Genomic DNA, 288,358 nt, shown 5'->3' on the forward strand with positions numbered 1-288,358 from the left:
TGGATTGGCATTAGCAAAAGTTGATGTGGTAATAGAATCTCTTAATTAACTAATGGTATATTAAATGGACTATTATTGGCATCCCAATTTTTTACTTTTTACACTCCAATTTCTTAAATTATTTGTTACACCTCAATTAAAAATTAAATCACACTCTTCAAACATTAGGCACATATAAAATCTAAAACTCAAAAAATAGAAATCTACAAAAAGAAAAAAAAATAGAGTTTTTGTTGACACCCCAAATTTTACTTCTTCTGAATCATTCACTTATTTTTTAATTTTTTAATTAGGATGTAATAAATAAAAGTTGGAGTGCAAATAGCAACTCTAATTGTTTTTGGAGGATACAGCTCTCTAAATTAACTTGAGCACTTTGGGACGGTTGTGACTCGGTGGAGTTGGATCGGATCAATTAAGTAAAATCAAACTCCATAAATATATATCCAACCCAAACACCTTTTGAATCAAAATCCCTCCAAAATCTAGTAAGATCATTGGTGTATTTAGTACGTAAAATGGCTAGATTCATTCTTACGTATGATTATATCGTACACTGCGTTACACCAAATAATAAACTCGCATAATCAGTTATTATTATTTTAATTAATTAATGGATGACAATCGGTTCTGCGTAAGTCCAGATCCAGTTATTTCTGGTAAATTTCGAAGGACTTTTTCGTCATTTTACCTTTTCCTTTGTCTGGCCGGGTAAGCAAGAGAGAGAGAGAGAGAGAGAGCAATCAAAGCTTTTTTCTTCTTTGTTTCGGAGGTCCAACGTCTTCTCATCAAAGCGTCTTTGACTCTCTCTCTCTCACAAATCGCTTTCTCAGAAAAATTAGGGTTTCGTTTTGAATCTCTATAAGTCTGTAAATATCGTTCCTAGATTACCATACGTTATACGTCTCTCCCAAATTTGGTTGATTTGGACATATTTATGTGTTCAAATCCTGTACAGATTCATTTCTAGGGTTTGATTCGTTTAAATTTTGTGGGGTTTCTGAACTTGTGGTCTGTAATTCAAAGAACAAAAAGGGCCTAATTTGAGATCTTGCTGTGTCATCCATGGCTGTTCCTTCGATCGCTCTCTACGTGAGTCCATCAAGTAGTATCTTATCGACACCTCATCCATGCCAGATCAACTCTTCTTCTGATTTCGATTTGAACCCTCGGACTCCATCTTCTTCGCCTCAAAGACCGATGATGGGGGGACTTACTTGTTTGTTTTCTTCATCATCATCGTTGAGACACGCTTCGTCTTCGAGCTTCAGCGGTGGAGGAGACGATTTGGGTTCGATCTGGCACGAAAGAGGAGAAGAATTGAGTGGTTCGTTCTCTTACTCGTCTTATAAATGTAGAGATCAGAGCCCTATATCAGTGTTCCAAGGCCCTGCTTCTTGCAATAGTGTTGGTGTTGGTTCTTCGAGAAGCCCTTCATGTTCTTTTAGAGCTAACAATCATAGAATGTTTAATGGGTTTGTTCGAAATGCTTTGGGTTCATCTCTTGATTACGATTCAGCGACGTCAAGGGTTGGGGTTGATCTAGATATAGATTCATCTTCAGTTCCTGTCGATGAACAAGAACTTACCTTTAACATGGAAGATAATTTCATTGAAACTAGTAGCGATCTATATGCAAAAGAGTTACTTTTAGATGCCCAATTGAACCATAAGATCTTCTACGATGAGGTCGTCATAAAGGCATTTTATGAAGCTGAGAAAGCGCATAGAGGACAGGTAATTTTAATTTGAAAAATTCAGAATTATTTTTCTTATGGGTTTGTTCTGTTTTTTGGATTTATAAGTTTTGGTTTCTGTTGTTGTAGATGAGGGTGAGTGGGGATCCTTATTTGCAGCATTGCGTTCATACGGGGATCTTACTTGCAACGATTGGAGCTAATTCTACTGTGGTCGCAGCAGGACTTCTGCACGACACACTTGACGATTCTTTTATGAGTTACGATTATATTCGGAGGACAATCGGAGCTGGAGTTGCTGATTTGGTTGAAGGGGTATGTAGATTTCTAGTTGTTACTATAAGCTTCCATTGAAATAATTGTCTTTCTTAGTGTTGCATATCATCAAATTCAATTCTATTAGAAAGCTTTTCATGTTTAACTTGTTTTCTTTGTAATTTCTATTTGGATGAATTCTATTAAGACATAACTAATATACCCCAACTTGGAGATTTCCAGTTCAAGTTCTTACCTTACCTTCTGAAAAAAAGAAATAGGAAAAAAAGAAAGTTGTGGGTAAAAACCTATGTTACCTGGTTCGTAGGTTCACTTGGTTTGAATTCTGGTTCGTGGTTCGCCACTCTAGAATGCACCCGGTTTGTAGGGGTAGGTAGAGATAATTCGTTTCTTGGTTTAGATTGGTTTGCTAGCTCGGTTCACTTGTGCATGTATATAATTCAAGTATAAAAGTTATAAGTACAAATATAATGTTAAAAAATTCTAAGTTGAATGGAAAAAAATTAACATAATAATCCAAATTCTAAATATAAGCAATGCAAAAAATATAATAAATTGGTTTGGTTCATTAAACAATTAAAAAATTGTTTGGTTCGCCGAAGCCAATCAAAATTCAGTGGGTTCGTGGTTTGCTTGATTTTATGAACCCAATACGAACCGTACTGCGAACTGGTTCGGTTCTTACCGGTTCGTGTTTCGGACTAGTACCGACCAATTTGGTAACATATGTATAAACAATTAGCCCCGGGTCTCCTATTAATTTTTCCTCTCTATTTTAATGTGTAATCTAGGTGTTCCATGGTGCCCCTTTTTTGTTAAATGTAGCATTTGGTGTTGCTTCATGATAAGAGATTTATTACAGATGCTTTATATCTTCCTTGACTCGGCTAAGAATTTGCCGTGCCAGCTGGGAAAGTGCTTACAGTATTGTATCTTTGACGCACTTACAGTGTTCTGGTTTTCCTATAATGCAGGGCATGTTGAACTTTTTTCACCTTTTAAAACGGTGTCAATTTGGGCATGATTGTCTTGCAGTGTTTAAAAAGGCATTTGAGGCCTTAGACGTCGTGGGGCAGGGTATACTTCCCTGGGCTTTCAAAAAAGTCCCAGATTTCATGATTCTATGGAGAAAGTTCAATTTTTTTTGTCTATTTCTTTTAATTAATTTGAAGTAAGGTTTGTTTGGGATCGTGCTTTGTTATGGGTGTACGTAGATAACTTTTTTTTTCAGATTTTCCTTAGCAAGTCTTCGTAATAATGAACAAATAATCTTATGGTTGTGGTGCCTCTTATTTCTTTTTTTCTTTTTTTTTTAAATGCTTCCCTTTTTTTTTTATATCAATTTTTCTTCTTTCTTACGTTTCTATTATTTTCTTATAATTTCATTCCTTTTCTTGAAATTCTTTCTGTCGTTAAGCTTATACCAATGGTAGGGAATTTTAAACTTGATTTTGCTGCTCAGATTCATTTCCATATGATTGATTTCGTTTGTAGTGTTTCGTACATATACAAAGAAAAGAAAACCCTGTGCCCATTACATCTGACTGTGTTGTTTTGAGTTTTGACATAGATTTGAAGGATCTAAGCATCCATATTGTTTGGTATACATGTGGGAATGGATCTAGGAGTCATTAATGTTTGTTATATATATGTAGGTATCTAAGCTCAGCCAGTTGAGCAAGCTTGCCAGAGAGAACAACACTGCAAGCAAAACTGTTGAGGCAGATCGGTTGCACACTATGTTCCTTGCAATGGCAGATGCGAGAGCGGTTCTCATAAAACTTGCAGACCGATTGCATAATATGATGACACTTGGAGCTTTGCCATTGGCCAAGCAACAGAGGTTTGCAAAGGAAACTTTGGAGATATTCGCTCCTTTGGCCAACCGTCTTGGGATCTCGAGTTGGAAGGAACAGCTGGAGAACCTGTGTTTCAAGCATCTCAACCCAGATCAGCATGAAGAACTCTCCTCCAAACTTGTGAAGTCATTTGACGAGGAAATGATTACTTTGACTATAGAGAAATTGGAGCAAGCTCTCAAGGACAGAGCTGTTTCTTATCATGTTCTATCTGGGCGGCACAAGAGCTTATACAGCATTTACTGTAAGATGCTAAAGTATGCTCTCTCTCTCTCTCTCTCTCTCTATATATATATATATATATATATATATATGGGAAATGTTCAACACCCTACACTTTACCCTACGCTTTACCAAATGTGATTTGTCCTACATGGGTTAGAAGTTTTGGAATGGGCTGATTTTTGGTGAGGATGATCTCTACAGTTAGAAGATCCTCCTCGCTAAAAATCAGCTCATTCCGAAACTTCTAACCCCATGTTTACAAGTTGAAAAATCGTGGACCGTCCATTTTTTGTTATGGGTTAGAAGTTTCGGAATTAGCTGATTTTTGGCGAGGAGGATCTCCTCATCATAGAGATCATCCTCACCAAAAATCAGCCTATTCCAAAACTTCTAAACCCATGTAGGACAAAACACGTTTGGTAAAGCGTAGGGTGGTGAACGGGACCCTATATATATATATATATATATATATATATTTCTAAAGTAAGAGAACTGCTATTGGCACCCCTACTTTTACTTATCACACCCAATTAAAAGTAAGAAAATAAGTGAATGGTTGAGAATAAGTAAAATTTGGGGTGCCCTCATCTTTTTCTTGCTAGATTTCTGTTTTTGGGGTTTAGGATTTTATATGAGCCTAATCATAATTGTAAACAACTACTGAAATTGTTTGAACGAGTGTTAATGTTGAGATTATAAGTTACCTTTGTAATGTTTGAAAAGTGTGTTTTAATATTTAATTGGGGTGTGATAAATAATTGAAGAAATTGGGGTGTAATAAGTAAAAGTTGGGGTGCAAATAGGATCTCTCTAAAGTAATTCCCTCCTTAATTTTGGTATTTACCGTTGTCTATAGTAGCAAACTCATCATAATTGATCTGTTGAAGTAAAGGGATGTGTACTTTTATGATGAAAGAAGGATGACTTCTCTAATATTAACGTGTGCCACACTTTGCAGAAAGAAGCTAACGATGGATCAAATCCATGACATACATGGGCTACGGTTGATTGTGGAGAACAAGGAAGATTGTTACATGGCTCTTAGAATTGTTCATCAGCTATGGCCCCAAGTACCTGGAAAGTTCAAGGACTACATAACTCATCCCAAATTCAACGGGTATGCATGTAGAATCAGCAAGATTCATTATGGCACTCACCATTCCCTCTCCTTCAATCTAATTGTTGATTTGCGTCTACAGTTATCAATCTCTTCACACAGTTGTAATGGGTGAAGACATGGCCCCATTGGAAGTTCAAATCCGAACAAAGGAGATGCATTTACAGGCCGAGTTTGGATTTGCTGCTCATTGGAGATACAAAGAAGGCGACTCTAAGTACTCCTCGTATGTGCTTCAGATGGTAGAATGGGCTAGGTGGGTAGTCACCTGGCAGTGTGAGACTATGGGCAAAGATTCTACTTCTTCCTTCGGCAGTACTGATCCAATCAAGCCACCTTGCCCATTCCCTAGGCATTCTGATGATTGTCCTTATTCATACACACCACACTGTGACCAAGATGGGCCTGTTTTTGTCATCATGATAGAGAATGAGAAAGTGAGTGCTTTCTTTATTTTCTATTTTATTTTCATTTTTCAATGTTCTTTCTTCTTTTTTTGCTATCCGGTAAATAAGGCTTAAAATGGGTCAGATTCAGACCAGATCTTATTATATCCATATTCAAATCTGATTTTTATATCCTGATCCATATCCAACTCATATACTATTAGTTAAAACCATATTCGAATAACTTTACTTTCGCTAAATCCGGATCCGACCTGATTAAATTACTTGATTCAGGTCAGTTAGGTCAGATAATTCCTGAGCTTTCAACAATTTTTTGCTATATTTATTTTCTAATTATTATACTATTTTATTTTACCATTATAGTTCTTTTATTTTATAAGAATTCATGCTATATTAAAGGAATAGAAAAACATATTTTGAAAAACATAATTTTCAAAGAAATATATTATTTGGATCTAGGTGATACAGTGATGGATCTGTATCAGACTCGGAGCAAGGGATATCAACCCATTTTTTATTCGGATCTACTCCAATGGTCCAAACCGCTAAATTTGGATTTGGATCACTCAGATTTCGGATAAAATCCTACTCATTTTATTCCCCTACTGGTATAGAATCTGTTTACAGCCCAGTGGCACTGCACCACCTCTCGCGCTTGACGGAATATGATCTAGTGGAGGTGGTCCAGTATTACTGAGAGCTTCTGAAACCATTTGTCTAATAAATCTAAATGACTGGTCTATGGTGGTTACAGATGTCTGTGCAAGAGTTTCCTCCAAACTCGACAGTGATGGATCTGTTGGAAAGAGTTGGGCGTGGAAGTTCGAGATGGTCTCCGTATAAGTTCCCCGTGAAAGAAGATTTAAGGCCGAGACTGAACCATGAACCTGTGAACGACCCAACCCGTAAGTTGAAAATGGGGGATGTGGTGCATCTGACTCCTGCAATATCTGATAAATCTTTGATAGAGTACAGGGAAGAGATTCAGCGAATGTATGATCTTGGTCTGAAGACTTCAAGCAGTGGGACTACCAGTAGATCTGGTTGGGGAAGATGACCCTTATCCATAGTCCATACCAATCCATTGGTGTTATATGTAATCCTGGGTAGTGTTAGTTGTTTGGTACACAATTCTTCTTGTATACATGAACAAAAAATTTGTACAGAACAAAACATTCTGGATGAAGAAATAGCAACCAAATGGATTCAAAATTCTCTCCCCCAATTTACATTGTGTGGTTTGTTTGATCCCATTATATCCCCAAATTGATTTAGATGATTTGTGGAAAACCCAGGCACGATTCTGGGTTTATTTCAAATAGAATGATTTGCAAACTTGATCGTGAACGGGAATGCTTAGGTGCATGTTTTCATTGTTGGGCAGCCTTCAAAGCTCAGGATACTTGATGAATAATGGATAAAATGTTTCTTGTACGTTTTCAGCAATTCTATCTTGCATTGATTCCCACTCTTGCTTTGAGGGTTGGCTATCATGTTTTCTTTATCGAACTGCTGCCCTCAGCCATTGAGGCTTTGAGGGATCAAAAAATGTTTCTTATACGTTAACAGCTCTTCTACTTTTACCTATCTGGAGATAGCTATCATATGAAGGGACAAATAGGTTGTCTGATGGAGCACTTCATTGATCAACTCTGTATTCCAGCCTGTTTTGTCTTTATATTCTTAGTTAGGGTCTCTATGATTGTCGAAAAATGGTTTTCTTGGCGAAATGTGATTTCAAGGTCTATGATTGCTATTCTCATTAGAAAATCAAACCTCTCTAAAAGACAGTTTTCATGTCTAAGTGGAAATATACCATCCAATCTGATCATCCAAGAAAATAATTTTCTTCTCAGTATCCAAAAGTTCTAATGTAATCACGATTACCCTCGAGCCAAAACAACAAAAAAAATTTCTTTCTTTTTGTCGTTTTTTCTATGTGCACTCAAATAGCGACAAGTTCTCTATGGAAATCCATTTTCTTAATGACCATTTCTTGCAAATTTGATTTCCTTCAAAAACATTATTTTCTCTTCAGTCATACACGAAAACAACCTTGGTGACCATTTACTAAATAACAAAGGAGAATTCGGCGATAGAGTCCATGTACATGGATGTACTGAGGGTCAAAGGTTGCTTGCAACCAAGTATTGATTATAAAAGTCAGAATTGGTAGATTGAAGTCTTTTGGTATTTGTAGGCCTAAGAATCTGTGGCTCCCAAGACTCAAATGGTGCAGCAGCTTGGACCACTGAAATTATGCATAAGCAGTATCATTCAGACAGTCACTCTCATGTAACCTTTTTACTCATAGGTTGCAAACATCAATTTGTCAAAAATCTATTATCAATGGCTAAAGTACCCATGTTTGAAACATGTTGGATTGCAACACAATACAAACTCGAGTGTGAAGTTTCTGATATTTTCCTTCATTAGTGGAAGATATTGCACAACATTTATCATAAATTATGAGTTATATATTTTTTCACTTAATTTTTTTTTTTTCTTTTTGATGTGAAATGTACCATCAAAATATTTTTATTCTAGTTTAAAGTCCTAAAAGAATGAGAGGAAAAATCGGAAAAAAAAACATGGATATAGATGGTGAAAGTAGAACTCATTTTTATTTAATAATAAAAGACTTGGCTATATACAAAGTGGAATGGAGAGAGAAGATTCACTTGGTCAACCTAAAACTTTGTTGTTGTTTTTCCTTGGTCTGGATTAAGATCATCTTGAGCAGGCCATAAATTAGCATTTTTCACATTTTTCCGAAATATCGTAAGCACTTGCTTCCCTATCTCATTCATCAATCCTTTTTTTTTTTAGGCTTACCAAACCAAATAATCTGTCCTTGTGAGTGGTCTGATATGCCCCAACAGTTCAAAATGTCCAATTGAACCGAATCATAAGGAAAATGCGCAGGTAGCCTAGCTGGTAAACATCAACACTATCGAGAAGAAAATCAATGGTGAAAAAGAGTTAAAGATAAAAAAATTACAATCCCATGGAAACTTCACCTTAATTACATATAGCCAATTAGCTTATAGAGAGGGACAACAGTAATGCTATTTTTGATATGAAATACAGCAAACACAATCATCACAACCTGAAAGTCCATGGGTCAAATAGTTTTCTTTCCCCGTTTCCCCTTACACTGGCTTCCAGATGCAATTTAGATATTAGGGTTTTATAAAAAGATCCCAAATGTTAAGTAATGGAAAGCGATCACCTTGGACGTTTTGCTGCAAGGGGAAAGGATACCCTTTGGGGAGTATTTTGCTGCTGATCTGTCTTCTGCTCTTGAGGAGGGTTTGGATTAGCTCCCTCTTCGTCTTCCTCTGTTTCTTCAATTGCTTGGGGCGGTGGCTTCTTTGGGATTGCAAGTTGGTAGTTTGGGCTGATCAATGTGTCCTCTTCAGGGGGGAGCGGGATTCCTGGTCCTGCAATTGACTTTGGTAGCGGGATTTTGTTCCGATTCCTAGCCAGCTCAAGTAGAACCTGATAAGCCATAAGCATGTTAGTACTCAATATAGTTGTGCATTCTTTAGATAAAAGAGCTCTAAAACTTTGTGCTTAGAGCAGCAACCGGGTTTCAAATCTCTCTATATTTAGAAATAGAGTCCTCCAAAACCAAACTCCAACTGGGCTTCAAAATGAAGATTTTGTCTTTATATCACTGTTCACGTCTTCAAATATAGAGCCCAGAGAGAATTGTGAAGCCCACTATCATTACTTTAAATACATATTATATCTCTTTCTTTTTTTTCATAAATGCCAGTTTTGACCTTTTTTTTCTTGGAACATGTTTTAAATGCCATTTTCCCCCCAACCTATTATATTATCCTTTTATTTTTGTGACTGAGTGAATAATGCTTTAGAGAATGAATAGTGATTTGAAGATGGGGCTGGTTGGAGCTCAAAAGTTGTTCGGAGTCTTCAAAATGAAGAAGATGCCAATTTGAAGACAAAATTTGACGCCTTGGGTTGGAATTGCTGTTAGACCCATAGCTCAGTTGGTTTGATACATCGCAAAGCAACTTTGAGGTCATGGGTTCAAGTCCAGCTTACCCATCCAAAAAAAAAAGAGCCAAGCAATTGCAATAATTGGGTTCATTGATTTTATTTGCTTCCGAAGTTTCAGTTTGTTCAAGTATTTGTCGCTGGAATCAAGGTAAGACTTGACCTTTGATCAGAATTCTTTTAGGTTCTGCGCAGTTTATGCCAGAATTTGTTGGTTGTTGTGCTAATCCATCTCTCATACCTGAAGCGTATGCTTCCTAATTGCATGACTCCTACATATGTTCGAATTAGGCCCCATATATGGGGAGAAGGGCTGTGATAGAAACTGTCGTTCAACCTGAAGTAACCCCATATCCATTCTGAGGGGAAGCTAAGAGTTTCACAGAGATTCATGTTTTAAATAGAGATGTGAGTGGGTCTCTCCTTTCAGCTTAGGCCTTTTTTACATTAAAAAAGACAACTTGTTGATCTCCAATCCAAGTGCATCTTTTTCAACACAATTTCCATGGCTATAGTTATTCACACTATGGTCAAGTAGTGTACTTCAGCAAGTTAATTATGAGGAATAATCATGCTTAAGAGAAGACTAGATGACATACAGCTTAATAGAAGAAATAATTGAATGGCGAAACATGAGTTATGTCCCCAGGCACAAATTGTTGGATAAAGCACTGCTGCAGATGATGATAGACTTCAAATGGTTGGTTAAGTGCAAGACTTTCTTAGGCAAAACTTTTAATTAATGTGAGATAAGATAAATCAAAGGTAACTGTTGTGTAGAGGTGAAGATGGATCTGACCTGTAATGGTTATGAAATCTGCTAATTATATTTATATGTAATATGAATATGATTATACATTAACTATGTTCTGTAAGTATCCAATAAATTTCCTAACGTGTATTGGTTCTGCATATTAGATAGTTTAGTTTAGTTAAACATGCAGGTTATTGCAAATTATACCTCATATGATCTAATGCCTAGCCTTGGAATGTTGGTTTAGATTTCCCCTATTCGATCTTGCAGGAAACCCATACCTCTTATCTCACATGTTGATGCTTAGAGTTTCAAGATTCCTTTAAGAAGAAAATCTATGTAATTTTCATCCAATCCAGAAGCTAAAAAACGAAAAACGAAAACAGAAACCGAGTTTCAAGGGAATTCATGGATACATGAAATGAGTGTGCACATTGTGTGTGTCTGTGATTAGGAAAAAACAACGATTTCGCTACCATTAGAAGCATTAACATATATTCTTGCAAAATATATGTGATTCATCACACTTCTATAGTACTTGTATTTCAAATTTATTTTTATAAGAAATCATATAAAATTGCATAAATTTTTTGAAGCCAGTTGAAACAGTTAAGAAGGAATAAATAAGTCAACAAATGATAACCAAGGAGTTAAGAATAAATTCTGAACGGATTACCTCTCGCGGAGGGGGCTGTGAGAAGCTGAAGTTGACTTTAGTTTGAATGGCAAGCTTGACATCATCACAGTCAATTGCAGGCTTGCTAGCATGCTCCGAGTACAGCTGGGCATCCGTCAAAACATCAACAACATATCGGTACCACAGTTCCAAGAACTGATGGACGACACGGGGTTCATATTCCACAACACCCATCGATTTCAGTAATGACTTCACAATCTTTGCATCCCTCGGCAATTCCTCATCCATCTCATCCTTATCCACCATTTTCCTTTATTGGCTATTTCACCTGTATCAAAAAGGCAATTCTTAGTAGCCACTCTTACGTCTTGACTGAACATTTTTAACCTCTAAAACATGAAAGGAAACCACTTAAGCAAAGAAGTAGCAATTTTTTTTCAGAAAGGTATTCAAACGTAATGTCTTCAAAAGAAACCCAAATTCCAAAATAAGCATTTTTATAAACAGCTGACATTAATGGCCTGTCATGGGGTTCTACTGACTAGAGTAGGGGGGAAATTAAACTTTCGTGGTTCCTTCATGGATGAATGGAAAAAAAAAACGATAATAAGAGAGATTTTTTGTGGCATTCAAGAGGCAACTTCTCACAAAATAGACAGACGTAACATATTGAAGAAACCCAACCCAACCCAACTTCCATTCGAGCATTTATAAACAGCTGTCATTAATGGGTTTGCAAGTGGGTCTAACTTGGGTGAAGTGGGAAAACTTAATTTTGCTTTGTTCCTTCACTAGCAGAAAGTGATTTGAACACTTGTACAATTCGGGTATCTAAGACCAATGATTGTATTTAAGGCTCTGGAGGGGAGTCCCAGCTTAGATTTTTTTTTTGATAAGCAAACTTTATTTAAAAGGAGGAAAAGATGTCCTCAAATATACAACAAGCAAACTGCTTAGCACTTTCTCTACAGACTAAATCCCATCTTCACATTAAGTCCTCAAAAAAAGAAACCTCTAAACTCTTCGAATTGCTTACACCAATAAGAAACCAAGCTTAAAATGCTACATATGACCTCCCAGATAGAGTGCTTCTTTCCTTCAAAGAGGTGTCCATTCCTTTCTTTCCACAAGTCCCAACATACGGCAAACAGAACCAAACTCCAAAGAGTCCTCTCTCTCTCCATAATATTCTTTTGGGTATTGTAGACACCCCAAATTGCGCAAGCCCACTCACAAAAAAGTTTCAAAAAGCCTGGGACAAAGCCCAAAAAGTCCGAATAATTCAAAATCCTAATTTTTTTTTTCAAAAAACCCATGACTCCAAACTTCCGTAGTGACAAGGTTTTCCATAGTCGAAAATCACGTCCCTACAGGTATCTTAACTCGATGGTGCTAAACCCAGAACCAGATTATGTTTCATGATGTTTGTCAGACATTGATCCCACTGTGTTTAGCCTTATATAATTATTTTTTTTCTAACATTGCATCCGATCATGGCTTTAATATGTATGTTGCCAGTTACACACTGGTGTAATTCCATTTTCTTGTAATAAAATAACGAATCCAAAACTCATACAATATGTCAATCCCAAAATAATAAGTAAAAAATCATAAAATACAATCTTAACCCAAATCCCTACAACTTTGAATTATCATGATTGTAGTTCGCATAAAATTCAGATTGAGTACTCATATTCTTGGTTTATAAACAATCATGCTGGTATGAAAAAACAGATTTTTTAAATACGAGCCAAACGAAACCCAGTACCGAATTGCCAAATACATAGTTATCCCCAAAAAATAAAAAAGGAAAAAAAATGGTTCCTTTCTTGATCCAACTAAGTAAGATTATTTTCAACTAAAACAATAAAAAATGCCATTTTTATACTTAAATTTAAGACTAAAACAGTGAAACAAATTTATCTATTATGCAACTATGGAAAGAGAATAATGTCATGAAATCAACTACAATAACAGTTTTAATAAATTTTGAACAAAAATTCTAGGGCTTGGACATGATAATTTCTGCTGTTATAATTTAATTTCTTTTTTGGTCTTTTGTTTTTTTAGGATTGAAGAAACAAAGATTAGTAATTTTAATTTTATATGAAACACAAAACCAAGAAAACATTAGCGAGAGAGAGAGAGAGAGATTACGAGAGTTTTCGAGGGAGAAGATGGTGGTTGCTCGCAAGCCCTAAAACGAGATGCTTCGGTTCAGAGTAGAGAGGAGAAAACTAATGAGAAAAAACACACGCACAAAAAAAAACAAGTTTTAAAAGAAAAATATAGGGTGATTTAGACATGTCCCCCTAGATTTTTCTGGATATTACAAATTCCCCCTATGTTTTGAAATTAATGACATGCATCCCTTGATCTCAGTCTTCTACGTAGACTAAGGGGAAATACTCAAATGCCCTCATCTTTAACCTATAGTCAAAAACCCAGATTTTTCTTCTCAAACCAATCATATTCAACTTTTTTGTATAAAAATTTTGACCCCTCACCATCTATCTTAATATTTTATTTACTTCAAGTTTTCAACCTTTAAATCTCAAGGCAAGATACAATTTTTGAGGAACTATAAAATGATGAAATTTTAGATAAAAAAGTTAGGATTTTCTACAAACAAGGTAAGGTAGAAAATGATGGATGAAGATAAGGTTGACTAGATTAAAATTATCCTAAAGGTTAAAGAGCTTGAAGATGATTGGTTTTGAGGAGAAAATGAAGTAAGATTTTTGGGAAAATTGAAAATGGTAGAATTTTTTTGATAGAAAAATCTAGGGTTTTATGTAAAAAATTAGTTTTACGTTGAAAATGATAAATTAAAGATAAAGTAGAGCAAATACCGTCAAGATTGGAGAGCCCGGAGAAGACTGATTTTGAGAAGAAAAATGTAGATTTTTGGCTAGAGGTTGAAGATGAGGGCATTTGAGTCTTTTCCTTATAGTCTATTTAGAAGACTGAGGTCAAGGGATGCATGTGATCAGTCTCAAAACATAAGAGGTATCTCTAATATTCAGCAAAACATAGGGGACATGTCTAAATCACCCAAAAATATATTAATATAAGAGAGGTACAATTGTCACACCAACTTTTACTAACACCACCCGAAAGTGTTAATTCAATGGTGATTTATATATCAGAAAAAGTTGGTGTGGTGATAGAATATTTCTAAATATAATTATAATATTTATATTATAAATCGGATTAGATATTATCCAATCGAATCTAGTATCATCCAAATCTGTATCTGAAATATATTCGAATCTTAAAAAAGATCCAAATTTGAATTTTTGACCATCCATGGATAGGTGAAGCCAAGACCCCATCTTAGGGAATCTAGATTGATTCAGTCTATCCAATCTGACTCGGGCTAGTCAATACGACTTCTATCGATTCACTCTAGCTTGATAATAATAATTGAAAACTATAAAAATAAATTTTTTTCATAAATATACGTTGTAATCGCGTAATATCATTTCTATTAATAATAAATGTTTAAAAAAAAATTATGTATATGGGATTGTTAACACCCAATGTTTCATTGGGATGTTAACATTCTCCACAACCTTCAATTTTTTAAATTATCTTTAATTATTTTATATTTTAATGAAAAGTATAGGTTATTTTGATATTTACTATTTTTATAAATGTCAAAAATTCAATTGTATTTTTTAAAAGTACTTATAGCACAAATATTTTATAAAATATTTAATTAATAATAAAAGATGCCTTAATTTTTTCCGAACGATTTGAAACTAACAATCATCTCGCCTCCAGAATAGACAAATAAAATGAATCGAATACTCTGATCTTCAAAATCAGTCATGTTGATGATCTTCAACCTCCATGATATATTAATTTTAATTTATTCAACTTTGTCTTCAATTCGTCACTTTCAACCCAACGCTGACCCTTTGTAGAAAATCTTAGATTTTTCTATACAAAATTTCATCGTTCCTCCTCTTCCAAAAATTCTATATGATTTTTCTTCCCAACTTTAGTTATTTTCAAACTCTAACTTCTATGGAAAACTACTTTCTATCTATTCAACTTTATCTTCATTCCATCATTTTCAATCTAACTTTAGCATTTTTACCTTTGTGAAACAAATCCTAGATTTTTTTTTTTACTAGAAATTATTCATTTTTGACTTCTCCAAAATCCTATCTTGCATGGAGATTTGAACGATGAAGTGGATAGAACCTAAAGGTTGAAATTGAAGGTAAAACAATTTTACCCAAGAGGTTAAAATGATTGGGAGTGGGAAGAAAACTGAAGGGCTTTGGGCACATGTGGAAGATAAAGGCATTTCAATCATTTTAATTAGTCTATTAGGATAGACTGAGGTCAAGGGTACATGCCAACGATATTGAAAACGTACGCGATACCTTAAACATATGTGATATAGGCATTTCAGTCATTTTACAAAAATAATCATAAGATGTACAAAAATAAAATTACATTTTTACCATTTTCTAAAATTCTCAATGCACACATCCTAACATACTGAATACCAATCTCTCTCTCTCTCTCTCTCTTCATATTCATCTCCTTTTGAGTTTTGTGAGAGGTTAAATCAATGGAGATTAGGTTTTAGGATTTCTTTTTCAAATTATTTAATTTTTTTGATTTTTTTTTCATTTATTTAATCTCGAAGGAAGGTGGAAAAATCACTAGTAAAATCTTTGAAACGATGATTTTTTATCAACGAACTCCGAGATTTTTGATAGATTTGTTCGATAGATACCTTATCAAATATTACCAAACAGATTTCATAGGTACCTACCGAACTAAATTTTCTATTAAACATTACAAAATTGATTTGATAGGTAACTATCAAATAGAATTTTTTCACGTGAATGACTTTGACTTGATTGGATGTCTTAAGGGTACAAAAAATAAGTAAGATCAAAGCTTAAAACCCTCTTTGATATTTTTTTAGATGAAAAGATGAAGAAGAAGAAATGAGAGAGAGAAAGAGAAAGAAAAAGATGAAGAAGAAAAAGATTGATTCGGTGGGTGGGCTCATAGAGAATAAAAATCTATTTCATTTGGTAGCCTGATTTTTAAACTCGTCCGAGATCGAGACGTATCGCCCGAGTTAAATCAGTATCAGAGCTGAACGAGACGAACTCACAAAGTCATTTTTTGACCGAGTTTTATGTCTCACGTTCAAGTTTTTGAGTTATCTCATGAGACATCTCAAACGTATCGAAAAACTCATCCGAGACGACTCGATATCGGAGTTGAACAAGACGAGATGCGATATCGAATTTAAAAACCATGTTTGGTAGTTCAGGGCGTTGATCATTTTTACTTTTTAAGTGTGTACGAGTAAGTGGGTACATAGAGTATTTTTTATGTGTGCAAATAGATGCTCCCTTTTACATATTTCAAGATGACATAATATTTGTAAGCGTATTATTTATAAATTGTTAAAAAAAAAAAATCATTTTTTAATACAATAACTACAAGATCATTAAGACTTTGTACATGATTATACAATTTTTAAATCTCATTTTCCCACCCAAACCTATTTTCCACTATTCGTGGGAAAAATATTATTCCACCCCCCTCTCCTTAGGAAAAATATTGTCTCACCTGTTTCTTTAGGTGTATAATGGTCAGATTTAATCCGAATAAATGATTGAAAATTAAATTTTTATGTTTTTTCAAAATATCTTTCTTCTACTACTTTTATAAGATGTATTCTTATAAAATAAAAGAATTATAATGGTAAAATAAAATAGTATAAGTACAGCAATTATAAAAGAAATATAACAACGATCCAAACACCATCTAACCGAATCAAGTAATTCGGGTTGGATTTAGATTTAATGAAAGCAAAATGATTCGGATATAGTACTAGTTAATAGGATCTGAGTTGGATTTGGAATCGAATAAAAAAATTGACTCTGGATATAGATATACTCAAATCTGGTCCAAATCCAACCCATTTTAAACCCTTCAATTTCCCCATCCCCTAAACTAAAAACCCTCTTTTCAACATGTGGTATCCAACGGTGGAATTCAATTTCCAACGATTATTTCCTTGAAAATGAATTCACATCAATCAACAAAAAACCCCCTTAAGTGAATTTTGCTTTTGTTCTTAAGACTTTCAACAATTTCTTGAATAAATTTTCAAATGGCAAAGATAAATTATATACAAACTTCTCTTATACCCTATTTTTTGCCAATACAATACAAAAATTGCAATCATATGACGACAAAGCTTTTCATCCTAAGATTCAGCGTTTGCTAATTTAATTGAAATCAAATATATTGCAAAAATTGCCTATCAATGAAATATCTCCCTAATCATTTGATCGATAGCATACATGTCGATGAGTTGGAATTCGATGACAGGTATAAAATAAGTGTACACCAATCTTGTTGGGTCAATTTTCTTTGCACACCCATTGAGCAATAGTGTCATACAACCTGCCTGTAGGTGGCATCATACATAGCTATAGGAATTTCAGATTGTTAATATCAACGAATAAGAATTAGCCGCATTTGATGTGTTAGGGTGTCGGGTGCCCCTAACCGAATCATAATTTTCCTTGCCTCAACAATAAAATTGAACCCTCCAAATAACAAAAAATTGAATTTTCTCCATGCTTAAAATTACACACTTGACATCATCATCACTCTATGGAAAGCAAGTATCCTCGTGTGGAGCATTTGAGGCACCTTTGAAACTGGGGGAGCTGGATATAATCTACAAGATTAGCTGCAATGCCAATTTTAATTTGATCTTTCATTATGTGGAGGAAAACTCTTGAGATGATTACAGATCAAAAGAAGTTTTAAAACTCACTCAAATCTGTTTTTGGATCAATTCCATCTGTCACCAAATTTTATGTGTTCCCTTGCATCATTCTGCACAATAAAAAAAACTATAATAAGGCTAAAGGAAATTTCTTCTAAGAAGGAGAAAATGCCGTAAAAGATAAACAAAAATTCATCCACAAAATTTATGTTTCCCTTGTCATCGTATATATTCATAAGAAGCAAAGATCCTAATGGATCTAAGAATGAGGTAGATTCAGAATTTTAACTTTTGAGATACAGATCACACAATCAAAACAAATTTATAAAATAAGGCAAGGTCAAAATGCGAAAAATATTTATTAGAGGAAACGTTCAAAACAACCCCCACCATCGTCTTTCTATGAATACCACCCATCAAACAAGTCCAATCAAACCAATCACCAATGATATATAATGTCTGATTTCTTCATCAAAGCTCAATGGGAACCTCCCAAGTCGCAACCCTTTGTAGTTGATTTCTAACTTACCAAATAATGTGACCTGATATTCGAAATAGTTTCTCACACGAAAGAAGAAAATGTTTGTCAATAACAAAAATATCCTTGTGAAAAAATGGGTACATATGTGAGGGTGTGAGAATGACCAGATGCGGGTATTTTTATTTTTTTATTTTTTTTGTCCAATATAAGAAAGATAAAAATAAGAGGGCATTTGAACATCAACAACATTTGTCATATAAGAGGTAAGTGCAATCGTCAAAACGTTAGGGGTTCAACATAGAACCAAGCCAAATCATAGGGGTCAAAGTGTGATTTACCCATAACTAAATGAAGAATAGCACTGCACTAATTCTGTTTCTTAGTGGTTTTTCATTTTATTCCACCGGTTGGCTGTCGGGATCAGCTTAAATCATTTTCTATTGGAGTTAGTTCGATCATTCCACAACTGTTGGAAAGGTATAGATAATAATAATAAAGGAATACTGAGCAACAGTGCAACAGTGCAACAGTGATTTGGGTTTCTACATATATGTTTCTGTTTTTAAATGCCGTTCATCTTTTACTACAAATATACTTCACTTCACACAAAAGAACGACGATAATTAATCCACAAACAAGAACTACACGAGAAAGAGCATTAAAAAACCAGTGCCGATATGGCTTAGCTCTATCTACATTCCAAAAAATGTGCCTGCATGCTGATTACCAAGTATCTAGCCATTAATCATGTTTCAACTACTACCGTAAATAACAAAAATGCATCATTATCCATTTTTCTTGGGTTTTTACCAAAAATGACCCTGATTATATTAAATCATTATATAAAAGTTGGGGCATTTGTGACCACTCAAATTTTGGTGTCGAAACACTTCAACTCCGCCTTCTCTCATTACAATAGTAAGGATATTACTAATTATATCACAAAAATTCTGCCATATCAGACAGATTCTTTGAAGTTTAAAACATAAATAACAAGAAGTCCAGGAAAGATTGTTACTGCAAACAAGTTTTAGAAGTAAAGAAAAAAGAATACAACTTCTACAACACAAGCAATAAGAATTGGAAGGGTTATAAAAAATAAACAATAAGAATTGGAAGCCCCCGGAAACAAAAAGTTGGCAGAACTTATAGCAATAAATATATCAAGATAAGTATTTACAAAAAGGTACTTACTTTGCTTTGATTCACTTGTGTAGATTGCTAGCTGTGAGCAGATGTTCTCCTATTTGCATCTTGAGGCATTGATACGTCACAGGGCCAACAAATCCAATTAGACTTCTGAAGATACATGGGCAATAATTCTTCACTTATGCAGCTACAGGGATACCCATATTTTTCCTCAACGAATTATTCCTCGAAGATGATAAACCCAAGTCCAAGTCTTCCTTAGACACAGTAAATGCAATTTGATTGGCTTCATTAGGCATGCCAGCCTTCAAAAGGCAAGATATCAAAGAACTAACAGTAATGGTATCTGGGGCACAACCGATAGTTAGCATCTTATGGAAAATTCCAATAGCTTCCAACATTCTCCCCTTCATACAATGCCCAATAATTAAAATCGTAAATGTTAATTTATCAGGGTTGCATCTCTTCTCCTCCATTTCCTTCACAATAACATTAGCCTCGTCTACATTACCCGACTTGCAAAATGCATCAACCACGGGATTGTACATGAAGGGCTGGGGAACAACATCCCTCCACTTCAATTGTTTCAAAAACTCACGAGCCTCATTTAATCTATTTTCCTTGCACAATGCATTGATGAGAATAGCAAAAGTGTACTCATTTGGAGACAAATTTCTTTTTCCCATTTCTTGCCATAAGTGGATAGCCTCATCAACTTTGCCACTTCGGCAGAAACCATCAATCAAGGAAGTTAAGGTAACCACATCGGGAACACATCCATGAGAAGGCATCTTCTCATATGTGGCCATTGCGGAACCCATCTCACCAGACTTACCAAAACCGTCTATAAGAACATTATAAGTAATCAAATTTGGTCTAATTCCACAACCAACCATCTCATCAAAGAGAACCGAAGCCTCTTCTATCTTACCCAATTTGCAATAACCTGATATAATCGATGTGTAAGTAACAACATCCGAAAAAAGATCATTTTTTGACTTAATTTCTTTCAACAATTCATGCCCCTTGCCTACCTCATTAACCCTACACAATCCACCGATAAGAGTATTATAGGTAACAATATCCGGAGAACAACCAAATCTTCCCATATCATTAAGAAAATCAAAAGCCCTATCTAAATCACGTAATCTGCATAAACCTCTGATAACGATATTAAACGAGAAAGTATCCGGACAAAAATCTGAGTTCAATTGTTCTCTAAAAAAGCAAACAGCCTCATCTACCCGATTATTTCTAACCAGGAGATTTAACAGGTTATTAAAAACGAACGAATTCACTTCGATTCCATTACTTTGAGCTTCAACAATCAATCTCTTGGCCATATCAAACTTACTAGCTTGTGCAAATGAAGATATCAAAAACCCTAAAATCGAACTATCGGGAAAATGCCCATCACTTCTCATGAAATCAAGAACCAATGTTGCTGCAGCATGGAGACCCATTTGACATAAAGATTTAACCAGAAAATTATAAGTGCCGATTGAATGATTGAGCTCACAGTTTACTCGACTAAATTCAAAGAATTTCAAACCCAATTTCGGATTTTTCAAGCGTTTAATGACCTCAAAAGCAATCGAAGGATCCAAATTCTTACTTAAATAATCAGAACAAGTAGTGAGAGACTGTGAACGAACACAGAGAGTACAAATAACCTTAACAATCCAATCGTTAGGGCTTCGAATTACCTCTCTATCAGAAAGGTGATTAGGTTGAGAACCTCTGAATGCGAGATCATGTAAGCGAGAAATGGAAGTTTTGGAGGAGTCTCGAGCCCTAGAACGAAAGATGGAGAAGAAAAAGCGGAATCTCATCTGGAAAGAGACACCATTACTGGAATCAATTAAGCTTAAATCTCTGGACTCATTTCTGTGAAAAATCTCTCTACTTTGATGCCCTAATTTATTGTTCGATTTGCGATTTCGATCTCTGCTCCTCATGGCAATGATGAGAGCTCTGTATAAAGCGGCATAGCAAACCCCAGATAAACCCTATCAGAACAAACCCTAATAAATGAAGCTCCTAATAAGTTCAAAAGAAGTGTTTCTGCGTGACAACGAGAGAGAGACCAATGCTCTACAGTTCTGCGTTTTCATGAACAAGAAGCCATGGTTACTAGTTAGACCTTTAGGGTTTTAAAAAAATGCTAAAATACGCCGTTGGACAGAACTTATGGATCGAGGGTTTCATCAAGGGAAAGAATAGTTGCACCCACTTTTGAGGTGTCTACACCCACATAATGGTTGCACCGGATTTTAAAACATGTTGGTCAATATACTCACATAGTAGGTACACCAATCAAATACATTTTGTTATCATCCACGATTAAATTTCATATTTCATCGTCGCGATTGTCCCGACTTCATAACAAATCATTTTTACTTCGCCAAGAATTTCTCTAAACATTGCAAGACATCGAACTTAAGTTATTTTTTATTTATTTGTCATCTTTATTTTGTAATGTGTTTGTAATGGGAGAAAAACAATAGAAAAATTAAGATAGATGGTAAGTATATATTGATTTATATTAGGCTTAAAACTATAATGTATAATATTTAAATGCTTAAAAACGTTGACAAATAATTTTAGAGGCATTGATGATAAGAGTTCATTCGATAATGCCTTAAATCTATATCAAAAGAAAAAAAATCATTTTTGTTTGCTTATATTGACTCTAAAAGATTGACACATGTTAAGTCATGTTGACAAAACATATCTGATATGAATTAAGACATGTCAGATGTATCATGTTGACCATGTCTTGTCAACACATAATTTTTGTGTACAATTAAACACATGAAAATGAAAATGAAAATTGATAAATGCATGGAAAGATATAAGTTTTATTTACAACTTTTGAACTAAAACTTGTGGACATTTGATTAAGTTAATTCCTTTTTTAGATTGAGTTTTTGAGAATCATTCATTTGAATTCAAACAAGTGAAACAAATCGTTGAAAAAACATAAAAATAGAATGAGATATCAATAATAACTAACTTCCATGTCGTAATTTGTCGAAATAATGATTTTTAAAACATTTAGAACTCTATAACGAACAAAAAGTAGAAGAATTGAGAGAAGTTTTCTTCATCTTACCAAATGACACGAAGGGATGTTATGGGTTTTATATTTCAAATGGTTAGTTATAACGATGGGTCTAACTCTACCATTGATGGGATCCCTTCATCATTTTCTTTTTAAATGGGTATAGATGCCTCTAAAAGTGAGTGCAATTAGGTTTATCCTTTGAGTCATCCAAACCCGAGGCTATATATTAATATATAAATATTTTATATTTTAAAAATATTTTTTAAGTATTTCTTGCTTAAGATATAAAATTTCATTGTTAGTCATAACAAAATTAGGCTTATCCAACTAGCCTAATCTATCAAAAACTGTTTAACTCGGACTAACCAGAGTTTAAAAGCATAAACTCTAGTTGAACTGGGGTCAATGAGCTCAAACTCAATGCTCAAATCATGTTGAGTTTGAGTCGAAGCCTCAACCACTTAAGTTGATCTTGAATCTACCCTTCAACTTGCCCAACCTGCCCAGGTTGCAACCCTATTGTTGGTCGGTTAGTCAATGAACCAGCTCTAGCACTCACTAACCTTACCCATCATGGATCAAGTTTGGGTAGTCTTACTAGACCCGTTTAGTTATGTCAAATTAAGTCCAATTTATGTTTAGGACAAAGGCCAGGCTTGTGGGTAAGTCTTATCACATCTTGACCTAGATAATAATTTCTCCGAATCTTGAAATTCTATTTTAAATGTAAAATACAATTTGACCCAACCCAACGAATTTGGATGGGGCCTTAGTTAGTACGGCCCGAGTCAAATCTAAGATCATTTTTAAAATCTAGATATGAATATGGATTTCCTTAGATTCGACCCATTTTATGTCGTGGTTAGCTTGTCCTCCACTTGCTTCAACTAATTTATAATTCCCTTCTCTCATTGCTTTTATCAAAATGTTGGCTTAACAATTCCACAGTCTTAAAAAGAATGAAATAAAAATGCTTTGTTTGTAGGTTCACTATCATTGCACCCAGCTCGTAAATACTTGTGGACAAACGTGATTTCTATTTAACCTGGTTCGATCTTACTATTAAACAGGTTGGGTTTGGATTAGGATTTTGGATCTCAATTAACATTGGGATGTTGACCCGACTCGACTGGACTTGGACATGATTGATTTCTTGTCGTTGATTAGAGAAACTCCTACAAACTCAAGCTCTACACCTCTCCCAACTGCCACTTTGGAGAGCTAGAGGCCTCTGAAGCCACTCTAATACACTATGCATCAGGCTCTTTACTTCGAATTTTTTTTTTCGGAGATAAAGAGGTAAAATAATAGAGTGAGATTCTCTATTTATACATATTGGCAATAATACGATGACAGTTGAGAGACATTTTACCATAGCTGAATTTTGTGTAGAATTGAAAAAAATTAAAATATTTATGGAGAACCATTTTGATTAAGTAAAGTTGGAGTGCAAACCTCTTGAATAAGCAAAATGATTTTTCATAATAAAATGCCTACCAATTATGCTTAGTCAATATGACTATTTGCATTGGAGTTTCTCTTAGAAATCGTATTATCTTGGGCTAATCTCATGGGTATAATAATTGGTTATGAGTTTTGAGCCCAAGATGAAAAATATTTAAATCTAACGTCTATGACATACAATCAACAGGTAAGTGGACCCAAAGATGAGATGGCATATTTCGAAATGATGATGATGTGTGACATCCGCCGGTCTTCAACGGTGGGTCTCCAATACACCATGCATGCCACGTGTCCATATACTTCTTTAATAGACAATTATTCCCGTCTGCAACTTCTCACTCTCAGCGAAAGAAAAGGAGGAATAAAACCGTTCGCCTCGTCTCCACCTCTGCAACACAGCGAACTTAAAGAAAAAATAAAAATTCTCAGTTCTTTAGTTTTCCTGTAAAATCGAAACTTAAAAAAGAACCCTAGAAGAGATGTCTTACGAAAGACATTCTTCTTCTTCCCCCATATCTCCCGAAGAAAACAATATGTAAGTTTATCTTCTTCTTTGTTCTTTTAAATAATTTTGCTAGAGTTCTGGATCTGAATTATATGATAAAAATGTTATATATCTTTTGATATATGTTTGTTTTATTGGATTCGGTTTGCGTTGAATTTTGAAGTTCGATTTGTGGTGATTTCTACCAGATTTGTTTCTAGACTTCCATTAATTAACTATTAGGTCTCAAAATATGGTTGATTTATTTGGCAATACTGTAATTTCAAGGAAGATCTTAGAATCGGCTCTTAGTATCTGTTTTTGATAACTTACACTTGAAATCAAGTAGATTTGTTGTTCAATTAGTTATTAGATGACATTTTTTTTTTTTAAATAATAATTTTTGGTACTAGTTTTTTGCTTGAACTTGCATTTTGAAGATGCAACACTAGTTAACTTTGCAACTTAATCCGCAAAAAAATTGCGGTTTGCGGTACCAACCACGGTCCTTCATTCAATTCTTTCTAAAGCCACTCATCCTGTTAATTCAAACGTGTTCATATCTGTTCTCACAATCTCAATCCTTTTTAGTCTTCCTCTTGATCTGTTTGAACCTTCGACTTGCACTTGAGTTAACTTGCAATACTTAATGAAATTAACCGAAAAATATATTGGTTGGATCAGAAGAGGTCTTGAAGTTAGAACTTAACTTGTTTCATTGATTGGTTATCATCTTTGCTACGACAGGTTTGTCGATATACTGCATGAAGCTCCTCTATATGGTCATCGGAAACGTACGAGCATTCTTGGGAGTATTTTATACTGTTTTCTATTGGCAAGTATAAGTTTACTTTATGAAACTTTGATGTTGATGCAGAAAAAAAAAATAAAGAAATAAAGTTCTGATAGTTTTTCAATTTCTAGGCAGGTTATGCTGTCGTGGCTGCGGCAGCTCCATGGATATTTCTTCCTATAAGGAAATTGGTTCCATCATTGCTTTGCAGTTGCAATGTCACTCTTTTGATAATTACAGGTCTTCTTCTGGAGCTTCATCCATTTGAACATGCTTCTTGTTCCTGTATGAGTTATTATTGTGAATAAATTATTCGAAAAGATTACCAACTTATCTGCTTGCATTAGAATCCAGGCATGTTTGAACTTGTGTGTGTAATGCCATAGAACGTGGCATGTGCAAATGCACATGTATCAAAAGGGCTTAGTTGAAATATAAGATATTGATTGAAGAGTTTTTGTAGATTAGATAGTAAAAAAAGGATATTTATAATTTTTGAAAACTAAGCAACATGATTCTAGGGTCATGGGTTGCAATTTTCTGGGTTTTTGACTAATTTTACACTGATTATATTAAATTTAAATATAAAAGTGGGAGTATTTACTACTTCTACTCCGCTTTCTCTTACTATAATAGTAAAGATGTTATGTTAAGATGAAAATACATAGCAATGAGAGAAAGGGGATTGTGTATGTGCATGTTTGTACCTCACTTAATGTTGCTTTAAGTTAGTGTCATTATTAGCTACTCTAAAAAGAGGTCTTTACAAAGTATTGCTGTGAAACTCTGCCATCATATATGGCATCCCAACTGGTAAAAACCGGAAAAAATAAAAAAAGTGTACTGACCCTATTTGTATGATTCTTCAAGAATGTATACATACAATGGAGTAATGAATTTGACAATAAACCACATCTGCCTACCTGTATCTATTCTTTAAATATGGTTCCTTTCCTTTCAAGTAGACCAACATAGGGAAATTTAAGTATTTTTCAGATGATTTGAACCTTATCTAGGTCCAGTTAAAAGCTCAATGATTTTTGGGTGATGCTTGCAAAGACAATATAAATTTTAAAACCCATTATATTCTTATACATTTTCCTATCTGTCTCCATTTTCTACATTTATTTAGCTGCACGCATGCTTTGGACGTTGACTGTTGTCTTTTATTGCAACCTTGTTAAATTTCTCATTTCATTTTCCAAAGGCAGAGGAGAGTATGTTTTCTCATTTTTCACGAATTTATCTTCTCTTAGGGAACTGGGAATTTTTTTTTTGTAGGCAGTGGTCGTTACAACTCCTAAGGGATTCTAGACTGTAATCTATACCAACTATTGTTTATCATATTAACAGGACAACATGTGCCATATTCCAATTATCATTCAACATGTTGGTTTTTTTATTTATTAAAATGAACTTATAATTCCTAGACACTGTTATGTTAAAGTCGCTTTGGGAGTGACAAATTGGATTTTAGTGTTTTTATTTCTGTCTTATTCCAAATCTTTGGGACAAGGCTTTGTTGATGATAGTCCCGTGTTTCTTCATCTTATGATATAAAGCCTTGTTAACATCTTTGGAGTTTTGACTAACCATACTTTAGGAAAGCAATATCTCATGATTTGATTTGATTTTTGTTCTTTTTAAAACCTTTCTATTTCCTTTTATCCTCCACTGATTTGCCTTCATAGGCTACATCCTTTTTTATTATTAGTAAGAAGGCATTGTATGCATGGGAAAACCGAGGAGACAAGTACATTTTTGAGAACAGAAGTAAGAAAGATCCTCACTCCATTCGACCATACAAAAACTGCAACAAAATGCTACATTGTTGCAGAGACAAGCTCCCCCCAGCTCCAGTTAGCTTCTCTAGCATTATTATTTATCTTCACCTAACCCCCACTAATTTAACATATATCCATCTCTTCTAAAATATGACAATCAATGCCCAAAAGATCAGAACAAGTCAAGACTTAGCCTGCCTTCTTAACTTTGTGGGATAAGCTAATCAATTGAACGGCTCGAATAGTTTCTCAAAATGGTTGCAATTTTTTTGTTTTTGTTTTTGTTTTTGATGGATCTGCAAGTATGTCATAAACTATGAAAAAATAAAGATTTATTCTAATTTGGGACTTTGTGTTTGACACAAATCCAGAATCATGAACCAAAACACAGTGCCATACATTGGGATTAATTCTTTGACTTAATGTCAAGGTAGCATAATCAATCATCCAAATTTTACACAGAAAATAAAATATATACAGAAAAATGTTGAAATAAAACAATTGCAAAGACCTCCAAAAATGTGGGATTTCATTTAGTGAGAAAAATCTGAGATTAATTTTAGGGAAAATTACTTAAAGGATCCTCATGGAAGGGTTTCTTTCTAAACAGTCCCTAAGTTTTGCGCGGTTGCTTAACAGGACATTTAGTAAACTTTTTCTTTCTAAAGGGTCCCTCATACTGTCGAGTTCAAAAATTTTACTATCAAAATCGACGCTTTTTTATTTAGTGTTGAGTTAAAAAATTTCACCACTTTTTATTTACTGTTGAACTCGACACTTTTTAATTACTGTCGAGTTCATCACTTTTTACTTTCGAGTTCACCACTTATTAAATAAAAAGTGGTGAACTCGACACTGGTAAAACCCACCTATTTTCAATTTTTGAGTTTTTCCAACTAAAATACATGGAAAGAACGACTAAAAACTTGAGACAACAACTTGTTTAGATGATTTCAACCCAAAAGAACTGTTCTTGATTGATTTTCATCAAAAAACTATGAAAAAAAAGTGAAAAAACCTTACTTTTTTTTTTACATACATTTTCAAAATGTTTGAAAAAACCCTTGAAATGGCTTCTTTTTCCTTCTTAAATCCTTTCCAACTGAATGAAATCTCCGAAACTCAATTGAGATGCGAAAAATCCAATTTTTTTGGATGAAAACAATGAATTCAAACGGTTAGGACATTCAATCGTGAGAAATGTGGGAGATGAAGTCCAGTGACTATTAAGACAAGAAAAGTTTAGTAAATGGACTGGTAAGAGACCGCTCAAAACTTAGGGACTATTTAGAAAGAAGTCCCTCGGAGAGGGTCCTTTAAGTAATTTTTCCTTAATTTTATTCTACGGGCTTTACCGTTTTCTTAGCAAAAATATTATACACGCTTTATAATTTTCTTAGCAAAAATATTATAGAAGCATATATTTTATGGTTATGTGATGCAATTTTTTCTGATTGTGAGAGATGGAAATATGTGATAAGCTTTATAGAAATTTGATTATTGGAGTATACTTTGTTTCTCCCTTCCTAGATGGATTCTTCAACTCTTCATATTTGCATTGCGGGAGAACTTCATTATTGGTTCCAATGCCCTGTCTTAAATTATCTTTCATGCTAAAGCCGTTATCATATTTGAATATGGTTTCAGGCATCTTTCAACAATATCTGGTCTACGAAGTTCAGAAAGTACGCTTGCAGGTAATGATTATTTATTTACTTAATTTGTGTATCAGCTTGCCCTAGTTCTCCAAAAGAATGTGATCAAAACTCTGCATTGCATTCAACAGATGTAAATGGCTACCAGATATAGTGTATCAACCACAGTCATGTATATGAAAGTTACACATTTTTTTTTCGTAATGTTTGGAATTATTTTTAAACACATTGTGAAATTCATCTGATGGAATGTTTGACTTTTTAGGTTTATTTTTTGACACGTTGACAAATAAAAGAGGGAATCTTTTACGGAACTAAAAGAGCAAGTAACTATTTAGAATTTTAGATATAACATTCTTTGAAGATGTAGAGAATGTATGTAAACTTCTTTAGGACATTTGTTGGCATTTCAATCCATGGTAATGCACTGCATACCAACATAGCATAAATCAAGCAAGCCTTATATTGATATACTGCAAACGATGTGAAGAGTTTTATTTTAGTTTTATGGTAGATGAGGATCTTTTGAGCTACTCTTTGAGAACGTTAGAGAGAGACAATATTAAGTGTCTGTTGTACAGAAATTAATATGCATCTTGGACCCAGGAATAATTGTGCATAATACACATTAGATAAGATTTATCTTTGTATGCACTCCTGTATGGGTTGATATCTTGTCTTTATGATTATCATGTAAGAAGAAACCTGGATTAGTTCGTGTGACTACTGTAATTTTCTGCACTTTATGTCACTTCATCGTTTTCTGACTTTTCATTCCTTTTTTGTTTTGCAATGTCATGTGTTCCCCATGTTGCTATTCTTGTTTATTGTTATCTAAATGATCGAAGGTTCAGAGTTTACTATTTTATTAACTGATATTTGGCTGTGTTCAGTTCAGAAAGAATGATATGTACATATTTGGTTTTTGTAGGGTTACTATGTTTTCAGTCAGAAGTTGAAGCACATTATTCGCCTTCCTTTTGCCACCATTGCATATGGTGTGTATGATGTACTTCCCAAGTCATTCACATTACTCCATTTCTCTCATTATATTTGGTTCTGAATATGTAATCATTGTCTCATGTCTTTGCAAGTTTAAGTTGCAAAATTTAACTGAAAGGTAAATCAAAGACACATTTGTTTCTGTATTGGTTGAAGTGAACCTTTTATTCTTCTGTTGGGCCATTGATGTAGATCATTATACTTGATTGTGGCTATTTTTTTGCTATTTAGGTCACTCTCCCTCCACAGTTTTATTGGTAAGTTAAAGGTTTAATAATAAAAACGGGGACGAGAATGCCCTGGAAAGTACAACTTATCAAAATAAGTTTGAGTTTGAATTGACTTCAACGGAAGGAATGCATCGTGAGAAGCTTGTTTCCTTCCAAACAATACTCACTACTGAAAGGCTTTTAAAAATAAGTTCCATAAGATACATAATGCGTTCCCTACACAACATTGCCATAGGTTATATTGTTAGGAACGTTTAGATAGTTCATGCACTTCAGATCATCAGGGGCTGCCACTTGATCCTAAGACCCTCAAGACTTCAACTGGAAACTACATCTTATTCTTTGGTTCAAACATAGAAGGATGTACTTGTATGAGCCAATATGCATTAAATAACATTATAATAAATAATATGGGGATTAGGGGTTGAAGGTTAACGAATAGAATTCTGTTGAGTAAATGGTTATGGAGGTTTGGTGAAGAGAGAGACAATTTATGGAGGAAAGTAGTCCGTGCGAAATATGGGGAAAAGAGATTTGGTTGGTCTAGTGGAGAGACAAGAGGTACTTATGGTTGTAGCATATGGAAAGGGATCCTTAAGGTTGCCGAGCAATTCGAGAGTGGTATAAGCTTTAGAGTGGGTTTAGGCGATAAGGTGAGTTTTTGGGAGGATAAGTGATGTGGGGTTTCGGCTTTGTCTACTTAATTCCCATCCTAGTACGCTTGTTCTATGAAAAGAAATGCCTCAATTCAGCATTGTTTGATTTGTAACGGGTCCACCAATTCTTGGGATTTGGGTTTCAGGAGGAATTTTAATGATTGAGAGTTAACCAAGGTAGCATCTCTTCTCAACCTCTCGGATGTCGTTATCCATCTCAGGGAGAACGATCAGGATTAGAAGGAATAGGTCATGGCCAAGGATAAGAGATTCATTGTTCAGTCCGTCTATAAATCCCTTCTTCTTAGGTCAGTATTTTCTTACTCATTGTCTCTCATTTGGTCTACTATGATTCCTTCCAAGTTATTATTTTTTGTTTGGCTCACCTCCTTAGGGAGTATTCTCACATTGGATAATCTTATTACCCGTGGGTGGATAACACTGAACTTTTGCCCTCTTTGTATGAGAGATGGGGAATCTGTTGATCATACTTTACTCCACTGCTCTTTCGCCCGTGGTATTTGGGCTTTATTTCTTTCCTTGTTTAAGATGAATTGGGTTCTTTCTAAATCCTTCTTGTTGATGTTAAAAGGGTGGTCCTACAATATCTTCTCTCATAGAAAGAGGCATTTATGGACTATTCTTTCTCTAGCCATTGCTTGGGGTTTTTGGAAAAAGAGAAACAATGGGGTACTCCATGGCAAGGAAAGTAATGAGCACACGGTGTTCATAGAAATCTAAGGACTATTATTTCTATGGGCAAAGCTTAACAAGGAGTTCTTCAGGGTTTTTTTTGAGGACTTTGTGTTTAGATGGGATCGTATTTGTAACTTGTAGTTTTTTTGGATGTTATTGTGTTTTTCTTCTTTTTGCTTTTTCTTGCTTGGGAGCTATCTCAGCCTCCTTCGTTCTCTCCTTTTGATATCTATAAAAAATTTATACTTATCAAAAAATAAAAATAAATAAATAATAGCTGAAAATAAGACATTTGAACAAATTAAGGTTTGTTTCAAGAAGTTTATTGCCATGTGTTTGACGGGCTACCACGATAAAGTCTTTAACACGTAAAATTCTTAAAAAATAGATTGTCCTTGCTACATTGGTTGGAGGTGATGTTCTTACACTGGCAAGCAAAACAAAGGACCAGTTTGGGTATACTAAACTTGAGTCAATTTATGTCCTTTCTCTTGGACGATTATATTCCACAATGACGACAGTTTGATCTATAACTTCAGTTTGCCAATGTGGCTTAGGTACTGCTCTAATGCTTCTTGTCATGGTTTGGCAACCTCACTTCAGTATTCTTTCTCTCTCTGCCCTACTGAGGTATGTTTACTTCTTGATGACTTTATTTATGAGGACCCAACTACTATCCTGATTGTGTCATGTGAACTCCCTTTTGTCACAAGTTATATTACCATGTTCTGTACGTGTGGATATCTAGTTGTCAAGCTTTTCTTATAGCCTCTTACCCAAAAGAAGCAGCAGCATTTTTATAGCCTCTTTTACCATGTCCATGCTGCTCAATTGATTATACTTCAACATTAAGACTTTGTCAATGGTTTTTGTTCAATCACTGCTTGGTATTGAAAGAAATTGGAATGCATATGCACTTGCGCAATTGGCCACCAAAACATTCTTGTGAGCATGTGGACGTGATCAATTCCAGGCAGTTATATGGTGCCACTATCAATAGTCTCATGCATTTCCATTACAATACATGTAACACAACCACCCCAGCCAATTTTTGAACAAAAGATACCACTATGTTCTGGCGTGTTCATTCACCCAGACAAAATGCAATAATTATGCAAGGGTCTGTTGATTAGAAATATAATTATGCATGTTCGTTCATGCACTTAGTGTCCATACTTCAGACCTTAACTGAGGACTTTGTAAGTGGTGCGGCTTGCATTAACATTGGGTTCTTATTGGTGAATATTTTCCCTTGTGAATAAATATTTTGATCAATAATAAATGCTAAAGAAAAGAATAACAGTTTCATAATAAAAGTTCATAACCATAATGTGTGCGCGTATGGGAATGAGAGTCACTGCTATGTGATTTCTACTTTCATTAGGTCCTTGGCATATTGATTATTATTGCTGGAGTACTGTTGCAAAATATATTGAGCATTATATCATCACTAACACTTTCCAAAATCTCCTTTTGCCAATGAAATGTGCAGGATAATTATGGTGGTTGAAGTATTATGCGCTGGATCTTTTATGAGTCTCTATATTGGTGAGTGGAATATCTAGGTGATCTTAAGGTGTTGAAGTTATATAATCTGGATCGCCTTTTAGGATATTCTTAGGTAAATTCAATGAGTTTTTTTATTTCTACATGCGTTTTTTTTTTTTTTTTTTTTTTTTAAATCTTCTGAATGGAAAGGAGCAGATAAGATGTTGTTAACTTCTTGTTATGTTTCTCTAGCTGTAAGTGAGATTAGTTTCCAGAGGTGGTCTTCAATAATTGCTTGAGAATATACCTTAGTTGTATTGGCAAGTTGTTATATTTTCACTTGTGATAGTTAATCTTTTTTTTTTTCCTTTTGTTAATGGGTATTCTGAGCCAATTACCATTAGAGAAAGGGGTATGCCTATCAGTGATAGCTCTATTATAGCTCTACTGTTTTTTCCACCCTTTGATTAGCAATTCTCCCATGGAAAATTGAGATTAGTTTTCGGGAAAGTTCCTGCTGTATTAAGTCTTTGTATTTAATATGTTCACGGAGATGTGATCTGGCAAGACAACATCTGTCTTAGCCCATTATTATCATCTATGCTTTATATGAAATATTGGGGTTGGAAACAAGAATCTTGTTTCTGCATTCAACTTTCTCTTAATCCATATCGTCAGTTAAGGTGCCTGCATGGATTCTATTACTACTTCCATCATTGTCATTTCATCCTTCCTCTCACTTTTTTTAGATTCGTTGACTTGCAGCAAGGCACTCCTCATTGGTGCGGTCTCTGGTCTTCACTGTACATGCCTATACCATCTCAATTACCTTCTAAAATACAATAGTTCTTGAAATAAAAATTAATGCGGCTACTAGAATGTGGATATTTTGTTTTTGTGACTCTGTCTTTAGCTTGGAACTTGATTTTGATCTAGATGTCAATACAATTTTGTAAGTTCTACGAGGAAAGTTTAATTGTCTAGACTGCATCTTGGTCTTGAAAGGAAATAATGAGGAACTGGGAAAAGTAGGATGGGGACTTAGCTTAAAAAGACTACAGCTTGGTATAGTATCCGGTACAGGTCTGTGTCCAAATTAATAAAATTCGGAAACAGTATATGTAAATTTGATGGTTGTTAAAAAAAGATCATAAGATGAGGTTATATTGGGCATGTTATTCTATGTTGCATAGGTGCAGATCCATTTTTCACATGTTTAGACTGAAGAGTATTTTTTTGGATGTTAGGATATTTTATTCCTCAAATATTTAGAGGAAACCAGTTTCTGTCCAAGCTAGCAATTTGTTTTTCTTGATATGTGACTTCCATGTCAATGCACAGATATAAGAAGTTCGAGATTTGAGACTCCAATAATTTTTTGGACGTTTACTTTTTTCTATTTACAATTTTCCTCCACAGATATATGATTAATAGTTCTTCCTTTTCATATCGTGGGGATGGCAGGGTGTGTCCATCAGTACAATTCATTGAATTCTCAGCCTGATGTTTTGAAATCCTTATACTCTGCACTTCAACCATCAAGCTCCCTGGAAGACTTGAGGTAGGTAATAAATTTGTATCATATCTTTATTGTTAGGTTTAGGTACCAGTTTCTGGTTTCCATCTCGTCAATGATAACTAGCTTAGCTACTAAATATGTAGAAGCATCTTTCATTATAGTTCTTTGCTGTTTCTATTCTTCTAAGCCTTGTAGGGCATTGTTTAATGAGTAAATAACTTGGAAGACTTCTTTTTTTGCCTAAATTTTAGTATGAAGGAGGAGGGGTTTTGATCCCTGACATGTGGCATTACCAATGTACATCTTCTTTTTTTTTTTTTGATAGGTCCTACACACATTCACCCTGGTACTATCGACTTATGATAATACTGTCATTTAGGGCAGCTTTGTAATTTTATGCAGATTCGTGATAATGAAGCTTTTTCACTTTATTCCGAAAACCCCTGGTGCTATCAACATATGATAATGTTATTTAAGGCAGCTTTGTAATTTTATGGAGGCCATCTATGTATATCTTTTGGACTTGTTGAGTTTGAGGCACCATCCAGACATAAATTTCATTATTGTACAAAACTGCAAAGCTACTTAATTGCAACCAGCCAAGCTACCCGTGGGGTACTCTCTTAAAAATAATTTTTTTTTTTTAAATTTTATTTTGTAAAATTTCATGACGTCCAATCTCTAATTTTAGTTTGCAATAAAGATGGTACGTTCTGTAGGCTCCTAGTGAAACTTTTACAATGATATCAATTATTAAATATATTTTTTTAAACATAAGATTGTTATTACATTATTTTTTTCCTATAATGCTCTTAGAACCTTGTTTTTTATACAAAAGTAATATATTTATTTCACCTACCCATTTAGCTTTTAATAATTTTTTATTTTTATTTTTATAAAGAAACACTTGTTATTTAGAAAATTTTATATTAGTCTAAAAAACAGGAGGAGAAAGCAATGTCATTGCTTGAGTAACACATGCATTGCATGCATTACCCCTAGTGGGTGTTAAACTAGAGAGCCGATGACAAGCTTAAAGTCCACTTATTATCTCCAAAATCTTTTAAACAAGATCTAATTTATAATTGATTGGTCTAAAAGTTTATTTTCAGTAAGCAAGCATACATCATCTTGATGGTTCTTTGAAGGTTTCTTGTGTTTTACATGTCTTCCTAGTGTATTTGTTCACAGAAAACTAATCCTCTATTTTTATTTTTATTTTGTAGTTCAAAACTTTTTTTGTCACTTTTGAGACGATCTCTGAGAGTTGAGAATTGAACTGTATGGTCCCTGAGAGAGGAGCTGGAAGCTCCCCTCCTTGTAAGGTTCCAGTCTAATCGTATTGTCCGTTGGGGGATTTGGCATGATCACCATGCTGTGCTGAATTCAGTCCTGCATTAGCTATCCGCTACTAAGGAGTGTCTCATTTATACTTGTAAAAAAAGTGTCACATTTATATTCGTCAGAAAAAAAAGGTTTCACATTTATCCCCTCATCACTACTACCATGCCTCCTGTTGGTAGTGCCCACCACTATAATTGTTTGATCGATATTATTGCCAATAACGTTCTCATCTTCCTCTCTATTTTCTTTCTCTTCATTCTGAACTACAATTGATGCCCATTGTGATAATTCTCATTATGTTTACACAGCTCTGTTAGTTTCATTGATGTCACTGTTGATTCAACTGCCTCCAGGCAGTTGAAATATTTGATAATAATCATGTCAATTGTGTCTAATACTCATCACAGTTTGAAGTACTTCAATACTTGGTGATATAATGTGGAGTTTTTGGTTCAACAGATATCACGATGGTGGTCGTCTATCTGATCAGCAAATGGCTTTGTTGCAATATCAACGGGAAAACATTCATTATTTGAGTGAGGAGGTAATGCTGACTCAAACCTAGTGTGTTGATATTTGATCATATGATACTATTTTTATTGGATTGGCTACATAAAAGTGGTAATTTGAATGGTCTATCAGAAGCACTTGGGGTAGAATTGGACATCGTGGTAAAAATTAATGTGACAGCTGATACTGCTCGTATATTAATGGAAACCATTTCTTGACTGCAGATTCTTCGCTTACAAGAATGTTTGAGCAAATATGAACGGTCTGATGATGGTAGCACACCACAGGTAATCATCATGATGACGAAGTAAAATACTCTTCTTTGTATATCAGGATGTTTGATTGTGCAATTAAGCCACACATTTTATCATTTATGTTAAATTAACATCTAGTCAGCCGGCTCAGGAAGTGATCAAATTACACTCCTTGGAGGTGATTTGTCTTACTCAAATTGTAATCTAAATCTTAGCTGTATTCTATGAACCTGAGAAATGCTATGCTTTTCGTTTTCACAAAATTTGATGGGCTATAATGATTTGGAAAAATAACTTCTTGACTCTTCATACAGGTTGATCTCGCCCATCTGTTAGCAGCTCGTGACCAAGAACTGCGAGCATTATCTGCTGAGGTAGTATTTATCAACATCTCTTTTAGTGTGTCCAACACTTTGAGAAAACAACATATTTACGCTTGTCTTATTGTTTTAATCACTTGTGTTGCTTTGTTTTTGGGCTTTGTGATTGCCTATTTCCCTTCAATTAATATAATCCTATTCTGGATATTTTGATGGGCTGTTGGGGCCTTCGGACCCACACCTGTTTCCTTAAAATGACAGTAGTAGTTAAAAAAATGGTTTCTATAGAAAGCTAGGTATGAATGGGTATGCAATTATCGACTACCCGATCCATCGCCCTCGCTAGTTGATTTTCATCCATTCTTTTAGACCCAATTAATATACCCGTTATTCCAATTCTTTCTTTTTCTATTGATTCTTTTCCGAGCAAGATGTATGGATCCATGGATAGTACCATTTAGTACTCGCACCTGATACTAACTGATAGACCCATTATTTGGTCTGTTCTGATCCATCCTGAGAATTAATTAATATTGGTTCCATCATGTAGGGCAGCATAGAAGGAAATAAATCCAACCTGAATCCCACTGTGACATCAATATGAAATAACCAGACATAAGTTTATCCTCCCCAAATTAGGAAAAATGCATTATGTATAGGATAATGCTGAAGTAACAATCAAATGTACATCGTGGGGGACATTTCTGACGTGGATGTGTGTCAGAACCATAGATACTTTGATCGAGATCTCACTCGTATCTCGATGAAAAGCATCTATGGTTCTGACACACATCCACATCAGAAATGTCCCCCATGATGTACATTTCAATGTTACTCCAGCACGACTCTTATGTATAACATCTTAGATTAGTGAAATAAACTACTAGTTTACCACATGAGTCTAAGCTTCAGGCCATTTTTTGTCTTTGTTTTATTTTCATCCTCATACTCAAAGCTTAGAGAGGAAATCTCAACGGTTGGTTTTTTTTTCAATCGATAAAAGTGGAAATATTAAAGGTGCATGGAAATTTCAAAAAGAAAACAACAAAGAGAGATGCAAGGACTGAGACTTCAAAGCCTGGGTTCATACAGCACACAATTATTAGGAAAATCTACTTATTAAGTCCACTATTTTTTAACACAAAATCATTAAAATCAGCCCCCCAATACGGCAATCCGTGTATACACACAAAGGAATCGATTCCCTTTACTATATGCAATGATGATATAATTAGTATAACTAAAACAAAGGAATCTTTGACATTGCAGATGAATCAAGTGCAGTCAGAGCTACGGCTTGCTCGTAATTTGATTGCCGAGCGAGACTCTGAGGTCCAGCGCATTCGCACAACCAATAATCAGGTTTTTCTTTTTCTTTTTTTGCTTTTTTATTATTTTTGTACTCGTGGGTTTCTTCTTTTTCATTTACCATGTCAAATCATCTAGCTTTCCCATCTGGTTATTTTTAAAATTTTAAGTTGCCTGTTTTTTGTTTAAAAAAAATAATGGACAGTATGTTGAAGAGAATGAAAGATTGAGAGCTATGTTAGGGGAATGGAGCACCCGAGCAGCGAAGGTACTAATCCATTTGATTAAACTTGTTCATTGTTCTGTATTAAACTTTGAAAATATTTAAATTGATGATGCTTCTTATAAAATGGTGATGCTAATACAACTTTGTTCACAAATTCTTAAAAAGCTTGAACGAGCATTGGAGGCCGAGCGGATGCCGAACTTGGGATTGCAAAAGAAGATACCAAATATGAGAAATGAACCCAACTGAACAACAAGAAGGAGCTTAAGCACACTCTGGTTTGGACCAAATGTACCATTGTTTATTTGTATAATTCTCATCTGTTCTATTGTTTATATTTTCTCGAGTTTGTAAGATGTGGAAACCAGAATATCACAAGATCAACTACTCAATGGTAGAGGATTGATTATATAATTTTTTTTTTTTTTTTTTTTTTTTGGTGGGTGGGGGGGGGTGGGGTTCTGCAGATCTCTTCATTTTTCTTGGATGGGCATTTAGTTCTCTCCCATTTTTCTTCTTTTTGGCCATCCTATAAACCCCGAATGTTAGCGATGCTCAGATGTAGGCTGTGAATGGATCGGGTCCGGATTGAATTTTTATCGGAACTCAATATTAAGTTCCAAACCCAATCCATTAACAATCGAGTCTGGTCCAGATCGGGCCAAATCCAATTTTATATGCAAAATTTAAATAAACTTCATACATCTCAATAAATATACAATATAATTTATATACTTTCTGACATATTATCGGATCGGGTCCTTTTTGGGATATGGTTGATCCAGATCTGATCCTTATAGGAATCCAAAAAATTGACCAGACCCAAAATTATCAGGATGAATCGGGTTTCGGGTCTGATCCCATCCATTGACAGCCCTACTCAGATGAGCCCCAAATACACTAATACTGCATTCGAAAAATCCGTGTGAAGGCTAAAATCATCTGAACACGCTCGGTTTTTTGAAACTTCAGTGTTTGGGATGGATTGGAACTCTTTTTAATTGCCGATTCCTTCGTCAAAATCAACCGACTCTCTCAATTACCAACTTTTCAACGAGCCTCCGCAACTCCGCAACATGTTCCGCAAAAACAGTGTAAGAGGACCACTAACTAAAGGTAACGGTTGTGAAAAGCACTCTTCGAGATAGCTTTGCCTTGGTGCGTGGAAGCAACACCAATATAACGAAATCCTTAGGTAATTTTATTAATATGATGGCAAGGCAACACAGTATATGCTCTCTGACGTACTCGGTGAAGGATGGACTTGGACAGTGAATCACAATCCCTCCTCATCATTAGAAGGAAACATCAATTCTTTAGGCCAATCATATTGGGCTTTATGAAGGCCTGTTATCTGTCTAAAGCCCAACAATGTGGCCCATTTATAAAAGGACCTTGAAACATTTATTTACATTGGCACGTGGCCTTAATACATTGGACTTGGAGACGTTATGTAATGGACGTCCTCGTTTCAGATACATGAACTTATTGCCAAAGTTGAATCCCAAAGATTTAATTAACTCATACCCCTCCTCCACTTCCCCGTGTTTTGGTGAATATTTATAATAGCCAGGGTAGGGTGTTCAAACTGATGATATCTTTTTGAGCTTACTCTCCTCTTGTAGGCGGCCAACTAAAAAACCCTTCATTTTAATTTCCAAAATCTTGTCATCTCCAAGCTCTTTTTTGACCTCTTGTTATTGGGGTTTTAAGGGTTTGGTAGATATAATAATCTTAAGATTGCATTCGACATTTATATATATGTATAGTTCATGGGCCATATGTAGAAACATGTAAAAACACTGTGATGAGAAGATCATCCTCACAAAAAATCAGCTCAATCTAAAACTTCTAAATCATTAAAAGTGATTTACAAATTATTGGTAAAAAATCGACAGTCCACATTCTAAATCACTTTTAATGGGGTTAGAAGTTTTAGATTGGACTGAATTTTTTTTTTTTTCCGGATGATCTTCCCATCATAGAGATCAGTTCAATCCGAAACTTCTAAACCATATTTTGAAAATTTATTTATGTTACATTGTTTTTACATATGTTTTCTCATATGTCCCTTCATCCGTTCCCATATATATATATATATATATATATATAGGGTCCCGTTCGGCACCCTAAGTTTTACCACACACTTTAACAAACGCGTTTTGTCCTACATGGGTTAGAAGTTTCGGAATGGGCTGATTTTTGGTGAGGAAGATCTCTTTGGTGAGGAGATCATCCTCACCAAAAATCAGCTCATTCCAAAATTTCTAACCCCATCAAAAATGATTTACAAAAAATGGACGATCCACGATTTTTCAACTTGTAAACATGGGGCTAAACATTTCGGAATGGGCTGATTTTCGGGGAGGATGATCTTCTAATCATAGAGATCATCCTCACCAAAAATCAGCCCATTCCAAAACTTCTAACCCATGTAGGATAAAAAACGTTTGTTAAAGTGTGTGGTAAAACTTAGAGTGCTGAACATTTCCCTATATGGGTCCCGTTCAGCACCCTAAGCTTTACCACACACTTTAACAAACGTGTTTTGTCTTACATGGGTTAGAAGTTTTGGAATGGGCTGATTTTTGGTGAGGATGATCTCTATGATGAGGAGATCATCATCACCAACAATCAGCTCATTCCAAAACTTCTAACCCCATCAAAAATGGTTTACAAAAAATGGACGGTCCATGATTTTTCAACGTGTAAACATGGGGCTAAACATTTCGGAATGGGCTGATTTTTGGGGAGGATGATCTTCTAATCATAGAGATCATCCTCACCAAAAATCAGCCCATTCCAAAACTTCTAACCCATGTAGGACAAAAAACGTTTGTTAAAGTGTGTGGTAAAACTTAGGGTGCTGAATATATATATATATATATGGGTCCCGTTCAGCAACAAACATTTTGACAAACATTTTGGCAAAACATTTTTCAAAACATGGGTTAGAGATCTTGGAATGAGCTGATTTTTGGTGAGGATGATCTCTACGGTGAGGAGATCATCCTCACCAAAAATCAGCCAATTCCAAAACTTCTAGCCCCAGTTTACAAGTTGAAAAATCGTGGACCGTCCATTTCTTGTAAACCATTTTTGATGGGGTTAGAAGTTTTGGAATGGGCTGATTTTTGGTGATGATGATCTCCTCACAGTAGAGATCATCCTCACAAAAATCAGCCCATTCCAAAACCTCTAACCCATGTTTTGAAAAATGTTTTGCCAAAATGTTTGTCAAAATGTTTGTTGCTGAACATTTCCCTATATATATATATGTAAAAACAATGTAACATTAATAAATTTTCAAAATATGAATTAGAAGTTTCTGATTGAGTTGATTTTTTGTGAGGATGATCTCTATGATGGGAAGATCATCTGGTAAAAAAATCAGTCCAATCTGAAACTTTTACCCCCATTAAAAGTGATTTAGAATGTGGATCGTCGATTTTTTACCAATTTTTGCCAATAATTTGTAAATCACTTTTGATGGATTTAGAAATTTCAGATTGAGCTGATTTTTTGTGAGGATGATCTTCTCATCATAGTGACCATCCTCGCAAAAAATCAGCTCAATCCAAAACCTCTAACCCATACTTTGAAAAACCATTATTTTTACATATGTCCCTTGAACCGCCCCCATATATATATATATATATATGTGTGTGTGTGTGTGTATATTTTCCGGCTGACAAATAAGAAAAGAAAAACTTCTACCAACGAGTTTGAGAAGACTACTACTGATTTTGAGGTAAAAGGTCAAAGGTTTTTTGGTTATGTGTTGAAGAAGAGCATTAGGTCCTTTTGCTTTAGTATATTAGAGAAGACCAGGTCAAGCAGTCAAGCATCTGCTTGAAATCACAAGGCTTTAAATATGCACCGGAGGATCATGTCTCAGTCACCCTAACCACACGACCACACACACGAAAAAACAAAACAAATAAAAAAGAGCCAAAATTGCCCCTAATCAATGGATCAGGTCTGGATGGGGAACTTCATAATATGTCAACAATATGTTTAATTTGCACACTTTCTCACATTTTATCGGATCTGGACATATGATTTAATCCAAAACCAATCTAGTGGGTTATCAAATCAGATCCAAATTATAGGAACATATCAGATTTCAAGAGTCTGATTTGATCCAATCCATTGACAGCACTACCCCCATAATTTTGAATTCAAATCTTTATCTAGGTTAATGCTCAAAAAATATTATCCATAAAATGCTGAAAACATATGCAATCAATCTGATCTTTCTAGCAACCAGAAGACGATGATGATCAGGACCTTGCAATGTCTTGTGGAATTCAATTCAGAAGCAAATTCGATGGGCAAGTGTTATAACGTTTTTCTAATAGAGCATGGCAACAATAGTGTTACAATATGATTAAATACACCAAAACTGTGGATTACAAGAATCCTAGATTTTATATTTCTTTATCCAGTCTGAATTACAGAGGGTTTACATGCTTGGTTTCATTTAGAAAGAGACAGCCGAATACAAAATTGAAAAAATCCTGACCTTTGATGGTTTCACCACTCCCAAATATCGCTTTTGTATCATAGTTGCAAGCTCTCGTGCAGTCGGGACAGTAGGTAACCTGCATTTGGTGTTGAGATTAGAATCTAAGAATACATATAGAAAGCACATCAAATGACAACTTAATTATAATAATTTCCAAATGAAAGCCTCCTTAAATTAACGTTACAACTTAAGGAGACATTATATGTGTATTCCAGGAAAACTGGCCATTTGATTATTTATGGTGAAACCGTGCCATTTAATATTTAATGGTTACATATTTTGCTTGTATGGTATGCTTTCTAGTAGGTTTAACCATAATCACCAAGTCAGGATTCAGGATTAGGTTGGCAATGAGAGAAAATTTCAAAAAGTATGGGAAGAAAGTTGAACTAGGGTTAGGGCTGTGTAAGTACTTGCTCTTATTAAATGGTGTTCTCATATTATATCATCAAACCCAATATTAAACTAGAATAATAAATCAAATCATCAAATCCAACATTGATATCATTCATTTATCCACAAAAAGCAACCATAGGGCCACTACATACTCAACGTTTATATCGTTCAAAATAAAAAATATAATCATGAAACTAATTTTCGAAAAATAAAATTAAAAGTATATGTGATGATTTTCTTCTTCCAATTGTTGCTTTAAAAACAAAATAAAAAAGTTAAAAGAGGCACTTTTTCATTTTAGTTACTAAAACTCACGATTAAATCAATGAAGGAAAAAAGACATGATTAAATTGTATAATTTTGTGACTATGGATTTAACAACATAACGGATTCCAGTTATTTGACTGAAAATGAGTAGTCTATTTTAAGAACACACCTCCAATAACTTTGGTTGGAAAGAGCAATCAAGCATTACATCCACACCATACATGGCCCTGGATGTTGAACTATGCATTTCCGGGTGCACTGTTGCAGCTGATTCAAACACGGTTCGAATCATTTTTCGAACTCTCTGATGGATATCCAACCACTTAACTGAAATGCACATACCATTAGATATCAAAAGCTAAAACAAGTGGTTTATTGGAGATGAGAATAATGGAAAGTCAGGTATTATATTATAAAATATAAATACGTGGATCAGGATACCTTGATGTTCCTTTTCAAACTCCATTACAAATTCTGGTGTATACATGTGTTTCAATTTCCCAATATAATTCTGAAATCCATAAGATTGACTACAGGATTAGTAATATTGGACACATGTAAGGGAATTTCTATGAATATAATGAAGAGAAGCAGCAAAAGATTATATAGTTAGTGATCTATTTGGGTTTTTGGTTATAATCCTCCTCCCCCATTGTTCTACAAAGTAATAATGCTTGAAACTTACCATAACTGTGAAATGAGTTTCATACTCAAATAATGTGCTCTTGTCCAAAGAATATGGGTTATTTGCCAGCCTAACCTGCAAAAACATCAAGTACATAATTTGCAAAGCAATGTCAATGTTCTTATCTATTAAACAATTATATCAAAAACATTTTCTTCCGTGAAAAATTTACAGATTTTTTCAAGAAATTGCATACTCAAAAGATTATGCACGTACCCAGAAAACATCGGAAAGGAATATTTCTAGAGGATTCACACTTCGAACCAAGACTACATATCGGAGATCAAACTTCTTTCCTTTGAATAAAGCAGGATGCTCAATATATTTCTGGCATATTTTCGGACCTGTCTCCATAAGACGGATGATAGCAGATAAATCACCAGTAACAGTTGTATCGATTGTCCGTGCCATGTTCCATGGTTTTAAAATCCATAAATTGTCAAGCCCATCTCTTTTTCGTGCATAATAGTCACCAATGAGTTGAGAGAGATTTGTTTCTAGATTATAAGTAGGTTGAAACCAATCAGGAGATCCCTGTGCCTGTTTGAAAAAGGGAAAAAAATTCATATTATTTATGATAGCTGCTATTGGCATTTGGCACCCTAACGTTTACTTATTACACCCCAATTTCTTAAATTATTTATCAAACCTAATTAAAGATTAAAACACATTTCAAACATTACAAAGCTTTAAATAATAATTAAAAAAAAAAGGCAAGAGAGAGTGTTTCAATTGGCACCCCCACTTCTACTTATTCTCAGTCATTGACTCTCTTTTTTTAATTTTAATTGAGATGTAATAAGTAAAAGTTGGTGTGCCAATAGCAGATCTCTTATTTGTATCCTGCCTACATCATAAATCATGGGTATTGCAATAGTAGACATGCCACACCAAACTAAGGCAAGAACATGGTTATGATGGACAATGTATTGGAAAGTCTTAGGTTCATTTTAGAGAAGTGGCCCACACAGCATCTCCAATTCTCCGTGAAAGCATAAGCCCATAATTCTAAGGGAACATTGTGAAAGCATAACCTTGTGAATGGTCTCTGCCAAATGGTGCTTCATGACGAGACAGGCTTCAAAGGGAAATTGATTTATGTACTGATGGTCGGTTAATCCAGTAGCTTTTTTCACTTCCTCATCCACTTGGGCACATGTCCAAATAATATCTGCATTTTTTGGGTCAGTTGCTGCAAGGAAAACAAATCATGGCATTAGTTTTTACAATAGAAATTATTGAAAACTACCAGACAAACAATATTAAGTAGACCAGCCAACCATGAAGAGACTCGCAATTTTGATATAAGAATTAAGAGATCAAATGTGGAAGAAAAGGGTAAAATGAGAAATCCAATGCCCGCCCCCACCAACTCCCTCCTCCCAAACCTTGAAAAGTTGTAGTGCTACCAGAAATCCAAATAATGAACACCATGAAATTGGCCATATCTTGTTGATCTATAAATGCTCTTCATGTCCATAAGACTCAGTTGGCATCGACCCAACTTCTAACTGTGTTCAAGTCGCATGTGATACAACTCTAGAGAAAGTCAAGTTGAACAATCTGGATTTTAGTTTACTACCAAGAAATAGGATAAAACAGTAGATGGGCATGCTTTAGTTTACAACAGGTCCAAGATAAGATATAGAATATGGGACCAAACCAGAGTTTTTTGGTCGAGCGACAACACAAACTTCTAGTGTTAGATAACTAGTACAACAATCTTCCCCATATAACAATCTTTATCAACCATGGTTTTGGGTTCAACACTGCTTGAGTATTTTTTTTTTTTTTAATCGTTAAAGATGATTTTATTGAGAAGAAAACAAGGGGGTCGAGAAGACCCTCCCGATACAAAGAAAAGAAAAGAAACGAAGAAAGCAAGGCAAAAAAAACAACAACAACGAAGCACACACGACCAACAGTTACACACACGATAAGGCGTACACCCTGTCCCATCTTGCCACAAAGTCTTCAAAGAAGATTCTCTTGAATTCCTTATAAAGTTTGCTCACCAAGAGAATAAGAATTCCAAGATAGATAGAACTAGTCCTTCCAAAGTGGAAACTTTCCGTTCAAAAATGCGTCTGTTCCGTTCTTTCCAAATGCTCCAACAAATTGCAAAAAGAGTCAAAGATTAAAGAATCCGCTTCGATAACAAAAAAGAACCTCCCCACGACAACCAAACTTCTAAAGTTGACTTGACGGAGAGGGGAAAACAACCCACAATACCGAATAAAGACATGAAATGCGACCAAGCAAGATGAACTACCCAGCAATGAATGAAAAGATGATCCACTGATTCCCCTTGAGAACCACACATACAACATTGATTTGGAGAAATAAAGCCTCTTTTGATTAACTGATTCAACGTTGCGAGTCTCCCTAATGTTGCCAACCAAATAAAACAAGATATCTTAAGGGATATCATACCACCCCAGACAACTAGATGACGGAAGGATGATGTGCTCTTTTGGCGAATACCATTGTACAAAGATTTAACCGTGAACCTTCTATCCCTAGTACCTTCCCACAGTCTCTTGTCGTCCAATGAGTTATGCCTATAATTATTCTCCACCATAACAATTAGCCTCCCTAGCATATCTACCTCCTAGTCATTGAAGGTTCTTCTATACCCAAAATCCCAGTTTGTCAAATCATTAACAAAAGTCTTGTAAACCGCGATAACTTGATTCTTTTTTGAAGGCAAGTCAAAGAGATCCAGAAACAAGTCCTTAAGGGGACCATTTCCACACCACCAATCCTCCCAGAATCTCACCTTAGCCATTTCCCAACCTTATATTTCACTCTTCTCTTGAAAAGTGTAAGTCTTTTTAGGATACCTTCCACACCCCACACCCCACACCCCATTGCGCCTCTCGCCGGGCCACTCTCCCAACCATTCTCCTTCTCCCCATATTTATCGATAATTACTCTCCTCCAAAGACTCTCCCCTTCCTCCCCAAACCTCCAAAGTCATTTCCCCAACAAAGCCGAATTCATAGATCCAAACTTCCGAAAACCTAAACCCCCATTTTTCTTAGGTATTGTAAGAACATTTTAAATTGTTTATAAAGATTATGTCAACTGAAATATTAGAACAAAACAGACCACACAAAACTGAGATTAGAGACCAAAACTGCATCAGAAATGAACTGTAAAAGCACATACTGAGTACAAATTCAGGGCGTTTCAAAAACTCTTCTACTTGAGGTATATCTGTATATACACGTAGAGCAAATCCATCATTTCGACAAAGCTTTTCAGTCTTAGAGGCCTCTTTGCAAGGAGATGCAGAGGAGGCAGAACAATTGGAACCAAGTTGCTGACGATATTTTTCGTACTCCTGAATGAGAATTGCAGATGAACCGTTAAAAAAGTAAAGAATGCCAGTTTTGTTTAGAAATATATTAGCACACAATTACCTGGATAAAATAATTCTGTGGAGTATGGAACCAAGCTGTAAGCCTGGCAGACCGTTGCTTATCCTCTCCAATACCAAATAGGAAGTCACGAGTACATTCATCACCTTTACGAACATTCTGGGTCGGCCATAAAACAGAAAAGCTGAAAACATTTTGTTCAAGTTAAATAAAATTGTAGTAGGTTTTTTGGCTTAAGTTACTCAGAAGAAACAAAAATTGCATCAGTAAATATAATTAGCTCTTGTAAACCCATAAAATCTTAAAATCAGGGACCCCGGCCAAGAAATTTAAGTCCTAAATGTACAAGGCATGACCTTATGTGTTTGAGCTAAAGCTTTAAGAATATGTAAGTACTCAACTGATGTGTATAAACCAGTAGAAATCTAGAAGCAAGCACCTTCAAATTCAATGCATTAAAAACTGTAGCAATTAAAGAGAACACAAAAACGATAAAAACTGAAGAACAGTAAAAGAGCACCTTATGGCTGATGCTAACTTCCCCTCTGGCATGTAGAGAAATGGAGACACCCTGAAGTTTGGCTCATCACTATGCCGCAAAGCTGAACCTAGTTCATCCATCACATACCTACAGGGCACTCCCAAACATGTCTGTCATTTGGAGGTAATAAGCAATAGAATCAATTTGGCCTTTTATTGATGCATTTTGAAAATGAAAAAAAAAAGATCTGATTAATAATAGGATTGCTCAGTACGAATTTACAATGGAAAAACTTTTGTTCATTGCATAATCACTGAAGGAAGGTTAGTCATACATTTGGAGAATTTGCTTCTACACAGAAACGAAGACCTTCGAGAACTAATATTGGACTGGGAAAGAAAAGGAGAAAAGGTAAAGTCTAAGCGCATATGGCATGAAAGGTAATCATAACCGAAATCAGTGTTGCTTGGAGATGTAGAACGCGCATATGGCATGAAAGGAAATCATAACAGAAATCAGTGTTGCTTGGAGATGTTGAGTCTAAGCGCTAAGATATTTAGATTATTTTTTTGCTCCTTTTTTACATGACATTTACTGCATATTAAAAGTTGAAACATAATTTTTTTGTTGTTGTTTAAGCCCCACCTAGACCCTAAGCGAGGTCCACTACCTAGGCCCCGCCTAGCACTTTTAACAACCTTGATCCACACTTTTCTCGATGCACCTCTTTGCAATGAATATTTCATAGCCAACATGGCCATCATCCCATAATTTCCATTTTTCGGTTTTCCCTTCCAGTTACATGCTAGGCACAGCACAATGCCACACTATTACAAAGGGAAAAAGGCATAAATAATCAATGATAATGCAAAAAATATCAATAAAGAGTTTAAGAAGTATTAAGCGTAAAAACTACAATCAAATGTCACAAAGAAAATGATGAAGACATGTACCACACGGAGGTTTCATCAATCTTTTCCTCATCTGCAAGTCTGTAAGTCATCAAGTACAACCACATTGCACTAATAACACGATCAACAAGAGGTTCATCAGGGGTCCATTCGGGAAGACGCGGTTGAAGAATTGAATCGATCACACTCTTTCCAGTTTCCAAAATTCGTGATACATTGACACCATTCAATAGAGAAATTCCAGGAAGAGATTCAAGAATTTCTAGTGCACTACTTCCAAGAGGACCAGGAATATCCACCTGCATAGAATATATAAATATGAATGTGAAGTCGCTCCCATAATTCTATTTAGAAAAAATGTGTATGCCTAGAATGAGAAAACTAGCATCAAGATATATAATACCTCCAAAGCTCTCAAACAACTAAATCCATTTAGAAATTTCAACAAGTTGTCAGCAGAGTTCTCATCCAATGGATTTCCCCGAAGATTCAAATAGGAAAGAGATGGCATTTCCACAGGAGAAAATGTCTGGTGAAAAAGAAAAAACAATTCAGCACTTATCTGGCAACAAGAGTTGTACCTGTTAATGAAAAACCAGCACAAATCTTAAAAAAGAAAATAAAAAATAGAACATGAAAGATGCGGTAGAAGGCACACAGCATCGGTGAACAATAAGAAACTGGATGCATATCCATACACCAGATTTCTTGGTTCTACTATTTTATAATAAGCCAAGTGCTCATACAAAACATTGTAAGTGCCAGTTAACAACAACAGGGAATAATATAGACAATGAGGAACATAGAAAATGCTCAAAGAAGGAAGCCCTTTCACCTTATGCAATAGATTGTGAATACATCGATTCGACAGGTTAAGAGAGGTTATGCTCTCCAACGGATGAACAGTTTCATTGAAACAGTCTGGATTATCTTTCGAATATATTCCTCCACAAAAACCCAACGCCCAGTGACCAAAATTGTTGGTGAAACATGAATTATATATTTCCAATGTTTGAACTTCTTGGAGAATCCTATCTGCCATTTGATCATCACTTAAGACAAAATAAATAATTCAGTTACTTTCTTAAGGAAAAAAGTAATAACAACTAGCACAATAAGCAGACAGAAACATAGTTACACTACAAAGGCAAATAATCACAGCCGCTACAAAGCAAGAACGAGTATTGTCTTTCTGGTAGCAGCATATCCCTTGACCAAAAAAACTTAATGTTGATATATAATTTCTCCACAAACAACTTTTTAACCCTGTAAATACTATTGTGTAGAGTTATTGACAGTCCTTATTACTTCTATCTTGCATTTCTCCCAAAAGAAATTTATTCTCAAATAAGATTATTAAAATAATGAAGCACAAAGAACCCAAACGCATATAATAGGTTGTTATTTTTATTGGACTTTACCCTTCCACTTGAGAAAGATCGTGGAAACGGTAATTGATATACAGCAGCCAAATATCTACTTGAACTTCAGTGGTTAAAGAATCCAAGAATTACCATACAAACCCTTTGGGCTAAGAAGTGCGGCAGGTAAAATCAAGACAGAACCACCATTTAGAAAGTTGCTGGTCATATGCGGTTAAGCAAAAAAATTCACAAGGAAACGTACCAGTTTTGGAGAACCAGGTTCTCATTCAACCAGAGAGCTCTTAGATTTTTAAATTTGGTGACTTCCTGCACGACTGTTTCTGCATTCTGGAGCTTGTTACCATACAGACTAAGTGCAACCAGATTCTGATGCAAAAAAAGAAAAAGCTAGAAGTAATTACCGCTTTATAATACAATGGGCCATGATATTTCCATGGATTTGTTATATTGTCAAGAACATTAAATACATTATAGGGTCATTCAAACATTTCAGCTAATCAAACCACTGTGTTTACCTACAATGCATGTAATGTACTTGGCCACATCTAGTAAGATAACTATTCAATTATAATAAAAAAATACCTTAGAACATAAAGGTAATCAACGTCTAATGAGAATGCATCTTGAGAGTTAACAGATTCTTCAACTTCTAGCCCAAAAAACCCGTGAATTACCATATTAATTATATTACATGAACTTAAACAGCCTGAGAATTCACTTATCAAAAATAAAATTAAAAAACTAAAAATAATGTAATTGCCTAATGCTGTGCTCAACATCTTCTAGTTTGTTTCTCTTCTTTTGGTGGGTAAGCTGATTTGGCTGGGGCCCTACCATAAAGCAATTAAAAAACAATTCTAAATGGAACATTTTTTATTATAAGGAGAAAAACTGTTTGCATCCAATGCGCATTCAATAAGTATTCGAATATTGTCCACACCAAATTTTGAATTTGCCACTGCACATATCTTCATTCGGTCAGGCCTTTCAGAAAACAAAAATCTCATAAATCTATCTCTCAATCAAACACCTACCAACAGGACTAAAACCATCTTTCTTTGATATTGATTACCAACTCAATTCTCTTAGCAGATATTCGTGATTTAATACGATTAATTGGAAAGATAAATTCTTGAAGTCGTCATCATCATCAAAGCCTTATTCCAACAATGTGGGTCAGCTGAACTAATCTTCTTCCTCCATTCAGTTATGTCTAAAGCCACTTCTTCTGTTAATTCGAGTCTGTTCATATCTCAAATGCTTATGCTCGTAGTGAGTGAACAGAATACCACATTTGTTCAAATGTCTGTGCTCATCAGATCATTCAAGCGAGTGAAAATGGATTCAGGACTTGTAAACAACAAAAGGTGTACAAAGTATATATTGAGTAAGAGTGACCAACCGGAAATTTACTGGATAAATCCAGAGAGCACAGCAGAGTATCATCTATGTCAAGCTCATCAAACTCTAACCACGTTACAGCCTCGGAACCTTTCTCTTGGGCTTTATAAATCTCACTTTCTAATATTTCCGTAACATTTCCTTTGATATTGTTCTCATGCAGGTCCCCAGGCTCAAGGTTGGCCTCTTCAGAATCCAAAGCCAAATCAAGATCTACACACATCAATGAGGCCATCCTTTGAACTAACCCTGGAATTTCCTGAAGCTGCATGCACTCAAATTTGAAGAAGCTTCAGCTATAATAGAAAAAAAGAATATAAAAAATGTTCAGATTCACATTCAAAAAAATAAAGTTTTCACGTTAGACAATCCCAAATCCAATTCTTCAGCTTAATTCCAAGACTAGTTCAAGTTAAACCTGTGAACAACTGTGTCAGTCAATGACAGAAAGACATCAGTGGACCTTCAATTGCATCTATATAGAAAGAAAGTAGGAGAAAAGCCCAAAGAAAATTGAAACATAATCATCAACAGAGTAAAACAAGAGTAAAATAACAATTGATCAAGATTTTTTAGGTTTGGTTAATTTTAACAATTAATTTACCCAAAGAAACAAAATCTAGGAATTACAACTAACACTATGCCAACAAGATGTCGAAAAGCCAATCCAACAGAAATACGAGGATCAATCACTCCTACTCATAAGTCACAAAATTCTCCAAATTTTTACAAAAATCCTTAAAATTCTCTGAATAAAGGACTAGCCGATTAACTAAGCGAATTGACAAATTAATCGATGACTTATTGATTGATTGCAAAATATGCTAAATTTTTTACCCTTCGACCTCAAAATTTTATTTTCTTCAACGTTCAAATCTCAAGAACAAGATAGGGTATTTTAGGGATTTGAAGAATATGGATTTTGGGAAGAAATCCAAAAACATAGTTTCATATTTTCCGAAATTTTACCCATTTTTTACTAAACTTGTACGAAATTATCCGAATTGAAGCCCCATTGAATAATTACTGAATCTGAACTTTGTTACTATGCTCCTACTTCTCAAGATTGCAATTTTCAAAGTTTTAGATAATATCTCTAGCATCAACTTTGATCGTATAAGTGTCCATGGGTTAATCTGGTTGAAAATAAAGAATTTAATGATTTGCTCTGACTTTGCCAGCTCTCATGTTCACGAATTTCTGTTGGGAATGCGAATATAATTCAAGCATTGTTAATTTCACATAAAATTCCTACAGTTCAAGTGCCAAAACTAAAGAATCAAGAACCACATCCAAGCTCTAAACTTTATGAACTTAAACCGGAAATCTCTTCAACACGAGATATAGTAAATCAAATTGAATGATACTCCAACAATTCGAGCACCAATTCATTATCAAATTGAACCAGAAATTCAACTAAAGTAAATCAAATTGAACCAGAAATCTCATCATTAACACATAATAAAGTAAATCAAATTGAATGAAACTCCAACAATTTGAGCGCCAATTCATTGATCAAATTGAAACAGAAATCAGACAAAAGTAAATCAAATTGAACCTGAATCTCATCATTAACAAATAATAAAGTAAATAAAATTGAATGAAACTCCAACAATTTGAGTGCCAATTCGTTAATCAAATTGAACCAGAAATCCGACTAAAGTAAATCAAATTGAACCAGAAATCTCATCATTAACACATAATAATATAGATCAAATTTAATGAAACTCCAACAATTTGATCGCCAATTCATTAATCAAATTGAACCAGAAATCCAACTAAAGTAAATCAAATTGAACCAGAAATATCAATATTAACACATAAATAGAGTAAATATCACTATTAACCAGAAATCCAACAATTTGAGTGCCAATTCATTGATCAAATTGAACCAGAAATCCGACTAAAGTTGTTGGAATATGACCTTACAAATTGAACAAATGAAGTTAAAATCTAAAGCTACACGTGTTAAAGTTAGTTATTATACTTAGTCTGTTATGAGTTAGTTAGTCTGTTATTTGAGTTAGTTATTATAATTAGTCTGTTATGAGTTGGTTAGTCTGTTATTTCTCATTTTGCTTTGTATAAATATAGTTCAAGTACTCTGTAATTAACAATCCAATTTCATTTTCATGAAAGCATTTTTCAGTTCATCTCTTCTATTTTCATCTCCGTGATCTTTTCTCACAAACCAAAACCTCAATTCATCTGAAATTTGACATGTTATCAGATTGAAAATCATTTTTTTTTGCTTCCCCTACCTTACAAAGAATTTGCTCTAAAATCTTTGTAATTCTCCTTATACATACTTTCTTGCATTTCTTGGAGAAATTTTTGAAATGACTTCTGATGACGAAAATTCTATCAGTTCTCATACTTCTCATTGCATAATCAATCCTTCGGACAATTCATCAAGTCCATACTACTTGCATCCAAGCGACAATCCTGGTGCATTACTTGTTTCAGAAATCTTTACTAGTGATAACTACATCGCATAGAGTCGATCAATCACCACTGCTCTAACAGTCAAGAACAAAGCAACGTTCATTGATGGTACGATTCTTGCTCCTCCTGTTAATCAGTGTGTTCTTCATACTGCTTAGCTGTATGCCAATAATTTGGTTCTCTCGTGGTTAATGAATTATATTTCTAAGGAAATAAGGAACAGTCTTCTTTATGTTGCATCTGTTGTTGATCTTTGGAAAAAGTTGAAAATAAGATACTTAAGAAGCAATGGTCTGAGAGTTTTTCATCTTGAAAAATCTCTAAGTTCTATTACTCAGGGTTCTTCATCGATCACTGAGTATTTTAGTTATTTCAAAACCTTATGAGATGAGTATGTCAATTACAGACCATTCCCAACTTGTAGCTGTGGAAAGAAGGCAACATGTACCCGCAACCTGTTTGATTTTTTGTTAATTAGACAGCAGCCTGATTATGTGTTAAAATTCTTCGTTGGTTTAACTGACTCCTATGCTTCAATTCAAAGCCAATTGCTTATGGTTTCACCATTGCCAAGTATGGCAAAAGTATTCTCTTTACTACTTCAAGAGGACAGCCAGAGACAACTCAATAATTATGTCAGCAATGAAACTCATGTTTTGCTTGCCAAACAGAATCATCAACCATCTATTCCATCGAAGTTTTCCAAAGACAAACAGAAGAGATCTTCTCTATATTGCACTCATTGTGGATACAATGGACATACAGTAGAGATACCCTCCTGGCATGGCTGGATTGGACCAAAGGGAAAATAGAACCCACCCACTGCTCATGCTGCTATGTCAATCTTTGAGGTCTATATTCAAAACAGTAACGAGAATCAAACGTTTTCTTTAACTTCTGACGAATTCAATAAATTGCTAGCATTTGCAAATTCTAACTCATCTCTAATACCTACCCACACAACTTCATCAGCTGTAAACATTGTTACTTCTCAATTTTCTGGTAAACCTTCAAACCTTTGCTATTCTGTTTCTTCATCTTTACAATATGTATCCTCATGGATTCTGGATACAGGTGCAACAGATCATATGATCTGTTCACCACTATTATATTCATCTACACCTAAATCAATCAATACTTCTATTAATTTGCCAAATGGGAACTCTGTTCCAACTTCACATATTGGCAATATTTGTCTCTCAAACACATTATATTTGCATGTGTTATGTGTTCCCAGTTTTTCATTCAATTTACTATCTGTTTCTAAGTTAACAAAGTAGTCTAATACTAGTGTCTCTTTCTTTGACTCCTACTGCCTTTTACAGGACCATTCAACAAAGAAGATGATTGGGATTGCCTTTGAGAAACATGGACTGTACCACCTATCTCAAGCCACTTCAAAAGCTGCTCCCTGCAATCAAACCAAGTTTAATTCTTCATCTTTTGTCTCAGTTATTACTCAAAATCAATTAGATACTTGGCATTATAAATTAGGCCATGTTTCTAACTCGAGAATGCCTTTTCTTAGACAACTAGAGTCATCTATACCTTTCAATTCTACAAATGTCTATGATGTATGTCATTTAGCAAAGCAAAGAAAGATTTCATTTCTTGTATCTCAAACCAGTTCAAATAAAATGTTTAACTTGATCCATTGTGATATATGGGGTCCCTTCAATGTTGTTTCCTACTCCGGTTTCAAATACTTCCTTACTATAGTTGATGACTATACACGTTGTACTTGGGTATACATGCTCAAGATGAAATCTGAAGTTCCTTCTATAATCAAAAATTTCTGCAAAATGGTAGAAACACAGTTTAGTACTTCTATCAAAATAGTAAGGTCAGACAATGGACCTGAATTCCTTTTGACTCAATTCTATAATGACAATGGCATTATACATCAAAGAAGTTGTGTGAAAACTCCACAACAAAATGGAGTTGTGGAAAGGAAACATCAACATTTATTAAACACTGTCAGGGCTTTAATGTTTCAAGCAAACATGCCTTTAATCTTTTGGAGTGACTGTGTGTTAATTGCAGCACACATTATAAATAGAATTCCTACTCCTCTTCTCAAAAAACAAAACACCATTCGAAATGCTATTTGATAAACCACCTAATCTTTCTCACCTCAGAGTGTTTGGTTGTCTTTGCTTTGCATCAACACTCACAAATCATAGTAATAAATTTGACCCGAGAGCTACAAAATGTATATTCTTAAGTTATCTTTCTGACATAAAAGACTACAAACTAATGGACCTTAACACAAATAAGGTATTCATCTCAAGAAATGTAGTCTTTTCTGAAAATGTCTTTCCTTTCAAGGCTTTTCCATCTATTCCTGAAACACATACCTTCATATTTCCTCCAACAAATTCTGCTTCAGATTTCAACTTTCATTCTTCTGATATTCATTCTTATGATATTCATTCTGATCAAAATCTAACTTCACATTAGAACCTTAATTCAGATCAGAATATTACATCAAATCAACACCTCATCTCATATCAGAATCTTACAAACCATCAACTACCTTTGAACAATGAATTTGTTCCTCCTCTTCGAAAATCTCCAAGAATTAAACAAATGCCAAATTACTTACAGGATTACTATAGTGGTACTGCTTCACAGGTTCAAAATGCAACTCACTCATCTGCTATTGTTGATTGCTCTCCTAACAAGGTATTCTATATCCCATATCTGATTTTCTTTCTGCAAATCGATTGTCCACTTCTCATAAAGTCTTTCTAGTATCCCTTTCAACCTCCCAAGAACCCAAAAATTATAAATTGACTGCTAAAATTCCTGAATGGCAAGCTGCAATGCAAAATGAAATAAATGCCTTAAGAGTTAAATAAAACTTGGGAACTTGTTACTCTTCCTAAAAATAAACAGACCATAGGTTGTAAGTGGGTATTTCGAATCAAGTATAAGGCAGATGGAACTATAGAAAGACACAAAGCTAGATTGGTAGCTAAAGGCTACACTCAACAAGAAGGATTAGACTTCTTTGACACTTTTTCTCCAGTAGCAAAGATTACTTCCATTCGGCTACTGCTTGCTATAGTTGCTATTAAAAATTGGCATATTCACCAATTAGATGTTAAGAATGCATTTTTACATGGTGAATTGCATGAAGAAGTTTATATGGCGCTACCCCCTGGTTTGGTTGTCAAGGGAGAAAATAAAGTTTGTAAACTTTTGAAGAGTCTCTATGGTTTGAAACAAGTATCTAGGCAATGGTTTGCTAAACTGTCCACAGCATTGCTTGATTATGATTTTACTCAAGGTAGCTTAGAGTGTTCTTTGTTTATCAAGAAATCTTAATCATCCTTCATAGCTTTACTAGTTTATGTAGATGATATTCTTTTGGCCTGTGACAACTTGCTTGAAATACAACTGCTCAAAACTTTTCTACATGATAAGTTTACAATTAGAGATTTGGGGGAACTCAAATATTTTCTCGGATTTGAGGTAGCAAGATCTAAAACTGGCATATCAATTTGTCGAAGGAAGTATGTTTTAGACATACTTGACCAAGCTGGAATTCTTGGTGCAAAAACTGCAGCTTTTCCAATGGAATCGAATTTAAAACTCACTGCTTCAGATTCTGATTTGTATGAAGATCCTTCAGCCTATAGAAGATTAGTTGGGAGGTTGTTATACTTAACAGTAACTTGACCTGACCTTGCCTATTCAGTCCAAGTTCTCAATCAATTTTTAGCCAAACCAACTATTAGTCATTACCAAGCAACCATTTGAGTTCTCAGGTATCTGAAGGGGACAAGGATTATTCTTCCCAGCTTCATCAGAATTGCAACTCGAGGCTTTCTCAAACAGTGATTGAGTAGGGGTGTATCGACACTCGAAGGAGTGTAGCTTTGCCATCTTCTTGGGTGATTCATTAATTTCATGGAAGAGTAAAAAGCAAGCTATAATAAGCAAATCTTCTGCAGAAGCAAAATATAGGGCCCTTGCTTCAACAACTTGTGAGATTCAATGGCTCCTTTATGCACTGCAAGACCTAAGTATCAACCACCAGCAGCCAACTTTGGTTTATACAGACAGTAAATCAGTATTTTCTATTGCAACTAATCCAGTCCAACACGAGAGAACAAAGCACATACAGATAGACTGTCATCTTATAAGAGAGAAGCTGCAACAACATATCATCAAGCTCTTCCATGTCCCTTCAAGATTGCAACTAGCGGATATTTTAACAAAGCCTCTAGGCTCTCTTCCATTTCATCATACTCTCCGCTAGATGAACATCCTAAATATACATGTTCATCTTGAGGGGGGGGGGTTTGGAATATAGCCTCACGGATTGAACAAATGGAGTTAAAATCTAAAGCTACACGTGTTAAACTGGACGAGAAGAGGAAGAGTTAGTTATTATAGTTAGTCTGTTATGAGTTAGTTATTATAGTTAGTCTGTTATTTCTCATTTTGCCTTGCATAAATATAGTTCTAGTACTCTGTAATCAACAATCCAATTTCATTTTCATGAAAGTATTTTTCAGTTCATCTCTTCTATTTTCATCTCCATGATCTTTTCTCACAAACCAAAACCTCAATTCACCTGAAATTTGACAAAAGTAAATCAAATTGAACCAGAAATTTCATCATTACCACATAATAAATTAAATCAAATTGAATAAAACTCCAACAATTTGAGCGCCAAATGCCAATTCGTCAATCCGACTAGAACAACAAAACAAAAAACCACAGAAACAAAAGAATCGAGAACCGAATCCAAGCTCTAAATTTTATGAACTTAAACCATATATCCCATCATTAAAATAAAGTAAATTAAATTGACTGAAACTCCAACAATTTGAACACCAGTTCGTTAATCCAACTAAAACCACTGAAATCTCACAAAAACCACATGCGAGACGCAACCATGACACCCTAAAGCTCGAACTCTGAGATTGAAATTACGACCTGTTTTCGAGCATCAGCGAGGCGAAATGTCCAGGCGTGGTCGATGAGAAACACTTGAGACTCCTTCTCCATAGAATCCGAAGTGAGAACGAGTCGTCTCTGCAGATCATTCTCGCAGGGTTCGACTTGAAAGAAGTTTCCACCATCGAAGGTCTCTGTTGAGAGCTTATGAAAGAGCTGGCGGTGAAGAGATGGAGGAACGTTTGAAGCTGCGAGAAGGATACCATGAACTTTAACAAAGTCTTCGAAGGTTTCGATTCTTGAAGAAGCCATCGATAGGATTTCTTTTTTTTTTTTCAAGTTTTTTTTTTTTTTAACAGAAATTCGTTTGTTACAGTGAGAGCTTCACCTTTAGTTCAGTCCAGTGCGAACTGCGAAATGGGAAAGAAGAAAGTGCGACTTCTAGAGTCTTCTTCTATGGGAAACCCAAAGGACCGTCTACCATTAGTGGGCCTAGTCCGATAAAGTAAGGCCCATGATACTTTTAAAACCAGATTAAAACCTTTTATAAATTTATATTTTTATTTAAATAATTATAAATTTATATTTTAATAATTATTATTACTTTCTATATAAATTTATATTTTAATAGAAAATTTTAGATTTTACATATTTATTATCTAAACAAATATGATTTTATGATTAAACTTCTTCTAACCTACCTTATTTTATAAAAACATTCATACTTATTTTCATATAAATAAATAATTGCAAACCAAGTGGAATGATTTATCTCATCAAAGATGAGTTGACTTGTTCGAGACAATTTGATTTTATCTATTAATGAACCAAAGACGTCAATCCGAGATTTGAAGTCATGTAATGAGTACTTTATATCTAAAAACATGTAGCCCAATTGCCACCCCTAGTTATTATAAATTTGAATTAATAATCTAAGATTTTGGTGAACATTTGAACCATGTGTTTCAAAGAGATGACATATAATCTTAAATGAGAGGTATAAAATCATTGGAATACGCCGATCTTTAATAATCTCTTGATAAAATCTTTGATTTACCTTCTCAAAAATCATTTTCTTTGTAAAAAGAATTTTATCATTATTTAGTATTTATTTTAATTTTAAATCATAATAAAAATATATAAATAAGATTGTTTACTCAAGCAAACTGCCAAATAAGATTGTGGAGTAAACCCCATCCCTAGAACATCAGTAAATAATAAATGCATATGTTGGAGTGCTTTGCGTAAAAGTTGGTGTCGCAATAGCATTCCTCTTTATAAATTAAATTAAAGAGCCGTGCTACACCTATTAAAAAACAATGTGACGTGAAATGTCCATATAACCTTAGATTTTTTTTCCTCAAGATACGCAACGAAAAATATATGATTTGTATACATTCCACACTGAGTGATTTTGAGTAGTTTTTTCAAGTCAGCTTAATATTATTTGCTATGCTAACCTGACTAATTTTTTTTTTTTTTTAAGAAGAACTTGGGTGAGATTTTAAGTCTTACTACAGTAGCAATCCAGCACCCACAGCCCTCAAAATAAAATATAAAAAGATTTTTTTGAACTTGATTCAAGGTTTTAAAAATGGGCGATTACGAAACTCCCACCCAACTCCAAAATTTAAATTAAATTCAACGGTGAAAAATAAATTTTTCTTTTCAAAGTTCATATAATTTTGTCCTCACCAACTTGAAGCACTAAATCATGTTTTTTAATGTCATAAGGTGAGCCCAAGGACCTTTAGTAAGGGCGAAATCCTTACTAACTCCTAAAAAACAATCAACTTACTAACATGGAATGTGCATAGGATCATAAATGTTTTTAATCCGACTAACTTTAGTCTGTGTTTGAAAATCGTGAGTTGACATGTGAGAGTCCAACTCATGCAAGTTACCTAATTACGTGTGTCTGAAAGATTCAACTAGTGTGAGTCACCAACTCGGCCAAGTCTCGATCAAGATAAAAGTAAGGGGTTTCAACTTTCATTCTAAAAGGTGAGAGCTGGAAACTCTCATCTCTCTCACCCATATTTTTGAGATTTTTAGTCGAAATCAGGGATTTCTGATTCAAAATCTTACTAAGTTGGTAAGGAAAGTATTTCTCTAGATTTTTTTATTTTGTATCTCAAGGAAAAAAATAAATCTATGGTTCACATTCACTTCAGTTAGTGTATTTGAATGTTTTTTTTAAGTCAGCTTAGTACTATTCTTAAGAAAAAAAAAAGACTTAGAGAGTCAGCAACAACATTATTGAAACAATATTATATTATTCATATAAAAATGAAAAGAAATAACAACAAAATAAAGAAAATAAAATATTTCTCTCTCTCTCTCTATCTCCAAAAAAATTCCTGGACTGAATCCTGCCATGAAAGCACAATCACCAACAATACCAAAATCCCACCAAGTCCCCAAGAAGAACTCCCAATTCTCAGCACGAACGAAGCATCCAGAGACGGAAACATCGGACCATTAACACTTCTTTGCATCGAAGACGAAGAAGAAACAGCTCTAATGGCGACTATAAGACCAGCAAGAACCATAGGTAGAACAAAACCAGAGCTCAAACTCGTATCGTATCGCGTATCGGTCTTTCGGTGCCTCACGTACAGTGGAGAAAGTACTACTGCTGAAGCAAATGCTAGCAACATTGCTACCGATCTGTGAGACGAGTTTCGAACTAAGTACGTTTGAGTCGCCATTAATGCGGAAATTGTGAGAAATGTTGAAGATCTGGTTGTGTTAATTAGCTTGTTGAGGTAAAGAAGAGTGAGAGCGAAGGAGGCAATTTATTGATGGAATATGGCCTAGGGATTCGTGGGGACGTGAAGATGGGCGACAAAAGTGAAAGAAAACCGTCCAAAAAGTGAAAAGGAGTGGGAAAGAAAAGTGGTCTCAATGCTTGTGAAGTAAGGTATCTATTTCTTTCATCATGTGATTCGCTGCTTCGGCGGAGTATTTTGGTTGATAGACCCACGCTTCAAAATGTTGTTTTTATCAGATTAGAATGTATGCGTTACGCAAACCCACATGTATCTGAAGGGTTTATTTATAATTTAAAATACTAAATAAAGTGTGATTTTAAAGATAGTTAAAAATACCGTATAGTGCCCTATTTCTATAAATACAAATGGTGTCTACATGGCACAATTTGATTAGGAAATAAACATACTAGACTGCATGTTTGAAACACCAACTAAAGCGTGCCACCTGAATGTCTCTTCTCACATCAACAACTTCACCATGTTTTTGTAATTTTTGCATGATGGGTGGCACTGATTCGTAACGATAAAAAAAAATTAGTTTATCCAATTTTCAACTTTTGACGTTCAAATTTAGATGTTTTGTAGTCGAATCCGATTTTAAAGATGTATTCATCTTTTATCTCGAAGTGACATGTTTTATATTTTTTAGTATGAATTGTGCTTATTTAAATTTTATGTGTATGCTATTGTTTTGGATTTTTGACCTATGAAGATGCCAGCTTAGCTAAGTTGGTAAGTCGTGTGGAGTATTGATCCTGCGACCCGAGCTCAAAACCTTTTGAGCCCACTTTCACACTTACCACAGAACCCCTTGTTTGTCTAGCAAAATAAAAAACAAAAAACTTTGATGGTCTATCAATTCTGGCTCACACCCAAAATTCAGCCTAATTGGTGATTTATGCATTCTGGACTAGATGATTTTCTTCCATTATGGGCTTACGGGAGTAAGTCACCCATGTATTACAAGCCCATGTTGATGCCTAAATAAAGTTAAAATGAAAATGGATTACATAGAGTCCCACGTGGCATATTAAAGGATCATGGAGTGAATAGCTATTCCACTCCCAGGAGTACAAAATCCATACTCTTCTCCTTTATAGCTTTGTAAGGGTGGTGTGAACACAAAATGCGAAAGGTTGAGAAAATATCCCAGGAATTAAAGTGTTCTGCTGGCGCCAAATCAGATGTCTTTTTTGCGTAATCCGTAATATGGTGTTTAAGTCACGGACAACGCTATGTTTGGATTAAGAGGAACGGGAGAGAAAGGAGGACAAGAGAGAAATATTCTCATTTCGCTTGTTTGGATTGTTTAGTGGGAATAGAAGAGAAAAAAATAAGAGAGAAGAGAGAAAAGAATGAGAATTTTCTTTCTCTTCCAAAGTTGAGAGAGAAATTCTTTTAAAATATTTTATAGAATCGTGATAAACTGACTATCCCATGTGGCAAATTCAATCAATTTCCTGGTGTAGCAAGTTTGAAAATCGTAGATTTGCACTCCTCGAGAAATACGATTCTCTCAAGATACACCTTTTTATGGGGATGTGCAGTTGTGTATCCTGAGAAGCGCAAATCTACAATTCCAAACTTGCCACATTAGGGTAGTCAATTGAGTTTGCCACATGCGATAGTCAGATTATCACAATTCCATTTATAATTCCAACTCTGCCGCTAGATCTCTTTTCAAAGTATTTTAAAATTTTAAAAGTTGTCCCAAATTCTCTTTGGTCAATCCAAACATGGTGGAGAGAAATTGTTTCTCTTCTCTTGTGAGTTTCTCTTCTCTCCACTTTTCTTAATCCAAACATTGCAGGGAGAGAGAAATAGGTGTTATTAGTGCCCCAAATTTTACTTCTATGCCCCAATTTCTTTAATTCTTTAGGGTGAATCTCTATTTCGTTTGCTGAATATGCTGAAATTTCGAATTTGATACACTGGTCATTTGTATTTTCAAAACATGCATTCACCATTTTTATAACCTATGAACTTTGTGAGCAGGGATGGATTTACAATGGGGGCACTTGCCCTCACAAGAACTTTCGAAGTCTTTAGATTAATGAAATAGTGCGACAAATATTAGCGATGGATAAAAAATCTATGACTATTGCCCCTACAAAAAAAATCCCACTTTTAATTGCCCTCACAAAATATTTGTTTCGCTCTAAGTTGACCTCGTAATGTTTTTCTAATCTTAATTGCCCCCATATGGGCAAAATCCTAGGTCCTCCCCTGCTATTGAGTTTATCACTTTTAATATCTATGAGTTTGTAGATGTACTAACGAATTCAATTAATTTATTATAAAAGTGATGGGAATTAAAGTGAGCAATGTACCAAGACCGAATTTTGGACATAAGTTGGGCACATATTGGGAAAAATCCCAATTATCTATCACACCCAGATTAAAAATTAAAACACACTATTCAAACGTTACAAATTAGGTTCAAGTTATTATCTCAAAATTACAAAAACATTATAATATCCATTTAATCAATTTCTGTAGTTTTTTTACAGTTAGGAATAGGCTCATATAAAATCCAAAAAAATAAATTGGAATTTTGGCCCAAAAAAACTTTGAATGACACTCCAACTTTTCCTTATTCTCACTCATTCATTTATTTTTTTAAATTTTAATTGAGGAGTAATAATTAAAGTTGGGGTGCCAATAGAAACTCTCAAAAAATCCAAAAGTTATTTGTTTAATAAGTATGTCTCAATATACTATTAAAAGTAAGTTTAAACTTTAAATCAAATCATTATCAACTTGGAATCCATCTAGACAATTTGACTCAATTGGATTTCAAGGGAGCTTGATCCTCGTCGAGTTGTTAAGATCTTAATTAGAGCCTTCAAATGATTTTATTTTTGCTCAAATTCAACTTACCAATTGAAAGCCATGAAGTCATGAAAAAAGATAAGAAAGGGCCAAAAAACAAAAAAAATACACTACTATGGGATGATAGAATAATGCTGAATGAAGTGACCTAGACTGGAACCTCATATCGCACTTCTAGACGTGAAAATGTATGGAAACTATAGATGCTTTCATAGAGATACGAGTGAAGGGGCATTTATGGTTCATATCCACTTTCACGTCAAGAAGTGCGATATTAGGTTTCAGCTTGAGATCACTCTAGCACGACTCATAATGATGTGCATGTCACGTGCAATGCGCATGTTGCAACTAATAAAGTTTACATTTGAGTGTGGAATGAAAAGTCAAATGGGAGTAATGTGACATCATTGTTAGTTAATGGAAGTAGCAATCATGAGGAATTTTCACGTGTCTTTGAAGGAATTGGTAAGTTGGAGTTGTCACACCACCCTCAATTTTTTTCCAGAGTCGTGATAATCTGATTCCTCGCTCTGACATACTCCCCCATACTCTCCTGACATGGCATGTGCATAGAATCATTGATTTTACTCGGGATGCACAATTGCACATTCCCATAAAATATGTGCAGTTGTGTATCCCAAGGAAATCAATGGTTATATGGCACGCCACATTAGGAGAGTAGAGAAGGGAGTATGTCAAGGGAAGGGGGGGGGGGGGGAACAGAAAATCATTAGTATTTTATTTATTTATTTATTATATATTATTGGGATCGAATTGATTATCTCACACTTCTAAGGTGACATTAACCTTTTACATCGTAAGCTCTTTGTAGGATATCTTTTAGATTTATGCAATAAGTGGTGGAGTCCATGGTTTTAAATTTTGTCTCGTTTTAGTTTGTATCATATGATACATATCGATTTTTCAAACCATTGAGATGAAACGATGTTTGAATCGAAACATTAATTGTTTCAGACTTTAAATTTTGGTTTTGCTTCAAATTACACAGAGGAGAGAGAGATAAATGCGAAATAACTAGATTGCTGCACAAAGTTCACTTTAGAGGACTACGATTTTGTTGCTGTTCTTATTCTTGTTCTTCTCCTCTCCCCTTTATTCTCTTTGGTTTTTTTTCTTTTTATTATTTTCCCAGATAGGTGAGAATAGAGAAGAGGTGAAGGAAACCTATGTTTTCAAATTGATGGATGCCCTTGATCTCAGTCTCCTATCAAATAATCTAAGTTTTAAGAAGCCCCCCCTTATTTCAAAAAATATTTGAGAAAACCATGTAGCCCTTGACTTTGATCTCCTCTAAAAAAAACTATGATTTTCAGAATGTCCCCCCATATTTCAAAAATAGTTGAGAAACCCCTATGGCCCTTGGCCTCAATCTTCTCCCAAACAACGAAGGTTTTCATATGTCCTCCCCTATTTCAAAAAATATTTGAGAAACCTCTTCATTTTCAAACTGATGACATACCCTTGACATGGGTCTTCTCTAAAAGATCAATTTTTAATATCTCTAATGTTTTGAATGTTTCGATGTCGTTTTGATTTTTTATAAAATCAAAACATTAATACGAAACAAGATTTTAAAACCATGGTAGAGTCTGCATGGAGATTTTGGGAACTCCAACAAAATTATGGAAGATTTTTTTATATAAAAGTACAATCGAAAAATTAAGCCATGTTGACATGTAAAATAAGGGCAATGATACTACCACATCATTATATTATAAATAAACATCATAAATGAAGTTATTAGATTTACTTTTGTACAAATATCTTTAGAAAAAAGAAAAAGAGTGATATTGAAAAATTATAAATAATTTATAAGTTATAATCATAAGAATTCAAATTTGATTTATAGAGAAATCACTTTTATACAAACATAAGGAGAGAAGATTGAGTATTCCTTTTACAACTATGCATTAATTAATTGCGAAAATGGTTGAATTCTTTACAAAAGTAACTAAGTTAGCATTATTTTTCTAATAAGCAAATGATCATGTATTCGATTTTATAATTTTTATAACCGAAATGATTACATATTGTACTGCCTTATTTGCTTTATAAAAAAATTATTTACCCTTTCCATGAACCAACATTCAACTAAAGAATATAAAAACATACATTGAACATCAAATAATCATTTTTCATATCTATGTAATAAAACATAACTCTAGGGTCCACTTTCGTTCGAGATGAATCCAATTAGGATAAATACATTTCAACCCTTCAGTCTCAATTTTTTTTAATATTACCCCCAATTGTTTTTTTCTCATTTATTCTTTTTGAACTTTATTATCTTTACACTATTCCTTTCCTTTTAAAGTGTTTGGAGGCTCTAAAGAGAGTTAAACTTTGCGTCAAACATTTTTTTAAAATAAGGATTAGAAGTTTCGCAATGAGCTGATTTTTTGTGAGGACGATCTGTACAGTAAAGAGATCATCATCACCAAAAATCGACTTATTTAGAAATTTTTAACCCTAATTTACAAGTTGAATAGGTATCATCTTCGTAAAAAAACAGTTCATTCAGAAATTAAAAACCCTAATTTATAAGTTGAAAAATCGTGGACCATTCAATTTTTATAAAATACTATTGATAGAAATCCTAATAAAAAATTAGTTATTTCGCAACTTCTAATCCATACATTAAAAAAAAAAAAATTTTGAACCAATGTTTGACTTTGAATAAGACCTTTTTAATTAATTATCTTTCCAATTTTCTTTATCTTTTCTTCTCAATTTTTTTATAAATAATACTCAAAGAGGATGATCGTCATCGTGGCTCGGCGAACTCTAGTTAAAAATACGACTGATGGGGGATTTTGGTTCACAAATGAAATATCTTGAGGTCTTTGTCCTTGAAATTAACTTAGCTGAGATATTAATGCCTTTAGGATTCACATTTCAGGGCAATATAGGGATGACGTTCTCTCGAGGATGACAGCATAATTTTCTACAGACGAGAGGATAGACAAAGACAGACTAAAATTTCCCAACAAGGCTACTTTGAACTTTGACTGACGACTGACGATAAAACGTACAGCTTTCGGCTCCTTCTCTCTCTCCTTCCAGATTTAGCATCTCTCACTCTTATTCTCTCTCCTCTCTCTCTCTATATATCAAGTACAGATATCGCCGCTAATTTAGCGAAAGAACCGCTAAATCCAGCGGCGTTTCTGTCCTCACTCTCTCTCTCTCTCTCTTAACTTTTCTGAAAGATTTTTTATTCGATATTTTATTTGAATCTGAGCTAAGTATGCTAGTCTTGATTCAGATAGCTGAGGTTGCTCTTTTAACAGGTACGATCGTGAAGCTTGGATTTGATGAGCTTTGCATTTGTAGATTTTTCTGATCTGGATTTTATGTTTAAGTTTATATGTGCGAAAGATGAAGAAATCTGTATTTGATCTGTGTGATTTGGTAGATTATTGGTTTGATTTTTGGGGATTTTGGAATTTTTGTAGCTTTCGTGACTCGATTTTTCTTAATCGATGATTTTTCTATGTTAATAGTTTTCTGTGAAACTTGATTTTGAATGTTAAAAGGTACCTAGAAACCGGTGTCTTATAATTGTACTCGAAATGGTTTAGGTTTCAGTTTTAATGGATGATCTATTTTAGATTTGAAGTCTTATTTGATCGGTTGTTCGGATGATCTTTGAATCGAAATGCTGATTTTTTTTAGGATCATGATCTTTGATTTGATGTTTTATTATGATCACTAAGAGAGGAGTTACAAGAATTTACTGTTTGATTAGTTGTTCTGTGGTTAATGAGCTTGCTTCCATGCTTATCTCTTTATGAGAGCTTGAAAAAAAAAATGAGAAATTCAGCAATAGAGTGAGTGGTCACTCAACGAGCTTCACACCAATCTGTACAGTACAAACTGAATTTTTAATCCTACAGCCCTTGTTTAGGATTCTGGCTTTAAACTGTATATCAAAGTTTTTTTGGGGCATAAAAAAAATTTGTCAAAGAAAAATTATTGGACTGTTGGCACTAAAAACACTTATCAGTTAGAGCAACTCCAACTGGTCTCTAAAACTCTAAATTTAGAGATAGAGACGACCGAATCTAACTCCAACCAGTCTCTATTTTAGAGAAATCCCCTCTAAATCTCTGTTCACCTCTCCAAATATAGAGACCTTGAGAAATTTTAAAGGCCATCTCTAAATCATTTTTCATATTTTTTTAATACCCATTTTATCCCTTTTTTTTTTTCTTACAAATATTATTTTTGACCTTCTCTTTTCATGGAACATGTTTTAAATACCATTGTTGACCCTTTCTCTTTTCAACTTTTTCAATTGAATGAATAGTGTTTTAAAGGATGAAATAGTGTTTTGGAGAAGGGGCCGTTCGGAGTTCAAATTGGTTTGGAGGTGAGGATATTCTCTAAATTTAGAAAAGATGCCAATTTGGAGGAAAAATTTAGAAACGTGGGTTGGAGTTGCTTTTATCATTGGGAATTTTTTCTTTCAGTTAACAAACTTTCAAATTGGTTTGGAGGTGAGCATCTTCTTTAAATTTAGAGAGGACGCCGGTTTGGAGGAAAAATTTAGAGACATGGGTTTGGAGTTACTTTTATCTGTGGGAATTTTTTCTTTCAGTTCAACAAACTTTATTTCCTTCTTACACTCGAAAAAAAAAGAAGACAAAAAGGAAAATAAACAAAATCTTGAAAGAGAAAAAAACAGAAATTTCACACGGAAACACAAGCATTTACATGGTTCGGTAGTGCACTTATGTACACGGATCATAACAAGAACAATCACTATTTTCTTTCTTTGGTTTTACAGCTCTAGAGATCTCTATTTTTGAATTACTTTTATCTGTGGGAATTTTTTCTTTCAGTTCAACAAACTTTATTTCCTTACACTCGAAAAAAAAAAAGAAGACAAAAAGTAAAATAAACAAAATCTTGAAAGAGAAAAAAACAGAAATTTCACACGGAAACACAAGCATTTACATGGTTTGGTAGTGCAACTATGTACTCGGATCATAACAAGAACAATCACTATTTTCTTTCTTTGGTTTTACAGCTCTAGAGATCTCTATTTTTGAAACCAATAGTTGCTAAACGCGTCTATCTCCCCCAAAATAGAAAAATCCTTTAAGAAAATATGTCATAATTCTCTTTTTGCTAAATCCTAAAAAATTTGGTTGGAGGGCTCCGCCCTCTAGCCACCCATGGGAAGGTGGCATTCCCCCCTCACCCCTGCAACTCTGTGTACCACCAACAAAATACAAGACATTTACCCAACAAGTGAGGTGGTAAAGTTTTTGTGTGCGTGGTAGTTGTTATGGGCTTGAGATCAAAACCCTGCCTTCGCAATTCGACGTATAAAATATATATATATATATATATAGATATATATCTTAGAGATTTAATTAAACTATTCACCAACTTTTTTTTTTTTTTTTTTTGGATGGGTAAGCTGGACTTGAGCCCACGACCTCTAGTTGTTTTGCAATATGTCAAACCAACTGAGCTGTGGGTCTAAGTCCAACTATTCACCCACTTATTATTATTATTTTTATTTTGTATGAATATTACTGTAACTAGGCTTAGGCTCTCCTCTTTCCTTTGGTTGTAACCCATTTCTGATGTGCTCCAACGTATTTAACAGGCAACACTGGAAGCATTATTTGTCACGCGTTATCAAATTCCGAGATATCCTTTGGACACTTAGTATAATTCTTATGATCTCTATTGTAATACAAAGGATGGGCTCACTCTGCAGCAAACACCGCCATTACAATGAAGCTGACGCTGAAGAAAATGCACAGGTGACAAATTTGTACTGATAATTGAGCTAGCAGTAGAGAGGCCTTTCCTATATCTAAGTGTGATTTTACTGCATTAACTCCTCAGAAACTTCTCTTTTTTCCATTTGATATTTAAACTCTAATCTTCTTGTCATTTTGTGAATTTTCAGGCTGCGGAAATAGAGAGACGGATTGTTCAAGAAACAAAGGCTGAAAATCATATCCAGAAGCTTTTACTACTCGGTACATTAAAATTTAGAAAGCTGCTATTGGCACCTCAACTTCTACTTATTACACACTCCAATTGAAAATGAGGAAAATGTGCGAATGTTGAGAATAAGTAAAAGCTGGGGTGCCAATAGAAGCTCTCTCGTTTTTTGGTGCTAGATTTCCTTTTTTGGATTTAGGATTTTATATTAGCCTAATCATAATTGTAAACAGCTACTGAAATTGTATGAACGAGTGTGTTATAATGTGGAGATTATAACTTCAGCCAAACCTTTGTAATGTTTGAAATGCGTGTTTTAATCTTTAATTGGGGTGTGTTAAATAATTTAAGAAATTGAGGTGCAATAATTAAAAGTTGAGGTGCCAATAGCAGCTTCTAAATTTATTACATGGTTATATTATTTTATATTTTGGGATTGTGACGTTTTTATTTTCTTGTTAGTATGATTTTGTTTTATTATTAACCCTACATTATTTTGGAACTTCAGGAGGTTGCAATAGAATGGTTATATACAATTAAATGCCGAAGACTCTTGATGTATTCCATTATAGAGAGTTCCCTTCAGAAAAGAAGAGAATGGACAATGATCTTTGTAACAATATTGTCCACATATTGAAAAACTTCCAACACTAGCTCTGGTTCAACTCTCCTGGAATGGAAACCAAATCATCTCTCTTGTTTGGTTGGTCAAATACCTTGGATTCTTTTTCTGAACTAATAACCCACGTCCACCTTTTCATCTTAACTGAATATTCTTTTGGAGCATGGCAAGATATTACTATTAACCTCAACCTACTGTGTACTATCTTTAGTTCAATAATTTGTTCCCTTTTGGCATAGCCATGCAAGTATTTCAAACAGAATGCTTTTGAACTAAGCTAGTAGTAAACGTTCCAGTACTCTGGGGTCCACTTCAATCATCATAATTATCTAAAACTTACCCCAACTATCAGGGTAGGCTAAAGTTAACTTGTTCTCCATTTAATCTTAGTAAAAATTCAATTTCACCATACCTACTCATTATCCCAATCCATGTCTCTTTTGATCTTCTTCTGGCTCTTTTTTAGAGCCTTCAACTTGCACTTTCTCATTGCTGCTGTCACCAGTCTTTGTTGCACCATGACCAAACCATCTCAATCAACTTGTCCGTGGTTTATCACCTATTTAGGCTACCCTTACATTTTCATCTGTGCATTAATTTCTTATTTTATCTTTCTGGTCTTTGCTACACATCCTATGAAGGTCTACAAATGTTGAAATTCCGATTCGGTTAAAAATCCACCTTCACCCATTAACAATTAACCACCAACCTACATGCACGCCGAAAAATATTTTTTTTTTTGCCCCTTTAAGCATAGGTGCTTCATGTATTTTGTGTAGATTTCTTATTTATTTATTTTTAAAATTCTTTGATGGTGCTCCTCTGTTTCAAAGTAAATTTTTAAATTTTGTTTAGTGTATCATCAGTCCTTCTATCGTTTCTCTTAAATTTTCATTATCCATATTTTGGTGTGAAGGGGCTGGAGAGTCGGGAAAGTCCACCATTTTTAAGCAGGTCTGTAATTACACTCTTTTTATTCAGAACCTTAAATAGAAAACTATTTTTTTAACCCTTTTTTTTTTTTTTTTCAATTTGTGATGAAATTGTTCTTCCATGCATGGTTAATATGCAGATAAAGCTTTTGTTTCAAACGGGCTTTGATGAGGCAGAACTAAGGAACTATATCTCAGTTATCCATGCCAATGTGTATCAGACAATTAAAGTATGCAATACTAGAAATGGTGTGTTGGTTGTTTCCTGTTTGCATAAAATGAAATGTATTAGTGCGAGATGCTTACTCTAGATCTGTTTTTTTTATATGAGATGAGTTGTAGTCTTTATTCTCAAGGCTAATTATATGTATTCCAACAGATATTACATGATGGATCGAAGGAGTTTGCTCAAAATGAAGTGGATTCTTCAAAGTATGTTCTATCCGCTGAAAATAAGGTTTGGATATACCTTTTCCCTTGAGCTAATTGTAACACCGAGCGTTTAACTTTTTAGAACAATCGCCAATTTGAGACTCTTTTTGGACCGGGGTTACCCATTTGCTACTAAGGTAACGAACTGCGAACTGGTTGGAACCGAACCAGTTTATGGTCTGGTTTGCTCTTGGTTCCTGATATACAGTGAACCAAACGAATTGATTGTTTTATGTTAGAATCATGCTAAACTGACGCAAAAAAAGATACTCAAATCCATTTAAGCACATTCCACATCAGTTGAGTGGATTTGACTTTGAATACCTTTTTCTGAGTCAGTTTAGTATTATTCTTTATGTTATTTTTTTATATTTCCTCCACATATTGATAATATCTGAGCTATCCCCCTAAATTTTAAAATTGATAGCATGCCCCTTTGATCTTTGTCTTTATTGATAGATTAATAGAAAATGACCAAATGCCCTCATCTTCAACTTGTGAATAAAAAATCTGATTTTTCCTTCTCAAAATCTACCATCTTCTCTGTCTACCCCTACGAACCGGGTTCATTCTTGACTAACAAACCGCAAACCCGAATTTGAACTGAGCGAACCCACGAATCAGGTAACATAGTTTTGGACCAGTTTTAGTATCATCTATCGTAGGATCTTGTTTAAAGACCATTTGGTTAGCAAATCCTTTATCTTTGTTTATCCCAAACCATTACTGTTTTATCTGGTGTTGGAGGATTTCAACTCTTTTAAAAATAGTAAATTTATTTTCTTTCGGTAAACAGGATATCGGGGAAAAATTGTCAGAAATTGGAGGCAGATTTGATTATCCATGTCTGACTAAAGACCTTGCGCAGGAGATAGAAACTTTGTGGAAGGATCCTGCAATTCAGGTATCTGGTACTTCATTTAGATTAACTGAGCATTTTACTTAACACAGTGTTGTTTTCATTCGTATATCAATGCTTTATATAGCTTTTCCCACAAAGATGTCAGTTTTTTTCCTTCTATGTTAAGTGCAGCATCCTCGGTCATTAATTTTCCATGTACATGCAGGAAACTTGTTCACGTGGGAATGAACTGCAAGTTCCAGATTGTGCTCACTATTTCATGGAGAATTTGCAAAGATTGTCTGATGTTAATTATATTCCAACAAAGGTCTCATATGCTAAGATTCATATTTTTCTATTACATGATATTTTAAATCAGTTGGATAGTTGACTGTGTACAATAAGAATCACTGATTAGACCCTCCACCTACTAATTATTGACCCCAAATTTTGCTTGCCTAGCAAAAAAGACCCATTTTGTAATTTTCATGGTTTTGATACCAGCCTACCCTCCAAAAAGAAGGTATTCACAAGTTGCTCTCCCGTATAACATAGTCACTTATTGATGCAGGACAGTGGGGGGTGATGAGAAAATATGGGGGTGTTTAGGGAATTTGGTTTAGAATTGGGTAAAGTCTAAAGGTAAAATGAAAACAATGATTGTAGGTATGAGTATGACAACAATCCTAATGAAAATGGTTAAAGGTTAAAGTTTATAGTAGGGTAAGGAAATGATGGGTTTCAAGAATCAAGAATCCAGAATTAAGAAATTAAAAGAAAATCATAAAAAGAAAAATAAACATAAGAAGAAAAAAAAAAAGAGAAGGGATAGAAAGATGGAACCTTGGAATCATATCAAGGGTTTCTTGGAATCACAATAAGAATGGTGGAGAACTCACTTCACTCTATAAAAGAAACTCATTCTTTATTCATCAAAATCTTCGTTGTCATTAATAAAAAAAAAAATTCTAATACAATCTATATAAAGAAAATAAATCAAGAATCCTAATCAAATTAAAATACCAAATAAATAAACCTAATTTTCGTAACTTTTTCTCTCATAATTTTCAAACTCTAATAAATTTAAATAAAAGACTAACTAAAGTTATTAAATTGCCCCTAAATTTTATATTAAGACCATAGGCCAATAAAACATTAAAATAAGTCCAACAAATATAAAATTAAAGTCCTAAAACACAAATCTAAGTAAAAATTAAAATCTACTATTTAAGATTTGATGTCCCCATCAATTCTCCTCAGTTGGGAAGATTTTGCCACTGGCGAAATAAAATTGTAGTAATTATCATCATCAGTTGTGTTTCGCATTACTTATGGTTTTGACTGCTTGAACCCTTCTTGGGATAATGTGGTAATCAAATTGAAGACCGGTTTTGCCTACATAGAGGAGTGTTTGGTGAACAACTATGCTCTTCGAAAATTTGTTGTTGTATGCTAATGATCACGCTACCAGGGCTATTTTACATTAATTTCCTTTAGGAAAAGTTCTGAATTTCTAAATATAACTCTCCTGGGGTATTGCATTGCTTAGTTTCTTTGTATTTTTTTTTTTTTTTGATTGGTAGCTTCTTTGTAGTATTTGTTCACTAAATTATATTATCAAATTTCGTTTTTCAAATCAAAGCTATGCCTCTCTTTCCAATTGCAGGATGATGTTCTTTATGCAAGAGTTCGAACCACTGGTGTCATAGAAATCCAGTTCAGGTGAGTTTCCATCTTAACTATGAAGGGTTTTCCTCCATCGCTGCACTCAGTTGTTTGCTTCTTAATTGCTTAACTGTCACATGTTATGGAATCAGTTGGACTGTTGTTTTGTTTAGTCATTTTCAGATTTAATCTAATCTTAAAGAGAATTTAATTCGAAACTTAAGACCATGCCTACAGAGACTTATGTTGGTTTTGAAATAGGAGAGTTGCAAGGTTCCTGTTTCCATGGAGAGAGAAACAGGAATCTTATGTCCAATTTTTGATTGCTAATGCATTTAGAGATTACTGTTAAAAGAAAGTTTCTTTATTCCAAATGTCAAAAATTTACGATAGCTTGCTGAAAGTAGACATGATCAGTACTCTATCTAGAACCAACTTGTCTCGACTTGGATTCAGCCTTCAGTAAGAATACAAAGACAACTTTTCATGTTTGCAAGGCCACTTGTCTTAAATAGAACGGACAAGTATTATTTAAAGTAATAGTGGTTTTTTTAAACTAAGCTATAAAGATTAATAGTTCTTGGCCTAGTCTCCCATCCAAGCAATCAATGGCACTTTTTTCTTGCTTTGTTGCTAGCTGTACCAATAAAACTTCTTAGGTGTTGTCCTTGTTCCTGCTTCCTCCTATAATCTTGCTTCTGCTCCAACTTTGCTAGAAAATTCGATTAAAATTTGTTTGTAATTGCTACTTCCCTACTTAGAGATAAATGTCTGTACATATGGTAGCAATGTACAGTTTTATATTGCTGTTAGTATTAGTGTTCATCTCTGTCACTAAACATGTCTTATTTACTGAAATTAAAAACATTTCTGCAGCCCTGTTGGAGAAAACAAGAAAAGTGGTGAAGTTTATAGACTTTTTGACGTTGGAGGTCAGAGAAATGAGAGAAGAAAATGGATCCATCTGTTTGAAGGTGTTACAGCTGTGATTTTCTGTGTTGCAATTAGCGAGTAAGCTTTGCCATTCTTTTGATTGAATAAAAATGTTCTATGGATGGATTTGCTTGATGTACTACCTTTATTTAATGTACAATGACCTTAATGTTTAGCTACCCTTTAGTCATCAAAGAATATGAAATGGCCCTGATTTGATATGTGGTGGTCTTCAAACTGCACTGCAATCCCTTCAAGGTTGGTATTAAATGTTGGCATCAGTAAATGGAGTGGTGGACTACTCTTCATGCGACGAGTACTCTAACCAGCATCTCAATCTGAGTTATCCAAGCCCATGATACACAGTGTTGATTGCCCTAAAACCATACCAATAACATAATTTTAATCTTTCTGAGTATTGAATATTCCACTATAATGACTATTCACAGTTGTGGCTAATTAGATGGCTCTGATCATCTGATTGGTGTAATCCTTCGACTATTTTTCCCTGGAGTAGACCCGAATAAAAAAAATGGTCGAATGCGACTTGATGTCCCTTGATCCGAGTTTGGATCAGGGTCGGATACAGATCCATCCTTGTATCCACCTAGATCCGAATGATATATTGCTTTGAAAATTATATTTTTATGTGTTTCAAAATATCTTTTTTGAACTATAATATAGCATGAATTCTTATAAACTAAAAGAATTATTATAGGGAATAGAATAGTATAGCAAGTAGAAAAGAAATGTAGCAAAAAAATGTTGAATGGTCCGAAATGATCTGACCCGACCGAATAGTCAGACCCAATCAAGTAATTCGGTCGGGTCGGATCTGGATTTAGTGAAGACAAAATGGCTTGGATATGGTTTTAGCTAATAGGATCCAAGTCGGATTTGGATCCACATCTGGATAAAATTTGGATCTGGATGGATATACTCCATCCGGCCCGGACCCGACCCATTTTAAGCCCTAATCGTGCGAGTAGGTAGTCTGACAATGATGCAGATTGAAGCAGTAGAAAGATGATATGTAAAACAGACTTCCACGCAGCTCTGTAGGTGTAAATAGTATCTGCATGGCATGTGGAACTGAAGGATGGGTCAGTCCCTTTCCCAGGACAAAATATGTTTGTGAAACCTAACTATCCTTGACCACCAGGTATGATCAGATGCTTTTCGAGGATGAAAACAAGAACCGCATGATGGAGACAAAGGAACTCTTTGATTGGGTCTTAAAGCAACCGTGTTTTGAGGTTTTCTTCTATGAAACTCTCTGCATTGGATCTTCTTTTCTTATATTTCGGGTTTCCCTTCTGATTCTAATCTGTTTCTTTTGTGCAGAAAACATCCTTTATGCTATTCTTAAACAAGTTTGATATATTTGAGAAGAAGGTTCTAAAAGTGAGACATCTTACCTTAAACTGGAGATTCAATCCAAGGGTTGTAATCTATCATCTATGTGGATATTTGATGTCATATATCTTACACAGGTGCCACTAAACGTATGCGAGTGGTTCAAAGATTACCAGCCTATGTCGACAGGAAAACAAGAGATTGAGCATGCATACGAGTAAGTCTTCTTTTATATATATTATATATAGGATAACGTTCGGTTGCCAAAGTCCTAGCCAAAGTGTTTTGTCCAATATGGGCAAAAAGTTTTAGAATGGGCTGATGTTTTTGTGAGGATGATCTCCTCAAGAATCGTGGACTGTCGGTTTTTACCGTTAGTTTATAAACCACTTTTAATGGGGTTAGAAGTTTCGGAATGGGCTGATTTTTTGTGAGGATGATCTCACCGTATGGTGAGTTCTGGCTTTTAGATCTATTCTAGAAGTCGACCAAACTGGGTGATCATTGCTTTAAATCTATATAATAAAACACAACGGTGGATCCCGTTCCTTTTGTCTCAAGATTTATATCTCATAAATAAAGTATCTTGAGGAAAGGTGTTCCCTTTTGTCTTCTTCCTCCCAAAAATACTCCCAACTGTATTCTCTTTAGTCTTACCTTTTTCAATATTACCCCTCCAACATTATTCTCTTCCCTCTTCTCCTCTCTTTCTTAATAATACCACTCCAACTTAATTATTTTTCCTCTTTTACACCTCCAACCTCAAATGTTTTATAATACGCCTCCCAACTTAATTATTTTCCTCTTTTAACCTCTGACCTGAATATAATAGATTGGGTATTTGGGGAAGTCGAAGTTGTAGTGTTCTTTGTTGTCTGCACCACTTTAACTTTCTCAGCAGTAGATCATGGATCATCTTAAAACCTAGCTCTAGTAAGTCTAGATGGAATTGAATCTTGATCCTTTGTTTCATTCAGTTTATGCTAGGGCTGTGCACATTTATTGGTTTTTTGTTTTCTTTGGGTCTCTTACCTTTTTTTATATTTCTCGATCTATTTCTCCCGTATATTTGATGACACTTAACGATCAGGTTTGTGAAGAAGAAATTTGAGGAATTGTACTTCCAGAGTACTGCACCTGATCGTGTGGACCGGGTCTTCAAAATCTACAGGACTACAGCACTTGATCAGAAGCTAGTGAAGAAAACATTCAAACTGGTGGACGAGACACTCAGAAGGAGAAACCTTTTCGAGGCAGGCTTATTGTGATCATATAGCAATTTACAGAGCAAAAAGTCATTTTTCAAGAACTTGATAGTTTAAAGAACATTTCATTGATGGGGCATATGAAGCTCACTGTATTCGTATAGTTTTGCCGATTCTGGTTCACAAGTGTTGCAGTCATTTTGTGTTTCAGCCCCATTTGATCTTTTCCCTTCTTTTGGTTGCATCTTTTGGGCTTCTCACCTTGTCTTGGTCAAAGCCATTTCCAATATTCTCTTCTTGGCTTTATCTGGTTGAATGTAATCAAAGATGATGTATTATTTGATCTGCCACCATTCAAAACATGCCATGTGGAATCTTATTTTTGATGGATCAGAATTAGGATATTTCATTTGTATATCATGTCCTAAATACTTTTGAGGATATTATATGGAAACTCTATTACAAAGTAAATATTGATTTTTATAATTTAATGATTATAGTTAACAAAGTATAGAATTTGATAAATTTGTACCTCACATTATTCCAAGTCAATGGCCTAAGTTGACTGTTGATGGGAGTATCTTTGATATCCTCGTTGAGGTACATGTTGAAATTTTAAGAAACTCTGAACCTGAATGATTGCACATGGAATGCATGCAATCCCACCTAACGTTACTCTCTTATGTTTCCCACCTTAAAAATCTTTTGACATCTTCTAGGTGCAATCAAAAGGCTGAATTCATTTGTATTATTATCATATTTTGAGGAACTCATTTTCCTTTAAAAATAAAAAAATAAAAAAATTTCCCATTGATCATGAACGTAGGAATGTTGTGTCTGAGTTCCAAGCATTATTTGGAGGAAAAAACGTTGAAGTGGGCAGTCCATTTCAAATTTTAGCGAAAATGTAGAGGCGTGAAATAAACTTAAAACACCGCTTTCTCTTGTAATGAGGAGGGTTCTCTCAAATTTTGAAGCGGGCTTCCTGCTTCGAAGTTGACTCTTATTTGGAAGTGTACTAGTACTTTTAAGATTCTTGGGCGAAGATATGTCATGTTACGTTGAGTTGAGGTAAGGTTATTCTTAAAATTTACACAAGTCGTTTAATAATATGTCGAAATCTTAAGGGCTTGTTTGGTCGTATTAAATTACATTTTACGTATCCTGAATTGGATTTTCCCTCATCCTATGACAGAAAGTCTTGGTAAAATTAGCTTCAAAGTTGTTTGTCCAACATTAATCCTGACATGGAATTAGTCTACACGCTGTTTGTCAGATATCAATGAAAATCTATTCTAATGCAATAAATTATTTAAAGATGTATTTTATATAAAATTTGAACTGCAAAGTATATATCTTGAAGTAAAATCTTATCAAATAGTGGATTGTTATTCCTTCCCGATAGGAGTGGTATGCGTTCACTGAGGTTGTAGCTGGTTTGGGTCTGCCTTAACCCAAATAATCTCTCGATAAATAAATATGTGTAACCCATTAAACTAGGTTGGGTAGATCAATTTGACACACATACTATTATAACTTGCTTAAGAGTGTAATTGGTGATTCACCTAATAAAATGGAAAAATCCCTTACGATGGGTAATTTTTTAATAGTCATTTAAATAATTATTGAAATTTGAGATATCATTAATGTTTCATTATTTAAATGGGTTATATATGCGTCAAGTAGTACACATGGTTTTAAAACTTGGTTTCGTATCTCCGATAAGTTTTCCGATACGTTTGAGACGTGTTGTTCAAAATTGAAAAAAATGAAAATGGGGTTTTAAATATCGTCTGAAAAATTGACTTGTTCATCATTCTCGTCCATGCTTGATAGCGAGACAACTGAGGATGATACGTCTTGGTCTTGGAAGAGTTTTGAAACCATGATTGTACATGGGGTCCACGTGACATATTAATAATGAAATGATAACTAAATTGATCAAATCGATTTAATGTCTCTAATCCGACACGACCCCTATAATAATTGGGATAGATACATTGATATGATTACGACCTGTGTTCGGCTCAACCAAAACCAACTAACTTCGTGTTTTTTTCAAGGTGTGTTTATGGGTCTAAGAATCGTCACCCCTAATTGAAATGTCTCAATTGGCAAGTTCGTCCTATATTTCATGAAGGAAATAATATTATAGGCACATTGACATCTGCGGTATTCTTTCTAAATCATATATATAGGGGAAGATTCATTCATTTTATATTGGAGATCTCATGGGTCTTTTGAACTTTTGATTCTCCGAGATGCATCGTAAGGAATATTAATAGGGATGCAACTTGACAGATTGCCCTAAGCTCAACCTAATTGATGGGCAAGCCTAAGTCGAGTTATGTAGAACATGAGTTAAGCTTGGGTTGAATAAATCAAGCTGACCTTCGTTTGCTTTGAACTTGGGTTGAGGGATGGGACAACCCAACTCACCTTGAACCCGAGACTATATAATAATATATAAATATTTTTATATTAATTATATATTTTACTTATTTGAATGTATTTTAATTATTTTTACAACAAATATTCATTCTAAGGAATTTTGTTTTTAACATTATTTTTCTTTCCATTTATTTTATATGACTTTTTCTATGTTGATAAAAAAAAAAGGGATAATAATTGTGAAGTACTCTTCATTGATAATATGTACCGAATAGTCCTCTAGTAAAGAATACAAGCCATATAAGTCCCAATTCGTATGTAAATCACTAAAGAATTGCACACATTTAGTGTGGCGTTAGTAAAAGTTAGTGCGGCAATAGTAACTTTTAAGGATCCTTTGAAGATTTTTTTAAAGAAAATATCTAAAATACCTTTTTAACAACTTTACGAAATGGTTTGATCTAAAAATATCCAGAGTCAAATAAAAAACTAATTTGATCAATTTATTTGATTATTAATATTTTTATGAAAAATAAAAAATAAATATATGTTTTATTTAAAACTATTTATAAATTCAATATAATTTTATTTGACTCATTTGAGTCAACTTGTTAATTTTTTTGTTGAATCAATTCAATGAACATTCAACTTAAGTTTTAAAATTATGTATATATTTCAATAACTTTAATATACATAGATCAAATCAGTTTGATGATGATGATGATGACCATACCTATCTTTTTATTTTTTATAATTGGGTATCTTGTAAACAACGGACCAGGCCCGTATCTGGGCGTAGCCCAATCCATGGACGATCTTGTCCAAGGACTAGTCTCAGGGCACATGCAGTCCACCCATCACATGTGAGTGGCCTTTCAAGAATTAATGCTCATACTGGGTATCAAACTCATGACCTACGGGTATTAACTGCTTATCGGTTCGAAATTACCATTGAGCCAATCCTTCAGGATTCTCATCTTCATCATCATCATCTATGCAAGTTAAAGATTTTTAGTTTTGGAAAGAGAAAATAATGATGTAAATATTTTTTGTCTTTTAAATTATTTTTCATTGATCTATAAGAAATGATCATAGTCAAAGAAAATGCCATTAATTTTAAAACATAGAAATACCTTAAATAAACACGTTTTTTAAATCTTAAAAATTCTTGAAAGGGTAATTACGACATTTACACACCAAAATCCTTTTTGGTCTAATATTTGATAAATTGAGCACTAAAAAGTTCATATTTTTTTAGGATGAATTTTTTGGTAAATATTAAAAAAAAAAAGGTTTTTACGATAATTGTACCAAAAAAAAAAAAAAGAAAAAAAAACTTATTTAATGAGTTCAACCCATCTAAAATTCTCTAATTCTGACTAACCCGATTTTAGAAGCTCAATCTTGGACCGAGCTCTAATTCGATGCTTGGATTAAGTTCGAACTGAGGGCCCTACCATGTTACCAAAGCCTGGGTCCACCCTCCAATCTGTTCAAGTTGCGGCCCATTGTGCTAGTGGGGCTGTATACGCAACTATAAAAATATAGGGCCTGTGTGGATACACCTCTCCGTGCAAGAGCAAAAGCTCAATCACTCCCTGCAAGAGCAAAAAACCTCTCCGCGGAAGAGCAGGTCTTTGAAGCTTCTCCACAAAGAGCAAAAAACCTCTCCCCGCAAGAGCAAAAACCTCTCCACGCCAAAGCAAAAATCTATCCAAACGTTTGCTAGCTCCCCGCAAGAGCAGAAGTCGTCAAGAAGCTCTATCCAAACGCAGTGATATTTTCTTGCTTGCTTACTCAAAGAGTCGTGCTGGAGTAACAATAAAATTGATATCGTTTGGGACATTGGTGTGTACAAAACCATAGATACTTCTCCCTCGTATCTCAATGAAACCATCTATGATCTACAGACACATACACGTCAGCAATGTCTGAAACGATGTCAATTTCAATGTTACGTCAGCATTTTCCTTACTAAAATATTTCTTTTTTATATTTTTATTTATCTTTTAGACGGCAAACTTCTAGTTGTACGTCTCTTAAAACTAATCAGCAATCAGCAATCATTGATCATTTCATACAGATAGTCACATAAGTCCAAGGATGTTGGACCCCACACGTGTACTTTTCTCTTTGGGTGAACGTGTCGATCTTTCTTTTCTATTTCGTCCACTCTCCCTAGACCTGAAGCCGTGTAACATCTCTCCCAAAATAATATATGGATATATTACTCTTTGACCTTATAATTTGGCATAATTCCATTTTGACCCCTAACATTTTGATAATTGCACTTACCTCCTCTTTCACTAACGGTTAAAATTTAGATGTTATTTTATCCCTCTATTTTATGTTATTTTTATTTAAATAAAACAAAATTTAAAATAATAATTAAAATAACCCCACCTATGCATTCATTGAACTCATTTTTTCAGATAATTTTATTTATTAAAAAATAACATTTTAAAAAGGGGTTTTTTTATAAAAGGAATTTAATGGTTAAGTTGATGACAATTTGATGGAAGGGGTAAGTGAGTCTTTAAGATAATTATAAAAGATGTAAGTGTAATTATCAAAACATTAAAGGGTTAAAATGAAATTATAGTAAATTATAGGAGGTCAAAGTGTGATTTACCCAAATAAAAAAAGAAGAAGAAAACTTAGTAAGTGGTCTCTCATCCACCAATTCCTATTATGGTTTTAAAATTTGTCCAAGATCAAGACGTATCGTCTGAGACATCTCGATATCAGGTATGGATGAGTCGTACGGACAAGTCAAATTTTTGGATGAGATGTAAAACCCCGTGTTCATTTTTCATTTTTTTTTTCTAAACATATCGAAAAATTCGTTTGAAACAATTTGATATTTGGCATGGACGAGACGATACGCGAAACCGAGATTTAAAATCATGATTCCTATGCACCCTAATATTAACACTAAACAGTAATCTTGGCCCACTTGTCCTGTATCGGTCAGGATTGATTGGCCGACTGCATAGAGGGGAGGTTGGATGATCACGCCCCATTCTAATGCTATGGGCCCATAATACGTTTAATGTCTACGACCTAACTTTTTGTTGGTCTCATAACACATTTAATGATCTTTAAGAGTATTGTTTTTTAGTAACAATGTCATTTCTTCAACCGTCCACACATAATAATGTAATTTTCTCTATGGTCTCGTATGATCTGATAGGAGTGGTTTTTTACTCACTTCATAAACCATGGTCTTGTCCAAAGACGAGTCCCGGGGCACTTGCAACGCCCACACTCATACTAGGTATCGTGGACATCAAAATTGCCATTGAGCCCCCCCATTGGGTTAATAGGTGTGATTTTTTTATATCTCAAGTAGGACCCACCAAGACAATCACGATGTACTATCCATAAAAAAATAAAAACAATCATGACCCCCGAGTGTGGCTCATATAATTTGTAGTTGATATAATGTTGTCTCAGTGATAAAACTAGCAACATGAGCTTGTTTCGAGTGGTCGTGTGTTCAAAATTGGGTGACCTCTGAATTATTCTATTGCATGTTAGAATTGTCTTCACTGGGGGGAGGCCTAATCCCAAAAAGGATGCGGGGTACCCTATGTTACCAAAGAAAATAATAATAGTATACTATTAGGAGTCAAGTTACTCCTAAAGTACGTGTTCCTCGCATTCTCCACTTGTGATTGAGATCAACATGCTAAGATCAATCCTTGATTAGTTATTTCTAGGTTTAAATTCCTTCTTGATCGAGTAGTCTTTGGTCTTTCTCCATACTTCTTCATTAATCTTTTTCCTTGTAGATCGTGTGATCAAGTCAATGATAATTCTAACAAAGCAATGAATTCTTAATAAAAAAATCGCATATCTTTACCTATAAGACTAATCGAAGATCTCCATGATTAATTCTTTTAGCCGAGTCCTAATAGGATCAACTTTACTCATTGAATATAAATCATTTGATGATGCTCTTACAAGATTTGATCTTATGGAGACAATCATCTTGACACATGTCAAAATTCATACCTTATCACACTTTATGATAATGCATCATCGATTTATATCATTAGACGTAAATTGATTGAGACAAGTTTTACTCTCAATTATGATTTATTTATTTTGATAGGTTTCTCAACAAGATTCCGAGACATTTATCGGACGCTTAGATTGGTTGGGAGCTCCTATTACCTTTATAATCTCTAACCATTGGATAATGAACATTATTAGGACTGCAACTCGGGTGGATTGGGGATCAACTAATGCCCAACCCACACTTGACAAACACCAACCTGTGCATGTGTAAAATGCTCAACTCGAGCCCAACCTAAGTCAGGTTGATTTGGTTGGCTCATTCTTCATTAGTACGACAAATCTACAAGTATTTGTCCTAAAAAAGATAATGACGATTAACTAAAGTATGAAATATGAATTGTGAGTGAAAAAGAAACAAAGATATTTAATAATATTTTTAAGTTATAATCATACTAAGGTGCTGCTTGTTAAACTGAAAAAAATAAGTGCTGAATAGCATTAAGCGCTGAAACTTATAAGCATTGAATTTAAGTGCTGAAAAAGTTGTTTGTTTAGATGTTGAATCATGTTTGTTCCACATTGTTAAAACTGGTAAATTATCTTTGTTACCCTTACAATCATATTATACATTGTTTGCATGTTTCAAATGTTTATTTATTATCAAACACAATAAAATATATTATTTCTTATAAAATTAAAATATAATTTATTTTTAAATAATAAATAATATTCAAATCTTCAATTTATAAATAATAATTTCTATTTATAAAAGCTCATAAATTTCAAATTAAAAATAATAATGTTATTCAAGTCACCAAAATTTGAAATCAACTTTAAAAGAACTTAATTTTGGATGAATAATTTTCAATGGAAATGAAGAATGTGTAATTATAAAAGCACCCTATGCATTAATAAGGGCAACCCACACTATAGCCATTTTTTTGTTTTGTTTTATATGGGTAAAAGTTTTTGGAATGAGCAAATTTTTAGTGAGGATGGTCTATATGATCTAGAGATCATCCTCACCAAAAATCAGTCCATTTTGAAACTTCTAATTCGTCAAAAATAGTTTTTTTAAAAAAATGACGATTTACGGTTTTTAAACTTGTTTTGATAGGATTAGAAGTTTCAAGATGTGCTAATTTTTGGTGAGGATGATCCCCTCATTGCAGAGATCATCCTCACCAAAAATCAAATCTTTCCAAAACTTTTAACCCATATAAGATAAAATAATTTAGCCATGGTGTGGGTTTATTAATTTGTGTGGTGTTTATATACTTATCTATGGGATATAAGAGGTAATATCCTTTTAAGAATAAGGGTATACTTGTCCATGCTCAAAAAAACAAAGGGCATACTTGTCCGTGTTGAAAAAAGCGAAGTACTTACCGCTTCAGCACTTTTTTTCAGCATCAAAATAGTGTTGAATTTTTTTCACTTATTTTCAGCAGTAAACGCTGAAAATATAGAGTAAATAAACGCGTTATTTTGACAAAAGTACTGAATTTAATTTTTTTCAACCATAAGCGTTAAAAAATAACGCAAACAAACACCGCCTAAGTTTGGGTTTCGACAAATCAGGCAAAGTTGGGGTTCGAGAAGTCCAATGTCTAAACCCAAACCCAACCTAATTTCATTCGGTTAAATTTTTTTGTCCAAACCCGAGCCTGGACCCCAACTAAAAATTGTGCCCAACCTGAGCCGGGAATCTTGCATATGTTCCAACTTCCAATAGATTGATCAATCTTAAAGAACTCTTCCATGATGCACTCAAACGAAAGAGGTGGTTGGGTAGTTATCCAACTCCATGAGCACGTAATCCTCATTCAGGAGAATAAGCCGTGTCTCTTAAGTAGAGAATTTAATGGTGGGTCCTACATCATTGGACGGTGCTCCGTGTTTGACCAAAGATTCTCCGAATCTTTAGGACATAACTGTCATTATAAGCGTATTTATAGTCCAAAAAGGGAAAAATAACCTACTTTCCTGGCGACAACAAAAAACCGCAAAAAAAGAGTCCAAGTCAATTAAGAGGTTAAAAAACATGTTTTTTCTCCCGAAAACGTTGAAGGGTTGATCGAACTTCGAATGCGAAAGAAAATTCGTACGCTAAAAACCCTAATTTTATCATCTGATCTCCACGTTTTAAGTCTGTGAGATCATCTTTCAGGTTTGTTTCGATCCTCTTTTTCAAAAAAGTTGAGATCTTTTTGATTGCAAGTATTGTTAGATTTGATTGTTTATATAAAAAGAATAATTTGATTGATAGTTCGATAAATCTGATGTTTGTTAATTTTTTTGGGTTAAATTATCTAGTTCTCTGACTTTTTTCTGTAGAAGTATGAAAATAATGAACTTTTTGTCTTGGCTATTGTTAATTTCTTGAGTAATTGGAATTGTGTTGCACTTCGTGAGATGGTTTTCTTGTTTGTTTAATTATATTATTACTTTGGAGAATTTTTGTGATCTTGGCAAATTTCATGGGATCTGGTTTTGTTCAATGTAGGAGCAATTGGCCCCAATTAATTGATCCTAGAACCCAAATGAGTTAGTTCAATATGGTGATCCTAAGTATCTAATATTTCTAATATTAGGTTATGATGAGTCTAATTGTCGGCTAATTGATCAAGGAGTCTGGATCATTTGTGAGAGAAAGAGAAAGCATGAAGTTTGGTCCCAAAGGTCAATTATTGCTTTTCTAGTTGTTAGGTTTTGATTAGATTCATCACTTAGGGCTGAAGACTTTCTAGGTTCTGTCAAATTTATCTAGTTAACTCTTCATGAACATTTTGTATCCAACCAAATTTATTAATTATTCTTTAGTCTTGGGTAAACACGCGGTAATTATGTTTCTTGTAAGGGTTTATAATAAGTGAGAAAGCATGGAGTTTAGTGATGGACCCAAATGTCAATTATTGCTTCTTCTTGTTAGGTTTTGATTAGATTCATCACTTAGAGTGGGAGAATTTCTAGGTTCCATCGAATATACTGATTCTTCATGTACATTTTTTATACATCCAAGTTTACCAATTATTCTTTAGTTTTGTGTAAATGGGTGGTAATTTATGTTTCTTGTAAGGTTTTATAACGAGTGAAGATGCATAGATTATGTATATACTTGTTCACGTTCTTATGTGATTTAGATTGTGACGAGATGTTTCACTGAAGTTTCTGAATATTTTGCAGATATTCAATTTCTGTTCTTAATTCCTCCGGCTTACGACTTTTCCATTGTACAAGTTTGTGGTTTTGGATTTGTAAGTTAACCAGAACATGAGGAATAGTTGGTTCCTTTTTATGGATCTCGAAGGGGGATCTCCATACATCTTTCCTACAGAGTCTCTCGCACCTTGTAGTTTGGGGGGTCATTTTCTGTCTCAAATTGGTTCATTTGTGGACAATTCTCTCAATCAGTCCAGATACGTGTATGTCCCTGGAAGCTTCGCTCTTCAAGAAGCTTTTAACTGCATTTCTAAGTTTGCTGGAGCTCTTCTATTTTGGTTCGCAAGAGGGTCAAGTTCCAATTCACACCATAAACTATCAGACAATTTACATGGATCAAAATCTAGAAGTTGTCACTCTTGCTCACAAGTCAAGAATATTACTTCTTGTAAAAATAACCTTGCGGGATTGCACTTTGGTTATAGATCAAGAGCACAATCTAGTACCACAGTGCTTTTCAGTAAGATTTTTAGTTCCACAATAAGACACCTAGGGAAGGAAATTGAACAGATTCAATTATTTCCTGTGCTCTCATTAGCCGCTGCTTTGGTAACACCATTTGACAACTTGTAAGTTCCCATTGAACTTTTGACATAATTTCTTAGCATATTTTTCTTTTATTACCCAATGATGGATCCCATTTTAGTATTGTGTGCCTATTTGAATAAATAAAACATATGGACTGATTTGTATGCTGTAAAAGTATAACACATTTGTTTACGTCCTTGATTATGTAACTTCACTCAATCTAGTACAAAACTTGGCAAACGGATTTTGGATGTATGGATATTTGTGGGGTGCCATGAAGTAGGGTGGATATCGAAACACTTGAATTAACTTGATGATGATGACATAAGTTTGCAGCGAGGCTGAGTTTATGTGGGGGAGGTGGGCAAGCATGTGCAGTTTTTTATTTTGCTGCAAACAAATGCATTTGCATTTACGGACCTGCTTGGTACACAATACTATATTACATTTGCAAATAATTTACAGGAATCTCTCATTTAAGGGTGCTTAGTATTGCACCATGAATGGGGATTCTTTCAAATCATCTGCATGGGTCCACACATTTAGACAAAATAATTGCAGTAAAAAAATGAGAGCCGTAAAATATTTGCACATAGATAGGGCTCAAGTCCCTCCTCTCTCTCCTCTCTCTCATCCTACTTTTTTCTGCTGTTGCCATGCTTCATTGTTCATTCAGTGAGCAACATCAATCATCACACCATCTGGAAAGGTCTTGTGTTCTCTTCCTTTTCTTATTCTCTTCCTAGTTTCTCTCTTCGTTTCTAGGCTCTCAAGTAGTTGTGCGCGGGGGGGGCTGGGTTCTATTAGTGACAGAGTACCCAAGAATCTCTCGCTTCAAATCAAATGCAAAACAGCAGTTTGCAATTCTCTATCGTGTACAAAAAAGGACCATGATCTTGCACCTCGATTCAAGCCTTGGTTCCTTCACCTGCAACGTTACACATTCTAAAGCAATAAATAGACTCATGAAATTAGTAGATATTGAAGTGCATGGAAGATTTGATTATTATTTTTTTTTATTTTTATTTTTTAAATTTAATTTTTCTTATAACTTATAAAAAGGTTTAGTTTCCTAGTATTGACTTAGTTTCCTTGTTAATTGGGTGTAAGATCCTCAAATCTACTAGCTGTCCAAGTGGAGAATACTGATGTCCAAATCAATGAACACATGGATCAAGTATCCTGTGTTGATGAGCATCAAGGATGTGCTGATCTTTCTTTTCCACAAATAAGCTGCCCGGAACATACATTTGAGCCAAGGACAGGCATTAAGTTCCCTACAGTTTTAAACAACATTTTAGCTGGAGAAAATAACTTCAATTTGACTTCTGAGGTAAGTGTTCTACATTCCATCACTGGACTTTCTAGATGTGCATCAGCTTTTTATTCTTCCTAGCATAGTACTTATTACCATGCACTTGATTGTTAACAATGTAATGTGGATGTAGTTCTAAGTATGCTATCAGTTTAGGGGCTTAACTAGACATTTATTTTTGAGAAGTTGTTTTCAATAGCTGGATGAGAAATCCATGCTGCTACCTGAATCCTAGCCTTTAAATGAAAACAAATAATAATTGGAACATAAGGTCACCAGAACCAGTACCTTTTTCCATGTTAGTGGTTTGAATCTTGGATTCCTTCCAATCTGGTGAAGGTTCGACTAATTGGTACCTCTTCAAAAACATAAGGGCACCAATTGACCTAATGGAACGCTTCTGCTATGTGTCTTTGTTGCTATTCTTATCTAATTATAATTAGACAATAAACTTGGGATTGATGTATTTAATGGGGCTTTAAATTCAATATTATATTAAAAATATCGTTACTACCCTTCGTCCTTACTTGAATTCTTGAGAGCCTCTCTTGGGTCTCCTCTACAATGGCTTTTGTTCTGTATATTGCAACTGTGATAGTTATTGAATTTTGACGATCTTACTTCACTTATGGTCTAAGATTTTTTAATATTCCCCTTAATTGAAAGGATCTTTAACCATAGTTCACTTAGAGTCCTTTTAAAACCAATCACTTATAGGTTCCAAGAATTCCCCTCTGGTCAAGTTTTTTTCAGCTCATGCAAATATCGGATTGCCAATGATGACAAAGTTGTTACCGTTAATAATCGTTAAAATAGAGACTGATTTGCAAGGTTTTCATTTGATCAATGACTTGACTATAAAACTGTCATAAAAGTCCAAAGAGTTTGTTCATCTCACTTCCTTTTACATTGACAACATCACGTGCATTAATTTCTAGTGTACAAGTTTGGACTAAATTTCGCGCTAAGTATGAGGGAGGCCACTGTTCTAGCTGATAGTTACAGTCAAGGCTCTTCATATAGGGATTTGGGAGCATATTTTTTGCATGAGAAATTTGGGAGCATGTAGCACGTGTAACATACTTACGTTATGGTTTGTGGAGCCTGATGGTACTGGTCATTAAGGAGGTACTGTTCATCAAGCCACTTGCGTTGCCGGTCGAGCTCAATCCTCCCAAGGGTATTTTTGTAATTTCACTAATATTAGGTAAAACCCTAGTTAGATTTTTCTTGGGGGTATAGATTTCTATTTTTAGTGAAAGAGTGTAATCTGTAATTGTGAATTTCTCTTCATAGTGTATTCAGTGTGATCTGTGGATGTACTTCAATCTTGAGAGAATGGCGTAAAAATCTCAGTTTTCTGTGTGTGATTGCATCTTGCTTTATTTTTCTTAGATCGATTTCTGTACAACTTCTGGCCTTAAAATGGATTGTAAAATGATGGAAGAGTTCATAAATCTTTCCCTGTTCTGCAATTGCTGCTTTTGCTACTTCATTGCATTTAAAACTATTATGTGCCTCCTAGCTAGCAGTTTCTGTAGTATATTTGAGTGTTCTTGGTGTTTCCGCTATTTCTTAGTGATTGAAAGAATATAATTTCCATTTGTTTCAGATCCTTGTTGGAACGGGTTCCAGAAGTATGAGAATAATGAGAATTAAATCTCTGAAAGTCTATGCATTTGGTTTATGTGAGTATTTTGACTTCAGATTGATGATTTTAACTTTTTTCTTAAAATTCTGTAGGATCATTGTGTTTAAGTTTTCTAAGAGTTTCTAGCTTCATGTTGAAACTGATTTTTCATCCTTATTGCAAATTGTTATAATGGATCTGCTGACGTGTTCCACTAAACTATTTTTTACTCTTCTTTTCACTTATAGATGTTCAACCTGACTCAGTCTGTGAGAAATTGGGTCCAAAATATGCTTCCATGCCAGCCAGTGAACTAAAAGATCGACCTGAATTTTTTGAGGATCTTCTTAGGTATACCTCATATTAGCTTTCCTAGAAATATTCATCAGCGGAGTTCTTTTTATTAACATTCTGTCGTGTAGCATATGTCTTGTGACCTGATATTTTGCTCAGCAATTCTTTCTTTTTCTTTGTTTTTTGTTTTTTGTTTTTATTTCTTCTTTCTTTGTTCTTTGTTCTTTGTTTATTGTTTATTGTTTTTTTTTTGGAGGGGGGATAAATGTAGAAATTATTTAAATTGAACAATGATTTCAGTGACACTGGAGGCTGACACTTTGAGATACGCCTTAGGGAAGGCTCTAAAATGCCTCAATACTTTAAGAAATGCCTCAATACGAATTTAATAACCTAACCAGTACACCAGAAACACGTGTGCAATAATGGTGTGGTAAGTTAAGCTCTTTTTCTCTTGGGGCTGGGGTCATCACATGACCACGGTCCACACTTGACATCTGTGATGACCCACTTTTTGGTGGCTTTCAGTTTGGAACCTTCTCTTTGGTCCCTCAGGTAGCCCCTTCTTCAGGTTGTCCCTTTTGTGATTCAAATCCGAAATGTGGTACTAGCTCTGAGGCCCCTTGATAAGAACCTAACCAATACACCAAAGCACCTTGGCGATTATGTTGTTGAAAGTTAAGCTTTTATCTTTTGCGTTCGCAAGACCTTATTCACAGAAGAATTTAGAAAAGCTTACGCCTTAGGAAAGGCGAATACTTTTTTCGTGGCTTTTGACTAAGCCATATGCTGGATAGGGATGTGTTGGATTTCTTTTTTCTTTTCCATTTTATAATTTTTCTCTAGTTTTTTTAGTGGCATTAAAAATTGTAAGTTGTCTATTTTTATTATATATAATTTACATAAAGGTCCTTTGATAAAATTACATCTTTTCTTTTGGTCGTATTCTCTGCAAGCCCTTGTTGATTTATTACGTCATCAATCTCTGGTGGTGCTTCTTCTTTCATTTCTCACTATTAATGTTTCTTCCGAGTTTCTATTCCTCTCTTTTTATGCCGAACCTACTCTATTTCTTCTTATTGTCTGGAGTGGTGATGTGCCCTATTTGGAGTGGTTGTTACACGCATAAGTGTTGTTTTTCTAAGGGATCAAAGTTGGAAAGTTTGGACTTGCAAGTATGAAACAATGGATTGATTTACTTGAATTTGATTTTGATGAATTTGGATATAGATATAAAACTTTGGATTGTGAATTATCATGATCTCTTGATTCCAACTTTGGATTTTTTTTCTTGCTATTTAAATAAATAGCAGAAAGGAAGGTTCCTTCCACCAATCCATGTAACCTTGAGTATGTGAAACTGAAAGGTGCTTTCCACCAATTTATTTGCATTTGCTTTATCCACTTGTACTTGTTCTTCATGGTTTTTTTGGTAAGTAAACTAAAATAATGTGATTGAAAGGGATCGAGATGACCACCCAAGACAAACAAACAACTGGCAGACCCTCAACACTAGTCAACTGAATTGTTACAAACAGTTCCATCTACTACACCCTTAAAATCCTTGAAGATTTTACGGAAAAGGCATGATGAACCAGTTCCTTGTGCATGATGGGCAGTGGCATTCTGCAGAAAATATTCATACCATTTTGCTTGTTGTCACCCAATTAGTAATTTTTTTCTTCTATATGCTAATCATATTCGTTAGAGCAACAATAGAAAACTTGAGGTAGCAAAGCATTTATAGAGCGAGACCACAGGACCTTAGTGTTTTATTATGAATTTTGTCTACTAAGATTAACTCTGGTTTTTCCCTTGACATTCTTTCTATGTGAGTGTTGCAGGGAGGATATTCATATGACTGTTAGGCTTGTAGTTAATTGCAATGGGCTGAAAATCAATACAGTGAGGGAGTAAGTTATATTTCTCCTTTCAGACTTCTTTTTTTTTTTCTGAAATATTGGAACTTAAGCATTTTTGTTTAGTATCATTCGGATAGTATTGTGGTTGGTTTCCTGTTCTTGAAGCTTACATGTACAAATAAATGAAGTTGAATCTTGCTTTACCTAATGGCTGATTTAGCCGGCATTGATGATCGATAACTTCCACTAGAAAAGTGAGCAAAACTACCAAAGAGCAATTTTCTGGTTCTCAATCCCTTGATTCGACTCTATGTGGACCAATTTAATCTCCTAAGGTTTGTTCCTCCCCTCCAATTTATAGAGGAAAAACCAAACCCAACTCTCCAAGCCATAATTTAGTTTAATTCAGGATTAAGAAACATTTAATGCAATGTATTATTTGTATTTTTCCCTATGTTCCGTTTCGTCTATGTTCTGTTAGCTTTATTGAGATGTGAACGAAACCAAAATTTTAAACCCTGGTTCTAGATGCTATTTCGTTGCACCACCTCATCTTAATAGTTCTTACTAGTCACTATGATGGAGCTATACATTCTTATTCGACTATGTACGATAGGCTGGTATAATCTTTTAGCATGAGTGGTGAGCCAAAAGAAATCGTTTTATTTTAACGTTCATGGACTTCTCTAGTGTTCTATATCAAAACATGTTTCCACTTCTCTGTGGCACAAATTATGGTCGTGGATGAAGAAAATTATGGAATATTGCTCATTCACATGCTTTAATTCTTTTTTGATGCAGTGTTTTTGAGACATCCCTCCGAACTCGTTTATTGAAGGTAAAGTCTTATGTTAAAAGTTACACAAGTTCTCCATGATTTCTTAAAATAGATCTACACTGACTCTTATGTATTACTTCCTAATTAGATGAACCCCGAAGCTGATTATCATTGCCTCAGAACGTTTGGCTCATATTTTACGCAAGATATCACGTTACCTCTGGTAATCAGCCATTTCCCATGCCTTAATATCCCTAATCTCCATTTAAATGGCATAAAGTTATTTTAACTTCAATATAAAATCTGCAGGGTACAACAATTGATTTCCGACAAACAGCTGACGGGAAACTAATTACAGAAAGTGAGTTATCTCTCGAGGAAGAATCTAGAGTTACAATCTTATGAATTGTATATATGGTTTGATTGGCCCGCCTGGTCGACCTTTCAGAAAAGGTATCTTGGATCCTTACATCCAAGTGGCTCCAAGTATAGGTGTAGATTAGGCGGTTTGACCATCTCCATTACAATTGTATGTTGAGAAAACAAGGGCAATTGAACCAAGAAATGAATTGAGAAAAAAATAAAATAAATAAACAGACGCAAATCTTGGGCTGTCAATGGATCAGATTCGGATTACGGATCAGATCTGATTCGGAACTGATCCAATAAGTAGTGGATTGGGCTCTTAATGGGTGGTTTTTATTGGATATTGGTATTAATATCCAAACCCGATCCAATAACAATCGGATCGCACCAAACCTGATTTGGTATACGCAGTATACATGAACTATATATTTGTAACATTTTATCGGATCGGGACATGGTCAATCCAAATCCTATCCAATAAGATGTCAGATAGAATGCTTATCGGAATCTAAATCATCGATCCAGACCCAGTTATTGGATCAAAATGGATCGGATTTCAGGTTTTATCCAATCCAATGACAGCCCTTCGCAAATCACACAAACACTGGGATTTACATGGTTCCCTCTAGATTGAGGTACGTCCAAGGATGCATACCAATTCCACTACATGAAAGGTGAAATCGTCAAGATACAAGAGTTTTCTCCTCTCTCAGACCCCTCTTCTGTTCTCAAGAGCAGAAATAACGAACATAACATCTAGATTAGGGTTTAAAACCCCTTTTTATAATTGGGGCCAAAAAATTTCGCCTTGGGGCGGTTGCCACTGGACTCCAAAAAAGCCCTTTCACCAGAAAAGCCTAGATCAGACTCCACCTCCAACAATTATAGACCATGTTCTACCTTATCCCTTACTATTTTTTTTGTAAAGCAAATTTTGAATCTTTAAAGCATTCTTTTTCGTTTATGCAGTTGGTGGCAAACAAATTGGAACAGTTCATAGCAAGGATTTATGCAGTAAGTAGCCCCCTTTTTTTTGGTTTAAATAGCTCAGTGTCAGTTTTAGCTTCTTGTCCCTCCCTCCAACCACAGATATAACCCATCTGGATCAGTTTTTAAGTCTTTGGGGACATTTGTTCATCTACAGGGGCTTTCTTGGACATGTATGTCGGGGATGTGTCCGTATCTGAACATGCAAAGGAAGAGATCACTAGAAACGTCGCTAGCATCATAAGGAGGTGCTAAACCTGTTGATATCCCCTCCTTTATATGAACCCATTTTTTAAGGGATTGTTTAGATACCCCCGATGTGATGTGACGAGCTACTGAATTCTATTGTGCTTTGTTGGGTTAGGTAGTCTTTAAGAGGAGTTCCAAGCAAATCAAGGAGATGGGGTTGGAGCAGCTCTGTACGTTTGGAAGCCATTGTAAAGGGCTTTAGCTTAGCTTGGTATGTAACAGTTTAATAGAATATATATACATATTTTTTGTAAACTAAATTTGATTATATTAATATTATTTTGGAAAAAAAAAGGAGGGGGAAATGAAAAAATTGCATTTGATAAAAATGATTTGGGAAAGTATCAAAAGAAATGTGTCCAAATGGCAGTCTTCATGTTCACTAAAATTTGCAAAAATAAGGTGGCAAATCTATAGGAGTGACTTGGGTCTCCAACAGCTTTCGGGGTGGGAATGTGGGATGGGTTTATGTACCGCCTGAGCTAAACATACCAGGATTGGTTCCAACCCACTAGGCCAAAAAAAAGAGAAACACTAGCGTTGGTTTACATGATATATATATTTCATTTATTTGGGATCTAGGCATAATTACCCATTCATTTTGTAATTATTCTCTTTACCTCTGTACTGTCAAAATCAAAATCAAAATAAAATAGAAAATAAATATACAAAATCAACATGGACCCTCCATTCGCTTGGTTTGTTTGCAAACAAATTTGGAGTGCTTACATCATTTTTAAAAAAATGACTGTGGATCCTCGATAGCTCTTTTTCCTGTAGCATTTTTAGATGTTTTCGACAGTACCACGGCAACTACACGCTTAAATTACATGGTTGTAATTGTTTGAATATTAGAGGTTCAGTGACCGTCCATTTCCAAAGTCTTGGATCTTGTAAAAAGAATTTTTTTTTTAATTTTTTTTCAAAATCTGATCTCAGCTATATGAGTGCAAGAGATCAGAATTTTTTTTAAGCATCATGTTTTGGGATGTAGAAGTAGAGCTACAGAGGATCCAACAGTTGAAAGAGCGTCACATCAGCCATATAATTAGATCTCACACTTAAAATATTGAATGTTAAGTAGATTTTCATAGTCAAAGACATGGATCTAGAGGAAAAAATGGTTTTTTGATATATATATATATATATATATTTTAAATTAGATCTAAGTCTGATCACAAGAGGTTGAGATGTTAATTTTTTTTTCTTTCTAGAGAAACCGTATGCTACAAAGGTTCCGCTTCCATCCAATATGGTGTCCTATTCCTACAAAATAAGAACGTACGTTTCAGTTGAACTTTAAAACACCTTGGGCACCCAATCAAGTTGTGCACCGCTCACAGTCCAACAGAAGTATAAGGGTATCTCAAAGTTTTATTGGGACAATAAATATGGAAGTACAGTACCATAGCTCCTATTAACAACTTTCATATGGCTATCTTCTTAAGGTGGAAGGAGGTACTAAAGTCCAACTTTGTACCAGTCTTCCTCCCACCATTCGTTAAAAGAGCCCAATAAATTTAGAATTCCTAATGGAAATAATGGAACGAGGTACACCATGTAGCCAATAAATATCTTTGGATGAGTTACCCATTTTATTATGTATATAATTGAGAGATTTACTGGGTAGGTCTATCTGTTGCAATTTTATTACAAAAACTCCTTTACTTTATCAAATTCGTTACTCAATAAAACTTATTTCATGAATCAGCTAATATGATTAACTTATTAAGATTCTCAATAGGGTCATTGGGCCCACAATAATTATCAAATTGGCAATCCAATATTACAACTTTTTAGGTTTCATGGAAAAATTCATATTCAAAAGAAAAAAAAAGATCGTTTTTGAACTTAATCCAAGTTATCGAAAATGTACAGCTACCGAACCCCAAAATTTAAAACTAAAATTCAACAGTGAAAATTAATCTTTTTTTTTTTTCTTCATTTGTTTTTAAAGTTCTTGGAATTTTTTCCTTTATAATCTTGTGGCATCAGATCATGTTTTGGACGTCATATATCGATGCGGTTAGGATCCACTCCTCCCTAGGTATGTTAAGTAACAAATTAACGGCATACATTTGAATTTTATGAGGTGGATCCCCACTTCAAGGTTTATTAGGTATCAAATTTGATAAAGTAAGGTTCTCTTGGAGTTGTCATAATTACAAAGGAGTTTTTTAAATAAAAATGCAACAGTTATATTTTCCTCAAAAATTAAAAAAAAAAAAAATTGAAATCGGATATATGACCTTTTTTTTGTTAATATTATCAGAAAACAATACTGATTCAAAACTTTTGCAAAATAATGGGCCATTTTAGTAAAACATGTAAGAAAAAAGAAAAATCCAACTGACGTTTCAATAAGAGACCTACTATTGCACGCCAACTTTTACTATTGCCACACCAAATCCTTTATAAATATTCAAAGAATCGCACAAAATTTGTGTGGCGTTAGTAAAAGTTGGTGTGGCAATAGAAACTCTCTTCAATAAGCACCCTAAATATCCAACCCAACGAAGTAACAAATTAAGTAGAAATGTACCCAAATACGTAGTATCTCACATAGTTTATATACGGTTTTAAACCAAGTAAAAAACTCTCTCCTCACCATCCACAGTCCCGCTTTTGTCTACAACCGTCAATAACTAACGTCGTTAACTTCCTAACAGCCAACACCACACCACCTCTCGCTCTTTCCATCATAACAATACCCTTTAAACGGGAAACTTAACGGTTTCTCTCCATTTTAGACACTGAGCTATGAACTCCTCTATCATTGAAGCCTCACCACCACCCCTCTTTCTCTCTCTCTATTGAAATTCTTTTAATTTTCTTAATTTGTAATACTTTTGATTTTGATTTTTTTTGGGGTTGATGGGTTTATGTGTAAAGGCTTTAACAGCCATTGTTGTGTTGTGGTTAGCAGTCTCAGATGGATTGTTTGTGGTGTTGGTTGATGGAACTTTCAATTACAAAGAAGCCTTAACGAAGTCGATTATATTCTTGGAAGCACAGAGGTCTGGAAAGCTTCCTCCAAACAATAGGGTTCCTTGGAGAGGAGACTCTGCTCTTGATGATGGTAAACTTGTCAATGTGGGTCTCTCTCTCTCTCTCTCCAATTTTTCTTTCTTTCTTATAATATTTCTATATGAAATTATATAGAATGATAAAGTATATCTCATGCACCTTAACACAATGCATCTTATTTTCTATCAAAGAGCTTTTATATTTGAGTAGAAATCCAAATCGAATAGCTTCTAGGAAGATGAAGAAAACATCATAATTTATTTCCTTATAGGGCGTGTTATAATCTAAAGTTGGTGTGGCAATATAAGTTTTTATTTATTTTTTATTTTCCTTTGATTGTAGTAACAAATTTAAGATTTAGACTTAGAGATTACTTCCATCATTATATTATAAACTAATGTTCCTTCCCTATATATGATCAGAAGATTATTAGGTTACCTTAAACAATATATTGACAAAATATGAATAGAAATTATCCCTCTATTTTATTTATTTATATTTAAAAAACCCATACTCCAAATTTTAGTTGTCTTGATTTAAAATTCTATGATTTCCTATATATATATAATGAAAGCTATCCAGGCCAGCTTACGTGCACCAGACTAGTCCCTACGCCCCGCACCCAAGCTTTGCCCATCACGTGTTAATCTACACACATGCGAAAATACGTGGCCACCAAGGTTTTTTTATGGGTAGTGGGATTCGAACTTGAGATCAAAGAAGGAGCTGACTCCTTGACTCCAAGTCGATACCAAGGAAGGGAACTCAATTATTTATTTATTTATTTTTACATCTAAGGGGGTATACAAATTATTATACATAAGTGAGGGAGACAAATTAAAAACCCCATAAATATAGTAACCTCATTTAACCATATGATCTAGATCACATCCAATCAAATGGTAAGATAAATTAAGATCAACAATGGTTGGAAACTTATAAATACAGATTTTTAGGGTTTAGTACCCATTGACACCCTTACAAAGAGCCTCCAACATCATTTATGGGTATAATTTTCCAAATAACATGATCAAAGATTATACCTTCTTATGAAGAAATGTGTGGTTTTAAGCTGATAAAATAAATTAAAATTTCATGAATTCGTATTACTGATTCGATGCCCGATTTATGATCAGTCGGATCTCGTTGGAGGTTATTATGATGCTGGAGACAATGTGAAGTATGGGCTCCCCATGGCTTTCACTGTTACCACTCTCTCTTGGGCTGCAATCTTTTACCAGTCAGAGCTACAAACAGCCGGGGAGTTGCAAAATGTTCATGCCGCTATACGATGGGGAACTGATTATTTTCTCAAAGCTAGTTCTAAACGTAATCGTTTATGGGTGCAAGTGAGTTCTCTATTTTTTATCAAAGATTTTTAAAATGATTTTAGCTGATTATTAGTTTAGTTTTCAACATTAGAAAATTAACATTTCTTTTTTAATATTTGTTGGTCTATCATAATCGTTATCAAGGCCTAGTTGACAGTTTCTTTATATTTGTTCTCACCATTTCCATCCACTTTTTTGTCTTTTTCTCATTTTTTTTTAGAACCTTCTACTTCAATGTTTATTTATAAAAAATGGGCTATAACCCTCATCTCTCTACTATGTTGAATTTAAATATTTGTTAAGCTTCATCATAATGAGTGCATATTTAAAAGAGTCGTGATAATTTGATGCTCTTTTTTGTTTTTTTCAAATGCTCCCCTACGCCCGCATCATAGAGCCATAGATCATTTGTCTCGGGATACAAATGAAAAAGATTTATGATTATGTAACTATCAGGTCAAGGAGTGTATGGGGGCGTCGGTCGGAAAAAAGTAATGTCAGATTATGATTAGTCTATTTAAAATGAGTAATAGTTTTTTTTTGACACATGCCCCTGACATGGCATGTGCAAGAGTCATAGATTATTTTCTTCGGATACACAACTACACGTATTTATGGGGATGCACAGTTGTGTATCTCGAGGGAAAAATCTATGGTTCTAACCCATAACACGCCAGGTGGCATGTGTAGAGGGGGTGTCGGAAAATCAAGACCCATTTAAAATTGTAGGAAAATTTTTGAATTTCTTTTATCTCTTGAGATTAGGGCCCTTGATTACCAAATTTTTGCTTATAATACCCCCAAATGGGGTATGAGGTCTAAATATGTTAGTCTTTGGGATGAGTTAAGACATAGTGAAAAAGAGTCGTGATAATCGACTACCCCACGTGGCACACTCAATCGACTCTCTTGACGTGAAAAGTTCATGAACCGTAAATCTGTACGCCTCTGGATACATGGTTCCCTCAGGAAACACATTTTTATGGGGAAGTGCAGTTTTGTATCCCGAGACATACAAATCTATTATAATTCCAGAACTTGTCACGTCAGGAGAATCGATTGAGTGTGCCACGTGTGATAGTCAAATTATCGCAATTCATTGAAAAATTAGAGATATCCGAAACTTCTAAAGAATTCAAAGCGTTCACTTCTATATTGTGAATTTAGAAATCCGTGTCTACGTTGAGCATATTTTTTTTTGTCTATGTTTTGAATGGTTGTGTTATCACGCATTATTGTATTTTAAAATCGAATTTTCAGTAACCCATTGCACAATATGGCAAATATCGACTTAATAAAAGATAAATTTCCCAATCAACATTGTTTCTTGCTTCTAATTTTGTATCTATATGCCTTTTAATTCACATTAAGGTTGGAGATCCAGTTTTAGATCACCAATGTTGGATGCGACCCGAAAACATGGACACACCACGAACCTGTTTTAAAGATTGATGAGAACGAACCCGGAACAGAGATTGCGGCCGAGACCGCTGCTGCAATGGCTGCTTCTTCAATTGTTTTTAGGCGCTTAGATCGTCATTATGCTCGTAGTCTTCTCAACAAAGCCAAACTGGTAAGAGAGCTCCTTACACTATAATTCTAAATAGGATATAATTCTGATTTTCGTCTGATAAATTTAAGTATCTAGCAACCTTAAATTTAGTGGTTAATTAATATGAATTATTTTGATGCAGCTCTTTGAATTTGCCAAATCACATAAAGGAACTTATGATGGAGAATGCCCATTCTACTGCTCTTATTCTGGCTATAATGTAACTCTCTCTCTCTTTCACTATCTCAAGATATTAATTTGACACATAGTTTTAAATCTTGTCCGAGACTGAGACGACTCATCCGATACATCTTGGTATAGTCCACCAACGAGACAGATAGGCAAGTCAAACATATTGGACGAGATTTAAAATCAGCATTCATTTTTCTCATTGTTGAACGAGACGACTTCGAAAAATTCGTCCAAGACGACGACTTGGTCTCATTTATGAATCAAACAAGACATCAAAACGAGTTTTAAAACCATGATTTGATATGAAACATGGCTAGTAACACTTTCTTTACCATACATTCTATAGAGAATTTATGACACATCAAAGTGGTCTTAGAAATTTGGATTAACATGAATTAGATAGAGGTCCTAAATGTTAAGTTCCTCAAAAACATTTGGTTGGGCCCAGGGCGGATTTAAGTGGGGGCAAACTTTTGAGGCAATTGCCCCCACCCCAAACTTTTGGCAGTTGCCCCTATCCCATTCAAGTTTTTGAGTTTCATTGACCCTTCTATTTGGTTAATACTTGATGTTATCTCCACTTACGGCATTGCCCCTTGACTTAGGTCTGTTCTCATAGATTAATAAAAAATGACCTATAAGTTGGATCGACATGAAAATACGGGTCAAATAATGATCAAACGGTCTGTAAGAATTGGTACAGCAAAAGTTGTGGGCAATGAAGACATATAAGTTGGGATAATTAGTGTGATTTTGTTAAATACAGGATGAACTATTATGGGCCGCATCATGGTTATACATTGCCACCAAAAGGCCCATGTACTTAGAGTACATCCAAGAAGAGTCCATCAGTGCAAATGTTGCTGAATTTAGTTGGGATCTAAAATATGCTGGAATCCAAGTACTTCTATCTAAGGTAAGATCACTCTCTCTCTTCTTTCACCAATCAATTACGATCGACGGTGGTTGATTAGCTAGTATCTTTGATCCTTGTAAAAACATATACACTGAATATTTGCTCCTGCAAACATTTGTGGTTAAACTTTCTTTTACAGTTATACTTTGAAGGAGAGACGTCTTTTGAGAGCTTCAAGAAACAAGCTGATAATTTTGTATGCTCAGTACTTCCAAGTAGTCCTTACCACCAAATTTATTTCTCACCAGGTAACATCTTTTTCCCTCTCTTCGAGCCTGTTTAGTAATCGGGTCAGGCTAGGCCCAATATTAAATGTTGGGTTCGGTATTGGGCCTGGTGGGCCGGGGTACTATGGTTATATGTGCATTCATATGTTTGAAATTTGTAACACAGCTGGTAAATAGGTCCAAATACTTGTGGGCTGAACTACGTTTTGACATGGGCATTTTTATTAGGACTGTCTCGATCATTAGATGGTCGAGCCTGGGCTAGAATTTTGAGGCCCAATTAGAATCACATCGTTAGGCCAGGTTTTATTAGGCCAGTCTCGATCACTATATGGGTGAGATGCGAGCTCTAAAATCATTGTTTTTTCTCAAATCCCCTAAAATGTAATCTTAATTATCTCTCAATGGCAAAATATAAGGTTCTAATAGTCATCTTGGAATGATGTTTTTAGAAATATTTTTTGTGAGATTTTGCTATATTTACAAAGACACCATTATAAAGTGACAATAAGACACTTTAATTTGGTCAAAAATAGACAAAACATAATCACTTTTGGAGGTATATTTATGTAAAAGAATATGGTTTTGGAGGTTGCATTGTATGTAAGGCTATCATATTCTGTCTTTTAGGAAAAAAAATGATGATTTAATGTTAATTTTCAAATAATATTTGAATAAAATTACAAATTAAGTCTCAAAACATTATTAAAGAAAATGTCATTTAACAATGACAATGGTACCATTGCCTTTTATTTTTAGAAGACAAAACAAGATAACTCGATGTTTGCATTTGTATATATATACATATATGTATGCTTGTGTTGAGTTTAGTCCCACGGCGGACACAAATTGCCTTGTTTCTCTCCTTATAAGCTCCCAGGCCTTTTCACTCATTGCCAATTGATTTTGAGTCATAGACCCCAAACTTATCATGTTATCAGAGTGTCAAGTTCGTATAGGTCACGGGTTTGAGTCTTCATTAAGGAATTTTCCACTCTTATGGGTAACGGGGAGTGTTAAGTGTTGTCTTATCCGCTTCTACCTAGGTGTCACGTACTCACGTATCATGCCCCTTTTCGACCTGTGACCTCTTATATTCATAATTGTACCTTCCCCATTAGATTGGTCTTTTGGGGTAAATGATTGTCAACCTATACTTAATCATTTTAAGTTCTTACGTTTGTCATTGATGCTCTTTGATTTCAGGAGGGTTGATTCACCTTAGAGATGGAGCAAACACACAATACGTTACGAGCACTGCTTTCTTGTTTAGTGTCTATAGCGATTTGCTCGCCAAACACAACCAAAAGGTCACATGTGGGAATCAACAGTTGACTCGACCCAACTCATGACATTTGCTCAACAACAGGTAGTACTACTCCCCACTAGATCTATAAATGGATCAAAACATGGACAATTTTTTTTTCAAGAGAGATTTAATTAGAAACTAAAAATTTACAATTAATATTGGGGGCATACCCTAAGGCATCTCATTTTATCAAAACCCAGGAAGATCGTCTTCACAGTTCGCATGCGAAGAAATCCCTACTTATAATTTAGGGTCGAGATCATTATTAACCATATCCTGATTTGAAGAACCTAAAATGATAATATATGAGAAACTATATAGGTTATATTATATATATTTTCATATGTATGTTGTATATCTATACTTTATACATATACTTTTGGAGTTATTGTGATAAGTACCTAATATATGGGGATTAGAGCCCGATTTCAAAACTCGTTTTGATGTTTTGTCCGTCTCATCCATGGACGTGACTGAGTTGTCTCGAATGAGACAAATTTGACTTACAATTATTTATTTACTTGTATTTAAATTATAATAATTATAATTTTTTTTAATATAATAACATAGATTATAAGATGTTTAGTCATAAAATCATATTTTATTTATATAATGAATATTTAAATTCTATAAAAAATTAATTATTTTAATCAAAATCTATAAAATCCCAGTTGACTCAATCGAGTTTTACTATCTCGGCCAAGATTTCCAAAATATCGCCATAGTCATCTCGTTTATCTCGTGAGATAGTGTGAAAGCTGAGATACAATGCATATCCGTCCCGTTGCATTGGATGAAAATTGTATGAGAAATTACGAGTCCTTAATTGGATGAAGACATTGACCATTTCCAATTGATTTTGGAGGTCTGATCTAATTCAAGGTAGACCAGAACTCCAAAACTAATTTGAAATCGCCAATCACCAAACATCCAATTAGAGAGTCATAATTTAAATCTCCACGATTGTATGTGATATTATAAGTCCTTAATTGAATGCAAAGATTGACCATCTTGAATTGATTTTCGAGGGCCAATTCCACATTCAATTAGAGACTCTTAATATGTTTTACATAAATACTCACACAATCCTAGATAATTACATACATAGAGTCTCCTCTTAAAAAATAATTGAAAGACTATCACTAACTCTATCTCATTAACCTACCCACTTATGGAACCTTACCACCTCTTAGTCTATCAACATAGAAATAACCCCTTGTCACTTCCCACATAAACTCAACTACTAAATTAATAGTTCCATACATCAAATACAATGCTCCCATCCTCATAAATTTGGTATGAAACACTTTTAAGTGGTGTTAAAAGTGACAGGAAATAGAAAAAAAAAAAAAAGAGTCGTGATTTTCTCACTCCTCCCTCTACTCTCCCGACGTGGTGTGTGAAAAACCATGGATTTTCTTTTCTCGACATATACAATTGTAATCCCATAAATATGTATAATTGTATATCTCGAAGAAGAAAATCTATGATTCTGCCTCACGTCACATCAAAAGAGTATGTCAGAGGGAGGAGTTAGAAAATCATTATTAAAAAAACAAAGGATTAGGATTTGGCATGTTAGGGGATTTGGAAAAGATATAGAATTAGTTTATTTATTATAAGAAAAATTGGTGGAACGATAGAAATTTTCTTTGTTAATGATAGCATGTCACCTTTGGAGATGATTCAATTTCCATCAAAATCTAATCCATTGACAGTTCTAATGCTTGTATGCTCACATAAAGATGTTTGTGCTTATAAAAACAAATTTCGTATTAACATCTAACATTACTTATATTTTTCAATAAAAATTTATCTATTTATTTGAATAATGTAGATGGATTATTTGCTCGGAAAGAATCCTTTGGGAAGGTCTTACATGGTTGGCTTTGGAAACAACCCACCAACACAAGCACACCATAGAGGGGCCTCCGTGCCCAAGATGTCGAGCAACTCATTAGTGAATTGTGCCATGAGCTTCGTCTACTGGTACACCAAGAACACACCGAACCCAAATGAGCTAACAGGTGCTATAGTTGGTGGACCCGATCGATACGATAACTTTGATGATCAACGATGGGATTCCTCCAAGCTCGAACCATGTACATATGTTAACTCCCTTGCTGTTGGGGTCCTTGCCAAGCTTGCCACGCATCATGTCTAAGCCAAAGATTTGAATGATCATGCAAGCATTATTTTTAATGAATTATCCTTATTAACGCATATGTAGACTCTTTCCAAGAGATGAGTTAAGAAGAATTATAATTTATTTAGGATTCAATTGATTTTCACTTACATTATATCTATTTTGATTTGTATAGTTTATCTCGAGTAATCATAATAGAAAGACTCAACAGTCATATATATTCAAATTTTTCATGTAAATAAATTGTACCTTCATATTTCAGTTCACATAAGTTCAACAAATCACATTGATTGAGTTCACATCATTATATTTCACAAACCTAGAAATAATCCTATGATGAATCAATTTGTTTCACATCGATCCGTAATTCAATATATGATGAGTGAATATTTCAACTATGAATAATGGTTTTCTGACTCCCCTTTCTGACATCTTACACCCTCATCACAGAATTATAGATAATTTACCTTAGGATATGTAAAATTATAAATCTTTTTCTTGTGTATATCGAGTCAAATAATCCATAGTTTTGTGATGGGAAAGTAAGTCGGGGCGTCAAATTATCACGACTCTTCGATTATTTGCTTTTTTTTTTCTTCCATTACCATACTATTATTGGTGGTATTTATTTTTTACTCTTAGAAATAATTTGTTATTACAAGGCACTCATCATTATTCAAGCATAATATTTGTTTTAAAATTACTATAGAAGAAGCATTTAAGTGACAAAGATAACTAATTTGTTGAAAAAATATTTTATTCAAACAAAGACAAGAACAAAAAAAAAGGTCAATATTTCCCCCACACACAATCAGCCATCTGTCCCAATCAAAAACCTTTTAACCAAAAAGAGTCAACGTCATCTTATCCTTAGGTCTGAGTGGGACCCATCTATTTTCTTTCTCCCAATTGATGACTAAGAAAGCATCCTATGATCCACTCATGGGACCCACCAAAATCACAAGATCAAACTAATCGGGCTAGTGATCTTAGCTTCCTAAGTTGGATAATTTTTAGTGATTTAAACAAGAAAGGCCACGTGGCAAACCCAAGACCAGATGTGTGGATGATTAAGGCTTGGTGGTTAGAAGATTGACTTGAGGACGTCATAAGTGGGACACGTGTTACGTGATGATCATCAATAAGGCACAAAAAGTATAAGTAGTGGGACCCAATGAAATTTATTTGCGAATCTTCACAGATACGAAGGATCTCATCTTTGGGCCCATTTCTGATCGAGCTGGTGTTAGGCTGTAAGCCGGGAAGATATTTGACATTGCAAGATGAAAACAAACGGAGAAAGCTTTGAAGCAGTCGGCTTGCATACAAAAATTGAAGCAACTGTCTCATTTATATGACACGTGTCCTTATCATTTAAATCCATGATTTAATAACCTCCCCGTTTACCCTTGACCTTGGTCTTCTCATATGGATAAATGAGAAATGATTTGAGTTCCTTTATCTCCAATGTCTAATAAAGAATCATTAATTTTATTTTATTTTACCCAAACCAACCATCTTCAAGCACTTTAACTTCTATGGTAAATCATTTTTATCGATCCTTACCCTTGACTTTAGTCTTCTTAACTAAGAAATGATTTGAGTTCCTTTGTCTTCAATGTCTAATAAAAAACCATTAATTTTATTTTATTTTACCCGAATCAACCATCTTCAAGCCCTTTAACTTCTATAGTAAATCATTTTTATCGAACCTTATCTTCCATTCATCATTTTTAATATCAAAATTCCATCATCATTTGTTTCAAAAATCTTCTTCTGTACTTGAGATTTGAAATCGATATTATTTAAAAGTTGTTCTTTCAGTATAAGATTTTTACAAAATTTAGGGGGGATTTTCTTTAACACTTTTGTTGTCAAGTAGGATTGGGTATGTACGATTGTTGTGTCCACGTGGTCCTTCTTTGTGTCGTTTCCTCTTTCTTAGTTGGTCCTTTCGACAATGATCAATAAAGTTGCTTGCTTATAAAAAAATAAAAATTGGAATGACAGAGTTTTACCTTAGAGATTGAAGATGATTTATTATGTGTGTACACGGATCCATATATATATATATATGGAAATGTTCAACACCCTAAACTTTACCCTACACTTTAACAAACGTTTTTTGTCCCACATGGGTTAGAAATTTTGGAATGGGCTGATTTTTGGTGAGGATGATCTCTATGATTAGAAGATCATCCTCACCAACAATCAGCCTATTCCAAAATATTTAGCCGCATATTTACAAGTTGAAAAATCGTGGACCGTCCATTTTTTGTAAATCATTTTTGATGGGGTTAGAAGTTTTGGAATAGGCTGATTTTTGGTGGACCGTCCATGTAGAACAAAACACGTTTGTTAAAGTGTAGGATAAAGCTTAGGGTGGCGAACGGGACCCATATATATATATATATATATATATATATATATATATATATATATATATAAAGTGCGATTGTATATCCATGAACTTTTAAATATTGAGGGTAACTCGGCTTATAGAGCTCTTGGAAGTACTAATGAGTTTGACACTAAAAGCAATTTGTGTCAAAATTTTGATGAAAAAAGTATTAAAGGAGGACTAAAACTAATAGTGCTATCTCATAAGTCATGCCATTGAATGTCAATTCCAAAGCAAAAAAATATTGACCTTTGGATCAACCAATTTTTAATATCTTGACGCATAGTCTAATTGTGTAGATATTTTGGTATATGTACTATACTCTCCATATTCTTTGGACAAGTCGAAATAGTAGAAATAATGTGTGATAGCATGATTGGACAAAGAAGAGTGATTCAAGAAAGTTCAAAGAAAATTTGTCGAAGGAATCCAAAAAATCTATAAATAAGAAAAATATTGAAGGTAAAGATATGTAATCCTTAAAAATCTTATCATTGAATTATTGAATTAATCACTGACTTGACCATTAAAAAATACACAACAATAGATATCATCAGTAATGAAGGAAAAATTAAAAAAAAAAAAAAAAAAAAAAAAAAAAAAACATTGGAGGATAAAGGGGTTAGGATAGCGTAAGCTAGATATTGCCCAATCCTCGAATTTTTCATAAAATTCTCTAAATTAGGGTTAGTATTAAATCAACGAATCGATGAATTAATTTATGATTCCTCGATAAATCATGGAATATGAAAATATTTTTATCCTCTTCAAAATTTTTTTTTTCAACATTCAAGTATAACGAAGAAGAATAGATCGAAAAAAAAAAAAACATACCGAAAAAGATAAGTTTTTTAGGGAGGTTGAAGATGATGTATTTTGGTAAGTAATCCAAAAACAAATTTTGTATAATCTCTAAAAATTTTCCTATTTTTTACGAAACATTTTCAAATTTATACTAATTAATCAAATTAAACCCCCAATGAATAATAACTTGATCTAAAATTTGTTACTATGGGATCCACTAGTTGACCTATTAATTGAATTGAACCCCCTCGAAGAATATGCTGGCATGATCTGAATTTTGTTACTATGGGATCCTCTATTTGAATTGTTTAAAACATAACTTCTATTGACACACCAACATTTACTAAGAGCATCCCAAAATGTGATTTAATTCTTTAGTGATTAAATCACATCTTGGGGGTGCTTTTAGAAAATTTGACGTGACAATAAAATCTCTCTTTGTAAATTGACTCAAACAATCAAGAATCATTAGTCTTGAAGTGTATTATGTGACATTTTATCCTTAGGGGTCGTTTGTTAAACTAAACAAATAAGTGTTGAAAGTAGGGGCAGAACTAGTAAGGAGTTGGTGGGGGCAATTGCCCTCACAAAACTTTGAGACACCCCATATTTTCAATTAATTACATGCCTCATTTGCCTCCCCCCCCCCCCCCCCTTCCCTTAAATTTTTTGTTGATGACATTGCCCTTTGACTGGTTTTCTCATATACTAATTGGAAATTTCTCCCTAGAATCATTCATCTTCAAGTTCTTTTACTATACTATTAACCATAGTTTGCCCCCACTACAAGAAAATCCTAACTCCTCCCCTGCTTGAAAGATATAATTGCTGAAACTATATAAGTTTTGAATTGAAATGATGATGAAGTTGTTTGCTTACTTGTTTGAATTGTGTTGAACTAATTTAAATTAAACACTATAATTACATAATTGTTACATATTATTGAAAATTAATAAATTGGCTATATTATTTTTTCAATCACAGATAAGATGTTTGACTGTTTCAAATACCTAATTCACATTGCATAATAAAAAAATATAATTCTAAAAGACAATATGAAATTGAAATTCTAATTTATAAATACAATTATTATACCTAAATTTTAAATTCCATAACATTTTACTTATCATTTTTAAAATCTAATTTTTCTCTTAAATTATTACATAAATGTATAATGTTGATCCATATTTTCTTAATTTTTTTAATTTTTAAACTTAATTTTTTCTTTCTCGTTTGTTGATGAATCAACATCTGATTACTTGTACCACATGAATAAGTCACATCTATTCTTCATGACTTGAGATATATATATATATATATATATTAATTGGTCCCATATTTTATTAAGTGGGATTTAAATAGTGGGCATTATTTTCTTAGAGAATCATTTAGTACATATTCTTCAAAAAGGTCTTCATGTACCACTTTTTTTCTTTTGAATAATGCTAAAGTGACTTAGGCTGTAACCTCACATCCCACTTCTTACGTGAAAGTGTGTGAGAACCCTAGATGCTTTTCATCGAGATACGAGTTTTAACTTTAGTTTACTTTTTTATTACAATTCAATTCCCGTAAATACTGGCTAATAAATTTGTCCAAATCGAAATCTCCATGTCGGCTAAATAAGCCGGCTCATCTAGCCGATAAGAAGACAAAGATCTTTTCCTGTGCTCTGACGTGGAGCCCACAGAAAAGCGTCGTACGTTTCGGATAAGTCTCACTTAATGTAGGATGACAACCTCCGACAGCTGCCACGTCATATGGCTGAAGTTGTTCCACGCGTCACATGGAAAATCAATTATCATCTCGAGAAAATTACACGTTACAACATTTCAGACTTCTTAACGTGTTTAACAAGAAACCAAGACCTCCCTCGAGTAATGACCGTTTCGTTCTTTAATTCATGAACATGATACAGTACTCCATGCACTATACTACTTATAATCTTACCCAATCCTTCTTCAAAATCAAACCATCAAATAAAATATTATCTAATTATTTTTTAAAATCCATAAAACTAATACCAATATTTTTTATTTATACAAATTTAAATTATTTGAATAAGGCAACTTTTTTAATTATTCCTCAGAATATCTATTGGCACCCCAACTTCTATTTATTACATTCCACCTAATGGTTGGTGAGATGGTCAAGATCATGCCTGAAGAAATGGACGTATCCATTTTGAATCCCCACTTAAGACCACCTTCATGGATTTATCTCAAAATTATTAAATTTGTATGGGGGAAGAGATTGTAAGTGACTTGATGATTAGTGCGATTCTCTAAGAGGTTTGAAAATTAAATACATCGATCTCAAGAAAAAAAAAATATTAATCTCATATTTAAGAAGAGAAAGTTAAATCTCCATTTATTCACTTTTTTACTTGAGAGAATTTGAAAAACAAAAAAATGAGATGCCAACTAATTTAGTTGGTAAAAGTCGTTAGACGACGATACCCAAAAATCTGGATTTAAGTCCTGCCAACACATAATTATTGAACTCATTAAAAACGAGTTCATCGAAAAAAAAAATCAATGAACACAACATCATCTAACGATCATTGTTAAGGTTGACACCAGGTATCACCACTCACTCAAGTGTAATTCTCATTTTAAAGTTGGGGTTGACTATGGAAGCTCTTTTATTTAACGGTGTAGATTAAACAAGAAGAGTTGAGGTAGTTTACCTATAATGTAGTTGGGAGTATGAAATAGAATTAAGTCAGAAATAATGTTTCGTTCTATTTTTTAACGCTTAGTGGATAAGGCTTCGCCTATTTTTTTCCATTTATATATTTTTTAGTTTAGTTTATAAATCTTTTATTCCTGATTTAATATTTATTTATTCGTCTCCCACTCTTTCATTCGTGTCTGAGAGATAGCCATGGCGGAAAGATCGGATACCGTGTGGTGTTGATCCTCAAACTCTATTCTTCAATCCTCCATTAAAACCCACTTTGCAGTTTCTTCAATTTCTTGCTATTTTCGTGGGTTTTTTAGATTTGTTTTTTTGATGTCGATTGCTTTGGAGAACAATAGAAATCGGATCGACGGGTCTGGATTCATTAATGGTATGTCTTGTATTTCGATCTTTGATTCTTCAGAGACTGAGAGATCGATGGACGGAATATTGACCGGAAGTGTTCAGTTTCTGACGGATAATCTGACAACAGCGGCGACGAAAGTGGGAGAACGAGAGGAGGAGGAGGAGTTGGATACTTGTAGTTCTTCTTCGATTGGAAATAATAGCGATTTATCAGAGATGTCAGATGGTGAGGGTTCTGGAGAGGTTCAGAGCTCGTACAAAGGGCCTTTGGATACGATGGATGCGTTGGAGGAGGTTTTGCCAGTCAGGTCGATTTCTTCATTAATTTTGCAGAGCAAATATTTTTAACTTCTGTATTTTCTTTCCAATTATTTTTCGATTATGAGTGATTTTATGAAGTGGGTTTTAGTTTTCAGTTTGGTTTGATCGAAGTTTTCTCTGAATAGTTTTTTGTTTTTGTTTTGAATTATCAGTAAATTTGACTCTGGGTTTGTTTTTCCTTGTTTTGATACGAGATTGGTTCGAAAGTTGAGATCTTTGCTAACTGGGTTTTGGTTATCTGGTTGGCTTGATCAAAGTTTTGCTCAAAAGATTTTTATTTATTCATTTTTGAATTATCAGTGAATTTGGCTTATGGGTTTTTGTTTCTTCTACTTGTTTGATTTAAGATTGGTTAGAAAGTTGGGATCTCTCTCTCTCTCTCTCGATTTTTGAGAATTATGGATCTAGAGTTATTAATTTCATGTTTAAGTTAAGGAGTCAGTTAGCTTATTTAGGAAAGAGATGTGGGTTTATAAAGGGGAGAGAATTCTAGGATTAGGTGATCATGGTAATTTCATGAACCATGATATATGGATTAATTTCATGTAATTCTTTTCAAGAAGCCCATTAAAATTAGGTTTTTCTCAACAGAGGCTGAAAGACCCAATCTTTCCTACGTCTATGAGAAAATTATTTTCTGAAAATTGAATTGGTAAGTACTCAAATTGGGAATTTTTTTCAACCTATTAATTCTTATATGATAATAAATAAAAAACTACTGCTTGGATCAAAATGGGTTTATTTGTACATTGGATGCCTCTGTAAGTTTGAAACTTTTTCATTGGTAGTTGTTTTTCCTTGATTTCTTCTATAATGGGTTGATATGGATGGTTTCAGGAGAGGCATCTCAAAGTTGGGTTCGGTTCAATACTAAAAATTTGAATTTAAATACCCAAATTGGAATTTTTTCAATCACTCAATTCTTATATAATAAATAAAAAACCCATCTTTCTGATCAAAATGTGCTTACATTTGGTGGGGCTTAAAGATTGAAACTTTTCCATTGTTAGTTGTTGTTCTTGATTGCTTCTATAATGGGCTGATGTGGATGATTGCAGGAGAGGCATCTCAAGGTTCTACCATGGAAAATCAAAATCCTTCACAAGCCTAGCAGATGCTTCTTCTTCCATTAAAGAAATCGCCAAACCAGAGAATTCTTACAGTAAGAAACGAAAGAACTTGCTTGCCTTCAATAATATCTATGAAAAAAACCGAAATTTCCCTCTTAGAAGTAATGGTGGAGGGATATCTAAGAGACCCACCACGAATTTCAATCGAAGTACATTGGCTCTTGCAGTAGCCATGAGTAGGAGCAGTAGTTCTGAAAGCAACAACACAAGTGAGAATTCAAATTCAACATCTCCATCGCCATCGCCAACTCGGCATCTTCTTCCTCCTCTGCATCCACGATCATCGTTGTCTCCTTGGCGATCGTTCTCTCTGACCGATTTACAATGTGTCCCGACCAACTTGTCTAGCAATAACAGAGAGAAGCACAAGAAGCTTCATTAACAATGGAGTCTTGCCCTCTCTCTCTCTCTTTCTCTATTTCAATTTTTGATTCTCATATTTTTGTTTGAACTCTGAACAATGTTGGTGGTGGTCATGGGTTCATTGTAAATGGTTGCCTCTGTTTGATCTTTAGATCTTACTAGTTAGTAGTTACTACCACTTGTTATTGATCTCATTAGCGATGTTTGGAAATTTTGGTATGATAAACTGCATTATCAATGGTGTCTTGTTTGGATTTTTTTTTTTCTTTTTGCTTTGAGATATTATTCGGATTCACTTCTTTGGGAGGAGACCAAGGTCTGTATGAGAAAGCTTTTGAGGGAAAATGGAATCTCTAGAAAAATTTTCATGGACAAAATTAAAATGAATTATGGGGTTTAAATTAATGTTGTAATTGTAATAATATTTTAAAATTTATACAAAAACATAGTTGCCTTCATCTAATTGTTATATTCACTATTTTATAAGAACATTTGGTTTCGAGGACATACATGATTAATATTTTTTTATACAAGAAAAAAAAAATCTTGGTTTCGGTTCTCTTTTTATTAGAATTGATTAGAGTTGGGTACAACATGAAATCGAACCATAGGAATCGGAATCATTAGATTTTATCTGATGGTTGCAATTTATATTTTGTTTATTTTTTACATTATACATGATTTAAGATTTTTTTATTTTATTTTAATTTTTTTTTCAAATAAATTAAATATTGAAGTTTATTATTAGTAAAGAAGAAGAATTTTAATTTTAAAAAAAAATTATTAAATTATATTTTTATTGGAATAAATTATAATTAAGTTGATTCTTTTTATATAATATGTTATTTTAGAAGAAAATTTATTTTGTAGTGATTTTGAAACATTTTTTTCCCATTCGATTCTTGAGAGTATCCGTGATTTATGGTGGTTCTAGTTCCATTTATGTTAGAATTGGAACTGGTAAGAATCATAATAAAAAAAAAATATAGTGGTTATGGTTCTACTTTTAGTAAGAACTGAATCGGAACCAACCCATTCACACCCATAATTTAGAGATGGAAAAAACATGTCTGGAGAAAAAAAATTCTTAAGGCCCTGGGAAAAAACATGTTTGCAGAAAAAAAAATTTCTAAATTTTTTTTTGGAACCTTATGCTTAAAATTTATAGATTTTTTTAGTACATTTCATTTGCAATATACATCATAACCAAAAAAAAAAAAAAAGGAATGGCATGTTCAATCTCTAGTCAAAATTTCTTATTTTTTCTTGAAATATTCATTAGTAAATATGTGTACGTTGGTCTTCAATCTCAAGATTATATCTCCTCTGACCTTTTAAATCTCCAATAAGAAGATTGGATTGATGATGGGGCAAACGTTACAACCTGAAGGACCAGCAGGTAGAAAACAATGAATTTTAGATTAAATAAAAAAAAATTAAGTGCTCAATGAGGGTATTTTAGTAATTTTCTCTAATCTCTCAAGGAAGGTCAGGATGAAAAAATATATTTGATATTTCACATTTTCACCTTAACTTATAGCCCATAAGGATACTCAAAAATTATGTTTATTTGTATTAATATTTGACTTCATCACCCAAAGCAACCTAGTATCAATGTTTAAACAACATCAATTATTTTTTTTGCTATTTTTAATAAGCAATCGAATCTCACAGTTATTAATTAGTAGGTAAAGTTAGGTTTTAAATCAAATCGTCGTTTAAACTATTTATATGTTGTGGTTAAGGCCGATCCAATCATCGCTATCATCTTTATTGGGTTGGGCAACATGAAACTATCTTTCCGATTTACTCTATCTTTATTCCTTTTTGATTTCTTATGGGTATAAAAGCAACGATAATTGCCAACATCTCCTTTTCTTATCTCAATGTAGCTATCTTTCTTCGGACTTGGGGGACAATAATGCAAGTTTAATGTTCATGCATTATCGAATTGTCATTTTTCTAGTGCAAGTTGTTTTCAAATTTTATAAATTTATTTTTTCAAATATTTTTATTTGCTCTCGCTTGTATGCTGTAATTCTTTCTTCTCTTCAATGATTTCGCTTTACCAATAAAAAAAGTTTGATGCTCATAGAAGCAATGTTAGGAAGAAGAATTCAAATCCATCATTTGCACCAAATACATCGTTATCATTATAACTATTAGCTCCCAAAATAGAAACAAGAACAATAAAATCTTTAGGTGATGCTAGCGTCGAGTTACTAAACTCATTAAAAATAGGTTTAAATATATAAAAACATAGGATTAGAGGATGTACTAAAAAGCATCTTGTAGCTAGGATAATTAACATTTATGAAATCGGACGCAATCTTAAATGGCTTTAAGTTGTGATTCGCTCTATTTGTGACAATTAAATTGGTTGAAACATCACTGTCTTAACCTCTTGTTATGCATCATTGACTTATCCCCAAAGTGCATTGTCTTCATCCTTTAAGGGTAAAATGTTTTTTTACCCTAACCTTCAACATGAAGATTCGACTCGCTTTAACCTTCAAACTTTGTGAATAAGATAGATTATTACTATTATTATTATTTTTTTTTGTACGAGCTTTATGGATGAGGATTTTGGATTTTGGGAAGACCAATCAAGGGTTTTCCCAAAGGGAGTGGATCCTCTATAAACTTGATAGTAATAAATTTTGTGATTTATTCTTCGAGATGTACAAAAGAAGATGACAAATGATTTGATTGAATTTTGATGAAAATGATGGTGATACAATTCTCAGTACATTCACTAGATGAAACGATCTCCTTTGATTAATAGTCGAATCTTTGAAGATAATGATGTGTGATTTTCTTCTCTCGAGATGTGTGCTCACTAGATGAAAATGTGATTTTGTCTTTGGAGAAGGACTTCGTGTTTGATCTTCTCTGAATATTGGTGTCCTAATGTTGTAGATTTTTACTATTTTTTTGAAGGAGGGCTTATGAATTTCTTATTTTTTGGAGAGGAAACTTCTCTTTTGAGAGAAAGTGATTTAGACCTCTTCTAAATGCATACACTATAATATTTATAGAATCAAGTAAGGGTGATTTTTTAATTTCACCCCACAACTTAAAAAGTTTAATAAATTGATTTAAATGTCGAAATTGTCTTTTTTCAATTTACATAATTGTAGAGACTTCTCAATGGATTTGACCTATCATTTGGATTAAAAGGTCTAAAATCAAGTTGCTTAGGGGTTGATCAATCCACTTGGTGGATTTTGATGATTTGATTGTGAATTAATCTGATTTATAGGCATGTGAGCCTACGACCATATATCTATTACTTGATCAAGAAAAGACCATTAGATTTTATATGCAAAAATCTAAATCTATGCCATAAAAATGCTATTTTAACAAATGGACCTAATTAGGTATAAGGCCCAATAGTCTTTAGGATTTTTTTTTTGTTACCTCTTATGAAAACAAGGGGTTATTTATAATTTTCAAATAATTTAGAGATAATATAAAATTTTTATTCCTAGAAATCCATTTTTCCTATAGATCTTGTTTTATGATCCAAACAACATCACATTGATTAAAAATAACAACTTAGTCCTCTTTTACTCATGATTTAAATCAGATTTATATAACAGAGACACACACACACACACACACACACACATCTATATATATATATAGGGAAATGTTTAACACCCAACCATTTACCCAACAATTTGCCGAACATGTTTTGTCCTACATGGGTTAAAAGTTTTGGAATGGGCTGATTTTTGGTGAGGATGATCTCTACGGGTAGAAGATCATCCTTACAAAAAATCAGCTCATTTCAGATCATCCTCACCAAAAATCAGTTCATTCCAAAACTTCTAACCCCATGTTTTCAAGTTGAAAAATCATGGACCGTCCATTTTTTGTAAATGGGGTTATATATGTATATATAGGGTGGTTCATGGGACATATGTAAAACCATATGTAAAAACAATGATTTTTCAAAATATGGGTTAGAGGTTTCAGATTGAACTGATTTTTCGCGAGGATGGTCACTATGATGAGAAGATCATCCTCACAAAAAACCAGCTCAATCTGAAACTTCTAAATCCATCAAAAGTGATTTACAAAAATTGACGGTCCACATTCTAAATCACCTTTAATAGGGTTAGAAGTTTCAGATTGGACTGATTGTTTTTTTTTTTTTTTTGGATGATCTTCCCATCATAGAGATCATCTTCACAAAAAATCAGTTTAATTCGAAACTTCTAACCCATATTTTGAAAATTTATCAATGTTACATTGTTTTTACATATGTTTTTTTCATATGTCCCTTGATCCGTTCCTTATATATATATCAATATTTATTTTATAAATAAAATTAGAGAGTTGCCATTGGCACCCCAAGTTTTATTGATTACACCCCAAATAAAAAAAGAGAGAATAATAAGTAAAAGTTGGGGTGCCAAAAAAAACTATCTCATCATTTGATAGATTTGACCTATTTTTTTAGTTTAGAATTTTATATGAGTCTAATTATAATTGTAAACAACTATTAAAATTGTTTGAACTAGTATTATAATGCTGAGATTATAATTTGAGCCTACAAAGTTTGAAGGAAGTGTTTTAATCTTTAATTGGGTTGGAATAATTAAAACGTAAAGTGCCAATAGTAATTCTCTAATACTGTAAGAAATTGGAGTGTAATAATTCAAACCTTTAAAAAAAATTTGATTTTTTTTTTATGCAATTGAAAAAAATAATTCACGGAATTTTCCATATTAAGCCTAACAGTAGAAAATGATCTTCCTAACAAATCATTCGCCTGACAAATGTTTTTTTTTTTTTTTCCAGGTTTTTTCATAGATTTTTAGTGAAAGACTTTCCTTACTAGCATGGTAAGATCTTAAGCCTTAATAAAGGACGTTTTCCTCAAATGGATTACCACATCAGCAATCCAATGCCACAGCCCTCTAAATTTCATCTAAATAACTAGGATTTCACACACACACACACACACACAAAACTTCACATAACAATTTCTTTCGAGATTGATCAAGTTTTTAAAATGGACGGCTACTAAACTTACACCTAACTTTCAAATTTAAAATTAAAATTTAGTGGTGAAAAATATCTTTTTCTGAAAATTTGTTTTTTCCAAGTTCATAGAATTTTATCCTCTACAACCCTAAAGCATCGAATGCTGTTTTTGGATGCCACAAGGTGGTCCCTAGCACCCTTAGTGAGGGTGAAATCCTTCTAACTTTAGTAAGTTTAGTCGGACTCTTTTTCTAACGTCCTCAAATCAGAAATAAGGAATTTAGGCCCCAATTATTTGAAACACAGATTGGGTCGGAGTAACTTACTAAGTTAAGGATTTCAAGGGTCATTGAGCTCACCTTGTGGAATCCAAAAAATCATGATCCTATGCTTTAGGTTGTAGAGGCCAAATTTTACTATTTTAATCTGAGTTTTTCAATGAGACTTGGGAGGCTGTGGTATTGGATTGCTGATGTGGTAAGTCAGATAAGCAAAATGACCATTAGTAAGGCTTAACATCATACTATGCTGATAAGGAAAGTGTTTTGCATAAAGATTTTGAGTCCCCCTTACTAAGTAAGGATTTACTAAGGGTTCTTGGGTTCACCTTTTGGTATCCTAAAACGTGGTTTGATGCTTCAAGGTTGTAGAGGAAGAAATTCTATGAATTTTGAAAGTAAAGTTTTTAAAAATAAGTTATTTTTCACCTTTAAATTTCATTTTTAAGTTTGAAAGTTATGTTGAAGTCCGGTGGTTATCAATTTTCAAAACCTTGGATATAGTTCTAAAAGAATTGTTTTTTGAAATTTTCTTTTATGGATATGAGTTTTTTTTATGAAACTTAGATGGTTGTGGTGTTGGATTTCTGATGATTACCACAAAACAACATAGTAAGTAAGGATCAAAATCTTACTATGTTAGCAAGGAAAGGGTTTTACTAAGATTTTACTTCTTACAAGAAAAAAATATAAATTATGATAAAATCTTCATTTTCAACTGAAAGGATCGGATCCCAAAGTCATTTATGATCTTGAGACGGCAAACTCTAATAAAGTATCTCCTTAGTGCATCCACAATGGATTTGTTAATGGTTCTGTTTGTGTGAGACCCACAAATTTTACTTGTTTTAAGTACTCCAATGAACTAGTTAAACATGACAAAAGTTAATAATCAAGTTAATTGTGACCAACCTTTTAGCCAGCCACATCAGCATGTTAAACCTAATAAATTCTCAACTCAACTGATTTTTATTAAAAAAGAATGTTAAACTTAAAAATTTATCATGTACATTGGAGATGATAACAAGTTTATTTGTTAGCATATGTTAAAAGTGCTTACGTGATAGTTTTAAACATTTTCATTGGAGATGCTCTTAGATTGCTATATATAATAGTAAAAGCTTCACAAAATGATTTGTTTTTTGGAATTTAAGGTGATAGTATTCCCTCTTCAATAAGGCAATAGAATAGTAATAAGAAGATTTTTGGTTGCACCCGTCATCTTTTTTCTACTAAGAAATAAAATTGACTCAGTAATAAAATTAGCAACATGAGTTTGCTCTCTATATTCGAAACTAAGAGGCCTCTTGACTTATTTTGTTACACATTGGAAAACTTCAGTAGGATTGGACCATGACTTCAGGTACTTGTCTCATCCCAAAGGGTGTAGTGATACCTACAAGAATTATTTCATCTATTTTTTTGCTTTTGATTCTAAACTGGCTTTTACTCATTATTAGGAATCCACAGTAACCGAGGTGATAAATTGTTAAATCGGGTGAATGCAAAATGAGAACAAATGGACAAAAAGAAAATGAAATTGAGTAACTTTCATGAATAATGCAAGTTCAATGTTCATGCACTATGACTGTTTCTTTTTCTGTGTAAGTCATTGTTAGATTTTAGAGATTCCTGTAACCATTTACTTAGATAGAATTTTGTTTATAGTGAAAAGGATATTAGGAGTAACGTATAACTCATACTTTTTCTTTTAATATTTGCCCTCGCTTCTATTTTGTTTTCTTTCCTCAGTAATGATTTCCTTTTAATATAAAATAAAATTTAATGTACACAAAGCTAGACTTCTCAAAAAGGTACAAAATAAAGTACATCTTTGCTGGTAGGAGGTCTGCCTAATCCTCGCTTACTCTTTAAAAAAAAAAAAAAAGGCCAAAATTCAAGTAAGTCTCTGTTGCTATGAAAAGAAAAAAGAACGAAAAAGTAGCTATGTTGTTATTTCTCTTATACCCATCATGGATGTACTAATGGGATCGCAACCAAGATAATTAACATATATTAAAAAAGAGTTAAACTTACACTACAAAACCTTAGGTTTTTAGCGACAACGTTTTAGTGGCGGCCAAAATTTCCATCACTATAGAGCTCGAGTTATTAGATACCCAATGATAGTCGCTATCTACCAAATCACTTCTCCGCATAAAAATTCTCAAAATCCTTTGCGCAAAAATTAATAAATTGATTTGGAAACGAATCGTCTCTCTCTCTCTCTGTATCTTCTCCTCTGCTTTCCATGTAGGGTTTTCGGTACTAATGGCGAAAATCTGTTAGAATAGGTATCTTCTCTCTTTTTTATCTCTCATTCGATTTAATCAAATGGTTTGAACTCGATTTAACACTTCATAAACAAATCGTCTCACTTTCTCTACTCTCTCTGTATCTTCTCCTTTCCTCTCTATCTAAGGTTCTAGGGTTTTTGGAATTAATGATGGAAATCTACTATTTTTAATAGGTATCTTCTTCTTCGTCTCACTTTCTCTACTCTCTCTGTATCTTCTCCTTTCCTCTCTATCTAAGGTTCTAGGGTTTTTGGAATTAATGATGGAAATCTACTATTTTTAATAGGTATCTTCTTCTTTGTCTCTCTTTCTTTGTACTTATTGACATTATGGCCAGAAAATATTGTCAATTTGTTAATCTAGTTCTTTTATTCTTCTTTAACAAGTTTTTTAGGGTTTTGTAGCGAATCACTATGAATTTATGTTGAAATTATGTTTTTTCTCCAATGTGACAAGTTTTTAGTAGTAAAAGACTTGAAGTTCGAAAATTAATATTCTCTTTATTCAATTTTTAGAGTTTTTGTTGCATTTTATATATAGATTTGTTTAGTTAGAGGTGCAGTTTTTCATTCTATAGAGAAAACAGATTCTAAAAAATGCATGAAGTTTAGGGTTAATATTCAATTTATTTCTTGAGACCATTGTTTTTTTTTTTTTTTTTAATATCTTAAGATTACTTTCTATGCATGAATTGAGGTTTACATTGTAGTTGAAATCAAATCCATTTATCCTCGAGAGACCTAAAAATTATTTTGTTGTTCTAAATGTGTTTCAATCCATTTTTCAACTTGTAAACATGGGGCTAGAAGTTTTGGAATGGGCTGATTTTTGGTGAGGATGATCTCCTCACTATAGAGATCATCCTCACAAAAAATCAACCAATTACAAAACTTCTAACCCATGTAGGACAAAAATGGTTGGCTAAAATGTTGGCCAAAATGTCTGGTGCTGAATGGGACTTTTTATATATATATATATATATAGGGTCCCGTTCGGCACCCTTAGTTTTACCACACACTTTAACAAACGCGTTTTGTCCTACATGGGTTAGAAGTTTCGGAATGAGCTGATTTTTGGTGAGGATGATCTCTATGGTGAGGAGATCATCCTCACCAAAAATCAGCTCATTCCAAAACTTCTAACCCCATCAAAATTGATTTACAAAAAATGGACGGTCCACGATTTTTCAACGTGTAAACATGGGGCTAAACATTTCGGAATGGGCTGATTTTTGGGGAGGATGATCTTCTAATCATAGAGATCATCCTCACCAAAAATCAGCTCATTCCAAAACTTCTAACCCATGTAGGACAAAAAACGTTTGTTAAAGTGTGTGGTAAAACTTAGGGTGCTGAACATTTCCCATATATATATATATATATATATATATATATATATATATGGGTCCCTATCCGTGGCCAACAGTTTGGCAAACATTTTGGCAAACACTTTTTCAAAACATGGGTTAGAGGTCTTGGAATGGGCTGATTTTTGGTGAGGATGATCTCTACGGTGAGGAGATCATCCTCACCAAAAATCAGCTCATTCCAAAACTTCTAGCCCCATTTTACAAGTTGAAAAATCGTGAACCGTCCATTTTTTGTAAACCATTTTGATGAGGTTAGAAGTTTTGGAATGGGCTGATTTTTGGTGATGATGATCTCCTCACCATAGAGATCATCCTCACCAAAACTCAGCCCATTCCAAGACCTCTAACCCATGTTTTGAAAAATGTGTTTGCCAAAATGTTTGCCAAACTGTTGGCCATTGAACGCTACTCTATATATATATATGGGAAATGTTCAGCAACAAACATTTTGGCAAAACATTTTTCAAAAGATGGGTTAGAGGTTTTGGAATGGGCTGATTTTTGGTGAGGATGATCTCTACAGTGAGGAGATCATCATCACCAAAAATCAGCCCATTCCGAAACTTCTAACCCCATCAAAAATGGTTTACAAAAAATGGACGGTCCACGATTTTTCAACTTGTAAACTGGGGCTAGAAGTTTTGGAATGGGCTGATTTTTGGTGAGGATGACCTCCTCACCGTTGAGATCATCCTCACCAAAAATCAGCCCATTCCAACCTCTAACCCATGTTTTGAAAAATGTTTTGCCAAAATGTTTGTTGTTGAACGGGACCCTATATATATATAAAACTTACATCTTGTTCAACAGAGGTGGACTTATTTTGAATTCTAAATGTATTTGGTCCCTTCTGTGGCTTCTTGTTATCGTTAGTGGGTTGGCCCCCCAAACATAGTGTCGTTGAATCATCAGTTTTGGAGGGTTTGATCATAGCAAGTTCTTGTACTATCGTCACCCTATTAACTGTTCATAGTTGTTGTCCTTATTGTTGGTAAGAACATTTGCATCACCATGAGGTGGTTGTATTTTTAGAACAAAGGATTTATGTTGATCCCTACTAACACTTAAACTTGCCAAATAAAATACTTAACTAATAAAATAAAATAATAAAAAGTAAAGCATTAATTTCCATATGCCAGCTCGACAGTCATACCAGTCACAGTATTCTCTCCTTGCAAGTGACGTCCCTTGATGTACATCAATGAGTGCTGCATTGTGTTCCATCCATATGACATCATTACACTAGACATTAACATTGTTCGTGGGGTGCCTTGACGAGTTTGTTATGAGGGATAAGTTGATCGTAACCCAATGCTAAGTTACTAGTTATTTGTTGAAGACCAAGGGTAATTGGGTTCCCATTTGTTTTAGGGTGATAGTTTCAAGGTATGGGTATCGAGAATCCCTATATACATTCCTAATTTAGCATGCCACTAGTCTCATGCACATCAAAGTATTTTTAACTAGAAGTTGAACATGAGGGCATTGCCACTAGCACTACAAAATCGTAGGTTTTTAGAGACATGTTTTAGTGGTGGCCAAAATTCCCATTACTATAGAGTTTGCGTTATTAGATATCCAACGCTACTCGCAATATACCAAATCACTTCTCCACGCAAAAATTTCGAAAATTATAAGATGATTTGCTTATGTGTGTTATAAGATGATTTGCTTGTTAACTAGAAAGTATACTTTTACATTCTAGTAATTCTAGGGATTCATCGATATTTCTTTGTATGTTTGTTTCAGAATCTCCCTTATTCAAATCCTTCTCCTTTCTATAAAGCTTATAATGAAATTAGTTATCAGGAATATATATGTGGGGTTACATTCGTAGGTTTTGAGGGTGCCATGTGTGTAATAGACTTGTTTTGCTCTTGTTGTACCTGTACAGTGTCATTTGACTTTTTCTTTTGTACAAGTATACATGCATGATGGAGAGGTTGGGTGAGGATGGTGCTAGTGGGTTGTGAAAGTTGGGAGAATAATAAGAGGTGTTGAAAAAGAAAAAAAGAATTTTTTTATTATATAAAATAGATGTTTAGATAAGAGGATTGTTGAATGAGAAGGAAATGAGGAGGATAAGAAAAATACATTGATTGAAGGAATAGAGGGGAAGAATTTAAAGTTTTAACAACCATAACATAAACGACTTTCTTATTTCATTAAAAAAACTCATATTTGATAACATAATCCATATTTATTCTTCTTAGATAAATGCATATTCTTTTTATCTTTTTTTCCTTGTGCTTGCATTTATTTTTTCTGCTTGTTTAGAAATTTGGATTTATAATGATATTATATTTGTAAACCCTTGTAAGTGAAAATATGTTGCATAACTCCACATGGTTTTGAATTTTTTTTTATTATTTATCTTATACAATTTGATCATGTAAATATTATTATTTGTTTGTTATTTATTTTGCTCAATAAGTGTGATACGTATGTTATGATAGGATAAGTCAATTCTCCAATCCCTCAATACATTTCTTGTCATTTTATGTGCATAATAAATTTATACAAATAGTGATTCTTGAACTATTTAGTTTAGATATATAGTTTGAGTCTCTCATGTGTCAATGTATATAGAAGTAATGTACCTTGAACCTCTTTCCATTAGGTATTTGCTCATAGTTACGTCATGGATAGAAGTTAGATCAATAAGTCAAGATTTAGTCAATAATACATTGAATGAGTGAAAGTTTTTATTGAGTTTGTAATTACTTACGGAGTAACTATCAACGGGATGTTGAAATGCCCATGTCTCAACTGCAATAATGTGCTTTATAAGGATTAAGAAATAACATATGATCATATGATATGTGATGATTTTGATAAAAATTATACTAGATGGTGGTTTCATGAAGAAGGCATAACATAATCATCATTCGATGTGCATGTAATGGATATTTGACACAATGTGAGGTGTAAAGAAATGTGACATTTATTACATAATTTGTTTGGTATGCACAATACAACTAATGAGATAAGCGTTTTGACATAAACAACAATGAGTGGTAAGAATGCAGATATCGAAAAATTCTTCAAGCTAGTAAAAGATGTTGAGTAGGAATTGTACCCAAGGTGCAAGAAACATACAAAGTTGTCATTTATCGTGCCATAAAATGCCTTGTTGGATGGAGTAATAAGTCATTTATCATGTTACTTAATTTGTTGAAAGAGGTATTCCCGGAGGATTTTACATTGTAGATAATTTGTAAACTACTTTTGATGGAGTTATAAGTTTTAGATTAAGATGATTTTTGTGGGGATGATCTCCTCACCATAGAGATCATACTCACAAAAAATCAGTCAAATCCAAAACTTTTAAGCAATATAAGACAAATTTTGTCTCCCAACGTTGTCCCCCTAAGATTGTCTATCGAATGCTCCTCTCCCTCTCTCTTTATATATATATATATAGGGTCCCGTTCGCCACCCTTAGTTTTACCACACACTTTAACAAACGCGTTTTGTCTTACATGGGTTAGAAGTTTCGGAATGAGCTGATTTTTGGTGAGGATGATCTCTATGGTGAGGAGATCATCTTCACCAAAAATCAGCTCATTCCAAAACTTCTAACCCCATCAAAATTGATTTACAAAAAATGGACGGTTCACGATTTTCAACGTGTAAACATGGGGCTAAACATTTCGGAATGGGCTGATTTTTGGGGAGGATGATCTTCTAATCATAGAGATCATCCTCACCAAAAATCAACTCATTCCAAAACTTCTAACCCATGTAGGACAAAAAACATTTGTTAAAGTGTGTGGTAAAACTTAGGGTGCTGAACATTTCCCATATATATATATGGGTCCTGTTCGCTGGCTAACGGATTGGCAAACTTTTTTTAACCGTTCGATAAAACGGTATCTGACGGACGAGATCGAGTTTCAAACGAACGTTATAAGATTTACAATTTTACAGCGCCATCCCTCAAAATATGGTTATTTTGTGCTTCCTCCCTCTCTTCTTTAAGCCCCTCACAGAACCTCTCTGTTCTGTTCGAACAAAACTCCAAACCTCCAAACCTCTTCGTCCAAACCTCCAAACCTCTTCGAACTCTCTCTCGCTCTCTCTCTTCTCACTCGCTCTCACTCTCTCTCTCACTCTCGCTCTCTCTCTCACTCACTCATTCTCTCTCGCCCTATTCCTCCAACGGCTCACTCTCTCATTCTCTCTCGCACGAACACGAACACGAACAGGACCTCTCTCTCTCTCACTCTCGCTGCCTCTCTCTCACTCTCTCGCCCTATTCATCGCTGAAACCCTCGCACGAACGGCTTTCGCTCTCATGATTTGCAAAACTGTGCTGGTAAGATATTTGTGAAAGGTGGAGTCTTTTTTTATTTATGTCTCTTATGAAGTATTTTTATTGGTAATCTGAGAAGCTGTTGTTGATGTTTTGGTCTTCTTGTTTTTGGACTTTTTAATGTTCTTGGTTGTTTTATTATGATTATGTGTTTGTATTGGTGATTTAGTTCTTGATTTCAGATGCTTCAGGTTCAAATCAAGGATCTAGATGACTTATTTTCTGGAATATCTTAATGTTTAGTGAACTGGGTTGGTAGTTGTTTGTTCAGCATCTTATTGATTTAAATTTTGAAAATTTTTCTTCTGGAAATGCTCCTTTTCCCTCCTCTTCAAATGATGGTGCTCATTGGGTAATGGGTTCACTTATTCCAGTAGATATTTTGGGCTTAAGGTGGAATTTTTTTAAGAATTTTGATTTCTTATGAACTTGATTACTAAAAGGCATTGTTTGTGGCATCTGGGATAGACTTTTCTTCACCAAACACTTTTATTGTCATTTGTAAGACATGTTGTTTGTGTAACTGTAACCATGTCAGTTTCTCAGTAGCACGTAGATCTATGAAATTAATTCAAGTTTAAATGATATGGGTACTATTTCATATCAGTGGGTTGTTTTATGGAATATGGACACACTGCAAACAGAGAGCACCACAGAGGAACATGGCCTCATAATTACTGATCTTCGTTTTAGATCAAATTCAACTCAACTAGCAACATCTTCATTTGATAGAACCATCCGACTATGGAATGCAGTAGAAGTAATACTTTCTATCTCCATTTCTCTCCTCATATGATGTTTGTCCATGCCTAAGATGTTCATAATTTTGATCCTTTTGTGGGACGTTTATAGTCCACCTGCATCATCTATGGGCAGAAGAAGCAAGGGAGATCAAAGGATTCTAAAAGATTTCAGCACTTTCAGGAGAGTGATTACATGGACCCAAGCAGGGCATTTGTATTGGTGCATTGTTTGATATTGCAGCAACAAATGTAAACAATTAAATTGTCTATTGATCAATGATTATATTTTTAAAAATATACATATATCTTATGTATTGTGAATCAATAATTTTAGGGACTTGATAGGGCAAGACGACTCTGCATATTTGGCTTTTGCCGTTCCATTGAGATGCTCAGTGATGTTGCCGTTCCATCTCAACAACAATATTGATCTCCTCCAAGGTACAATCTCAGTTGGTTATAGACAATCCCATCCATATTATTGATGGAATTGGATAACACCATTTTATATATGTTTATCCAAATCTGATTATTTTTCCATATGTTCGTGTGTTTCATAAACCAGCCGTGAAAAGGAAATATACAGCTTTGATAAATGGAAATATTCGGCTTGATTCTCCATCTCTCTTGCAACTCACAAAATGGAAATATTCAGCCTTTTTATTTTTCTACCTTGCCATTTTAAGTCTTGTGTTCTAACTTGGTGACTATGTTTAGTAATACTTTAGTTTGATAAATTATTTATAGGGGTTTCATCGTTAGAAGAACTCCTAAGCATTGAGCAATGTTTCACGTTACGCAGGTTTTGTCTCTTGTTTATATCATTATGTAATTCTTTTAAACAATTCATGGCCTTTAGAATGAGAAAATTCTAAGAGATGTTTTGTTTTTATGCAACTTTATGCTCTTATTTCAAGTGATACTTTGAAGATTGAAGAGCATGTAATCTATGTTTTTGGTTACGTAATGCCTAAATGTTGGAGTAACCCTCTTAGGTCCTTCTCTTCCGAGTTATAATGTTCTTTTTGTTTATTTTCCTATTAGTGATGATTTCAATGAAGATATGGATGGATATATTCCTTTTTTCCGTTGTAACTATCAAGTTTTGTTGACGTAAACGAGATGGTTTTAATTGTTTGTGTGGTGATATTTTTGTTTTGCAATCATGTCCAACTTCTTGTCTGGGACTGGATAGTAGATATGGATGGATGTATTCTTTTATATTTTGTTGTTGTAGTTTCTGTTTTTCTTATTTATTTACCAATACCTATTAAGTTTTGTTGACATAATGAAAATGGTTTTAATGGGTCATTGGGTAAAGAAGATTCTTTTATCATCTCACAATCCATTTAATTCTTCAACCTCCATTCTTCATCAAACTTTTTCCCATGGCGGTCAAAAGAAATGAAAAGAAAAATAAAAATTAAAGAGACCAATTCTTATTATCATTTTGAGAGATTGTTGCATTGAAAATGAACCTGGAAGAGATCTTGAAAATGTTTTGAAAAACACCCATATTAGGAATGGCAGAATGGCTATTTTGATTGTGAGCATTTTATTTTTAAACAAAATGATGGATTTCTCTGAGAAAGATCTCAATTGAGACTAATGAGGCTAAAATACATGTCACTTCTGCATTTCTTTTTTTTTTTTTAAGTGTCACTTCTGCATTTCTACTCCTAATCAGCTATAATTTTTCCCAACTATACTGTGACTTGCTTGGTCGATTTAGAAAAATTTAAGCCGATGTAAAGGGCTCAGCATTCAAAATGATCATCAACAACTTGAGTCCGATGTGAAGGGCTCAGCGTTCAAAATGGATATCATACCTTATTGTAAATTTTCTTACATGAAAGGATAAAGTTGTGTTCAGATTCGATAGAAAATGTTTCTATATGAAAGTTTCACCAAAATATACTTTTTCATAAGAAGGATGATTTCTAGCCATTTCTTTGCTTATATATTGGTGCATGATTTCTCATGTAGCCAAAACAGGACATCTTTTCTATGAATCTGGATATTTGGTCTGTTTATTAAGGATCCCATTTGATTCATCTGTGCTTTTGGTTTTTATATTTAGATTGCAATGGTATCTTGCTTTTATATTTGTCCATCCTTTCCCACAAAACGTGATTTTCATATACAGGAATAGTGTTCATCATATATTTACATAAGCGAAGTAGACAACATTGAAACTTAATCTCATCACCACACACACACACGGTGTTCCCTGAACCCATACATCTTACAAGATCTAACAAAGGGAAAACAGACCCATATTTGTTCATAACCTCATGCACACTAAAAACGCCCACTGTATCCATTCTATGCATCCATACGGATGATGCACCGAAGGCTATCGCCGTCCAGCATATACTTGAAGATCGTATTGATTTCAGTGAAAGAGACTTCATGTGTGATAAATTTCTCCACTTCAAGCTCCTGTGCATCACCACAGAAAATAAATAAATTGAAGAAAGATACTATAGTTACGCAAACTAAGCGATATATTGGGATAGATATAGTTAAAATGGCTTATGTGAAAATGAGCCCAATAAGAAGAAATATTCAAGTTGAAGGTCCTACATGAACGAGATGACCTCAAAAGAATGGGACATGCACTTGCTTTCTATTCATTATTAGAAGACTTGGGCAAAGTAGAATTCGTGTAAATTTTCCAGGAATTAAATTTACCTTGTTCATGTACTTTTCTACAATGGAGGGAAGATCAGAACGCGGTTTGTAAGAAATCTGCAACAAGTTATTCTGCAATGCATAAATAGCTGCTGGAAGGCCTGATGCAATCAATGAACCAGCCAAAGTCCACTCTCTGCATAATTTCTTCAAACTGCTTTCTTTTGCTAGGAGAAATAGTGCACAGATAACCTATGGAACATAAGTTAGTAAAAAATATGCCTCTTGCCCATTTGAATATAGATTAAGTCATAAATTGAGAATGAAGAATCTATGGTTTATGAATCACCTTTGCTACCTCGCAGGTTAGAACAGATGAGGTCAAAATAACTTCTCGTCTGTGGCAAGAATGAATCAAGACATTGTGTTAATGGGTAACTAGAATGAAACAAACAATGTAAGTTAGGCAGCTTTTTAAATGTAGAGTGGATAAACTCCTGAGAAAGGTCTTGAAGATGGAGAAGATGCTAAAGTGAGATTTGAAAAAATTTAGTATGAAAGGATTTGACATTCCATCGTAAATAAATAAAACAACAGATCGCTATCTATCAATTCTCTACTTCATGACACTTCATAACAAGCAATGAGTTAAACCTGAAATCCCATCACTACAAACAAATATCTAGAAAATAAAAAACACAAACAACAACAACAACAATAATAATAATAACAATATCGGGTCTAGACCCATAGTTTAGTTGGTTGACATATTGCAATGCAAATTTCAGGTTGTGGGCTCCTGTCCAGCTTATCCATTGAAAAAAAAACAATAACAATAATGGTTGATCATTACCATTTTCTTAGATATTTTGATTCTAATTACAATGGGTCAATCATGATCAACATATTCAATTCAAACTCTTTATAAACCCATCTGGAAGTCATTGGAAGCATAGTCACACAATTCTCCAAATCATCACTAATAGGAAAATAAACAAAAAGAACATTATAACTCGGAAGAGAAGGACCTAAGAGGGTTACTCCAACATTTAGGCATTACGTAACCAAAAACATAGATTACATGCTCTTCAATCTTCAAAGTATCACTTGAAATAGGAGCATAAAGCTGCATAAAAACAAAACATCTCTTAGAATTTTCTCATTCTAAAGGCCATGAATTGTTTAAAAGAATTACATAATGATATAAACAAGAGACAAAACCTGCGTAACGTGAAACATTGCTCAATGCTTACGAGTTCTTCTAACGATGAAACCCATATAAATAATTTATCAAACTAAAGTATTACTAAACATAGTCACCAAGTTAGAATACAAGACTTAAAATGGCAAGGTAGAAAAATAAAAAAGCTGAATATTTCCATTTTGTGAGTTGCAAGAGAGATGGAGAATCAAGCCGAATATTTCCATTTATCAAAGCTGTATATTTCTATTTATCAAATAGCTACTAACCTTGACTATATAAAGGACAGAGTTCTGTCCTCTCCTCTTGTACACTTGAGGCAAAATGCTATCTAAGTGAATTTATTTGAACGTGGCGAAAACTTGTACCAATCAGGACCTGCTCATATGTGAGCTTGTTTCTTATCTGGTGGGCCATTATGATTTTAATGATCAAATGTAACTTCTTTCCTATTTCCTATGATTTTAACGATCCACAGCATCCATTAACTCTAAAATTGCCTTCTTTCCTAAAAGGATAGCATTTAGAAAGAAAATCATCAAGTTTTTCAATTAATCATCAACACACGGAGACCATTATTATTTCGAAAGAAAGTCAATGGTTTAAACCCTAAATAATGTTTCCAATGAAAGAATGTTAACTACACTCTCCCTAATAAAAAAACCCTACAAATGAGAAATATATAAACTATCTGTATACATAAAAAAACATAACCTTAAAAATCAGAAACAAAAAAAAAAAAAAAAAATCCCTAATAAAAAATCCAAACCCTAAAGATAAATTTAAACAAATCAGAGATATAAATTCGAAAAAAAAAAAACCCAAACACCCACAAATAATTCTCAAATCGGAATTTTTTTATGTGAAATTACAGATGAAATATTCTTAAATCGGAATTAAAAAAACCCTAAATAATTACGTATTTTTTGTCTTCATCAAATCGGAAATCAAATTAATCCAAAAAAATGATTAGTTTACCTGCCATTGAGCTTTCCTTAGGGTTCACTACTGGAAAATCACGAAGAGAGAAGAAGTTTGCAGTGAAGGCCGTTCGTGCGAGGTAGTTGCAGCGAGGAATAGGGAGAAAGTGCGAGAGAGAATGAGAGACAGAGAGGGTTTCAGCGAGAGAGACGAGAGAGAGAGAGAGAGTTATACTTCCTGTTTCGTTTGGGTTTTAAGAGATCAGCGAGAGATAGGAAGAAAGTGCGAGAGAGAATGAAAGAGAGGGTCGAGAGGGAAGGAGCGTGCAACGAGAGCGAGAGAGAGTGTGAGAGACAGAAGGTTTCAGCGAGAGAGACGAAAGAGAGAGAGAGTTCTAGTCTCTGTTCAGTTTCAGTTTTAAATAGAGATGGGGAGGTAGCACTAATTAGTTGTAAATTGAAGGATGGCGGTGTAATATAAGATTTTCTTTTAACTTAAACGCAGATTTTGCGAGATTCAATCTCGTCCGTTCAATGCCGTTATATCCAACGCTGTAAAAAAGTTTGCCAATCCGTTAGCCAGCGAACGGGACCCTATATATATATATTATATATATATATATATTTATATAGATATAGATGGATCAGGATCCGTGTACACACATATCTACTCATGTATCTACAATGTGTTTTGTCCTATGTGGGTTAAAAGTTTTGGATTGAATTGATTTTTGGTGAGGATGATCTCTATGACAAGGATATCATCTTTGCAAAAAATCAGCTAATTCTAAAACTTCTAACCCCATATTTATGAGTTGAAGAATCGTGGACCGTCCATTTTTTGTAAATTACTTTTGATGTGATTAAATTTTTTGGATTGAGTTGATTTTTTATGAGGATGATGTCCTTATCATAGAGATCATCCTCACAAAAAATCAGTTCAATCCGAAACTTATAGTCATATAGGACAAAACATGTTGTAGATATATGGTAGATATATGTGTACATCGAACTCAACCCTATATATATATAGGGAAGGGATCAACAGACAAAATCTGAGACCAACATCCATACAAATGATCGTGATCGTTGGATGCCCACAGATCCACCGGTGGATCTCGTTTAAAACAGTCACTTAAGTCACTAAGGCTTACAAACTATGTATGGTTATATAGAAGCCATTCTCCCCAATATCCTTTAAAACATGTTTAGAACAAAATGATGAACCCATATGATCACCTGTGCCATTATCCTTTAGACCAAAAAAGTAAAATTTTCAACTTAATCAAACCTGTTATTCAGCAAGATGGTGAAATATTTTGTCTATTTCTTTAAATACACTCAGAATATCGACCAAATCGAGCAGAATCCTCGACTAAGAGAAATCAAAATAGAGGGATTGATGTGGGTTATGCTTAGAGATAGAGAGAGGGGGAGGACAAGCTGGGTTCAAGAAGATGCCTGAGTGAATGGTTTTGAGTCGTTAGGGTTAGGGAAGAGAGTGAGAGTGAATACGAGGTGAAAACTTCGTCATCTTTAATGGTGGATCTCGCTTAGATTAGACTGTTAGGATTGTGCGTAGGAGAGGTGAAGAAGAGAAAGAGAGATTTGTTTTATTTTGACTTTTGAGGATTTGCAAATAAGCGGGGATATAAGTGGGGAGGTAGTTGCAAAGAGAGAAAACTTAAAAGAAACGTGACTTAAGTGGTTGTTTTAAACCAGATCCACCATTGGATCCGTGGGCATCCAACAATCACCATCATTTGTATGGATGTTAGTTTGAAAATTTGTCCACTGATCCCTTCCCATATCTATATATATATATGAAATGTTTAGCACCAAACATTTTGGCAAAACATGGGTTAGAAGTTTTGGAATGGGCTGATTTTTGGTGAGAATGATCTCTACAATGAGGAGATCATCATCACCAAAAATCAGCCAATTCCAAAACTTCTAACCCCATCAAAAATGGTTTAAAAAAAATGGACGGTCCACGATTTTCAACATCCAAACATGGGGCTAGAAGTTTTGGAATGGGCTGATTTTTGGTGAGGATGATCTACTCACCGTAGAGATCATCCTCACTAAAAATCAGCCCATTCCAAAACTTCTAACCCATGTAGGACAAAAAATGGTTGGCTAAAATGTTGGCCAAAATGTTTGGTGCTGAACGGGACCCATATATATATATGGGTCAGGATCAAGGGCCATATGAAAAAACATATGTAAAAACAATGTAACATTAATAAATTTTCAAAATATGGATTAGAAGTTTCAGATTGAGCTGATTTTTTGTGAGGATGATTTTTATGATGGGAAGATCATCCAAAAAAGAAATCAGTCCAATCTGAAACTTCTAACCCCATTAAAAGTGATTTAGAATGTGGACCGTCGATTTTTTGTCAATTTTTATCAGTAATTTGTAAATCACTTTTGATGGATTTAGAAGTTTCTGATTGAGCTGATTTTTTGTGAGGATAATCGTCTCATCATAGTGACCATCATCGCAAAAAATCAGCTCAATCAAAAACCTCTAACCCATATTTTGAAAAACCATTGTTTTTTCATATGTTTTTACATATGCCCTTGAACCGCCCCTATATATATATATATATAGAGAGAGAGAGAGAGAGAGAGAGAGAGAGAGTAGAAGTATTTATTCATTCTTTTACTGTTATCTCATTAATTTTTTTTTCTATTTTAAACTATTGTGAGTGTTGTTGCGAACTTCGTGTGTTGTCCAAGGAATAATCCTTTGAACTTGACAAGATATTTTATTTAATAGAAGAAAATTCCTAACCTTTTAAAATATCATTTTCTCAACCTCATCTCAAAATTTTATAAAAGCCCTCTAACAATAGAACAAAGTGTAAGTGTGTAACCAATAACCTAAAGTAAGAGCATTTGAAGCAAAATAAAATTTCAAATTAGGCTCTTCTTAGGTGCTGTTTGTTAAACTGAAAAAAATAAGTGATGAATAGTATTAAGCGCTGAAACTTAAAAATGCTGAATTTAAGTGCTGAAAAAGTTGTTTGTTTAGATGCTGAATCATATTTGTTATACATTACTGAAGTTGGTAAATTGTCTTTGTTAAACTTACAATTATATTATACATTGTTCGCATATTTCTAATGCTTATTTCTTATCAAACACAATAAAATATATTATTTCTTACAAAATTAAAATATAATTCATTTTTAAATAATAAATAATACTCAAATCTTCAATTTATAAATAATAATTTTTATTTATAAAAGCCCACAAATTTCAAATTAAAAATAATAATGTCATACAAATCACTAAAATTTGAAATTAACATTAAAATAACTTAATTTTGGATGAATAATTTTCGATGGAAATGAAGGATGTGTAATTATAAAAGCACCCTATGAATTAATAAGGGCAACCCACACCATAGCCAATTTTTTTGTTTTATATGGGTTAAAGTTTTTGGAATGAGTAAATTTTTAGTGAGGATTGTCCATATGGTCTAGAGATCATCCTCACCAAATATCAGTCCATTTTGAAACTTCTAACTTATCAAAAATAATTTTTAAAAAAATGATGATTTACGGTTCTTGTTTTGATAGGGTTAGAAGTTTTTTGAATGTGCTGATTTTTAGTGAGGTCTCATTGTAGAGATCATCCTCATCAAAAATCAACTTATTCAAAAACTTTTAACCCATATAAAACAAAATAATTTAGCCATGGTATAGGTTTATTAATTTGTGGGGTGCTTATATACTAATGAGGAGATCATCCTCACCAAAAATCAACTCATTCCAAAATTTTTAACCCGTATAAGACAAAATAATTTAGTCATGGTGTGGGTTTATTAATTTGTGGGGTGCTTGTATACTTATTCATGGGATATAAGAGGTAATATCCTTTTAAGAATAAGGGCATACTTGTCCATGCTCAAAAAAACGAAGGGCATACTTGTCCGTGTCGAAAAAAGCGAAGTGCTTATCGTTTGGACACTTTTTTTCAACATCAAAATAGTACTGAATTTTTTTCACTTATTTTTAGCAATAAGCGCTGAAATATAGAGTAAACAAACGCGCTATTTTAACAAAAAAAATGTTAAATTTAATTTTTTTCAGCAATAAACGCTGAAAAATAACACAAACAAATACTACCTTAGTTGTATAGGCCCATAGGATGTGGGCCTACAGTCGACATTCACCCAGTAATAGTGCTCAAAAGATTTATCACATGACACTTTAAAGCATGTAGAGAGATTTATTTGTTGCAATTTTATTACAAAAATTATCCTACTTATATCAAGTTTGTTACTAAACAAACCTTACTTCATGAATATAACTAACATGGTCTTTTGGTCCACATAGTTTATCAAATTGGCATCCAACACCACAACTTTATAGATTTCAAAAAAATATTCATATTCAAAATAAAACAAAATTCTATTCAAGTTCCACAAAAAATGTTTAAAAGGGCAGGTTATCCAATTCCCAAATTTAAAATTAAAATTCAAGGATGAAAATTAATTATTTTTTCAAAATTTTTTTTATTTTTTATTTCTAAGTTCATAGAATTTTATTTTATTTTTTTGGTTATCAAGTGCATGAGATCTTGTTTTTGGACGCCACAAATTGATGGAGTTAGGTTTAGCTAACCGCATCAATTAAAAATTAAGAATTTTATGATTAAGTATAAAAGTATAAAAGTAAGGTTCAGTAAATAACAAATTTCACAAAGTAAGGTTCCCTTGGAATTGTCAGAATTCCAAAGGAGTTTTTATAATAAAAATGCAACACTTAGGCCTGCCCGATAAATATCTCAAGCATTTACTCTCGAGCCGTGCACTAGTGGAACAGGAACAGAGAAATGAAATATGACTGATGAGATTTTGATTGTACGAAAACAGAAGCAGAAACACGTTAATACTCATTGATTCTAACAAACCCATTTGCTACTTTTGCACGCAGCCCAAACTTTTTAATCACCAACCATAATGTGCCACGTAGACACTGTAATCATTCTCTACGAATGAATAACCCTAAAGGTTCAAGATCTTAAAGTTGTAGAAGGGCATAATGGTCATTTGACATGAAATTTGTATTGTCTGACCTTAGTCAAAACCCAAAGTGTATATTTCAAATTTTCACCAAAATCCAAAGGTATCTCAATTCTCAAAATTACCATAAGTTTTAAAAGTAAAAAAAATCTTAGATGAGAAGCATATTTACCACTTGGGGTAGTTAGATTATCACGACTCAAGTCAAAAACCTATTCTTCCACAAATGGCGAAGACAAATATCCATTTTACCAGAAAACATTTCTTTAAGCCTATACTGCCTAGATCTTCAAAACAACTTGTGAGTTCTCTCTCTCTCTCTCTCTCTCTCTTCACAATGCATAAACACATAAACTCAAAAACTCAAATATTATTTGAACAAAGAATTATATTTTTTGATTTGTTGCAGTCGATTCCCAAAAGATTTCTGAAGTACTTAGATGGAGAGAAGTGTAATGGAGAAGTGATGTTGAAGAGTAATAGAAGCACTAATGGGAAATCATGGTGTGTGAAGATGAATAAATTTCGATTTGAAGAGGGGTGGAATGATTTCTTCAAAGATCATGATCTACATGAAATGGATTTACTTGTTTTTGGATACGAAGGTGGAATGGTGTTTAATGTTATGGTGTTTGATGCTACTGCATGTGAGAGAGAATATCCACCGTTCGATTCCAAAACGGAAGATCAAGAAGAATCAGGAGCTACAGAAGATTCAAACAGTAAGTTTTATCTCGTATTTCAACTTTATTATTTCTCTGAAATATGACTCGGGCAAGATATCACGGAGTTACTGAAAATTACCGAGTTGGCTGGGTTTAATATTTTTTTTCAGATTTTCTATTAGCGCACCAACCATTTACTAATAAGTCATTTATGTTTTAGAAATTTGATGTGTGTTATATGTAGAAGTTGGCGTGTTAATAGAATTTCTAAAATTTATCTAAGGGATTTGATATTACCACACCATTATAGCATCACTTTACCTCAAATTTATCCGAGTGATTTCTTGCTCCCAGCCCAACAACCGATTCACATATGACGTGGATGATGTAAGCAATTGAGAGAAAATTTCTGTCTTCCTGCCCACGAATTTTTAATTTTTGAGTTTTTTTCACTAAAACACATGGAAAGATAACGATTAAAAACTTGAGATAACGACTTGTTTAGATGATTTCAACCTAAAAGAATTATTCTTGATCGATTTTCATAAAAAAAAAAAAAAAAACCTTTAGTACATACATATGCAAAATGTTTGAAAAATCTTTGAAAATGACTTTTTCTTCTTAAACCCTTTCAGACGGAATAAAGCTCTAAAACTTAATTGAGACACACCAAAACTCTAAATTTTTTTTAATGAAAACAATGAGTTTGAATGATTAGGGCATTCAATCATGAGAAATGAAGGAGATAAGGTCTAGGGACTGTTATAAAAATAAAAATTTATTAAATGGACTATTAAGAGATCGTTCAGAACTTACAGATTATTTAGAAGAAAAAAAGTCCCTTCACCAAGGTTCTTTTAAGTAATTTTTCCTAAAAATTAAGGAATATTTTGATAAAAATGAAGATATGGTGCCTCTAATTTTCACCAAACCTGAAGGATCTACGTATAATGATGATATGGTGGTAATTTGCGCTTAATGTCGTTCGTAGGTGCAGAGATTATGCCTGAGGTTGTGGGAGTTGAAGCAAGGTCTAACTCTTCCAAAATCATACATTTTACGGCCATCATCCAACCGTACAACTTCACTCATCGTATAATGGTGAGTATTCTTTATGAATAATGATGAAGTCAATTGGTAATACATAAGTGGCTGATGCGACAAGGGCACAGAGTCCCTGATCTTTTCCTCGATATCCAAAGAAAAATATCTATGATTTTATGTCCTTGCCACGTCAACTGCCGCGTGCATTTATCACGACTCATTCTTTAATGATTTTCTAACTCCTCCATGTGGCATATTCAAAATACTTTCCTGACGTGGCATGAGCTAGCGTTATATTTTTTATACCTTGCGATACACATCTGCACATCCCCATAAAATCTATATAGATGTGTATTGTAATGCATAAAATCTATGATTCTAACACATGTCACATCAAGAGAGTATTTTGAGCATGGCACGACTCTTTTTTATAACATAAACACAAAATTAATTTCTTTTTAATTTGTAAAATTCTAAGAATAAAGGTTGAGGATAATATTCTTATCCTTCACTCTCAAAAATTAATTTTCTTCAACCTTCAAATCTCAAGAATAATTTAAGATTTTTAGAGGGGGTTGAAGATGATTGGTTTTGATGAGAACCCAAAAAACATCATTTATATTATCTGAAAATTTTCTTGGATTTAGCCAAATTAAAGTTTTTGAAGCCTTATTGAGTAATTATCAAATCCCAACTTTTTTTTTTCTTTCTTGCAAAGTGAATCTCAGCTTTGTTATTAGGAAATTTTGCATAAAAATTTCCTAGGTTTATGACAACAGTAAAAGAAAGTGGAAAATGTCAACTTTTTTTTTTAATACTCAAAACAAAACTATTTGCTACAGTAACTTTTTTTTTTTTTTTGGGATAAAAATGTTCTTTCCTACAAATTCTCTTATAAACACTTGAAAAATAATTTTCTAAATTTTAACTTACTCCTTCCCAATATTTTATACCATTGAGAGACAGAGAGAGAGATCCATTCTCTCTACCAAAATCTATCAAAAAGCCATTGGAGGTCATTAAAGAGGTTATAGATTTGAGGAATAATGGTGAACCTTGTAAATTTATGCATTCTTATGTTAGATCCACGATTTATTAAAGATTTTCATCAAGATTATCAATTTCTCTTCTATTTCCTTCATTATTTTTGAAAAATCGTTTATGCATTCTTATAATCTTGATATATTATTTATTTATAGTTATATAAATGGAAAATAATAGCAAGTTTTTTTATTTTAAATTTCACATAATTTTTATTGTTTTGTTCATACAATTCAACCAACATCAAATCTTGATGCTCGAATGTATTATAACGTCAAGGTTCAATAGTAACTATTGTTGAACCTTAACGAAATTGTCTAATAGAAGTTCATGCAAGTAAAAAATGTTCACATCATTGAACCTCGACAATAGTAACCTTTGAGGCTTAGTGGTATAATACATTACAACGTTGAGGTTCGACACAGGGTAAGTATAAATCGTAAAAATTCCGCGAAATCAAACTTTTTTGTTACCATTTTCTATTTATATAGCTATAAATGAGAATATTTTAATAATTTTTAAAAAATGGAAGAAATTGACAATATTTTGTGGAAATCTTTAATAGATCATGGATCGAACATGAAAATCCGTAGATCTGCAAGGTTCACCATTGTTACTTAAATCTTGAGCATTTTAGAATAATTCCAATGGATTTTTAGTAAGGGAGGAAGTTACAATTTCAAAATTTATTTTTCAAAGAATTTGTTAGAGAAATTATAAGCGTGGGCATTTATGTCCAAAAACACGAGTTCCTGTAACAATAGTCCTATTTTGATTATTAAAAAGAAAAGTGATCCTTTTCTGCAATTGCCATAATTCTATGAAATTTTTATGCTAAAAGTCCTTGATACTATGCTTTAGAATATATATATATATATATATATATATATATATATATATATATATATATATATATATATATATATATATATATATATATATACACACATTTTTGCATAAAAAATCCATAGATTTATGGAAATGGGAAAATAGGGCTACTTTTTTTATCACTCAGAATATGATTATTTGCTATAGATGAAGAAGTCATGTTTTTTAATCGTTTTATTCGTATAGAAGATGCAAGAAGCGTTTTAAACATAGGATGAGCCAAGACCCATTATTATTATTATTCTTTTTGTTTATCTACTTTAATGAGCGAGGGGTCCTATCGAAGTCCGATACAAGTCCAACAAACTAAAAACTAACCCATGGACCCTGTAGTACATTGCTCAACATGAACACTACTCAAATATCCAATAAAATTTGAAAACATCATTAAAAAATCACATGTAGGCTGTTTTGGGTCGTATGGAAATAACAGGATTATGACAACTAGGTGTTGTGAATCACGCTATCAATGAAGACAGAGAGATTTGAAATCTTTTTAGAAAATAATAAACTATGTGTTTAATTTGATACACTCCCTAGTATATGTAAGGAAGAAGAGACTTTAATGTTTTGGTCAAAATGGTTCTAACCTCAACTATTTTGATCTAAAACACCTATTCAATGTGTATGGATTCAACTGTGTAGAAGCAAACACACCTATACCATGTGTTTGGATTGTATCCAATGCATATGGATGCATAATAATAAGATGATCTCATTTTTTAATGCACCCTTTCAAATTCCTTTGAGTTATTATATAGTAGAAAATTATCCACGTGTACTCATTTCAATTTGATCACTGATATGGTCCTACATGTTGATTCTTTGATTTTGGACTATTTCAACTCGAATGTGAACCTGTGATCAATCAAATCGAATAGATCAACAAGACACCTGTCAAGGATGTTACAAATTTATTTGAAAGTACCTCAAATATTTGAAAATTATAAAAATACCCTTCTAAGAAATGAAATTATGCATGGGAAGTGCTACAAAATCATCTAGAAACACCATATATTATACGCCTATACTGTTGAACTAACGTTAGGAAAAAACTTTTTTTAAAATGTCAAGCAAGTTCTTTAATCTTTTGAAATCAAATCGGAACCCCCAAATTTTGAAAAATCTAGAAAATCTTCTAGTTCATTAAACTTTCCAAATCATTGCGAGTCGTGACTTAGTGGGACTGTGGTTCCAAACTGATCAATTGCTTGAGCGATAGAAGATAATGTTGGTGTATGCGTCGAACAGTCGGACAGTCCATTTATCTGAAGCTTCGATAAGACAACCCGTGCTCTTGCAATCGAATAAAGAAAGATGAATTGGGTAGTGGGTTCCAAATCAATCAAATCAAGTCAAATCCAATTGAATCGTTACGATATCAAGGGTAGATGCCAACTTTTTCCAGAAATGCCTAGTCTTTTGAGATAATTAAGATAGATGATCAAATATTTTTTATCATTCCAGTATTCAAAGGTGAAATGCAGTATTGGTGCATGAACTGGGAGCCTTCGTACGTTAAATGGTCTTTATGATCCTACTTGATCGATCTAACTGACACCTAAAAAACGATCCATGGTTAATTCTTTGGACGCTTTGGTTGATTAGAAATAAGCCCATTTTCGAAGATCCTCTCATATTGGAAAGTGCAGCTATTTCATTGGTTTCGAAATGGCCTGTGGAGCTAAATCACGTTGCAAACTTCAAAACAATTCCATCCTCTATCGATGTGAATCACCTTGGAGATTTAGTGTGGTTGGTAACACTTTTGAAGTTTGGATGGAGATAGTCCACTTTTAAAATTCAGACTTTAGAAATTTTATTTCCAACCTATTAAAATTCTATTTAGTTTGGCAGTTCTTTCATCAATATACTTTAGCTTAGCTAAAACAATCGTACTAGAAGTTGACAAGAATTGAAAGAAAAAAAAAAGTGATGTTTTTGATTCCAAGTATCCTAGGATTGAATTGCAACCACCAATTGGATCAGTACCATCTTATACCAATTAATAAGTAACAATAGATGAGTTAACTTAGGATGTATGTTTCTTAAAATATTTATTTTCTTGGAAATTTAATATTTTTTTCGCTATAAATTGCACATTTTTGGGGGTAAGATTTTCATATTCTTTATAAGGTATTTCTTTTAATAGTTTGAGAACCCTAGAACTTGGCTCTAACACCAGCTCCCAGGTGAAATTGATAGTGTCGTGTGTGTTGATCAGTATTTCCCAGGGGAATTTGGCAGATCCAACTTTCTCAAACACAAACCTCGCACAATGATCCTTACAGATAAAGAAGGAAGATCTTGGCATGTAAATTTAAGGTACAAGAAAGTCAAAAGTCGAGCTCTTATGGGACGTGGTTGGCGTCAATTTTCTGATTCAAATGGCTTGAGAGAAGGAGATGTTTGCACCTTCAAGTTGATATCAAATGGGTTGAAGCCTGTGATGGAGGTTACCATCACTCCCTTATCTTCAACATAAAATTAACTCGCTTTGTTGTGTTGTGGACTATCTACAGATTGATTGCAAAACAATATCATGGTTCCTACCTTATGTATGTGAATGCCCATGTTTTGGATATTGAAGTTGTTTGTTTTTTTTTTTTTTTGAATTGGGGTCAAATGGGTATGTTGCAAGGAATGAAAATCAATTCGGGTATTGGGTACAGTATTTTGTGTTGGCATACTAATGGAGAATGACATATTGACATTTTGAAGTTGTAGATGGACCATTATTTGATATAAATGTCCATTTCACCAAGATAGTTTATGCAAACAAATAAATTAGAAAATTCTTCATTGAGTGCTTCTATTAACAGACCAAAAATAACTTATAACACACCAATCTAACTCTTGATGATCGGTTAATTTCAAAAAGATTTGTGTGCTACTAGTAAAAGTTGGTGTTTCAAAGGAATCTCTCTCCTCATTTTATATGAATAAAGTTCAGAGATTTTTCCCAACACGTGTGCATACAACTTTTGCAAAAATTCCAATAAACTGCTCAGTTTAATTCCAAAAACATGTTTTCGAGCAAGTTAGCACTACGTGAAAACTGAACTGAAAAATTCAACAGATAAATTGATGGGCCAAGGCCCACGGATTTAGAAACTCAAGGACCGTCAAAATTCTTGATGTTTTTAGATTTAATGGCTTAGAGTTGTCGAATTTTCCCATCCTTCATTAATTTGACAGTTTCAGCCCGTTGAAAACAAAAATTTGACAATAAAAATTTTGATGCCAATTCGACCTTTTTGTCTGTCGAATTTTATAATATTTGACTGCCTAGGGGCGTCAAATTTGAGCTTTATTCACATTGTGTAGCTGGTAGGTATTTTAATTTAAAGTGACGATATCAATGGTAAATTTAAAGACAATTGTCATTTTTTAATGGAGAGATCATTGGTAATTATCAGCGAGAATGTGAGATCCACAATTAAATTAGAATACCTACCAGTGAACACACTCAAAACCATGTCATGAGAATAAAATTGAATAGTGTACTGAACTCAGAATTTTGTCATAATCAACACACAAATGGTAATTTGCACACCCTACAATAGAATTAGAGTTAGTACTCCAACTTATACTTATCACACCCCAATTTCTTAAATTATTTATTATAACCAATTAAAGATTAAAACATTGAGTTTGGCTAGCATTACTAAGGTCCTTGGGCTCACCTTGTGGCATCCAACAACATGATGGATGCTTCAGGGTTGTAGAGGAGAAAAATTTATGAACATTGAGGATATAAAAAAAATTTTATTTTAAAATTTAAATTTGGGAGTAAGGTGGAAGTTAGGTAACCTTCCATTTTCAAAACCTTCAACCAACGTTAATTAAAATAAATTGTTTTATGAATTATTATTATTTTTGAATTTGAGTTTTTCAATGAAATATAGGGGGCTGTGGTATTGGTTTGCTGATGTGGTATCTATTTGAGCAAAACGACCCTAAGCAAAACTTAAAATCTTAGTAAGTTAGTAATGAAAACTTTCTCTAAAACATTAGATGTGCATGTGGCACAATTTGATTAAGACATAAACACATTGGGCTGCATGAAAGGCTTGATTAGGAGCCAGAGGTTTTTAAGGTAAGTGGATCATCTGTGGCACACGGTTCCTGTAGCACATATCCAACGGTTGAAAGAGCACTGCCACATAAGCCATACAATTAGATCCCACACTTAAAATAATGGGTGTTTAGTAGCCGTTCATTTTCAAAGACATGGATCTAGAGTAAAAAAAACAGTCTTTTTAAAAAAAAATTAAAATAAAATCTAAGTGATGATCGCAAAAGGTTGAGATGTTAATTTTTTTCTAAAATAACTCTCTCATCCGTTGGATCTGTGCCATAGGGTGCTAAAGGAACTGTGTGCTACAAAGAATACACTTCCTGTTTTAACACCAACTAAAGTATGCCTGGTAGACACCTATCCTATTTTATAGGAATGGGGCAGTATATGGATCCTGACTCTTATTTGAATATAGATTTACTCGACAGACCTACCTGTTGCATTTTTATTACAAAACCCCTCATGAAGTTTTTAAAACTCAAAGGGAATCTTAGTATATGAAGTTTGTAACCCACCAAACCGTACTTCATCAAGTTTGCGACCCAGCAAAACTTGGATTGGGGATCCGCATCATAAAATCTTAACATTCCTTGGAGTGGATCCTAATTGCATCAATTTTTGGCATCCAAAAACATGATGTGGTGTCACATGGTTATAAATGACAAAATTCTAAGAATTTTGAAAAAAAATAGAATTTCAGCATTGAATTTTAGTTTTACATTTGGGAGTTCGATAGTCCTTTTTTTTCAACACCTTTGATTAAGTTCAAAAATGATTTTTTTTTTCATAAAAAAAATCTTAGTTTTTTCGTAAAATATAGGAGGTTGTGGCGTTGGATTGCCAATTTGAAAATTCATGTGGGTCCAATGACCCTCAGTAAGATTGCCATTTCGGAAGCTTCTTGTAGTATGCGATGATGGTAGTGAGATCGTCACAATTGTCGATTAAAAGGAGCTTATTTTGAAACAATGGGTATACTCTCTTATAGTTCTCTACTTTACTTTTTAAGGTTGAAAAGTGAATTGACCCCTTTTAATTTCCATCTGCTCCTTAAGAATTGTGCCATGAAGCTTATACAGAAGCCCGAAAAGTCGTCTATCGATTTTGCTCCATGTAGACTCGAGGGGAATATCTGACGAAGAAGAGTGTCCTTCCCTTCCTCTAGAGCCATCACTTGCTTGTAGTGGTATAAGTATTCCATAGGATTGGTGGTGTCACTGTAGAGATTGAACTTAGGAATAAAGTATTTCCTAGGTATCTCCTCCTCCATAGTCACTATTATGAATGGTAAGTCCTTCAAATCTCTGACCGCCAGTTGTGCGAGTTGTTCGGCTAATTTTGCCTTTCCAAGAGCTATTAAAACGTTGAATTTCTTTTCTACTTCTTGATCATCGAGTCTAGTTCATTGTAGTTAATGAACTCACCATTGTTTTCTCTTACTGTTTTTTATTGCGCTACTTTAAGATGATTAGTGGTTTTCGACTCCACCTCTAAGACCTTTTCCCCATTGAGGGTAGGAAGATTCGTATCTTCTTGAGGTAAATTATTCCTACAATGGTGAATACCTTGGTTAGGTATATTTTTGTCTCTCAAAGGTTTTGAGCCCTTGACCATTGAGTTGAGTTTGTAACCTCTCATTCTCTCTACGTAGAGCCGTCATTGTTCCTTGTTGTTCTTGCATCTGATTTGGATCGTAAGGAGTTGATTTTGCATAGCTTTGAATATCTCTATTTGGGTTTATGGTTGGTTGGATGTACTGGCCATTGGGGTGAAATGATGAAGTGAATAAAAGGTCGGGGTGTTACACGAGTTAAATGACCTAAGAAGGATGCCCTGTGACTTTGACTTCAACTTAAAAGATGGCTACCTCATCAAGGACTAAGGGTCTTATTAGTTGAGAGTGCTGCTTTGCTAAGCATGCATCTATATTGATCGAGCACATTGTATGTGTGAAATGAGATCGTTTATCATGAACATTTCAAAGGGTGGAATGTATGGAATTACTTGGTGAAGGGAGTATTAATGAATTGATGAAGGGAATATTAAAGGTTTGGGTGGAAGTGCAAAACTTTTGGTTGGAGGGTAAGGTCTTTTGGTCAATGGGTAAAGTTTTTTGTAGGTGGGTGCTTTGGGTTTATTTTTCATTTTTATATGGACGGTGCCAAAAAAGTATAGTAGATTTTTTGGATCTCCAATTCCTATAGAGTTGTACTACCGATGATGCCATGATCCCCAATATTTGTGTTGACTATTTTTGTCTTTGGTCTTCTTCTCCATTTGCATTTTAGTTTTTTGATTGTCTTCTTCGTTGTTTTCATCTAGAAAGGATATTGGTGTGATGTCGGCCAAAGGGCCTCTAATGATCAAGTTAGTACTTGAGAAAATGTAGAGTAAGGAGAAGAAATTTAGAGACATGGTACTGTAATGTGGTCTCACTTACCTTGGAGTGAGAGAAGTTTTCTTATTTATAGAATTTCTTATTAACTTAGAGCATGTAACTTCTTCCCATGATGTTTACCATTAATGACTCATGATGTCTTTCTGAAATTAATGTTCCACTCTTTTATCTCCTAATGGCTTTAAAGCACCACTATTTAGGCTCATAATGATCTTAAAACTCCATTCTCTTGGCCTTTGTAACTATTGAGAAAAGTGGCTTTTACTCTGTTGTCGATTCACTAGGTGGCTATTCAATTCATTGAGTTAAATCAATTGTGTTATGCACCTCAAGTTCATTCTGCCAATATTATACTTCTTCCCTTTAACACAACTTAAGTAATTTTAAGTTGGGGTGTAAGTAGTAATACTTGACACTAGATTTGCTTTCTAAAGGGATCGATTCTTGTAAGTTTATTGTATTAGAAGGTTAACTCCTTGAGGAGATTGTATTATCTTATGGCTTTATAGCCGATGAATTAGTTCCTTGAGGAAGTCTCACCATTTAATGATAGCAAGTAAAGAGGGTTGGCTTCAAAGGGAGGCCAAACCATCTTGTGATTGAAGAGATTGAGGGGTAGGCCAATATAGAGGCCGAACCATCTTGAGGTTGAAAGGGGGTGAAGGGGTTGTCCAATATAGAGACCAAACCATCTTGGGGTATGGTTAAAGGGTTCAATCCCTTTAAGCTGAACTGATTGGAGTATGGGTCCCACCCATGGTACTTGGTTAATAGGGTTCGGAACAGGTTGAAATATTATGTATTCTAATGCTCAAGATCAAATATTTTTTGTTCTTCCATAGAGGGTTTAGTGTTGGATTGTTAATTTAATAATCCATTTGGGCCCAATGAACCTTAGTAAGATTTGAAACTTATTTAGTCATGCTAGACTTACTCATAAAGCAAGTAACAAATTTGATAAAGTAGGGGAGTTCTGTTATAAAACTTCGAATTCGTGGTTTCTCAAAAATTTTCTCTCCTCCGACCAATGACACATGTTTTTTTTAAACACATGGCATCATACCACTCATTTATAAATGTAACACAGAATTTTAAACAGCAAATTAGTAGTCCTATAAATTTCTCTTAAAAAGTTAGGACCAACTAGTCACGATTCACGGCAACCCCAATGTTCTACGGTCCATTGTTGTGCCTTGGACTGTGGTGTAGTAGAGGTTGAGTATTATTCGCTCTCGAGTATAAAGTTGTGATGCATACTATGAGGTTGTGAGCAACTCTCATCATGTATTCTTTTCTAAAAGTTACGTAACATTTCTAAAATTTAAAGTAGAGTCGTGATAAAATAACTCGCCAGATGGCATACTTAATCGACTCACTTACATGGATACAAAAGTCTTTGTTGAGATTGATAAAACACTTCCACATCAGCCTCATTGACATTGGTCAAATGTAATAAAACATAAAACAATAAAAGATTGAATAAAAAAAAATCAGCCCATTTTGTCCATCTCTGTTACGAACAGTCTTCTTCCCCAACATAACTCGCCATTATTCCTATTGATCTCACAAAGATGAATAGTCACTTGATCGTCTTTTTCTTAAAAAAAACAGATCATCTCTCTCTCTCTCTTACCATCGAAAATTGGAGGAGATATATTTTCTTAACAGTGAGGTAAATATTTTCTCTTTCTCTCTATTTATTTATCTCTTTTGATCATAAAGATTTAGTCTCTGTTAAACAAAATACTAGAGAATCCTATGTTATTGAATCTATGGTGGTCATTTTTGTGATTGACCTTGAAATTTTATTTTTAGTAAGATCATTCACTAATAAATCATAAAAATAACAGAAAAAAATAACGAAAAAGAGAAAAAACACATAAATGTTTTTTATGTGGTAAAACAAACGTGTTTACGTCCACAGACTCGGGGACTCGTTTCACTATAGATCTCATAGTTACATAGCATCCTTTCCCTCTTCTTCTACCTTTTTTTTTTTTTTTTTTTTTTTTTACAATGGCCTCCAGACTTTTAAATAGAAAAATCCTAAGAAAAGTCTTTAACTTAATTAGGTTACAATTGACCATATTACCCTTATCGAAATTAACAATTACATAAAAAAAAGGAAGAATCCTCTTAAATTGAGATTCTTCCTTAATAAAATAACATACTCTTTAAATAATGTCACATGTCTATTTCGAGATGTGTGTTGATAGTATGGATGAACGATAGATGATTTTATCCCTCCACATAGCCCTATCTTGAAGGTGGAGATCGATGTATTGAGATCTACCTTCGAGAAATACTTATGACTTGATTGAGCACCATCGAGCTAGTATGATTATTGATCCCCCGAGCTTATTTTTTGTGAACTTGACATTCAATTTGGTTGAACTCCTATAATAAATAGATGTTTCAATAATAGACTTGACCGTGAGCTGGATTTTGATTTTCTTAATGAGCAAAAACTTTGATAAATGATAGAAGAACCGATCGAAATCCTAGATCGGACTTGGATCCCAGAGTGATTAAAAACTTGGATAAATAATAACAAAACCAATTGAAATCCTAGATAGGGTTTGGATCTCAGAACGATCCAAGACTTAGATAATAGAATAACCTACAGAAGTCCCAGATCATGCTTGTATCTCAAAATGATCCAAAACTTTGATAAACAATAAAATCGACCGAAATTCTAGATCGAATTTGGATTCCAGAATGATCAAGAGTTAGATAAATAAAAGAACTGACTGAAATCCCAGATCGGGCTTGGATCTCAAAATGATCTAAGACTTTGATAATCAATAGAATAACCAATTGTATTGGATTTCACATCACTCACCTCATAGAGTGACGCTTAGGTCCAGAAGGAACCAACCTTATTAGGATTTCGTGCCACTCACCTCATAGAATGACACTCGGATCAATTGGGAAACCGACCTTATTCAGATTTCATGCCACTCACCTCATAGAGTGACACTCAGATCCATTGGGGAACCGATCTTATTCGGGTCCACTCACCTCATAGATTGCCACTTTGGTTCAAGATGAACCGACTTTATTCGGATTTCATGTCACTCACCTCATAGAGCGACACTCGGGTCTACTGAGGAATCGACCTTATTTGGATTTTGTGTCACTCACTTCATAGAGTGACACTCGGGTTCAGGAGGAATCGACCTTCTCGTCTTATAAAAATTTGCTGAATCGACTTGAAAAATTTGAACCAATAGAGATCACAATGTTCATAGAATATAATCATTTTATCTTGATAGGTTATTATTATGGGCTGAACCTCTCACCTCAATGGAGTTTCTAAACTCAATCAAGTTGGGTATGAGGTTAGCCTCCATATTATTTTTAAATCGAGCATCCTCAAGTAACAAATTGGGTTACATGGGACCCTTATTACGAGCTCGAACTACACCCCTAAACATACAATAATGAAATATAAATTGATTTATAAATTGAGTTATTTAACTCGACGGAGTCTATAGACTTGATTGAGTTGGGCATATAATTAGCCCCCAAAAATTTTCTTTGTCGAGACAACCAAATAACATAAATTGGATCACATGGGATCCATCTTACAAGCATGAATGGAGCCCCTAACTATTAGCCCCCACCTTATTTTATGTTGAGTTGACTCCGGTAATAAACTGTGTCGCGTGGTACTTTATTATGCATGTGACCTAAGCTCCAGAGAAATTAATCGGCTCAATGCAATTCGATGGAAATTGGGAATCCCAATGAATTAAATTAGACCTATGTCCTTGTTTACTTCATGTTTCCTTATACAAAAGTGTGGGTTCGACATACATCAAGTATGTGGTGTGCGTGCCCCCATACTCCAATACAACCTCTTTTTTTTATATAACTCTTAACTATTAATTAGAGTTCTTATTTCCTTATTCAAATATAAAGAAGGGATTCCACTACATAAAAAAATGATGGACAGGTCAAACACTAAATTAAACTTCAAAAGTAAAGAATACTTGACAATTAAAACTCCAATTCTTTTTCCCTAAGATAGCCCTATTGTAAACAGCTTCCTGTTAATGCACCTAAACCTTTTCATAGCCACATAGACTCGGCCATAACATAGCCTTAAGACCTACATATGAAGTTCGGTCATAGTATGTTCTAATGGAACCTCCACCTTTTTGCTCACATAGGTTATACATCAAGGAATTGATGTTACGTCCAACAATTAATTCACATCCCACCCATTGAAGTTTGTGACCCCTCTTAATAAATAATTGATTATATATATATATTCAACACCCTAAGCTTTACCCTACACTTTAACAAACGTGTTTTGTCCTACATGGGTTAGAAGTTTTGGAATGGGTTGATTTTCGGTGAGGATGATCTTTATGATTAGACGATCATCCTCACAAAAAATCAGCTCATTCCAAAAATTTTAGCCCCATTTTTACAAGTTGAAAAATCATGGACTATCCATTTTTTGTAAACCATTTTTGATGGGGTTAGAAGTTTTGGAATGAGCTGATTTTTGGTGAGGATGATCTCCTCACCATAGAGATCATCTTTACCAAAAATCAACCCATTCCAAAACTTCTAACCCATGTAGGACAAAACACGTTTGTTAAAGTGTAGGGTAAAGCTTAGGGTGGGGAACGGGACCTAGAGCAGTTCAACAGCCCTAAAGTTTGCCAAATATTGTGCCAAACATTTTTCAAAACATGGGTTAGAAGTTTTTCAATGAGCTGATTTTTTGTGAGGATGATCTCTATGATGAGGAAGTTATCCTCACCAAAAATTAGCCTATTCCGAAACTTCTAACCCCATCAAAAGTGATTCACAAAAATTGGACAATCCACGATTCTTCAATTTGTAAATTAGGTTTAAAATTTTCAAAATAAACTGATTTTTGGAGAGGATGATCTCTTCACCATAGAGATCATCCTCACAGAAAATCAGCTCATTCCAAAGCTTTTAACCTATGTTTTGAAAAATGTTAGGCACAATGTTTGGCAAACTTTAGGGCTGTTGAACCGCTCCCTATATATATAGGGGAGCATTTGGAGGCCCTAAAGAGAACCAAACATTGTGCCAAACATTTTTCAAAACATGGATTAGAAGTTTTTGAATGGGCTGATTTTTTGTGAGGATGATCTCTATGATGAAAAGATCATCCTCACCAAAAATCAGCTCATTCCGAAATTTTTAACCTTAATTTACAAGTTGAAGAATCGTGGACCATCCGATTTTGTAAACCACTTTTGATAGGGTTAGAAGTTTCAGAACGAGCTGATTTTTTGTGAGGATGATGTCTATGATACGAGCTGATTTTTGGTGAGAATGGGATCCTCATCATAGAGATCATCCTCACAAAAAATCAGCTCATTCAAAAACTTCTAACCTATGTTTTGAAAAATGTTTGGCACAATGTTTGGCTCTCTTTAGGCCTCTGAATGCTCCCTTATGTATATAATCAATTATTTATTAAGAGGGGTCGCAAACTTCGATCGTTTCCTGTGTGAACGTAGGCTCCTTTAGCATTCGTTATCATTGCAATTGTCTCGAGATTTAGGAGTCGAAGAAATGTGATTGATTTAGATAGAGATAACAGAAGCTCTTTTGATCTGGAGACTTCCATTGAAACAAGAGGTTTCTTCGAGAATTCGGTCACGGTCTTCTCCAATATGTAGGGCTCCTTAGACATTTTTAGGTTTTGGTTATGGCGATCGATAGATGGAAATCGATTGTTGGAGGAATATTCTAGAGCGTAGATAATTAGGGAACCATCGCTGCAACCTAGGACAAGCTTGGAGTTGTATGATCCGATGGCCGCGATCTTCGTTGGACAATTGCCGAGAAGTTTTAACGTATCGTAGGCGCAATGCACCATCTCTATCTTTTATTAGCTTTTATTTTTTTTATTTTTTTATTTTCAGCCTCTTTGTCGCAAACCCACAGCCACTGCATTTTATATTTTCCTTTATTATTATTATTATTATTTATTACTGTATTGCGATTTATACTTCGACAAAAGGCGATCTGAAACCTTAGATCCGTAAGGGTTGATGTAGAACCCCGACCATACCACGTGCTCTCATGGATTTTCTTTTTCGTTTCCCATGGGCGGCGCCAATTGTGGTGGTCATTTTTGTGACTGACCCCAAGATTTTATTTTTAGTAAGATCATTCACCAATAAACCATAGAAATAATAGAAAAAAATAACGAAAAAGATAAAGAGCATAAAAAGATTTTTTACGTGGTTCGACAAACATGCCTACGTTTACGGGCTCGGGGAGTTGTTTTACTATGAATTTCACAGTTCCATAGCATCTTCTCCCTCTTTTTTTACCTTACTCTCCTTTTTTTTACAATGACCTCCAGACTTTTAAATAGAAAAATCCTAAGAAGATTCTTAAACCTAATTAGGTTATAATTGATCATATTGCCCCTATCCAAATTAACAATTACATACATAAAAGGGGGAAGAATCCTCTTAAATTGAGATTCCTCCGTAGTAAGATAAAATACTCTTCAAATAATGTCATGTGTCTACCTCGAGATGTGTCGATAGTACGGATAAACGATAGACGATTTTATCCCTCCACATAATCCATTATACCATTTGCTGTAAATAGTAGATCTGGACTCAGACCATTTCAATCCCCATCTCAAATGGAGTAATAATCTTGTTGTTTGGTTTAAGTTGTTAGAAAATTCAATTTTCTAAACTTGGATGTATAAAAAATCTTGGATTATTTTTGTTTTTTCTTTTTTGTTGATTAGGCATTATGGGCAGATCATTATTTTATGATGAAAAATCTTGGACTATTTTTCTTAAATTTTTTTTTTGTTGATCAAGCATTATGGGCATATTGATCTTTTATGATGAAAAATATTGGAAATGAATTTCACTGTTTATTATTTATGTTAGAACCCTATTTTTGAGATTTCCCAATTATTGATTTTGATTCTAACTTGTGTTCACATTTTTGTTATTTGTTTGTTATTGTTGTTTGTTTTATTTTCTTTAATATTTATTCGGATTATAGGATATGGAAAGGGTATCGACAAATGATAAAGTGAAAGAAAAATAAATTTACCTTGAGCAATTAGGCCTGGTCTGACTGAGCTTCAGGCCAGAAATTTCATGTATTATTCTAATATTTTCACAAAAAATAGTAAAATCATTATCAAAATATTCTCTTCCTCTATCACTTCTTAAAATTTTAATTTTCTTTTCTAATTAATTTTTTTACTTTTACTTTTATATAATTTAAAAGTTTTAAAAGCATAATTTTTATTTCTCAATAAATAAATATAACAATATCTACTAAAGTCATAAATAAATGTAATAAAGTATCTTTTAACACGTTTAGTTAACATATTATTTAGTTCACATAAATTTGAATGTATTAATTCTAACATAGTAGAAGTTTTTTCTACAGTATAATGTGATTTCTTAATTATTTTATATTGAAAACAAATTTAACATTTATCATCATTTTTTTTGTTAAAGTTAAATACTAAGTCTAAATTCATCATATTCTTTATAGCTTAAAATTTTAAATGTCCTAGTCTAATATGCCATAAATCAAAACAATATAAGTAGAAAAAGTACTATCATTTATTATATTCAATTTAATCATATTGTTTATAACATACCCTTTGCCATTGAAAACATTATTTTTAGTTAAGATCATTTTTTTAGAATAAAAGACTAATTTGAATCCAATTTGTCTAACATATAAGTAGAAATTAAGGCCCTGTTCGTTTGGGCTTTCGAAGCCGGCTTTTTGAACTTTTTTGGCTTTTAAGCCTAAAAAGCCAGCGGATACATGTTCGATTCAGCTTTTTTAATTTCATAAATTTTTTAAAAAGCCAAAAAATGGCTCTTTTGAAGAGTCCCTCCATGCCAGCTTCTCCGTTTGGCTCTTGCGAGAAGTTTTTACCGAAAAACGGTTGAAGTGAAATTACCCAAATACCCCTCGCCTTTAATTAAATTTACAAACCAAGTTATAACCTAAATTCTTTTGATTTTCTCTCTCAGCTCGTCTCCTTCAACCCAATCGATCGACTGTTACCCTTCTCTCTTCTCTCAGTCGTCTCCGATCGACTGTTAACGCTTCTCCCTTATCTCGTCTGTCCCTCACGTTACAAGAATCGAGAAACACTTTACGTTTCTCATCTTCTCCAACAAGTTCGATCGAATGTTCGACTGTCGACGATCGACCATCCTTCCTTGTCGCAGAGATCTCTTCCCTCTCTCTCTCATCTTTTCCTCACAACTAACCGAACAAAAGCCCTAACGGTTGACGGTAAATCTCGTCTTATTACAGACGACCTCTTCTGTAACGGCAGATCTCATCGTTTGCTTTCCGCCATTAACGAACAAGAAAGGTATTGATTTTTAATTTTTTTGTTTTTTTTGTTTTTGATAATTTTTTTTTTTTTTTTGTTTTTGATAATTTGTTTTTTTTATTATTATTGATTTTTTCTGTAAATCGACTTGATGAGTTCTTTTTATTTCGGATTGTTACCAATTCGGAAATAATTCAATGCTTAAGTAAGTCTTATAATGTGATTAACATCTCTTTTGCAAACATCAGTGCTCGAAATCCATTATCATTGTCTTGTGTTCATTGAACCATTTTGTTCTTTGTTGTTTTATATTCTACACTCCCTTCATCAATCAAAAATGGATCGTTATTTAAACTTACTAAAAAGGATATTTTCTCTATTTAATTAACAATGAAAAACAAACAACAAATGCAATGTCAATACATCTCATGGCTTGTTTAAAGAAAATTTCATAATAAATTTATAAATTGGAATACTAATTTTAATTCAATAACTATTCAAGACTTGATGTGCTGAGCCTACTGTGAGGGATCACCCAACAAACCCAGTTTCATTTACATCTACTTACCTTCTAAAATTTTTAACTTTAACTTCCTTCCCTCAAATTTCTTTCATAATGGAGATATCCATGCATGCATTTAGATTAATTTCTCAGGTTTCATTTGTGTAATTCTTGCAATTTGATCATGTAGAAGTAGATTTCCTTATATGACATGGTTGACAATGGTGGATCATGATTTTTTCAATATATGATCTCATGTATGTTTGTATCCATGATTGGTCTGACCTAATATTGGGTCTCGAGTGATCATATTTTCAAAGCATAAGGGCATCATGGTCATCCATCCATGTATACCGTTTATGCCTCCATACCATGTATCCATGATTGAACCAGCTTATCTTATGGATGGTCTAGGATGATCTCCTTGATGAATTTGGCTTGTATGGCAGCATCATTACAATCATGAAACACATGTTATTTCATGCCACATGCTTAATTTTTTCATTTCATACAGGATTTTAGTTTAAATGACCAAAGAAAAACTCATTTCTAAAGAGAAAAAAATAAAATTATATTCATAACAAGAATTTTTTGGAAAATATAGGATTTTAGTTTAAATGACCAAAATAACCTTCAAATGGCATACCCCAACCTTTAGTAGGCCTGTAGGCCAATGGCCTAGTCACACAGCCATGCTCGTGCCTACAACAGCCCAAGAATCGTATCATATTCTCTAGGGTGGTGCAATTTGGTCTGGCTCAAATCGAGAACCGAACCAAACCGATAGTTTGAGGTTGATTTGGTTCAGTAAATAATGGGTTGTGGTTTATGATCTAAGAAAATGGAGAACCAATCGATTCATTTTGGTTCTCAGTTCAAGGCTTATATAGAATCAAACCAACCTGAGCACCTAACCCTCATATAATAAATAAATATATATATTAAAGATATCGAGATGAATGAGTGAAAAGATTTGAAAATGAATATATTCAAAATAATACAGTATTGTAATTCTAATAGATGATCAATTACAGTCTTAGGCGCATCCATGGAATGCCCATCACAGTCTTAGAATGATTGGATTATAAAGTATCAAGTAGTTAGTAGAGTTTCTGAAAAAATTTCAGATATAATAGTGTTCCCTTAATTACGAGAAAGTGTTTTATATATTTTGGGGAACGATGTGCTTAGCATGTTATTTTGATATTTTTAACATTTACTTACAGTGATATTTGTTTACGACAATTATTTGTTTGCTTATGATTCTTATTGTTGTTACTCATATTTTATTACGTTTTTCATTCTTTATTCTTATCCATTACTTTTCATTTTTTAAAATGAATAATTAAATTGTCAGATGCCGAGATAAAAAGTAACAGAACCAAAAGAAACAGAGTCAAAAATTGATTCCGCAAGATGGACACCCTATCTTCATAAGATTTTGGTTGATATCTGTGTGGAATTAGTTAAGAAGGGAAAAAGACCTGGTACTTCATTGAATGTATAAGGTTATTCATCTCTAATGAAGCAATTTCGAACAACGACGGGGCTTAGTTACACTAAGAAGCAACATAAGAATCATTGGGATAAAACAAAAGGTACTTGGGCTAGATGGATTAAATTAGAAGCATGTACTGGAGTGGGTTACGATGCTGTTAACAATAAGGTATTGGAAAGCGATGAATGGTGGAACTCTTGGTTGGAGGTAATTTTTTATTAGATTACCAAATAGGAATATCACGTTTACCAATTCAAATTTATAAAACAAGTTTATTTATTTTGTAGAAAAATAAAACTGATGCACAATGACGTTATGACGGACTAGAACATGTGGAAGAGTTGGATATACTAGTTGGAGGGACTTATGCTACTGGAGAGTATGTTGCGAGCTCTTGTAATCCTGTTGTGCGTCCATCTACTGAGTCATCTAGAGCAGTTGAGCATGGGCTTTAGGATGATGATGATGATGATGATGACGCGTTTGTTCAAGAAACGCAACCACCAGAGTCCCTACCACCTGTCGATATTAGTCCTGATGTTGATAGTGATGGTATCCCTCCATTTATTGGACCATCACGTATAAAATCTAAAAGTAACATAGATTTCCAACATTCCAAACGATAGAAAATGACGAATGCAGTTATGTTGGGACGACAAATTGAGCATTTGGTTGAAGCAGTTTCATCAAGGACGAGTGCGAATAGTGCAGCACCTCCACCACCTACACAATCTGGTAGCATTAAGGAGTGCATTGATTTGTTGGATGCAACAACAGAAATCATCCCTAATAGTGATCGTTATCGGTTTGCACTAAAATTATTCAGTATGAAGAAGGAGTACAGGCAAATTTGGTGTACACTGAAAACAAATGAACTCCGTATTAGGTGGTTGGATGGCGAAATGGAGGATGTTCGAGTTCATCATTCTAGATAGTGTGTGATTTTAATGTGTTTTTGTGTGATTTTAATATGTTTTTTGTATTGCCATCTTTCATTGATGGTTATGACTATATGCCACCCCTATGGTGGTATGACAATGCTTGTCTATTTTTTTAATGTTTTCCTTGGATTGTGTAATATGTTCATTAGGTGGTGAATGCTATTGACAATGTCCATTATGTAGTAAATGTTAAACATGTTTATTTTATTATCTATACTATTTGAATGTTATAGTTTTAAATGAATAATTTGTGCTTATGTACTTATATAAACTTATGGATTCCAATGATGATATTTTCACCCATGATGGTACGTCAACCAACGATGATATGTCCAATAATGATGAAGTTAGTGACGTGAATGCCGTAGATGATGATTTGTCGTTAGATATATTGGTAACCGGTGCCCTTGTTGCGATACATCAATATGTTGACACTTTTATTTATAGAGAACCACATAGGAATTCTTGTTATACTGGAGCAGATTATGTGCGTGACATCATTGATGGACTTGGTAACACATGCAATGATTTATTTAGGATGGAATGACATGTTTTCCTAAATTTGTGTGATATATTAGAAGGGAGGGGTCTGATAAAGGACGAAAAGATGATCTCGATCCAAGAACAAGTTGCAATGTTTGTCTATACCGTGGGCCACAATGAAAGGCATAGGGTACTGAGGGCTACTTTTAAACATTCATTGCATACTATTAACAAATATTTTCATGTAGTTCTTAGAGCCTTAATTGAAATTTCAAAATTTTTGATCATTCCTCCTAATCTCAACGAAGTCCCTATGCATATTCGAACCAATGAAAGATATTGGCCATATTTCAAGGTATTTTCTCAATGATTTCTTTTATTTATCATTATTTATAATAACGTCAAATATAATTATTTATATTTGAATTATGTAAATATAAAGACTGTGTTGGGATGATCGATGGGACTCACATCAGTGCACATATCCCGTTCATGCATCAAAATAGATTTCGAGGACACAAAGGCATAACACAAAATGTCATGGCCACTTGTGCTTTTGATATGACATTTACACATGTCGTAGCTGGATGGGATCAGCTAATGATTCTCGCGTGTTCTTCGATACTATTTCGAAGCCATCATTACAATTTCCACATCCTCTTCCAGGTTAGTTTTTTTTTAAATAAAGATAAAGTACAATATTGAAAATGTCATTATTAATAGGTTGTTTTTTTTTTCAAGGCAAATATTATTTAGTCGACTCTGGATATCCGTTGATGGAAGGCTACCTCGCACCTTACCGGGGTACAACATATCATTTACAAGATTTTAGAAGAGAGTCAAGGCCAAGAACAGATAAAGAATTATTTAACTATATGCATTCTTCACTTAGAAATGTCATTGAGCGATGTTTTGGAGTTTTAAAAGTCAAATGGACAATTTTGAAGTAAATGCCACGTTACAAATTTGAAACACAACGAGATATTACATTGGCTTGTATGGCACTCCATAACTTCATAAGGAAGCATGCAATTGCAGATGAATAATTTTTACGTTTCGAGGAAGAACAAATTGTGGAAGATGAAGGGGGTGTATCTGAATATGATAATAATAATGAGCCTGTAGATCGTCGATCTCGTGTTACCATGGAGAGGACAAGGAGTGGAATAACTAATGCATTATATGATGCTTATGATAGAGCTTAAGAACTTTGATCTATTTTAGATTTGTTATTAATGAAAATTATAATTCTCTTTTTGTATGACATTGCAACACTTTTGATTTTCGTATAATATGTATTATTTGAATGTTAATGTGTATGGGATATTATGTGGATGTCGGATTGTGTATGTGATGTTATGTGAATGTTGGATTGTATATAGGATGTTATGTGAATGTCAGATTATATATGGAATGTTATGTGGATATTAAATTGTGTATTATGCATGTATTTTCTTTATCAGGAAAATTTCATATGTCCATTTTTAAGAGGAGGTGCTGCCGAAATTTTGATAAAATTATAAAATTTATATATTTATTTAAATTGAAAATAATTATTTTAATCATTTTTTAATATAAATTGATTATATATATATTAGTATAATTATATATTTATTGTATTCTGATTATTTTTTGTGCATTATCAATATTAAGGGTATTCTGGTCATTTTACCAGAATCCAGCAATAAAAAGCTATAAAACGAACAGGCTTTTTTGGCTTCTGTGCTTCTGTAACGAACAAGCTTCTGCTGAATATGGCTTTTCAGGCTCTGGGCTTCTACTTCTTCCAGAAGCCAGCTTCTGGAGCTGAAGCTTGCTTCTGTAAAGAACAGACCCTAAATTCTTTCAAATTTCTGGAGCATGAAGAACATCTTTTCATAAGAGAATTTTCCCAGAAGTTAATTTGAGTTCCACAGTACCGGATCCCGCAATTTTAATAGTAGAAGAATTTTTTATGTAAAGTTGTCCTTCATCTTGAGTTTTGTTAGTTTTGAAGGCAAACCTATCAAATGACACATGTCATGTTGCACCTGAATCGATCCACCAATATCATTTTGTTTCAATTAAATTTATTTTAGACACAAAGATAGCCACTACATCCCCTACCATGTTAAATTCGATTTTCAATTTCTTTTATTGACGTTTTTTACAATGTCTTACAAAATGTTATTTCTTCCCACACACATAACAATCGTCTTCATTCTTTTTTAATTGACCATGATCATTTTTATTGATAAATTTCTTAAATGGGTTTTCTATTGGTAAAAGACTTGTTGTATTTCCTCTTATCTTGAATTACAGATTCAACTACATGAGCCTTAAGAAACTTAGAGCGATAATCATTCTTATCTTTGATCTTATTTTCTTTTTCTAATTTTAAATCTTTGAAAATCTAATCTAAAGTTTACAAATTCTTGTTGTGAGATAGAGTTTTTCTATAATTTTTTCAACTTGGTAGTAATTTAAAAATAATTGCACCCACTTGGAAACTTTCGGGAAGTTTAATATTTTCTTTATCCATCTCAATAACAATAAATTGCAATTCCTGAACTTTTTCAAGCAATTAAAAAGGCTTTGTACCCGCATTCTTGATTACATACTTTTTCTCTAGGGAATCCTATAATTCTTTGACAGTGGTACACTTGTAAAACGAGTTGAACAATCTGTCAGTCATGGCATTGAGTACATGGTCCTGACAATTCAAATCATCATTTTACCATTTTCGTTGCATATCCATTTATTTAAAAGTACATCCATTAAGATAATTGGACATGGTCTTGTGAGGACATATGCGACTTTAAATTAACGAAACAAAAAAAAAATACCTTTTGTAGCTATCGTTTGAAGTTTAACCCTTCAAAATGATCAAGTTTCACAAGGTCTTGATTCATAAAATTGATGTTTTGTGCCATTAGACCAATATTCTGTTGTCTATAAATTGTTAAAATAAATGAAGATAATAAAGAGAGGAAAAGAAGAATAAAAAGAATGCTCTTAGGCATGTAGTAATCTACGTTGCCTTATAGACAACAGACGCCCCTACTCCGGTTGAAATAGAAGATGCAAATGGGTTGCTAACGAATTTGTCTTCAAGATACAACAAAACCGAATTGTGTCAAAGCTGTATATTTTCTCAAAGTTTGCACCAATCTTGAGAAAATTCGTTACACAAAATTTTGAATACACAAATGCCTCTTTTTGTAGAAAAACATGAAAAAGAATTTAATTAAGAAGAGCGAGAGATTAATTTTTTAAATCCATATCCACTCATATTTATAGATATTGAAGAGGTTCCAACATTTTCTAAGAGGTATAAACCTAGGGGTGCCAATAGTATTAACCATGAGGTATAAATATTGGGGTGCAAAAAGCATTAATGGGTGTCATACAATAAATCAAACCATGGCAACTTTAGAGCCTCGAAATTGAACGGCATCCCAAAAAATAAGATGGTGTCTTTTTAAAGAAGAATTTGTTGGAAAATAAGTTATAACTATTTGATAATTATCCCAAAAGTATGGAGTAACTTAATAAGTTAACTATATCATTGAAAACCACACCAAATTAAAAAAAGGTTTAAAAATTTATCAAAAAATAAAATAAAATACTAATAACAATAATTTTATTGGAATCAACACTAAAAAGTATATCACCATGGAAATAGATCAGCGAGAACAACCAAATCATAAAATGTGGGCCCCGACCGAGGATTTAGCAGCTACATCACTCATAAGTTGTGATGAAAAAAACTTAAATTTTAAGAAAATTAAATTCAACTATCTTTCCAGATGTTGTTGGAGTGTTATATCTCATATTGAAGGCATGGAATTAAAAAGGAAAGAAGAAAGACTTAAAGTAAAAAAAAGAAAGTTAGAAGAGAAGAGTTAGTTATTTCAGTTAGAAGAGTTTGTTAGTTAGTTAGAAGAGTTTGTTAGTTAGTTAGAAGAGTTTGTTATTTCAGTTTATTCTGTTATTGTACTATTGATGTATTATAAATAGGACTCAAGTCTAATGTAAATTCATCAATTACAATTCAGTAGTTTACTAAGTTCTCTTTGCTTTCTTTGTTTTTCGATACTTTTTCTTCACCAAGTTTAGATTCATCTGATTTTCAACATGGTTGTAAACACGTGATTTCGTCATTACGAAGACCACATCTACAATGGTTTGGAGTCGCCATCATTCATGTTGTAAGTGGGTGTGAATGGTCACCTGATGTACATTTTGAAAAATTACCATTTTGGGCTCGTGGTGACTCTCGATGGATAAAGATAAATCAACCCTTGAGATTCGGGTAAACGGCTCAGTTGGAGAAAAGGGAAGGTGTTAGGCACCTTTTTCTCCCCACTAAATAGTGGTAACCTCAACTCAACTCGGTCATTTTGATTTAAAAAATATGAAAAATGATGTGCCACGTGTTGTGCATTTGTACCCTAAGTAGGGATTTATTTTTGGCTTGATTATAGGATCATCCCATTGAAGGGGATGATCCTTATAAACATTTGCCTTGAGAAGAGGGGAGGGGGTAATAGAAGAGGGATGATGAGAGGGTAGAGAGAGAGGGGGAGTTGCCTTGAACCCACCTTGTATCTTCTTTCTTATTTTCTTCTTCTTCTTTGAGTCTTCTTGAGTCCTTAGTATTTTAAGAAAATACAACTCCTTTTTTGGTTGAAGGAATAGAGAAGAGATGATGAGAGAGATGAGTGTAGTATGTGATTTTTTTTGTGAGACTTGGAGGAGAGAATTGGGAGTATTTTTGTGGTGAGAATTATGAATAATGGTTAGTAGTAAGAGTTGGGGGGAGAATTTTTTGTAGTGAGAAGTTGGGGGCCATTTTTGGGAAGAAGAGGAGGGTATTTATAGGTGTTGAGGAGTTATTTTAGGGATATAATGGGATGAAGTGAAGAAAAAGTGTAGAATGATTATGAGTTTGAGAAAGAAGTTGATGTAATTTAGAGGAGATTGGAGGGTATTTAGGGAAGGGGGGTTAAATGGGTGAGTTTTGACCTAAATGGTTTGGATCCTACCCAACCCATTTGGGTGGAGTGTTTGGTGAGGTGAGTTTAAGATGGTGGTTGTGATTTAAATGGTATTTGATTTAAGAGAATGAAGGATTTAAAGAGGTGGTTGATGATATTTTGGGAGGGTGAGAGAGATGATGCCATGTGTTAAAATCGGTGGAAATGAAGGGTTGGGATAGGTTGATGGGAGAGGTTGAGTGTTTAACTTGAGAGGATGGTGTAGGTTTAGGTTGTACATGTGGGTTTTGTAGGGAATGATGAGGGTAGATTAGGGGAGGTATATGTTAGGGGTGTGGGTAGATGTGTTTGATTTGAGAGAAAAGGTGATGGATTGATGTGTGGGTAGATGGGATTTAAAGCAAATTAATGGGGTAGGTAGTTGGGTGAGGGAGGTGAGATGGGGTGATGACATGTGTCATCTTTGATTATCAAGATGGTGATTGGTTGATGTGGGTAGTGGTTGATGGGTTAGGGTTGTGGGTTGGATATGAATTGGATATGGATTTGGGCTTAGGGGTTTTGGAGTATTTTGGGCTTAGTGTTATGAAATGGTTTTGGATTTTAGGAATTGGTTGGGGGTTATTTTGGAATGGATTTTGAGGGTGTAGGTTGGTATTAGATTTTTAGGTGATGTGGGATTGAGTTTAGGTTAGAGGGGGTGAGAAAAATGGATTTTGAAGAATTAAGGATTTATGGGCCGTAGGTGGGTTTAGATTTTTTTGGATTCGGAGATGGAGCGGTGGAAGGTATAGGAGGTGGTAGGTGTCCCAAGTCTCGTTTTTTAATTTTATTTATTTTTTTTGAAAATTTTGAAATCATTGGTTTGATCGAGATGCCACGTGTTGGCAAATCGGGCTTTTTAGGCCCATTGGTGAACTTTATCGAAAATTTAATGTTTTTGATTTTGGAAGCGGAGCGGTGAATATTGGGAAAGCATAAGGTAGGCCGAGTTCTTTTGGTGGCCTCCTAAACCATTGAGAGGTCTTAGGGGCCTCGGTTTGGTCAAAATGTCACTTTTCAACGACTTGGGCCCTTAAGGCCCGTTGGCCCATTTATTTGGAAAATCTGTATTTTTGGGCCTTTTCGAGTAGTGGTCCGTTCAAATTGGGGTGTCTACAATGGTATCAGATTGAAAACCTAAAGCTTCCGCAATCTAAATCGATTGATTTTTTTTAACTTCTACCTTGCGAAATTTTGCTCTAGAATTATTGCATCGATTATCTTCAAGTTTCTTGCATTTTCTTGAACAAATTGTTGAAAATGAGTTCTGGCGATTCTCTTCTTGTCAATCCCTCTCCTGTCAATCCTTCAGATGACTCATCGAGTCCTTATTACCTACATCCAAGTGACAATCCTGATGCTTTGTTAGTATCAGAAATCTTTACTGGCGAGAACTATGTTGCATGGAATTGTTCGATAGTTATTGCATTAACAGTCAAGAACAAGGTACAATTTATAGATGGTTCAATTGTTTCTCCCTCTACTTATCAACTTGTTAAACACATCGCATGGTAAGAGCAAATAATCTGGTTTTTTCTTAGTTGATGAATTCTATTTCAAAAGAAATACGAAATAGCTTGCTGTTTGTGGTATCTACTGTTGATCCTTGGAGTGAGCTTAAAGCAAGATATCTTAGGAGTGATGGGCCAAGGGTTTTCCATCTTGAGAAATCTTTGAGTTGCATCAGTCAAGGTGCTTTTTTCTGTTACTGAATATTTCAGTACCTTTAAGACCCTTTGGGACATGTACATTAGCTATAGGACATTTCCAGCATGCACATGTGGCAAGATGGCAACATGCATTTGTGAACTTTTCAACTTTCTACAAATTAGACAGCAATCTGATTATGTACTCAAATTCTTGGTGGGGCTAAATAATTCTTATGCCTCTATCAGAAGCCAGTTGCTGCTAATGGTTCCCTTACCAAGCATGTCCAAGGTTTTCTCTCTATTGCTTCAAGAAGAAAGTCAGAGGCAACTTACAAATTCTACTACATATAATGAGACTCGTGCTTTGATGGCAAAGCAATTCAATCAGCAGAATTACTAGCTAAAATATTTCAAGGACAAACCAAAGAAATCTGCCTTACACTATACTCATTGTGGTTATAATGGTCACATAGTGGACAAATGTTTCCAACTCCATGGTTATCCCCCTGGCTTGAATGGACCAAAGGGAAAAAGAAATGTGGCTTCTGCTCATGCTGCTATTACAACTCCAGAGGTCTACAATCAAAATAGTAATGAGCTACAAAAGTTTTGTTTCATTCCAGAGGAATTTAATAAACTAATGGCACTTGCAAATTCAGCACCGCCCAATTCTTCCAATCAGAATAATGTCCATCCAACTGTTAACCTCATCACCACCTCTCACTTTTCTAGTAATGTGCAACCTCCACTTAAACCAACTATATTTTCTTGTAATTCTATTGCTTCTAAGCCAAATTCAAATTTATATTGGATTCTTGACATGGGTGCCACATACCATATGATCTGTTCATCACTTTTATACCGTTCTACACCTAAACCAATTAATGCATCCTTAAATCTTCCTAATGGTACTACAATTCCAGCTACACACATTGGTATTATATGTCTCTCAGATTTCTTATTTTTACATAATGTCTTGTGTGTTCCTCATTTTTCATTCAATCTATTATCTGTTTCCAAACTCACTAAACAATATAATCTTTCTCTTATCTTTACTGCTTCCCATTGCCTTTTACAGGACCAGTCAATGGAGAAGATGATTGAGATTACTCTTGAGAAAGAAAGACTTTACCATCTGACTCAAGCTTCATCAAAAGCTAAAACTTGCAATTCATTTCAGTGTAATTTTGTACCTTTTGCTTTATCCTCTACTCACAAACAATTAGATATATGGCATTGTAGATTAGGACATGTATCTAGTTCAAGATTACCTTCCCTCAAATAGATTTACTCTACTATCACTCTTGATTGTACAAATGTTTGTGACATATGCCCTTTAGCAAAGTAAAGAAGGCTTCCTTTTTCTGTATCATAAAGTAATTCTAATAAAAATTTCAATTTGATCCATTGTGATATATGGGGTCCTTTTGGCACTATTTCTTATTCTGATTTTAGATATTTTTTTAACTATAGTCAATGACTTCACAAGGTGTACTTGGGTATACATGATTAAAGCTAAATTAGAAGTGCCATATTTAATCAAAACTTTATGTAAAATGATAGCAAACCAATTTTCTTCTTCTGTCAAATCTATAAGGTCTGATAATGGATTAGAATTCTTACTCACAAAATTTTATCATAAATATGGTATTTTGCATCAGCGAAGTTGTGTAGAAACTCCGCAACAAAATGGTGTTGTGAAGAGTGTGGACACGGGATTTTCAATAATTTAAAACATCCCTCCACTTTGGGGTGTCTTGGAGTCGTCACCATTCAAATTGGTAAAAGGGTGTGAATGGTCACCCGATGTCACATTTTTTGAAAAATCATACATTTTGTATGTTTGATGACTCTCGTTAGATATTGCACGTGGCCCAACCTTTGATTCAAGGTAAAGGGGTCCATTTATGGAGTAGGGAAGGTGTTAGGCACCCTACTCCATCCACACAATGTGGTAACCTCGGATTCGGTCATTTTTAAAATAAAGGAAAATAAATCAAAAGTGATTTGATGTGTGCCCTCAAGTGTGAGGGGCTTTGATGTTGATTTAGTCCATTGAGGGCATCCTTATTGAAAAAGGGGCCCTTGAAGGACTCAAATCATTGCGGTGTGTGCAAATGTGTAGGAAGGGGGAGAGTAGAAGAGGGGGTTAGAGGGGATGGTCCTTTTTCGAACCCACCTTGTCCCAATCTTGATCTTCAAGGCTTTTCTTGATGTTCTTCTTTTGTGTTGACTTGGACTTGCTTGAGGTTATTGAAGATTGAGTTGAGTTGTAAACTTTTAGAAGATTGAGAGTAGAGTTTTGAGTATGAGATGAGAGAGGGTTGAGTATAGTGAAGAGAGTAGAGTAGAGAGTTGTAGTTTTTGGAGGATTTTTTTTATCAAAATTTCATTAGTTGTGATAAGAGGGGAATGGAGGGGTTTTTATAGAAGTTGGGAGGTATTTTAAGGGTATAATAGGGTGAGGGATTAGAATAAGGGATAATGGCATGGGTTTTAGAGAAAAGAGTGAAATTTGAGATGAAAATGAGGGTAGTTTTGTAATGAGGGAAATGGGTTGTGTTTTAACCCAAATGGTTTGGATCTTACCCAAATCCATTTGGGTAGAGTGTTTGGTGGGGTGAGATGAGTGATGGTTGATGGGAGGAATGGTGGTGTAAGGGAGTGGTTTGGAGAAGGAGTGTTGAGATGGTTGAAGAGGTAAGGTGTTTGATTTGGGGGGATGGGTAGTGATTGGTTTGATTTTGAGAAGATTGAAGGGATGATGACATGTGGCAAATGGAGAGATGAAGAGATTGGTTGATTGGTGATAGTGGTTGGATGATTAAAGAGAAGCGTATGGGGGTGATGGTGGGAGGTATGGGTTGAGGTGATTTTGTGGGAGTGTTTTAAGGGAAAGTGATGGATAGATATGGGTTGTGATGTGGGTGGTTGATAGTGTTAGAGAATGGGAAATAGGTTAGGGTATGTAGGGTATGGGTTGTGATGTTAGTGGTTGATGATGAGAGGATGGGGGATAGGTTAGGTTAGGGTAGGGTTATGGGTTAAGTTGATTTATGGAGGGAAGTAATGGAGTGGGTTGATTAGATGAGGGAGGTGGAGGGGCATGATGACATGTGTCATTTTTTGTATTTAATTGGTGATTGGTTTGATGAGGTTGATAGGTTGGATTGGGTTTGGGTGTTGAATTGGGCTTTGAGCTTTAGTAATGGATTGGGGTAGGGATCCAATGGGCTTAGGTGATGGATTTGGGTTGGGTTGTAGAATAGTGTCGAATAAAGATGGATTCGGGCTTATATTGGGTTGGATTTAAGGATGAGGGTGGTGACGTGTTTTTGGGTCCATGGACCACGTGAGTGGCCTCGAACATTTATTAATGTAGATTTGGGCTTTGGGGCCTATCCCAATTTTTTTGGTTTTCGGGGTATTTTGCGTCGAGGGCCCGCTCAAATTCGGGTGTCTACAAAGAGAAAATATCAACATCTACTAAGCACTGCTAGAGCCTTAATGTTTCAATAAATCTACTATTAATTTTTTAGAGTGACTGTGTGCTTACTGCAGCACACATAATCAATAGAATTCCTACTCCTATACTTCAAAATAAACCTCTTTTGAAAAGCTTTTTAATAAGACACCTAACCTTCCTCATTTAAAAGTTTTTGGCTGCCTTTGCTTTACATCAACTTTAACTAGTCACAGACAGAAATTTGATTCAAGAGCCACAAAATGCATATTCCTAGGATATCCTTCTGATATTAAAGGTTATAAACTCATGGATCTGAATACCAATAAGATACTTATTTCTCGGAACGTCATATTCCATGAAATAATTTTTCCTTTCCAAGTGTTACCCCAAAATCCTAAAACTCATTTTTTTTGTTTCCTATTTCACAAACTTTTTCAGATTCACCTTCTACCAACTCATTCTTCAATTCATATCAAATGTGGAATTTGACTCACTACATAATAATTCTACTCCTTTCTCTGAACCTCATGCACATATTGAATCAGACTCACCTCCATTTTCCTCCCTGTCCAATATGAATCCAACATCTGCTTCAACTGACCAAGAAGTCCTACAGCTAAGAAAATCAATCAGAATTAAACAAACACCTTCATATTTGCAAGACTATTATTGTGGTAATGTCTCTTCATCTCAAAGTGCAACTCATGCATATACTTCAACTGACTATTCTCCAACTAAAGGTAATATATATTCTATTCACCCTTTTCTTTCTACTAATAGACTGTCTACATCTCATAAAGCCTTTTTAACCTATATCACAAACTCTCCAGAGCCCAAAACATACAAACAAGCTTTTAGACTACCTGAATGGCAAGCTGCCATGAAAAATGAAATTAATGCTTTGGAGTTGAATAAAACTTGAGAGCTTGTTACTCTTCCTCATAATAAAAAGACTCTTGATTGTAAATAGGTATTCAAAGTGAAATATAAAGTTGATAGAACTATAGAAAGACATAAAGCTAGATTGGTGGCAAAAGGGTATACTCAGCAAGAAGGCCTAGATTTCTTTGATACTTTATCTCCTGTGGCCAAGATTACATCCATTCGATTAGTATTTGCTGTAGCTGCAGTCAAACAGTGGCATCTCCATCAACTAGATGTAAATAATGCATTTCTGCATGGAGATTTACATGAAGAGGTATACAGGGAATTGCCTCCTGGATTGACTGTCCAAGGAGAACAGAAAGTTTATCGACTTTTAAAGAACCTCTATGGCTTAAAACAGGCTTCTAGGCAATGGTTTGCCAAGCTATCCACTGCCCTTATTTCCTATGGATTTATTTAGGGTAATTCTGATTGTTCTTTGTTCATTAAGAAATATGAAAGTTCTTTTATGACCTTATTAGTCTATGTGGATGATGTGCTATTGGCAAGTGATAGTATTATGGAAATTGAAAGGTTGAAGACTTTTCTAGATGAAATGGTCACTATTAAAGACTTAGGACAGCTGAAATACTTTCTTGGCTTGGAAGTTGCAAGATCCAAAAATGGTATGTCATTATGCCAAAGAAAGTATATACTTGACATACTTGAAAACACTGGTTTAAATGGATCAAAACCTGCTGCCTTCCCTGTAGAATCTACCCTCAAGTTATTAGCAAATGATACCAATTCATATGACGATCCATCAAGTTATCGAAGACTTATTGGCAGATTACTTTACTTAACTCTCACTAGGCCTGACTTAGCCTATCCTATACAAGTGCTCAGCCAATTTTTAGTAAAACCTGCTGTTAGTCACCATCAAGCAGTCATTCGAGTATTGAGATATCTAAAGGCCACACCAGGGCAAGGTCTCTTCTTTCCATCCTCATCAGATTTTCAATTAAAGTATTTTTCAGATAGTGATTGGGCAGGCTGTGTAGATACTCGAAGGAGTGTCACTGGTTTTGCAATTTTTCTTGGCAACTCATTGATTTCATTGAAATCAAATAAACAAGTTACAATCAGTCAATCATCTGTAGAGGCAGAGTACCGAGCCCTTGCAACTACAACATGTGAAATTCAATGGTTTTTGTATGCCTTACAAGACCTGGATATCAATCATTCACAGTTAGTTTTGTTATATACTGACAGTAAATCAACAATGTCCATAGCGACAAATCCAGTTCAACACGAGCGAACAAAGCATATCCAGATTGATTACCATCTTATTAGAGAAAAATTGTAGCAACATGGAATTAAACTCTTCCATATTCCATCGAGATTACAGCTAGCAGACATATTTACAAAGCCCCTCGGATCTCTACCTTTTCATCATAATCTTCGCAAGATGAACATCATTAACATCCATGTTCATCTTGAGGGGGGTGTTGGAGTGTTACATCTCATATTGAAAGCATGGAATTAAAAAGGAAAGAAGAAAGACTTAAAGTAGAAAGAAAGTTAGAAGAGAAGAGTTAGTTATTTCAGTTAGAAGAGAAGAGTTTGTTAGTTAATTAGAAGAGTTAGTTATTTCAGTTAGAAGAGTTTGTTAGTTAGTTAGAAGAGTTTGTTATTTCAGTTTATTCTGTTATTGTACTATTGATGTATTATAAATAGGACTCAAGTCTAATGTAAATTCATCAATTACAATTCAGTAGTTTACTAAGTTCTCTTTGCTTTCTCTGTTTTTGATTCTTTTTCTTTACCAAGTTCAGATTCATCTGATTTTCAACAGATGTTTTGTTCCCTTTAGTTTTGGTTCACTTATTTTAGAATCAAAATAGAAGTTGACAAGAACTAAAATCGAAAAAAATATGATGGTTCTGATTCCAAGTATTTTAGGATCGAATTGGAACCACCCATTGCAACCTCTAGTGTGTAGAACTTAGATTGCTACAAATTTCTTATTGGATATATGTTAACAACATATAGGTAACAATAGGTAGTTAACAACAATTGGATATATGTTTCTTAGATGCAAGCTAAATTATTTATTTTCTTGGAAGTTGAATATTATTTTCACTACAAATTGCACTCTTTTGCGGGAAGATATTAATATAGTCTTTCTTAGGTATTTCTTTTAATATCTTGAGAACCCTAAAATTGGGATCTACCACCATCTTCTATATGAAACTTATAGTGCTGTGTGTGTTGATCAGTATTTCCCAGGAGAATTTAGCAGATCCAACTGTTTGAAAAGCAAAACTTGCAAAATGAACCTTAAAGATAACAAAGAAAGGTGGTCTCGACAAGTAAAATTAAGATACAAGAAATGCAAATATTGCAAAATCACCCTTATAGGGGTCAAATGGGTATGCTACTTGGAATGAAAATCAATTTGGGTTTTGGGTACAATATTTTGAATTGAAATCATGGTTTTAAAACTCGTTCGAGATCGAGACGTATCACCCGAGTTAACTCGGTATCGAAGTTAAACGAGACCAACTCACAAAGTCACTTTTTTTAACGAGATTTAGGACTCACGTTCAATTTTTTGATTTTTTGAACGAGATGTCTCAAACGTATTAGAAAACTCGTCTGAGACGGCTCGGTATTGAGCCTGGACGAGATAAGATGCAAAACCAAGATTTAAAACCATGATTGAAATGTTATTATGTAAGTGAAATTACAAAGATTAGTTGGTTTTATACCTTGTTTAATTATTACAAGGCTTCATAATTGCTTTTGCTAATTAATTTATCCATTGTGATTCATTTTGATAAGTAAAGAACAATTTAATTAAATTACCCTTATAATGATTAAAAAGGGTCATAAAAAATGGTCAAATATGTCTTTTTAATAAACATATATCATTTTTATAAGTATATTTATTGAAAAAGAAGGATTTATATTTATTTTATAAAAAATTTGAAGGGTGTTTAATTTAATTGAGGGGTGGGACTATGAACGGGTTAACGAACCAGGTCAAATGGACTGGTTTGGGAAATCAAAGCCCAAACTCGTCCAATCTACATCGGTCTTGGGTTGGGCCTAATTGCGATCTGACCGGGTTGAACCAGGAACAGTTGGGCCGGGTCGGATCGGACTTCGGTCCAGATTAGCAACCCTAGGTCTGCACCGGTAAATCTCTCTTACGTTTTTTTTATTCTCGTTACACTGACTCTAAAATGGACATCGTTCCCCTACATTGTTGACGTGGAGGTGCATAGAACCTTCCATAATTTCCACTCCGTAAGAGCATCTCCAACGATGCTACCACGTTAGCAATGTGTGAAACAATGTGAAATTTTCAGTCAGTCCAGTATTTCTGTTTTTTAATTCTTTTGGACCACAAAACAAGCCACGAGTGACGGACTCACAACAACCCTACTGTTCTACAGTGTGCAGCTATTGCCTTGGACTGTTGTGTGGTGACCCCATCTCGTTTTGGGAATTATTCGCTCTCGAGTATCGAGCCATCTTGCTGTACCTCTCTCATCATGCACTCTTTTCTAAATGTTATCTAACTTTCAGATTTCCCTCCAAAGATTTCTGAAATTTATAAAATTACGCACATTTTGAAACCAATACCACTAATCCTCCAAATGACCAAAATGCCCTCCAAGAACAATTTTTTTTTTTGTTAAAATGGAGATTTTTTTCTCACATGCATTAAATTTAATATGAGACCTTAGTCAAGAGGGTATTATTTTAGTTTGAAAACTCCGAGGGTATTGAAATTTGCACCAAAACTCAAAGGGGTATCTCAAAATTATCCAAAGAAATATCATGGAGAGTCCCCTCCCATGTCCCCTCCCCTCGTAGGATTAAAAGTAAAAAAAACATTAGCAGAGGAGCGTATTTCTCTTCTTTCAAAAATGGCAATCTCAGGCTTCCTATGTACCAGAAAACACTTCTTTAAACCCATTCTACCTGGATCTTTCAAAGAACTTGTAAGCTCTCTCACTCTCACATTGTTAATGATACATGCATGTATGCATACATACATACATTCATACATAGATGTTTGATTTGATTTTGATTTGATTTATGGCAGTCGATACCCAAGGGATTCGTCAAGTACTTAGATGAAGATAAGTGTGAAGGAGAAGCTATCTTGAAGAGTAATAGAAGTAATGGGAAAGCATGGCGTGTAAAGGTTAATGGGTTTCGATTTCAACAGGGATGGAATGATTTCGTCAGGGATCATGATCTACAAGTCAAGGATTTACTTGTGTTTGGACATGAAGGTGGAATGGTGTTCAATGTTATGGTGTTTGATGCTAGTGCTTGTGAGAGAGTATATCCACCGTTGGATTTCAAACCAGAAGATCAGATGGAGGAGAAAGAAGAATCTGGAGGTAGACAAGATTCAAAGAGTAAGTTTGTCACGTATTTTATTTTATTTTATTTTTCAAGTTTTTGGATCTGAGTTTTTCAAAAAAAAAAATCTAATGTTGGATTGCTAGTTTGGTAATCTCAACGCCCCCTCAGTAAGAAATGCTTTTCTCAAATAATAATGACCAGACATCATTATTGTAAAGGACAATGATGAAGTGACGTAAAGACTGTACCACCTCATATCTCACTTCACCGACATGGAAAAGTGTACAGTAACCATAGATACTTCTCATTCTCGCGAACATAGAGATACCTCTGTGTATTAAAACTGATGGCATACTCATTACTTGGATCTCGAGTGAGATTAATATAAAAAGACTCAGATACCCTTATTACCTCAACCCCATGGTAGTAAAGTTCGGATTTAGTAATTATGGGGTGAAGGTTCAATTTAGTTAAGAAATGACTTCAAACTAGAGGTTTATGTCGCACTTCTTAATGTAAAAGAGTGTGGGAATTATAGATGCAAAAATTTGTACAACCTTGAGATTTGTGACAATGTCTCGTGATCTCTTCTCCTCATTCTACTAGATGTGTTTGTAATAATACCTCTTCAACGTCTAAGTCAGAAGATCAGTATTAAAATAGTATTAGATTTAGAGGGAGGAGAACTCATACCTTTTGGTATTTCTGTCCATCTATTTATAGAGATTAAACCCTAGGATCTCTTTAGACCCTGTTATCAATTTTACCCTTATCAAATTTAAAAGGAGATTTGGGAATATATCTAGTCAATATTCCATCCTCATTTATTTCTTCTTGCTTGAGACTTTTTCTTATCAAGATTTTAATCACTTTTGATATAATTTCTGTTTTTTAGGGATTTGGGTTGATTGAACGGCTTTACTATGCGTCTTTGACCCTATATTTTTCTGATTAATCGAGATCCAAACCCATGGTTGATTTATAATTGAGTCACTAAACTTACCCTCGAACGAGTTTGCTTGGATCCCAATGTCTAATTCGAATCTCTAGGTGCCATGTGTCATCCCTTGGTACCCAACGAAAAATATATTCCACATCAACCATAGATGCTTTTCATCGTGATATGACTGAAAAAGCATTTATGGTTCCTATCCACTTATACGTCAAAAAGTGCCATATGAGGTTCTAGCTTGAGGTCACTCCAACACCACTTGTTAGTTAATTCGGAATTTTTTGTAAAATATTAGGCAAAATTTTGGAGATTATGAGAATATATTTTAGTGAAACACTTATTAACCTAGTAAGATTTTAAGCCTTACTAAGAGTCGTTTTGCTTAAATGAATCACTACATCAACAATCCAATACCACAACTCACTAAATTTCATCGAAAAACTTAGATATAAAATAAAATTCAAAAACAATTTCTTTTGAGCTTGATCTCTGTTTTGAAAGTGGACGACTACCAACTTCCACATCACTCCCAAACTTAAAATTAAAACTCAACTATAAAAAATAGTTATTTTTTTAAAATTTTTGTTTTTCAAAGTTCATAGAATTTTTCCTCTACAACGCTAAAGTATTTGATTATGTTTTTGTATACCACTAAGTGAGCCCAAGCTCTTAGTAAGACTAGTTGAATTCAACATTTTATTGGATTTCTTACTTAAACCTATCATCTTTAACCTTTCTCTAAATCATATCTGGTCTTGATGTTTAATGTTGAAAATCGTAAAATTTTGGAGGTGAATGATAATTAATTCATTAATTTGTCGGATTAATTGGCTAACCTCTAATTTGGAGAATTTTACGATTTTTTTTTTTTTTTAATTTGGAGAATTTTGTAACTATGCACCCAACCCATCGTTTTCAACTATTAAGGTCATCCTATTTGCACCCAATTCACCTATTTAAACAAATTTTTAGGGTGGGTATGTAGAGGTAAGTGGGTGCACTAAGCATAACTGGTGGTTGAAACTGAAAATAAAATGAACATTTCTTACCTTTTTCAACAACCTTAAAGATTCTATCTTTTCTCATCGTCAAACTAAACTTATAAGGGGTTGAAGATAATAGGCTTCTAAAAAGGAAAATCATGTGTTTTTTCAAGATCTTTACGAAGAGGGTGTTAAGGTCATTTTATATTGGTTTCTATGCAAGATAGAAAGGAGAACTGTTATTGGCACCTCAACTTTTACTTATTACATTCAATTAGAATAAAATAAATAATGATATTCCCCAAAACGTGTGTACGAGGGATTTTTTAGATCTCTTACTCCTCAAAATCTATATTATTGATGATGGTTTGGTCCTCAAATTTTGCACTGTCTTTAGGACTTTCTCCAGCTGTCTTCTCTGATAAACTTTCCTTTTTTTGATCATCTTTTATGTTACTCTCACTTAAAAAGATATTGGTGGGGTGTCGGTAAAAAAGTCTTCGATGATCAAGTTAGTGCTTGATAAAAATGTAAAGTAAATGGAAGAAATTTATATAGGAATTGTGAGGTGTTGTGTCTTGGGTTTGAGTGGGAGAAGTCTCTCTATTTATAGAGTTGGCTAATTAATATAGAGTATGTAACGACTTTCTATGTTGTTTGGCATTAATTACTCATGATGTCATTAGGGACTTAAAGATCTACTTTGCTAGGCTCATAATGGTCTTAAAACTCCACTCCTCTTAACTTTCGTAATTTACATGAGGAGTGATTTTTACGTTGTAATTGCTTTAACTAGGCAACTATTCATTTTCTCGACTTGACTTAGTTGTGTTATGTACCTGAGATTTATTCCAACAATAGTACTCCTGTGTAATATTCGATGCTAATTTCTCCCTTTTGATTCTACTTGGGTAGCTTTAAGGGTGACATTGAGCTTTTAAATGGTGAAGAGGAATTGATTACTTGAGGAAGTCAAATTACCTTTAAATGTTATATTGAGAGGTTGACTCCTTAGAGGGACCAAACAATATTGTTTGGATATTTTATAGAGGGGTTGGCTCATTTGTAGGGAACATAACACCTTTGAATCCTTCGCTAAGGGGTCGGCTCCCTAGAGGGGTTGAACATCCTTTACGTTACGCTAAGGGGTCGGCTCCCTAGAGGTGCCCAACCTCCTCTAACATGGTCAAATGATGGGTCAGATGTCATTATAGCCAAACCACTTTAGGCATGGGTCGGATCCCATGGGAGGCGAACCACTTCAGGTATAAAACCCATTTGACAATTGGATATGGATCATGTTGAATTATTTAGATTTAGTAACTTTGCCATTTCCTAGGAATGAAATATATTTGATTCCTACACTGCAACTTTTGCAAAAAATCCAATTCTTGTACACTACTCATTTTAATTTCAAAAACATGTTTTTGACTGAATTTGCTAGTAGGTATTTTAATATAAAGTGATGAACTCGGTCGTAAATTTAAAGAAAAAATATCCTTGATTTTAATGTGATGATCTCGCCGATAAAAAGTGACGATCTTGCTGGAAAAAAAAATGATGATCTCGTTGGGAAATTTAAAGATCAATATCCTTCTTTTTTAATAGTGAGATCACCGGTAATTATCAACGAGTTATTCACTTTTTATCATTGAGATCGTCACTTTAAATAAGAATAACTACCATTGAACTCTCGAAAACATGTTTAGGGAATTAAAATGAACAATGTACTGGACTCGGTATTTCGTCATATTCAGCACACGAAATGGTAATTTGCCCAATAAATAAATCAATGGTTGGGAATAAATAAGAAAAAGTGGGGTTGCCAACAGAAACTCTCTTTTTTATTTATTTATTTATTTCTATTTGTTAAATTTTGGATTTTATATGGGCTTTGTCCTAACTGTAAACAACTGCTTAAGTTGTTTCAATGTGTAATAATGCTTTGTAATGAAGACTTTAACCGAACTTTTGTAGTTATGGGTGTGTTTTAATCTTTAATTAAGGTGTAATAAATAATTTAAGAAATTGGGATGTAATTGTTAAAAGTTGGGTGCCAATAGCAATTCTCATAAAAGACACAAGGATGTATCTCTAATTTTAACCAAACGTGGAAGAGTAACATATAATTATCCTTTAATGTTGCATTTATTTTGGTATTGTTTTTGTTTTTCTCTGCAGTGAGAGATATACGGTAAAAGTATAGTAGAGGGGGAGTGCACTCTCTATCGTACTTGTTTCCTGTAGTACTGTGGTACTCTTTAAATGGTTGAGAAAGTACCACATCATCGAAACAGTTAAATACAACTTTCAATGGTGACCGTCCAACTTTAAAGCCTTGATTAAGCCTATTTGTTTTTCTTAATTTTTTTTTTTCCTTCAAATCTGACATAGACTATGAATGTCAGAGGTCTGATGGAAGGGTCTGTACGGATACCCATTTAACTGAATCGGAATCGAAAACCCAATTTCAATTCCCTTACCGATAAGAGTCGGGTCTAAAATAGAATCGAATCGATGGAACTAGAACCATAAAGTTCTATCCAATGGGTACCCACGTGTATTCGGAAACGATTTTTCTTATCATTTGTTTTTATGTTATAGATAATTTAAAGTATTATTTCATTTCAAAATTAATGCATCTTGTTAAAGTTCTTCAATTTTTCATATAACTATGGGTAGGAGTTTAAAATGAACTATCTCTTCTAAAATTTATTACTTTTATATAAGATTAATTTTTATTTATATAAAAATCATAAACTTATATTTTAGTATATCAATTTATAACTAAATTAATAATTTTGTAAATAATTTGTTGATTTTTTAAAAGAATTTTGTTTTGTAATGATTTGAAATACTTTTTATTTTCATTTTGTTCTTGAGAATTATAACCAATTGGTGCCCAATTTTGATTCTAATTCCATTTATTTTGAAATCGGAATCGAAAGAAATATCATGGTTATGGTTCTAAATGCCTTGGGAATCAAACCAAAATCGACCCATTGGCAGGCCTAGTTTGACGTGTTATTTGGTTTGCGATATCTCAACCATTTATAAAGCACTACAGAGGATCAACTCCTACATTGGAGTGGTAATATAACATCCTTTATTTTGAGTCATTATAAACTGAGTTCCTTCGACACTGCGCTGACATGATAGAGCAATAGATGTTTTTTCTCGAGATACAAGTTAAAAAAATCTATGGGTAACAGTTAGCATTTAGTATAAGAAGGGATTCAAGGGGTTTGAACCTTAGACCTTAGGAACAGCCTCCATGAGGCCTTACCGCTTAGCCAAGTGGTCCTTCTTTCTATGATTATCTTGGCACTGCCATACCAGCACAATGTTTAACGTTGTGTCGGAGGAAGTCAGTTCAGTATTTTCCTTTATTTATATATGGAAAATGACACACGATGATGATGTATTTTTTATTGATGTGGTTCATAGGTGCAAAGAATATTCCTAACGTTGTGGGAGTTGAAGCAGAGTCCAAATATTTTACCACCACCATCAAACGTTACAACGTTAATCGTCCTATATTGGTGAGTGTTCTTTGAAATCTTTACTATTATTATGAGGAAAGGCTGAGTAAGAGTGGTTCTGCACCAAATTTGGTTTCCAAAACTATAAACCAAAGAATAACTATTACTTGAGTTTTCCTCTTATATGATAGTGCTTAGAATCTTTAAACCTCTTATCCTTTACAATGCATAATCTGTTATTTATTGGATTACGACTATTAAATTAGTTAAAACTGAAGTAAGGTAACATAGTTAAAACTAATTATCCAGTCATATTGAGATTCTTTCCTTAACCTGATAAGGCCAAATCATGTCATGTGACATTATAGATAGGTATAGTACAAATCTCAAGATATGCACTAATATAATCCCTTTGAACTACACTAGACAATACTTGCATTGATTGATACTCTATGACTGGTCCAGATGATTCGATCTTTTATCCTTCCACTCTTTTGTTTTACAAGCTACAACCTAGGGTTCATGTGCCAAACATGAAAAAATTTTGCTCACAGAAAAGACTCAGATCGACCAATCGCACAACCCACAGTATTTAAGGCATCCTCAATTTACGAAACTCCTCACGTTAAAAAATGTCTTGGTACCATGTGGTCATGCAACCTTGAATTTGAATTGTTCGTCCAAATTGGGCTTATTAAAAATTAATAAAAACTAAGTGCCCCAAACATTGACATTCAATTCCTACTAGGATTGGATCAATCGATATCTTGGGACACGATGAATAGAAATTGCAAATTCAAATAAAAGTTAATGCAAAAGAAACATTAAGGTTTACGTGTTTCGGCTTTGAAGTCTACATCCCTAGGGTGTGATCCAATCAAGGGTGGAGCCTGATTTTCTTATAGTGGAGGCAAACTATACTTGACCGATAAAATTGAAGAATATGAAGATGATGGTTTTGAGGTTAAAATTCATCGGTTTTTGTTAGAGGTTGTGGAAAAAGGCATCTAAGTTATTTCTTGTTAGTTTATAAGAGAACGCCTAAGTCAAGGAGCAATGTCATCGGTGGTGGTGGGGGCAATTGCCAAATGTTAACCAAATAAAAGGGATTTAATAAACCCAACAATTTGAGTGGGGTGAGGTCAACTACGAAGAATTTATGGGGGAGAAAATATTTTCTGCTACAATTTCAGCAAAAATTATCTTTGTAAACAATTCTCAAACAGATATTGGAATTGCTTTATTTGTTTTGAATTTTTTTTCATGGAAACCTATGGAAGTCAGTGAAACAATAAAGTTGGTCTCACCAATTTTGTATTCTTATAGATATTTATATAATTTATTCAATCAAAATGATTTAAATCAAGTAGTTTTCTCATGTTTCGTCAAATTTATGCAACAAGCACTAATAAGTGGGTTTAGATATATTTTCACAATATTAATTGAAATCTTAAAGTGAACAATTCAAAAAGAAAAACCTTAAAATGATCATAACAAAACAAATTTTGTCTTTAAATTTATTAATAATACCACCCAATCATGAATCTAAATATAATCCTTCAATACGAATTCAATTTAAACTTGTTACATAAGTTCTTGAACTTAATTATGACAACCCAATAATTCCAAGAGAAATAAAAGAAATTAAAAAGAACTACATTAAAACCTAGGACAAGAAATTTCTTCTAATAGTCTTCTTGCCCATCATCACCACCTATCTCAAATCTGAAAAAAAAAATTGGTAAACAACCATGAGTCCTAAGACTCCATAGGTTCTTCATTTCTTGTCAAAGATTATAAAAATAATAAGAAAATATGGCATGCTTCAAAACACATACAATGTATTCAATAAAATAACTTCATAGGAACATCAACATATATTAATTTTTTCAAATAAATATAATGAAAAGCACAAGGCTTGATTTTCACACCAACTCGGCCAAGCTTTCCTTGTTGATTTTCACACAAGTTCGGCCAAACTCTCTATCCCAAAATATGGGATCTTCCTTGAAGGTATTTTCTTTTATCTAAAAATATTTTAAAATAAATATAATGAAATACACAAGGCTTGATTTTCACACCAGTTAGGCCAAGCTTTTCTCGTCGATTTTCACACTAGTTCGGCCAAACTCTCTATCCCAAAACACAGGATCTTCCTCAAGGGTACATTCTTTTATCTAAAAATATTTTATTCAGCCTTTCCTTTTAGGATGAACATTTCCTCCCTAAGATCCTCAACTTCATAAATAATCATACTCATTTGTAAAACACACACAAAACATATATTAAAATTAAAATTAAAATTAATAGCATTCTCACGCCTTTAAGAAAATAAGATAAAATCCTATATTATATTGTTTGATTCACACCCATCTTATATTAAAGCCATAGTTTTTAGAGAGAAAGAAGTCACCTACATGATATGTGGAATGAAGAATTTTCAACTTGTTTAAGTGTTTGTTACCGTTTTAAGCCGCTCCTCTTTTAAAAATAATTTCAACCCCGTATTAGAAGTATGGTAAGATTCGATGAAGAATGAATGAGTGATATATGTGATAAGAATGGTGATCTAAAGGTGTCAAACACCATTCTCATAAAATAAAAATATTTTAAACCCCTTTCAATATGTCAAACACCATTCTCCTAAATCCCTTGATTCCTAGAAACGTGGGTCAACATGACACCACTTCAATTGAATTTAATAATAATTTTACTCTCTCTTTTTAAACTAACTTAGATTTTAACGTTTTTTTTTTCAAGTGTCCTTATTAAGACCTCTTATCAATTTGTTAAATGTAATGAACATTCCATTAGAGACAAGTGTCTGAAATTTTAATATTTCAAATTCAAACTTAGTAATGAGTGCCTATACTTTAGGTGGTTACTCTTCCACTTACTACAACAAAGAGGGTTCGTCTCATGTTAGTAAGTTAAGCCAGAACATCAAAAACTTTCGAGATTATTGGGGCCGTTGACGATAGTTGAATGAAAGTGGGATCATATAACTATGGACTTTGTGTCAGGATTACCAAGAACTCAGCAAGGTAATGCTATCTGGGTAATTGTTGATAGATAGACCAAATTAGCACATTTTCTTGTGATGAACACGACAGATTCCTTGAGTACGCTAAGTAAACTTTATATTAAGGAAATTGTTAAATTGCATGGAGTACCTTTGTCTATTATGTCATATAGGGATTCCGGATTTACATCTCAGTTTTGTCAAAGTTTACAGAATGCATTGGGGGCCCAGTTAAAGTTTATTACTACTTTTCATCCTCAAATAGATGGTCAATCTGAAAGGATTATTCAAAATTTAGAAGACATGTTAAGGGCTTGTGCTCTAGATTTCAAGGGTAGTTGGAGTGATCACTTACTGTTATCCAAGTTCGCATATAATAATAGTTTCTAGTTAAGTATTAGGATGGCTTCATATGAAGCATTATACGGGAGGCCTTGTACTTCTCTTGTATGTTGGGCATAGGTTGGGGAGCGGACTCTTCTTGGACTAGAAATGATCTAAGAAACGACTGAGAAGGTTAAATTGATTCAGAATTGTTTGGTTGTCACATGGAGCCATCAAAAGAGTTATGTTGACACTTAATGGAGACCCTTAGAGTTCCAAGTTGGAGACCATATATTTTTTAGAGTGATTCCACGCAAAGGTGTGATACGTTTTGGTAAACAAGGGAAGTTAGCCCCAAGTTTTATTGGACCCTTTGAAGTAATTCAAAGGATTGGAGAAGTTGTTATCGTTTAGCATTGCCACTAGAACTATTGTAGAATTCATGATGTGTTCCATGTGTCGATGCTTCAAAAATATGTCCGGGATCCAACACATGTCATTGAATGGTAGTAAGTTAAGGTTAAAGAAGGTGTGACCTATGATGTTAAGCCTATTAAGATCTTAGACACTAAACAACAAGTATTGCGTACCAAGACAATCCCTTTGGTTAAGGTGTTATGGAAACGTCACAACTTAAAGGAAGCTACGTGGGAGCTAGAGTCTGAGATCCGAACCAAATATCCATTTCTTTTCGGTAATCAAGGTATGTTTTAATTTCGAAGGCGAATTTTTTTTAAGTGGAGTAGGTTGTAAAGCCTGACCCAAATTATGGGTCATAGTGAATCATAACCTTTAAATTGGTTATTTCTATAACAATTAGTGAGTGGCGCCTATTTTGTTTATTTATTTATTTTATTATTTTGAAGAAAATCTAATATAGTCCAACAAATAAAAGGCATTCTTACTTTAAATACTAGATGATTGAGGGGTAGTTTGATTAAAGGCATTTAAATAGTTTCCATAATTTTACTTTGTAGGTAGAGGAATTATGAGACGTACCCTCTTTATTGTAGTAAGTGGAAGAGCAACCACCTAAAGTGTAGGCACTCATTACTAACTTTGAATTTGAAATATTAAAATTTGAGACACTTGTCTCTAATGGAATGTTCATGACATTTAACAAATTGATTAGAAGTCTTGATGAGTACACTTGACAAAAAAGAGATTAAAGTCTTTGACTTAGTTTAAAGAGAAAGAGAGGAAAATTATGAATTGAAGTGGTTTCATGTTGATCTACGTTTTCAAGAATCAAGGGATTTAGGAGAATGATGTTTGACACATTGGAAGGGGGATTAAATATTTTTTTATTTTATGAAAATGGTGTTTGACACTTTGGAGGAGGATTTAAATATTTTTATTTTATGAGAATAGTATTTGACACATTGGAGGGGGATTATAATATTTTTATGCCTTTAGATCATCATTTTTATCACATATATCATTCCCTCATCTTTCATCAGTTCTTACCATACTTCTAATAGGGGGTTGAAATTATTTTTTGAAGAGGAACAGCTTAAAATGGTAGCGAACGCTTAAAAAAATTTAAAATTCTTCATTCCACATATCATGTAAGTGACTTCTTTCTCTTTAAAAATTAAGCCTTTAATATGAGAAGGGTGTGAATCAGACAATATAATATAGGATTTTCTTAAAGGCATGAGAATGCTATTAATTTTAATTTTAATATATGTTATGTGTGTGTTTTACAAATGAGTTTGATTATTTATGAAATTGAGGATCTTAGGGAGAAAATGTTCATCCTAAAGGGAACAAGTTGAATGAAATATTTTTAGATAAAAGAAAGTACCCTAGAGGAAAATCTTGTGTTTTGGGATAGAGAGTTTGGCCGAACTGGTGTGAAAATCGGCAAGGAAAGCTTGGCTGAGTTGGAGTGAAAATTGAGCCTTGTGTGTTTCATTATATATATATTTTGAAAAATAATATATGTGATACATGAGAAAACTGTTCGATTAGAATCAGTTTGATTGAATAAATTATATAAGAATGCACAATTGGCTAGACCAATTTTATTGTTTCACTAACTCCATAGGTTTCCACGAAACTTTTTTCAAAACAATTTAAATATTTGTTTGAGAATTGTTTTCAAAGAAAATTGTAGAACAAAATATTTTCTTCTGTTTTGTATAGCACTTTAACCAAGCATTTCTTCGAATTTTTCGGAGTCTCCATAGTCTATATTGAAGTCTTTGGTGTCTACTTTCTCAGAAAAATTAACACCATTTCATTTTGATATATTTATTAATTGATCTAGAAATCTTGTCAAGAACATAAGAGTAGGACAGCAGAAACCGAATTTTGTTCCATACTTGATTTGTGAAGTTATTTTAAAAATTATGTTCAAAAAAATTTATCTTCTGTATTTTTCTTAAAATCCTAACTTCTTGAGTTTTCCAAACATGTAAGCCACATAAACTTTCATCAAGAATTAATTATTTTAAAAATCCGCAAACTTGGAATTACATATTCTTAAACAGAAATGCCCCCCCCTGTAAATCAGCCCTTGGATCCAATCTTGACTTCACTATAATTTTTTATTTTTATTTATTTATTTTTTAAGTACAAGAATAAATACTTTAGTTCTAATCACAAAACCAAGTCTTGAAATCCTTGTACACCACTTCCACGATTTCTCTCAAATCCTAGAATAAGAATCTCAATTAATTGTAAATCAATCCTAACATGGCTATTTATAGGATTTTTGAGTAAGGAAACTTATCCTAAACATTAGATTAAAATTCATCAAACAATTAATTGGCAAAAGACATGCAAATAACATGCTCTTATTTGATAACTTCTAAGATTGGCGTACCCTCACTTGCCCGGTGCGTATGATGTGAGGGCATTGCACGTGCCCTGGATCTTCTGGTCCCCTTAGTTGGGCATAAGTTTGGACACCCATTATAAAAATATAAAAATAAAACAATATCTGTTTTGATCGGGAACGGGATATTAACTTTGGTTATTTGTAAAATACGAGCACTAAAATTTTTTTTGTTGGGAAAATGAATTTTATCATTGAACGCATATTTCCGTAGATTTTCCTGTGTTTTCTAAGGTATTTCTTTTAATAGCTTATAACCATAAACTGACTCTACCATCTTCTTTGTGAAAGTGATGATAGTATTGAAAATGTTAAATGTGTGTTCAGTATATCTCGAAGGAATTTGGGCGATCCCACGGTCTAAAACGCACACCTTGCATAATGATCCTTAGAGATAAAAATGGGAGGTCTTGGCAGGTAAATTTAAGGCACAGGAATTACGACGGTAAAGTTTACATTAGTGGCGCAGGTTGGCTTAAATTCTTTAATGATAATGGCTTGAGAGAAGGAGATGTTTGCACTTTCAAGTTGATATCAAGAGGGTTGAAGCCTGTGATGGAGGTCACCATCTCTCTCCCAAACTCAACATGAAACTGACTCCCTTAATTTGTTATGTTTTGGCCTACATGTGTGTATGCCCCTATTTTTAGAAAATTTTAAGTCTAGGAAATTATTTTGTTTTGTTTTGTTTCTATTGTTAGGAAAATATATTTGGATTTTTGATTCAGTATTTTAAATTGATATTTTATTTTGTTTATCACAATTACTAAGTTGATTGGTTTAATTTAGAGAGCTTCTATTACCACATCAACTTTTACTAACAGTGCCTGTAAATTCTATGGTGAGTTATATATGAATTGGGGTGCTGTTAACAAGAACTGATATCACTCAAGCAAATTTCTTATATTTTGTTAATCAATTTATGCATTCCCCCTGACACTGTACATTATTGTGACATTGAGGGATATCAATGCCTAGGATTGGTAATTTATATATTTCTGATGCTGATTGAACTTGGTGTGTTCAATATTGGTAGAAGGTCGACAATAGGCTTGCGCGCTTTTGTGGGTTGGAAAAGAAAAAAAAAAAAACAATGTGTTGTTGATAGATCCATTTGGGTGTAGGGCCCAACATTTAATATGTGGATCACTTGATTTTGTTTAGATCACGAGTTTTATCTGTAAAAATCCAAACTCAAAGCATATGAGGTCTATCTCGATCAATGGGTTCTAATAAAATGTGTTGGTCCAAGTTTGATTTTAGGGATTTTTTGATAATTCAGAGAGTTGTACGGTCTCTTTAGATTTTGATGCTTGCAAGATCTATTGCAACTTTAATATTGATCCATGACTTCCATTGTAAGTGAATTTGTCCGGTTGAAGGCACTTCTATGTGGTATTAGTTTAGATAATTCTCTATAGATGAGATTGTCATGTAATATTCAAGAAATCATGCATATTGGATGAATGTGATTTTTTTAAGGCTGTGTTTGGATTGAAAGAAATGGAGAGAAGAGAAGAGATGAAAAAATAAATGAGTTTCTTTCCATGTCTCTTATTTGAATCGTTAAGTGGGGAGAGTGGAGAGAAAAGGAGAGAAATTGAGAGAAAGTCTTTTAAAATATTTTATAATACCAACTTTGCCCCTAAATCTCTTTTAAGATATTATAAAATTTTAAAGTTGTCCCAAGTTCTCTCTTGTCAATCTAAACATAGTGGAGAGAAATTGAGTTTCTCTTATTTTCTCTTTTCACCACTTCTCTCAATCCAAGCACAGTCAAAGTTCATCTCTTAGCACATCTCTAGGACTATCAATGGGCAGATTTATGTGGGACATGAGAAACCCTTTCCTTACTATGATAGTGAGGAAAAAGGTCTTAGTCTTACTAAGGTTCATCCATTGTAAAAGGACGTTGAGATGAGTGAAATATGACTTTGAGATTTATTACAAATCTCAAGGACTTGTTTTATGCAACTAGCCTTGCTACCATAGTGTGGAAAAAAGGCTAGTTGGACTCTTATTCAATCGGTTCAAGCCAAATAAAATGACTAGAGTTCAACATTTTTAATTATTGTAAATTACATTTCCATCCCTTGTGGTTTGGCATGATTCTCTGTCGATCCCTTAATGTTTTGACAATTACACTTACCTCCTTTATAGTTTTCTAACGGATACGCATATCCCATTCTATCTACTTGTTATCAACCCAAAGAGTAAAAAATGATTTTTATTTTATAAACAGGTAAATTCTCAAATAATTACAAAAAGTTTCTGTATTTCTATTATTAAGATTTACAATTTTATTATATAGTCTTAATGTAGACAATTTGATAACGTTAATTTTTTCAACATTACATGGTAGTCATGTCAACACATTTACAATTTAGGTATTTTTAAAATTTTCGATAATTATTTGAGAATTTACCCCTTGTAAAGATCTTTTTACCCTTTTTAAAATATTTACCTTTTGATATAAAAAATATCCATATGAAAAAATGGGTTCATACGCAAGAGTGCGAAAGTGGGTGCATTTTTAGTTGTTTTAAAATTTATTTTTTAAGGAAAAAAAAAAAAAAAAAAAAAAAAATATATATATATATATATATATATATATATAAAATGAGAGGGTAAAATAGTAAAATAACATTTGAATTTTAACCCCCTTAATTAATATGGAATTATTACAAACTACAAGGGTCAAAGTATAATTTTCCCTTTTAATTATAACAGAAGAAGAGCTGCTATTGGCACCCCAACTTTTACTAATTACATCCCATATTATTTTTCACACCCCACTTATAGATTAAAACACACTATTCAACCGTTACAAAGGTTTGGCTCAAATTATTTTCCCAACATTAAAAAACATTATAACATTAGTTCAAACAATTTCAATAATTGGCCTTTTCTAAATCATATTTACAAAGGTTAACATTTGAAAATCGTTTTGCAAGAAATACTTGGGTTCCAAAAAGAACACTGAAAAGAGAAACTGAAATTGAAATGTTTTTCTCTTATCCTTTTCATTGAGAAAAACAAGTACATATATGCACAAGAGTTCTCAATCTTGGGTCTTGATCACAAGAAATAAATAAAAGAAAGATGAATGATAAAAGGTAAGTTACAAGTATTATAAAATCTGTACAATTGGAGAATATACGTCCAGAAGATGTGTTTCCTAATACTCCCCCTCAAGTTGGGGTATGAAGGTCATAAACACCCAACTAGTGAACGAGCTTTCTAAAATTAGAAACAAATAGTGGTTTAGTGAAAACATCAGTTGGCTGATCCTTTGTATGTATATATGCGTATGAATGAGACCACCAAGTTGCTTTTCACAAATTATATTCCAATCGATTTCTATATGCTTGGTGTGCTCGTGAAAAATTGGATTAGCAGTGATGTGTGGAGGGAAGCTTTGTTATCACAGAACATTAGCGCCGATTGAGGATGTAAGATCTGTAAATCTTAAAGTAATTGAAGGGGTCATGTTACCTCACAACATGTTAGTCATAACATGTATTCCTAAGAGAATACAATAACCTACAACAGATCGACGCATTTCTAGATAACTTGCCCATCAAAATCACAAAATGCATTTAATTGGAGAAATAAAGAAGAATTCCTTCACCAGGGGATTGCTTGATGTAGTGAAGCAAACGGTGAACTGCATCCAAGTGAGCTTGTCTCGGTTTATATATGTATTGACTAAGAGCTTGAACAGACAAGACGATGTCAGGGCGAGTTATGGTGAGGTAAATCAAGCGTCCAATTAAGCGGTGATAAATTGATGGGTCAGGTAAGAGATCACCGTCAGTAGAATTTAGTTAGATATTCTGTTCCATGGGAAACATAACAGGTCGAGAACCAAGAAAACCAGTGTCTTCTAAAATTTCAGGATTGTACTGTCTTTGAGAAAAATATATACCACACTTAGAACGAGTAACCTCTAATCCTAAAAAATATTTGAGGGGGCCAAGATCTTTCAGGTTGAATCAGTTATGAAGAAACTTTTTAAGAGAGACAATGGCATTGAAATTATTTCCTGCAATGTTTACATCGTCAACATATATATCAGAAACGGCAATGAAAGTATTGGAAGATATTGGGGTAAAAAGAAAACAATCCACTTTAGACTGAATAAATCCCTCATCTAGAAGTGAAGAAAACTTTGCAAACCACTGATGAGAAGCCTGTTTAATGGCGTATAGTGTTTTGTTAAGCTTGCAAACTTGAGTCTCCCCATGTTGATGAAAACCAAGTGGAATGTGCATGTAGACATCTTCATGAAGATCCCCATGAAGGAAAAAAACATTATTAACATCAATTTGATGCAAATGCAAATTCTTAATAGACGCAATAACAAGAAGAACCCCAACAATTACTAGTTTGGCCACCTGTGCAAAGGTCTCGTGGAAATCCAAGCCCTCCTTTTGAAATCTTAGTTGTGGTTGAGCTGATCACCTTGTGGCACCCAAAAACATAATAGTATGCCACAGGGATGCAGATGATAAAATTCTATTACTATTAGAAAAAGACTTTAGACATCACTTTTGTTAAAATAAACATCAAAATTTCAATTTATAGTGCATTTTTTGCTTTCACAAGTGAAGAGATCATGCAAAAAAGTGTAAAACTTTAGACATCAATTTATGTTTGATCTTTAAATATCATTTTTGGAAAAAGTGGTGTCATCTTTTACATACACTTTTTCATTTGAATAATAGACATCACTTTTGTCTTATTGACATTATTAAAAAAGTGATGTCTAAAGTCTTTTTTTTTTCTAGTAGTGTGTGAATTTTGAAAAAAAAAAAAAAACTTAAATGGTTATCTTTCACTGATAAACTTAAAATTTAAATTTAGGAGTTCAATAACCGTCCATTTTTCAAAATGTTGAACTAAGCCCAAATTTTTTTAAACCTGAATCAAGCCCAAAATGGAGATATCTCATGCATTAATACCTTGAATGATGACTTATGCGGCATGTGATGAGGTGTGGGAGGAGATTCAATTATTATTATTATTGAATCTTTGTTTTTCCATTAATTACCACTGTTATGTGGTGTTGGATTGCCAATTTGATAATCCATTTAAGTTCAACAACATGTTAGTAAGATTCAAAATCTTATTAAATAAGGAAAGTGTTTTACTAATATGTATTATAGAGATTTAGTTGGCAAACCTAACTATTGCCCTTTTATTGCAAAAACTCCATTCTGACAACTCCAAGGGAACCTTATTTTATGTTACCCAGCGTATTTGTCACTAAACAAATTTGGATCCTATCTGCATAAAAAATTGTGACATCCAAAAACATGACCTGATGCCTCAGGTTATAGAGGACAAAATTCTAAAATCTTAGAAAATAATGTTTCAAAATTTAAAAATTAATTTTCAATGTTGAATTTTAGCTTTAAATTTGGGAGTTTAGTTAACCATCCATTTTCAACACCTTGGATTGTATATTTAATATTTCATGTGGGCCCAACAACCCTTAATAAGATTTCAAATCTAACTATGTTTGTTATGCTAACCTTCTCTAATCTAATCATGTACCCTCTTGAAAAGCAAAAGCAATTTTCTTACCTCAAACATTAAAATTTTTAAAAAATAATGATTTTTTTTTTCAAATTTAACGTTTGCGTAATATATAGAGAGTACCTGATTGATATGATCAATCACTCCGAGATTGTTGGAATTCTTTTTTAATTTGAGCTCTCGTTCTGCTTTGCTGCTTTGGTTTGCCCTCCTTGCTTAGGGATGGGCAACCACTCAGCTCACTCGGCCTATCCATACCCGAGTGAACCTACTGAGCTTCCCATGTAGCACACATCTGGGCAGCGTTGGATCTTTTCTCTCAGTCAACCATCGAGTCACTATAAAAATTCGGTCAAGTTATCTGACTATATATAAAATTTTATAGAGAACAACAATTGAATAATTTATTTATTTTTAAAATACAATTTTTTTTAATAAATATATATTTAAAATAAATTAATTTGACTCATTTAAATTGATTTGCTGGTTGTTGACTCGACTCAACTCGATGGAAGTCAAGTCGAGTAGAGTTTGAAATCTATTATTTCTTATTTCAGGGTTGGGATTAACTTTGAGAGAATAACATCAGAGGTTGGAAAATCGTTTTCCCAAGAGTGTGGGATTGGAAACCATTCTTTCTCCAAAATAAAAATTATTTTTCAACTTATTTTTGTGTTTAACTCCTTTTTTAAAGAGATCTATAATGTTTTTCTTGATTTTGAGAAGAAACAAATTATAGATTAAAAGTAAGGGTATTTAGGTCATTTTACTATTTTCTAACGGAGAAGATAGGTCAAGGGTCGATTAATCGGTTAGAAGTTGATGGCTAACTCAAATTTCACAAAAATACGCGCAGGGGTATTATAGGTACGGATGAAAGTTGAACCAGGATTTGCCGGTTTAAAGCTGGTGTGTTAAGCTGTTAAATCACTAGAAGCCACGCAAATAAGCTTCTAAAACATTATAATATTTATCTATAAATCTTTCAAAATTGTTAAATTATTTATAAGAACATTTAGCACAAAAATTTCATAGGTTGAGGGCAATGGCAAAAGAAGGCCATTTCTTTTTTAACTCAAAATAGGGATATGTGCTACATTTACTCATATTTTTGGACAATAATACCCTTACCTACAATTTCTTTATTAAACCCTTAAAAATAACTTTCTAAATTTTAAGGTCCTCCCTCTCAACATTTTATACCATCAAAATAGAGAGAGAGAGAGAGATTTGTTCTTTCAACCAAAACGTATCAAGCAGTCAATAGAGTTCACCAAAAAAATTATAGACTTGAAGAACAATAATAAACATTGTAGCTCTCTTTTATTTCTTTCATTTTTTTTTAAATTATTTATATATTATTATAATCTTGATATGTTTGTAGTTCATAGTTATAAATATGAAAAATGGTGGAAAATAATTGATTTCGTGAAATTTTTACAATTTTGTTCATAAAATTTATCCAATGTCGAACCTCAATGCTGGCATGCATTATAGTGTCGAGACTCAATGTTACCTATTGTCAAATCTTGACGAAGTTGTCTAACATAAGTTTTTGTAAGTGAAAAATGTTTACAACGTTGAATCTCGACAATAGGTACCGTTGAGCCTTGACTCTATAATACATTCTAACATCGAGGTTTGACGTTGGGTAAATTTTATAAATAAAACCTTAAAAATTCCGTGAAAAAAAAAATAAAAAAATTGCTACCATTTTTCATTTAGATAACTATGAATGAGAAACGTATTAAGATTATAAGAATATATAAATTATTTAAAAAATGATATAAATAAAGGAGAAATCGATTGCCTTTAGTGAAAATCTTCGATAAATCGATAATCAAATATGAGAGTGTGTAGATCTATAAGGTTTCACTATAGTTCCTCAAATCTAGAGCCTATTTGGTTGGTTATATAAAAGATTTTCTAGGAGACCTATTGGTTGCAAAATTATTAAAATACTCCCTTAGTTTACAAGTTTATTACTCAATAAACCTTGAAGTGGGATCCACATCATTGTAAATAGTTAAATATCTATTTTCTTAAAAAAAAATAAAATAAATAGAGGATGGTTTAGGTATTTAATCTTTATAAAAGGTGTTTTCCAACTCTATGTTTTGTTAAGAAAGAAAAACACTTTCCTCACTAAGTTAGTAAGAAAAGTTTTCTCACTGCATCAATTTGTTGCATGTAAAACCATGATTTGATGTCATAGGGTTGTACAAGATAGAATTTTAAAAATTAAAATTTTTTTTTCAAATAAAATAATTAATTTTCACATTTAAATTTTAATTTTAAATTTGGGAGTTCGGTAGTCATCCATTTTCAACATCATGAATCAAATTCCAAAAGGAATATATATTTTTTGAATTTTTTATTCTTGAATCTAATTTTTTTCATGAAATCTAGAATGCTTGTGTTATGTTGGATTGGCAATGTGATAATTCATGTGGGCACAGCAATTCATGACATCTTACTAAGTTAGTGAGGCAAGTCTTGTTTGGAAAGAAAAGTTTTTAGAGTAACAAACTTAATAAATAAAGGGATTTTTTATTTTATTTTTATAAAAATGAAACAGATAATTCTGACCGGTAAGTCTCTCTTATATAATTTTGTGGGCCAAGATGAAGGCTCTACCTTTATTTTTGGGATGGGCTGGGCTGGATTAGCAGGCCCAATTGACATCCAAAGGGAGCGGTCTCCTTAGAGAGAGAGAGAGAGAGAGAGAATCCTCAAAGGATGATGACTCAGAATATTCACTGTCCAGCCCTGCCATGAGCGTACGGAAACCGAGAAATAAGTAAAGGATTTTTCTGATATAGCCCTCCATGTTTTGGATAATATTTGAAATACCTCTATAATTTCAAACTAATGACAACCACCCTTGAACTCAATCTCCTGAAATATATTTATAATAAAATGACTTGAATACCCTCATCTTCAACCTGTAAACAAAATCCCATAATTTTTTCTAGACCCATATATCCTCCAACTCTGATCTATAATCTTAAAACCAGTCTTCTTGAACCTTAATTTTCTATTTTCCTCGACCTACAAGTCTCGAGGCAAGATAGGAATTTAATGGAAGTAAAAAAAGAGATAGGATTTGTGGTAGAAAAATCATGGGTCTTCTATAAAGAAAAATGCAAGGTATGGTTGAGTGGGTCAAAACAAATTTATCATATTTTGGTTTAGATAGCTAGAGATATGGATTTTTGGATTAAAAACAAGATTTTTTATATTTTATTTTGGCTATATTTTGAAGATGAGGGCATTTAGGTCACTCAGTAATATTTTACAAGAGAAGACCAAGGTCAATGGTAGCATAATTTCAGTTTGAAATCAGATGGAGGTATCTCAAATATAAACCCAAACGTAGAGGGGAATGCCTAAATCATCCATAAGTTTAAAAAAAGTTTGTCTTGCAGTCCAAAAAGTCCAGAAAAAGACAAAAGAATATATAGAGAATAAAGAACACTTCAGAGTTTTAGAACATAAAAATTGGAGTGCAGTCTTCCACAGAGCAGGAGAACACAAGAAGAATGCAACCTACCAAACCCTACCACTTCTTCAGGCCCATACTCTCTGAGTCATCTTTTACACAACTTGTGAGACTCTCTCCCTCTCTCTCTCTACTTTTCTTGTTTTCATATTTTGTTCTTCTTGACAATAGTTTTAGACTTATTTGGGTAGACTCGAAACTCGATTGTTTTGGAGTTGACTCGGTACTGAGACTCATTAGAAGTCTACTTGGTAACTCGGTCAAGTCCTTGATTGGGTTCATGATGTTAGATTTTCCAAAAAAATGGGGTTTCTTACATAGAATGTTCATCTTCTTCTTTAATTTAGGGACTGTTGATCTTGAAGTTTTGATGGTTTCTAACACTAGAGATGGCAATTAAAGAACTTGTTGAGGGGTAAAGGAGAAATTTCTCAAAAAAAAAAAAAATGTATAGATCCCCATAGTCCAACCTCTTAGTTTATTTTAGAAGAAAATGTGAAAAACAAGAAAAAGAGCTTCTATTACCAGACCAAATTTTACTTATAACACACTAATTCATATGATAAACAACCATTTAATTTAAGGGTGATTTAGATATGCACCCCTACATTTGGCAGAATATTAGTGATACCCCCTATGTTTTGAAATTGATGACACGCATACCTTGACCTCAGTCTTCTACCTAAAATAAGGGGAAATAACTCAAATGCTCTCATCTTCAACTTATACTCAAGAACCCAGATTTTTCTTCTAAAAATATCAGTCATCTTCAACCTTTTGTTTAAAAATTTTAGTCGTCATCTATTTTAGGATTTTATCTACTTCAAATCTTCAGCCTTTAAATCTCAAGGCAAGATACAATTTTTTAAGGAAGTATAAAAATAATGAAATTTTTTAGTGGAAAAATTTAGGATTTCCTAGGAGGCAAGGTAGAAAATGATGGATTAAAAAAACAAATAACAATTTTGGGGAAATTGAAAATGATGGGATTTTGGGTAAAAAAACATCCAGGGTTACTTGTAAAGGGTTAGTCCTAGGTTGAAAATGATGAATTGGCGATAAAGTTGGGTATCTATATTATGGAGGTTGAAAAACTTGAAGATGACTAGTTTTGAGAAGAACTTGAATTTTTGTTAGAGGTTAAAGATGATGGAGGGCACTTGAATCTTTTCTTCTTGGTCTATTTAGAAGACTGAGGTCAAGGGATGCATGTCATAGTTTCAAAACATAGGGGGTGTCTCTAATATTCAATAAAATGTGAGGGGTCATGCATCTAAAATTTGCAATTTTCTACAATACATTGAAGACGATAGATTGAAGACTGAGATTTAATAGGTTTAAAATACTTTAGTCTAAATTAATGTTAACAAAATGTAGATATGAGGTTGAAGAGAATGGTATTTAGATCAGTTTAAATTAATTTCTAAAACAAAACCTAGATCAATGAACGTATTATCTATCTTAAAACAAAGAGGGGTATATCTAATATTGATCAAAATCGAGAGGGCATTTCTAAATTTCATTAAAAGAAAAAATACTAATGTTAGATTGTGAATGTGGGTGATGTAGACATAGCAGGTATCTCTAATACGGTGTGTGTTAAAAGTTGGTGTGCCAATAGCATTTAAAAAAATGGTGGTGTGCCAATAGCATTTAAAAAAATGGTGGGGTTAAAGAGCTTTTATGTCTAAAAGGGGTAAAAAAATCTTTCTTAAAAACTTGTCGCTACTTCATCCAGCAATGACATCTTGAAAATATTTTATTATTAAAATAGTAGGGTTAGTATATATTTTTTTTTAATGTAATTTAAAAATGCCACCTAGATTTTGGTCAATATTAGAGATACCTCTTCATTTTAAGAGAGATAATATATTCATTGATCTAGGTTTTGTATTAGAAACTATGTGTATTAACTCGTGGACGCCAAAGTATTTTAAACTTATTCAATTTCGATCTTCAATCCATCGTCTTCAACGCATTGTAGAAAATTCTAGAATTTTCTACACAAAAATCAACCTATTTACTTATCCAAAAATCATATATCGTTTTTGAGATTTGAACATGAATAAGATGGAAAAACATCTTATTTACCCAATAATTGAAGATGACCGGTTTTGAGGAGAAACTCAATTAGAGGTTGAAGTGAGTGCATTTGAGAAGTTATCTCTAATTATAACAAAATAAAAAAAGATTGAAGATGAGGTATTTCATTCATTTGAAATTAATCATTCATATAAGAGCAACTCCATGGGGAAACTCCAAAATGATATTCTTTAATGGAGAAGGAGAGTGTTATTGACCACCATTTTAAATAGAGTGCTGATAATATAACGTGGTTTTGGTGCACACCCTTGACACTAGTTGACGTGTTTGCTCACAGCTCAACAAACATTTGACATGTGGCACAAATGACATCAACAATAGAGAGAGTTTCTCTCTCTTGCCCGCTACCCATATATTTATTTTTTTAGATTTCAAATCTTGAAAAAAGGTTGTTAGGCCCACATTGATTATCACATTTACAATCCAACAATACAGCCTTGTATATTTCATGAAAATATTCATATTCTATATATATAAATATAGGGTCACGTTCTTAAGACTCATATTGCGACTCACATTGCGACACACCGTTTTGTCTTATATGGGCAAAAATGTTTGGAATGAGCTGATTTTTTGTGAGGATGATCTCTGTGATGAGGGGATCATCCTGGCAAAAAATCATCCCATTCCAAAACTTCTAACCCCATCAAAATTGATTTACAAAAATTGGACGGTCTATAATTTTTCAACAAAAATTGGACGGTCTAGAGGTTTCATAATGAGCTGATTTTTGGCAAGGATGATCTCCTCACCATAGAGATCATCCTCACAAAAAATCAGCCCATTCCAAATATTTTTGCCCATATAAGACAAAACGGTGTGTCGTAATGTGAGTCCCAATATGAGTCTTAGGAACGCTGTTCATATATATATATATATAAATGTTCAACACCCAACCATTTACCCAATCATTTGCACAACATATTTTGTCCTACATGGGTTAGAAGTTTTGAAATGGGCTGATTTTTGGTGATGATGATTTTTGGTGACGATGATCTCTACGGTTAGAAGATCATCCTCACCAAAAATCAGCTTATTCCAAAACTTATAACCCTATGTTTACAAGTTGAAAAATTATCGACCGTCCATTTTTTGTAAATCATTTGTGATGGGATTAGAAGTTTTGGAATGTGCTGATTTTTGGTGAGGATGATCTCTTCATCATAGAGATCATCCTCACCAAAAATTAGCCTATTCTAAAACTTCTAACTCATGTAGGACAAAACATGTTGGGCAAATTATTGGGTAAATGGTTGGGTGTCGAACGGGACCCATATATATATATATGGGAATGGATCAAAGAACATATGTAAAAACAATGTAACATTAATAAATTTTCAAAAAATAGGTTAGAAGTTTGGGATTGAACTGATTTTTTGTGTGGATGATCTCTATGATAGGAAGATCATTCGAAGAAAAAAAAAATCAGTCAAATCTAAAACTTCTAACCCCATTAAAAGTGATTTAAAATGTGGATCGTTGATTTTTTTTTTATCAATTTTTGCCAATAATTTGTAAATCACTTTTGATGGATTTAGAAGTTTCAGATTGAGTTGATTTTTTGTGAGGATGATCTCATCATAGTGACTATCCTTGCAAAAAATCAGCTCAATCCAAAACCTCTAACCCATATTTTGAAAAACTATTGTTTTTACATATGTCCCATGGTGTTGACAATGGACAGTCAACGAGCACCCAAATTTAAAAATAAAATTCAATGGTGAAAAATAAATTTTTTTTTTAATTCAATAGCAAAAAATAATTATTTTTTTAATTTTTTTTAAAGTTCATATAATTTTGTCCTCTACAACTCTATTGCATTGGATCATGTTTTTGAATGTCGCAAGATGAGTAGATAAAAAAGTTTTCTTTTTTTCACTATGGGCAAGAGAGAGAAAGGGGCGTCATGGGTGTTAGCAAAAAATTACGTCATATTATCAAAAAAAAAATTAAATATTCAAGGGGTTTGCACTTCAATCATATCTTCAAAAATATTTTATAATAAATTTTTTTAATATTTTTAATTCAATCCAAAATGAAGTTGAGATGGCTAACTGTATTGGAGACTTAAGATTCCAAAATGACACTCCAAAATAGCAATTGGGATGTGAAATCTTTTTGAGAAAAAAAAAATTGGAGCAACTTTACCTATCTTCCATTTGGAGTTCGAAAACTTGAAATTCCAATATGGATGACGTTTTGGAAGATAGCATTGGAGATCCCTCTGGTTGATCCTGCACTCCAAAACAGCACTTGTTTGGAAGACTCATTGGAGGTGCTCTGAGACCTTAGTGTATAGGGTATGTTCTTTACATCCAAATTTGTACCAAAACACGGAGGGATAACTCATATTACGAGAGGTTTAAAAGTTAAAAACCTTAGGAGTTAGCACAATGGCGTATTCTTTCACAAATGGCAAAGAAATCCCTTCGAAATGATTTTAATTTTTTACCTCGACAAGAAATTATTATCCAAAACAACCCCTTAGGGAAATGATTTTCTAGTCAGGGTTAGAAAACCCTAATGTTATTTTCTCACAATTACCCTACTGCCAAAACTAGAAACCAACTTAAATTTTTTTTTTTTTTACATTTTCCTAAGTACAAGCAAACACCATCAAATATTTTCTGAAAGAATAAATTTTTCGAAATTTTATTTTAAAGAAATTGATTTCTCCAATAAAACGTTTTCCCTACAGTTGTTCACTCCTTAAATGACATTTTTTTTCTTTGAAAATCTTTGGGAGTATCAAATCCTAATGGAGGTGGGTTCACCTAGCTACTTCATATCTGAATGATGAACCATCTTTTTAGTTCGCCATTATCTCCTTCAAAAGACATGAAAGGTGCTCAAGAGTCTACACAGACATGAATGCCACTCTACTTGTAATAAGACACAGTAAAGGAAGAGAGATGCCAACTATAATTCTAGAAGGTCTAACAACCAAACATAACAGTTAGAGGAAGATGGGTTATAAAAAAAAATATCAGACTAACCTAGTGTAGGGAGAACACATGATGGGCTGCTATGCCTAACCAATTAATTAGACTGTAACCCTTTTTCTCTCCATGACACATAATCACACATGCATACATACATACATGTTGAAAAGATATTTTTTTTTCGGGTGCAGTCCATACCCAAGGGATTCCTAAAGTACTTAGATGGAGAGAAGTGTGAAGGAGAAGCCATCTTGAGGAGTAATAGAAGTACTAATGGGAAATCATGGCGTGTGAAGGTGAATGGGTTTCGATTTCAGGAGGGATGGAATGATTTCGTCAGGGATCATAATCTACATGTCAGGGATTTACTTGTGTTTAGACATGAAGGTGGAATGGTGTTCAATGTCAAACTGTTTGATGTTAGTGCATGTGAGAGAGAATATCCACCATCGGATTCCAAAATGAATGATCAAATTGCAAAGATTGAAGAAGAACGAGTAAGCAAGAAGCAATGTAAGAAGAATTTTGAGAGTAAGTTCGGTAGAGAATTTTTTTGCGCACATAAAAGTAATTTCAAAATTTCAAAAAAAATTAGATTGATCAATTGCATAATGTCACATGTATTGAGGGCATCCTCGATTTATAAAAATACACACGTTAAGGAAGCTCTCAATACATGCGAAATCGTGAGATTGATCAATCTAAGATTCTGTGAAATCCCAAATTGATTTTTCTGTACGTAAAAAAAAATCTCAAACTTTCTATGCATTTAGTGCTTGTTAAAAGTATCTCCAATGTATATAGCGTAGTCATGGCAAAACCAATGGATTCGATCAGATCCATTTTTATCTGATAATTTCAGATCTTGATCAAGTATTTGGATTCTGATAAGAATATGATTTGATAATGTTTCGATCCAATAACCTATTTGATCAATTCTAGATCAATTATGTCAAAACTTATAAAATGCAATAAAATATATAAATTATATTATCTATCTTGTTTTATGCATGAAGTTTGTTTGGATTGTATACCATATCGGGTTTGATCTGATCGAATTTTATTGTTATTGGATTGGGTTTGGATCCTAATATTGAGATCAATAAATATCCAATCCAATCTTTATTGGATTGGTCTCAAATAGACTTCGATGGATCCTTTCAGAACCCGTTCCATGGATAGCCCTAATTATCCATGATGATGTTTTTTTTCATTTATGGTAATTTGTTTAATTAATGTGGTCTGTTAGGTTCAATATTTGCCCCTAAAGTTATGCGGGTTGAAGAGTCCAACTTATCCCCATCCGAACATCCTCAGTTTACTACGACTGTCAAGTCATATCACTTGAAAGAATCTATCATGGTGAGTTTATGCTTGTTTTATTTGTGGAGCTAATTATGAAGTGTACAACAAATACACTTTGGAAATTGGATTTTACATGGAAAATGCCCTTAAATAATTAGTTTTTTACGAAAATACCCTTAACTTCCAATTTCCAAAAAGTGTAGTCATTGCACCTTAATGTGTACCAATGAAAAAAACCCATATTTTTTAGGACACCATTTAACAACACAAAGTTAAACTACCATTGATCTTAACTAAATTTTAGATTGGAAAATGAGTCCATAAGTCGGGATCCGATTATAGGATAGGATCCAATTCAATAAGTATTTGGATTGAGCTCTGGATGAGAGTCAATCCAATAAAGTAGCACTACTTGAAAAAGAGGGGTAAATTCGACAATAAGATCCTTCGATTTCGCCAATTGGACAGACATTGAATATTTATCCCTTTTTTCACGTAATGTATATTGGATTGAATTAAAATCCGATAATTATTATTGAAATTATCACAGTGCTCATTAGTTGATCTCACTCCTCTTTTCTTAGCCAAATTTGCCTACAATGACTATTTTTGTTGCATAATATTGTCAAAAGACTTTTAGCTAACTTAATATTATAAGAAAGCGTTAATATACTCTTGATAAATAATATTATTGCATGGATACAGCTCATTCCGAAGAAATTTGTGAGAGCTACTAATCTCGAAGACAAATGCTGCATAATGACCCTTAAAGATCAAGATGGCCGATCATGGGAGGTGGTGAGGCGTAAGAAAGCTGATGGTCGAGTTTACATTAGAGGTGGTTGGCGTGATTTTTCAGATGCAAACAACTTAGAAAAAGGAGATCTTTGCACTTTCAAGCTAATATCAACTAGGTCGAAACCTGTATTAGAGGTCTCTATTTCTCACTAGGCTGCTAAATAAAATTACACTCGCTGTGGTGTTGTGGAATATTGAGGTTATGGATCTGAGAAAAGTTCTGAATATCATAAACGGTTTAAGCTTTTTTAACTTGGCATGGTAAGCTAATTATGGTAAGTTATGTATGATATTTATTTGACTAATGATAAAATGACACTTTAAAATGGATGCAAACTATGTATGGTTGAAAAAAATCTAGGATACTGTGCAATTGCCACGTCAATTGCTCTACTTATTTGTTTTTATGAAAGGAAAAACATTTTCATTACTAAGAAAGAAAACTTTTAATGACATTCAAAAACATGATCCGATGCCACAAAGAGATAGAGGACAAAATTCTAAAAAGAATTCAAAATTTAATTTCATAGTTGAATTTTAATTTTAAATCTTGGAGTTGGTCGCCATCCATTTTCAACATCTTAGATCAAGTCTAATAATATTTTTTTTATTTTTGAATATGAATTTTCTTGTAAATTAATATAGAGGGTTCTAGTCTTGAATTGCCAATGTGGTAAATTCATGTTGGCCCAACTACTTTTATTAAGATTTTAAATCTTACTACGTTAGTCAGGCTAGTCTGACTCTTATCAAAATGGGTATCTTGGTCGCATGATGTCGATCATCTTCTGATCTTCTTGTAATTGTGTATGATTACAATGCTTGTTGTAACATTAAACTACTCTCTCTCTCATTTCCAAAACAGTGGATTTGTCTGCTTTGAATAAGCTTTTGGTGAGTAGACTAGACGCCCTAGCCTTTCCTAGAGTTAGATTATAAGTGTTCGACAATTGTGAGTCTTATCCTTTACAAAGTTTATAGGGACTGGAAATATGGTAGTTTTACCTTAAAAATAAAATAAAATATGGTAGCTTATGATGTACTGAGTACTGAGTGCTGACACGCATGCTACTCTAGAATCAAGTCACGTCTTTGTGTTCAATGGCAAGGTAATTCGTGTGTCCCGCACTAAATCCATCTCCATAAGAAAAAGGTTTGGGATCACCTCGAAAGCTTTCCCACTAATCACGAAGAGGTTCTTGTAATCAAAATCCCAACCCTCTGATAGGGGTGAAAATTCTTAACATGATACGCAAATACGACTTGTGAAATAAACATGAAGTTAATCGGTTTGGGTTGATTCTAATGTTTTCATGGCAATCATGCTGACCAGCATATAACCCTCTAAAATTTTGAACATGATTTATGTTTTATGATATTTGATTTATGTTGATGATAGTTTGGGGCATTTTGATTTATGTTGTACAATTTATTTTAGTAATGATATTTTATTTTTAGTGATGAAAACATAATATATCTTTTTCGATAGAAATTTATAAACAAGATACAAAAGATTACAATGATATCGTGTTCATGAGTTATGCATGTCAACTTAAACATGATACAATCCAACATATTTATGAAATGGATTGCTCGGTTCGTATTGTGTTACTTATTTAATAAGTAGGTGGGGCTCATAAGGAGTTCCTTCCAAAATGACTAATGCTAGGGTAAAGATTGGGCATGCCAGTGTAATATCTAAAACTAGTAGTTCTAAAATTTTGACATGATTAGTAATGGGTCGGATTCTAGTTTTGAGAATTTTCAGAATACCCTTACTTTAAATGACATGAACACAATATAACACGACTCATTGCCTATCTTACCCTCTAGTAGTAGTTATGTGGAGCTTAATAAAAGTACAGGCTTTGATAAAAGATTGTGAATGCCCGTAAAATAAGTGAAAAGGATCTCACAAGATGAGCCTCATTTGAAATGATTATCGCAAGGCGAAGGATCATGGTAGAGCTAAGATTTTTCTCATGTAGGGACAACTAAGAGTAGAATTTTTTGTATGGGAATAACTAGGTGAAAAAACATAATTGTGAGGACAACTAAGAGTGGGAAAATAATTTGTGGAGGCAATAGTGACAAATTTTTTTATGACCACTTCTAAAATTTGTTGCAATAGCTCACTAATTCATAGATTTTTGAAAATTCTTGTGGGGGCAAGTGCTTCCATTGTAAATCCGCCCCTACTAAGAATTGGCCATACTATTGCAATATGTAAAACAAGCGATCAACATGTTACAATTATAAATTGTCAAAACAAGAACTCTAAATTGGAACGATTGATTGAAAGATAGTTCTCTTCATGTAAAAGGATATTCCATTGAAGTTAAATGTAAGCAATTTCAAACTTTTCTCCTCATTACGAGTTGATGATCATTAAAGTGAAATTCTAGCCTCACAATCAATGCTTTGAAGTGAAGTTTCACCCTTTTTTTATATCAGAAAGCTAGAGGATTAGGGCCTCCCCTTAAATACATCAAAAAATGGGATGGGGTTGCAAATGCACGTAATTAATTACAGTGTATAAGTCTCTTGCAAAATCACATTCAACTCTATAGGAATATTAGAAGAGGATATAAAGACAAATGAACGTTGAGTAGTCAACCCATTTCGGGTGGGTATAATAGTGTTGGTCCCTTTAACCCAATTATTAAATAGGCCGTGTTCAAATTAGAGTCACCAACCTATTTTAATTATTATGTTCTTAACGTGTCGTGTTGACCTATGTATAATCCAATCTGAATAAGATCCAATTTAATCATCAAACATAAGAGGTATCTCAAATACTATTTTGCTATTTAATGGGTTTAAAAGAAAAGAGGTTCAAAAAATTACCTCTTCTAAAGATTGATTGATTTTTTTTTTTTTCACTTTATAACCGCATCATGTTCATGAATTGTGCCTATCGATTATTTGAACTTGACACAACTCAACCGGTCGAGTCTTAATAACTATTTAATCATGTTCCAATATGTGGCTTTGACCAATGTTTTAAACATGAAACCATGATCTAACAAAAATTCTGCTTAATTGGTCGGTTTAGGTCCAATTGAGATTCAATATCATCCTTTTATTTATTAAATTATATATATTTATATAATCTTAAAAAAAAAAGAAAAACAATGCAATTAATGATAATTCCAAAAAAATAAAATATGATAAACTAATAAAAAATTTTAAAAAAACATCCACTAAACATTTGGAAATTTAATGATTAATGTTCTTTTGACTAAAATGCCTATAAAAAATATTCATAATTGTACTTTAGTTAAAATTCTTAAAAAAAAGTTATGTACTTTACTTTAATTAAAAATCTTAATAAATATAGGATTAACATGATGCTTAAGAAAATGAATATTGAGTTTTTATAAAATCCTAAAAAAGGGATTGATTCAAAAATGAAAATGGATGGATATCGAAATCTCAAAATTTAAAATTAAAATTTAAAATTATTCTAAGTTTTATTATTTTTCAACAGTCTTGGAATTTCGTCCTCTACACAGTTGTAAGTTGTGGTTCAGAACATGTTCCTCCTCTAGACCCTTTGTTAGATTTGAAATCTTATCAAGTTAATCGTTTCTATACGGACTCTTTAAATATCTGTAGCTAATTCCCGATACGAAACCGCCTTTGACTTGTATTTAAAGAGTCCTTTCAAATGAAAGAACCGATGCTTCGTTAAAAACGCCGGTCTGATCCGTTAAACCGTTATTATATAAAAATCGACGGTTCACAATTGACTTCCGGTTCTTAATGAATCAGACCGAAAATTTTGAAAAATCTGATCGGATCCGGTTGGACCGTCTGTTCGGTTTTTAAAACACTGGCTTTGAGTTTTGACACGATTATTAAGGAGAGAATCCATTGGTACACCATTCGTACTTACAACACACCAATCCTTGTGAAATTGAGTCAATGGTTACCCTAGATTGGTGTGTTATAAGTAATACTTAATGTGTTGATATCGGTGCTCTCTTACTAAATGGCTTTGATTCATTCTCATCTCACATCAACCAGGAGGATGATGGGTGCCATTTGATTTGCGAGAGGGAGAGAGAAAGAGTCAGAGAGAGAGAATCTCACAGGACAGAATCTTAAAGGAGAGAATCTCAGTGTTGTTTTGAGCTAAAAAGGTAAGGTGGGGAGAATATTCTTGCACAATACAAGAAGAAAATGGTGAAGAAAAAATTTCAACCAACCAAACCCCATTTCTTTAAGCCCATACTCTCTGGTTCTGGTTCATCAGCCTCTTCACAACTTGTGAGTCTCTCTCTCTCTTCCTGACTCCTGAGAATCTCTTTCATTATTTCATTGAAAAAGTTTGATATTTTATTTTCAATATTTCTGTCCCTTGGTATTTGGGATACACGACCGACCTGCCATCTGTAGTTGTGTATCCCGAGCTTCTTTGTGAGTTTTTGAGTCATATGGTCGGGTTAAGATAAAAAATCATTAGTGTTTGTTAACATGTGCGCTAAGGACATATGTTTGGTTGGGGCTGCAACTTGGGCAAGCTAATCCGAACTTAGCACAATGATGGGCGAGATTGGACTGAGTTATGTGAAAAATGAGTTGAGTTTGAGTTAGGATATTTCAACTCGAAGTGAATTCGGGTTGAGGGTTCGCACAATCCAATTTAACCCGAACCTGATGCTATTATTAACGTATAAATATTTTTTTAATTATCTATTCCTAAATATATTTATAAAATTAAGGAAAAATTATCCTTTTTATTTATTTTTCTTTGTATTTAAATCTATTGCTATACGTGTTTATGTAGAATAGTACAAAATTTTGAAGATTAAAAGCCCAACCTGTTAACAGTTAACTTGGGCTAATCCGAGCTCAACCTGATTTTAGAAGCTCAATCACGAATTAAGCTTGGGTTAATGAGCTCAAGCTCGATGGTTGGATTGAGAGTTCTACGACTTAGGTTAAGCCTGGGTTTACCCTCCTAGCCGCAAACGTTGCAACCCTACATTTAGCTACATTAAATAAACCTTGAAAATAAACATTTGAAGGTATTTTTCGATAATTAAATATAAAAAAAAGACTCATGATCCATACAGTGTCCGGTTCCTATAAAATACTTATATATAAAAGATTTTGTAATTGAACACTATTAACTCACTGTATAATTAAAAAAAAAAAAGAATCGTGATAATCTGACTACCTCACATAGGCACTCAATTGACTCTCTTGACGTGACAAGTTTGAGAAGCGTAGATTTGCACTGCATTCCCCCATAAAAGTGTGTATAACAAGACGTACAGATCTATAGTTCCTGAACTTTTCACGTCAGGAGAGTCAATTGAATGTGCCATGTGGGGTAGTCAGATTATCACGGCTCAATAAAAAATAATATAAAGGATGGGATCTATGGGCCCATGAAAGATGACTTTATCATTCATAATTCATCTCTGATCTTACATATTTTTCTAAATATAATAATATATCAAAAAAAGAGGAAAATCCATAAAATTTCAAAGGTAGTAGTAAAACCAACTAAACTAAAGTTACCATGTTGTGGTTGTAGTCGATACCTAATGGATTCCTCAAGTACTTAGATGAAGAGAAGTGTGAAGGAGAAGCCATCTTGAAAAGTAATGGTAAAGCATGGCGTGTGAAGGTGAATGGGTTTCAATTTCAAGAGGGATGGAGTGATTTCTTCAGGGATCATGATCTACATGTAAGGGATTTTCTTGTATTTAGACATGAAGGTGGAATGGTGTTCAATGTCATGGTGTTTGATGCTAGTGCATGTGAGAGAGTATATCCACCGTTGGATTCCAAAAAGGAAGATCAGACGGAGGAGAAACAAGAACAAGTAGACAAAAAGCAATCTATGAAGAATTTTGGCCGTAAGTTTACTTTGTATTTCCTTAATGAGGAGTTTAGGATTGTCAATGGGCAAGCCTGGCCCGAGCCGAATAGAAAAATACCTATGTCCAAAAAGTTGAATCTGGCCCTGCCTGATAACATAATGGGCCTGGTAACATAGTGGCCCTTGTAACACTACTCAAACCTGATCCACAATGAGCTGGGCCTAGACCTAGCCCATTGACAGCTCTACCTTTAATATTGAAAGTCATTCCAAAGTTTTTTTTATATGCATAAATGCATTTGGATTAGGGGTGTCAATTGATAGTCGAAAATTCTAATTAAAAAAATCAGATATTATCCGAAAATTTCGGATATCGGATTCGAATTCAGATAGTTTTATATATTCGAATCATTATCGGATACGGATTTGGATATTAACATTTTGAATCCGATAATATCCAATTTGAAATAATATATGATATATATTATTTTATTTGATTACTTTTTTATATAAATAATATAATATATAATAATTTTTTTTAATAATGAAAAATCAGTTGGATAAGGAAAAATTATGTTTTTTTTATATACAAATTATTTGAATTCTAATCAGATATTATCTGATATCCGGTAAGATAATTGGATTTGAATTCGGATAGAGTTTTATAACATTCGAATTCGAATATCAGATAAAAATTTTGTATTCAGATTTGAACATTATTGTATCCGAACTGATAAGCATCTGTTGACAGCCCTAATATGGATGTTGTTGGGGATAATTTGTGTTATTAATGTATTTAATCTTTTAGGTTCAATTACCATTCCTCAGTTTACGGCCACTATGAAGCGCCATAACTTCAGTCGGACTGCCATGGTGAGTTAATTTACAATTGGGTTGGTGAAGTGTTGTGTATTTTATTTCTATATTTTTTGGCAATTTTCTAGTCATTTAACTTAAACTGTTAAAATGGAAAATAGAGATGCTAATTAAGCTGATGGATCAATGGAATGACACCATGTGTATTGAAATGAATAATGATTTTCTGACGCCCTCCTCTGACATAATCATAGATAATTTTCCTCGGGATACGAAACTTCGGACGAATATGGATAAGAGATTAAGTTTTTGGATTTTACATATTTTCGATACATGTAACATCATGCCATTGGTTTATCAGCTTAGCACATTTTTCTGTCGACACAACAAATTTTGTTAAAAACCATTCTTGACTCCTTGTCGGATGGGGATTGACTACATGAGTCGATGATTTGGGATCCAATATTGTATTGTATTCAATGGTACTAGATCAATCAATTAGAAAATCATTCCAATGTTTGAAACATGTCCAATTAGTTAGTTGTCCACATTTGGACCAATGTACATCAAATCTGATATGTGTTTCATCTAACTCTTATTAGATGCATCCCAATTCAAAATTGTTTTGAAATCAAATTTGGATCCAAACATAGAGATTTGATAAGAACCCAATCCAATAAGTATCTGATTGGATTTACATCTAACTTGAATCTAAATTTTGAAAACTGAGAATCAATTGGATCATATATGGATCTAATCGAACTCTAATCATGAGTTTTGGTTGATAATGTCATTAGAGTGCTATTTCACTGTTCTTGCTAGTCTCATTTCTTCACCAAATTCGCATGCATTAGTGTTTGATTAATGTGGTTGTGTTTTGTGGATGCAGTACATCCCCAAAAAGTTTTCAAGATCCAACGGTCTTTTTGGCAAATCATGCATAATGACCCTTAAAGATCATAAAGGACGGTCTTGGGAGGTGAATTTGAGGAGCGATGGTTGTCGAACTTACATAGCTCGTGGTTGGCGTGATTTTTCAATTGCAAATGCTTTAAAAGAAGGAGATATTTGCACTTTCGAACTTATATCGACAGGATTGAAACCTATAATGGAGGTCACCATCTCCCACTTAACTACAACATGAAACTACCTTCACTCTTTTGATGTGTTGTGGCCAATCTATTTTGCTAGGCATGCAAGGATGTTTGATGCATCTACAAAATTTTTATTATTATTATTATTACTGATTTGGAGCCTTTTGTGGTAATTAGGGATTTGATGTGTTTTATGTGATAATTATTTTTCTCACAAGAAAGTCAATTTGAGATTTTTCAAAATCCCAAGTCAACCAATCACATGTAGCTGTATGCATTGAGGGCATTCTCAATTTGTAAAACTATTCATGATATGCAACGTGCAAGTAGTCGATTGGGATTCTGCCCATACTATAACATGAAACTAGCTTCTCTTTTGATGTATTGTGCCTATTTATTTTGCTACGTGTAAAGAGATGTTTGATGCATCTATAGCAACTATCACTATGTGAAAAAAGCACATATTTGACGGTCTTAACCCGTCAAATTTCTCAAAATTTGACGGACCCTCCCATCAAATATTTGCTTGTAGAATTTTTTTTTTTGACGGCCTTGGACTATCAAATTATTGGAGAATGATCTTTAAAAAAAATATAAAAAAATCCATATGGTATGACTATCGAATTTGGAGGTTTAACAAACAATAACACGATCGTCTAATTCACCAATCACAATAAACAAAATAATAATAAAAAAATCAGAAAAAAAAAAAAAAAATCACAAAACAAGCTCCAAATTAAATTAAACAACTCAAAATTCATATTATAAATTGAAATTCCATTATTAAACAAACTCTAATAGAAACAATTGGGCACTAACAAATGAAATGGAGTCACATAATTACTTAGAAATAAAATACAATCAGAAGTAAATGGGCGTGATGCCTTTCATACCTAGACCCCAACTAACAACATGAAAAGACCCAAATGCCCCTTATTTTCAACTAGAATCTGCCAAGAACACACCCATTAACCAATTTATGTAGTCCACGGTTCAAATGATTGTCAAAATTTTCCTCTACTTGTATCAATTTACGTAGTCCACTGATTTCAATTGAAAACAAGCGCACAACCACGGCTTTGATGCCAATTGTTGGGTTTTCTAACCCTTTAGGAACTAGATCTTAGCTCTCAAGATCAAACAAAATCAGTTTTACAAAAAATATGCTTTGAAGACAGCCTTGCCTCTTCAATCTGATCTTTGCGGGTATGTTCAATGTATTTGTCTGGAAGATCATTGCCCTTAACTACATAAAAGTACCAAATAGAATCAGAATTGAGACCCAAAAAAAACATTTTAAGCCTGAAAAATTGAAGGATGAAAAATTACCTTTAGAGGTCCATCTAGAAGACCATTTAAGCTTAAGAAGTGAGATACATGAGACCCAGAACCTCCAATAGAACCTTCCTCCACTGTAATTAGGATCTCATGTCTTTAGCTAATCTTCTGATGAGCTTTGCATCCAAAGGTTTGCAGAACCGTGCATCTTCGACCGTCACATCAATATTGCAGGATTTAAGTATGTTTGCAGCTTCCATACATTGCTGAACTACAGAACCGAACCCAAGAATTGCAACTATGTTGCCTTCCATCAAGATTCTTCCCTTACCAATTTGTTAAAATGACAAATAAGTAAAAGATGATTTTAAAGTTCATATTTATAATCTTAAGAAGGTCTAAATGTTTCACATCGTTTTAAATTTGGGTTCGAATAGAGAATCTCACCTGACCTGTTCCATTGATATAAACAGATACAATTTTCCAATGAAGAACACCTGCAAATTCAAATTATAAAAAGAGAGTTTAATGCACCTGATCATGTATGTCAATAACATAAGATGCATTGGAAGACATTCCAAACTATAACGTGAACACGACGTTAGCGTATAGTGACACACACACCTAGCTACACCCACCCACCCACCCACACCTACACACTCATACACGATGGTGTTGCTTAATAATTAGAGAAAATGTAACATTAGTGATCCCTTGTGATTTCTGAATATAACATAAAGGTCCAAAGATAAGCAACTTTCAAAATAACCTGACCTGAATGTGATTTTGCCCTTGAGATATTCTACTATCAAGTAAACAACAAATTTGAAGCGAAAGAAAAGATACATAAGAGCAATCTTAGAGATACCTCTCGGACAGATGTCTGAGTAATTTCCTGAAGTAAATACCACAGGTCGGAGTCCTGCAAAGACTCCCCAAGAATCTGATATTAATACCAAATTCACTTTATAAACTAAAACTACCAAATCAAATCGAATTATTTTTATCAAATTTAAACCAAGAAAGAACCAAATCATCAAAATCAATAACTCAAAGAAACATATGGTACTCCTCTGCTACCGATATTATGTCTAATAAACCCCCACATCTTTCCTTCTTTCACTTACGATTTCCTTAATCAAATAAAACCCCAAATCTATTAAATTGCATCACCACATTTCAAAATCCGAAACCAAAGAAATAAAATAAAAACATAAAAAATAACAATGGATATTTATATCAATTGCCAACCAGAGATAAAATGAGAACGACCAAACAATCTTTTAACCATAGTAGATGATAAAGTCCCCAATCTCACAATGTTTGGATGCTTAACCCTTCCAATTGCTTGTAGCAAATTCCTTCTCCCAATTGGAACTCCATTACCCATTAGACAATTTTAACAAAAATAATAACAGCAAAAGAAAAAAAAAAAAAATCTTAAAATGGATAATTTAGAACAAGTGATTTTTCTTTTCCATGTAATGCACCCACAAAATCAGAGAAACAACTTAGTAAAATTAAAAACAAAAACTAAAAGAAATACATCTTGAGTAAATAAGAATTTGCTGAGTTGAATTGTAGTAAATGCATTATATTTATCAGTCTATTCACAAGGAATTTTGGTGTCTACTTTTCAAGAATTTTATTTATGGATGGGAGTCTACATATCATTACTTAATAAAACTAAAATTAAAAACTGAAGCCAAACAAAAGAATGGCATCAAGGGCATGGTTTGTCAAGAAATGCTTGCAATATTCATGTTCATCCCATTTTGAAGAAAAAAAAATGAGATGATAGGATAAATATTAAAAATTGGTGAACATTTTATAATGAAATTCTCACTTGTTGCTAAAACATGAAGAGACAAAAATCTTGAACAAGATAGATATCTATAATATAAAAGTGGAATAATAAAAGAAGATTAACATACCCCCAATAAAGAAACATATGAGAAGTAACCTATGTCAATTGTGGGGGGAAATTTAGAACGCTATATACACTACAATTAGAGGAAACCTGATGAAGAATGCATGAACTTATCACCAAGAGTGAAGACCCATTCAGGTTTCTAAATAAGTATTTGATAAATAACATACAAGTTCACTCACCAACTCCGAGGTAAGTGTTGACACTTGCATATCAAGTTGTTCCAGTGAAATTTTTGTTTTCCCTGTAAGGAAAGACCATATGAGCCCTTCACATCTAGTACTCAAAAAAAGCTGTAACTACTTGTGGTATGTTTGTTGGACAACAACCGTTCACAACACAAAGAAAACGATATCTCATCCTATTCCTTGAACAACTCAATTTAATAAAGATTGAGTAAACCACATATCAATATCACATAAAACTCATATAAAAATTGGAGGATTTAAACATGTCTACCTCTACATGCTCTGAAATTAAGGACTCGAAGAATAAATGGTGGCATTGTTGATGATCCATCTGTCTCGGCAAGCTGGAGATCAAAACATAAATAGGAGTAAGGATACCATCAAGTATATTTAACTTGAAAAGGAAAAGAGAATGATTAATTAAGAAACCTAGAAGAAAAACACAGTAAACAAATGTGGAAAAGAAAAGATTTTACTAAAACAAAAGAAAAAAGTATTTCAATAATTACCTGCTCCAAAAATTCTAAAAGATCTTTATCATAAAAATTGACACCTAAAATACAAGGTACCTGCATGATCAATGAAAGATTTATAAACTACAAATTTGTTGCAGAAAAAAATAGGAAGCACCCTGCAGTATTGATGAAAGATCAAGCGAAGCTTTTACTACTTTTGAACGAATAGCCATCCAACTTTGACTCCAAACAACATGGTTGAACAAAGATAGCTAGGTTAAAAATCCCCTCGTAACTCAAGGGGTTAGGAAAAACCCTCATGTGAAGGAGATCTCAGGATCAAGTAAAAAAAAGACTGTAAGTACTGTGGCATGTTTGTTGGACAACAGCCATTCACAACACATTGAGCAACCAATATCTCATCCCATTCCTTGAACTCAATTTACCGATTTGGCAAGGATATAGTATGCCTTACCCCATTGGCTAAGTAATAAGAATATTATTTAGCCATTCATATCTATCCTGATTCTTGAACCATATCATCATAGAAACTACTAAATCATCTCTTGTTATTGATCTCTTATAATAAAGAAGCCCACTTCTAAAAGACAAATTAAAATAGATACTATTCTAAACAAATTGAGCAATGCTAAAATCATATTGCAGTTGAGTTTTCACAGAAAATTTTCTACTAATAAAAAAATATGAGATCAAAATGGATACCATTCTTGGGGTAATGTTGTGATGTCCGAGCCTGATCTCAATATCCTCCATTTTTTGCATTTGTGTGTTATTTAGACATACCCTTCCAATTTAAGGTGAATGAACCACCAAGGGATGAATTGGTTTCTTTCTCAATTTCAGGACTGCCAGCATTTTGAACCTTATATCACTTACTAGTTACAAATGTTAGCAATGAACAATCCAACTAGAGATATAACCAACGGAAGCACACAAGTTATTCCTACTTATATTAGAAAGGCAAAACAAGAGTTACTTCAATTTAGGACAATGACAACAAATAAGTCTTTCTTAAAACATCCAAGTCATTCAACAGTTTAAATGGTAAAAGTTGTCATGGAAACTCCTAAGGTTAGTAAATATATACTATAGAAGAACGTAAAAATGTCATACAAGGACAATATATTAACATTAATCCCAATAATATCCATGACATCGAACAAGAAAAGACTTATGATTCTGACTGAACTCACCTCAACATCGTAGAACTTGAAGCATAATCGAGAGCTATCCAAGGAAAGCTTGGTTTCAAAAATTTCTGTAATGGTTGAATTGAGCTTTCCATTGTCACTCAGACCAAGCCCTCCAATGGATATCAATTCTCCATAAGCAGCTGACTTCAATTCCAACAAATACTATAGGTACTCCATCCAACATTACCCAAGTATATGAATTAGTTATAAATCAATATGTTCATAGAAATACACAATCCAACAACATTTGATCATTATAACCCAAATAGGGAAAGGATGTAAGCCATACATAAAAAAAGGTATTGTTCCACACTAAAATGTTGGGATTAAAAAAATTTGTAAAATAAAAGGGATTAAAAAGAGTAAACATCATAAAACAAGCTACCACTGCGAACCTAGAGAGCTAAGAAAACCAAAGGATTTTTATAAACTAGAACGTTGACTCACTTAATTTGTTTGAAAAAAATAATTTGATTAACAGATGTTTTTAACTCTACAAAGATGCTAATTTACATACAACTAATCTATCAACAGATTTGTCTTGGTCATTACATTTATATTGTGTCTCTTATAAAAGCATGAGGAAACATGGTCTTAAACCCAAGTTGATCCAAAACGAACAATCGGATTAATTAACCGGTTTTTTTTTAATCTAATCAAGGTTAGCGTTCTAAAAGTTTCTTCAGAATTAAAGTGAATAATGAAACTTTGTTGCAATCAATCCAGGGTTTTCGATTGTTACAACTTGCAACTATCAAATCGAGAAATAAATGATTCTAGGATTCCAAAAATTAAGTTCAAGCATCCCTAATTCTCAGACAGTTTAAGAAAATTGGAAGCAAAAGTAAACCTCAATCATGAATCATGATGATATACAGATATATATGAATTTGGAAAGGAAGAATAAATACCTTGAACTTGGCTTGCTTAAGTATCGGAACATCTCCAGTTGCCCTCAGATGGACAACCATTGCAAGAAAAACCAGAAACAGATTGATACCTCCATTAACGAACTTAAAAAAACATGAAACCCTAAACCTAATCTTGAGATCAAACAGAGATGAGATTTGGAGGGGTTTGTCAATGGAGGAGAGACAAACCTTTGCGGACTGAAGTCGATAAATCACTTCGTGCTATCAAAGAGTACACGAATTTGATTGTGAGAGAGAGATGGAGAGGACGATCGATCAATCGATCGAGAGAGACTGTGAGAGAGAGATGGAGAGAGAGAGAGAGAGAGAGAGAGCGAGGTGGTTCGAGAGTACAGTGAGAGACAGTGAAGCATCAATGAGATCGAGAGAAAAATAGATGAGATCGACAGAAAGACCGTGAAAGTGAGACTGGAAACGTGGTCCACAGGCCGTGGTTTTTGAGTTTTAAAATTCGTCGGGCCAGTCCCAACAAATTTTTTTGATTAAAATTCGGAATTTTCACGTAGTGTATATATGTATAGGAGGCTCTAAAGAGAGTCAAATATTGTGTCAAACATTTTTCAAAACATGGGTTAGAAGTTTCGGAATGGGCTGATTTTTTGTGAGGATGATCTCTATATGATAAAGAGATCATCCTCACCAAAAATCAGTTTATTTCGAAACTTCTAACCCTAATTTACAAGTTGAAGAATCATGGAACGTCCAATTTTTCTATACCACTTTTGATGTAGTTAGAAGTTTTGGAATGGGCTGATTTTTGGTGAGGATGATTTCCTCATCATAATAATCGTCCTCACAAAAAATCAGCCCATTCTGAAACTTCTAACCCATACATTGAAAAATTGTTTGGCACAATGTTTGGCTCTAGGGCCTCCGAACGCCACCCGTTATATGTATATGTATATATAATTTGGAGCCTTTTTAAGTTGTATATATGGTAAGGGAATTGTGGTGTTTTACTTAGGTGATAAAGTTTTTGCTGACAAGAATGTCAATTCGAGATTTTAGGATCAACCAATTGCATGAAGCTATATGTTTTGAACGCATCCTCAATTTATAAAAGGAAAATGCTGCAGTAACATTGAAATTTACATCATTTCACACATTGCTAACGTGGATGTGTGTACGGAACTATATAGATGCTTTTCATCGAGATAAGAGTGAAAAGCATCATTGGTTCAATGGGCACCTCCACGTCAACAATGTGTGAAATGATGTAAACTACAATGTTACTCCAACATGACTTTATAAAACTATTCTGCGGGCAAAAAAGATTTCGATATGATGAAAATTTCTCTTGCGAAATTTTCACTTCTTCTCAAAAAAATGTAGCAGTTAAATTTAGGGCAGTCATCAGACTAGTCTGGGTTTTTTAAAGATCTCAAAATCCAATCTGAACTTAGTCCGTTTAACACGACCCATTGCATCTCCTATCCTCTAGCACTATGTGAAAATTGAAAATTTTGAAAAGAAAATTCCATGGGCCAAAATACACAAGTTTTAGTAATCGAATTTCGACCCGATGAAATTTTTTATGTTTCCCAATTCGATGGCTTAGAGCCATCAAAATTCTCCCATCCTTCATTAATTTGACGGTTTTAGTGCATCGAAAAAAATTGACAACAAAAAAATTAATGACTTGGCCTGTTGAATTTGATGAAATTTGACAGTTTTGGGCCGTCAAGTATAGACTTTTTTTTTTTTAAGGTTGTGTAATAGCAATTATGTGGAAGCTTAGTAAAATGTAGAGGCTTTGACAAAAGAATGTGCATGCCCCCGTCATATAAGTAAGAAGGATTTCACAAGGAAGAGACCCGTTTGAAATGATTAAGAAATTTGACGGCTATGGATTGGCCGGATATGCCATTGTAGTATTGTTTTTCCTGCATCTTGTGTCTCATCTTTGGACAGTCGATCTAGTAACAAGGGCGGTCGTGTGGGCTCAGGATCTTCTGTGGAAATAATAGTCTATCTCGTGGTCACGGGACAGGTCGGAACAATGGTCGTACCAAGATCTGGTGTCAAGTGTGTGGCAAAGCTAATCATACTGCAGCTGAATGTTGGCATCGTCTCAACCTTGATCGACTTTATGGGATCTGAATGTTCCTCCTCCTCATGATAGTAAGATAATCGGGTTTCGTTGGATCTACAAACTTAAATGCAATGCGGATGGTAGTATCACTGGCCACAAGGATATACTTGTTGCTAAGGGATACGATCAAGAGGAGGGTCTTAACTTCCAAGAGATATTTAGTCCTGTAGTTAGACAAGGAACAATGCGGTTGTTATATTTTTAGCTCTACACTATGGCTGGTCAATGCTACAACTACATAGGTCAGCCTCAAGGCTTCATGGATCCATCTCAGAAGACCTCTACATATCCACGTACCAAATACTCCTATCATCTGGTGCGATAACATATCAACGATTTCCTTGTCTTCCAATCCTGTCTTTCATGCACGAACCAAATATATCGAAGTGGACTATCACTTCATTCATGAAAAAGTTCTTCAATGGGACCTTGAAGTTTGTTATATATCAACTCTTGATCAACCGGCAGACATTGTGACCAAATCTCTTACATCCACGCGGTTTTGAGACAAACTAATGGTGGTTGCCCCACCATCAGCTTGAGGAGGCATGTTATCACACCTGTTTTTGGGCCTGTGCGCAAGTGTATTACATGTATACTGTTAGTCTGTTAATAGGTTAGTCTATTAGACTAGTTGGTTAAGAGGTTCTAACAGTTTCTATTATTTTTTTTCTCCAGAACAATTTTACTTCTTCAATAAATAAAAAGGTTATTCTCTCTCTCTCTCTCTCTCTCTCTCTCTAATTAATTGAGGAGAGAACCACAGGAATATTAGAAGGGGATAAAAAGACCAAAAGAATTCTATTTTGCAATCTTGAAATGATCAGTAATGAATCTTTGAATATTTCGCTCTTTAATTAAACTCATGCTTCCATGAAGTAGATATAACCCCATTCAAACTCTACACCACATATGAAGAGTCGAATGTGATTTCTGCCATCCTTAAGCCTTCCAAAAGTGCAAACTATAAAGCCTCCAAAATAGCTTGTAATTCCACCACAAAAACCATAAAATGCAAATTTACAGGTTCCATGGAAGTCATTCCCAATAAAACCTGTACTAGCTCCTCCAACAGTGACAGACCCATCAGTAATAATTTTTGTATAGCCTTCCTCCAGAGTACCCCAATCAACATACCTAACAAAATCAATTGGGGTTTGTTTGATTGTACGGAAAATTAAGGAAAAATTGAAGTTCCATAGACAATGACAATTTTTCAGTGCTTGACGCATCAAAAACTCAAAATTTGAGTCAAAAACGATTTGCCAACACCCCCCTGATTTTTCTTAATTAACGGCAAATCATTTTCTTACCCCATCCCCCTTCAAAAATGATTTGCTAGTGTATATTCTCAAGGCATGGATGGTTGCGCGATATTTACCTTGATACCAACAATGGATTCTTCAAGAAACCAAACTCTTAAGAAGAAAACATTAGAAAATTAGATTTTGGAGTATTTGTTTATAATATAATTGAAATTTAGAAGAAACGGATAATATTAGTTGGCCTTAAAAAGAAAGTGGAAAAAAAAAAGACTTGTATTTAGATTTTAGTTTTAGTTAAAATACACATTCAGTTTTATATGCGCATGATTAACATTTAATTCGACTACTATTATTATAAATCTCTACTATTACAATGAGAGAAGGCGGAGTAGAAGTTGTTTGATACCAAAATTTGAGTGGTCATAAATACCCTCACTTTTATATTTACATTTACGATAATCAGGAATTCATGATAATTTATGGTAAAACACCAAAAAAATGCAATCTTTGTTGATCCTAAAATCACAGTTAGTTAATTGTCAAGTTACTGAAATATCCTTTTTACATGTAATAGTAAATAAAAAAAAATATTTAATTAATATATTAAATAATAAATAAATCCTTCTAATTCACGTGCATTTGCATGGGGGTGTACATTTTACCCGAAACCTAGATCGAAAAAACAGATCGAACCCGAATCAACCTGGTCCGAATCGAAACTGAAAAAATTCAGTTTGAGTTCAGTTTGACCCCTTGAAAACCAGATGGAATGAAAACTCGACACTCAAAACCGAACCCAAACTGATAGAAAACTGAAAAATTCAAAAAATAAATCTGAAATACTTTCCACTCACCCCACCTTCTATCTTTATAGTTATACAATTGGCAACAAGGTATTTATTTTATAATAGTAAATAGTTACCCTTCAAAAGAAAATTTCTTCATATATAGGATTGTACGATAGATAACAAAGTAACTATTTTATTGTAGTAAATAGTTACCGACTAAAAAGCAAAATGTTCTATCTTTATATTTTAAACTTTCTATATATACAATTATGGGCAATAGAATAATTATTTTATAATAATAAACAATCACCAGTTAAAAAAGTTTGTTTCTAGCTTTATATTTTGTACAATTGGCAACAACAAAACAACAATTTTATGGTAATAAGTTTTCATCAATAAGAAAATAACATTAAATAATAATTTAAAAAATAGAGGTTTTTAAATATAATTTAATGGAATTGAACACCGGAAGAAAATCCAAAATTTCCAGGTTAAGTTCGGTTTTGGTTTGGGGTTTTGAATGAAAACTCAGGTCAAAACCGAACCCCAATTTTTTTATTTGGTTTTGGGTTTCGCAAAATCCAAACCGAACAATTCGATTCGGGTAAACCAAATGTACACCCTAACATTTGCCACCTTCTACTAAACAAAATAAACTCACTAGTCAACTAAGCATAAAAAACACTTCACTTACTAAAACTTTTAGAGTTGTGCTAGAGTAACTTTCAAATTTACAACGTTTCACACATTATTGATGTGGAGGTGCCCACTAAACCATTGATGCTTCTCACTCTTATCTCGATGAAAAGCATATATGGTTCTCTACATGCATGGGCATCAGCAATATGTGAAACAATGTAAATTTCAATGTTACTTCAGCATTTTCCAAGATTTTAACTCTTACTAAGGGTCATTTTGCTCAAATGAATTACCACATTAGCAACCAACACCACAACTTTCCAAATTTAATATAAAAGCTGTTTTTTTTTTGTTTTTTTTGTTTTTTTAATTATAAATCTTTTGGGCTTGATCCAAGGTAAGGGTGTAAATCTAAACACGACATGCGAACACGACTCAAAAATGATTTGAAATTAGGGGATTTAAATCAAGTTTAATTGGGTTTGGGGTCGTAATAGCATCAACCCATCTAATACGATTAATATTAAATGGGATGGGTCTGGGTTAGGGGCATCAACCCACTTAACTTGTTTTGACACGTTTAGTTATTCTATCATTAACGTGTCATTTTAAATACATAAAAAATTATTTAATAATTTTTTAAATTACCCAATTTTTGTGATAAAACTTAGTTTATGTTTTGTGATGCTTAATTTATATTGGTAGTAGGGGTGTCAATGGGTACCCATATAATCGAAATCAAACTGGAGCCATAATCGAAAACCTTGATTTTGATTCCCTTTCTATTGGAACCGATTAGAGTCGGGTCTAAAATGGAACCGAATTGACAGGAACCATAACCGTTAGGTTCTATCCAATAGGTACCTGCAGGTAACCGGGACTGATTTATTTTGTCATTTCTTTTCATACTATAAATGATTTAAGGGATTTTTATTTTAAAATAAATGTACGTTATATAGAATTTTTCAAATTTTTATATAAATTATTGATTGGAGCTTAAAATGAGTTCTCTTCTAAAAATGTATTACTTTATTTTTGAAAAAAATCATTAATTTGTATCTTTATTCTAACAAATTATAACTAAGTTAATAATTATGTTGATAATATGTTAATTATTTCAAAGGAAAAAAGATTTACACTAATTTGAAGTACTTTTTTCTCCTCGATTCTTGAGAATCGGAACCAATGGGAACTTGTGATTTTTGACGGCTCTGTTCGAATCAGACTTGGAACCGACAAGAATCGGAATTGAAATAAATATAATGGTTATGGTTCTACGTTCCTTACGAGTTAGGAATTGAACTAGAACCGGCCCATTGAACCTCATAGTTGGTAGATATTGATTTATGGTTGTGCAACTTTATTTTAAGAAATGGTATTTTATCTTGGGACAATTACCCAAAGACCTATTTTTCAAAAATATGTATCAAAGAGTCTATTTTGAAAAAATTATGGACTCTTTAATACTCATTTTTATCAAATATTAGTCTAAAAAGGATTTTTGAAACAAAAATACCATAATTACCCTTTCAACAAATTTTAACGTTTAAAGAAACATGCTTATTTAAGAATATTTGAAGTAATCCTATATTTTAAAATTAATGACATGCACCTTGATTATCGTCATCTCTTATATAACAAATGAAAACAACAAAGAAGATCTAAATGAAAATAAAATTCTTATTTTCTCTTTCTAAAACTAGTTATTTTTAACTGACATAGATAATGATGATGACGGAGATGAGTATGGTTATCATCATCATCAACCTAGTTTGATCTATGTATATTAGATTTATTAAAAAATTATAAATAATTAAAACATTATTTTAAAACTCGACTTCAATTTTCATCAAATTGATTTAACTTAAAAAACTAGCAAGTCTACTTAAACTAGTCAGATAAAATTATATTGAATTTATAAATATTTTAATAAATAAAAATATATTTATATTTTATTTTCACAAAAATATTAATAAACAAATAAATGGGTTAAGTTTTTTATTTGATTCGGTATATTTTTAGATTAAACCACTTTGTAGAGTTGTTAAAAGGGTGTTTTGAGAATTTTTCTTGAAAAATCTTCAAAACATCCTTATTAGGTGAATATTTTATTTAGTGGGACTTAAATGGTGTGTATTTTTTTCTATGGGACTAATCGGTACATATTCTGAAAAAAGAGTCCCTCTCACAATCATTGTCCCTTTTATTTTTGGTGGGGGAAATAGAACTTATTTTTTCCAATAAATATGTTATATAAGAGTCAGATCAGATATACCTATTTATAAATGGGTTGGGGTTGGGTTAAAGTTTCTGACACGATTATTAAATGAGTTGGATTTGGGTTTAGTAAATTTTTATAATACCCTTACCTCAACACGATACGATCACAAAACCATTGCCACCCTTAATGTAACGCTAACAATGATCCAATTTTATCCGCTATCTAATCCAATTCAATTCGAAAATATTGGTTTTGAATCTAAAACTAGGATTTTTAGATTAGATTAAAAATAATAGATCCGATTGGTTTTGGATCAATCCTAGTTTAATCCGAAGAAATTATAAAAACCATTATGTTTTGAGTCGTGATAATATGACTTGCCAGGTGGCATACTCAATCGACTCCATGACGTGGCAAGTTCGAGAATTGTAGATTTGTATGCCATAGGATACACGATTACACTTCCCCATAAAAAAGTGTATCCTAAGACGTATAGATCTACGATTCTCGAACTTGTCCAAGTCAGGGAGTCGATTGAGTATGCCAGAGATCTTTATGCATTGGGATTCACGATTCCCTCAGGATATATATTTTATGGGGAAGTGCAATTTTATATCTTGAGGCGTACAGGTCTACAATCCCCAAACTTGTCACGTCAAGGGAGTCGATTGAGTGTGCCACGTGGGATAGTCAGATTATCACAATTCTTCTACTCCCCCCCCCCCCAATCATCCTCAACTTCTCCTACCAAGTGATTGTTTGCTCATAGACCAACACCGTTGTGACATGTGGCATTGATGACATAAATAATAAGAAGGAAATTTCTCTAAGATCACCTTGTGGCATTCAAAAATATGATGCAATACAAAAATTGTTGTAGAGGATGAAATTCTATGAATTTATAAAAAGAAAAAGTTAAATAGTTTTTTTTATCATTATTTTAATTTTAAATTTGGGTATTTAGTAACCGTCCATTTTCAACACCATTGATCAAGTTCTATTTTTTTTTTTCATCTTTTTTTTACCAGGAAGTTTTTCATGAAATTTAGAAGGTCGTGGTGTTGATTGTCAATATCACAAACCATGTGAATCCCACGGTAGTTTTTTGGTTTGTGAGCAAATTTGCTCACAGCGTTGTGAGCAAACAATCACTCCCTCTCCCACCTAATTACTCTCCTCTCTCTCTCTCCTTCTCTCTACATGGTTGGAATTTAAGGTTTCCATTGGAGCTCTTTCTAAATCTGAAACGATACCAACATATCCGCCATTTAAAGCTCCGTTAGAGTTCGATCTAGATTGAGATCTAGGTATGGATCTGTGGGGGGGAATTCTGGAATAGGACACGTGGCATGAGTTTGAGCTCGGAACTATCTCCAAATCTCGGATTGACGGAAAGTAAAATCGGCAGATTGAGATCCTCGGGTGCAGGGAAGTGATTGAGCTCGGACCTTAGCCACCGGTAAGTGAAATGATACGGGTAAAGGCAGTATAGGTCGGTTGTACGGATCTGACATATGCGGCAATGGACTGACAGCATTCACAGCTCACGTCACCACAGAGGTAGCAGGGCAGTTGCAACAACTCCTGCAGCTGACATGTCAGGGAGTGGGCTAACCGCCCAAGGTCACTTCAAAGGATGGCACAGAAATCGAACCAGATAAACGCCTATATAAGGAAGAAAACTTCGAGTAAAAGAGGTTCGAATTCTCCTTCTCTAAACACATTACACTGATCAATTTGGCTAACTTGATCGTCGGAGTGGGCTGTTTTGCAGGTCCCCCGAGCCGAAAGAGAAGGAAAGTGTAGAGCCATTTCGTGCATCTACAATTTGGCGCTGTCTGTGAGAAACTTACAAGGAGAAAAACGACCAATATGGGAAGAGCTAGAGGCGAAAATCGTGGAGAGCCATCAAACCCACTACCAGCAGACTCGCCCCCAAACGCGCCGGATCCAATGCTAGCAATGTACAACTTACTCACGGAGATGAGAGAGGAAATGCGCAGGGGGTTGGAGAAACAAAATGATGAGATAGTGAAAATAAGAAGGGAAAATGAAGAGCTCAGGCAAAGGTTAGGCGAGCGTGCGGAGACCGAGGAAGGCCCAGGGGCAGAGCAGAGTAGCGACCATCCTGTTCGAACGGCAAGAACGGAGGTAGATTGGACTGAAGATTCAGCAGCAGTAAAAACGCAACAGGGAAGCTCCGAAGTTAAAGAAACCATGACGAGGAAGGAAGTGGAGGAGATGCTCAAAAGGAGGGATGAGGAATTCGCGCGAGGAAAGGATCCCGCGCAAAAGGTACGGAACGCAATTCGGGAACTCAAAGGGACACCATTCTCGCAGGCGATAATGAAGTCAGAACCACCCAGGTCGTTCCACATGCCAAAGTTTGAAACTTATGACGGGACGCGAGATCCCATGGACCATATACTGCACTACAGAAGTCAAATGGTGCTGTACCAAAATGATGATCCGTTGCTCTGCAAGCTATTTTCGTCAACCTTGAGGCTCGGGGCCATGATGTGGTTCCAGGCCTTACCAGCTGGGTCCATTACGAACTTTTCCGAGCTGGAAGAAACGTTCGTTGGGCAGTTCGTGCACCTGCGAAGAAAGAAGGTTGGAGTTAACACTCTATTTAACCTTCGACAGGAGCCCGGGGAGAGTATTAGGTCGTTCGTAACCCGTTTTCGAACGAGAGCCCTGGACGTAGAGGGCATGGACGAGGCCACAGCATGCGCGGCGTGCATCGCTGCGGTGATCCCGGGAACACGGCTGCATGAGTCCTTGATCAAGTCTGATCCTACTCGTCTAGAAGATTTGTATGCGAAGGTGGAGAAGTACATCCTGGTGGAAGAATCTGTGAAGGGCAGAAGAAGAAGCACCCAGACAGTGGCTAACAGCGAAGGAGGAATGGACGCTTCAAAGGTACCGACCCACCCCGGAGTGGAAGGAAGTAAGAAAAGACGGAGAGATTCGAACGAGCAGTCGTGGTGGAAAAGAGGCCGGACGTATACCCCGCTCAATGAAAAACTATCCGTGATACTGAGGCACATAAGGGGGGAGCCCGACTTCGTTCAGCCGCCACGGGGGTATAAGGGGAAACCCGGAAAACCATTCTGCGAGTATCATGAGGCTGAGGATCACCCTACTGAGGACTGTTACAGGCTGCGCCATATCATCCAGGATATGATCGAAGCAGGGAAGCTCAAAGGTTATGTCTCCGCGGGAGGAAGGAGAAGAGGGGAGACTACCGAGAGAGCTGAGCGAAAGCCCGAGCAAAGAAGGCCAGCTAAAGGAGGGCGTCGAGAGACGGAAGAGCGCAGGATAGTTCATACCATCACAGGATTATTAGGGGCCGAAGTGCCGTCTAGGCGGGAGATTCGAGAGAAGGTAAAAAGATCCGACATATGGTCGGGGTTAACAGTGTGGCGTCAGGAGTACGGGTAGTTGGAACGACAAACCACGGAGCAGATCCCTGGGCAATCGTATTCACAGAGAGTGACCTAAGGGGGACAGCAAGGCCCCATCAGGACGCGTTAGTAATCGCGCTCCCAGTGGGAAACGTCGAGCTCCGAAGAATACTTGTGGATTCGGGGAGCGCGGTGGACATTCTCTTCCTAAGCGCGGCTAAGAGAATGGGGGTTTCAGGTAGTTTGGAGCCAACGCCGACCCTCGTCTATGGGTTCAACGGTGCCGCTAGCAGTTCGGTAGGAGAAATCACACTCCCGATCTCAGCAGGGTCTAAAGTGGTAATGACAAGATTTGTGGTAATAGATGCAGACTCGGCTTATAACGCGATCTTGGGCCGGAGATGGATACACGAGATGAAAGCAGTCCCGTCAACCTATCATCAAGTTATTCGTTTCCCGGGTAAGGAAGGAATAATGGAAATCAGGGGAGATCAGGAGATGGCGCAGAGGTGTTTTCACCTGGCTTTGAAGCAAGACCGAGGCCCCGAGGCCGTCCCACCGAAGAAGAGAAAGGTGCCTCCAACTGTTAATGAATCTTCGTAGCAATTACAGAAGCAGCCGCTGAGCGAGCAGCGGGTAACAGTTGAGGAAGTCGAAGCCGTGGACCTCGGTGGCGATGGAGGACAGATAGTTAGTGTTGGTACCACGATGTTGCGGGAGGAGAGGGCAGCACTACTCCAACTTCTGAGGGCAAACAAGGATGTATTCGCATGGTCATTAGAGGACATGCCTGGGATAGACCCGTCGGTGGCGTGTCATAGATTAAATGTCGATGAAAGCTTCCGACCTATTAGGCAGAAGCCACGAAGGCTGTCGCCGCGCCTCAGGTAGGGGGTGAATGAGGAAATCGAAAAGCTTTTGAAGGCCGGGTTTATCAGGGAGGTGGAATACCCGGAATGGATAGCGAACATAGTGGCAGTACCGAAGAAGGATGGGAGGGTGAGAGTGTGCATCGACTTCACGAACCTGAATAAGGCGTGCCCAAAGGATAGCTTCCCGCTGCCAAGGATTGATAGGTTGGTCGATGCCACTGCTGGACATGAGAGAATGTCGTTTATGGACGGATATTCGGGGTATAACCAGATCCCCCTAGCAGTGGAAGACCAGGAACGAACATCATTCATCATCGAGCAAGGGCTGTTCTGTTTTAAAGTTATGCCGTTCGGTTTGAGAAATGCCGGGGCAACCTACCAGAGACTCGTGACAAAAATGTTCGAAGGATTGATCGGGAAGATTGTGGAGGTATATATCGACGATCTGTTGGTAAAAAGCAAGAGAGCGGGAGAGCATCTGGCAGACCTTAAGCAAACATTTGATCGGCTGAGGAGTTTCAAAATGAAGTTGAATCCGAAGAAGTGTGTCTTCGCCGTTTCCTCTGGGAAATTCCTCGGGCACATTATCACCAGGAGAGGTATCGAGGCAAACCCAGACCAGATCCGGGCGTTGGTAGAAATGCCGAGCCCCGCTAACCAAAAGCAGGTGCAGAAGTTGGCAGGGAGAATAGTTGCGCTGAACAGGTTTATCTCCAGGGTATCCGATCGATGCCGCCCGCTCTTCGCGTTATTGCAGAAGGAGAAGAATTTCGCATGGAGTACGGAGTGCGAGGTAGCCTTTAGCGACCTAAAGAGGTATTTGGGGCAGCCACCGATCCTTAGCTCTCCGGAAGAGGGAGAGGAGTTGGGGATTTATCTGGCGACCAGTCCTTCATCGGTAAGCTCAGTTCTCTTTAAAGTTGAAATGGGACGGGAATATCCTATTTATTACGTTAGCAAAACATTGGGCGTATCGGAGGTTAAGTACACTAGGACGGAGAAGGTGGGATTGTCGCTCGTTTACTCGGCACACAAGCTCAGGCCCTACTTCCTTTCCCACCGCATCCGAGTTGTGACGGACACCCCGCTAAAAGAGATGATGCACAGATCCGAAAAGTCAAGGAGGATGGCGAGGTGGGCTGTAATCCTCGGAGAGTACGACTTACAATTTGAGTCCCGGACAGCAATAAAGGGGCAGGTATTGGCAGATTTCCTTGCTGATTTCCCGGTTGAGGATCCGAACTGGGAAGAGTTGGAAAATGAAGACGAAGGGACGGAAGAATTGGAGCTGTGGGACAAGCAGGCAGGATGGAGAATTTTTGTCGATGGGTCGTCGAACTACTCAGGCTCGGGGGTGGGAATAGTAATTGTAACACCGAGCAATGATAGATTGGAAAAGGTAATCAAACTCGGGTATGGGGCATCAAATAATGAAGCTGAGTACGAGGCAGTTATCCACGGGTTGAGGATGGCAAGCGAGTTGAAAATCGGCCGGGTAAAGCTATGTACCGACTCCCAACTTATAGCAAACCAGTGCAACGGGAAATTTGAAGCAAAGGACGAACGCATGGCGAAATACCTGATCTCAGTTAAACGGGAGATTGAGAAGTTCGACCAAGTGGAGATATGCCAGATACCTAGGGATGAGAACAGGCATGCGGACTCGTTGGCTTACATTGCCTCAATGCTAGGAGAGACGGAGGGACGATCTTTACCGGTGGAATACCTGCCTAGAGCAAGCATCGAACATGAGGAGAGGGAGTGCGCACAGGCCGAAAGAACGCCGGGATGGATCGAAGAATTCACTCAGTATTTGCGCACAAAGGTTCTGCCCACAGACAGAGGGGAAGCCAGAAAATTGCTTCGGCAGATCGGGAAATATACTCTCATCGGGGAGGAGCTGTACAGAATGTCTTTCGGGGGACCACTTCTTAAGTGCATTTCTAAGGAAGAGTCTGAGTTCATAATGGCGGAAATCCACGAGGGAATCTGCGGCAATCATTCGGGAGGACGGTCGCTCGCCAACAAGGTTATCAATCAGGGCTACTTCTGGCCAAGGATGCAGGAAGACTGTAAGGGGTATGTGAGGACCTGTGATCAATGCCAAAAACATGCCCCCATGCATCTGCAGCCAGCCAGTGAACTCCATCCTATGAAATCACCCTGACCGTTCTCGATATGGGGAATGTACATTGTGGGACCTCTACCTCGGGGAAAGGGGGGCAAGCTATTCATCCTAGTAGCTACAGATTATTTTACTAAATGGGTGGAAGCTGTTCCCCTTACACGGATTCGGGAGGAAGAAGTTATCAAATTCACGTGGGAGCACATCATAACGCGGTTCGGGATCCCTTATGCGTTGATCTCTGACAATGGAACTCAGTTCAAGGGCAACCGCGTGCAATCGTACTTCAAGGAATACAGAATCCGTTCTCTGCAATCGTCGCCAAGATATCCACAGGGAAATGGCCAAGCTGAAGCATCAAACAAGACAATCCTCGCGAACTTGAAGAAGAAGCTGGAGGAACACAAGGGAAGATGGGTAGACGAGCTACATAGTGTCCTTTGGGCGTACCGAACCACGGCGAGAAGGGCAACAGGTTTCACTCCGTTCGCACTGGCCTATGGAACGGAAGCCGTTATTCCAACCGAGATACAGGTTCCTACAACAAGGACGCTAGTGGCCGAGACCGGGTTCAATGATGAATTGGTGGCACGAAATTTGGATTGGTTGGATGAGACACGGGAAAGATTGGCACGGTACCAACAGGTGTTAAAGAGGTCTTATGACCGGAAGGTACGTCACAGAGAGTTCAAAGTCGGAGATATGGTTCTACGAAAGGTATTTTCTAACACCAAGGAAGTCAATAGCGGAAAGCTCGGCTGTAACTGGGAAGGCCCATACATCGTGCGCAAAGTCGGGGAAACAGGCGTGTACTACTTGAAGACGTCGGCAGGGGAGGAGATTCAATCACCATGGAATGTATTCAATTTAAAGAAATATTATCAATAAAGCCATCTTTGCGCCTATGCCTGCTGTTCAAGGGAAAGCCTCGGCTCCTCCATCGGAGCCGAGCCCAACTGAGGAGTTGGTTCAACGGAAAAGCCTTTGTCCCATCACGGGGACCGAAAAGCCTTGGTCCCATCACGGGGACCAAGCCCAACTGAGGAGTTGGTCCAAGGGAAAGCCTCGGCTCCTCCATCGGAGCCGAGCCCAACTGAGGAGTTGGTTCGACGGAAAAGCCTTGGTCCCATCACGGGGACCAAGCCCAACTGAGGAGTTGGTCCAAGGGAAAGCCTCGGCTCCTCCATCGGAGCCGAGCCCAACTGAGGAGTTGGTTCGACGGAAAAGCCTTGGTCCCATCACGGGGACCAAGCCCAACTGAGGAGTTGGTCCAAGGGAAAGCCTCGGCTCCTCCAGCGGAGCCGAGCCCAACTGAGGAGTTGGTTCAACGGAAAAGCCTTGGTCCCATCACGGGGACCAAGCCCAACTGAGGAGTTGGTCCAAGGGGAAGCCTCGGCTCCTCCATCGGAGCCGAGCCCAACTGAGGAGTTGGTTCGACGGAAAAACCTTGGTCCCACCACGGGGACCTAGCCCGGCAGAAGGGTTGGGTTAAAGGAAAACCTCGGCCCCTCCATAGGAGCCGAGCCCAACTAAGGAGTTTGTCCAAAGACAAAGCCTCGACTCCTCAACAAATGGCCGAGCTTAACTGAGGAACTCATCCGAAATTAAAAACCTGGTCCATAATAAGGAATCTGATTTAGAGTCAGAATTCCGGATCTTCACTGGCATGAGCCTAAGGAGTTAGGTATAGCTAATTATTCCGTTTGTTCTTTTTAAGTATAATGCCTTAACAGAAAAACAGAAAAGAGAAAGCAAGAAGGCATGAGAGTCGACGAAAAATATGTATATTTATATATTTACATTAGGAGTACATATGGAGTTACAAAAACATGCTAAAAAAAAAAAAAAAAAAAAATAGAAAAAGAAAAGAAAAACTATTCGTCCGTTACAATCGCTACCACGGCATCTTCGGGGGCTTGGATGTCCACTGGTGCAACTGGGGCTTCGGGAATCGGCTCGGGAGCAGCAGTTGGTGTGGCTTCCGGGGTCACCTCCGGCCTCTTTGCAGCGGCCTCGACTTTCCTTAGCTTCGCCTTCAGCTTATTATAAGCCGTCTCCCAGGCCTCCTCTGAAGAGTCCAGCTGGGCCTGGAGGAAGTTGAGCTGATCTTGGAGTGCTCTCTCCTGTTCTACCTCCTTCGCCTTCACCAGTTCTTCTAGGGAAGAGATCTTCCCCTCCGCCAGAGCTAGCTTGTCTTTATTCTGCTCCAGCTCGGATAGTGCGCTATCCAAGCTTGATTGGAGTTTCTGGGAATTGGCCGCAGCCGCATCCCTTTCAGCCTGTAGCTGAAGGAGGCGACCTTCCGTGGACCTAAGGCTGTCCACGGAAGCATCGCGGGATTCCACGAGCTTGGCCACGGCGTGTTGCACCTGATAAGGAGAAGAAAAGAGTTTAGATGGAGGGACAAACCGGAAATAGGATTCGAACCAAGGAAAATAAAAGGCAAGGATGAAAGCTCACCACCGCCAAAGCTCGGAACGCTTCGTTCGAGAATTTTGCCGAATCCCCGGCAAAACTCTTGCGGACTTTCTCCACGTCCCGCGGTAGGGCGGAAGCATCGAAGATTGCCCTTGCTATGGCCGGGTCGGACAAGGCCGAATCTTTGTCCGACACCGGCCTGCCCCTGATTGTGGGTTGGATTACCCAGGGGGAAGGAGGCGCGACCCCCCTCTGCACCGATCCAGCCGAGGATGCCTGCGATGGCTCGGCCGGATGGCAGGTTTCCTCCGGAACTTGAGGAGGGGGCAGTTGGAGCACTGGGGCTGGGGAACGGGGCCCCCTCCTCAACCTCTTTAGAAGAGGTTGATGGTCTTCCTCTTCTTCCTCCTCAGGATCGGCATGTCTTGCCCCGGGAGTTACAGTTGGTATTGCTGGGGGAACCACAGCAACTTCCTCCTCCTCAGAGTCGGAGGCGAGGACTGGTGGAGGACGCTTAGATTGCAGGGCCATTTCTGCTGGGCGGATTGACGGAGGTAGAAAGGCCGTGACTTGATTGTACAAATCGGGGTTGGAGAAGAGGTGGGTGATCACCACGGAGTCTCCCGGGAACCTGTCTTTGGCCGGGCCTGCATAAGTCGGACGACACATATTCAGTCTCTAGGCAAGAGAATAGAAAAGAACAAGAGGAGAAACACTTAGTAGCACTCACCGTGGGTGTTGAAGAAGGAATAGGCCAGGGAGGGAAGCTCGTCACCTTGGGCGTTCTCCCACTGACCGGACAACTGTATGGGGAATAAAAACCACTCCTTGTCCGAGTCAGGTAACTCGACCAAGGAAGGCTTCCCTCTCCTCTTCGATAGATAGAAGAAGCCCGGCCTATTCGGGCACTTCTTCAGAACGAATTGGGCCCGGATATCCCAGAGCCCTAGCTGGAGGCCGTCCTCCAGCCTACTGTTCATGTGCTCGAAGGCACTAATAAGTCGGAAGAAATTTCCGCTCATTTGGCCGGGAGCTCTCCGGTAAAAATTCAGAACCTCCCGAGTCAGCCTACTCAGAGGGACTCGGAGGCCTGCTCTAAATTGCCCCCAGTATACCACCGTGGTACCTGAAGGGCCTTCCCTGAGCTGTGTGGCCTCGTCTACGTAGGACAGGCCCACATTGGCTGGGACACCGAATGTGTCCCTTACCATCTCTAATGGGGGACAGGCAGGGGAATAAGATTTCCCCTTGGCCATGGAGGAGGACTAGAAAAGGAGTAAGAAGAGAAGCTAGAGGAGAGGGGTTGCCTTGACTTTGTTACCTTTCTTTTTTTTCCTTTCCTTTGCCCTCTTCTTTGAGAATGATCGGAGACCTCTCGCTGAGCAGCTGACGACCGGAAGGCGCAACAAAGGCAGGGCAAGGGCACAACAGACGCGCGAGCAGAGAAAATAGGGCAGAGTAACGGCAAGGAATGCGAAAGTGAGTAAAAATGGGAAATGGGAAGAGTATTTATAGACTAATTAGGCCTCGAGATGTGCGGCCAGGATCAACGGACGGGGTTTCTCAGATGGGTTATGATAGGGTATTAAATAACGCTGAGAAACCCGATATGACCGTTCGCCCCATTGCACGCGAATCGAGCCATTCCCCGGGCGCCACGTGTCCTCCATGCAATAATTGCGCCGTTTAAAGCAACCGACCGCCACCCTCGAAGAACGAAAAGGCTAAAACACGATTCGCCATAAAGAAATCATTAATCCTAGCTGAGATCCAATGGGAGGTTGCCACGTGTCAGCTCACTGAATTCTTATCGATATCCTCGAGCACCCGAGCAATTCGCCGGAATCCTCGAGAGGGGGTATTGTGGGGGGGAATTCTGGAATAGGACACGTGGCATGAGTTTGAGCTCGGAACTATCTCCAAATCTCGGATTGACGGAAAGTAAAACCGGCAGATTGAGATCCTCGGGTGCAGGGAAGTGATTGAGCTCGGACCTTAGCCACCGGTAAGTGAAATGATACGGGTAGAGGCAGTATAGGTCGGTTGTACGGATCTGACATATGCGGCAATGGACTGACAGCATTCACAGCTCACGTCACCACAGAGGTAGCAGGGCAGTTGCAACAACTCCTGCAGCTGACATGTCAGGGAGTGGGCTAACCGCCCAAGGTCACTTCAAAGGATGGCACAGAAATCGAACCAGATAAACGCCTATATAAGGAAGAAAACTTCGAGTAAAAGAGGTTCGAATTCTCCTTCTCTAAACACATTACACTGATCAATTTGGCTAACTTGATCGTCGGAGTGGGCTGTTTTGCAGGTCCCCCGAGCCGAAAGAGAAGGAAAGTGTAGAGCCATTTCGTGCATCTACAGGATCCATGGCAAACGCGTCGAGAATATTGTTAAGAGATCTGCTAGGGAGAACCTACTTCCATGTTAACCATCTCTCTCTTGATTTTGTTCGCCTATAGAATTATTCTATAACCCAGAAGAATCGGATCATGAAGTAAGCCCAAAAAGAGTGAAATCCTTATTTAGTAAGGCTTGTCATACTCATCTTACAAGCCATTGTACGGAAGGAGAACCAATGCTTGGCGTGAATTTATGGTCAATGTCTCATAACTCATAAGAGAAAGAAACCCAATGTCATTGGCCGTGAATTTATGATCAATGTCTCATAACTCATAAGAGAAAGAAACCCAATTTCATTGGCCGTGAACCAGTGATGTCAGTGTCATACTATCATGAGAGAGAGAGAGAGAGAGAATGTTAAGTAGTCTTCATGAATCTGAAGCGGTAGCTAGCTCTTCACCCCTGGAGAGAAGGAAGAAGGGATGGAGAAGACATCAACAAGAATCCAACGCCACTTCTTTAAGCCCATACTTTCTCATTCCACCTTACAACTTGTGAGTCTCTGTCACCATTGTTTATTTATTTTTTTACTTTTTTTTTTTTTTTCATTTGGGCTTGAAAATCAACTAAGCAAACGCAACAATGTTTTATTGCAGTCGATCCCCAAGGGATTTCTGAAGTACTTAGATGGAGAGAAGTGTAATGGAGAAGTGATCTTGAAAAGTAATAGAAGCACTAATGAAAAATCATGGCGTGTGAAGATGAATAAATTTCGATTTGAAGAGGGGTGGAATGATTTCTTCAAAGATCATGATCTACATGAAATGGATTTACTTGTGTTTGGTTACGAAGGTGGAATGGTGTTCAATGTCATGGTGTTTGATGCTACTGCATGTGAGAGAGTATATCCACCGTTGGATTTCAAAGGGAGTGATCAGAAAGAAGAACTAGTAGACAAGAAGCAACCTATGAAGAGTTTTGGATGTAAGTTTGGTATGTATTTCTTTAAGAGAGATTCTATTGCTAGAGACTAACTTTTACTAATAGCACCGTAATCCACATGACAACAAGAAAGAATATTACAAATCTTTGTCTGCTCTTAGTAAAAGTTGGTGTGACAATAGAAACTCTCTTCTTTAATTGATTTTTCTTTAGGACTATCAATGGACTGGGCCTAGTTGTGCCATAAACTTAACCCAAATGTTCCAGAATGGGCTGGGCCAAGCTTTGCCTATTGAAAGCAATAGCCCTAGGTGAAAGTCATTTTAAAGTTTAGATTATGCCTTGGATGCATGAGAATGTTGGTGTTGGTAATTTGTGTCATCAATGGGTTTTGTAGGTTCAATTGCTACTCCTCAGTTCACGTCAACTATCCGTAACAGCAGTAGAGCTTTCATGGTGAGTTAAATTTCTAGTGGGTTGGAATGGCGAAGTTTTAATTTGTGCGTTTTATTTATATAATTTTAGACACATGGTTTAACATCAAATCGAGATTCGTTAAAAAAAAATGGTGCTAAGCTAATGAGAGCTTATATTGCCGCACAAACTTTTACTAATGGGACTCCAAAATGTGCTCTAATTCTTAGGTGATTTACATATTAATTGGGGGTGGTGTTAGCACAAGTTGGTATGGTAATAGAATCTCTCTATCAAAGTAGGCTTTGATAATTTCACAAATTTAAATTGAGTACAAGAAGGCATTAGTGTTTGCTTGATATAATGGTAATGTTGTGTGGATACAGTACTTCCCGAGAAAATTCTCGAGTTCCAATGGTCTCATAGGAGGACGACGCATAATGACCCTTATAGATCATGAAGGTCGGTCTTGGGAGGTGATTTTGAGGGACAATAGTGCTGGTCAAGCTTGCATCGGATGTGGTTGGCGTGATTTTTCAGATGCAAATGCCCTAAAAAAGGGAGATAGTTGCACTTTCAAGCTCATATCAGCAGGGTTGAAACCTGTAATGGAGGTTACTATCTCCCGCTTAAATACAACATGAAACTACTTTCTTTTATTGTGTTAGACTTATGTATTTTGCCATGTAAAGAGCAATGACAAAAGTTTTAAATTTTGTGAACATTTGGACCTTTTTAAAGAGAATTATAGGTTTTTAATTTGTTCTATCTTAAGATTTGGGTCCCCTGGCTGATAAGGTTGTCAGCTTCTCGTATTCAGAAGGGCTTCTAGTTGTTAATTTTGGTGTTTGTTGAACTCTTTTTAGTTGATGATTTTTAGTACTTCTAGAATGTGTTTATGATATTAATTTAATATCACCAAACAACAGACTGCAAATCTTTGGAAGTGATACAGAGAAAAGTGCTTCCATAGGAGCACTTTCCTTGGAAGTGATACGAGTAACATCTTGTACGTTTTTTTATTAACCGTATATTACCAACTTAGTTAATTGAATGAGTTCCTTTCTTATTTTCTTTGATCCATGATTGAGGATATACCCATGGGTGGATTAACAGTGGTAACAATTATACTACAATTGAAATAGTGTAGGTAAAATACCTCAAATGTAGGGTTGTAGCGAAATAATAAAATCTTGAGAGTTCGAGGTCGATCAACAGGAATTATGTAAAAATTGAAATAAAACTCAGATGAGGTGAAAGAAGAAGTGGCTTAAACTATGAAAAAGATGAATTTTCCCACCTTTATATGGAGTAAAAATTAAATGATTTAAAATAAAATTAAAAAAAATTAAGACATTGAGGATCCACTCAAAAATCACAATTTATTCATTTAATCTTTTTTTCCGATTAAGTTCGAATAAAGATTCTCCTTAACCGGATGATATAATAATTAAATTTGAAACTATTTTCTAAAATATTTTGAAAAATATAAGATTGTCACGTGTTGTACATTCACATATTACAAGGATTCTTTAAGCAATCAATGTAACAATCATTGTAAACACTCTATTTTCGCACTCGCCTGATTAATCAACTCGTCAATCCGATTGTGACGGTTCCCAATGATGGATGAATATTCTAATATTTTTTATTTATTATTAGATATGTTTCAGAAATTCGATTAAGGTATCTCAAGTAAGTAAAACTTTAGAAATCACGTTACGTTAGAAAAATATGACCCAAAAACTTAGAAATCATTATTGTGAGACAAAAAAAAAGCTTTACGTGAAAAATTACTTTAAAATGATCAAATTATCAAAATACCCCTAATATCAAAACCTCCCTAAAGCCTACGTTACGTTTAAAAAAATCCTTGCGAACACATAAAATAGTAAATTAAAACCATATAAACTGTTTCGCTAATTTTCACCAAATTTGAAAAAATTATGAAAATACCCCTCATAGGGTCTGCGACCATTTCATGCAAAAAAACCCATAAATGACACAAACTGATGCTCTCATTGAATTCCTTATGAAAAACTAATTTTAAAATATCTCAAAATATTGAAAAATGACTTCGAAACACAAAAGCCCTCTTTGAGGGCAAAACGATAATTTTTCAACTTTAAAAATTTAAAATTTTGAAATTAATAATTAAAATATTAATGAATGTGAAGTGAAACCTTAATAAATTAAGTTTAAAATTTTAAATAAATAAAATTAATTAATTAAGCCCACGGGCCAAATTTTAAGTGGTGGCCCACTTATTCAAGTGGGGCTCACCTGATATTTATTAGAAGGCCCCTCCATTTGGGGTCCCAAAGAATTAAAATATAATCAGGGGGGTTCTCCAAAAAAATTAAAAAATATTCTTTCATTGTACGTAAGAATGAAAACACTAATTAACTTTATCTTAAAGAGACTTAGTCAAGCTGAAAAACTTTAAAAAAATTCTATAAATAAGAGTCTCCACAATCGAATCTCGCAGGTCAAGAAAAATCTTAGGAAAGAGAGACAAAAAATTCTCCTAGCCTTTCCAAAATCCTAAATCTGAAGTCCTAAGTCCTTATTTAACACTCAAAAATCCATAAAAAACATTTATAAACCCTCTAAAGACCTAGAACATCCGACAAATACTCAGATATAAGAGGGGAATATCTCATCTCGAAGATCGAAAGCTGATCCAATGATGGAGATAAAAGCAGGAATACTCATACGAGGAACGCACTTTGCCAGTACTGAGGGAATCGGCCGTCACAATCACCCAGGTAAATATTTATTTATTTATTTTATTGTTTAGGTTATTTTTTTTAGCAATATAATTTTTGGAAAAAGTAGATATCGACATTTGCTAGGTGGGATTGGTGCCTAACACCTTCCAATCCCGTAACGTGATCCCCAGACCCATAATTTCATTTTCGTAGATTAATGTTATTTATCGATTTTGAGTCATGTTTTGATTCCTAAACTGTAAAACTAGGTGGTGACTCCTAAATACTAAAAAAGTGAATCCGTAACTTGCGGATCGAGGGCGCTTTCAATTATTTACAATGAATTAAGAAAAATTTTCAAACTTTAAATATAACGATTGTGTACAAAAACTCAAAAAGAATTTATAGATATAGAATTAATAAAAAATAATTAACATACATTAAATCAATCCAAAAATAATATAAACATATTAATCCATCAATATTGATCGAAATAAAATTACAATCTTTGAATTTCATCACTAATCCTAGATAGGATTTTAGCCAACAATTTCTATAGACGAGTCCATCAAAATTATTGAATAAAAAATTAAAAAAATAAATTAAAAGAAATTAAAGAGGACGAGATATTAGAGATGAAAATTGGAGAAAATGAAAATAATGAAAAATTTAGAGAAATAAATAATGGTAAGGAAATGAAAAAATAATAGAAATAAATTAAAATAGAAGTTAAGAGATGTAGGAGGAAAGAGAATTTAACATGTGGAGGAAAGATAGAGAAATAGAAACAAGAAAGATACGAGAAAAATTTATAAGATTTTCTAAAGAATTTCTAGAAATAGGAAATGATTTGTTATCTTTACGTAAGAGAATATCTAGATATTTCCAATTTTTTTTAAAAAATTTATTTTTATTTTTTATCCCTTCCTTTAACTTGTCTCATAATTACTTCCTCACTTACATATTTTATTCACAAAAAAATCAATTTTTAACATTTTTCTTATATTTTGAACCTCAACACCTACAATAATGAAAATTCAATTAATTAGGTCATATTAATCAAATTAATATTAATTAATTATCATAAATTAGGAGTAAATATCATCAATTTATGCAATTATCATGCCCTTGTAAGAAAGTCCCACGTCGCCTAGGTATCATGACCTTGGATTGTATATAAATCTAAGGTAATCCTCACCTTACAAGTTGGTTTTGTGAGGATGAATTAGGCCCTTGGGGTTTTACATGGTATTAGAGTAGAAAATCACAAGATGTATGAGACACATTACATGGGGGAGCGTAAACGATAGTCCCACATTGCCTGAGTATTATAACCTTAGGCTATATATAAACTAAGGGCATTCCAATCAGATTTGTAAGGATGAGGTAGGCCCATGGGCTTCTACAACCTCCACAAGACTTTTCTTAGTCTTAAGAATTCATGAGTTATTGCATAGATAACAACAGTGGATAAAAAAATCTGTTGTTATTGCCCCCACAATTTTTTTAACTCTCATTTGTCCCCTCAAATATTTTATACTCTTACTTGCTCTCAGATGGTCAAAATCCTGGCTCCGCCACTAGATATATATAGGCATTTCCTATATAAATTTTATTTCTCTTCCTATCATGGTTCTAAAAGTCGTTTTGATGTCTCGTCTTGTTCATGAACGAGATCAAGTCATCTTGGATGAGTTTTCTTATATGTTTGAGTCGTCTCGTTCAACAATGAGAAAAATGAACCAGGATTTTAAATCCCATCCGATACGTTTGACTTGTTTATCTATCTCATTGGTGGATGATATTGAGACGTATCAAACGAATTGTCTCGATCTCGGACGAGATTTAAAACCATACTTCCTAGCCAAAGCCGTTGGATGTGAATAGAAAGTTCTTAAGATATTAGTCAATCCTAATTAATTTGAGTGGGAAATTATGTATCTAAATGTTATTGGTTGGGATTTGTGGAGACATGTCATTAGATTTACTTTCATATTGATGAGATGCATTTCATGTGATTTACTATGAGGCTAGTGTTTTTCTTTTACTGTGATTTAGAGATACCCTTTTGTTTTCAGACTTATGACATGTTCATTGATATGGGTTTTGTACTAGAGACTAACTTAAGATAACCTAAATACCCTTCTTTAACCTTTGGTATAAATTATTTGTAACTCATTCAAATTCGATAAGTCCATGGTCTTCAATGTATCGTGGAAACTGAATTCCTTATTTTTCAACCTGGAAATCCTTTATTATCCTTATTCCAAAAATCCTATCTCGTTATAAATTAGGCGGTTGTGTCAGACATTACTAGCCTAACAAAGTTTTTTAAATATTTATCTAAAGGGTTATATATCCATTCTGGTATTTATTTATATTTTTATCACAATGATTTGCCTTATGCCGATCATCTCTTTATTTTGTTGTCTTTGTGTATGCTAAGAAACATGGTGTTGGTTGTGGAGGATTGTGATTTAGTTGATTTACCATTCAGATTATGTGGGCGCCTTTCTCCTCATTACGAAGTGGCTTGATCATTAGAGTGAAATCACAACCTCACAATCTATGATTTAAATTGAAGTGAAGATTGATCCTGATGTTCATTATCACCACTCTCAAGGATCCAAGGGATATGGTATTTGGTCCCCACACCTTCTTTGTGGACATGATCAAATCTCTAGCCCTTGTTTTTTTGAGTGGTTGGACCCAGTTAACTAACCAACCCAATCAACAAACCTACCAAAATGTGGTCAAAATCAACACGTAACTAGGGGTGGCAATTCTTAATTGGGACATAATTGTGTTGATCCTTCCTGGTTATTAAACGAAACATAGTATTTACATTAGGATCATCAGTCTGTTTTGACCTATTAAATTATCATGTCATTAATGTGTCATGTTGACCCATGCACAACCCGATTAACATATAACCCATTTAAATCATGAAACATAGGAGATATCTGAAATATACATAACTATTTAATCGGATTTAAAACATATACTCATTTTTAGAGGTTTTCACTTTATAATTATGGCATATTCACTGTTTATGTGCCTGGGTCAAAATATCATTCATACAAAATGTTTTGGTTTTTCCACATCACAAAATTAAAAAAGCATGAAATTGAAAATATCAAAAGTTTTAGTGATTTCTCTACGAAACTAGAGAAGAAAGAAAAGGGAGAGAGAAGAAAAAGGAAGGAAGGAAAGAAGGAAAAGAGGCAGAGGGAGGGGATGGGGTAGAGAAGTAAACTAGGGCTAGGTCATCGGAGTTACGCTGGATGGTTCAATTTCGAGGTAATTTCTTTTTCCTTATTCTTTTTTGGAAAAAAAAAAAAAAAACAATGGTTGGGCAACTATTTTCATGAATGGCAGGCCTCTAGACCTTGGTCTTCTTTAGAAGACATGGGTATTTAGATAAAAAACCAAACTCCATATTTTGATACATATTTGAAATACCATGTGTGTTATATATGAGATGTCTTGTATTCTATTGGCGCTACGTAGAGTTGTGGGGGTGCAAGAAGCAGTGCCCTTTCGAGGGTCAAACTATATTTTAAGACTATGAAAAGAGTAATTGTGCAATATTTTTTTAAGATTTTCTATTTTAGGAGGTATTATTTTTGGGAGATTAATGCGTTTTAGCAACACCTAATTTATAAATAGAGATCTCTAAGGTTATAAAACATAAGAGAAAATAGTGATTGTTTTGGTTCCGATCCGCGGACGTCATGGTTTTAAAACTCGTTTTGACGTCTTGTCTCGTCCATGAACAAGATCAAGTCGTCTTAGACATGTTTTCCAATACGTTTGAGTCGTCTCGTTCACCAATGAGACAAATGAACTATGATTTTAAATCTTGTCTGATCGTTTGACTAGTTTATCGGTTTGGTTGGTGGACAATACCGAGACGTATTGGACGAGTCGTTTCAATCTCAGATGAGATTTTAAATCATGATTGACGTAGGTACACTGTCGAACAACATAAATTCTTGTATTTTGTGCATTTTTTTTTTCTCTTTATTATTTGAGTTTTTCACACTATATTCTCAAACTCATGACATGCCCCTTGACCATATTCTATTGTGAAAGGTTAATTTATTATATTGAATGTTTCGGTACCTGGATCAGAACAAGATTTTAAACCTTGATTATGCGTTTAAATTTGAACACGACACAACTGAACCTATATATTAAAGAGTTGTGATGAATGCATGCGGTTGGGTACGTGTATATCAGCTGCCTACTCAACCACATACCAAGACCACGTGCATTCATCATTATTCTTTGTTAAATGTATTACAGGGATTGTATTGTGTTAACTGTTTATTAAACAGGCAAAGCTTTTGACAAGATTATTAAATGGGCCTGATTCAAATTGGGTAAAATTTTCAAATACCATTCTTCAATCCCGCCTAACCCCATCCATTGCCTCTCTTATATATAACAGCCCCAAAAATCTGATACGTGTCATTATTGATTTGCATACAAGGATGATAGGCAGTTGCCCTGAGAGAGAGAGAGAGAGAATACTGGAGAGGTGGTTGGGAGAGGTGGTTGGGAGGAGGCATATTTACTCTCTAGCGGTACTGGCCTATATGGGGAATAGAGCGATAGAAAGGTTGACTTTAAAAGGTAAGCTGGGGAGAACATGCTTCCACAAGGCAACAACAAATGTCGAAGACAAAATTTCAACCTACCAAACCCCATTTCTTTAAGCCCATACTCCCTGGTTCTGGTTCATCATCCTCTTCACAACTTGTGAGTCTCTCTCTCTCTCTCTCTCTCTCTCATTGTTTCATCTTGGTTTTAAATGATAGTTTTAGACTTCTTCAGGTTGAGTAGAAACTTCATGGATCGACTCAACTTGTTGGTATTTCGAGATGAGTGTCGCAACTGATAGACTCGGTAACTAAGGTCGAATCACTTGATTGGACTCGTGATTAATTTTGGTTATTTTCCTTTATAAGATGGGAATATTTTGGTTATTATAATTTTTTACCGTCTTCTTTTAGACAATGTTCATCTTCAAGTTTTGAGTTTCGTTTGGAAAAGACAGCTAGTTTGGTGGTCAAAAGAAATTTCACAAAATATAATATTAAACTGTTGGACAGCTTTTGCTCGCCTGATATGGAGTCAGTCTTTTCTTTATTATTTTATTGGAAACACTTCTCCTACTTGTAAGATTTCAAATCTTATTAGAGCTTAAATGGATCACCAAATTGGCAATTCAACATCATAGCTCTCTAAATTTATATTAAAAAAAAAGTAATTTTTTTCCTACGATCCAATAAAGTGTCCTGCTCCTATAAAATAGGAGAGGTGTTTACGTGGCACATTTTAGTTGGTGTTTTAAATACCTCATGCTCCTAATCTAGCCATTTATCCAGTCAAGGTGTTTGAATTCCAACAAAAATGTTCCACGTAGACACCTAACATTTTTATAGCAACGTGACATTGTTTTTGATTGCGACTCTTTTTTTCTTAGGTTTGATCTAAGGTTTTGAAAATGGATGGTTACTAGCTTCCACCAAACTCCCAAGTTAAAATTAAAATTTAACAATAAGAAATTACTTTTGTTTTTTTTAAGTTTTTCTTTCAAAGATCTTGAAATTATGTCTTGTACATCCTTGTGACATCGGATCATGTTTTGAATGCCACAGGTCAACTCAATTATCCCAAATAGATTTTAGTAAGATTAGGCTTACTCTTTTATTTTGTACTATTTTAAAAGACTAAGGTTAGCCTTGCTAACTTATTAAGATTTCAAATTTTACTAAAGGTTATTGAACTCAAGTTGTGGGATATGATAAAAAAACATGATCCCATGCCTCAATGATGCACAGACAAAATTCTATAAATTTTGAAAAAAGATTAAAATTACTTTTCATTATTGTATTTTAATTTTGGAGTCTTGTTAACATGTACCCTAAGGGCACATGTTAACGTGCAATAAATACACTTTAGAAATTGGATTTTGTACTAAAAATACTCTTAAATATTATTATTTTTACCAAAATACCCTCATATTCTTAATCCCAAGGTGTATTTATTGCTCTTTAACGTGCTTAAGAGCACACCTAAACAAAGCCCTTAATTTTAAATTTGAGAGTTTGGTATCCGCTAATTTTCGAAACTTTGGCTTTTATTATTGTCGTTATAATTTATAAGATTGCAAATAAGAGATAGTTCTTTTGTCATGTTAAAAATAATAGTTGTGATCATGGTTTTAAATCTTGGCCGAGACAACGAGATGAATTGTCAAGTCGTCTCAAAGGCATGGTTTATTCTAATTCTAAGGTTTTCTTTTTTCCTTTTTTTAAATCTCGTTTGAGATGAGTCAAATAAATCAGATATCTCGTCCAAGATGACTCAGTCTCATTCATGGACAAGACATCAAAACGAGTTTTAAAACCATGGTTGTGATAGAAAATTTATAACCAATTAAGTTGAAAAAACTAAGATTTGAGGGAGTTGCTTCAACTTTATGGGAGAATATGTACATTGGAAAACTCTACCCTCAACCGCCAGTTGAGACTCTCGATCAATCCGACCATTGAGATCATAGAGATTCTCAAGAAAAAAAATTATGTCTATATGGATTTGAAAACGAACCAAGTAAAACTAAATATGTTTTCTTGCAGTCGATACCCGATGGATTCCTTAAGTACTTAGATGTAGAGAACTGCGAAGAAGCAATCTTGAAGAGTAATAGAAGTAGTGGGAAAGCATGGCGTGTGAAGGTGAATGGGTTTCGATTTCAAGAGGGATGGAATGATTTTTTCAGAGATCATGATCTACATGTAGGGGATTTACTTGTATTTAGACATGAAGGTGGAATGGTGTTCAATGTCATTGTGTTTGATGATACTGCATGTGAGAGAGAATATCCACCGTTGTATTTCGAAGGGAAGGATCAGAAGGACGTAAAAGAAGAACAAGTAAGCAAGAAACGCGCGAAGAAGAAATTACGGGGTAAGTTCTCTATGTATTTCGCTAATATTCAAAGTCTTTCAAAGGGAAATGAGCGGGAAAATGATTTCTGTTGAAAAATGTGATATTCTGGCATGTGATTACGCACTTTCCCTTGAATTCTTTTTCCTAGCAAGACAAAATGATTTTCAAACCTCTTAATATCATTTCAGGGCTGTGATATCACCATACCATATAATATAATATAATATAATATAATATATATATATATATATATATATATACATATGGTCAGATTCAAAGGACAACCATTTCAACACACATATAGACAACGTGTTTTGTCTTATATGGGCAAAAATGTTTGGAATGGACTGATTTTTTGTGAGGATGATCTCTGTGATGAGGAGATCATCCTTGCCAAAAATCAGCTCATTATGAAACTTCTAGACCGTCCAATTTTTGTTGAAAAATTATAGACCGTCCAATTTTTGTAAATCAATTTTGATGGGGTTACAAGTTTTGGAATGGGATGATTTTTTGCCAGGATGATCCTCTCATCACAGAGATCATCCTCACAAAAAATCAGTCCATTCCAAACATTTTTGCCCATATAAGACAAAACACATTGTCTATATGTGTGTTGAAATGGTTGTCCTTTGAACCTGACCCATATATATATATATATATATATATGGGTCAAGTTCAAGGGCCATATGAGAAAATATATGTAAAAACTTTCGTTTTTAATAAAATTTTAAAATATGGGTTAGAAATTTTGGATTGAGCTGATTTTTTGTGAGGATGATCTCTATGATGGGAAGATCATAAAAAAAAAAAAAAAAAAATCAGTCCAATCTGAAACTTCTAACCCCATTAAAAGTGATTTAGAATGTGGACCGTCGATTTTTTACAAATTTTTATCACTAATTTGTAAATCACTTTTGATGGATTTAGAAGTTTCTGATTGAGCTGATTTTTTGTGAGGATGATCTTTTCATCATAGTGACCATCTTTGCAAAAAATCAGCTCAATCCAAAACCTCTAACTCTTATTTTGAAAAACGAAAGTTTTTTCATATGTTTTCTCATATGGCCCTTGAACCGCCCCCTATATATATAAATCATAAGTGATTTTGTTATAAAATCACATCAAAATCCATTCATCCCTTATGGTGTGATTTTATAACAATATCACTTATGGGGTTATTTCAAATTTTTGCAATAAATACACTTTGGAAATTGAAACACAAAGGTATTTTAGTAAAAAGAAATTTTTTTAAGCGTATTTTCGGTATAAAATCCAATTTTCAAAGTGTATTTATTTCACTTAGGGCACATGTTAACAAGACCCTTTGACATTTTCCTAGGTGTACTCAAATAACGGGATTTTTTTTTTCATACAATTCATTTTTCCAATGGAAATCATTCTCTCTCTTAAAGACCCTAAGTCTTGATCATAGGCATGAATGCAAAATGATGTTGTTAATGGTGATTTATGTAATTAATTGGGCTTATAGGTTCAATTAATACTACTCCTGAGGTTATACAAGGTGAAAAGTCCGGCTGTTCCGCACCCAAACATCCTCAGTTTACGGCTCTGATCAAGTTTTATAACTCCAAATCTCCTATTGTGGTGAGTTTAATTATATTTTTGGGTAATTATAATCTTTTTTTATAAAATAAAAAACTAAGCATGGTTTAGACATGCTCATGGTTTTAAAACTCATCTTATCCATGAACGAGATTGAGTCATCTGGACAAGTTTTTCGATACGTTTGAGACGTCTCCTTCAACAATGAGAAAAATGAACGTGGGTTTTAAATCTCGTTTGATACATTAATTTATTCGTCCGTCTCGTTGATGGGCGATACCGAGATGACTCGGATGATACGTCTCAATCCTGGACAAGTTTTGAAACCATGGACATGCCCCGTACCTTTTGGTCAATATTTAGAGATATCCCCATATGTTTTTAAACTGACAACATGCCCCCTTGACCTAAGTTTTATCAAAAGGGACTAATAAAAACTGATCAAAATGGCCCTTTTCTCCAATTTCTCCGACTACTAGGTAAATCCCCTTGATTTTTTCCCATAGAAAATCTGTCATCTTCAATGTTATAGAGAACCTTCAATTTTTCTACCTAAAAACCCTTCCTTCTCCCGAAACTCCTCTCTCATTCTTGACATTTTAATTTGAAGTAGATGTATTCTCAAGTTTGAAGATTTGACCTTAAAAATATTTCATCTTCAAGTTTCTAATTTTAAGGTAAGCTATTTTTAACCTATTCAATCTCATCCTAAACCCATTATCTTCAATGTTTTCTAAAGCCTTTGTTTTTTCTATCCAAAACTTCATTTGTATTTGTCTGAAAATCCTACATTGTTTTTGAGATTTGAATATTAAAGTCGATAGAATCTCAAGGCTGAAATTGAAGGTAAATGTACCTTACCTAAGTTTGAAGATGACTTGTTTTTAGGATAAAATCAAGATGTTGATGATGAGGACATTTAGTTTAAACCCATCATTTTTAATGTCTTGTAAAAACCCATAATTTCCGACCCCAAAATCCATCTTGCATTTTGAAAATCCTATCTCATTCTTAAGATGAATGTTGAAGGCAGAATCTCAAGGCTGAAAATTTTACTTTACAATGACTGGTTTTGAAATAGAAGGATAAGATGTTGTAGATGAGGGCTTTTATATCATATCAATTAGTCTTTCATGAAAGACCTAAGTCAAGGGGATGTGTCCTCAATTTGATAACATAAGGAGGCATTTTTAATATTAACCAGAAGATGGGGGCATATCTAAATCACCCAAATATTAATTATTTTATTAAAATATACAAAAGTCCACTTGACTCAATAAGATTTACCCATGACAAGGTTGTTAATTTCAAAATATAGGACAAGTCATATCAGTTGAGAACACAAAAGAGGATCCACATTATAAAATCCCACGAGGGAGTTATTTGAGCCTCTGGACAATTTTTAATACTACGCTAGGGAGTGGAAGGATTGCTGTTGATGATCAACTGAACCTCCCTTTTACTCAATTTGTATAATCTTGGGGGTCACCATCATTTTATGATTTATTTTAGAAACAGCTCCCTTATAAAATTGGTGATATTAGGTTTATCCTTCACAAAATGCAAGATTAGGCTTAATCCTTTTAATTGTAACTCAACATTGCAGGTTGTTGATGATTTAAGGGTGAAATTTTGATTTATTTTTTTTCTTTCAAAATGCTCTTTAAATATTTAAATTATTAAATCAAAATTTCACTCTTAAATGAAATCATCACGAGAAGGCAACCTTGACTTACAATCAAGGTTGGTAAACCTATTCTTGCATTTTGCAAGACGATAAAAACGCATCTTGTATTTCTGACGATTAAAAAGTGTGTCTTTTTCATATGTAACAAAAAAACGTTGTTTTATTCTCTTAATTTTTTTTTTCAAAACAAAAACAAATGAGAAAAGGAAACTTTTTTGTAACGTGGGATTTAATACAGAATAGAATTTGGTGATTCATAAATTTAAAAATATCGGATTTGATGATAATATCTTGATTTTATGAATTTTCATTAGATGTATACATTTTTTTTTTTTTTTTTTATAACTTTTAATAAATTTTTTAATTTTTAATTTTCATCATTTTTTTTCTTGGTTTTCTACGTTTTTCGAAGTTTTCTCTTATCATTTTAAATCTGTACTCTGACTTTGTGACCATGGAGGGCGCTAGTATCTTCTTTGATGAAATGATGGTGTTGTGTGTGTACAGTATATCCCAAGAGAATTTGTGAATTCCAATGGACTTGAAGGCAAACGTTGCAAAATGTCCCTTAACGATAAAAAAGGAAGGTGTTGGGAGATGAATTTGAGTGACAGAGGTAACCGTGGAGCTTTCATTACAGGTTGGCGTTATTTTTTGGCTGCAAATGACTTGAAGGACGGAGATATTTGCACTTTCAAGCTCATATCAATAGGGTTGAAACCGGAAATGGAGGTCGACATCTCCCAATTAACTACAACATGAAACTACCCTCACTTATTTGTTGTTTTTTGGGATCTATATATTTATATATGCAGAGAGTTTGATGGATCTATGACTAATTGTTTTTTGGGATCTATATATTTATATATTTAGATTTGGCTTGACCATTTTCAGTTGTTTTGTCCTTGTTTAATATTCTTATAAACAAGTTATAAGTAGAATAAATCCAAAAGATGGGTATCCAAGTCATGGTTTTAAATCTCATATGAGATGAATCATCCTATTCATCTCGGTATCGTCCACCAACGAGATGGATTGACAAGTCGTCTCAAACCTGATGTATTTCTCTAAAATCATTTGATTGTGTCATTGTTGAAGGAGACGACTCGATCTCATTAATGGACGAGACAAGACATCAAAATGACACAACATGAAAAAAGCCTACATTTGTCAATCCAAGGCTGTCGAGTTTCATAAAATTTGACGAATCAAGGCATCAAATTTTTCATTATCAAATTTTTTTTTTCAACGAATTGAAACTGTTAAATTAATGGAGGATGGGAGAAATTTGATGGCTCTAACTCGTCAAATTAGGGATCATCAAAAATTTCAATAGCCATAGGCTGTTAAAATTCACTATCTAAAATTTGTGGGTTTTGGCCCGTCGAATTTTCTTATCAAAATTTCCGGTTTTCACATAATGTGAGTTTTAAAACTTTGCTCCAAGTGGACCCAATATTTATTTGATCTCTAACATCATTATTCAGAATTGAATAAAAATATGACCAGGTTCACGATGGTGGACCTAGAACCAATCAGGTTTATGTAGGGGTCAAAGAATTTCACTTGTAGGGGCTGAGTTAATGGTACTGAGATGAAATTACCAATATTATATATAATAAGAGGATTTAAAAAAATCAATTGTCTATAAAAATAAAAAGACTTATAAGAAAAATCTTTATAAAGGAAAAAAGATGGTGGATTAGCTTCTTGCAACTCAAACTTTCTGAGGAAGTGGAGAGACGAACTAAGTACAAATCCTAACAATTAGTCTTATGCCATTTTGACCAAAATAATATTTATTTTGAAAAACCCTCCAAATTTATTTGATTCTATGAGTTTTAAAATTAGGATTTGTTGAAGCGTATAACAGGTTAGTGTAACTGTGAAAGAGTTTTTTCTTCCCAAGATTTTATATATAAAAGAATAAGTTTGGCCTCATTAATTTGGTAAAATTTCAAATCTTACTAATAGTTGTTGAGTTCACCTTATGGCATCCTAAGACACGATTCACTTCCATAGGCATATAGAGGAAAAAATTCTATTAACTTTTAAAAAAAATTAAAAATATTTATTTTTAGCATTAAATTTTAATTTTAAGTTTGTGATTTTAGTAGCTATTCATTTTCAAAACCTTGAATAAAGCCCCACACACACATATATATATATAGATGGAAATGTTCAATACCCTACACTTTACCCTACGCTTTACCAAACATGTTTTGTCCTACATGGGTTAGAAGTTTTGGAATGGGCTGATTTTTGGTGAGAATGAACTCTACAATTAGAAGATTCTCCTCACCAAAAATCAGCCCATTCCGAAATTTCTAGCCCTATGTTTACAAGTTGAAAAATCGTGGACCATCATTTTTTGTAAACCATTTTTTATGGGGTTAGAAGTTTTGGAATAGGTTGATTTTTGGTGAGGATGATCTCCACAAGTTTTGGAATTAGCTGATTTTTAGTGAGGATGATCTCCTCACCATAGAGATCATCCTCACCAAAAAACAGCCTATTCCAAAACTTCTAACCCATGTAGGACAAAACACGTTTGATAAAGCGTATGGTGGTGAACAGGACCCATATAATATATATATATATATTTGATACTAAGTGTTTTCATGAAATCTAGAGGACCATGGTGTTGGATTGTAATTTTTCCACATTTAACTGAGTCCTTATGACTGTGAATTAAGTTTTTTTTTTTTTATCCCAAGAATTTATATATAAAAATAGAGTCCAACTACCCTTATCAATCAAGGATTCCACCCTTATTAAGAGTCCTTGGTTTCACCTTGTGAGATACAAAAACATGATCTGATGCTTCATGGTTGTAGACACTTTAATTTGAATGAGCCCCACTTGAAAAGCCTCTAAAAGATGTACTTTATCAAAAAATTTGTCAATGGGCCTAAGGACCTAAATTTTCGAAAATTGATATTTTGATCAAACCAAAAATTCCTAAGACCCCGAAAAGGTATCATGGACCCATAATAAGACCTTATAATCCCACCACCTTCTCAACCTTTCATCATTCTAACCTTGAATTCGAACACATTTTAAGCCCACCAAAGATCCACTAATCTTCAATCCCCTGAATCCTATTTTAGCCTCACTTAACTCTAAACCAATGCAACCCAACTCTAACCCTAATCCTAGACTCAAACCAATTCTAAAACCTAAGCTCTCACCAAATCAAAAGCCCATTATAATCAAAACTACTTAAGTTCCATGTCCCTATCCATACTTATACCCATGATCATAATTAATCAAGGTTTATGCAACCCTTAGTCATCAAGGGGGACACTTGTCATCATCACTACTCACCTCTCAAATTCTTCTACCAATCCCATTATCATTCTCAAAAAACTAACCAACACACACCCATGTCATACATAACATACTTTCATCACTATCTCAAAAGCTAATTAACCCACACTCCTTCTCTTTAATCAACTCACTAACACATACCCCAAACTCCTTTGGATACTTGTCACCATCTCTTCCACCCTTCCCAAATATCCAAAACTACCCCCTTACATAACCATTATTTTAATTGACACCCACACCCCTTAACTCCACCTAACACTCAACCCATATTGATTGAAAGATCCAATTTACTTGGGTCAAGAATGATCTATTTATACCCATCTTCAACATTAAAATGACAAACCCCCAATGCCTACACCTCATGCTATTATCCTTTAATCCTTTACTTTTGATATTTCTAACCTTAAAAACAACTCAAGCAACATATAAAAATCCCCCATCCCTCTAAAAAAAAGCTCATGCCCTCAAGCCCTAAGAAAAACTCTAAACCCCTCAACCTTACTTTACTCAACTCTCTCTCTCTCTCTCTCTCTCTCTCTCTCTCTCTCTCTCTCTCTCTCTCTTATTAACTTTTTCTTCTCTAAAAGGAAACTCATAACAATTTTAATAAGGACTTAAACAGAAAGAAGAAAAAGAAGAAGAAGAAGAAGAAGGAAACAAGGTCTCAAAATAGGTTAGAGACTAAAATATTGCACTCCCTCTCTCCCCTCTCCACCTCCTTCTTTTACCCCCTTTCCTCACTCCTTTAATTTTTTTTTTAGAAAGCCCTAAGACGTAATGTCAACCTTCCCTTACCTCCGGTAGATCGGACTTTGGTTCGATCTAAATGTAGGAGTTGAAATCTCTTGTTCAAAATAAAATCTTAGCATCTTTAATCCCCATCCACAATTTGTACACTCCACAAAAAAATATTTCTGAGGCTATCGATAGTTGAGTCATTCTCATTCTATGAGAATAGGCCCATAATCACAAAACCCATATTTTTCCAAAATCGCATGAGTTTGAAGCAAGACATAGTATGATCTCTTCTTTCAATGAGATGACTTTCTTAGTTTAAGTCAACATTAAAAGCCTCTTGCATCCGAGGGTATAAAGTCATCATTTAATCAAATTTTTTATCTATGTTTTTTAAGGTTACCACATTTTGATGGAGAGAGAAGGGTTTCTAACACCTTCTTATCTCTTTAACCGAACCCTTACCTAGATCTTAGGTGGATCGGTGTCCTAATCCGTACGAAAGTCACTATAAAAACTATTTTTATCAAAATCATATCCTAGATACCCATTCACACATTTTTTATAAAAAGAATTGTGGCGGTTCCAAATGCACGTAGTGGTGATCTTCGAACTCGAAAATCTCATATTTAAAAGGGTTGTAAAGGACACAATTCTATGAACTTTGAAAAAAAATATTTTTCACCATTGATTTTTAATTTTTAATTTTGGAGATAAGTGGAAGTTCACTAGCCATCCATTTTCAAAACCTTGGATCTGGGTCCAACTCAAAACCAATTAGCAATGAATGGAGAGTCCCAAGAGCTTATAAGGAGAGAGAAAAGGCAATGAGTGTCCGATGTAAGACTAAATTCAACTTCAAGCCTAAAGGAAATTGTTTTTAAAATTTTTTTTTTTATCTGAGTTGTTTGATGAAATCTAGAGGAATGTGGTGTTGGATTCCTAATATGGTAAATCCATTTGAGCAAAACACTTAGTAAAGTTTAAAATATTACTATGTTGGTAAAGAAAGTGTTTTTCGTAAAAATATTTTGTAGGGGTGACACACCATCTACACCGTAGTACAATTACTTCAACCCTTGTTTGCAAAACATTTTTTGAAGGGTGAATTACCATTTTGTGAGCTGAATTTAATAAATTTACGATTTTAGCTCACTGTTCATTTTTGTCCTACATGGGTTAGAAGTTTTGGAATGGGCTAATTTTTGGTGAGGATGATCTCTACGGTGAGGAGATCATCCTCACCAAAAACCAGCCCATTCCAAAACTTCTAGCCCCATGTTTACAAGTTGAAAAATCGTGAACCGTCCATTTTTTGTAAATCATTTTTGATGGGATTTGAAGTTTTGGAATGGACTGATTTTTGGTGATGATGATCTCCTCACCATAGAGATCATCCTTACCAAAAATCAGCCTATTCCAAAATTTCTAACCCATGTTTTGAAAAATGTTTTGCCAAAATGTTTGGTGCTGAACATTTCCCTATATATATATAGGGTAGCGTTCAATGGCAAACTTTTTAGAAAACTTTTTGGCAAAACATTTTTTAAAACATGGGTTAGAGGTTTTGGAATTGGCTGATTTATGGTGAGGATGATCTCTACGGTGAGGAGATCATCATCACTAAAAATCAGCCCATTCCAAAACTTCTAACCCATGTTTACAAGCTGAAAAATCGTGGACCGTCCATTTTTTGTAAACTGTTTTTGATGGGGTTAGAAGTTTTGGAATGGGCTGATTTTTGGTGATGATGATCTCCTCACCGTAGAGATCATCCTCACCAAAAATCAGCCCATTCCAAAACCTCTAACTCATGTTTTGAAAAATGTTTTGCCAAAAAGTTGGCCATTGAACGCCCCCCATATATATATATATATATATATATAGGGTCATGTTCAATGGCAAACTTTTTAACAAACTTTTTGGCAAAACATTTTTCAAAACTTGAGTTAGAAGTTTTGGAATGGGTTGATTTTTGGTGATGATGATCTCCTCAAAATCAGTCCATTTCAAAACTTCTAACCCATCAAAAACTATTTACAAAAAATGGACGGTTCACGATTTTTCAACTTGTAAACATGGGTTAGAAGTTTTGGAATGGGCTGATTTTTGGTGAGGATGATCTCTACGAAGAGATCATCCTCACTAAAAACCAGCCCATTCCAAAACTTTTAACACATGTTTTGAAAAATGTTTTGCCAAAAAATTTGGCATTGAACACTACCCATATATATATATATATATATATATATATATGGGTCCCGTTCAGCAACAAACATTTTGGCAAAACATTTTTCAAAACATGGGTTAGAGGTTTTGGAATGGGCTATTTTTAGTGAGGATGATCTCTACGATGAGGAGATCATCCTCACCAAAAATCAGCTCATTCCAAAACTTCTAACCCCAGTTTACAAGTTGAAAAATTGTGGACCGTCCATTTTTTGTAAACCATTTTTGATGGGGTTAGAAGTTTTGGAATGAGCTGATTTTTGGTGATGATGATCTCCTCACCGTAGAGATCATCCTCACAAAAAACCAGTCCATTCCAAAACCCCTAACCCATGTTTTGAAAAATGTTTTGCTAAAATGTTTGTCAAAATGTTTGTTGCTGAACATTTCCCTATATATATATATATATATATATATATATATATATATATATATATATAAGTTTTTGTGGGGGCCATAGCCCCCCTTGTTTGAAAAACTTTGAAGCGATCATCCTGCTTCAAAATTTTGAAGAAACCCTCTCCTTTGGATTACATGTGGCATTTCTAGGGAAGTATTCAAAATATGGACGAAAAAGGTAGGGGCGTAAAATAACTTAAAATGCCACGTGTCTTATAAGGAAGAGGGTTTCATCAAAATTTTGAAATGGGCTGGTCGCTTCAAAGTCGGAGTCCCCTTGTCCCTATATAGTTCCTAGTTCCGCCCAAACAGATGGATCAGGGTACCCATTGATTACCTTAATCCTAGGCAATGTGATAAAAAAGAAAGCACTTAACAAGTAACGGACCAAAAAATCTTACACCTTCGGAGAAGCGTATTTTGGGAATATGTTGAGTGTTATTTAAGAAAGAGAGAGAGAGAGAGAGGTCGTTGGAACTTGGGATTTAGTTTTCTTGAATAAAAAATGGGTGGCTTTTCACCTCCCTTCATTCTAATTATAACCACAGAGAGACAAAAGAACAATGTGTCAAAACCTAAGATGGAGAAGACATCAAGAAGAATTCAACCTATAACACGCCATTCTTTAAAGCCCATACTCCCTCAATCTACCTTACAACTTGTGAGTCTCTGTCTCTCTATTGTTTTCAAACTTGGTTCATCTTTCTTCTCTGGGTTGACTCAAAACTCGACCGACTAGACTCGTTGGAATTTCGAGATGATAGTTACTCAGACTTGTTTGATTGGGAACTTTTTTGGCACACACAAAAGTTGATTTTATACGGGCCACAGAGACCCCTTGTTTATTAAATTTTGGCTTTGAAGACAAATGCAACAAGGTCAATAGTGTGGATCGTCTATCACGTTGACTCGTTTGTGATCAGAGATTATTGTTTGATATTTTAAAAATATATCAGCCAACTAGGTTTATTCAATCTATTTCAATATTTTTTATATAAATAACTACTTAGATATTTGTACTTTATATAAAATAAGGTTTTGTGCTTGAATACCGATTAATTCACTTCTATAATAAAAAATTATTATTATTTAAATGGTAGGGATTTCATTGATCCATCAAAGATGACTCTTAGAAAAAAAAAAAAAAAAACAAGAAATCCTAACTACTATAATGCGCAAACCAATTACTATCGAGATTTTTATCAGGGATATGAGAGATACATCATTGATAGCAAGGAGTCGAGAGTTAATGATGTGGTTATATTTTTTTATGATTTTGAATGTGTGTGTGAGTGAAGTTTTTAAAGAGTTTTGGAGAGTATTTTTTTATGATTTTGTGGGTAGATGGGATTGGGTACATACATAGTATAGCTTTATTGGGTTTGGTCATCTCGACCACCCTTTCATGAATGTATTTTCTTTACTTAAAAAAAATAAAATGTGTGTGTGTGTGTGTGTGTGTGTGTGAGAGAGAGTATTATCAACTGATCTCCCACCAAATCAGCAACCAAATCAGTCAAGTATTACCAACTGATCTCCCACCAAATCAGCAACTAAATCAGTCATTGATCTCCCAACTAAATCAGTCAACGATTTCCCAAAATCTCTCTTTCCTTATTTTTCTCTTTATTGTTACAATGACTTGTACATTCGTTATTGCTGGATTTTTCCCTTTTCTATTTAGATTGTAACAAGCCTTTATAAATATCATTGAACATATCTCTTCTTTCATTAAGGAAGAGAACATCAGATTCTTTCAGTCTCTTAATTTAATATGGTATCAGAGCCATAAGACTTGAAACTCTGCAAAAAATGGTGGAGCCTACAGTCAATGATATCCATAGATCAAACGATCCTCTCTTCATTCACCACTCAGATAATCCCACTGCGGTTCTCGTTTCTCCTCTTCTCTCAAGAGATAACTATGGTACATGGTTTCGTGCCATGACAATGGCACTTCGTGCAAAGAATAAGATCGGATTTGTTGATGGATCGATTGAACCTCTTAAAGAAGCTGAAGCCTTGAATAAATGGGAAAGATGCAACGATTTGGTTAGTTCATGGATTTTAAACTCCACAGAGAATGATATCCGTGGAAGTATCCTCTATGCAGAAAATGCTAGAGACATATGGGTCGATCTTCGTGACCGATTCACTCAAACAAATGCACCCAAGATCTATCAACTGAAGCAGGCTATTGCTTCCTTGAAGCAAGAGGAATCCTCTGTTTCCACATACTTTACAAAGATAAAGGCGCTATGGGATGAACTCAACTCACTTTCAGTTGTACAACCTTGCACTTGTGGTCACGGAAACGCAAGTATTGCTCGACACCAACAAGACCGCATCATGGAATTATTCACCCCTTCGAAGTCAGATTTTGTTAATGGACCCATTACCAACTGCAACCAAGATATATTCTCTTGTACCTCAGGAGGAAAAACAACAAGAAATCCACTCTTCATCTCCTTCAGTTACTATACTAGAAGCTGTTGCACTCACAACCAATAGCTCTAATCTCATAGAAACTACATCAGCAAATCGTGCTAATATTAGCACTAACAACAGAAATTTTCGTCCAAACAGATCCTTCAATCGACAAAATAATCAACGAAATAGCAATGGAAATGACCGCCGAAGACCGAAGATGCATTTTGACTATTGTGGGTATGACAATCACAACATAGATACATGTTATAAACTGCATGGATTTCCTTCAGATCGATCAAGGAACAATTCCAAGCAGCCAAACAATTCAGGTCCCTCATCTTCGGATTCTTCGCGACTGAACGAACGAGCAATGGTGTCAGCCCCAATGATTACACAAGAGCAATATAACAATATTCTGGCCATGCTTTCATCAGGTAGTACTAATGGCAATGCCAATCTAGCAGGTATAGCTCTCACCACTCAATTAGACTCTGTTTGGATTATTGACACTGGGGCTACCAATCACATGTGCTCTTCTTTATCCCTCTTATCATCTCACTCACCCTGCACCACACCAACCTTTGTTCAATTACCAGATGGTTCCAATGCACAAGTCACTCACATTGGGACTGTGAATCTTTCTTCAAATCTCAAACTTGATCATGTCTTCTACATCCCATCTTTTAAATTTAATCTTTTATCCATTAGTCAACTTACAAAGTCTCATCAATATTCAGTAACCTTCTTTTATGATCAATGTAACTTTCAGGACCTGTCTACGAAGAAGATGATTGGAGTGGGTAGTGTGCGTAGTGGACTCTACTATTTCCAAGTATCCTCTGCCCACCTAGTTACTAGGACCCCTACCATCGACATTTGGCATTGGAGACTTGGACATCCTTCTTTTAGTCGACTATCAGAGTTAGCCAAGAACTTTCCATTTATTTCTTGTTCCAATAAATATGTTTGTGATGTTTGTCCTCAAGCGAAACAAACACGTTTAAGTTTTCCAACTAGTTCTATTTCATCACATAAACCATTTCAGTTAATTCATTGTGATATTTGGGGAAGTTTCTCCCAATCATCTTTTTCCGGTGCACATTTTTTTCTTACCATTGTGGATGACTTTTCTCGATGTACTTGGATTTATCTAATGCCGTTTAAATCAGACACCAAATTTTACTTAAAATCCTTCTTTGCAATGGTTAAAACTCAATTCCATTACCAAATCAAAGAAGTTTCTTCTGGTGATGGTGATATCTTCCGTCCTCAAATCCAACAAGTACGTTCTGACAATGGGACCGAGTTTTTATCCAATGAAATGCAACAATTTTTTTCTCACCATGGGATTGTTCATCAACGTAGCTGTGTTTCCACACCTCAACAAAATGGGGTTGTAGAAAGAAAACATAGACACCTCCTAGAGGTTGCCGGTGCCTTGAGATTTCAAGCTCACTTACCTCTCACCTTTTGGGGAGAATGCATTCTTACTGCTGCATATTTGATCAATAAAACACCCACGTCCTTATTAGATGGAAAATCTCCTCATGAAATTTTATTCCATGTCCCACCTTCATATTCTCGCCTTCGCGTGTTTGGCTGCTTGGTTTTTGCTCACAATGCTCACATAAAGCACAAGTTTGATCAACGTGCAAAACCGGGGGTTTTTGTTGGTTACCCATATGCCCAAAAGGGATATCGCATATATGACATCACCACTAAAACCATCTATGTATCTAGAGATGTTACCTTCCATGAAACCGTCTTCCCTTTTCATGACATCTCCACCCCATCACATCCGACTTTTGTCAGTCCATTGCCCATTGAAGATCATCCACAATTTGACTTTGCACCCCACCAAGTGGTCATTCCCACATCTTCACATTCCGTTCCAGCCGCACTTGCCCCAAACTCGCAATTTGATTCACGACCTAGTTCTGAATTAGCTAACCCATCCATTCCATTCACAAACTCCTCTACCACTCGTTCCACTCGAGAACGTCGCCTTCCTTCTTACCTTAAGGACTATCATTGTTCCATAGCCACCACAGCGCCACTACTTTACCCAACGAATTCTACACAGGCAGGTACTCCCTACCCTTTACACAACTTTATTTCATATGCTAATTTTTCAGATTCCCATCGTGCTTTTCTCTCTGCTATTTCTTCCACATGTGAACCCAGGTCATTTTCTCAAGCAATCAAAGATCCTCGGTGGCGTGATGCTATGACTGCGGAAATTAGTGCCCTTGAAAGCAATCATACTTGGACTCTTACACATCTTCCATCTCATAAGAAGCCGATTGGGTGTAAGTGGGTCTACAAAATTAAACATCGGTCAGATGGCACCATTGATCGCTACAAAGCTCGTTTGGTTGCCAAAGGTTTTACTCAAGTTGAGGGACTTGATTATCATGACACCTTTGCACCTGTTGCCAAGCTTGTTACTATTCGAGCACTTCTCTCTGTTGCCACCGTCAAGCACTGGTCTCTTCACCAACTTGACGTCAATAACGCCTTCCTCCATGGCGATCTGAAAGAAGAAGTTTACATGCAACTCCCACCTGGGTTTGCTCGAAAGGGGGAGACTCGTGTTTGCCGATTACATAAATCACTATATGGCTTAAAACAGGCTTCACGCCAATGGTTTGCCAAATTCTCCAATATTCTCCTACAAGCCGGTTTCTCACAATCACGAGCTGATTACTCTTTGTTCACATGCACCACTGGACAATCCTCTACTTTTGTTTTGGTCTACGTTGATGATATAATAATCACTGGGAATGATGATTCTGTTATTAAACACCTCAAAGATTTCCTTGCTCAGAAATTTTTTATCAAAGATCTTGGTCATCTCAAGTACTTCCTTGGTATTGAAGTAGCTCGCTCTCGCCAAGGTCTTTTTCTATGTCAACGCAAGTACATCTTGGATATTCTCAAAGACACAGGCTTACTCGGTGCCAAAACTTCTCCCTTTCCAATGGAACAACATCTTCACTTGACTCCAACTGATGGAAGTCCCTTACCGGATCCCTCTATTTATCGTCGACTTGTTGGTCATCTCATTTACCTTACCGTCACCAGGCCTGACATTGTCTATTCGGTCCATATTTTAAGCCAATTTATGCAAGCTCCTCATACCAGCCACATGGATGCTGCCACAAGAGTCCTTCGTTACCTCAAAGGCTCTCCTGGAAAGGGCATTCTCCTTTCCTCATCTAGTTCACTACAATTGACTGGTTTCTGCGACTCTGATTGGGCCGGTTGCCCGATGACTAGACGATCAACCACCGGTTATTGTACCATGCTTGGTTCCAATCCTATTTCTTGGAAAACTAAGAAACAGACCACCATCTCTCGCTCGTTTGCTGAAGTGGAATATCGTGCCATGGCCACACTCACCTCAGAACTTCAACGGCTAAAGTATTTACTTATTGATCTTGGCATTCCTCATCCATCTCCCATTACTCTCTATTGTGACAATCAAGCAGCCATCCACATAGCTGAAAATCCTGTGTTTCACGAGCGCACAAAACACATTGAGCTGGACTGTTACTTCGTTCGCGAGAAGATTCAATCCAAATTAATCGCCCCTCGCTACATACGTTCTTCTGAGCAAATAGCAAACCTCTTTACCAAGCCATTGGGCCAGGACCCTTTTCACAAGCTCATTAGCAAGTTGGGCGTTACTCACGTGCACGCTCCACCTTGAGGGGGAGTATTACCAACTGATCTCCCACCAAATCAGCAACCAAATCAGTCAAGTATTACCAACTGATCTCCCACCAAATAAGCAACTAAATCAGTCACTGATCTCCCAACTAAATCAGTCAACGATTTCCCAAAATTTCTCTTTCCTTATTTTTCTCTTTATTGTTACAATGACTTGTACATTCCTTATTGCTGGATTTTTCCCTTTTCTGTTTAGATTGTAACAAGCCTTTATAAATATCATTGAACATATCTCTTCTTTCATTAAGGAAGAGAACATCAGATTCTTTCAGTCTCTTAATTTAATAGAGAGAGAGAGAGAGAGATCTTTGAGATTAATAAATTTTATCCCAATTATGAGATTTCGTGTCTTAATATTGGGATTTCGTACTTTTTCGTTCATCATTAAAATTGTGTATGTAGAAATCAAAATTGTGTATGGACGTTGAGGAGAGATGTGCCATGGGCTTGATTACTAACTTTCATTTTTGTTGCAGTCGATCCCCAAGGGATTCCTCAAGTACTTAGATAGAGAGAACTAGGAAGGAGAAGCCATCCTGAAGAGTAATAGAAGTATTAATGGGAAATCAAGAAGTGTGAAGGTGAATGAATTTCGATTTCAAGAGGGATGGAATGAATTCATCAAGGATCATAATATACATATAAGTGATAGTGTCTTTGGACACGAAGGTGGCACGGTGTTCACTGTCACGGTATATGATGCTAGTGCATGTGAAAGAGTATATCCACAGTTGGATTTCTAAATGGATGATCAGACGAAGGGGAAAGAAGTACAAACAGGCAAGAAACATTCGAGGAGGAATTATAGGGGTACGCTTCCTGTATATTTCTTTCATTAGCTAGGTCTGTCAAAGGACCGTTGAGTTGAACCATAAACTATTTGATGCTAATCAAGGTGACTGGTCTATCAAAGGGAGGGCCCAAAATAAAAAAGAATAACAAGGCCATCCCATGGTTTAAAACTTGTTTTGACATCTCGTCTCGTCTGTGAACAAGACCGAGTCGTCTCGGACAAGTTTTCTGATGTGTTTGAGACGTTTTGTTCAACAATGAGAAAAAATAAACGTGCCTTTAAAATCTCATCCGATACATTGACTTGTCTGTCCATCTCGTTGCTGGGCGATACCGAGACGACTCGGACGATATGTCTCGGTCTCGGACAACTTTTGAAACCGTGGTCCATCCTTGATAGGCACTACAACACTACCAAAACCTGTCTATGTGGACTGGACCAAAACTTGGTCGTTGATAGCGCAGTGAAGCTAATATTAATGTCAGAAAGTATAGATTATAGGTATGAATGCAAGATGATGTTATATTGTTAATTGTAATTGGTTAACTAACTTGGTTTTTAGGTGCAATTAATACTCCTCCGTTTACGTCCATTATCAAGTAATATAACTGCACTGGTTCTCTCATGGTGAGTTTTTACTTAGGATATGTTTGATTGCACATGGAAAATAGGGTGGAAAATCAATTTCCATGGAAAATGACATTTTTCAAGTGTTTGATTACATATGGAAATGGAAATTCATTTTTCACCCCAATAAAAAAGTCCACCAAAACATGGATTTTACTTTCCCACCTATATGGGTGGGAAAGTGAAATCCACCCATATTTTCCATCCCCAATTCTTCCCCACTCATATCTTCTTCTTTCCTACCACCACCATCATTACACTAACATCTTCGTTGCTGTCGTTACCATCGTTGTCACCGTCGCCATTGTCGTCTCCGTCTTCGTCATCATCATCTCTGACCACCTTCTTTCTTTCTCTCTCTCACCTCCTTCGCCACCACCACCACCAGCACGTTCTCCCCCCCCCCCCATCTTCCTCATCATCTTCTTCCTGACTTACCTCTATCGTTGCCACTGTCACCATCACGTTCTCCCATCTTCTTCCTCACTTACCTCCACCGCCGCCATTACCGCCACCGTAGTCGTTGCCACAGTAGCCGTTGCCACCGTCTCCGTCGCCGCCACCCCCGTCGTCGATACTGCCACTACCGCCACATCCTCTCCTATCCCTCTTCCTCCTCATCTTCTTCTTCCTCTCCCCCTCCTCCTCTTTTTCTTTTTCTCATATTTTTTCCATGATTTTATCCAAGTAAAATCAAATAATGGAATTTGATTTTTCATACCTATTAACCACTACTATTTTTCCATGGATTTCAAATTCCATGGAAAGTCACTTTCCATGCAATCAAACATACCCTTAATTAGTTTCAGGGCTAACCCTAGAGTTCTTTCATAGGGAGCCACAAGTTTACTCAAGTGTTCTGTCTTTGTTTTATGTACATTTTAAGGAAAATCCTGGGTGCCTTTTGTTTTTCTTCACTCCATTGATTTGATAGCCATACATTGGTTTCCTTGAGATACAAGTAAAAAGGATCGCAGCTCCACATCAGAAATGTGAGAATTGCAGTAAATCCCAATGTCACCCCCCAACATTACTCATATTTTAAGGGTGAATAATGCTGAAGTGACCTCAGCTTGCACTTTGCCGATGTGGAGATGTGTATAAATTCTAGATGTCTTTCATTGAGATACGAGAGAATAACATCTATGTTCTGTGCACCTCCATGTCAGAAAAGTGCAAAATGAGGTCAATCTTGAGGTCAGTTTAGCACGACTCTTTAAGGACACATGACAATTTTCTAGTCCTTTCATGAGATCTAATATTGTATGTTATTAGATCTTCGGGGTTATTTTAATTTTTCTAAAATTATATAAATATCATTTTATATTATGTTTTCTTCAAAATTTAAATTATATATATAATGAAAAAATATTATAAAATTAGATTTTCTTGTTAATTTTTTTAAATAAACCTTTAAAGTGATAATGCTTTAACCCTAAATTTTGCAATACATGTAAGTTTGAACAAACCACTTACCTACTAATTTAAATTGAATTAATACAAGATGGCATTAGTATTTGCTTGATGAAATTATGGTATTGTGTAGTTACATGCAGCATATCCCTGTCAAATTTGCGAGATCCAACGGTCTTAGATACGAATAGTGCACAACTACCCTTAAAGATCATAATGAAAGGTCTTGGGAGGTGAACTTGGAGTACAGCAAGGATGGTCGATCTTACATTAGAGGTGGTTGGCGTGAGTTTTCAAATGCAAATGATTTAAAGAAAGAAGATGTTTGCACTTTCAAGCTCATATCAACAAGATTGAAACCGGTTATGGAAGTCACCATTTCACCCATTAAACTTCAACATGAAATGATGACCCGCACTTTGTTGCGTTGTGGCCAATCTACTTAGTTATATGAGGATGTCGTTGATGATGCATCTATGGCATTTAATTTTTATATTTCATAATACTTTTTGAGCCATTTTAATTAACTTGGCATAGTAAGGCCATCTTTTTGTTTTTTGTTTTGTCTTAATTGATCTGGCATGCAAAATTCATGTTTTTCTTATTCTCAAAAGTGCTTCTAACAATTGGGGACGAAAATTGCTTCTCACAGGAAGGGGAAGTCGAAAATGATCTAAAGCAAAACTAGATAAATGATCAAAACTTTTATTCCTGATTTTTTTTTTTTTCAAAATGTACCTAATTGTTCGAGCTATAGATGATGATAAAATAAAAAACAAAAGAAAATCTTAGCAAGCAAGGATCGAACCACAGAAACAACGTTAATCCAAAGTATTTTTACTTTCGATCTAATTCAAGTTTATGTAAATGATTAAAAACAGTTTTCGAGAAAGATTTATTTGACATAAACTACTAAAAGAAAGACTTAAAAATACAATAGAGAAGTATAGATTAATTGGATCCATCTTCACAAACTTTATCAGTGAACCCAGGTTCTCTATTTATCTCGATCCACTAAACAAAGCTAATGTTTGTGAATCGAAAAATCAAACAGTTATAATAAAAACGAGACCAAAAGTATGCAATAAATTAAGTCGAAATTATTAAATAAATATTCATTATTTTTTTTATAAAGCATGGTTCTTCTTAAACTAATCAAAACTTTGAGAAACATTCAATGTTCAACCTAATAAAACTTTAGTAGGGCTATAGCCCCACTTTCACCTACTTTGCTCAACTCCTAATTGGCTTGGGAGCGGATCCCCTGTAATACTTCTTTTCTGAAGCTTCATGTATTGATTTTGGAAAGTTGAGATATTGTCACATCAACCAGATGGTACATTTATACAACTTAAATTTGAAGGTCAATAATTCAAAAGCATTGATCATTGTTAAAACATTTTTTTTTTTCCAAATCTGATCTATCCTTTGATTTCAAAATGATCATATCTCAATAGCCAAGAAATCATTCTAGGGAACTTTAGAGAAAATGTACTACAAAGGATCCACGCCTGGTTGGCGTAGTAACCAATACAAGAAACTGAGGCATTTGCAATCATGACCTGACATAAGTGGCAGAAGACAACTCACCATCTGCGAAAAAAGATTCTATTAAAGACAAATGTATAAAATTTCATAACTTTCTAACTTGTTCGTCAGAATGAAATCATAGGCTCATTACTAGTACTTTAGAATGAGAACCTGTTTTATGACTCACTATTGATAATCTCGAGGGCTCATTACTAGTACTTTAGAATGAGAACCTGTATTATTGCTCACTATTAATAATCTCAAGGATCTCTAGGCAAAATATTACTATTAAATACTCTCGAGTCTCGAGAGTAGTCGTATGGGGAATAGAGAAATATAAGTAATCAATTAGAACTTAGAGGCATTTTGGTTGGAAATCTCTTCATTCTAACTACACATTCATAAGCAAAGAAATTAAAGATCTGAAGAGCACATTCTTCCCACAGAGATGGCGAACACGAGAAGAATCCAACCTGTCAGTTCTTATTTCTTTAAGCCAATACTTTCTGGATCCCTTTTACAACTTGTGAGTCTCTCTTTATCTCACCATCTTTCTTTATACATTGATTGTTTCCAAAAAATAGTTTTTAGATCTGTTCAACTTGACTGTTTGGGCTAGTTTTCTTATTATTATTATTATTATTATTATTATTATTTAAGATAGTGATATTTTGATCAATTTTTTTACAAGACGATTTATCTTTTTCGTTTGGAGACTTCATCTTCTAGTTAACTATACAAATCGATGAAAATTATTTATTAAGCCAACAAGTTCGGGGGTTAAAGAAGAAATTTCTCAAATTATAGGTTGAAGAGTTTTTAATCTTTTGAAATTAACTCAAACATCACTTCTCAAACCCCTATATCTCCTTTTAACCAGAAAGAGCATCGTGGGAATCTCTCTCATACTTCAAACACTAACAAGAGTGAAGAATTTGTTGTCCCCTTCCATACAAAAAGTTTGTTGTCTTAAATTTAATAACCATAATAATATGATGCTCCCCTCTAACAAACGCTCCCCTACGCCCCCATCACAGAATGGTAGATCATTTGCCTTGAGATATGCAAGAAAAATATTTATGATTCTACGTATCCCAATGCAAATGATCCACAATTTTGTGATGGGGGCGTTTTGTCAGAAGGGGTCGTCATATTATCACGACCCCAATTTTAATATTTTACTATTTAGTATAGGGACAATGACAACAAAGACCTATTTTTTGAAAATATGTACCATGAAGTCCCTTCTAAAAAATATGGACTCTTTATTACTCTTTTTATCAAATATTAGTCTAAAGAAGATTTTTTTTTAAGTGAAAATCCTGTAGTTACCCTTTTAACTATTTTTTTGGTTTAAAAAAACGTGTTTATTCGAGAATATTTATGGTACTCCTACGTTTTAAAATTAATTACAGGACCCTTGACTATGGTCATATCTTATATAACAATGGGAAAAAAAAATCCTTGTTTTCTCTTCCCAAAACTTATAATCTTTAACTCATATAGATGATGATGATCATCGTCATCATTCAACTGATTTGATCTATGTATGTTGGATTTATTAAAATATATAAATCATTTTCAATAATTAATGCATAATTTTAAAACTCGACTTGAATGTTTATCGAATTGATTCGACTCAAAAATTAGCAAGTTGATTTAAATGAGTCAAATGAAATTATATTGAACTTATGAATATTTTTTAATAAATAAAAATATTTATTTTTCACAGACATATAAATAACCAACTAAATTGATTATGTTTTTTATTTGACTTGGTATATTTTTAGATCAAACCATTTTGTAAAGTTGTTAAAAGAGTATTTCAAGTATTTTTCTTAAAACAATCTTCAAAAGATCCTTAATAGGTTAATATTTTATTAAGTGGGACTTAAATGTAGTAGAGGACTATTTGGTCCACATTCTCCATAAAGAGCCATTCACAGTCATTGTCCCTTTAGTATACTAGCAGGGGATGTGCTAACGCACATGTCTAACAAGGTTGTCTTTGTAATTTAAGAAATTAAGTAAAGAAATGTTGAAGATTATATTAGTACAAAAATATTATAATTTTAAAAAGAGAGCTTATTCTTCTTTGGAATTTTGTGCAAACGCGCATGTCCTTCACGGAAACCAAAGTTATGTATCAAATTCTTCTTTGTTTGTTACATGAATTTGAGTGCTCTTAGTAAAAGTTGGTGAGGCAATAGAATGTCTCTTTTAAAAACTAACTAAACATGGGGTTGTGGGATCATAATTTATTGGTTTTTGACCCATTTGATCGTATATGATGTTTGGGGATTTTTAATTCTTGATTCATATTAGGAAAATATGCAATCAAACGCTCAAAAGTTGTATTTTTCTAGAAAAATCAATTTTCTATTTATTTTTCATTAAGTAAGTGAATTTTTTTTATTTTGTAAAGGTTGAAGCAGGTAGAATCTACAAAAGTTGGGTATATCTAATGTGCTTTTAGAAGTAAGTGAAGGATATTTTTTTTAACTTTAAAAACGGGTATTTAGGTCATATTATTTGTAGGAGGGAGTGAGATTTCATGCAAAAGCCAGATTTTTTAAATAATAACAAAAAAAAATGGTCTCAATCCATGGTACAATAAATGATAAATATTGAGAGCAGGGGAGAGGATATAATGAGTATTTGATTTGAAGAACAAAGGTATTATAAGTATTTAATCATGTAAATGATATCACGACCCATAACAGTGTGCCATTTCTATAACAAGATACGGTGTTTACATGTCACTTTTTCATTGGAGATTAAATTCATTGCACGACGTGAAAACTGGAAAATTCTATAGGAAAATTCGACAGATCAAGGCCAATGAATTTTAGAAACTGAATTTCAATGGTCAAGGCCGTCAAATTTTTTATGTTCCCCAGATTTAACGGCTTATAAGAGCAGTCGAATTTCTCCTAACCTCCATTAATTTGACGGTTTCGGCCCGTGAAAATGAAGAATTCGACACCTTAGTCCGTCGAATTTCATGAAATTCGACGTCCTTGGGGCATTGAACATGTGCTTTTTTCACATTGTGTGGGCTGCATGAGATTTAGAAAGCAGCTTGATTTAGAGCTGAGTGTGTTCTAAACTCCTATTATAAGACGTCACCTAGACAACGTTCTTGATCCTAATTCTTAAAAAATGCAACACGGAGGTCTACCTGTAAATCTCTTGTATGTATAGGAGTCAGTCTAGCCTGAGCAACTTAGTAAGATTTCAAACTTAACCAAGGGTCATGAGCTCACATGTTGGCATCCAAAAACATGATCTGATGCCATTGGTTTGTAGAGGATTAAATATAAGAAAACCTTTGAAAACAAAAACAAAAAAATAAAACATTATTTTTGTTTTATTTTTCATTGTTGAATTTTAATTTTGAGTTTTGGGAGTTCGGTAGCCATCCATTTTCGATGCCTTGGATCAAGTTGAATATATACATATATGTATACTTTAATTTTCTTCTTTTTCTTCTTTTGTATATGAGGTTTTCCATGAAATCTAGAATTTTTTTGTGTTGGATTTGCCAATTTGGTAATCCCTGTGCGCTCTAGTAGTAAAAAGACCTTCATTTTTTTAAAAGTTTGGTTAAGAACATGTTTTGTACCTGTAACGATTAAATAATTAAAAGAAACTTTAATTTTTCAAAGAAACACGTTTTAATGTTTTAAACATGACTTTTACGTTTTAAATGCATTTTTTATGTTTTAAATAAAATAAATTAAAAACAAAACTAACCCCTTTTTTGCAGGTCTGTGGTTAATTGATATGGCCTTACGATTGTTTGTACTTTGGTTCATTGTTTAATGTAGGATTTGATGATAGTGCTTGAAGTTATAAAAAATAAAATTCAATAGTGGGTTATTTTTATCAAAAGATACTGTCGACCATAAATTTTAACAAATCTTACCTCGAGATTCATGGAATAAGATCGCAAGTGAATTTCTTTTCCCTAATCTGATAGATTTTTTTTGTAGGGGCCCTAAACTTGTAGTTGAAAGAGGCCATGGAAGTATTGCAAAAAGTAGATTGGCATTCGTAGAGTTGTAGTAGATGATGATGATGACCTTGGACAGCATAATCAAAGGTTTAATTCAAGAAATCACAACTTAAGTTGATCAACTTCTTAAAGATGATGGAGTTTTTGTTAGAAATAATGATTTTCTGACTTGACCAATCTTTATGAGTCATTCAAATTTTTTGAGTTGACACGAAGAATTTAATGACCGAGCCACCTCAACAACCAATCGAGTCGAGTTTTGGTGTGAACTCACAATATCGAGATTTTTTTTAAACCCTTTCTTATTTCCTTATTCGTTTGAACTTTGCAACATCTCTCTATTTCCTTATTTCTTTTGTCATTTTTGTGACAACATTTTTTTCTTTGTATTTGTATACAGGAAGAGCTTTGTCCTTGTTTTTGACAATATTTCCAATATACACGTACCTCCTTTATTCTTCTTGGATCATATGTTGAATTTTGTAGCACAACTAGCATGTGAACCAATGTTTGTAAGTCAGTCTCTAAAGCAACTATTCATTAGTTGTGTTAGGGGATGGACAACGCCAACTAACTAGAGATTTGCAAAATAGATATGTATACACTGATTGACCAGTCTCCAAAGTAATTGTTTACTAGTGGTGCTTAGAGACAGACAACGCCAACTGACTAGAGATGTTGTGCAACGAGAGATATGTACATGTTAGTTGATCAATCTCTAAAGCAACTGTTTATCAGTAGTATTTGAGGGTGGACAATGCCAACTGACTCGAAGAACTATACGACGAGAAACATGTACATATTAATTGGCCAGTCTCCAAAGTAGCTCAGTAGTGCTCCAAGGTGAACAATGCCAATTAACTAGAGGAACCATGTGACGAGAGATATATACACGCTGATTGGCCAGTCTCCAAAGTAGTTATTTATCCGTGGTGCTCGAGGGCAGACAATGCCAACTAACTAGAGGAATAATGCGACAACTAAGATGTACGTCAGTTGGATGGTCTTCAAAGTAGTTGTTTATTAATGATGTTCTGGGACAAATAACGCCAACTGGATAGAAATGCCACGTGATGAAAAATATGTACATGCCAGTTGACCAGTCTCCAAAGTATTTGTTTATGAATGGTGCTCGGGGGCGAACAATACCAACTAGCTAGAAGCATCACATAACGAGGGACATCAATATGTTGATTGGCCAGTCTCCAAAACAGCTATTTATCAATAGTGCTCGGAGACGGAGAACGCCAACTAACTAGAAGAACCACATGATGAGAGACATCAATATACTGGTTGATCAATCTCAAAGTAGCTATTTATCAGTGGTGCTTGAGAGCAGACAATGCTAACTGGTTGGATATGCCGTGTAACAAAAAGCATTGCCGAACAGCTTAGGCTCATGTTGATGAACGCACCAACAGTTTAGGCCTCTATTGAGTAGCTTTGACAATAGATTAGTCTCCTATCAAGGAGCGTCACCAACGGTTTAGGTCCGTGTCAAGGAGGTCGCCAACGATTTAGGCTCATGTTAATGAGCGTTGTCAAACAGTTTAGATTCGTGTTGATGAGCGTTGCCAATGATTTAGACTTGTGTCGAGGAGTGTTATCAAACAATTTAGACTCACGTCAAGGAACGTCGTTAATAGTTTAGGCTTGTATCAAGGAGCATTGTCAAACAATTTAGGCTCATGTTGAGGAGCATTGTCAAACAATTTAAACTCGTGTTTAGGAGCATCACCAATAGTTTAGACTCATGTCAATAAACATTGTCAAACAGTTTAAGCTCGTGTCGAAGAATATTGTCAAAGGTTTAGGCTCTCATGTCGAAGAGTATTGTTAAATAGTTAGACTCATGTTGACGAGCGTTATCAAATAATTTAGACTCATGTCGAGGAACGTCGCCAACTATTTAGGCTTTTGTTGAGGAGCGTTATCAAACAATTTATACTTGTACCGACAAGCGTCGTTGACAGTTTAGGCTCGTATTGAGGAGCGTTGTCAAACAATTTAGGCTTGTGTTGAAGAGCGTCGCCAACAGTTTAGGCTCGTACCGATGAGCGCTATCGAACAGTTTATGTTTGTGCTAAAAAGCGTCGCTAACAGTTTAGGCTTGTGTCGAAGAAGATTGTCAAATAGTTTAGACTCGTGTCGAAGAGTGTCGCCAACAGTTTAGACTGGTGTCGATGAACATTATCAAATAATTTAGGCTCATATTGAAGAGTATTGCCAACAATTTAGGCTCATGTCAAGAAACGTTGTCAAAAAGTTTAGACTCGTATCGAGGAATATCGCTAATAATTTAGGCACGTGCTAAGGAGCGTTGTTAAACAATTTAGACACATTAATGTCAAGTGAGCAAAAGCTGTCCAACACTTTTATGTTATATTTGGTGAAATTTCTTTTGACCACCAAACTAGCTGGCTTTTCGAAAGAAAACTCAAAACTTGAAGATGAACAATTTCTAAAGGAAGAAATAATAAAACCTATTTTAAATATTTTTATCAAAAAATTAAGAATTTTTATAAATTTATCAAAAGAAACTTATTTTGACATTTAAACTGCCAATATATATGGATTCCAAATTTTTGAACTTAAACTGCCAAAGGTTTTTTTTTAATTTTTTTAATCAAATTTTCAACACTTAAATTTTTTTTATTATTTTATTGAAAACACTTCTCGTGCTTGTAAGCTTTCAAATATTATTAAGGGCCTTGAGCTTAAATGGATCACCAAATTGGCAATTCAACATCATAGCCCTCCTGATTTATATATAAAAAAAAAGTAATTTTTTTTCCTTACAATCCAATAAGGTGTTCCATTCCCCTATAAAATAGGAGAGGTGTTTACGTGGCTGGCGTGTTTTAGTTGGTGTTTTAAATACCTCATGCTCCTAATCTAGCTGTTCATCCAGCCCAAGGTTTGAATTCCAACAAAAATGTGCCACGTAGACACCTAACATTTTTATAGCAACGTGACACCATTCTAGATTGTGACTGTTTTTTTAGGTTTGATTCAAGGTTTTGAAAATGGACGGTTACTAGTTAATAACACCAAACTCCTAAATTAAAATTAAAATTTAACAATAAGAAATTACTTTTGTTTTTTTAAGTTTTTCTTTCAAAGTTCTTGAAATTATGTCTGGTACATTCTTGTGACATCGGTTCATATTTTGAATGCCACAGGTTAGCTCAATTACCCCAAATAGATTTTTGTAAGATTAGACTTACTCTTTTATTTGCTCTATTTTAAAAGAGTAAGGCCAGCCTGGTTAACTTCTTAAGATTTAAAATCTTACTAAAGGTCATTTGTGGCATATTTAAGAAAAAAAAAACACGATCCCATGCCACAATGATGTAGAGAAAAAATTCTATCAACTTTGAAAAAATATTAAAATTATTTTTCATTGTTGCATTTTAATTTTAGAGTCTGGTTAACATGAACCCTAAGGGCATGTGTTAAAAGTGCAACAAAATCACTTTGGAAATTGGATTTTGTACTGAAAATACCCTTAAATAATATTTTATTATCAAAATATCCTTAGATTCTTAATCGCAAGGTGTATTTAATGCTCTTTAACATGCCAAAGGGAACACTTAAACAAAGCCCTTAATTTTAAATTTGGGAGTTGGGGGGGGGGGGGGGGGGGGGGGTCCGTTAATTTTCAAAATCTTGGTGAATACTATTAAATACTTTTATTATCGTCCTTATAATTATAAGATTGCAAATAAGTAATAGTTCTTCTGTCATGTAAAAGTAATAGTTGTGATTATGATTTTAAATCTCGTCCAAGACTAACGATTCATCCGAGTTGTCTCGGTATCGTCCACCAATGAGACTAGTTGTCAAATTGTCTCAAAGTCATGGTTTATTCTAATTCTAATGCTTTTTTTTTTTAGATCTCGTTTAAGACTAGTCAAATAAATTGGATATCTTGTTTGAGACGACTCGGTCTCATTCATGGACAAGACTTCAAAACGAGTTTTAAAATCATGGTTGCGATAGAAAATTTATAACCAATTAAGTTGAAAAAACTAAGATTTGAGGGAATTGCTTCAACTTTATGGGAGAATATGTACATTGGAAAACTCTACCCTCAACCCACAGTAGAGACTCTCGATCAAACCAACTGTTGAGATCATAGATATTCTAAAGAAAAAAATTAACTCTATGGATTTGAAAACGAACCAAGTAAAAATAAATATGTTTTCTTGCAGTCGATACCCGATGGATTCCTCAAGTACTTAGATGCAGAAAACTGCAAAGAAGAAGAAATGAGTAGTAGAAGTAGTGGGAAAGCATGGTGTGTGAAGGTGAATGGGTTTCGATTTCAAGAGGGATGGAAGGATTTTTTCAGAGATCATGATCTACACGTAGGGGATTTACTTGTATTTAGACATGAAGGTGGAATGGTGTTCAATGTCCTTGCGTTTGATGCTACTGCATGTGAGAGAGAATATCCACCATTGTATTTCGAAGCGAAGGATCAGAAGGAAGTAAAAGAAGAACAATTAAACAAGAAACACGTGAAGAAGAAATTAGGGGCTAAATTCTCTATGTATTTCCCTAATATTCATAGTCCTTCAAAGGGAAATGAGCGGAAAAATGATTTGTTGAAAAATGTGATTTTCTAGCATGTGATTACGCACTTTCCCTTGAATTCTTTTTCCTAGCAAGACAAAATGATTTTCTAACCACTTAATATTATTTCAGGCTGTGATATCACCATACCATAAAAAATCATAAGTGATTTTGTTATAAAATCACACCAAAATCCATTCATCACACCACTGTGATTTTATAACCATATCGCTTATGGGTTTATTTCAAATATTTCCAATAAATACACTTTGGAAATTGAAACAAAAAGGTATTTTCATAAAAAGAAAATTGTTTAAGGGCATTTTCGGTACAAAACCAAATTTCCAAAGTGTATTTATTTCCCTTAGGGCACATGTTAACAAGACCGTTTGGCATTTACTTAGGTGTACTCAAATCACGGGATTTATTTTTTCACACAATTCATTTTTCCAAAGGAAATCATTCTCCCTCTTACAGACCCTAAGTCTTGATCATAGACATGAATGCAAAATAATGTTGTTAATGGTGATTTATGTAATTAATGTAGCTTATAGGTTCAATTAATAATACTCCTGAGGTTATGCAAGGTGAAGAGTCCGGCTGTTCGCACCGACACATCCTGAGGTTATGCAAAATGATGTTGTTAATTATATTTTTGAGTAATTGTAATTTTTTTGTCCCCTAGTTTTAAAACTCGTCTCATTCATGAATGAGATTGAGTCATCTCAAACAAGTTTTCCGATACGTTTGAGACGTCTCATTCAACAATGAGAAAAATAAATGTGGGTTTTAAATCTTGTCCAATGCATTGACTTGATCGTCCGTCTTGTTGATGAGCAATACCGTGATGAATCGAACAATACGACCCAATCTCAGACGAGTTTTGAAACCATGGACATGCCCCTTACTTTTTGGCCAATATTTAGAGATACCCCATATGTTTTAAAACTGATGACATGTCCCCCTTGACCTAAATTTTATCAAAAGCAGCTAATATAAACTGACCAAAATGCCCCCTTTCTCCAATTTTTCCAACTACTTCGTAAATCCCCTTGATTTTTTCCCAATGTGAAAAGCCTCTTTCATTATTGACGTTTTTATTTGAAGTAGATGTATTCTCAAGTTTGAAGATTTGACCTTAAAAATATTTCATCTTCAAGTTGCTAATCTTAAGGTAAGCTATTTTTAACCCATTCAATCTCATCTTAAACCCATTACCTTCAATGTTTTCTAAAACCTTTGTTTTTTCCATCCAAAACTTCATTTTGTATTTCTCTGAAAATCCTACATTGTTTTTGAGATTTGAATATTAAAGTCGATAGAATCTCAAGGCTGAAATTGAACGTAAATGTACTTACCCAAAGTTTGAAGATAACTTGTTTTTAAGGATAAAATCAACATGTGGAAGATGAGGATATTTAGGTTAAACCCATCATTTTCAATGTCTTGTAAAAACCCTTAATTTCTTACCCAGAAATCCATCTTGCATTTTGAAAATCCTATCTCATTCTTAAGAGGAATGTTGAAGCAAAATCTCAAGGCTGGAAATTTTACTTTACAATGACTAGTTTTGGGATAGAAGGATAAGATATTGTAGATGAGGGCTTTTTATGTCATTTGAATTAGTCTCTCATGAAAGCCCTAAATCAAGGGGGATATGTCATCAATTTGAAAACATAGGGGGGTATTTCTAACATTGACCAGAAGATGGGGGCATATCTAAATCACCCAAATATTAATTATTTTATTAAAATATACAAAAATCCACTTGACTCAACCAAGTTTTACTCATGATCAGATGGTTGTTAATTTCAAAATATAAGACAAGTCATATCATTTGAGAACGCATATGAGGATCCTCATTATAAAATCCCACGAGGGAGTTATTTGAGTCTCTGGACAATTTTTAAAACTACGGTAACAAGTGGAAGGATTGTTATTGATGATCACCAGAACCTCCCTTGGACTCGACTTGTATAATCTTGGGGGTCACCCTCATTTTATGATTTATTTTAGAAACAACCTCCTATAAAATTGGGGATATTAGGTTTACCTTTTGCGAAATGCAAGATTAGGCCTAATACTTTTGACTGTAGCTCAACGTTGCATTTTGTTGACGATTTAAGGGTGAAATTTTGAATTTTTTTCTTCAAAATGTTCTTCAAATTCTTAAATTACTAAATCAAAATTTGAAAAATATTAAAATTTCACTGTTTAAAGAAATCATCAAGAAAAGTCAGCCCTAACTTATAGTCAAGGGTGGTAAACCTACTCTTACATTTTGCAAAGAGATAAACCTAACATCACCAATTTTACAGGGGGCGTTTCTAACTAGCCATCTTTTTAATACTAATCTTTGATTGCCTTGCAAAACAAAAGACTCACACTAGTTGCTTCCCACATGTTCTTAAAACGCATCCTAGTGATAGAAAAATGGGTCTATTTTATCTTAGTAACATATTAGATTGGGGCATGTTTTCACAAATGTGAGGCCAAGAAGTGTGCACCAAAAAAAATATTACTTAACGGGGTACCCAGTTTTATATTGAGTATCAGAGGGCACATAATAACAACATCAATAAAAAACTAATAATAATGCGTTTAAAAACGTGTCTTGTATTTTTGACGATTAAAAAGTGCGTCTTTTTCATATGTAACAAAAAAACGTCGTTTTATTCACTTAAAAACTTTTTCAAAACAAAAGAAAAATGAAAAAAAAAAAAAAAAAAAACTTTTTTGTAATGTGAGATTTAATACATATTAAAATTTGGTGATTCATAAATGTAAAAATATCGGAGTTGATGATAATATCTTGATTTTATGAATTTTCATTAGATATATACATATTTTATAATTTTTAATAAATTTTATAAATTGTAATTTTCATCATTTTTTTTTTCTTGACTTTCTACGTTTTTTCCAAAGTTTTCTCTTACCATTTTAAACCTGTACAACCTTGTAACTATGGAGGGCACTAGTATCTTCTTTAATGAAATGATGGTGTTGTGTGAATTCCAATGGACTTGAAGGCAAACACTGCAAAATGTCCCTTAAGGATGAAAAAGGAAGGTGTTGGGACTTAGGAGATGAAGTTAAGTAACAGCCCAAAAAATCTTACACCTTTGGAGAAGCGTTTTTGGGTATAAGTGTTATTTAAGAGAGAGAGAGAGAGAGAGAGAGAGAGAGAGGTCGTTGGAACTTGGGATTAAGTTTTCTTGAATCACAAATAGGTGGCTTTTCCCCTCCCTTCATTCTAATTATAACCACCGAGAGACAGAAGAACCAAAGTGTCAAAAAACTAAGAAGAATTCAATCTTCAGGTACAATCTTGACGTCACTTCAGCATTATTCCATTTTGTTTTCTACTTATATTACTTTTTAGCATCCAGTGTCCAATTTTGGTGGGAGTGAGAAGGGAAGATTTTCCTTGGGGATTTCTTGTAAAACTAATCCCTAGGAAAATTGTATTTCTCATCTCATCTCAACCATTCAATGGTCACTTAAAAAAAGTCTTAAGGGTCTGTTTGATTGCCCATGGGCAACGGGTGGGAATTGGGATTTCCATTTTGCATGGAAAATCACATTTTCATTTGTTTGGTTTTTTATTCATGGAAAATGATCCTTCATCATCATGAATCTAAAAAACCCAATCATGGCTGAATTTTCAATTTTTCATCTATGTAACCCTAAAATTCCCAATCTCCCTCTCTTTTTCTCTTTCTTCTGATTATTTTTCATAAATGCAATTAAGCAGTAAAATTCCTTGTGTCATGATGAATGCACATGCGGTTTAGATATGCGGTTGGGTACGTGGCTGACATGACAAGGGAACAAACCATAGATCTCTTTCATCTAAATACACAAGAAAAAGATGTGCGGTTCCATGCCCTTGCCACATCAGCGATGTACGCAACCATGTATCAAAACCGTGTGCATTCATGATAATTATTCAAATTCATTTTTATTTTTTCCTCACTCTAATCATTTTCCTATAGATTTTGAAATCCCCAAAAATTAAAATTCCAAGCTATCAAATAGACCATAATATATTAATCATCCTACTCGATATGAATAGGATAATATTTATCTAATTGTTATTGGTTGGGTTCTCGAAAGATAAGTATTGCCATCCAGATCCTTATTTGGCCATATTTCCTTTGTTAGCATAATTCTACACTTAGGAACAATCATCTAATTATCCTAGAGATATGCATACCTAAGAATCATATATAGAGTGCAAACAATGAAGATCTTAAAACTTTCGTGATATTTTAAAAGAATGCCCCGAAATAAGACTATAAAAAAGACCCATATAGTCACCCCCTTCCTTCATAGTAGTGTTTGGGAACCATACACAATGATCTGATAAGTTCGAACTTAGGAGATTGAGGAGAAAATTGAATAAGATTATAATCAATTCTTTCTCAATGGGGAGCATGCCATCAAGAGGTGACGTACCCTTCTTTAAGCATTGTTGGTACAAATGAGTAGATCGTCAAATCCTATGAAGTGACGCTACAAATCAAACGACTTTCGGACAAATCTCACCTTCAGGGAAATCCATGCTCGTCCCTCCATTATCAATCATCTTGATACACAGAAGCCTCTTCCCTATAACCCAAATCTTCAAAGTTGGAATGGTTATATGAAAGGTTAGGATTGGGTCATGCTGGAGTCAAGGGTGAAGCTAGGATTTTTTTCAGCGGATGCTAGGTGTTACTGATAGTAGACCAATATTGATTTCGGAACCATTCGTTTTTGTGCATTCACTTCAGTCACACGATCAATTTCTTAGATTTGCATCGATGGACTTTTGAGCACCTTAACAATCAGGAAGTGGTTAATATCTAAAGAAAATAAGATACGTATCACATAATAACAATTTCTAATTAATGTTGGATAGTACTTAAAAATACTTGTCCTAAATTGTTTGAATCGGTTCTGTAAGTCGACTCAAAAAGTCAGGCAAGGCAACTAGGAAATTTGCTGAGTTGACTAGAAAATTTCCTATGTGAAATACCAACTCATGAGCAAAATTACTATACGTTCCATATCACAATTTTTCATTGTTGTGCTAAATATTTATTATTTTTATTTTTAAAACACAATATACTTTTACACATGAAAACCCTCAATACTTCTATCCTGGTACATCACGATTTTTTTTTTTTTTTTTGAAAAATCAAGGTATTTTGATTAAAATCATTGTAGCATATTTTCTAGTAGAAAAGAGTCGAAAAACACTTTCTTTTTTTGATGGGTAAGCTGGACTTGAACCCATGACCTTAAAGTTGCTTTGCAATGTGTCAAACCATTTGAGCTATGAGTTGAAAAACAATTTCCTTACTAAGTTAGTCAGGAAAGTTTCTTGACCGCATCAACTTATGACATCCAAAAGCATTATCCAATGCCATAAGGATGTAGGGGATGGAATTTAAAGGACTTCGAAAGAAAAACATTTTAAATAAAAAATCTTTTTAGAACGTTGAATTTTTATTTAAAATTTGGGAATTTGTTTGCCATCCATGTTCATTGCCTTGTATCAACCTCAAAAACGTTTTTTTTTTTTTTGGGTATCTAATTAGTTTTCCATAAAATCTAGAGGGCTTTGGCGTCTATTGCCGAAGTGATAATCCATGTGGGCCCAATGTCCCGTAGGAAGATTTGAAATTTTACCATGTAAATCAGGCAAATATGACTCAAAAGAGTTTTGCTGGCTCTAGAGAGGCTGGCAACAAGAGCTTTTGGCTCAATTCATGTTGGGCCGTGTGGATACACCTCTCTGCACAAGAGTAGGTTTTTCAAGCTTCTCACCAAAGAGTAAAAATCTCTCTTTGTGTGCAAGAGTAAACACGTCAAGGAACTCTATCCAAACGTTTGCTAGCTCCCCACAGGAGCAAAAGTTGTCAAGAAACTCTATCCAAACGCATTGTTAGTTTTTATTCAAAACCTATTTTATGGGGGACTTGTCATCACTTTGAACACAGGGTGGTCTATAATATTGACCGCAATGTGGGGCTATAGCCCCCAATTTCCCCTACTTGGCTCCGCCCCTAGTTGGCATGGGAGCGGATCCCCTGTAGTACTTCTTTTCTAAAGTTTCATGTGTTAATTTTTTGGAAGGTTGAGATATTGTCACATCAACCAGATGGTAAATCTATACGGCTTAAATTTGAAGGTTCAATATCTATCTATTTTCAATAGCATTGATCATTGTTAAAAAATAATTTTTTTCTTTATTTTTTTTTCCAAATCTGATCTATCCTTTGATTTCAAAATGATCATATCTCATCAGCCAAGATATCACTACAAGAAACTTTAGAGAAAATTTACTACAGAGGATCCACGCCGGGTTGGCATAGTATCCAATACAAGAAACTGAGGCGTTCACAATCATGACCTGACATTAGTGGTAGAAGACAACTCAACATTTATGAAAAAGGATTCCATCAAAGACAAATGTATAAAATTTCATAACTTTCTGACTTGTTCCTTAGAATGAAATCATAGGCTCATTACTAGTACTGAATGAGAACCTGTCTTATTGCTCACTATTGATAATCTTGAGGATCTATAGGCAAAATATGGAGAGCTCCCACACCTTTTTGAAAGTTTAAGACCAACAACCCATTTCATTTAAGTGAGAGTAAGAGAGAGCCAATCCTGAAGGTGAGATTGTTGGGAGGAATATTACCATTAAATGCTCTCGAATCTCAAGTGGTAGTCGTATGGGGAATAGAAAAATATAAGTGATTATTTAGAACTTAGAGCAGTTTGCTTGGAAATCTCTTCATTCTAATTACATGTACGTAAACAGAGAAATTAAAGATCTAAGGAGCACATTCTTCCCACAGAGATGGCGACCACAAGAAGATTCCAACCTTTCGGTTCTCACTTCTTTAAGCCAATACTTCCTGGATCCCTTTTACAACTTGTGAGTCTCTCTCTATCTCACGCTCTTTCTTTCTACATTGATTGTTTCCAAAAAATAGTTTTTAGATCTTTTCAACTCGGTTGTTTGGGCTAGTTTTTTTTTGCTTCTTCTTTTTATTTTATTATTTTTTTTTTTTAAGATAGTGATATTTCGATCAATTTTTTACAAAACGGTTTATCTTTTCTTTTGGAGACTTCATTTTCTAATTAAGTATACAGATGAAAATTATTTATTAAGCCAACAAGTTCGGGGGGGTAAAAGAAGAAATTTCACAAATTAAGGGTTGAATAGCTTTTACACTTTTGAAATTAACTCAAACATCACTACTCAAAACGCCATATCTCCTTCTAACAAAAAGAGCATTGTTGGGATCTCTCTCATACTTCAAACAGTGACAAAAGTGGGGAATTTGTTATCCCCTTTCATACAAAAAAGTTTGGGGTCCTAATTTTAAGAACCGTGATAATATGACACTCTCCTGCACCCCCATCATAGAATCGTAGAACAGTTGCCTTGGGATACACAAGAAAAAGATTTATGATTCTACGTATCCTGATGCAAATGATCCACGGTTTTGTGATGAAGGCGTTTTGTCAAAAGGGAGCGTCATATCATCACGACCCCAATTTAATATTTTACCTATTTAGTATAGGGACAATGACAACAAAGACCTATTTTCTGAAAATATGTACCACAAAGTCCCTTCTGAAAAAATATGGACTCTTTATTACTAGTCTAAAGAGGATTTTTGAAGTGAAAACCTCGTAACTACCCTTTTAACCATTTTTTAGGTTTAAATATATGTCTTTATTTGAGAATATTTATGGTACTCCTATGTTTTAATATTAATTACTAGCTCCTTGATTATGATCATATCTTGTATAACAATGGAAAAAAAAAATCCTTATTTACTCTTCCCGAAACTTTTAATCTTTAATTAACTCACATAGATGATGATCATCATCATCATCATCATCAAACTGATTTGATCTATGTATGTTGGATTTATTAAAATATATAAATCATTTTCAATAATTAAAACATAATTTTAAAACTCAACTTGAATGTTTATCGAATTGATTCAACTCAAAAATTAGCAAGTTGATTTAAATGAGTCAAATGAAATTATATTGAATTTATGAATATTTTTTAATAAATAAAAATATTTATTTTTCACAGACATATAAATAACCAATAAATTGATTATATTTTTTTAATTTGACTTGGTATATTTTTAAACCAAACCATTTTGTAAAGTTATTAAAAGAGTATTTCAGATATTTTTCTTGAAACAATCTTCAAAAGATCATTAATAAGTTAATATTTTATTAAGTGGGACTTAAATGTAGTAGGGGACTATTCAGTCCATATTCTCCATAAAGAGCCATTCACAGTCGTTGTCCCTTTAGTATCTTAGCAGGGCATGTGCTAACGCACATGTCTAAGAAGGTTGTGTTTGTAATTTAAGATATTAAGTAAAGAAATTTTGAAGATAATATTAGTACAAAAATATTATAATTTTAAAAAGAGAGCTTATGTTGTTGCCACACCAATTCTACTAAGGGCAACCAAAGTTATGTATCAAATTCTTGTTTGATATTACAAGAAGTTGAGTTCTCTTAGTAAAGTTGGTGAGGCAATAGAATGTCTCTTTTAAAAAACTAATGAATATGGGGTTGTGGGATCATAATTTATTAGTTTTTGACCCATTTGATCCTGATTATATGATGTTTGGGGATTTTTAATTCTTGATTATTAGGAAAATATGCAATCAAAAACTCAAAAGTTGTATTTTTCTAGAAAAATCAATTTTTTATCTATTTTTTGTTAGATGAGTGAATTTTTTTTATTTTATAAAGGTTGAAGCAGGTAGAATCTACTGCAAAAGTTGGGTATATCTAACGATTTTTTAGAAGCAAATGAAGGATTTTTTTTATATACTTTAAAAATGTGTATTTAGGTCATATTATTTGTAAGAGGGATCGAGATTTCATGCAAAAGTCAGATTTTTTTAATAATAACAAAAAAATGGTCTCAATCCAAGGTACAGTAGATGATAAACATTAAGAGGAGGGGAGAGGATATGATGGGTATTTGATTCGAAGAACTAAGGTATTATAAGTATTTAATCATGCAAATGATATCACAACCTATAACAGTGTTCCATTTCTATAGCAAGATACGGTGTTTACGTGTCACTTTTTCATTGGAGATTAAATTCATTGGCACTACATGAAAACTGGAAAATTTTGTAGGAGAATTCGACGGATCAAGGCCAACGAATTTTAGAAACTGAATTTCAACGGTCAAGGGCCATCAAATTTTTTTTGTTCCCTAGATTTGGTGGCTTAGAGCCGTCAAATTTCTTCTATCCTCCATTAATTTGACAGTTTTGGCCCGTTGAAAAAAAATTATTTGACAATGAAAAAGTTCGACATCTTAATCCGTTTTATTTCATGGAATTCAATATCCTTGGGGCATTGAACATGTGCTTTTTTCACATTGTGTGGGTTGCATGCGATGTAGAAAGTAACTTGATTTATAGTTCAGTGTGTTCTAAACTCCTATTATAAGATGTCACCTAAACACCCTCCTGGATCCTAATTCTTTGAAAATGCAACACTGAGGTCTACCCCGTAAATCTCTTGCATTAATATGAGTCAGTCTAGCCTAACCAACTTAGTAAGATTCACATGTTGGCATCCAAAAACATGATCTGATGCCACTGGCTTGTAGAAGATTAAATATAAGAAAACCTTTGAAAAAAAAAAAATAAAAATAAAACATTATTTTTGTTTTATTTTTCATCGTTGAATTTTAATTTTGAGTTTTGAGAGTTTATGTGTTTAGGTCGGGTTCCGTAAACACATAAAACTACTCATAAAGCTATAACGTTTTTGTCTTATATGGTTAAAAAGGTTCAAAATGGGCTGATTTTTTGTGAAGATGATCTCTATGATAAGGGAATCATCCTTGCAAAAAATCATCCCATTCCAAAACTTCTAACCCCATTAAAAATGGTTTACAAAAATTGGACGGTCTAAAATTTTTCAACTTGTAAACATGGGGCTAGAAGTTTCATAATGGGCTGATTTTTGGCGAGGATGATCTCCTCACCATAGAGATCATCCTCACAAAAAATCAGCCCATTCCAAATATTTTTTCCCATATAAGACAAAACGCGTTGTAGCTTTATGAGTAGCGTTATGTGTATACGGATGCTAATCCATATATATATATATATATATATATATATATATATATATATATAATTTTCTTGTTCTTTTTTTGAATGTGAGGTTTTCCATGGATTGCCAATTTGGTAATTCCTGTGGGCTCAAGTGGTTTTTTTTTTTTTTTTATTTAAATCCATTGTTTTAAAAGTGTTGTTTAGAACAAGTTTTGTACCTCTATCGATTAAATAATTTTTTTAAAAACAAATTTTACTTTTTCGAAGAAACATGTTTTAATGTTTTAAACATGATTTTTACGTTTTAAATGCATTTTTTATGTTTTAAATAAAATAAATTAAAAACAAAACTAACCCCTTTTTTGCAAGTTTGTGATTAATTTATGTGGCGTTATGATTGTTTGGTGCTTCGGTTCAATGTGTAATGTAGGATTTGATGATCATGCTTGAAGTTATAAAAAAATAAAATTCAATAGTGGGTAATTTTAATCAAGAGATACATTGATGGTTAGACTTTTTTTATCATCATAAATTGTATAATCATGTGTGAGAACATGTATCATACATAGATATTCAATAATAGTTGACCACTCAAATTTTGGTGTCAAAAAACTTCTACACTGCATTCTCTTATTGTAATAGTAGAAAATTGGTACCAACAAACACGTATTGGGCCTTCTCTCATCTTAGTATACTAGGGTTAGAAGTTTCAAAATGAACTGATTTTTTGTGAGGATGTCTCTTCACCGTAGAGATCATCCTCACAAAAAATTAGCCTATTTCAAAACTTCTAACCCCATCAAAAGTGATTTACAAAAAATGTTTGGCATCAAACTTGGCAAACTTTAGGGCTGCCAAACCACTCCATATATATGGGTCCCGTTCAGTAACAAACATTTTGGCAAAACATTTTTCAAAACATGGGTTAGAGGTTTTGGAATAGGCTGATTTTTGGTGAGGATGATCTCTACAGTGAGGAGATCATCAATCAGCCCATTCCAAAACTTCTAGCCCCAATTTACAAGATGAAAAATCGTGGACCGTCCATTTTTTGTAAACCATTTTTGATGAGGTTAGAAGTTTTGGAATGGGCTGATTTTTGGTGATGATGATCTCCTCACCGTAGAGATCATCCTCACCAAAAATCAGCCCATTCCAAAACCTCTAATCCATGTTTTGCCAAAATGTTTGTTGCTGAACATTTCCCTATATATATATAATGACTATTAATGCACGTTATAATAAGAAAAATATTTGTTTTAAGGTTTGTAATAGTATGACATATGAAAGATGACTATTGAAAAGCCCGATATCCCAACCATTAATGAAGATTTATCTAAATGATATACAATGCATACTTAGGATCTATATCTTATCCCAACAGTTGGATTTCATGCTTAAACTGTTGGAATTTTGTTCTTTTAGTGCAGACTCGATTGGCTATGGACTAAGTTGAAGTAACTTATGTTTTATTGCAGTCGATCCCCAAGGGATTTCTCAAGTACTTAGATGGAGAGAACTGCGAAGGAGAAGCCATCTTGAAGAGTAGTAGAAGTAATGAGAAAGCATGGTGTGTGAAGTTGAATGCGTTTCGATTTGAAGAGGGATGGAATGATTTCGTCAATTATCATGATCTACATGTAGGTGACGTTCTTGTATTTAGACATGAAGGTGGAATGGTGTTCAATGTCATGGTGTTTGATGCTAGTGCATGTGAAAAAGAATATCCACCGTTGGATTCCAAAACAAACAAGCGGAAAAAAGAGCAAGGAGAAGAACATGTGGGCAAGAAACAAGCCATCAAGAATTTGGATGGTAAGTTCGTTATGTTTTTCCCTAATATTGGAAGTATTTAAGGGCCTATATGATTATGCATGGAAAATGAGTGGCGAGTAAGCAATTTTCCGTTGGAATATGTGATTTTCGGCCGACACATGATTATGCATTTTTCTTAGAAATAGTTTTCTTACTCAAAGCAATTTTTCACCTAGGAGAGAACATTTTCACACTCTATCCTTGGGAAAATGATTCTCCGCCAATTCTCAAATGTTACTTTTTGGCAGCTTCGACCACCCCCAAGACTATAAAAACACTCCTTTCGACATTTTGTTACTTACAATTAGATAAAGAATTTAAAATCTCTAATGACAATTTTTCCAAAAGAATTCATATTCTCTTGAAAATGAATCCCTTCGCTTGTAAAGACCTTAACCCTTGAATATAGACATGAATGCAATCATGATAATGTCGTTGGTAGTAATTTGTGTAATATGATTTGTAGGAACAACTACTACTCCTGAGGTTATGCGATATAAAGGATCCAGCAGTTCCACACCCTCACATGATTCTCAGTTTACTGTCACTCTC

At 34.4% G+C, this 288,358-nt stretch overlaps 20 protein-coding genes across 46 annotated transcripts; 15 read left to right on the forward strand and 5 right to left on the reverse strand.

Moving 5' to 3' along the window:
* The first annotated feature begins 761 nt into the window (after positions 1-761).
* LOC147410360 (putative GTP diphosphokinase RSH3, chloroplastic) lies at positions 762-6,800 on the forward strand. The gene is made up of 6 exons (XM_086434421.1): positions 762-1,737; positions 1,827-2,012; positions 3,629-4,089; positions 5,016-5,174; positions 5,257-5,611; positions 6,336-6,800. Exons 1-6 carry the CDS (start codon positions 1,066-1,068, stop codon positions 6,636-6,638), a joined length of 2,136 nt encoding a protein of 711 aa, XP_086290547.1. The 5' UTR covers positions 762-1,065; the 3' UTR covers positions 6,639-6,800.
* A 1,712-nt stretch (positions 6,801-8,512) lies between these two features.
* On the reverse strand, positions 8,513-13,265 carry TAFII21 (TATA binding protein associated factor 21kDa subunit). Its single transcript, XM_086434453.1, has 3 exons — positions 13,153-13,265; positions 11,035-11,323; positions 8,513-9,082 (listed from the first exon to the last, which is right to left on the reverse strand). The coding sequence occupies exons 2-3, from the start codon at positions 11,299-11,301 to the stop codon at positions 8,810-8,812; spliced, it is 540 nt and encodes a 179-aa protein (XP_086290579.1). The 5' UTR covers positions 11,302-11,323; positions 13,153-13,265; the 3' UTR covers positions 8,513-8,809.
* Positions 13,266-17,477: 4,212 nt separating this feature from the next.
* Positions 17,478-21,640, reverse strand: LOC147410362 (Pentatricopeptide repeat (PPR) superfamily protein). Of its 2 annotated transcripts, XM_086434438.1 has the most exons (3): positions 19,455-21,640; positions 17,828-17,889; positions 17,478-17,740 (listed from the first exon to the last, which is right to left on the reverse strand). In XM_086434438.1, exon 1 carries the CDS (start codon positions 21,365-21,367, stop codon positions 19,589-19,591), a length of 1,779 nt encoding a protein of 592 aa, XP_086290564.1. In that variant the 5' UTR covers positions 21,368-21,640; the 3' UTR covers positions 17,478-17,740; positions 17,828-17,889; positions 19,455-19,588. The 2 variants fall into 2 exon arrangements, with proteins under 2 accessions (XP_086290564.1, XP_086290556.1); XM_086434430.1 differs by having other exon boundaries at positions 17,478-17,889.
* A 2,638-nt stretch (positions 21,641-24,278) lies between these two features.
* Positions 24,279-38,623, forward strand: FIP1 (FRIGIDA interacting protein 1). Of its 2 annotated transcripts, none has more exons than XM_086434465.1 (14): positions 24,279-24,475; positions 25,172-25,263; positions 25,353-25,457; positions 28,649-28,698; positions 29,588-29,654; positions 31,780-31,870; positions 32,733-32,788; positions 34,193-34,289; positions 36,051-36,135; positions 36,326-36,388; positions 36,670-36,729; positions 37,945-38,037; positions 38,189-38,251; positions 38,375-38,623. In XM_086434465.1, exons 1-14 carry the CDS (start codon positions 24,420-24,422, stop codon positions 38,456-38,458), a joined length of 1,062 nt encoding a protein of 353 aa, XP_086290591.1. In that variant the 5' UTR covers positions 24,279-24,419; the 3' UTR covers positions 38,459-38,623. The 2 variants fall into 2 exon arrangements, with proteins under 2 accessions (XP_086290591.1, XP_086290598.1); XM_086434472.1 differs by having other exon boundaries at positions 24,281-24,475; positions 31,798-31,870.
* Positions 38,624-42,604: 3,981 nt separating this feature from the next.
* Positions 42,605-59,371, reverse strand: LOC147410364 (tubulin-tyrosine ligase). The gene is made up of 15 exons (XM_086434485.1): positions 59,042-59,371; positions 51,648-51,911; positions 50,487-50,611; positions 49,696-49,912; positions 49,264-49,389; positions 48,903-49,159; positions 47,989-48,096; positions 47,511-47,652; positions 47,257-47,431; positions 45,120-45,277; positions 44,302-44,625; positions 44,086-44,160; positions 43,842-43,911; positions 43,570-43,727; positions 42,605-42,813 (listed from the first exon to the last, which is right to left on the reverse strand). The coding sequence occupies exons 1-15, from the start codon at positions 59,312-59,314 to the stop codon at positions 42,664-42,666; spliced, it is 2,622 nt and encodes an 873-aa protein (XP_086290611.1). The 5' UTR covers positions 59,315-59,371; the 3' UTR covers positions 42,605-42,663.
* Positions 59,372-67,621: 8,250 nt separating this feature from the next.
* LOC147410365 (guanine nucleotide-binding protein alpha-2 subunit) lies at positions 67,622-79,090 on the forward strand. Of its 2 annotated transcripts, XM_086434495.1 has the most exons (14): positions 67,630-67,919; positions 70,250-70,409; positions 70,559-70,631; positions 72,135-72,172; positions 72,291-72,380; positions 72,530-72,607; positions 73,379-73,486; positions 73,650-73,751; positions 75,090-75,145; positions 75,965-76,099; positions 77,184-77,277; positions 77,366-77,425; positions 77,515-77,594; positions 78,468-79,090. In XM_086434495.1, exons 2-14 carry the CDS (start codon positions 70,323-70,325, stop codon positions 78,643-78,645), a joined length of 1,179 nt encoding a protein of 392 aa, XP_086290621.1. In that variant the 5' UTR covers positions 67,630-67,919; positions 70,250-70,322; the 3' UTR covers positions 78,646-79,090. The 2 variants fall into 2 exon arrangements, with proteins under 2 accessions (XP_086290630.1, XP_086290621.1); XM_086434504.1 differs by lacking the exon at positions 73,650-73,751 and having other exon boundaries at positions 67,622-67,919.
* Positions 79,091-86,976: 7,886 nt separating this feature from the next.
* On the forward strand, positions 86,977-96,551 carry LOC147410366 (fatty-acid-binding protein 2-like). 3 transcript variants are annotated; one of them, XM_086434525.1, is made up of 12 exons: positions 86,977-87,166; positions 88,183-88,787; positions 89,857-90,079; positions 91,674-91,749; positions 91,940-92,042; positions 93,830-93,898; positions 94,649-94,685; positions 94,774-94,848; positions 94,935-94,986; positions 95,961-96,005; positions 96,136-96,226; positions 96,347-96,551. In XM_086434525.1, the coding sequence occupies exons 2-12, from the start codon at positions 88,270-88,272 to the stop codon at positions 96,351-96,353; spliced, it is 1,296 nt and encodes a 431-aa protein (XP_086290651.1). In that variant the 5' UTR covers positions 86,977-87,166; positions 88,183-88,269; the 3' UTR covers positions 96,354-96,551. The 3 variants fall into 3 exon arrangements, with proteins under 3 accessions (XP_086290651.1, XP_086290660.1, XP_086290643.1); XM_086434534.1 differs by having other exon boundaries at positions 96,343-96,550; XM_086434517.1 differs by having other exon boundaries at positions 96,136-96,551.
* Positions 96,552-99,029: 2,478 nt separating this feature from the next.
* LOC147410367 (endoglucanase 16-like) lies at positions 99,030-107,076 on the forward strand. The gene is given in 10 exon segments (XM_086440681.1): positions 99,030-99,320; positions 100,391-100,603; positions 101,957-102,022; positions 102,024-102,158; positions 102,280-102,357; positions 103,096-103,245; positions 103,385-103,493; positions 104,679-104,801; positions 104,804-104,841; positions 106,619-107,076. Coding segments are annotated over 10 exon segments (1,458 nt in total). The 5' UTR covers positions 99,030-99,101; the 3' UTR covers positions 106,946-107,076.
* A 5,876-nt stretch (positions 107,077-112,952) lies between these two features.
* LOC147410368 (protein OXIDATIVE STRESS 3 LIKE 1-like) lies at positions 112,953-115,228 on the forward strand. Its single transcript, XM_086434547.1, has 2 exons — positions 112,953-113,488; positions 114,560-115,228. The coding sequence occupies exons 1-2, from the start codon at positions 113,148-113,150 to the stop codon at positions 115,011-115,013; spliced, it is 795 nt and encodes a 264-aa protein (XP_086290673.1). The 5' UTR covers positions 112,953-113,147; the 3' UTR covers positions 115,014-115,228.
* A 12,861-nt stretch (positions 115,229-128,089) lies between these two features.
* Positions 128,090-130,243, forward strand: LOC147410369 (uncharacterized). Its single transcript, XM_086434556.1, has 5 exons — positions 128,090-128,251; positions 128,856-129,008; positions 129,101-129,240; positions 129,326-129,432; positions 129,557-130,243. The coding sequence occupies exons 1-5, from the start codon at positions 128,231-128,233 to the stop codon at positions 129,688-129,690; spliced, it is 555 nt and encodes a 184-aa protein (XP_086290682.1). The 5' UTR covers positions 128,090-128,230; the 3' UTR covers positions 129,691-130,243.
* An 842-nt stretch (positions 130,244-131,085) lies between these two features.
* LOC147410370 (UDP-N-acetylglucosamine transporter ROCK1-like) lies at positions 131,086-134,322 on the reverse strand. Of its 6 annotated transcripts, XM_086434577.1 has the most exons (7): positions 133,805-134,309; positions 133,095-133,334; positions 132,847-132,900; positions 132,654-132,751; positions 131,975-132,023; positions 131,686-131,877; positions 131,093-131,433 (listed from the first exon to the last, which is right to left on the reverse strand). In XM_086434577.1, exons 3-7 carry the CDS (start codon positions 132,862-132,864, stop codon positions 131,317-131,319), a joined length of 474 nt encoding a protein of 157 aa, XP_086290703.1. In that variant the 5' UTR covers positions 132,865-132,900; positions 133,095-133,334; positions 133,805-134,309; the 3' UTR covers positions 131,093-131,316. The 6 variants fall into 6 exon arrangements, 5 of the variants coding, with proteins under 5 accessions (XP_086290703.1, XP_086290712.1, XP_086290695.1 ...); XR_015176490.1 differs by having other exon boundaries at positions 131,086-131,433; positions 131,975-132,063; positions 132,673-132,751; positions 132,847-133,334; positions 133,805-134,322; XM_086434586.1 differs by having other exon boundaries at positions 132,847-133,231.
* Positions 134,323-139,188: 4,866 nt separating this feature from the next.
* On the forward strand, positions 139,189-145,017 carry LOC147410371 (B3 domain-containing protein REM8-like). Its single transcript, XM_086434771.1, has 3 exons — positions 139,189-139,506; positions 140,441-140,550; positions 144,647-145,017. Exons 1-3 carry the CDS (start codon positions 139,251-139,253, stop codon positions 144,905-144,907), a joined length of 627 nt encoding a protein of 208 aa, XP_086290897.1. The 5' UTR covers positions 139,189-139,250; the 3' UTR covers positions 144,908-145,017.
* Positions 145,018-159,269: 14,252 nt separating this feature from the next.
* On the forward strand, positions 159,270-160,180 carry LOC147410372 (L10-interacting MYB domain-containing protein-like). The gene is made up of 3 exons (XM_086427008.1): positions 159,270-159,452; positions 159,701-159,797; positions 159,888-160,180. Exons 1-3 carry the CDS (start codon positions 159,270-159,272, stop codon positions 160,178-160,180), a joined length of 573 nt encoding a protein of 190 aa, XP_086283134.1.
* Positions 160,181-175,524: 15,344 nt separating this feature from the next.
* LOC147410373 (B3 domain-containing protein REM8-like) lies at positions 175,525-188,417 on the forward strand. The gene is made up of 4 exons (XM_086434612.1): positions 175,525-175,682; positions 175,787-176,108; positions 181,438-181,532; positions 187,988-188,417. The coding sequence occupies exons 1-4, from the start codon at positions 175,536-175,538 to the stop codon at positions 188,249-188,251; spliced, it is 828 nt and encodes a 275-aa protein (XP_086290738.1). The 5' UTR covers positions 175,525-175,535; the 3' UTR covers positions 188,252-188,417.
* An 8,290-nt stretch (positions 188,418-196,707) lies between these two features.
* Positions 196,708-204,093, forward strand: LOC147410374 (B3 domain-containing protein REM8-like). 2 transcript variants are annotated; one of them, XM_086434629.1, is made up of 4 exons: positions 196,708-196,809; positions 201,940-202,261; positions 202,998-203,110; positions 203,759-204,093. In XM_086434629.1, the coding sequence occupies exons 1-4, from the start codon at positions 196,744-196,746 to the stop codon at positions 204,002-204,004; spliced, it is 747 nt and encodes a 248-aa protein (XP_086290755.1). In that variant the 5' UTR covers positions 196,708-196,743; the 3' UTR covers positions 204,005-204,093. The 2 variants fall into 2 exon arrangements, with proteins under 2 accessions (XP_086290755.1, XP_086290747.1); XM_086434621.1 differs by having other exon boundaries at positions 201,940-202,279; positions 203,759-204,092.
* A 3,797-nt stretch (positions 204,094-207,890) lies between these two features.
* Positions 207,891-211,749, forward strand: LOC147410375 (B3 domain-containing protein REM8-like). The gene is made up of 4 exons (XM_086434642.1): positions 207,891-208,123; positions 209,400-209,724; positions 210,496-210,560; positions 211,393-211,749. The coding sequence occupies exons 1-4, from the start codon at positions 208,037-208,039 to the stop codon at positions 211,645-211,647; spliced, it is 732 nt and encodes a 243-aa protein (XP_086290768.1). The 5' UTR covers positions 207,891-208,036; the 3' UTR covers positions 211,648-211,749.
* A 646-nt stretch (positions 211,750-212,395) lies between these two features.
* LOC147410376 (uncharacterized) lies at positions 212,396-218,094 on the reverse strand. Of its 16 annotated transcripts, none has more exons than XM_086434672.1 (9): positions 217,574-218,088; positions 216,663-216,806; positions 215,503-215,562; positions 215,265-215,337; positions 214,988-215,049; positions 213,746-213,797; positions 213,323-213,372; positions 212,927-213,201; positions 212,396-212,843 (listed from the first exon to the last, which is right to left on the reverse strand). In XM_086434672.1, exons 1-8 carry the CDS (start codon positions 217,631-217,633, stop codon positions 213,016-213,018), a joined length of 687 nt encoding a protein of 228 aa, XP_086290798.1. In that variant the 5' UTR covers positions 217,634-218,088; the 3' UTR covers positions 212,396-212,843; positions 212,927-213,015. The 16 variants fall into 16 exon arrangements, with proteins under 16 accessions (XP_086290798.1, XP_086290795.1, XP_086290780.1 ...); XM_086434669.1 differs by having other exon boundaries at positions 213,328-213,372; positions 213,744-213,797; positions 216,663-216,824; positions 217,574-218,084; XM_086434654.1 differs by having other exon boundaries at positions 216,663-216,824; positions 217,574-218,083.
* Positions 218,095-228,231: 10,137 nt separating this feature from the next.
* On the forward strand, positions 228,232-231,045 carry LOC147410377 (uncharacterized). The gene is made up of 3 exons (XM_086427955.1): positions 228,232-228,579; positions 228,625-228,893; positions 228,945-231,045. The coding sequence occupies exons 1-3, from the start codon at positions 228,232-228,234 to the stop codon at positions 231,043-231,045; spliced, it is 2,718 nt and encodes a 905-aa protein (XP_086284081.1).
* A 4,754-nt stretch (positions 231,046-235,799) lies between these two features.
* LOC147410378 (B3 domain-containing protein REM8-like) lies at positions 235,800-237,773 on the forward strand. Its single transcript, XM_086429889.1, has 4 exons — positions 235,800-236,327; positions 236,430-236,766; positions 237,113-237,171; positions 237,516-237,773. The coding sequence occupies exons 1-4, from the start codon at positions 236,256-236,258 to the stop codon at positions 237,771-237,773; spliced, it is 726 nt and encodes a 241-aa protein (XP_086286015.1). The 5' UTR covers positions 235,800-236,255.
* Positions 237,774-244,049: 6,276 nt separating this feature from the next.
* LOC147410379 (B3 domain-containing protein REM8-like) lies at positions 244,050-250,815 on the forward strand. The gene is made up of 5 exons (XM_086430728.1): positions 244,050-244,067; positions 244,181-244,225; positions 246,488-246,818; positions 248,293-248,408; positions 250,561-250,815. The coding sequence occupies exons 1-5, from the start codon at positions 244,050-244,052 to the stop codon at positions 250,813-250,815; spliced, it is 765 nt and encodes a 254-aa protein (XP_086286854.1).
* Positions 250,816-288,358: the final 37,543 nt, after the last annotated feature.

Source organism: Akebia trifoliata, chromosome 1, assembly GCF_017979445.1.
Source record: "Akebia trifoliata isolate Shusen 1 chromosome 1, ASM1797944v1, whole genome shotgun sequence".
Classification (NCBI taxonomy): Eukaryota; Viridiplantae; Streptophyta; class Magnoliopsida; order Ranunculales; family Lardizabalaceae; genus Akebia; species Akebia trifoliata.

What these genes read in the sequence shown, in the direction of transcription:
- LOC147410360 (XM_086434421.1), top strand. Translation starts at nt 1,066, where the DNA reads ATGGCTGTTCCTTCGATCGCTCTCTACGTGAGTCCATCAAGTAGTATC. An exon ending in ATTTACTGTAAGATGCTAAA is followed by an intron (nt 4,090 to 5,015) that starts GTATGCTCTCTC and finishes CACACTTTGCAG; the next exon opens with AAAGAAGCTAACGATGGATC. An exon ending in ACTCATCCCAAATTCAACGG is followed by an intron (nt 5,175 to 5,256) that starts GTATGCATGTAG and finishes TTGCGTCTACAG; the next exon opens with TTATCAATCTCTTCACACAG.
- TAFII21 (XM_086434453.1), bottom strand. Translation starts at nt 11,301, where the DNA reads ATGGTGGATAAGGATGAGATGGATGAGGAATTGCCGAGGGATGCAAAG. An exon ending in CACAGCCCCCTCCGCGAGAG is followed by an intron (nt 9,083 to 11,034) that starts GTAATCCGTTCA and finishes ATGGCTTATCAG; the next exon opens with GTTCTACTTGAGCTGGCTAG.
- LOC147410362 (XM_086434438.1), bottom strand. Translation starts at nt 21,367, where the DNA reads ATGAGGAGCAGAGATCGAAATCGCAAATCGAACAATAAATTAGGGCAT.
- FIP1 (XM_086434465.1), top strand. Translation starts at nt 24,420, where the DNA reads ATGTCTTACGAAAGACATTCTTCTTCTTCCCCCATATCTCCCGAAGAA. An exon ending in TCTCCCGAAGAAAACAATAT is followed by an intron (nt 24,476 to 25,171) that starts GTAAGTTTATCT and finishes TTGCTACGACAG; the next exon opens with GTTTGTCGATATACTGCATG. An exon ending in TCTCTCTCTGCCCTACTGAG is followed by an intron (nt 31,871 to 32,732) that starts GTATGTTTACTT and finishes TGAAATGTGCAG; the next exon opens with GATAATTATGGTGGTTGAAG.
- LOC147410364 (XM_086434485.1), bottom strand. Translation starts at nt 59,314, where the DNA reads ATGGCTTCTTCAAGAATCGAAACCTTCGAAGACTTTGTTAAAGTTCAT. An exon ending in TGGCAGAGACCATTCACAAG is followed by an intron (nt 44,626 to 45,119) that starts GTTATGCTTTCA and finishes TTTTTCAAACAG; the next exon opens with GCACAGGGATCTCCTGATTG. An exon ending in GTTTGAAAAGGAACATCAAG is followed by an intron (nt 43,728 to 43,841) that starts GTATCCTGATCC and finishes TGTGCATTTCAG; the next exon opens with TTAAGTGGTTGGATATCCAT.
- LOC147410365 (XM_086434495.1), top strand. Translation starts at nt 70,323, where the DNA reads ATGATCTCTATTGTAATACAAAGGATGGGCTCACTCTGCAGCAAACAC. An exon ending in TTCTATCCGCTGAAAATAAG is followed by an intron (nt 72,608 to 73,378) that starts GTTTGGATATAC and finishes TTCGGTAAACAG; the next exon opens with GATATCGGGGAAAAATTGTC. An exon ending in TTAATTATATTCCAACAAAG is followed by an intron (nt 73,752 to 75,089) that starts GTCTCATATGCT and finishes TTCCAATTGCAG; the next exon opens with GATGATGTTCTTTATGCAAG.
- LOC147410366 (XM_086434517.1), top strand. Translation starts at nt 88,270, where the DNA reads ATGAGGAATAGTTGGTTCCTTTTTATGGATCTCGAAGGGGGATCTCCA. An exon ending in ACTTCAATTTGACTTCTGAG is followed by an intron (nt 90,080 to 91,673) that starts GTAAGTGTTCTA and finishes CATTTGTTTCAG; the next exon opens with ATCCTTGTTGGAACGGGTTC. An exon ending in AAGATATCACGTTACCTCTG is followed by an intron (nt 94,849 to 94,934) that starts GTAATCAGCCAT and finishes TAAAATCTGCAG; the next exon opens with GGTACAACAATTGATTTCCG.
- LOC147410368 (XM_086434547.1), top strand. Translation starts at nt 113,148, where the DNA reads ATGTCGATTGCTTTGGAGAACAATAGAAATCGGATCGACGGGTCTGGA. An exon ending in GAGGAGGTTTTGCCAGTCAG is followed by an intron (nt 113,489 to 114,559) that starts GTCGATTTCTTC and finishes GGATGATTGCAG; the next exon opens with GAGAGGCATCTCAAGGTTCT.
- LOC147410369 (XM_086434556.1), top strand. Translation starts at nt 128,231, where the DNA reads ATGATTTGCAAAACTGTGCTG. An exon ending in GACTATGGAATGCAGTAGAA is followed by an intron (nt 129,009 to 129,100) that starts GTAATACTTTCT and finishes GGACGTTTATAG; the next exon opens with TCCACCTGCATCATCTATGG. An exon ending in CAATATTGATCTCCTCCAAG is followed by an intron (nt 129,433 to 129,556) that starts GTACAATCTCAG and finishes TTCATAAACCAG; the next exon opens with CCGTGAAAAGGAAATATACA.
- LOC147410370 (XM_086434586.1), bottom strand. An exon ending in TAACCTGCGAGGTAGCAAAG is followed by an intron (nt 131,878 to 131,974) that starts GTGATTCATAAA and finishes TATGTTCCATAG; the next exon opens with GTTATCTGTGCACTATTTCT. An exon ending in TAGAAAAGTACATGAACAAG is followed by an intron (nt 131,434 to 131,685) that starts GTAAATTTAATT and finishes GGTGATGCACAG; the next exon opens with GAGCTTGAAGTGGAGAAATT.
- LOC147410371 (XM_086434771.1), top strand. Translation starts at nt 139,251, where the DNA reads ATGTTGAAGAGTAATAGAAGCACTAATGGGAAATCATGGTGTGTGAAG. An exon ending in AGCTACAGAAGATTCAAACA is followed by an intron (nt 139,507 to 140,440) that starts GTAAGTTTTATC and finishes TGTCGTTCGTAG; the next exon opens with GTGCAGAGATTATGCCTGAG. An exon ending in ACTTCACTCATCGTATAATG is followed by an intron (nt 140,551 to 144,646) that starts GTGAGTATTCTT and finishes TGTGTTGATCAG; the next exon opens with TATTTCCCAGGGGAATTTGG.
- LOC147410372 (XM_086427008.1), top strand. Translation starts at nt 159,270, where the DNA reads ATGAAGCAATTTCGAACAACGACGGGGCTTAGTTACACTAAGAAGCAA. An exon ending in GGTGGAACTCTTGGTTGGAG is followed by an intron (nt 159,453 to 159,700) that starts GTAATTTTTTAT and finishes CATGGGCTTTAG; the next exon opens with GATGATGATGATGATGATGA. An exon ending in TCCTGATGTTGATAGTGATG is followed by an intron (nt 159,798 to 159,887) that starts GTATCCCTCCAT and finishes TGACGAATGCAG; the next exon opens with TTATGTTGGGACGACAAATT.
- LOC147410373 (XM_086434612.1), top strand. Translation starts at nt 175,536, where the DNA reads ATGTCCCCTCCCCTCGTAGGATTAAAAGTAAAAAAAACATTAGCAGAG. An exon ending in CTGGATCTTTCAAAGAACTT is followed by an intron (nt 175,683 to 175,786) that starts GTAAGCTCTCTC and finishes GATTTATGGCAG; the next exon opens with TCGATACCCAAGGGATTCGT. An exon ending in AGGTAGACAAGATTCAAAGA is followed by an intron (nt 176,109 to 181,437) that starts GTAAGTTTGTCA and finishes TGTGGTTCATAG; the next exon opens with GTGCAAAGAATATTCCTAAC.
- LOC147410374 (XM_086434621.1), top strand. Translation starts at nt 196,744, where the DNA reads ATGCAACCTACCAAACCCTACCACTTCTTCAGGCCCATACTCTCTGAG. An exon ending in ATGTAAGAAGAATTTTGAGA is followed by an intron (nt 202,280 to 202,997) that starts GTAAGTTCGGTA and finishes GTGGTCTGTTAG; the next exon opens with GTTCAATATTTGCCCCTAAA. An exon ending in ACTTGAAAGAATCTATCATG is followed by an intron (nt 203,111 to 203,758) that starts GTGAGTTTATGC and finishes GCATGGATACAG; the next exon opens with CTCATTCCGAAGAAATTTGT.
- LOC147410375 (XM_086434642.1), top strand. Translation starts at nt 208,037, where the DNA reads ATGGTGAAGAAAAAATTTCAACCAACCAAACCCCATTTCTTTAAGCCC. An exon ending in CATCAGCCTCTTCACAACTT is followed by an intron (nt 208,124 to 209,399) that starts GTGAGTCTCTCT and finishes TTGTGGTTGTAG; the next exon opens with TCGATACCTAATGGATTCCT. An exon ending in ATCTATGAAGAATTTTGGCC is followed by an intron (nt 209,725 to 210,495) that starts GTAAGTTTACTT and finishes TTAATCTTTTAG; the next exon opens with GTTCAATTACCATTCCTCAG.
- LOC147410376 (XM_086434654.1), bottom strand. Translation starts at nt 217,633, where the DNA reads ATGGTTGTCCATCTGAGGGCAACTGGAGATGTTCCGATACTTAAGCAA. An exon ending in TTAAGCAAGCCAAGTTCAAG is followed by an intron (nt 216,825 to 217,573) that starts GTATTTATTCTT and finishes GAGTACCTATAG; the next exon opens with TATTTGTTGGAATTGAAGTC. An exon ending in TAATTTCAGAGCATGTAGAG is followed by an intron (nt 215,050 to 215,264) that starts GTAGACATGTTT and finishes CTTTCCTTACAG; the next exon opens with GGAAAACAAAAATTTCACTG.
- LOC147410377 (XM_086427955.1), top strand. Translation starts at nt 228,232, where the DNA reads ATGGGGGTTTCAGGTAGTTTGGAGCCAACGCCGACCCTCGTCTATGGG. An exon ending in TCCCACCGAAGAAGAGAAAG is followed by an intron (nt 228,580 to 228,624) that starts GTGCCTCCAACT and finishes TTACAGAAGCAG; the next exon opens with CCGCTGAGCGAGCAGCGGGT. An exon ending in AGGCTGTCGCCGCGCCTCAG is followed by an intron (nt 228,894 to 228,944) that starts GTAGGGGGTGAA and finishes CGGGTTTATCAG; the next exon opens with GGAGGTGGAATACCCGGAAT.
- LOC147410378 (XM_086429889.1), top strand. Translation starts at nt 236,256, where the DNA reads ATGGAGAAGACATCAACAAGAATCCAACGCCACTTCTTTAAGCCCATA. An exon ending in CTCATTCCACCTTACAACTT is followed by an intron (nt 236,328 to 236,429) that starts GTGAGTCTCTGT and finishes GTTTTATTGCAG; the next exon opens with TCGATCCCCAAGGGATTTCT. An exon ending in GAGTTTTGGATGTAAGTTTG is followed by an intron (nt 236,767 to 237,112) that starts GTATGTATTTCT and finishes TGGGTTTTGTAG; the next exon opens with GTTCAATTGCTACTCCTCAG.
- LOC147410379 (XM_086430728.1), top strand. An exon ending in CGCGAAGAAGAAATTACGGG is followed by an intron (nt 246,819 to 248,292) that starts GTAAGTTCTCTA and finishes TTGGGCTTATAG; the next exon opens with GTTCAATTAATACTACTCCT. An exon ending in ACTCCAAATCTCCTATTGTG is followed by an intron (nt 248,409 to 250,560) that starts GTGAGTTTAATT and finishes GTGTGTGTACAG; the next exon opens with TATATCCCAAGAGAATTTGT.